This window comes from Haliotis cracherodii, unplaced genomic scaffold (assembly GCF_022045235.1).
Source record: "Haliotis cracherodii isolate W230 unplaced genomic scaffold, xgHalCrac1.p SCAF_10, whole genome shotgun sequence".
Classification (NCBI taxonomy): Eukaryota; Metazoa; Mollusca; class Gastropoda; order Lepetellida; family Haliotidae; genus Haliotis; species Haliotis cracherodii.
In genome coordinates this window covers 44,756,550-45,021,261 of record NW_027266265.1, presented here as the reverse complement: position 1 = coordinate 45,021,261, position 264,712 = coordinate 44,756,550, and the positions used below count along the sequence as shown (strand labels likewise).

The window sequence follows — 264,712 nt, the reverse complement described above, 5'->3', positions numbered from 1 at the left end:
ATGAAACAACAAAATATGATATATGACATTCTGATACCAAACGATTCTGGAAGTAATCCAACATGCAAATATGCCCAATTTAGAACTCTGAAAATATGAGAAAATGACCACATAGCATGTTAATTTATCATTAAAAACTCACTCAGTATACATTGTTTGTTTGTTTGGTAATAAGCTGCTTTGACTTGTTGGTTGGTTTGTTGTTTAACTCCACACTCAGCAATATTCCAGCTATATGACAGTGGTCTGTACGTAATCGAGTCTGGACCAGACAATCCAGTGATTGACATCATGGGCATCAATCAAGGCAATTGGGATACGCTGACATGCATTAACCAAGTCAGTGAGCCTGACCACCCGATCCCATTAGTTGCCTCTTATGACAAGTATTGGTTGCTGAAGACTTATTGTACCCCTGATCTTCATGGGTCTCAATATACTTTGAACAGCAATATGTTGGAAATGTGCTGTTTACCTAATATATCACTATCATGACTTTAGCGCTGTTAATGTTGCCATGCTAGGGTGCATCTGTGTACCTGGAACACATTTCTGTAGTACCTGTGCCAAAAGCTTAAGATCAACACCCAGTGCTACCTATACTACTCAAAGGCTAACAGACATTGACCATAGTAGTATGAAAGAACTCAATTAAACTCAGCATTCCTCAGGAAGAACTGGGGCAATATTTCTCCCATCACATACCAACACATACCAACACAACAGAAAACAAGAAACTACCAAAACCATAACAATAGACATGATTTTATTCATATAGTGGTTGGTTGGTTGATTTGTTGTTTAACGCCGCACTCCGCAATATTCCAGCTATATGACGGCGGCCTGAAAATAATTGAGTCTGGACCAGACAATTCAGTGTTTGATGTCATGAGCATCAATCCATGCAAATGGGATCGATGACGTGCATCAACCAAGTCAGCGAGTCTGACCACCCGATCCCGTTGGTCGCCTCTTACGACAAGTATAGTCACCTTTTACAGCAAGCATGGGTTGCTGAAGACCTATTCTACCCCGGAATATTCATATAGTGAGTGAATGTTGTTAAATGCCGATGTCAGCAATATTCCAGGTTTGTCATGGTGGCCTGTAAATAATCAATTCAGATAAACCAGTGATTGATCAGTGCATCTTCAGTTCGCGTTAGATGACAGTCAATCAAGTCACAGATCTTGACTGCAAGATCCAATTTATTTGCCTCTTACAACAAGCATAAGTAACAGTGGTCCAATTCTCACCAGAATCCCAGTATCCCAAAGGAGGGGGAATGTTAGTAAAACACTGTCGGCTCAATATCAAACACTTGTGTCTGACAATGAAAAGTCCAGAAGAGTCCTATCTTTTCGTATCCATGTTGAAAACTGCTGAGTTCTGAGACATGCCCATGCATCGTTGTAGTCAGTGGCCATGGACTTGCACTGGTGGTAGGTGAGCCCGGCCCAGGACATGTCTCTGTAAAACAGTACATCAGTTTGTTTGTTTGTTTATTTGTTTGTTTGTTTGTTTGGTATTAAGCTGCTTTGGCTGGTTGGTTGGTTTGTTGTTTAACGCCACACTCGGCAATATTCCAGCTATATGACAATGGTCTGTAAATAATCGAGTTTGGACCAGACAATCCAGTGATTGATATCATGAGCATCGATCTAGGCATTTGGGATACAATGCCATGCATCAACCAAGTCAGCGAGCCTGACCACCCAATCCCGTTAGTAGTCTCTTATGACAAGCACAGTCTTCAGCAAGCATGGGTTGCTGAAGACCTATTCTACCTCAGATCTTCACAGGTCTAGTGCATCTGTGAGTGAATGGGTCATACACTGTATCACCAAGAATACCTGTACTGCTAATCAGGTTTGTTTGTTGCATTCCACAGTCAGCAATATTCCAGCTATGTCTCTATGGTTTGTTAATAATAAGATCTGGTTAGACAAACCAATGGGTACTATGAGTGAGTGAGTATTGTTCACACTTCTGCGCAGAGGTGACTCAGCATAACACCACTGCCACAGGCTAATTTGCATATCACGTGACCGGACTTTTCTCTTGTTTGTAAACAAACGCGCTTTTTCAGAAATCAGTATAGAACGGACTAATGCAAGTATTTGGGGGCGCTTTACATATTGTTTTGCATAAGTATATAGATATGCTACTACAACTGCGACAGTGAGTTGCATGACAATATATATTTATACAAAGTGACTGTATCGCTAGCTCTCTGTTGGGCTTGGATGACAGCACGTGGAGCCGTACAACCAATGTAAACAAAGGATAACTACGCAAAAACAAGTAGATGTTCACGTATTAGGATACTTTCTTAATGAACCGTAACCATTCTTTGACATTTGTTTATGAAATGTGTAGACTTGTCTAACATGAACGGATGAAAAGCATATGCAATATCTTGTATGGACTGTGAAAGATGTGACGTGATGTGATGTGCTTCCATTTTGCTACAAACTTCAGAAAAAGTAAACATGGTACTGCATATCGCTGTGTAATTTAAAACAGTAAATCATTATGTCTAGTGACGTTTTATCTCAAATTTCAAATTTGTATTGACCAAGTTTGTTATCATCCGGGGCGGTCGGGTAGCCTGGTGGTTATAGCGTTCGCTCGTCACACCGAAGACCCTGGTTCAATTCCCAACATGGGTACAATGTGTGAAGCCCATTACTGGTGTCCCCCCACCATGATATTGCTGGAATATTTCTAAAAGTGGCGTAAAACCATACTCCCTCACTAACTCACTTGTTATCATCTGCTTCGCTGGAATGCTACGCTGTAAATCTTTTTCTGGGCATAGGCCATCTTGATGTTTTTTCTCCAAACACATGTTTATTGCAAATGTAGGGATTGTGTATGTGCTGGTGATGTGCTTCATTCCGGATTGCTTTACTGACAGTATATATAAATTAGCATCGATTTTGAAGGCTCATACAGTGGGGTCGCCTTATAGACAGCGATATATGGTAAAAAAATATGTGTAGAGCGGGATTAGCTACAAACTCAGAGGACTAGAGAACTAGTAAAATCCTAGATATTTTTTATATTTGTATACTTATCCTGCATTACTCCTTAATGCATAATACTGCTTGTTCTTGACAGAGAAAGGAGGTGTGTAAAGATCTTTGCTTGTAGGGGTTCCCAAAGGAAGTGACATCACGGATCCTCACATTACTCTGGAGTCTGGACATCGGAAGGCATCGTCAGAAGGCATCATGGACTTTTATCTCAGAACTCTGTTCCCTCAGCCAATCCTCTGCTGTATGGTCGGCATCAATGACCATTTCATGGATGGGAACCAAGAGTCAGGTATGCAGTGTGTCATACAACAGATGATGACCCTACTCAAGTTGAAGTTGTACTGGTGTACCAATCCGTATGCAGGTGGGGCATGAACCTTCTACTCCAGGGCATTTAAGCCAGGAGAAGTTGAGAGGCCGGCTCGGGACTGGAGGCGAGGTCAATGGCGTTTAGTAGTGGGGACCTGTTTGGCCACTACTAACAGACCAAACTGTGTGGGCCTAGCACATCCTTCAATGCAATGTCTTGCAGGTAGTGGCTGGCGACGATTGTGTTTGATGGCATGTAGAGAGCAGTTGCTGTTTAGCACCATGGTGGAAGCGACCCTCCGGGTTTCAACCGGGTTATTGGAGCTTGGGGGATTCAATCCCGCGGCCTCGTAGGCGGGGAGAATGATGGCTCGTAGCCAGAGGACAAGCGTGATGGTGTTGATCCGCTCGCGAGGTCGCAGATACTGGTATAAAGAGGTGGTGTCGTTGTCTATGGCATTCCTTGGACGATGGATGTAACAACAGAGCGCTCATACTGTGCATCTTGCGCCGCCACAATCGAGGATAGGGGAGGGATGAGGAATGATCTATCGGGCTGTCCTGGGAGCTGGGTTCTGGCCATGAAGTCCCAGCACAGTCTGTAGTGAGTGCTAGGAGGAAGACTTGACTTAATTTCGGCAGATGGTAGAACAACGCCGCATCCAGTGGCTCGAAAGCCGCATCTCTCAGCAAGGTCAGAATGACGTTCAAGTCCCAAGCTGGTGGATGAAATTTCGCCTTCTGGTCTTCCGACCTGAGTGAGCGGAGCAGAGCCTCAAGTTCCGGGATTTTTGTCATGCGCCGATCTTCCAGACTGCCAGGACGGAGTTGAGTGTCACAAGGTAGGTCATGATAGTATTACCCCTGAGCCTACGCTTGTTGCGAAGATAGAGCATGAACACGACCAGGAATTGAGGCGATGCAGTCGTGGGGTCTTGTTGTGTGCCCCAGCAAAAGCTCTCGAAGGATAGCCACTTGTTGTCATAGAGGCTCCTTGTGGTCGGGCCATGTGCCATTGTGATGGCCTTAATACCTTAATGCAGGATAAGTATAAAAATATAGGGTTAGCTCCTCTGAGCAAGTCTTTTATAAGAAGAATCTTTAAGGTAGCTAAATCAGGTCAATGTTTCCACCACTTGGCAGCCATTCTCATCCCACGACGTGCAGGCATGAAGTTCTGGAAGCCACACACAGACATTGAGGCAACATTGGTGTTTGGTCACCTGGTCACTTGGTCACCTAGTCACTTGGTCACTACATGACTACTGGGTTATTTCACTATTTTGGAACCAATTGATTCATAAACGATGAAACACAGGCAAAATGGCTAATGGATTCAACATTGGCATATCAATTAATGGAGTATTGCTGGGTAGGTCAGTCTTGTTACTGTTGTAGGAAAACAATTGTACTGACAATACAAAAACAACATGTTTCTCATTTGAAATGTACAGGGCAAAGAACCTGCTTCTTTCACACCTGGCCATACAGGTTGACAATAGGAACAGATATGAGATATGCAGTTTCACTTACTTGAAACATGACATTGACGAGGTGGTATGAGATGCTGCCATCAGAGACTGGAACCTCAGGAACAATTCCTTGCTGCAGACGAGACACCTGCACAGGCAGAACAGAGTCAGTCAGTGTGGGGAATAAGCGATGTTTAACACCACCTTGAACAGGATTTCTGTTATATCACACGCAGCTTGCTTGATGCATGTCATAGTATCCTGGCCCAGTCGTCTAAGGCACCGCGATTCGCTGTGCAGAGTTGCGTCCCTTCGACACGCCAGAAACCTATGATTGTGGGTTTGAATCCCGGTTCGCCCCAATTATGTTTCTAGGTTTGTCAGCACCATACCCGTGCTCGTGGGTTTCACCGAAGTGGTAAAAATATGAGACCTGCATCACTTCGGGCTTTCCTCCCACATTAAGCTGACACGCCCCGATATAACTGGAATATTGTTAAAAGCGGCGTTAAACCCAACTCACTCACTCACTCATAGTATCCTAATTGCTTAGATCAATAATCATGATATCAATCACTCGATTGTCTGGTCCAGACTCAATTATTTGGGGACCACTTTGGTGCGGACAAACCTAGAAACACTAGAGACAATTTCAAAAGTTTGATCCTGGAAAAAAATCTTATACTTATAAATATACTTATCCTTTCTCACACTATGCATTTCTTCTTATTCTTCAATCCTAATGAGGAAACATCCTAGAACAAAGTTTCCAGCTTCAAAAAACACCAATCATCCCAAAACATCTCATACGTCACCAAATCACCACGGTGATCATGGGTCACGCACCACTGCGATCTGATCACCTGACATATCCAGCACCCTCATTCTCAATCTAGAGCATACAGGCTGGTGAAACTCTGATGTGGGGATGGTTGGGTGGGCATTTAGCGTGTGAGATAGGCTAACTATGTAAATATGCAATTTATTAGAAAATTTAGAATTTTTTTAATCTCATCCTCACACTATGCATTTATCCCACGGTTGCATGGTGGGGCGCAGATACCCATGCCTGTTAGGACCTCAACCGTGAGATGTACATGAGGAAGCTGGAACTAATCACGAGGGATTTACAAGGATTAGTGAAAACTCGTGTAAGGGTTACTTCAAAAACCTGCTTTGTGCTACCAAGAGAGATACCTGTCCGCTTATGACTTCAACCTCACCCAGGATAGGAGGAGGTGTTTCGTTACAAACACCCCGTCCCCGGCCAGTTGGTTCTACAAGACAGACCTCACACATACGCTACCAAGGACGTAAGGCGGACCAGCATGGCACCTCAACCTATCAAACTCATGTAGAGATTGAATAAGGTAAGAATGAGATGAGGAAACGATTGACAATACCCATTTTTCACACAGGTCTTCAATCAATTACTGAGACATCACATGCGCAAGACAGAGGTGAGCAGGTAGTAGATTGGGACACCATTTAAACAAATGGCAACGGGAGGTCTGACATGTCTTCAAGTCCCAATATCAATGAGAGGGGTGGAAGGGTAAATAGTTGATCCGGTTGTCTTGTGAGCTGATTCTTAGCAATGAAGTCCCAGAACAACCCCAGAAAGACTTTACCATGTTGATGACGTTCAAAACGGACTCTGCCAACGTCTCAGGCATGAATCTCATTAATACGAGCCGCAGTAGCCAGATCCCAATTCCCCTCTGCTGGCTGTTTGGACTTTTCCAACTTTGGGTCCCCATCTTCAAAATAAGGGGGAAGGCTCAGATGACAGTACAGTCCGGTGATCAGTTGAAAGCGGGACGACTGTAGGAGACAATGAGCCGCCCTGTGCAAGGGACGTGGTTCATTCACGAGCAGGAATGTCGGCATTAAAGAACAAGTCGGATAGCAAATCTTCCTCCTCGGAAAGCGATGTAACTACCAATTTAGCAGATTTATTTCCTTTCTACTTGCAAGAAGATGAAGGCAGTCACATGGGAGAATACAAGTCACTTGTGTTTCTTCGCGGAGGAAGGACCGTGCTCTGAATCCTTAGATGCCTTTAACCTACGTTCAGCTAACCGTTTGGAACACTTTCGAAGGTAAGTTTTGAAGCCTGATTCAGACAAGTTAGCACACTGTTCACAACATGTTGCAATCTCACATACCCCACGACAATCACAACAACTGAGGTGGGGATCGAGAGGGGAAAACTATGGCAGTCGGAGCAGAGGGGGCATGATGACTCCATATCATTTTATTATTAGATTTAACTTGTGAAAAACACAACAACCCAAAACAACTATTTTCTGTTAAAGTGATGTCTTGACATTCAGGCGATAGAATTGAGAATGAGGGTGCTGGATATGTCAGGTGATCAGATCGCAGGGGTTGTGCCGCACGTCATTGCAGTGGTGCGTGATCCATGTTCCCACTGGTGATTTGGTGACATATGAGATGTGTTTGTTATTGGTGTTTTTTTAAGCTGGAAGCTTTGTTCTAGGATGTTTCCACATCAGGATCAAAGAATAAGAAGAAATGCATAGTGTGAGTTTGGATAAGTTTAAAAATTTTATTACTTAAGTTCAAGGGTGGGGGTTGATGCCCTGCAAGTTTTCGATCCGACAAAATCAACTTACCTGAGTTCTCAATGTTTTATATAGTAACTAAACTAAACTGATCCCATTTTCATTTGTAGGCTGTTAGGAGTTGTCATTAAATACACCCACAGCAAAAAAAATGCAGTTTCCGGTATCCGGATACCTGCCGGATACCACCGGACACTTACCCAAAACGCGTCCGGGTATCCGGTGGCAGAAACCTTGCCGGATACCAGATCTGTGGTATCCGGCATGGACACCTCACCTGAAAGTATGTCACCTGGAATCCGGGTATCCGGCACCGGATACCTCACCGGATACCTCAATCTGGGTGTCCAGGGATCCGGCACCGGATACCTCATTCTGAGTTTCCCAAAACATGTCACAATTTGGGGGGTGCATTTTGTTCAATTAAGTGTGAAACACCTAAAAATATATTGGAAACTAACCATGAAAATTGAACATTGCTGAAGGTATCCGGCAGGTATCCGGATGCAATTTTTCGAGATGTCTTTCTCCTAGTAAATAATGTTAGCCTGGGCATAGTAGATAGCTGTAGTGTATATTCTGTGTTATTTGGGTTGTAAATATCCCCTTAAAGTTGAGATCTATGGGCAGGTACTTTTGGTGAAAACATTTTTCAAATTCATATATATTTCATTTTAGATGTTCAGCGTATTAAATGAAAAGCATTCAGTCCTGGTATGATGGTATCCTTACATTTCATCTTCATATTCCCAGTTTGTTCTAGCTTCTTGTGGTTGAAGCGCTCGATTCACCACATCGGTACATTGCTTGGTGTCACCCATCATTATATTGTTGGAATTTTGCTCATAAAGTGACATAACACCATATTCACTCTGACAAAACAAATGAAAGTCATTGGCTATGTGCTCACTTGGGCATTTGTTCCTGGTGAGATTAAAAGATTATTTTGGAACTGTATCAGTACTTGTTACATCTTGACAGACGAGTTTCATTGAAGTTTGAAACAGAATATCATTAACCCAAATGGGTGCATCCACAGAAAACACCTAATAAAGTACCGGTACATAAAAATATCAATGTAATTTTTCTACTGACATGGAACTAAAAACTTCATTCAGTGAGCTGTATTAATTGTAGGAAAACATTCAGGGCATTAGTATATTTGATATATGTTAGCACCTATGTTATGAATGATCAATATCATATTTCTTTAAAGAAGCAAAACAAAAAAAGTTGTTAAGATAACAAATCATATTTATTGATTTTATGACATTTCATTGGTTCAGTAACCAAAGGTGTTTGCAAGAACATTCAAAAACAGAAACAGATGCTTCAATGCCATTTTCTAAATAAACAAATCGGTCAAATCTCAGAAGAATTTCAAGGGAGAAGAATATCTAAAGTCAATTATGTTTGTGCAGTAAACCACAAAAGTCATTCAGATGTGTATAGTCAGCGTCAGTGTACACCACATAAACATAGTCTCACTGCTGTGGTATTAATTCCTTTAGACTTGATTAATGTCGTAATAAAACAACCTACAGAATCACACTGATGTGGCATTATTCATTCAGAATCATCACTTTCTGAGGTGAACCTGCTAGTTGTTCTGGGGAGGATTATTCATCACCCTGAGAGTCCTTTGTATTTGTCTGATCTGGTGTCATTGTGAAATCCAGGTGCCTGAAACAATTTATAACATCTTTAAAATCTTGTTATTAAAAATATAAGAAACACACATATATTGACAAAGGGTAAAAAGTTGGTTTCTCAATGAGTAAGGTAATGACAGTTTATCAAGCAACTGTTAACCAAACCATGTTAACCAATGTAAAAAAGCCATAGCAAACAGTAAATTTTACAGAAAATACAAAATTGTAATTGATCTTCTGAAAACAATTCCTGTAGTGCCATAAGGCAGGCTCCCCTGAATTTTTCTCAAATGTTTGCATTACATCAAAACATAAGGAAGGGTAAACAAGGCAATGCAAATTGCATAAAATAGGTTCTTATACATAAAAACAGAACTACCGTATTTGATGTAATAAGTGCCTCGCTCTAATAAGCGCCCACGGGAATATTTGCTAATATATTGGCTAGTTAACAATCCCAATTAGCACCCTTTCCAATTGATCAATGTATACAACGCTTATTTATTTGCATATAATACACATTCGTGTGTGATATGCACCCTTAATTATGGGGAATTTCATTCTGGAAAAATATATTTGTCGTACATTAACATTTCAGGCTGCCAGCATAAAGCACAAAATTTTGAGAGCGCCTGGGCGCTTATTCTGTCGAATACGGTATTCATAATTATCAAAACTTTCAATCACACAAGTCATGTAAGTGATCTCAAAATATTATATAATGAGTGTGCAAGTTAGTATAGTTTCACACAGCTTTTAGCAATATTCCAGCAATATATCTGCGGGGACACCAGAAATGGGCTTTTCACACAGTACCCATGTGGGGAACAGAACCCAGTGCTTCGGAGAACGCATTACCCACTAGGCTACCAAATACAAATATCATCTCAAATACAAAAGTAAGTAACATTAGGATTTCATACAACAGATATTTTCACCAAATATCAAGTCACTATACAACTGATTGAATTACTGATTAGAGAAGCAAGAACATATAAATGTAGCAGCTGAATCAGGCTTAATTTGAATCGTTCCTTGCTTCAGTTGCAATGGGAGCCACATTGAAAATAATTATCTCACTTATTATTGATAATTAATATCTACCATTAATTGGTAGGCCAAAATAGACACTGATGCAAAAAAATCAACTGAAAAGAACCACCTGAACAATCGACTAAAAACTATGTATATTACATTTTGGGGACCTTGCTGGCAATAGCATGGGCGGATACAGAGGGGGGGTGCTGTGGTGCGCACCCCCCTTTTTATTTCGAAAATAAATCTTTATTTCTGTATAAATTACCACCAAAGACAATAAATACTGTAGCTGTAAAAAAAGCTGTATCTGCCCATGATTAGTCATGAGTAAAATCATTATCATATTTTTATCATTTATCCTATCTTTAATTAAGATTAACAATAACGGGAAAAACTGCCAAATATATTGGTCAAGTGTAATCATTATTTAAGTAGTTCTATTTGGTTTTGGAACTTTTCAAGGGTCATTGTAAAAATATGTGTATTCCTATTTGAATACTCGTTTGATTGTTATAAAGTTACACAGTATTGCATCTATCGTCTGTTTCTAAATACAGTGGAACCCATCTTTGACTTGTGTGACATAATTGAATCATACCCCAATTGAATCATACCCCAAGTGCATTGTTATGCATCTGCACAGAGTGGTCAAAGTCCTTGTCACACACATAGTTTGCTACAAGGCAGAATCCAATACAGTTGAGACATCAGGTTGTATCCAGAAAAACTGTCTGATAATCTCAAGTATGGTCTTGGTAGGATCAAGGGATGTAGCTAATCCTAAATAAACATTAAACAAATGACATAATCTCTTCTACAGAACACTTGATCAAAGCCTGCCCCACCTTTGATGTTTATCATCTTGTTACGCTCACAACAGCTCATTAGCAAGATGAACTCAATGTCAACTCATGGTGGATTAGGGATTAACAGGGCAATTAGTGTCAGGTGGGTATTATCACTTTCAATTATCTGTTAATTACTTAATTGAGTAGTGACAGCTTAGTTAGTTTCCAACCACACTGACAGTCGCAGTTTGTACTCCAAGCTAGCAACACCTCTCCAGCCTACCAAGCCACCCAAGCCAACCAGCCACCAAGCCAACCTTACCCAGCAAATCCTCCCAAGCCAGCACAGTTTCACTGATAGCCAGCAGAGGAGGTAATTATCAAAACACACACCCACATTCTCTCTTAAATCTACTCACACCCAAGCCCGCAAATCCACAAAAACACTAAAAATCCTCATAGGTAAACAATAGGATAATCCACAACCCCTAAATAACAATCTCAAAAACCTAAACACATCTCAACAAACCTGCTCAACCAGTACCCACCACCTACTCCCTAAAAACACACTCTCACTACCAACTCACTCCACACAAACCCACTCAACACATCCACTCACCTCACCCCACTAGCCGCAAAACATGTCCGACTCCCGCAACACTACCCAGGCAGACATCCACCAAACAGAATCACCCACACCTTCGGAAGCCCACAACACTTCCGGGAGGACATCCATCCCACTCATACCTGACGGTTTCGGCTCCAAATCACCAGTAGCTTCACCCACCAAAACAGCCGTATCGCCGATCCCCACAACAAACACCAAAAAAAGGAAGCTGGACAGTTCCAACACACAACCACCACCAAACATGTCGCCCGCATCCATCATCACCACATTCGCCCTTTACTTTTGCGCTACAGGCCCCATAAACGTCCTTTCTAAATGTCTCACAGCCAATAAAGTAGGAATCTGGTTCAAACAGCACAAAATTCACTTCGACAAAATTAAAGAGGCTAACAAAGGTTTCCAAATAATTTTCCCAGACCAGGACTCCCTAAACGCAGCCAAAAAAATCACCCAAATCTTCCAATACACAGTAACTCATCAAACCCCAAACTGGCAGCTATTCACTAGGGGCGTAATCAGAGTAAATCCTAAAGAAAACAACGAAGACTTAGACATGTACGCACAAGACGCTAACGATAACCAAGATATGTACCCCCAACCTAAAATAACTAGCACCCGAAGAATAACTTCAAATAGAAACGGTAAAATCTCAAACACACCAATAGTCATAATCAATTTCCAAAAATCAGCTAAATATCCAGAAGCACCTAAATTTATCTCCTTCGGAGCAACCACTAAATTAGAAGTCAAACCATACATAAAACAAGTTAAACAATGCTCTAACTGTCTCCAATACAACCACACAGCCAATGAATGTAAATTCCAAAAAACTAAATGCAGGAAATGCGCCCAAACTGACTGCCCAGGGACATGCACACCCTGGTGCATACACTGTAAAAGCATACAACATTCCTCACTATCCAACCACTGCCCTCATAGACACACCCTCACACAACAGGCCAACAAACACATCAATATCGACACGGCCAAACTCCAAACAAAAAGACAAGCACAGCATACAAAACAACCTCTGCTACCCACACCACAACCAAACAACACCCCACACTTAAACTCGGCATGGGATGGCATCCTGCAAAGAGTACATCCAGCACCCAAAACACACATCCACCACACGTCCATCCCACAACCCTCCACTAGCACATTCACAACATCCACACCTGCACGCAAAACAAGCAACAATACGCCCGCCACAACCCAACCCGGCACCATACAAACCACAGCCGCTATGGCAACAACAACCGATCCCAAGCAATCACAACCCGAAAACCTAGACAGTAAGGAAACCACATCCAGACCACAAACACAAGCACGCACGCAAACCACCCCCATGGAATGTGAGGAAACTAAACTTAACAACACAGAAGAATATGAATGCACAACCGAGGAAGACATAAACGAAATAACTCTCTCAACCCCCCAAAAAACCAAAACCTTTAAACACAGGCCTCAGCAAATGTCAAACAACAAACTAAACAACTTAACCATCCTTCTCGCATACATGCTAAAGGAAATAAACCCAAACGCTAGCACTAAAGCTTTCTATACCGTAGCAAATAAGCTTAAACTGACAACCCTTACCTTCGAATTCTTCAGCATAGGCCTCGAATTAGTTAGCCCTACCTCAACCAAGTAAAAACCCCTAGCCTAAATCAAAACCTAACCTCCAAACACTAAAAGCCCAAATAATGGAAGGCCTAAACATATTTCAGTGGAATGCCAATGGACTAAATTCCCACGGCCACGAACTAAAAGCAAAATTTAAACAAGATAAGGGTCCGCACATTGCCTGTATCCAAGAAACCAAATTCTCAAAAAAATCTAAATTTACTCTACCAAACTACAACTCAGTTAGAACAGACCGAGCCAAACCTAAAACCGCTAGAGCCGCAGGAGGATTAATAATACTAATCAGAGAAGACATTAACTATGAAGAAATCAAAATAAACACACCAAACCTAGAAGCAAACGGCATCCAAATAACTCTCAAAAACCAAAAAATAAACATCATTAACGTATACCACTGGGCAGAACAAAAAATTCAAGCTGAGGACCTAAACAAATTACTGCAAATAAGCAATAAATCAACTATATTCCTAGGAGACTTTAACGCTCACCACCCCACCTGGAGCATAGATGAAAAAATAGATAATCATGGCAAACTAATCTCTGAATGGATAGAAACAAATAACCTTGTACTCCTAAACAATAACCAACCAACTAGATACGATAAGAAAAACCATAAAATGTCGGCTATCGACCTAACCATATGCACCCCAGATCTGGCCCAAAGTACTCAATGGGAAGTTCACGACGCCCCACTAGGTAGTGACCACTTCCCTATAAACATTACCATAGGCAATACAAACGTTCCTACCCAAACAGAAAACCTAGAACCAAAATTCAACTATAACCAAGCTAACTGGGACAAATTTCAGGATATCTGCAACCAAGCCAACCTAACCAAACTAGAAAATAAGGACCCAGAAATCTACTGCAAAACCCTAACAGACTACATAATTAACGCAGCCAAAGCATCAATACCTTATAAAACAAATAACGTAGGCAAACCCTCGGTACCATGGTGGAACGAGGAAATAGAACAAACTAGACGCAAACGTAAAACAGCCTTCAATAGAGCCAAACGCGACCATAACCATATAACGGTAGCTCACGAACTAAACCACAAGGTCCAAAAACTAGTCAAAATAGCTAAAACCAAAGATTGGAAATTATTTTGTGAAGGAGTAAATAATCGCACAGATGCCAGAACAGTCTGGCGAAAAATCCACGCCATTAGAGGCTTAAAACGTCACAAAAAAACACCCAACATAAACAATTCAACCAACCCTACCGAAAAGGCAAATAACCTAGCAAACCACTTCTCGGCCATAAGCAGCAACAATAACTTCAGCGAAAAATTCCAACAAAAACTTAAAGCAGAAGCCAAACCTACTAAAGAACCAAATAATGATAACCTCGAAATAAACCAACCTTACTCAATGGAAGAACTCCAGTACGTACTCCAAAATAGGAAAAAGGGAACTGCCCCAGGACTAGACCTAACATCCTACCAAATAATCAAAAAACTCCCCCCCAACCTACTCCAGGCACTACTTAAACTATATAACCTAATCTATCAAAACGGACAGGTACCAACTCCCTGGAAACAGGCACTAGTCATCCCTATCCCTAAACCCGATAAACCAACTAACCAGGCAAATTCTTATAGACCAATATCCCTAACCTCAAACCTATGTAAAGTAATGGAATCTATGGCCAAAAATAGACTACAACACTACTTAACTCAAAATAACATCATAAACACAGATCAAAGCGGTTTCACTCCTGGCCGCTCAACCTTAGATAATCTCGCCCGACTAGAACAGGACATAAAGACGGGACAACTCAACAAACAATACACAACAGGCATCTTTCTGGATTTCTCCAAAGCATTCGACATGGTTTGGCACAACGGGCTAATACAAAAACTTAAAAAAATAGGACTAAAAGGACAAATAATAAACTACATTCAGGACTTTCTAAACGAACGTAAAATAACAGTGGGGATAGACCATACTCTATCGGACCAGTGTCCCCTAGAAAATGGCACTCCCCAGGGCAGTATCCTCAGCCCCACACTCTTTAATATAATGATAAACGATCTCTTCGAGGGCCTATCCCCTAAAGTAAACACATCCAAATTCGCGGATGATGGAGCCCTCTGGATCCGCACAAAAAGTATTAATATGGCCCAAAATTTACTCCAAAAATCTCTTAATAAAATACAACAATGGGCTGACAAATGGGGCTTCTCCCTTAACTCAGAAAAAACAACAGGAATAGTATTCAAACATAAAAACATGAAACCCGCCTCCCCAATTCTCCAGCTAAACAACCAAACAATCAAATTTCAAAAACAAACCAAATTCTTAGGACTTATCTTCGATCAACATCTCACCTGGGATGCTCACATCCAAAACCTAACAACTAAATGCAGTAAAGACCTAAACACCCTAAGATGCCTCACTGGCTCAAACTGGGGAGCCTCCAAAGATACCCTCCTCTCACTCTACATATCACTAATTAGATCAAAACTAGACTACGGCTGCGCCATATACAACACCCTAAACAACTCTCTATCTAAAAAACTTGACTCAATACAATATCAGGCTCTCAAACTAATTACACGCACCCAACATGGCACCTCCTACACTTCACTCCAGGCCTTAACAGGAGAAATGCCACTAAGTCTACGCAGGGAACAGCTAAGCTTAAATTTCTGGGCCGCATCCCAATCAAACCCTCTCATCCAAAACCTAATAAACCAAAATATCAGCCCCAAAAACCAAGCTCTAGCTCGTAAACACCCCTTACTTACCCCAATATCTCAAAGAATAACAAACTACCTAAATGAACACCAAATTAAAAATCTTAAACAAAACTGCAAACAATCAAATATCTTCACCCCTAAACTTAAAATACCCAAAATAGACACAACACTAGCTAGCCAAATAAATAAACAAACCGACCCAAACATAGCTAAAACCACCACACTAGCATACATACACGAAAATTGGCCAAATTGGTGTCACATTTACACGGACGGATCTTCAGATCCGACCTCCAAACACACAGGTTTCGGAGTCCATACCACACAACCAACTAAAACTACACAATCCTTCCGACTCCCAAACAACCAATCAATATTCACGGCAGAACTAATGGGCATGGCCTCAGCCCTCCATAGTCAAGAATCCAAAAACCACAATAAAATCCTAATACTTACCGACTCCCTAAGTGGACTGCAAGCCCTCAAAAACAAAAATACCAAAAACCGACCTAAATTAATAAATCTAATACTTAAAAGCTCCAACGACCTAACTAACGCAGGCAAACAAATAACTTTCTTGTGGATACCCGCCCACGTAGGAATATACGGTAATGAAAACGCCGATAAGGCAGCTAAACTATCCCTCAAAATCCCAGAAATAAGCTTAAACTTACCCATCTCAAAATCAGAAATTAAAAGTGTAAATAAGCAAAAAATCACCAAAAAATGGCATAACCTATATCTAAACTCAAATAGCCAAATCAAAAAAGTACTCAGCAAACCACTAACCAAACCAAAAATTCACCATCCATCAAAAAAAATCGACAGAGTAATCACTAAACTCCAAACAGGACACACCAACCTAAATAACCACCTAAAAAAAATAAAAAAACATACTACAGGTAACTGCCCACACTGCAAACAACTAGAAACCCCAGAACACGCACTCATCTACTGCACACACTACCTAACACATCGAACCGCATTACAAACCACCCTCAATCTAAACCAGGCTCTCACTCTAGAAGCAATACTAAACCCACAAAATAAACTAGAAAACTTCAAGGCCTTAGGCGTATTCTTAATCAAAACGGAACTAATAAAACGCATCTAAAAACACTATAATCCACCAAATCAAAATTACATAAACACACAAAAATCCACCATACCCAGCTCCCTTAGTTCTCCTCCCTTACCCCATCGGCATCTATTCCAAATCTCAAAATTCCCAAATTCTATATAAGCAACCCCTAAAGCCCCCTCTTGGGTTGCACACACCACTTTCGCCCCTTTCGGAAACACATTAAATGGCCTGGCCGGGCCCGTGTGCGAAATACGCATCAGTCGGAAAGCGCACGTTAAATCTACAAAGTAAGTAAGTAAGTAAGACAAGTCAGTTTACAGTTTACTAGTAACATGTTTCTGTGGACCAAGGAAATGTATCTTGCCAGATACTTAAAAAGTTCTACTCATAAGTAATAAAATAATGTCAGTTTTGATATGCAATTCTCCCTTCAAAGACATTTAACATTTGATATACATAAACTGTCTGTTGAAACTATGATGATGCTAATATACAAGTCGCACAAAACAACTAATTCCTATACTGGTACCTAGCCAAACATACATATTTTTTATACGCGTATGCACATGCTTGTACATATATACCTCTACTGGCACATCACACATACAAACAATCATTAGATGGATGTAATGGTTCAAAAATATTTTACATACACAAACAAGTGAACAGATTCTGTAATAGCATGGTTAATATTGGGAGATGTTTAAGCATTTCCATTTTCACAGAATCGAAGGCATATCCTTTCAGGACTCAGATCAGCTTGTAGTGATTTAAATTCACATAAAAATGATTCATGTGAAATGACCTATCCCGCATGTGTGGCACCTGTTATAAAAATACCATTCATTACTTATATGTGTGTGACAAATTATGCTATTATTAGAAATAATAGGTATTATTATTATACAGCATGGATATTAGTGATTTAAATTCACATAAAAATGATTCATGTGAAATGACCTATCCCGCATGTGTGGCACCTGTTATAAAAATACCATTCATTACTTATTTGTGTGTCCAAATTATGCTATTATTAGAAATAATAGGTATTATTATTATACAGCATGGATATAAGAAAGCTTTATATGGAATTGTTGAAAATTATGTACAGGAAAACATTGAAATAAATCAATCAATACATGCATTTATCTCAGAATAGATTTAATCAATATGGACTTCTCCTTCATTATCTAATTATAATCAGATGATTACATTATTGCTCAACTGATAGTTTGCAATAGTATAGAATTAGTATTATATTATTAATTATTTTGTATTTGAGCATCATTTAGATAAGCCAATGAAAAAAATATATGTTTAAAACACATGTAGTAGAACATATTGCAATAGTTAAGACCCGAAAAGAAGTTATGTGTAGGATCCTCAAAATGGTATCCACAAGAGCAGGTTGTAGAATCATGTTGGTGTTTGTTGTTTAACTCTGCACTCAGCCATATTCCAGCTAAATGACGGTGGTCTGTAAATAATCAAGTCTGGACCAGACTATCCAGTGATTGACATCATGAGCATCCATCCACACAATTGGGATACAATGACATGGATCAACCAAGTCAGCGAGCCTGATCAGCCGATCCATTAAGTTATCTCTTACAACTAGCATAGGTTGATCATGTTGATGGGGACTAACTTCAACCTGGAATCCCCATGTGAGTATGTATGCGGCTGTTAGCTTTGTTTGATGTTTAACGCCACACTCAGCAATATCGCAGCTATGTGGCAGGAATCAAACCTGCATGGGTCTTCAGCACGAAGAGTGAACGCTTCAACCACTAGGCTACCCCACCACCCAAAATTCCCCCATGATAAAGTTGTCATCATGGTTATTGTTCAGCTAGTTCAAGTGAAAATGTTCATACCCTTAAAATGTCTTATCTTCCACATCACGATGATCTCTGATACAAAACTTCCCTGTCATTAAAGCTGTTCTTGATTCTTCACATCTGGAAAAATATGTTGAGGCTATTAATCATCTCACAGAGTAAAGGGAGTATATGAAATAAGACAGTGAGTCACATTAGCATACAAATTATCCAGTTAAAGTAAACATATTTCTTCATTATATACATAAGCAAATACTAACATATGATAGACAGGCTACTTGTTATATAAAAATATAATTATATCCTGATACATTTACTTACATGTTGGCTATGAAAGTTAATGTGTCACATGTGACAGGCTTACATGTGGTAAATTACTTTAATACGTGATCATTGTAATATTCACATATTCCTTACCTTAATGTGTCACTTCAGCTGCCAGCATTACCTCAGCTGCAATCTCAATATTTGGCCAATTTTGACGAAATGACCGATCGTTTTCAGTGTATAAGCTGGGCCTCGTCTTTAATATAACTTGGCGCAAGTTGACGACGCGCATAGAGAGCCGGGAACCAGCTTATGTCGTGTTAAACTGGTTCCGGGCTCCCTATGCGCATCGCCAACTTGCGCCAAACAATATTGTGATATTAGAGACGGGGGCCCAGCTTTGTGTTAACCCGGAACAAGCCAATTTACCCATATTCCCCTGCGGTCCAGGGCGCCATTTTAGAACATGGACGTAAACAAACCTCGTGTATCGATATACACTGTCATGCTTGATTACGATAAGCTTACCTCGTGTATCGATACATTGTTCTCATTCACCTCCACCACGGAAATGCCGGCCGAAGTTCCTCTGAGCCATCCACAACGCGGAAGTCAACAGTATTTGGAAAGGCGATTGGCAGCAAATGCGGATGCCAGGTACGTAGCAGGGCTTCGTGACCTTATGATTTCCGTGCAGAGATCTTATGGAACGGATTGATTTTGATATTTTCCTGCTCTACATACTTTACCGTAAACGCCAAGGGTCCTTTTTTTAGTATTATGGTCAACTGTTTGTTATGACGACAAGGATTTGCATAAGGGGCGTAATGGATTTGTGGTCAAAACAAGATGATCCAAATTAGATCCGCTTTTTATAGATAATGAAGAAATGTACAAAGATCTAGGAACGATTATTAACTCTAAACTTTTGTGGGATGCTAATACAGACTATAATTTACAATAATGGCCACCAAAGACTTTACTTTTTTTACGCTTAACATATTTTTATAATTACACTGTTATGTCCTTGTTTTGTATAAGCTTCATAACTAAATAATTCAATATTTCATGGAATGACTCTGACCTTGGCGAGGATCTTTTTTGCAACAAGTGATTCCCTATGTAAAGTGTATGTTGAATGACCCAATAATTGTTTGACAGTTGTTAAATATGGGATTATGTTTTATCTCTGAATGTTTGGGATGAAATATTTTAATAAGGACAGTTCTAAGTTGGAAACTCAACTGGGGCCTTTTCAATTGAATTCAATGTACAGCATGTACAGTTTGGATAATTCTGTAATGTGAATGCTACTTATTTTTGCAGAATGTCTGGATGAATGAATGAGTCAGTCATCTGCACAGCATCAATGGAAAAAGGGAAGCAATGAGGAACAAGAGAAGAGTAGCAGTGAGTGGTAAATATTTGAAATTATTCTGTTTGGTTCATCATGTTCATGTAGCTATTCTGCAAATATTTTTTCAGTTTGCTTGTTCTTTATCACCTGTTGGCATGGATGGCCTAATTATCAAAGGCACCACAACTTGCTGTGCATAGTTGCATCTCTTGGGCTTGACAGAAACCAATGGTCGTGGGTTTGAATCGAGGGTAGCATCATACACTTGCTTGTGGGTTTCATCAAAGTGGTAAACATGTAAGACCTGCATCACTACGGGCTCTCTTCCCATTTCACTCATTTAACACCACATCCAACAATACTTCAGCTAAATGACAAGGATTATAAATAATCAAATCTCAAATCCCAACTAGGCAAACCAGTGAGTAATGTTATGAGCTCGATCCAGACGCACCGATGATGACTGTTATGGACAACATCCCACGTTATTGGGTACGATTACGAGCGATCAATGAGCCCACTTGCTACCTCATCTATTACTTTGGCTTGTATGGGAAGCATTTTTAAGAGATGTCAGTTAATGATTGTTTCAACTCATCAGCATGGAACAATATATATCTCAAATGTTTGGTATATAACAAAACTCAAAGATGATAAATTAAGTGAATTTGCTGCCTTTTATCTGTAAGTACATGTTGCAACAATTCTTTTCTATTGCTACAATCTTTATACATAATTTTGCAGAAACTGAAGTCCAGCTTGAGATACCCGGATGACTGGTTGACAGTCTGGAAGGACCCTTCCAGATATCAGAAGTGATAGGCAGACAGTGATGAGGAGAATCCTGTTATTTCAATGGGGGCCTACCAAGAAGTTATATCCCAATTGACACTGGGACACACTCACAAAGGCTGGTCTGGCTAATGTGAGAAGACCAACCAATGCCAAGTCGGAGTGGGACCCTTCAAGGACGTTGAAGAAATTATTGTCTTTGGCCATGTGGTAATCACTTGAAAGGAATGATGTTTGCGACTACTTGTCTATAAATGTGGACCCAAACACCAAATAGAATGTTCACAATTCTACTAACACAATGCAACAGGGATAGAGCCGATCTGGCCTCCCCTCATCCTGGTTCCTGTTTTTCCATGGCAATATAGAAGGGAAAGGATATTTGAGGGCAAGTAACTCTGAACTGGTGAGCATGGTCTGCTTATGCTTTCAAGCGAACAGTTATCCCACTCTGTTATGAGTATTGAAGAATAGGAGGAAATTGCATACTGCATCAGGAACCATCATGTGAACAATGTTCAGTGTGTGATATAGGCATATAAATAAAAGAAATTGATAATTTGTTTGTTGTTTATGTTTCTTTAGCCAGGTGTGTAAATGGGGATTTTCCAATATTTTGCCTCAGTTTGATAGCCACAGTTATCGGATGAAACCATGCATTGCTTGGACATCTTTGGAATAACACATTGATCTGCTATGTCAAAGGTCAATGTCATAGCCAGACAAAAAAATTGTTAATGGCCAAACTCTTCCTTAGGGCAGGGATAGAAGTTGGCAACAGGTCATACACTTACTTTTTACCCCCCCCCCCCCCCCCCCCCCCCCCCCCCACCGGCATATAATACGGGGTGATATAGCGAACAGCCAGTTTTTTTTTTATGGAATGACGTTGGACATAGACTCAATTGGGGATGGGGTTCGTTTCCGGGGCAGAATTCAAAAACCATTCAGTGTATTTGATCGAAACTTGGCAAAGCTATCAGGCACATACTGAAGTGTTGCCTTTTGATATTTTGGGATTTTTCTAATTTTTATTTTTTTAAATTTTTATGGAATGAAGTTGGACATAGACTCAATTGGGGATGAGGTTCGTTTCTGGGGCAGAATTCGAAAACCATTCAATGTATTTGATCAAAACTTGGCATTCATATGGATGCGACCATGGTGGATCTTTTGTGGATAAACAATGTATGCTTCTTAAAGAACTTTAAACTGTTGACTCATTACATACAGAAATGCACATTTACTAGTGGTTACTTTACAGACATCTGCCGGGGGGTTATGTCATCTTTCTGATGACTCTTGTTCTCTAATGTGCCTTTTCCTGCAGAAGTCTAAATAACTCTTACTCATATAGTTGTATATCATTGTCATATGTTTGTCAATGTTATACTGAATGAAGCAATTTACAATTGTTTTTGAAATAGTCGCAACTGATATTGAAGGTCAGATTAGCTTTCAATGTCTTTCAGTAAAAATGTTCACAGTAACTGAGGAACAGCTCTCTGTAGTGTGATGAAATCTGGTACATGTCACCCTCAGAGTGAGGCATATTGTGTTTCAAACTTAAATGAAGCTGGTATGCTCGTAACAAGTACTTGTACCTTTACAAATAATCATATTATCATCTCACTAGGACCAAAGGCCCAAGTGAGCACACAGTCGATGAGTTTATACTTTCACTCAGAACAATCTGGAAGTCTGAACATGAAATTTAAGGATATCATCATACATGTATTAGAACTGATGTTTGTTCATTAAACAGCTTAACATCTAAAAAGATTGAAAAAATTGTCTTCTCCAAAAGTACATGCCCATAGATCTCAACTTTAAGGGGATATTTACAACTAAAATGACACAGAATGTTACTACAGCTATCTGATATGCCCAGGCTAACATCATTTACCAGGATTGCATCTGGATACCTGCCGGATTCCTTCAGCAATGTTCAATTTTCATGGCTAGTTTCCAATATATATTTAGGTGTTTCACACTTAATTGAACAAAATGCACCCCCAAATTGTGACACGTTTTTGGAAACTCAGAATGAGGTATCCGGTGCCGGATCCTTGGACACCCAGATTGAGGTATCCGGTGAGGTATCCGCTGCCGGATACCCGGATTCCAGGTGGCATACTTTCAGGTGAGGTGTCCATGCCGGATACCACGGATCTGGTATCCGGCTTGGTATCTGCCACCGGATACCCGGACGCGTTTTGGGTAAGTGTCCGGTGGTATCCGGCAGGTATCCGGATACCGGAAACTGCATTTTTTTTGCTGTGACCCAGTCTTCCACAAGGTAGGGTTTTATCGTCTAGTGCAATTTTGGTAAGTCATCTAATGCACATGCGTAATATACAGTGGCAGATTTGATCAATAAAAACTCTACAGATGATTTTCATCACCTAGTTAGCTTCAGTCGATTACGGCCCTCAAAAAGGAGAGGAAAACACAAGAATGTCTGACAAAAGAGGTCACGAAACTCCAGAATTCAACATTTTCTGAAGAAAGTTTTTTTAAGGGGTATGCCTCAAAACTTAAAGAACTAAGTTTTATCCAACATCAAACTGTTCTCCTATCAGGGCAAATCTTGGATTTGAACCCATGATTTTAGGTTCCTGGCATACCTAAGGGACACAACTGTGCACAGCAAACAGTGGTGCCTTAGACCACCAGGCCACCCATGTCCACATTACACAGCATGTCAGCATTACGTCGCAGGAAAGCATCAGTGACACAGATCCTACATGTAGATCTTGTACACCATCACTCACTCATTCTACATCCCTCTAACCTGGCCTGAGGCTTGTGTAAGTTCTTGGAAGTGATGCCCTGTCTCTTGCCGTTCACACTGGCATCTACATGTCGGACGCCTCCATATTGATAGCATATGATGGCTGCCAAGAAAACAAGACAGTTTATGACTTCAATAATCATAATAACTGATTTGTTTATGCTTAAAAAAATAAAAGAATTGATTCTCAGGCAATGACTTTTGAAAATATAGTGCGGGCGGGTGGTGTATTTTTTGTTGTTGCTTGTTCAAACTAGTATGTAATCAAATAAACAGTTGTGTACCATCAACCTGGGAAAGGGCTTCTCTCCAAGCATACAATCGCCTTTTGCCGCCAGGACCATAACACAAGATGCACAGTAAAGCAGTGGGCATATAAAGGGAAGTAACTGCATGCTATATTGGATCGCATTGAGTTTAAGTACTAGGATTTTCACATTTTTTTTTAAAATGAAAAAAAAAAAAAAAAAAACGTGCCACAGACTTTATGATGATGCGGGCGGTGCCTAAGAACCAAGACTATTAATTTTTTTTAGCCTTAGATTAGTTCTTTTTTTTGTGTGAACAATTCTGCCTGGTTGGTGGGAGAAGAAGTTATCACAAAGGAGCGATCATCTGATGTTTAAATTAAACAGGTCGACTGTAACCAAAGACACCAACCTGCAGATGAAGGCACCAGCCTATGTTGTGGAGCCCTGGCCTGCTGATCCTCCCTGCCGTCTGGGAAGCTGAGGGTGGACTGCAACAGGAGAGGGGCGTGTACACGGTACCCCTTCGGGAGCTCTGTCACCCCTTCCACACGCTCAATCAGAGCTCTACTCATGGCAGCATGGCTGTAGGGACCACTGGCAGAAAAAGTAACACTCTGGACATGAAATGATTTGGGGGGATTACATGAATATTGTTTGGTTCCGTGTCGATCAGCTTTATTTATTGATGGAACCAACTACATGGAAATAACTTTACTTTTTTTTATGAGAACTTAATTCATTGACTAATTCATTTTCAAAATACTGCATAACCAACATACCTCCCTACAACAACAGTGCTCAGATAAATTGGCTCCACCAGAAAGAGGCTGAGTAGAGCCCCCTGCACACCGAGGATGTTCCAGCGTGCCATCTTGTCACTACATGACATGGAGATTGTTCTCTCCCCTCGGCCTGGCTTGATCCTTAGCAATCCCACAATGTGGTAGTCTGATCCTGACCCTAGCTGGTCTTGAGCACCCCCGGGCACACACTTGGCACCGGTACGGAATATGTCGCCCCCGGGCACACACTTGGCACCGGTTCCACATGTGTCATCCCCACAACTGACACGAGGCTGTTTTTCCTCTGCGATCTTCTTGCCTTCAGTGTAAGCATTATGGAATGTTTTTTCACTGAGATCGCCCTTGTCCTGGAATGTCTTCCCACTGAGATCAGCTGCTTCCATTTGGAAAACCTTCCCATTGAGATCTCCTGCCTGCTTTTGAGAGACCTGTCCATCAGGATGACCTGCCTCCTTCTGGAATATGTTTCTATCGAGGTCACCTGCCTCCTTTCCACAGAGAAGAGCTGTCTCTATCACGTTTTGTCTCCCAACTTTGTTTGTACTTGTGTTACTTTCTAACTTCTCAACAATGTGACCAACTTCGTTTTCAGCAGTGCCAGAACAGTCTTGACCGTGACAACACCCTTCCTCTAATCTTCTCCCCATTCCTCCATGTCCAGGACGACTGCCAGGTAGGTCCTGCCCTGAGCGTGAACCAGGCTCTTTTGCAGTCTCTTCCTCCACACGGGGTACATCTGTAACAGTGACGTCTGGTTTAGCCATCTTGTGTGCTGCATCCTGGGAGGCTTCTGTAGGTGGGTACTTCCTCTTCCTGTGTCCTCCAGACTTAGGTTCAGGAGAACCCTCAGCAGCTACTGACCCCATGACCTCCACAGTGTCAGCATCTTCATCTGGTCTGGGGAAAATGGAAGCATCACCACCTGAAATGGAAAGTGACATACATACATGCATCGATATATGACCTGAGACGGATCAAGGATTTTGAAAAAGGGGGTTTCACAAAATTCCCAAGTCACAAAGTGACATGGTGGATTCAGTGTCTTGAGGACATAGTCACAAAGTGACTTGGTGACTTGAGGACATAGTCACAAAGTGATTAGGTGACTTGAGGACATAAGTCACAAAGTGACTTGGTGACTTGAGGACATAGTCACAAAGTAACTTAGTGACTTGAGGACATAGTTACAAAGTGACATGGTGGACTCAGTGACTTGAGGACATAGTCACAAAGTAACTTGGTGACTTGAGGACATAGTTACAAAGTGACATGGTGGACTCAGTGACTTGAGGACATAGTCACAAAGTAACTTGGTGACTTGAGGACATAGTCACAAAAGTGACTTGGTAACTTGAGGACATAGTTACAAAGTGAAAAGGTGACTTGAGGACATAGTCACAAAATGACTTGGTGACTTGAGGACATAGTCATAAAGTGACTTGGTGACTTGAGGACATAGTCACAAAGTGTCTTGGTGACTTGATGACATAGTCAAAAAGTGACTTTGACGAGGGCACAGCAAACATGTAAGATGTCTGAACAAAGGGCTAGCGTACACCCCCTACACCACCACCTTTGGATCAGCCAGTGATATTTGTATTATGACACAAAACAAAGCGATGCAGCAACACTTCAGTGAATCATTACAGCAATACAGACAACAGCTGTAGGAGTTTCACATAATGGCCTATAAAATTAAAATCACAATAAAGTAAAAGCTGTATGTATAACACAATAAAATCAGTAAACAGCTAATACCTGGTAGACTGAGTCCCAATTTGAGGGACAATTTGCCCACAAACCATTTGATATTGAGGGTGGGGTGTGGGGTGTGTGGGGGTGTGTGTGGGGGTGGTGGATAATATTGGAATAAAAGAGTCCTGAAATGTTGGTTGTTGTGGATTCCCCCCCTCTCCCTCCCCCCTTCTTTCAGAGATAAAAACTGTATGTTAAAGTAGTGACAAAAAAAATCAACAATTTATTTTCAGAGAAAGAACTGAAAATCATCAAAAGTCAATGCCCACAGTAGCCCTACAGTAACACTTACATGGAGTTTGGCTGGTGAAGAAATGGAAGTGGACACCCTGCTTCACCGTGCATCTATGGCGGCCATCTTGCTGCTGAGGAGGCAAGAACACCTCGCCCCGGCTCCCCCCATACACTGCCATTAGGTCCTCATACAGGTAGCTGCATCACACACAGGGGTAGACAGGTGTCACAATACAAGTGTGCCAACAAGAAGAATACTTCAGATCTATATTCAAACTCAGTCAATGGCCAGGGAAATGAAATGTGTTCCCTAAGCCTTTTGGCAACTCAGGTTATGAAATGCATGTCACTGGGCAAATATACATAATTCATACAGGACCAACACGAGCATATTCATCAATCATCAATGATCTAGAAAAGATTATTTTTAATGAAAACCTACCAAATCACACATACATTCAATGTCTAGAATAACATACCGATAAAATCACCAATATCCCTGTTCATAAACATGATAAACGGATTAACTATGTGTTTCGATGTAGATCCTAACACCTTTATCAAGCAATAGGTTGCTTGATAAAGGTGTTAGGATCTACACCGAAACGTCGCACTAACTGTAATAAAGAAGTTGTTCATCCATAGAACTCATCTTACTTTAAGCAAAACTTGCTTATGTAAATACCTCCACAGATAATAACTTAATAACAGCTGGTTATATATTGCCCTTATATAGCGACGTGCATGTACATGTGTGTTTGGCTGCTTGTACTAATCCGGACTAATGCCGATTTAATAGTACTAGCCCACTGAGTTATCATACTGTAGTTTAACATGAATGCCCGACTCAGACATAGTATACTGACTCCGAACTGACCAGTCCTTGTTTTAGCCCCTAATGCCGAGTGCCAGACAGGGTAACAACAAGTGCCATCTTTTAACATCTTTTGGTATGACACGGCCAGGGGATCGTACACAGGACCTTCCGCTCTCCGGGCGGATGCTCTACCACTAGACCACGGAGGCGGTCTACACTGATTTAGATGGTTCAGCTGTGACACACATAATCCCAGTGTCAACAATGATCAGTTCTACATGGAATTAGTTCCATCCTCAACAAATATTTACAAACATTTACAAAATATTTACAAATATTTACAAGTATTTACAAGTATTTACAAAATATTTACAAATATTTACAAATATTTACAAAATATTTACAAAATATTTACAAATATTTACAGTATCATGGAAATATTTTCCTTGATTGAAAGACATGTTCCGTGGGAATAATTCCCCAAAAGAAATATAGTTCAAAGGAACAATTTCACTACAGGAGCAGATACTCTGTGACAACACTACATACCACAGAAAGGATCTCCTTGCGATGATTTCAGCATGGCTGTCATTTATGACATCACCTGAATAGGAAACAATGAAGGTTTCAGCAGGCTGGGGACAACATACCCCCTGGCACATTAGTAAGGATTAATTGTTGTGGTCTTCATTACGTGTCAAATGAAGACGGCGTGGCGAAAAGTCAAACTTGGGACACACCAAATTTCTTGTCATATTATACAGTTGAGCTCCCTTTAATTCTAAAAAGTGAGTGAGTTGGGTTTTACGCCGCTTTAAGCAATATCACGGCGGGGAACACCAGAAATGGGCTTCACACATTGTACCCATGTCGGGAATCGAACCCGGGTCTTCGGCGTGACGAGCGAACGCTTTAACCACTAGGCTACCTGTCCGACCCTTATTCTAAAAAGAGTTTAAAAACATTTAAAGCTAAATCTTTTAATGAAGATCTGAAATTTGTTTTGTTTAAATTTTAAACTAGCTTTATAGATTTAGCAAGGTGTGGCGTCATCCAGTAGATGACATCTGTACGTAGTCAGTTTACTGTCAGGGTTAACCTGTTTGGTCATGTGGACAAGGTGTCTGACTTCAGATCAGATGGTCCATGGTTTGAATCCCATTACAGAAACGGGACATTTCATGTCCACTACATGTACAACAGATCTTTCCAACAATATCATCTTGACTTCCTATGGTACAAATGATCCAGTCACAATTTGAATGTAAATACTGGCAAAAGTTGTTGAGTTAGCAAAAATAAAATGATCTGTTTATCTCAATCAGGATATATCCCTCCCTAATACCGTAAATCTGGAAAGTTTTGCGAGCAGAAAAGTACTGTGAAAACTGCAAGCGACACACACTCACAATACATGTAGTTACATGACGCAGTTGTCGTTGCAGACCAACAACAAACAAAAGACAAAAAGAGGCACATTTCTTGAATCCACTTCCACATGTTGTCAAACCAGCCAGTACATGAATAAAGAAAGAATCCCTCACATCCTGTGTTTCCCTAATTACACATTGTCACCTAGTGTTGATAGTCTAATTATTCTACGTTCACTAACCCGCCACAACTCGTCAAGTTGTTGACATAACACTGAGTAGTCCAGACATACCCAGCCAGTCTTTTCTGTTAGACAAACACCCTACTCCAACATTCCTTGTCAGCTACAACACATGCATCTATAGTTTACAAAGTACTGACTGACACTGAGTTGGCCTTTTATCATGTCGCTTCCTACTTACAGGTATCAAATATATCACCTGCCTTAAGTAGCTTTGATATTTGGTAATTTTAACAGGTCTTTGAAAGGCATTTAGAAATTATTCACATAAGGAAGAGAATTTATGGATGTCAACACAACGTTTCGGAGTATGTACTTACTCCTCAATCAAGTCAATGCACCATTCACCTGATGAAAGAGTAAGCATATACTCTGAAACTTGTGTTCCTCATTAAAAAGAAGTTGACATCAATAAATTCTCAAACTTAACAACTAAATGCAGCAAAGATCTAAACGCACTAAGATGCCTCACCGGCTCCAACTGGGGGGCCTCCAAAGATACTCTACTCTCTCTCTACACATCACTAATTAGGTCAAAATTAGATTACGGATGTGCGATCTATGATACGCTTAGCAATAACCTAACCAAAAAACTAGACTCAATCCAATACCAAGCTCTTAAAATAGTCACACGTTCCCAACATGGCACCTCTCTCACTTCACTTCAGGCCTTAACAGGAGAAATGCCACTAAACCTACGTAGGCAACACTTAACCCTTAATTTCTGGGCCTCGTCCCAATCAAACCCTCTCATCCAAAACCTCATAAACGAAAATATCCGCCCTCGTAACCAGGCTCTAACTAGGAAGCACCCTTTACTTACTCCAATATCTCAACGAATTTTCAACTACCTAAACGAAAACCAAATAGATAACCTCCAACAAAACTGCAAACCATCAAATATATTTACCCCAAAACTAAAAATCCCCAAAATAGACACATCTCTGGCAAACTCAATAAACAAACAAACCGATCCAAACATAGCTAAATCCACCACACTAGCTTACATACACCATAACTGGCCAAATTGGTGCCACATCTACACAGACGGATCTTCCGATCCGATCACAAATCGCACTGGTTTCGGAGTCCACATAGCACAACCAAATAGGAACACTCAATCTTATCGACTCCCAAACAACCAATCCATCTTCACTGCAGAGTTAATGGGCATAGCATCAGCCCTCCATAACCAACATGCTAAAAAACATAAAAAAATCCTAATACTCACAGACTCACTAAGTGGACTACAGGCCCTCCAAAATAAAAACACCAAAAACCGCCCTAAACTCATTAACCAAATACTCAAAAGCGCAAATAACTTAACAGAGGCAGGCAAACAAATAGCATTTATCTGGATCCCAGCCCACGTAGGAATATATGGAAACGAAAACGCCGATCAAGCCGCCAAAAAATCCCTCAAAATTCCTGAAATAAGCCTTAATCTACCAATATCTAAAGCAGAGATCAAAAGCATTAACAAACATAAAATCACCCAAAAATGGCATAAGACATACCTAAAAACAAACACACAGATAATCAAAATCCTCAAAAAACCTCTAACCAAACCTAAAATCCTCCATCCATCCAAGAAAATTGATAGAATAATCACCAAACTCCAAACAGGTCACACTAAACTAAACAGTCAACTCCTAAAAATCAAAAAACACGCAACCGGAAAATGCCCACACTGCCCACACCTGGAAACAATAGAACATGCACTCTTACACTGCACGCACTACCAAACCCACCGAGCAACACTCCAAACAAATCTAAAACTAGATAAAGCCATAACCCTAGAATCAATCCTAAATCCACATAACAATATAGAAAAATTTAAAGCACTAGGCGTATACTTAACTAAAACCAATCTAATGATCCGCATCTAAAAACACTCAACCACACCACATAAACAAACAAACACACACCAACACACTCCCTTAGTACACTACCACACCCCTAGGCATGCATTCCAAATTTCAAAATCTCCAAAACTTATATAAGCAACCACTAAAACCCCCCTCTGGTTGCAACACCTTTATTTTCCCTTCAAAACCACGCTAAATGGCCCGACCGGGCCCGTGTGCGAAATACGCTCCAGTCGGAAAGCGCACGTTAAATCTCCAAACGTAAGTAAGTAAGTAAGTAATAAATTCTCTGACCCATGAAGATCCAGGATAGAATAGGTCTTCAGCAACCCATGCTTGCCATAAAAGGAGACTATACTTGTTGTAGGAGGCGACTAACGGTATCAGGTGATCAGGCTCACTGATTTGGTTGATGCATGTCATCGATCCCAATTGCGTGGATCAATGCTCATGATATTAATCACTGGATTGTCTGCTACATAATAGCTGGAAGATTGCTGAGTGTAGCTTTAAACGACAAACCAACCAACCCACCAACCACAAATTCTCTTCCTTAATCTTAACAGGGTGTCGCAAAAGTTTCAAGATGCAGTTACGGCAATTGTCAGCCCCTCGCAGTAATTTCATGGCGCAAAACTTTCCAGAATTACAGTACATGACAAACTTCTGAGACGGCTAACTTGGAAAGGTGAACATTTATGTTTGACAAACATCAACTGAATAACAACAGCTTCATTTTCAGTCTCTCAGTCAGACACAAAGTACAGTTTAAGACCAGCTGAAATAGCAAACTAAATGTATAAATAAACTGTGTGTATCTGTATTGTTGAAGGTTGTGAATGTAGAAGCTACTTGTAGCAGCACCGAAAAATAGTACCTGCTCAAGATTACAGGCAAATAATTAAGATGCATGTTTTTGGTTTTAAACTTTGCGAAAGTAAGGTAAACAAAATATGTGACAATGAACCAACCAATCAGTGATATCGAATACAAAGATGATAAGGCAACAATAAATCAAGCCTTGTATTAAGGCCAACCCTGCAATGGTTCTTACTGAAAAATAGTTTTTGGCCAACATTATAATGAAAACGGACATTGAAAAAAAGATCTAGTCATCGTGATATAAGTAAATTTTTGGTGTGTTCATTGTAATTCCTACATTCTGATTAGCTGAACTGGTCACATATTATTGCATTCATTTCTCACTGAGTGTAAAAAATTAAGCCACGCCCACTGAGGAACACTACTTTTATTACTGCGGAATGTCGGGGAATCCTAATATTACAGTCAAGGGAATTCCCTTCCTCCTCACATGTATCGTCATGCACGGGACAGTTAGCGAAATTCATGCATATTCATTGTCCAAACTACCCTTTGAAACCGAAGGCCGAGAAGGAATGAAACAGCAAACGTGCAGGTTCGCTCGCCTGTATTTTCCTGCTCGCCTTGGTTCCACAACTTTCATGTCTTCGGGTTTCATTTCTAACCAGCATATTTTCAACTGTGTTTACCTGTTTACAGGGAACTTTGAATATGGCGGTAACTGACAATGTCATTTAAAGCAGCCGCCTTCTCCCGGACATATTTCATCCGGTTCGTTAGTCTGACTGTTGCAGTTCTTCATGCCTCTTGCCTTAATTGACAAGTCCTATGAACATTGTTTTGATCCTACTCTTCGTTGATTGGCTACTGACTGTGTAGGCGTGTCAAGTTATGTGCATAAACTAAACGATCACCTGATTCATATCACGCCACTGTATGTATTCTTACACCTGGAATGTTTATCAATCTCGTCATTTTTTCTGTCTGATATATACAACTGTTTGGGGTAAAACTATTGTAGACAAAACATGTTTTATGTTGATGAATTAAATTATAAGCATTGACTGTGTACTCTTTTTGGTTCATTGAGGTATGAATCAAAAAACCGATGTGCAAACCTTTGTAAGAATCCGCTATGCAGATTCATACAGTTTGCACATCGGTTATACCTCAATGAACCGAAAAAAATACACAGTCAATTCTTAAAAAAATAAAACCTCAACCTTGGTTCATAACCTACACATACAGACAAGTCTCGTTAATCCGACACTCGGCTTTATCTGACACTAATGATGGGAACCGATTAAATCAGTGCCATTAAGACCCGTTAATCCGACAGTCTCGCACTCCGACTCGACACACCTAATTTGCAAAGAATTACCGAAATTACTCATTAATCAGTCTCGTTAATTTAACACAGTTATCAGCGTACATCTGCCTGCGAGTACACAGCCCGTGTTTTGATACGAGATGAGTCGGCTGGTAGCTGCATATAACAACGGTTGTAGAGATAAACTTACTGAACAATAAACAATTAATGAACAATTAATGTTTGTATTGTTATCTATTGTGTAGTTGTCCGATTTTCGATCACAAACATTGATACTTAATTTCGTTTATCCGACATACCCGTTAATCCGACATAATCATATGCAACCAACCATGTCGGATTAACAGGACTTGACCGTATATTGTTTAATGATGGCCTAATTCTTACCTGCTTTACTCATCTTGGACTTCCCGATACATTTGGAACCTGTGCCCATGCCAACCACCTTCATACTGCAGCCAGTCTCTGATATAAAGAGTAAGTGAATGTTGTTTTATGCCAAAGTTTTCAAAATTCCTGATATATCACAGTGACCTGTACATACTCAAAAGTGGGCCAGACAAAGCAGTGTTTTTCCACTAGAGGTAAGTGCATGTAAGTGCAATCAGTCACAAAGTATGGCCATCATCGATGAGTTTTACCTGATGTGTGAAGGAGTAATGTGTTTAATGAGATCACACCTGTATATGATGGACCACCTTTGTGGCCTAGTGGATACAGCGTCCGCCTGGACACTGAAAGGTCTGTTGTTTGATGCCCGTTCGCTTCATACCAAAAGACGTTAAGAGGTGGTACTTGTTGTTACCCTGCTTGGCGCTCAGCACTAAGGGTCGAAAACAAGGACTGGTTGGCTCGAGTCAGTAAACTGTGTCAGAGCAGGGTATTCATGTAAAACTGAGGCATGGCATCTCTGACCTCAGTGGGCTTGTACTATAAAACAGGCACTAGTCCGGACTAGTACAAGTACAAGTAAGTACAAGTTGTTGTTGTTGGTTTGTTGTTTAACGCCTCACTCAGCAATATTCCAGATATATGACGACGGTCTGTAAATAATCGAGTCTGGACCACACAATCCAGTGATTGATATCATCAATCCTTGCAATTGGGATCGATGACATACATCAACCAAGTCAGCGAGCCTGACCACCCGATCCCGTTAGTCGCCTTTTATGACAAGCATGTCGCCTTTTACGGCAAGCAGGGGTTGCTGAAGACCTATTCTACCCCGGATCTTCACGGGTCAGTAAGTACAAGTAAGTACAAGTACAAGTAAGTACAAGTTAGTACAAGTAAGTACAAGTTAGTACAAGTATGTACAAGTAAGTACAAGTTAGTACAAGTATGTACAAGTTAGTACAAGTATGTACAAGTACACATGTATTCACATTGCTATAAACATGATATAAGTGCAATAATCTAGAACATGACTTTAAACCCCATTTGCCCTCATCTGTATGTTGACAAACTTCGACCTACTTTCAGCCATTTTGAAGGACAATTACACGTTGCCTTGTCTTTAGCAGCCTTTAGGAGCCAACAGATGTTTTGTTTATAAGGTTTCACGGCATGTGTCGTTTATTGTAATGTCACATTGAGCAATATTCCAGCTACATGACGGTGGCCTGGATCGAAATATTCAGTCCGGACCAGACAAACCAGTGGCTGATATTATGAGCAACAATCCACACCATCAGGGTATGATGACACGCTATTAACCAAGTCACGAAGTCTGACCATCCAATACATTTAGTTGCCTCTTATAACAAGCATCGGTTGCTAAGAATCTTTTGTAACCTGGAGTCCCCACAGAGGTCACCATGGGGCTTCATGTTCTACCTGTTTGTGTAGTCATGACAACAGCAGACAGCAATGTCCACTCTTGTCCCATGGTTGGTTTTCCAGTTTTGGGCAGACTTTTATAGTAACCATAGCAACACTGGGCCACTGAGTCTGCGAAATTGTCCGGGGCACAGAACATGATCCACTTGGACATGTATTCCAAGGAATCTGAAATCAAAGAATGATAGAAGAATTACCACTTACTTTTTAAAATTAAATATTGAAAGTATGCTTTCCAGGGAATATAATTCCAAAGAAAACAAGCAGACGCAGATTGAATAATTTGACCTTTTTCAATGGGCAAATGTTTAGTTTGATTGACAGGTGGCGATGCATTACTTTCGAGATGCACAACATGCACTAATAATCAGCACTGTGAACCAAACCACAACATGAAGCTTGTCCGTACTGGATACTGGGGCTGGAACGAGTCCAAATTTATTACCAGCTAGGGCACCCTGCCCTGCCCTGTGAAGGTCTCAAGAGATAGGTACAAAATGTCTGATGGGGAATAGTTTGACCCTTGCAAAATATATTTAGATACGCTTTTTAGTCTGTCATTAAACAATATGTCACATGACTAACCACAGGTCCAGGTAGTCCTGTGGGTATCGGGGTCCTACTCAAGACCCATCTGACCTACTGGATACCGTTCTATATTCTGGTCATGGTCAGGGTACTGTATATATATGTACACAGAAAAGTACCTTGGGTACATATCTGTAGTATACTCATGTCGACAACGGCCCCTCCAGCATCAGTAGGCTCTATTATGCAAGAGGTAACGACCAAGACCTATTTTGACCAAGAATCCCTGTCTGCATCATACAATCTCAATATGCAAGGAAAGAAAGTGAATGCTCAATTAATAAAACTTAGGCTACCATTTAGCTACACTTTGTCCCCCTTTAACTGCAGGGTGGTCTATTACAACACAGCACATTGTTCATCAACCTCACCACAGTGATTGAGGCTATGAAAAGGTTGCACAACCCTCCTCACATCCAATGGTGCTTGATAAGGTTGCACAACCCTCCTCACATCCAAATGTGCTTGATTAGGTTGCACAACCCTCCTCACATCCAATGGTGCTTGATAAGGTTGCACAACCCTCCTCACATCCAGTGGTGCTTGATAAGGTTGCACAACCCTCCTCACATCCAAATGTGCTTGATAAGGTTGCACAACCCTCCTCACAACCAATGGTGCTTGATTAGGTTGCACAGCCCTCCTCACATCCAATGGTGCTTGATAAGGTTGCACAACCCTCCTCACATCCAATGGTGCTTGATAAGGTAGCACAACCCTCCTCACATCCAATGGTGCTTGATAAGGTAGCACAACCCTCCTCACATGCAATGCTGCTTGATTAGGTTGCACAAACCAGACCACAGCCCTTAGTGCTTTGATAAGGCATTTATTCAACGAACTTAGATCATAAACTTCTTGATAAACAAACGCCTATACGGATTACATCACTGTTTATAGACATAGTGTGTGATGTGATGTAGGCTAGCCGTGTGCATGTGTGAGCTGTCTTGTTGCATGGAGATCCTAAAAAGGATTAAAACAAGGGATAAAGGATAAAAGGCTATGTCTGAACAGGCTCCTGTTACTCCGTCATGTTCGTGGACATATCGAGATCTTTAAATCAAAACAACTGACGATTATATTCCGCTTCCTTTACCATGTGATCTCGATCTCAACATCTGTTTTATTTTGAAACCGGTTACTGTTGTGCAAACTTAGTTGATTTCTTGAACTGGTCACAACACCATGTTCTTTTTATCCTAATTATTACAATAGTTAAATACAAATGACTACTTCAAAAGTCAAAACTACTTGTTCACAAAATACAACACGTTAAACTCACCATGCCATGTCAAGGGCGAGTAACTCTCATCTCGTTATCCCTTCGCGTGTTTGTCGGTAGAGTAGTCGTATTCAATAGTTGCAATATTGTAAAGACCCAAGAGGAGATTTTATGTTCGCTTCGGTGTGTGCGTGGTGGTATATATGGTAGACACATAGTAGCCGTTTTCGCCAGAGAAATCGGTGACGTTTTGCCGAAGTGCCGTTTTAGCCTGAACCCGTATAAATCTCGAGGAGTGTGTGTGGTAGATGTACCAGGAACCGACAGACGTGGGGTACATAGACTCACACACAGGGTACATCGCACCATATATGCCCCGAGGGGTCGGTTGACAACGAATATATCTCACCGACATTCATACAGACCCCGAATATATGTCCTTCGTTTCACCGAGTAAAATGTTTTGATTCGGCCATTTTGACAGCAAGCAGACGATGCAAACAAACTGAGTTACTTCCCTTTACCCCGTTTCCTATCAATTCGACGATTATCACGCGAGGTAAGCGGGGTACCTGAAGCTTGTTTGTAAACAAGCGCGCCTATTCTGAAAACACAACAGACTCGCCTAATGCAAGCCTTTAGGTGCGTTTTTTAAAACTGTTTTGCGTAATTATATAGATATGCTACTACAACTAGACAGTGAGTTGCATGACAAAATATCTGTCTGTTTCAAAGCAAAGTGACCGTATAGCTAGCTCTCCGTAGGGCTTTGATGACAGCACGTGGAGCCGGACAACTAATGTGAACAAAGGAAAACAACTCAAATGGAAGTAGATTCTCACGTATTAGGATTCTATCTTAATGAACCGTAACCATTCTTTAGCATTTGTTTATCAAAATATGTAGACTTGTCAAACATGAAACGGACGAAAAGCTTAGCAATATCCTGAATGGACTGTATAAGATGCGATGAATCGTCACATGGCGCTGGCCTGTGGCAGAGGTACTAAGGCAACGCTTTTTGTTTGTAGGTCTAATCATGATACAACGAGGCGCAAACAGGTATGATAAACTCATGTTAACTGACTGTAATCACATTAAAATCAGATCTGTTGTTGTATTGAAGACATCCACTAGCAAGGATAATGATATGATTATGGATGATGGATTCATGCCCGCGCCAAATAGCCAATACAGTAGGCATATCTCGAGATAGAGGTGAGAACATTCTGAAGACTGAACTGGTCATGACAAAGGTTTCAGTACGCTGGGTTCCAAGGCTTCTGTCTCCTGATCAGAAACGCACCAGGTTCATCATCTGTCGTGAGAATTCGTCGTGTTGAAGCAGACCCAGGTGATTATTTTTATTAGCGATTTGTAATCACGAAAAACCATCCCCAGACAGAAACAACATTCAAAGCATTGGAAACATCAAACGTCTCCTCCGAAGAAGGCAAAGTCTGCCCCATCAACTGGCAAGGTGATGGCTTCGGTTTTCTGGCATTCCAAAGGAATCCAACTTTAGGACCACCTCTCAAAGGTTTAAGATCCTCACCAGGATCCTCTGGTCGTGGGTTACAATTCGCAGTAATACAATGTGTAGTAATATGTTAAGTATTGTTTCCAACAAAGTGTTATGGTAATATGTTAGAATGTTGTTTCCGACAGAGTTGTCCATTTTGATCGTTATAAAGAATAAAAGAACTTGTTATCCATAAAAAGTGTCATGTATTCATCTTTTACAACTTCTAAAAGTCTATCAATGATTTCAATATTCCAGCTATATGAATACTCGACAATATTCCAGCTAAGGGAATACTCGACACGATTCCAGCTAAAGGAATACTCGACACGATTCCAGCTAAAGGAATACTCGACAATATTCCAGCTAAAGGAATACTCGTCAACATTTCATCTAAAGTAATACTCGACACTATTCCAGCTATATGAATACTCGACAATATTCCAGCTAAGGGAATACTCGACAATATTCCAGCGAAGGGAATACTCGACAACATTTCATATAAAGTAATACTCGACAATATTCCAGCTAAAGGAATACTCGACACGATTCCAGATAAAGCAATAACCGACAATATTCAAGCGAAAGTAATACTCTACAATATCCAGCTAAAGGAATACTCGACAATATTCCAGCTAAAGGAATATTCGACAATATTCCAGCTATAGGAATATTCGACAATATTCCAGCTATAGGAATATTCGACAATATTCCAGCTATAGGAATACTCGAAGATATCAGCAATATTCCAGCTAATTGAGTTTGGGTCAGAAGAGGGGCGGTCGGGTAACCTTGTGGTTAAAGCTTTCCCTCGTCACGCCGAAGACCGGGGTTCGATTCCCCACATTGGTACAAAGTGAGAAGCCTATTTCTGGTGTCCCCCGCCGTGATATTGCCGGAATATTCTGCGTAAAACCATACTCATTCACTCACTCACTGGATCAACTTGGGGAAAAATATCGTTTTCATCTCAATTTAACACACGCCATGTTCAGGGTGAATAAAATATTGCACACGTGATCGTCACGTGATGTGTGTTGCGATTGGTGATTGGCTTGATTTTGGCGGGTTGGCTTCTTAGGTATACCTTATATGATAAATAAGATCATTTTATGCCAGCGCCGATGGGAAATTGTCAAGAAATTACAAAATATAGATAATAAGTTAAAAGTAACATTTTCAATGTTACTACAAATTCACAAGTCAGTATTTACCTTTTTCTTAATTGAAAACAAAACATTGAAAGACTACTAGGCTTGTAAATTTATAGTTGTCTTCCATAAGACCTTTTCCCGACATTTGAAGAGATAATTAAAATGAGATACAGTAACACAATGTTAATATTCAATAAAGTTATGTCCAGTTATAAATATCTTATGAAAATATTGAATTAATAATGTTTAACGTTATGACGCTAATTTAGAATGAATAGGTCTACTGCTTGCGACAGTTTAATAGTTTCGTAAAACATCCCTTTCAAACAAGAAATAAAGTACTTTTTAAACCAGGAAATATCCTTATGAAATGGTTGTAAATAAGTGTATTGTTTCGAAAAATAACTAAAAGAAAAGCTATTGACACTTTTATTTGATTTCATTGATTACTCATGAAAAAGAAAGTTACATAAAGACACGTTTCTATTAACTTATTGAAAGCCGATCAAATAAGAGTTACTAATTGAGGGTCGAGTACTCAAGTCCTTCCAACTGGACTGTCCCATTAAACTCGGCCCGTGCCCGCGTACTCGAGTACTCTAGGAAGCCCTACTCGATCCAGTAGTCGCCCAACACACACAAAAATGCTACTCGGGACCTATTGTAACCCGGAATACCGACAGGGAAGAGTTACAGTATTATCGCCGACAAAGTGTTACAGTAACATGTTCCACCATTGACCCGAAGAGTGTTTAGCCAGAGACATGAAACCTACAATTATTGGCTGGAGACATTTGACGATTATGTAACTTTGTAGACGCTTACTTGTGTTGCTCCTCGCTGTGGCAATAATTGTGCCCGGCAAACTTGTAAGTTCACTACTACAGTTTGTCCGGACCCCGTAATCCGAAACCCCTCCTTCCCAGCGATTACTGTTCATAAATATAGCTTCGTCATATAATAAAAGAAATATATTCATGTATCCGAGATTCGTTTATCCGGAATGTTTTGATCCAAACGATTTCACTTGAACGATACCGTATGGCATAACGAGGCTACTCCGAATATACGACATGTCATAACAATGTTCACCCCCAAATAAAGAAGCAGACTTGTATTGATAAAGTTACAGCTGAGCTTCATTAATCCTCAAAATACAGTTAAAAGGAAATCGTCCAAATGTCCGGATGAACGAACGATTGGTACGTAATAACAAAAAATAACATCCCTCTATAACGAAATATATAATGGCAAATACCGCTCAAAACAACCATCGCCCGGAATGCCAGGAATCCTGATTAGAGAGATCCGACCTTACGGTGTTTCACCATAGTTCAACTGATGTGGGCAGTCACGTGACGGCGTACACCGTAGCAGCATCCGCATTCGTTACATGTTGGTCAACGTCTTTCGAAGGAATTTAGTGTTGAAGTTGAAGAACGGTTGTTACGTACTTAGGGCGGTGGGATAATCTCGGGATCAAAGCGACCTCTCGTCATACTGAAAATCAAGGTTCGACTCACTCACTCACTCACTCACTCACTCACTCACTCACTCACACTCACTCACTCACTCACTCACTCACTCACTCACTCACTCACTCACACTCACCCACTCACTCACTCATGTCAAAACATGCTATTTGTTCTGACATTCGCGAGGTATAATCTGCCCTATGGGGAGACAAGGAGCCTAGAGTAAGTCTAGAATCATCTCGTATTGTGGCCACGGTCTGTTAGGCACAGAGCGCTACTCAAACCATACACCGTACCCATGACCCATTCATTCAACCCATGCGTGATCTGGATAGTACAACACGCAGTGTCATACAAAAGGAGAACTCACCAGACCAGGTGTGCACTTTACTGCAATAAGACCCGGTGTCTGGATACCTTGTGATTGACCATGGAGAACGTCGACCAAGGTAGGTAACGGTTTAGCGTAAATAATGACTGATGGGGGAATACCAAAGTGTAATTCGCGGTAGCTAGCACACACATTACAGGGACATTTTGATGCCGTGCTTCATGGTAGATATACCGAATAATAACGCGCAGTTGCATTGCTGTGAGTGACATAGACAATATTAAACCACGATGTATTAAAATATAAATGTATTAAGCTGATAAGAATTTGTATATATGCGAGTAGGAGAGTCCAGTAGACATACCCCTGCTCCAAACACAGGTTGCAAGCAACAGATCAGAAACGCCTATCCGACCTTCCATCCATTAACACACACGGGGCGTGCTGGAGATACCAACACAAACTGAGACAAAGTTGGCCACCTTATACAGCAGCAAATATGTCAGTACGAATACATACGTGAACAGAATGACCAGATAAATCAACAGCCAATGTCGACCTGACAAACAGGAGCGCCGCTTTGCGGACGTAAATGTTTCATGTTTTGGGTTGACAATGTATTCGGAAAAGGGTTTCAGTGTTAGTAGAGAAAATCACGTCTACCCTTTTTCTTTCTGCACCTTAGACGGGCGTTTCATTACTATACTTTGAAATGCACCTGTATCAGAAGAGGAAAGAAAATAGGTTCAGATTTTCAGCGTCAGCATACGTGTTTGTTATTGTCAGTGATAAGTTTAACAGAGATGTTCATCACAATTCCGACATGCATGATGGTGAAACACTAGATGTGAACGCCCTTCACCTTTAGACTGACTGCGGCAACGGACACTTGAAACTTCAGTCATTGCTCGGGTGGGTCATGAAGCCCTTCAGCTCACAATGACTGAGGCAACAGCAACGGACACTTGAAACTTTCGTCATTGCTTGGGTGGGTCATTGTCTTTTAAGCTGCTGTACAAACATAACAAACGGATAAAATCATCAGCTTTAGAGACTGCTGTTGAGAATAGGAGTGCACGTCCCTTGAGTCATCCGCCTCTTATGGACGCGCCGAGGGCCCTTGATGTCACTGTGCTTCTAGCATCTTGCACTGGGTCGAACCTTTGAGGTATTTCACAGCCGACTCGAATGTCTTACATATTAGATAAAACATGCATGTGGTTCGTGTCGTGAGTATTAGGTTAACTGTGCTGGTAGTGATTTCATTGCATTCCTTGCATGTGTTATTCTATTGACAGCAGGACTAGAACCTGTTTGTCCCGTACATATACATGTACCGCCGATCAAGAGAAAGTAAACATTGCTAGCTGTTGAATAGGTTTGATACCTCGGCTAAAGGAGACTGAATTCGGGTTGAAAACCTTTGACAAACACACCCAACATAATGTGATTGTTAGAAATGAATTTTCGAGTGTGTGTGTGTGGGGGTGGGGGGGGTGGGGGGTGGCACTGATGGAAGCTTTTCTGTAAATAGAGAATCTCACCCGAGTGTATTTTGATATCAAATATATCAAAAGACACCAGTGTGAGATTTTATTTATCATTCAACATCATTTTTCAGTTTATAGACAATAATAAGCAGTGTCTTTAGTGTAAAATGTACTGCTAACAGCTTGTGTAGCAGAACCATTGGTGATTTCATTTGATTGTGACGTCATTGTAACCAATGACGTCACAATGGTCTGAATAGCATTGTGATGCAATTTCTTTGATCTCACCCAAGCGATATCTCCTGTGGGAGCCAGTTGTGGATGATAAAGAAATATACACTAACCAAAATCAGAATACGGAACATCGGCCAAATAGACGTCAGTGGATACCAACTGTGCGACGTGATTGGCCAAGGGTGCTGTTCAGCGACGAGAGCAGGTTCAACTTGTTCCATCCTGATGGTCGGATGCGGGTGTACTGACGGGGTATCCATGGTGTGTCGTGTCTGTATGGACGCCCTAAGAGGCTACCCGGGATAGTGATGCCATTACTGAGGTGCCATGGAAGCGTTCAGAAGCTTTGTTAATCAGACTTTCATCATCTGTTGTTTTAACGTCTTTTGGTATGACGCCGCCGGGGATCGAACCCGGACCTTGCGCCCTCTGAACGGACGCTCTACCACTAGACCACGGAGGCGGTCGTCACAGTTATAACCTCAGATGTGTTTAATTGCTTTTTGTCAATTCATCACAAGTTAATAAGCTACCAAGTCGGTGTAAACTTTCTTTTGATCATCAGTGTACTTCATACATATGTATATACATCTTCCCGGGGCTTTTTACCCAAAGCCTAGTTTCTACTGGAAACGAGACTTTGATATAGGCTAGTGGACACACTTGCCTCGGGAAGACGACGTACATGTACTGGAAAACATACCACCGGTCTGGAAACCTGTGTTTGCAAATATGTGCATAAGGGACTATGTGTTAGAGATTTAGAACTGCCAAATCTAAAAAAAACTAGAGAGATATTGGAGAACAGGTGCTTTTATAAATCATATAAAATGTTCATTAGATAGATTGGTAGGCTCGTATGGTGTGTGAAAACTATATGTGGCACAGGCATTCTGTGAGCAATTGTTCTTCAAAGGATCAGGAGTCTTCGACCCAAGTGATATTTTTGGAGGTAAATAACCATAGCAGTCATTTGGTGAAACTTTCATCTTAGGTCAGGCCCTTGCTATATATAGTGCTTCATAAACTTTGTATGCATTTGTTAATCTTAACCCAAAGGTGACCGGTCAAACCACGGTCATTGATGAAGGGAAAGATCCAGACAATTTGGAAATCATAGTCTCCAGTGTTCATCTTGTGTAACGAGGCAATAGTAGTTACACCATAACGTTCAGCTTACCTCGCTAAACTACCCCTGGGCAACGAATACTTCATGGTCGCTGACACGGCCTACACTAAAGGGAGATAATTGATGTAAAAATTGCTTTCAGTCGATTTCCATATCCTGGATGTCCCAGGTTAACACGGCTGACCAAGCTATATATAACCCAACTGATTTACGTCATACTTCGGCTGACATGTTGCCCATATCTTCTGACCCCCTGGGGTGCAGTGCGATGGTTAGCAGCCTCCAAGTGACGTCACTGGTAGTCGGAATTAGTTTCGGTTTTTTATTCAATCATGAATAACAGCTTTTTAATGTATTGTAAGCTACGGTAATAACGAACTCAAAGGGACCGCACATTTCAGTTCCTTATAAGCATAAATACAGCAAATGGCCGGGACCAAAAAATAAGTTCGTGATATCCATCAGTTCGTTATAAGCGTGTTCGTTATAAACGTAGGTTACTGTAACTCGTATACATGTATTCTAGAGCTATAACCTTTAATTGTTTTGATATTTTACCCAGGGGTGTGATTTTGATTGGGGATCCACAGTTTTTAGAGGATATTCACATTTTCTTACCCATCTATTTCTTGACATTTTAATTTTATATTTTAACTTGAAACCTGTTTCGTAATAAAAACCTTGTAAATCATTTAAAACTATGTGAATAGTTGTATACCCGTCTGCGTCTGCTTGCTGCTCCCTCTCCGAGAAGCCATGTTTGTTTGCAAAACCTAGCATTGTATAAATAAGTAAGGCGCTATTTCTTTAATCACCAATCAGCTACTGTTTAAGAAGCAACATGTACATTGACGAGGCAGGGTGTGCTTTTTGATTGGCATCTTTCAGTATGTTTGTCGCACTAACGTTTCCGAATGTAACTGTCGGTAAGTGATCGCGATCGGCTGATACACAATCATTTTATCTAACAGTTGTAACATACGCAACCTTTTATCTCATGGTTGTAATTAATATACGCATTAGTTTTATTTCAATAGGGTATTTATAGTTTTTGTTGCGTATTTGATGCGCTAGGATTTGATTTGTCTGCGTATTTCAGTTTATTTAATGCATATTTTACGCAAATACGTAGCTTAACTCGTGCTCTGGTATTCTGATGCGTCCGAGAAATTAAACTTTCGACTGTTGATATAAATACTTTAGAATCATTGATGCAACCGATTTTGCATCTTTGATGTTCTACTCGTCTTGTCGTTTTTCAGAAAAGGTACAATGGTAGCTTTATCAAAGAATGAAGCACTTGTTAACCTCTCATAGTCGTGTGTTACAGCAATACACGTTGGTGTTGTGTTCCTCCTTCTCACGACAGCCTTTCTGTATTGACTCAGATGATTCAAATTCTAACAATGGAACTCACGTACTGTTTAAAGAAAAACAAGGTTGTGAAGTACAGTGAATATGTAAAGGAGACAGCATAATCTTACAAGTTGTCCTTGTGCACACATGTAGAGCTTTGTACGATTATACGCTGGAATGACAAACAACAACACGGTGTCGGTCGCTTAGATTTACTGCAAAGACAACACCTTTGTAGTTTTGACATTTCTTTGCGGACTTACATCAACAAGTAACATACGAAATGAAATAAAAAGAATAATTGTACTCTTTAATGTGCATTTATATTGTCTACCTGGGTTTCTCCATTCTCTCTTTGTTTGTGTTTGGCTTGGCTTGTATATTTACATCTTTTGAAAGCTGAACTATTTACTTCAGTGTTTAGACCTTGTATTGTGACACGTGCGATCCTGCTGCCTATGTAGAATGTATAAGGAAGGGGTGCTCCCATGACCCAAATTCATGCCATCAATAATCGAATGTCCTTTTTGAGGCGTTCTCTATTTACTGGTAGCGAGTTGCAAGTTGTTGCCCTGAATGTCAGCTATATTCGGGGAGTTCGTGCTACCTGAATATATGAATATTATACCGCGAGGAAACATTCAGAGTGGATAAAAAGAATGTTTGTCGTAAGGGGGCACATGTGCGTGTGTCGATGTGTGAGTGTCTGTGTTTGTGTTGAGTGATCGTGCGTTGTGTGTGTGGTGTGTGTCTTTGTGTGTGTCTGTGTGTGTATGTGGTGTGTGAGTGTGTGTGAATGTGTGCTACATGTCAGGGCAACTCTTTTTAATGAATGTATTGCTAAATCTTATAATGTTTTAGATATACCTGATATCGATAAACTTTGTTTAATTTTCAGTGACTCCAGTGTGTGTTTTATACTTGCCAAAGTCTGCTTTTTAATTCTTAATCGTAGAAAGCATCTTTTATATGGACAATATTTTACTATATCATCTTTATATCATTTATGTATAAATTCTGTGATAATTTGTCTCTCATAATTCTATTGAATGGTTCTGTACATTTTATCTATGTCAAGTTGTACAAAGCTGTTTTATGTATGTACACAAGTGAGACGTTAATATACTATTGTCTGTCTGTCTGTCTGTCACCTGTCAAAGGTTGTGATAATACTTTAAAGTAGATGGGCGGTGTCTTCCCGACAGAAAAGAAGGTTACGATGCCCCGTGTTCACTGGACCGTGAACACGTCACACAGAACAGTGGGAGTGTAAGCTGCGTGTCATGATTTTAGGGTCGTTATTCATCTAGACTTACCGAGGCTTTTCAAGCCCAGTAGCTGCACTCACCTTTGTTGATCTGACAAAATAGAAACATTGAAACCAATGTGATTAAACACGGTTTCGCTGTGTAAATGTTCTCGTCATTATAAAACTGATTACTAAAGAAATCGTAAATTTATTGACAGTTTTTATATACTGTCGTAATGGTTGCGCAGTGCAACCATAGTGAGTGAGTGAGTGAGTGAGTTTTGGCTTTACTCCGCTTTTAGCAATATTCCAGCAATATCACGGCGGGGGACACCAGAAATGGGCTTCACACATTATACCCATGTTGGGAATCGAACCCGGGTCTTCGGCGTGACGAGCGAACGCTTTAACCACTAGGCTACCCGACAGCCCCTGCAACTATAGAGTTCTGTGACGTATATATTGCTTATTGTAACATTATTCATGTCATGTATGTCATGTGATCGAGGAAAAAAACATGTCTTGATGAAAATAACAGAAACGTTGCGAATATATATCTGCCATCGATCTTCCCAATCATCCCACCAGTTTCACACATATGCAATATGGCATAGAGATTGCATGTTTAGTTTTATTTGGTCGAACTCTGTCCCGTGGAGTCATGATATAACTGGATCGTATAACTCTGTATGTGACAATGAGAAGCGGGGCGTCTCTTTATATCAATACATAAACCCCTATCATGCCTGGTACGTGATATGTATTCACTGAGTGCATTGGAGGATTGAGTCACTGCATGTGTATTGTGCACCATGCGCACAGGGATTGGGATGGGATCGGCACTTGCATTCTATGGGTCTCGCTCCACGGAGCGGTCTCAAGGCCACGGTATCCCTAAGATGAAATATGAGAGTTACGACAGTTGTTTCTCTTACCTAGCCGTCTAAGACCGCCTCCGTGGTCTAGTGGTAGAGCGTCCGCCCGGAGAGCGGAAGGTTCGGGGTTCGATGTCCGGCCGCGTCATACGGCATTAAAGGGCTAAAACAAGGACTGGTCGGCTCGAAGTCAGTATACTGTGTCTGAGTGGGGTATTCATGTTAAACTGCGGCATGGTATCTCAGTGAGCTAGCACTATAAATCGGCATCAGTCTGGACTAGTACAAGCAGCCCCACAAACACATACACGTACATGCACGTCGCTATATAAGTGCAATAATCCTGGACGCGACGTTAAACCCAATTTCACCTCACCTCACCTCACCTCACCTCACCTCACCTCTTGTCATCTACATGTCTTATCTCACTTTAGGCCCCTGTGACGTGTACAGACGTAATTCTCAGTTTATCACGTGACATTCTCTGCCACGTGTAAGTCCACTGTCCACGGAGTACAAACCAGCTACGTTTCGGAGTTAATATAATTATAGTTAATGAGTATGGTTTTACGCCGCTTTTAGCAATATTCCAGCAATATCACGGCGGGGGACACCAGAAATGGGCTTCACACATTGTACCCATGTCGGGTATCGAACCCGGGTCTTCGTCGCGACGAGCGGGCGCTTTAACCACTAGGATATCCGACGGCCTCAAATATAATTATTATAGACATGAAAGGTAAATATACATATAATGTGCAAACAAAACACAATTTTTTGTTACCGATTTTACATATTCTCCTGGCCGGTCCGTGTTGATGAATCTGCCTACTTCAATCTCCAGATGATGGCAACTGAGTTTTAATTTAGTTAGAGCTAATCTACGAATCTTTACATTTTAATGCTGAAACATATTTCTTCAGTTCAAATCTATCTTCAATAATTCTTCATGTCGTCTACATACGTCACTTGTTACGAGTATGTCTTCTATCAATGTAATTTTAATGTTGTAATGGGGCGGTTGGGTAGCCTAGTGGTTGAATCGTTCGCCCGTTAAGCCGAAGACCAGGGTTCGTTTCCCGACATACGTACAACGTGTGAAGCCTATTTCTGGTGTCCCCCGCCTGATATTACTGTAATATTGCTAGAAGTGGAGTACAACTATACTCACTCACTCACTCACTCACTTTATGTCATATGTCCTCTGTAGGTGAGTTGTCACTTTCGATCGTGGGTAGATTTTTAGCTACCTCTCCGTGGAGGTTCGTTTTAGGATTATTTTCTCAATGAAACCATAAACCATATCATGACATGTGTTGATCTAAACATGTAGACTTTTAAAAAATGAAACCGATGAAAATGTTTTAAAAGAAACTTTATATTTGTCTCACATGTGTATAATAATATGCGTACATACGAAATACATAAATAAATATGAAATATTTTTTAAAACATTCCTGATTGTAAATTATTACCCTAAACATGTTTATGTTATTCGGCAGCGATCACCACAGGGGCCACGTCCTGTCCTTTAAACTAAATGTGCCATATTCTCATTCCTGATTCTGAAGGAACGATGTGTAAATGACAATTTGTTATATCTTCTGTGTGCCCGTTATGACATTAGCATCAGGTAGGTATGCTACCCATTTGTTTACGCCGTGTTTGTCCTCTGTATCAAAATTATCTTGTTCTCCGTTCATGCTGCACAGACACGACCACAACTTTCTCTATCGTCATGTGACCCTTGAAGATCCGGGTTAGAATAGGTCTTCAGCAACCCTTGCTTGTCGTAAGAGGCTACTAACGGGATCGGGTGGTCAGGCTCACTGATTTTATTGACGCATGTCATCGTATCCAAATTGCATTGATCGATGCTCCTATTGTCAATCACTGGATTGTGTGGTTCAAGCTAAATTATTTACAGACTGCCGCCATGTAGCATGAATATTGCTGAGCGCCGCTTTAAAGAACAAACAAAAACGCACTGTCATATGTTTTCTCCTTGCAGACAATGAAGACCAAAATGGCGGACTGCGGCAGAGATCGAAGGAGGGCCCGGATGAAGGGGTATCACCAGAGCAGTTCAGCATTCAGACCGATGACAATCTTCACATGGGCAGAAATGTCGGCCTTATCAGCGGAATCTCACTGATCGTCGGCTCCATCATTGGTACTGGGACATGTCTTTACCCAGAATAGTAGATTGATAAATGGCTTTACCCTTTATAAGAAGGGCACCTCGGTTAACACCTTAAGACATTAGATCTAATCCCTGATGTGAGAACTGGAAAAATATCAGTTTTTATAAAGTAACTATTGAAGTAAATGCAATTGTCTTATGAGATTTTGTAGATAGGAATGATTGTGTATGGTGTAAACTTTAAAAATCCAGTTTCCACCCTTGCCGAACTAGAATGGAATTCATTGGCTCGATCGTAGCGCCACCAGTGGCTATTACCAGTTATGTCCCTTCTAAGCCTCTCTCGTGGACCAATCAGATTCCACCTCCCGTATCACTTACATTTGCTTCAAACAAAATGGCGGCGCCAAGACAAGACGATCTGATCGATAATCAAGATCTATATTGTGATCAAACGGGTCTTACATCGCGAAATGCATCAAATCACGTGAGCACCTTGATTAAAAACAAGAAAAGATTTGGAAAATATCTGTTGGCAACGAGTTAGCGGTGCACATGCTTTGCAAATCCTGCAATCGACCGAAATCTGCACGACAGTTTACGAACTGCGCGAATTTGATTGGACTATGCATAGACTAGTTGGTCCAGCCAAAACAAGGAATGGTCGGTTCGGTGCCAGTATAAGTGTTTGAGCGGGATATTCATGTTGAACTGATAAACTGCGGTATCTCAGGAGGCCAGCACTATAAAACCGGCATACGTGTGACGACCCCTTACTTACAAGTACTTGTCAACCAATCTACTTGTAGGAGGTAAACGAACGAGAATTATGGGAAAAGTTCAAATAAGAACATGTATCGACACAAGGCGTCGGGCAGTTTATCGTCGCTGATGAGCACATTAGTAAACATCACCGGACACTGAACTAAAAACCTCCTGCCCCACACACTGAACGAAATACCCCCTGTCCCACACACTGAACTAAATACCCCCTGTCCCATACACTGAACTAAATACCTCCTGCCCCACACACTGAACTAAATACCTCCTGTCCTACACACTGAACTAAATACCTCCTGCCCTACACACTGAACTAAATGCCTCCTGTCCCACACACTGAACTAAATACCCCCTGTCCTACACACTGAACTAAATACCTCCTGTCCTACACACTGAACTAAATACCTCCTGTCCCATACACTGAACGAAATACCGCCTGTCCTACACACTGAACTAAATACCCCCTGTCCTACACACTGAACGAAATACCTCCTGTCCTACACACTGAACTAAATACCCCCTGCCATACACACTGAACGAAATACCTCCTGTCCTACACACTGAACTAAATACCCCCTGCCATACACACTGAACGAAATACCTCCTGTCCTACACACTGAACTAAATACCTCCTGCCATACACACTGAACGAAATACCTCCTGCCCTACACACTGAACGAAATACCCCCTGTCCTACACACTGAACTAAATACCCCCTGCCATACACACTGAGCTAAATACCCCCTGTCCTACACACTGAACTAAATACCTCCTGTCCTACACACTGAACGAAATACCTCCTGCCCTACACACTGAACTAAATACCTCCTGCCCTACACACTGAACTAAATACCCCCTGTCCCACACACTGAACTAAATACCCCCTGTCCTACACACTGAACTAAATACCCCCTGCCATACACACTGAACGAAATACCCCCTGCCCTACACACTGAACTAAATACCTCCTGTCCTACACACTGAACGAAATACCTCCTGCCCTACACACTGAACTAAATACCTCCTGCCATACACACTGAACTAAATACCCCCTGTCCTACACACTGAACTAAATACCTCCTGTCCTACACACTGAACTAAATACCTCCTGCCCTACACACTGAACTAAATACCCCCTGCCATACACACTGAACTAAATACCTCCTGCCCTACACACTGAACGAAATACGCCCTGTCCTACACACTGAACTAAATACCTCCTGCCCCACACACTGAACGAAATACCCCCTGTCCTACACACTGAACTGAATACCTGTATACCTGTATCCCCAGGGTCTGGCATCTTCATCTCCCCGAAGGGTGTTCTCAGCGATACTGGATCTGTCGGGCTGAGTCTGGTTGTCTGGGCGTTGTCTGGAGTCATCGCATTATTTGGTAAGTCTGGTGGAAAGCCTTTTGCCCAAAGGCTGTTCTGAATTCGGGCACAGTTTCGCCGTGCGATATATCAGTGAGTGAGTGAGTGATTGAGGTTTTACGCCGCTTTTAGCAATATTCTAGCAATATCACGGCGGGGGACACCAGAAATGGGCTTCACACATTGTACCCATGTCGGGAATCGAACCCGGGTCTTCGGCGTGACGAGCTAACGATTTAACCACTAGGCTACCCGACCGCCCCTGTTCGCGGACTACCACTAGGGCTGATCTGAAAAGTTAGGCACAATAACAATATAATGAAGGTAGTTAAAGCCACGGGAAATCCTCCTTTTTATCTCAAGATATTTTCAAACAGTGGAACCTTGTTTGTCTTAAATCCGAAAGTACCCAATACCCATACAACCACAAAGAATTGAGGACCAGCTCATTCTTTCATATTACTGTAGTTAATATGTTATGGCCTGACAGATTAACTTGAGTAATATGAAAGAATCGGATGGCCCTTAACATTATTATAGTAGTTTGTGTTTCCAAGATTCGTGAATCCGGACATGTGTTAATCCGGATTTATATTACGGATTACTTTTCCCAGTGAAACCGTCCGGATTAACAGAGTTTCGCTGTATATGGTTGGAATACAACTAAATTTACATGGGCTTCTTAAAGAGCCCGTGGTAAATTCGAGTAAAACCGTATTTAATTCATAAACAACCATACCATGCCATACCATACAACTGACTAAGAATACATTGTAACTGAAAGTGTAAAACGTAAAACTTCCCCCCAGTTATGTTACACGTCAGCGTCGAACTAAATGAAGTCGTTTATGACGAATATTCGGCGATAAGGGGCGGTCGGGTAGCCTGGTGGTTAAAGCGTTCGCTCGTCACGCCGAAGACCCGGGTTCGATTCCCGACATGGGTACAATGTGTGAAGCCTATTTCTGGTGCCCCCCGCCGTGATATTGCTGGACTATTGCCCCCAAAAAACCGCAAAACCATACTCACTCACTCACCTATTTGGCGGTAACGAAAAAATAAAATATTCCTTAAGCACTGACGGTCAACGTAATTGTTCATGTGATTGACTAACTTCGGATGTACCGAATTAGTTTTGAAACTTCCGAAGGGGTCATCATATGTAGTCTGCAGTAGTCCATCTTCCTTCAACATTTTCCAACAGGTGCTTTGTCGTACGCCGAGCTGGGCACCCTGATCAGACTGTCGGGGGGTGAGTATGCCTACATCCGGGCAGCTCTCGGAAACATCTGCGCATACCTCTACGCATGGACGTCTATTATTGTCATCAGGCCCTCCACACTCGCCATCATCTGTCTCGTGTTCGCCGAGTATGTGTCAAGTTTCTTCAAGATGTGCGGCACACCAGAAATACCAAACAAATTAGTAGCGGCTATAGCACTTAGTAAGTAGTTTGGATCGTCGCGTATATGTTTAGAATTTTACTTTTATTCATATTTGGGCCTGGGCCATTTTTCAAATTAATATTGGCAGTGAAGTGTACTGTTTGTAAACTTCGTGACGGGTAGAGATGAAATCTGGTCGCGGTCTTTTCTTGCCCATGATTATAGTTGTTGGTAACAGACATTGCCATACTACATAACGCCTACTTGAAGGCGTAGGATAACATTTTTTTCAATATATAACAGAACGCAAATGACTTAAACACGTATATTTAATAACATCGAAATATCTAAATTTAGTTAAATAAATCTCGTAAGTACGGTGGCCCATAAGGGACATGGAGTCTGTTTTTCAATATATTGATGTTTCACTTACTTTTATCGTAACCTTTTGCAAATTAACACAATTTGTCATACATATATGTGATAAATCATGTATAATAACAACCGAAAACATTGAAAATGTACTTTCAAGTAGCTATTGAGTCGCTGAAATGTGAAGCGAAAATGTCAAAAACTAAAATGGAAATGTCAAAAACCAAAACGAAACTGTCAAAAACTAAACTGAAAATGTCAAAAACAAAAACGAAAATGTCAAAAACTAAACTGAAACCACACAAAACTATTCAATATCTTCTAACACATGATTTATCACATATTTGTAAGACAAATCGTGTTAATTTACTCCATGTCCCTTATGGGCCACCGTACGTAAGTCTATCGTGTTCAACATTTTAACTGGTTCGGAATGAACAAACCCTGACTGTCTGACTTGCTTCTACTCCAGTCACTGTGGGCATTGTCAACTGCTGGAGCACCAAGTTGGCCGCCAGGGTGCAGGTCGTCTTCACAGCCGCCAAACTCATCGCTCTCGTCATCATCATCATCGGCGGTCTGGTCAAGTTAGGGCAAGGTAGGCATGGCGAGAATCAGTGTTTATGTCCTAGTTCAGGGCAACATGTGTGTTCTATAAGGTAGAAAACATGGATAATCATACCTGTTTCGTGGTCAGATTTTGCATTTCGAGAGGATGGTACACCGCGCTTGTGACAACTAAAGGAAAACGGTGGATCACAATGTGACTAAACTGGTTACACTGTTGGTACCCGCCTCATACTTAGCGCTAGTTTGGGTAGACAGAAGCCAAGTCTAAAATATGATCTGATTGTGGAGCGTGCGAACCCACCTTTCCAGGTATCCAGCATACCACTTATTTTGTCATTTTATTTTGGCATCCAATTTTAGAACTCTTGCTTTTGTTTCGTTTGTTTGTTTGTTTGTTGTTTAACGCCGCACTCAGCAATATTCCAGTTATATGACGGCTGTCAAGAACTCTTGAGTCATATCAGTGTACACTGGTGCAAGTGTAAATTAGACTGGCATTTTCACATAGAATGCATAACACTGCATGCTCATAAGATGAGGGCTAAATATTGTTTTTGCACGGGGCTTTTGTTACAAAACGTGGTGATCATAAATATGGTTACATTTCTATCTTTATCTGAAGTTTACTGAGAAAAAAATATGTGAAAGGCTAGACTTTTTCACTGATAACATCTATGTAACATTTGGGGGTAAGACATTTAGGCAAGAAGTAGGCATCCCCATGGGCAACACTTGCGCTCCTCTTCTTGTCGATCTGATTCTTTATGCATAGGAATAAGAATTTCTGGCAAAACAAGATGTCAACTTAAGCTTCAGCTATATCGATGATCTGATGTGGTTCCATGACATCAAATATCCAATTCCTTTCCAATGATTTACCCATCTAAGAAATAAAGGAAACCGGTGGGACCGCTTCATCTGTTTTATATTTAGATCTATGCATAAAGACTCGGAATGACAAAACACTCTCCACAAGACTGAATGACAAGAGGGATGACTTCAACTTTCCAATAGTCAACTTTCTCTTTCCGTCGAACAACATTCTTGCAGATGAAGGGGCGGTCGGGTAGCCTAGTGGTTTAAGCGTTCGCTCGTCACGCCGAAGACCCGGGTTCGATTCCCGACATGGGTACAATGTGTGAAGCCCATTTCTGGTGTTCCCCGCCGTGATATTGCTGGAATATTGCTAAAAGCGGCGTAAAACCATACTTACTGACACTGGCTGCAGATGGTCGAGGTTACAACATTCAAGGCCTCAGTCAAGCTTTCAAAACGTTTTATGGTAGACTTGTGGAAGACATCAGTACGCATCAGTGACAAAAATGATGGATGCAATTTCCTATTTTGACTGATACCCTAGGTTCGTGTTTTCTCAGGTAAACAGTTGACTTGCCTTTGCATGTGTTTGTAACGGGTGAGTTTTTACAGATCGTCGTGATACAGCTAAAATTTTGTTGACTGCGGCATAAAACATCATTGGCTCACTCATCATTCACGTTACTTTGACTTTTCCAGGTAACACGGCTGTTCTAGCGACTGGCTTCACCGGCTCCACTACCTCGCCCTCGGTTATCGCCCTTGCCTTCTATGGCGCATTGTGGGCATACGACGGATGGTAATTAACTAAATTGAACGACTAAATAGTATCGGATAGTACCTCGATGATTTGGTCGATTGCTTGTCATCGTATCCCTACTACGAGCGCCCTCGATTACACATTGTATCATATACCATCGTTCTTAATAGAGATATAATACACTGGATAATCGAGGATGAACGGCCTAATAATCATAATATTAATCGCTGGGCTTGATTATTTACAGGCCTTCATAATATAGCGTGATTTTTTGCAAAACAACAAACAAACATATCTGTAAAAATGTAAACAAAATTAAAAACAAGCACACCCTTCAAATACACACACTCATACACACACACACCTGTTTACCTGTAGCCGCACCGTTCAAATACACGTCGTGTTTGTCCTTTAATCCTTACCGCGGGTGTTTACTATGCCCGTGGATCATATATTGTACAAACATACCTCAGTGGTTGTCAAATAGGACTACCAGTGCATAGTCCAGGGGTCCCTTCAACAAACTGATTGTAGCGCTGAGGTGATCGTAACTCTATACTTTAACTAACTCACGATTTTCGCAGCTCTACGATCGCTTTGTGGAATGGGGCCGCCCCGGCACATTTTCTTGACAGTTTAACGCCCCACCCAGCACCGTTACAGCTATGTGAGGGGCGGTCGGGTAGCCTAGTGGTTAAAGCGTTCACTCGTCACGCCGAAGACCCGGGTTCGAATCCCGACATGGGTAGAGTGTGCGAAGCCCATTTCTGGTGTCCCCCGCCGTGATATTGCTGGAATATTGCTAAAAGCGGCGTAAAACCAAACTCATTCACTCACTACAGCTATATGACGGCGGTCTGCAAATAACTGAGTCTGTCCCAGACAGTCCAGTGATTAACATCATGAGCACCGACCTACCAAAATTGGGATACGATGACATGCATAACCAAGCCAGCGAACCTGACCACCTGATCCCGTTAGTCGCCTCTTACAATAAGGAGGCTGGGGACCAATATTCTTACCCAAACTCCTCCCTACGCGTGCGCATACAGGTGGGGACATTCTGAGGTACACTTCCGGGTCGGACCAGAAAGGCTAGGGGACGTGCACCTGAGTTTCACTCGTTGGGGATACGTTTTGGTTTATGGATCAGACCGAACACTTAGTTTCCTTGTCAAACATCAAGTTATCTCTTCCCAGCTTTTTCTGGACCACACCATTTTATTTAAAAGGTCTCAGGCTCCCAATCATATCAAATGGTCGGTACCCGAGGGAGCATCTGTTTGACTTTATATTGGAGGGTGAGACGATCTTTTGAATAAATAGTTTGTTTAGAAATATGCCCCAAAATAATAATTTGTTGGCAGTGGTTAAATAAAAGACAATACCCAAACGTCATGTTTTGGTGAGCATGAATAGATTGCATGAAGGTGCTAGGTAAATATATAGTTTGTTGAATACAGCTGGGGAAAAATAGATTGTAAAAAGAAACCCCCTCCACCCCCACCCCGCCACCACCTCGATGCTCATTATATCAATCACTGGATTGTCTGGTCCAGGCTCGATTATTTATAGACCGACGTCATAAAGCTGGAATATTGCTGAGTGCGGCGTTCAACAACAAACAAACAAACAAATTAAATGGATATTCCCTAAGATGTAAGTGTGAATTCGTGTCTGTACTTTCAGGAACAATCTTAACTTTGTCACCGAGGAGATCAAAGAACCCAAAAAGTGAGTATCCGGCACACTGAACACTTTGTGAGTAGACTACAATACCGGGCAAAAGAAAATATACACCCATGTTGGATGGTGGCAAGAAATGAAACAAACAAGAAATGGTTTTTGAATGGTGATGTATTTGATACGGGTATCTTGGTTTGTGTTGTACCTTGGGTATGCAGTGTTTCGGCGACTGTTTTCTAGCCTGTAACGTCTTGTATTTCCCGTACACTGTAGAACCCAGACTGGAAGCTGTCCATGTTTTCAATTATATGTGACTTCAAAAAAATATTTATTTAGATCTCACTCTTTTAAGCAATGTTTCAAATTATATTTTGTGTATGCTTGTTTATGATTATTTGATATATTATTTACAACAGTAAAACCTTCTACATCCACCCTCAAATCCCACAGAAGTGGCATGAAACATTGTTGCCGTGGAATCATTAATCACTAAATTGAAACTAAAATTAAACTTGAGTAAAACACAGAGTGCTCGTTTCACCAAAGTGGTAAACGTCTTAGACCTACATCACTAGGGGCTTTCCTCCCACATTCAGCTGACACGCCGTGATATAACTGGAATACTGTTACAAGCGGCGTGAAACCTTACTCACTCACTCATTAAATGACTTAAATCAAATTGCAAGGATTGCCAACATGCCAGAGTTCAGTCCCCCTTAAATAATTCTTTGTCTGTACAGAAACCTTCCCCGTGCCAACATCATCGCCGTCATCCTCGTCACTGTTGTCTACGTACTCACCAACATCTCCTACTTGGCCGTGTTGAGCACACAACAACTGTTGGCCTCAGCGGCTGTGGCAGTGGTAAGTTGGAACCGACTCTGAGCTTTCCACAAATACTGACCGCCAATATATACCGCTGAATAGATATCGAAAGGATTTTACGTGTGTTTCCTCAATTTGTTTAAGTGTGTTTTTTCCTCAATTTTCGACAGAAATTGTCGATGCTTATACTACAAAACATTGGTTTGTCCCGTCGAGGTCTGACTACATCCACGTTGTCGTGGTCGAGCTGTTGCAGTCATATCAATGAGAACAGTACACAACCCATTTCCCCGATCACCCCCGGAAATGTGGTTTTATGCGTCGTTGAATTTTGGCTTGTGTGATGTATCTACTCAGAATCTCTGAGACATGTCCGTTTAAAATGTATCGACCAATTATATAATTTGTATTGGACACCCTCTTCTTCTCAGACATGGGGCGACCTCATTCTTGGAGGAGCCGCTATCATCATGCCTCTGTCCGTCATGATCTCAACATTTGGGGCGGCAAACGGAACAGCCTTCAGTGGCTCCAGGTAAGCCCATGTTACTTCACTTCAAATACTGACTTAATCATTGTGGGGATAAAAATGTGTCAATCACTGGATTGTCTGGTCAAGGCTCGATTATTTACCGACCGCCGTCATATAACTGGAATATTGATCAGTGCGGCATGAAACATAAACAAATCTCATCACAGAACCTTGCCCAATGACTGACAACGAGTTACTGTCATTGGATGAATTGAAGTATCCAGTGGACAGGAAACTGACGGACTGAAGATGCTTTGCTTCAATAGTTGTTTCTTATAATGTGCTGCCGGGATTCCGGGGCGAACTGATCTTCACTAACCTTTGCTTGATCGGCGACTAAAACCAGGTGGTCTGACTCGTTAGATTGCGTACCCAGAGTTTTCAGATGCCTCCGTAATGTAGGTGGAATATTGCTGACTGGCCCAAAACAACATTCACGCTATAAATTTGTTGCTAGGGTGGTGTACGCAGCGGCTCGAGACAACAACCTGCCGGAAGTGCTGTCGTACATCCAGGTGAAGCAACTCACGCCGATGCCGTCGATGTTATTTACGGTAGGTACAAGATAGCCATGTGCTTTCTCTTTGGGTGGTAGAAATGCGTGGTCCTATGCTATGTGTAAGTAGGGGTAATGTAAATGTGACAGATTACTTATTGCATGCATAACGATCAACAGTGAGTGTCCATGGACAGAAAGTCCACGTACAGAGAGTCCTCGTACTGAATGTCCTCGCACAGAGCGTCCTCGTACAGAGTGTCACGGTATCTCGTACGGAGTATCCTCGTACATCAAGCCCTCGTACGGAGTGGCTCATGTGGAGCGTCCTCGTACAGTGTCCCCGTACGGAATGTTCTCGAACAGAGTGTCCACGTATCTCGTACGGAGTGTCCTCGTACATAGTTCTCTCGTACGGAGTGTCCCACGTGGAGCGTCCTCGGACAGTGTCCCCGTGCGGAATGTTCTCGTACAGAGTGTCCCGTTAACGTCGGAATCGGATCGCTACACTGGCTGCTGAAAATTTCACCAAGGCTCGTTTAAAATCTGTCAAAGACCATCATCGATATGACATTGTTTCCCGATGGGTGGTCATGCTATCAACCACTGGTATATCTGATCGAACCCGTTGTTATATCTCAGGCCACTCCCGTATATACCGTACGGGACTAAAGACTGAACCTGGCCCCCGAGCCCCCTCATCCCAGCATTGTACCCACATAAAGTTTGCTTTGCTTTTAACCCATGAAAATCCTGATTGGAACTGGTCTTCACCAACAAATGCTTGCCGTAAGAGGCGACTAACGGGATCGGGTGGTCAGGCTGATTTGGTTGATGCTTGTCATCGTATCCCAGTTGTGTAGATCGATGCTAATGATGTTAATCACTGGATTGTCTGGGCCAGAGTCGATTGTTACAGACCACCGTCATAAAGTTTGAATATTGCTGATTGCGGCGTTAAACATATAAAACAAACGAAACTTTGCTGTTATATTTGTTATTTATATGTGCCCATGGGAACTCGTTCATAGAATCTGTTCCCAGTAACCTATGTTTGTGGTAACACTGTACTAAGCTGATAGTCCGGTGATGCCAGTACAATCAATTAATGACATAAAGAACGCGCGGGTTTCACGTATTTCGATATGTTCGAAATCCGCAGACCTCAGAACAATGACATCATTTACCAAAACTACTTTGTTCTTGTTCAGATCTTCATCTCCCTCCTCATGATCATCCCTGGGGACATCGGCAGCCTCATTGACTTCTTCAGCTTCACAGCCTGGATGTTCTACGGCATGACCTTCCTCTCCCTCATCGTCCTCAGGTTCAGGATGAAGGATGTGGATCGGCCATATAAGGTACATCCAGGCAAAATAAGGTTGTCTATCACAATCCCAAACAAAATAAGCTTGTTCATCACAACTCCAGACAAAAAAGGATGTTCATCACGATTACCAACAAAACAAGATTGTCCATCACAAACCCCAATAAAATAAGATTATCCATCACAAATACCCACAAAATAAGGCTGTCCATCACAATCTCTGAAAAAATAAGTTTGTCCATCACAAATCCAGACAAAAGTAGGTTGTCCATCACAAACCCAAATAAAATAAGGCTGTTCATCACAATCTCAGACAAGATAAGGTTGTCCATCACAAATCCAGATAAAATAAGGTTGTCCATCACAAATCCAGATAAAATAAGGTTATCCATCACAAATCCAGACAAAATATGTTTGTCCATCACAAATCCAGATAAAATAAGGTTGTCCATCACAATCTCAGACAAGATAAGGTTGTCCATCACAAATCCGGACAAAATAAATATGTCCATCACAAATCCAGGTAAAATAAGGTTGTCCATCACAAATCCAGATAGAATAAGGTTATCCATCACAAATCCAGACAAAATAAGGTTGTCCATCACAAATCCAGACAAAAGTAGGTTGTCCATTACAACCCAGACAAAATAAGGTTGTCCATCACAAACCAGATAAAAATATGTTTGTCCATCACAAATCCAGACAAAAGTAGGTTGTCCATCACAAACCCAAATAAAATAAGGCTGTTCATCACAATCTCAGACAAGATAAGGTTGTCCATCACAAATCCAGATAAAATAAGGTTGTCCATCACAAATCCAGATAAAATAGGGTTATCCATCACAAATCCGGACAAAATATGTTTGTCCATCACAAATCCAGACAAAATAAGGTTATCCATCACAATCTCAGACAAGATAAGGTTGTCCATCACAAATCCGGACAAAATAAATATGTCCATCACAAATCCAGGTAAAATAAGGTTGTCCATCACAATCTCAGACAAGATAAGGTTGTCTATCACAAATCCAGACAAAAGTAGGTTGTCCATTACAACCCAGACAAAATAAGGTTGTCCATCACAAATCCAGACAAAAGTAGGTTGTCCATCACAAATCCAGATAAAATAAGGTTGTCCATCACAAATCCAGATAAAATAAGGTTATCCATCACAAATCAAGACAAAATATGTTTGTCCATCACAAATCCAGATAAAATAAGGTTGTCCATCACAAATCCAGATAAAATAAGGTTGTCCATCACAATCTCAGACAAGATAAGGTTGTCCATCACAAATCCAGACAAAATATGTTTGTCCATCACAAATCCAGATAAAATAAGGTTGTCCATCACAAATCCAGATAAAATAAGGTTATCCATCACAAATCCAGACAAAATAAGGTTGTCCATCACAAATCCAGACAAAAGTAGGTTGTCCATTACAACCCAGATAAAATAAGGTTGTCCATCACAAATCCAGACAAAAGTAGGTTGTCCATTACAACCTAGACAAAATAAATTTGTCCATCACAAATCCAGATAAAATAAGGTTGTCCATCACAAATCCAGATAAAATAAGGTTATCCATCACAAATCCAGACAAAATAAGGTTGTCCATCACAAATCCAGACAAAAGTAGGTTGTCCATTACAACCCAGATAAAATAAGGTTGTCCATCACAAATCCAGACAAAAGTAGGTTGTCCATTACAACCCAGATAAAATAAGGTTGTCCATCACAAATCCAGATAAAATAAGGTTGTCCATCACAAATCCAGATAAAATAAGATTGTCCATCACAAATCCAGACAAAATATGTTTCTCCATCACAAATCCAGATAAAATAAGGTTGTCCATCACAAATCCAGATAAAATAAGGTTATCCATCACAAATCCAGACAAAATAAGGTTGTCCATCACAAATCCAGATAAAATAAGGTTGTCCATTACAACCCAGACAAAATAAGGTTGTCCATCACAAATCCAGACAAAAGTAGGTTGTCCATCACAAATCCAGATAAAATAAGGTTGTCCATCACAAATCCAGATAAAATAAGGTTATCCATCACAAATCCAGACAAAATATGTTTGTCAATCACAAATCCAGATAAAATAAGGTTGTCCATCACAAATCCAGACAAAAGTAGGTTGTCCATTACAACCCAGACAAAATAAGGTTGTCCATCACAAATCCAGATAAAAATATGTTTGTCCATCACAAATCCAGACAAAAGTAGGTTGTCCATCACAAACCCAAATAAAATAAGGCTGTTCATCACAATCTCAGACAAGATAAGGTTGTCCATCACAAATCCAGATAAAATAAGGTTGTCCATCACAAATCCAGATAAAATAGGGTTATCCATCACAAATCCGGACAAAATATGTTTGTCCATCACAAATCCAGACAAAATAAGGTTATCCATCACAATCTCAGACAAGATAAGGTTGTCCATCACAAATCCGGACAAAATAAATATGTCCATCACAAATCCAGGTAAAATAAGGTTGTCCATCACAATCTCAGACAAGATAAGGTTGTCTATCACAAATCCAGACAAAAGTAGGTTATCCATTACAACCCAGACAAAATAAGGTTGTCCATCACAAATCCAGACAAAAGTAGGTTGTCCATCACAAATCCAGATAAAATAAAGTTGTCCATCACAAATCCAGATAAAATAAGGTTATCCATCACAAATCAAGACAAAATATGTTTGTCCATCACAAATCCAGATAAAATAAGGTTGTCCATCACAATCTCAGACAAGATAAGGTTGTCCATCACAAATCCAGACAAAATATGTTTGTCCATCACAAATCCAGATAAAATAAGGTTGTCCATCACAAATCCAGATAAAATAAGGTTATCCATCACAAATCCAGACAAAATAAGGTTGTCCATCACAAATCCAGACAAAAGTAGGTTGTCCATTACAACCCAGATAAAATAAGGTTGTCCATCACAAATCCAGACAAAAGTAGGTTGTCCATTACAACCTAGACAAAATAAATTTGTCCATCACAAATCCAGATAAAATAAGGTTGTCCATCACAAATCCAGATAAAATAAGGTTATCCATCACAAATCCAGACAAAATAAGGTTGTCCATCACAAATCCAGACAAAAGTAGGTTGTCCATTACAACCCAGATAAAATAAGGTTGTCCATCACAAATCCAGACAAAAGTAGGTTGTCCATTACAACCCAGATAAAATAAGGTTGTCCATCACAAATCCAGATAAAATAAGGTTGTCCATCACAAATCCAGATAAAATAAGATTGTCCATCACAAATCCAGACAAAATATGTTTCTCCATCACAAATCCAGATAAAATAAGGTTGTCCATCACAAATCCAGATAAAATAAGGTTATCCATCACAAATCCAGACAAAATAAGGTTGTCCATCACAAATCCAGATAAAATAAGGTTGTCCATTACAACCCAGACAAAATAAGGTTGTCCATCACAAATCCAGACAAAAGTAGGTTGTCCATCACAAATCCAGATAAAATAAGGTTGTCCATCACAAATCCAGATAAAATAAGGTTATCCATCACAAATCCAGACAAAATATGTTTGTCAATCACAAATCCAGATAAAATAAGGTTGTCCATCACAAATCCAGATAAAATAAGGTTGTCCATCACAATCTCAGACAAGATAAGGTTGTCCATCACAAATCCAGACAAAATATGTTTGTCCATCACAAATCCAGATAAAATAAGGTTGTCCATCACAAATCCAGACAAAATAAGGTTGTCCATCACAAATCCAGGCAAAAGTAGGTTGTCCATTACAACCCAGATAAAATAAGGTTGTCCATCACAAATCCAGACAAAAGAAGGTTGTCTATTACAACCCAGACAAAATAAATTTGTCCATCACAAATCCAAACAAAAAGTAGGTTGTCCATTACAACCCAGATAAAATAAGGTTGTCCATCACAAATCCAGATAAAATAAGGTTGTCCATCACAAATCCAGATAAAATAAGGTTGTCCATCACAAATCCAGACAAAATATGTTTGTCCATCACAAATTCAGATAAAATAAGGTTGTCCATCACAAATCCAGGCAAAATAAGGTTATCCATCACAAATCCAGACAAAAGTAGGTTATCCATTACAACCCAGACAAAATAAGGTTGTCCATCACAAATCCAGACAAAAGTAGGTTGTCCATTACAACCCAGACAAAATAAGGTTGTCCATCACAAATCCAGACAAAATAAGGTTGTCCATCACAAATCCAGATAAAATAAGGTTGTCCATCACAAATCCAGATAAAATAAGGTTGTCCATCACAAATCCAGACAAAATATGTTTGTCCATCACAAATCCAGATAAAATAAAGTTGTCCATCACAAATCCAGATAAAATAAGGTTATCCATCACAAATCCAGACAAAATAAGGTTGTCCATCACAAATCCAGACAAAATAAGGCTGTCCATCACAAATCCTGACAAAATAAGGTTGTCCATCACAAATCCAGACAAAATTAGGCTGTCCATTACAACCCAGATAAAATAAGGTTGTCCATCACAAATCCAGATAAAATAAGGTTGTCCATCACCAATCCAGATAAAATAAGGTTGTCCATCACAAATCCAGACAAAATAAGCTTCTTCATCACAAAACCAGACAAAATAAGTTTTCCCATCACAAATGCAGACAAAATAAGGTTGTCCATCACAAATCCAGACAAAATAAGCTTGTTCATCACAAATCCAGACAAAATAAGGTTGTCCATCACAAATGCAGACAAAATAAGGTTGTTCATCACAAACCCAGACAAAATAAGGTTTTCTGTCACAAACCAAGACAATGGTAACGTCATGGGCCTTTGTTACTTCCCTATTCTGTCCTTTGTGCGTTTTGTTTTTCGCAAATCTGCTTGAATTGTAAAGGCTTTCAAAGGAAATAAATGAAAAAATGAACATGGTTTAAAACAATAAAGAAATGGTAGCTTAGAACTACCAACCATTTGCTGTATGTTTGATATAGAGACTAGATTTTACAGACGACGACCTAAGGTATAAGAATAAATCAAGATAATTTTTACATTGCAAGTTTAAGCTGCATCTGCAATTATTGTCGTTTATGAAAATCATATTGTTATCTTAATTGGTATTTCAACGACAACCATATGTTCGTTACTCTTCTCGAATACTCTTCATGACTTTAAACAGAGGCTTCTCGTGATTATGGAAATGGTTTTCGGTTTTATTAATATTTATTATATTTTTAATATTTTTATTTTGCAGGTCCCAATTCCTATCCCCGTTATAATGCTCCTGGTGTCTATCTACCTCGTAATAGCGCCTATCGTGGACGACCCGCAGATGGGGTTCCTGTATGCGTTCCTGTTTGTGATAGGGGGACTCATCCTGTACTTCCCATTTATACATTTCAACCTGAAGCTGTGTGGATGGGGTGAGTACCTTAGTCCTTATGTATTACTATTGTGCCGGGGAGCACGGTAGTCTACTACTACGGTGTGACACAATGTAGTCACATCGCAGTCACACCACAGTCACACTGTAGTCACACCGTAGTCACACCGTGGTCACAATGTGGTCACACCGTAGTCACACCGTAATCACAATGTAGCCACACCATAGTCACACTGTAGTCACAATGGAGTCGCATCGTAGTTACAATGTAGTCACACCTTAGTTACGATGTAGTCACACCATAGACACAATGTAGTCACGCCGTAGTCACAATGTAGTCACACCATAGTTACAATGGAGTCACACCGTAGTTACAATGTAGTCACACCATTGTCACAATGTAGTCACACAGTAGTCACACCGTAGTTACAATGTAGTCACACTGTGGTCACAATGGAGTCACACCATAGACACAATGTAGTCGCATCGTAGTCACAATGGAGTCACACCATAGTTACAATGTAGTCACACCATAGTCACAATGTAGTCACACCGTAGTTACAATGTAGTCACACCGTAGTTACAATGTAGTCACACCATAGTCACAATGTAGTCACACCATAGACACAATGTAGTCGCACCGTAGTTACAATGTAGTCTCACCATAGTTACAATGTAGTCACACCGTAGTTACAATGTAGTCACACCGTAGTCACAATGTAGTCACACCATAGTCACAATGTAGTCACACCATAGTCACAATGTAGCCACACCGTAGTTACAATGTAGTCACACCATAGTTACAATGGAGTCACACCATAGTTACAATGTAGTCACACCATAGTTACAATGTAGTCACACCGTAGTTACAATGTAGTCACACCGTAGTTACAATGTAGTCACACCATAGTTACAATGTAGTCACACCGTAGTCTCAATGTAGTCACACCATAGTCACAATGTAGCCACACCATAGTTACAATGTAGTCACACCATAGACACAATGTAGTCGCACCGTAGTTACAATGTAGTCACACCGTAGTCTCAATGTAGTCACACCATAGTCACAATGTAGCCACACCATAGTTACAATGTAGTCACACCGTAGTTACAATGTAGTCTCACCATAGTTACAATGTAGTCACACCATAGTTACAATGTAGTCACACCATAGTTACAATGTAGTCACATCGTAGTTACAATGTAGTCACACCATAGTCACAATGTAGTCACACCGTAGTCACAATGTAGTCACACCGTAGTCTCAATGAGGTCATACCGTAGTCGCAATGTAGTCACACTGTAGTCACATTATGACAATGACACATTTTAAGTTCCGAAATGTGAATATGACGGAGAATATTACTGTGTGTCATTCCAGATCGCATCACTATGTACTGCCAGCTCATCTTTAACATAGTCCCGACATCGGTGGAGCCTGATGAATAAACCGTGGTCAATATGGAAGCCTATTGCTGGGTCAGTATACACCACGGCCACTGCACATTGACCAGCGGGGCCAGAACCACGGCAATACAGGAAGACAGGGGCACCAGGGTCAGGTGCAAGGAATGGTTCTTTCTCTGACCATACCGCCCCTCCGACCAACACTGAACTTACTCGTCGTCAGAAAGCAGTTCATTCTTGAAGTGTGCGATTTTCACCGTGACGCCAAACTCACTAAGCTTCTGCTTGTTCATAATTTCAATGATTAATACTCATACCGTGAAACCTCGTTTAAACGGACACCGTTAATCCGGACAACTCCTTTCTCTGACCAGACCTCCAATCCGCCCCTCCGACCAACACTGAACTTATTCGTCGTCAGAAAGCAGTTCATTCTTGAAGTGTGCGATTTTTACCGTGACGCCAAACTCACTAAGCTTCTCCTTGTTTATAAGTTAAATAATTAATACTTATACCGTGAAACCTCGTTTATACGGACATCGTTAATCCGGACAACTCCTCTTCCGGGCGATTACTGTTGAAAGCATCTCTGTGTATTTAATGTCTACAATACTACTTATCAATGAAACGTTAATCTGGTAATTCATCAGTCGGAGTTAACGGTTGGATTATATATTAGTTCTTAACTAAGGGTTGGGTAGATTAGAAGAGCAGAGTTTCCAAAGTCTGTGTATAGAGTTGCCTCCCTTTAGCCATGCCAGGATCATGGGTTCGGATTATAGATTTACCACCCTACACGTGCTTGTGGGGTCACAATATGGTAAACGTCTAAAACCTTCGACATTTTGGACCTGCCGCCCACGTGCACTTGGCAAGTCGTGATCTAACTGAAATACTGTTCCTAGCGGAGATAAACGCGTAGCTCTCTTTTCCATATAACACAGACATAAATGGACAGTTAGCTGACTGGTGAGATGGCAATATAATTCATTGTTAAGTGTCACAAATGAGATTATTTGTTTGAATGTGATATCACTATTGGTAGCTCCCAACAGAGAAAAGTATACCACTCAAAAGAAGTTAAAGAACAACCTATTCTTTGACATGATTATATTAGTTAACTTTTTGTGTTGCAAAACAATAAGCGCGACTAACCATGAGGTAAGGGACCGTTAGGGTGAAAAAACACATTTTGACTTCTTATATTACAGGGGACACGGGTGGCCCAGTCGTCTAAGGCGCCGCGAATCGCTGTGCAGAGTTGCGTCCCTTGGACACGCCAGAAACCTATGATTGTGGGTTTGAATCCCGGTTCGCCCCGATAATGTTTCTAGGTTTGTCAGCACCATGCCCATGCTCGTGGGTTTCACCAAAGTGATAAACGTCTGAGACCTGCATCACTTTGGGCTTTCCTCCCACATCAAGCTGACACGCCATAATATAACTGAAATACTGTTTAAAGCGGAGTTAAACTCACCTCACTCACTCTTATAATACATTATCCAAGGACCACACAAATACAATTCACAAGCTTCAATTCAAATTAATTACAGAGATACATGGCATCACACATTTGGACTCATTTTCTGTCCCACTTTAAGACTTATAACTGTTTATGTAATAATTGCTGTTTTTATATGTAACGTCTGATTAATTGAAAGTAGACATGTACGCCGAAATGTTTTGAAATAATATTTTTATTACATTACGAACTGACGAGAGAAGAATAAGACATTTTGTACTGTCCGCAAACATGGCGATTTATACCTCAAAAGTCTTTCTTTATGACGTCACAACACAATTATGGGTCACAAATGATTAGTGTATCGCACTTGTACATATATATGTTCACGCCTTTTTTCCAACTCTGTATATACAACTGTTCGTTTGTGTAGGTAGCTGTGTCTTCCATACTTCGAGCGATATAACTCGATTTACGAGCTCGTTTTTTATAAAGTTTACATGATATTATATACAGTGTACGTACGCAGTTTTGATATTCTGATACTTTTGTAATAAAACATTAAGTTAATTTGTGTTAGTATATTTATTGTCTGAGAACATGCCGTGTTATCAATAAATTTTGGACCGCCTCAGTGGTCTACCAATAGGTAGAACGTCCGCCCGGAGAGCGGAAGGTCTAGGGTTCGATCCCCAGCCGCGTCATACCAAAAGACGTTAAAAGATACTTGTTGTTACCCTTCCTGGCGCTCCGCATTAAGGGGTCTAAAACAAGGACTGGTCGGCTCGGAGTCAGTATACTGTGTCTGAGTGGGGTATTCATGTTAAACTGCGGCATGGTATCTCTGTGGGCTAGCACTATAAATCAGTTGGACCCCATTTCACCTCACCAATTAAATATGACATTACTGTATTGTTTCAACTATAGATTATTTGTAACGAAATGGCAGTTTACTGACCTTCTTTCTGTAACATGATTCTTTAGCTTATGTACAACTTCTAAAAGCCACAAAGCGTCCCTTGTTGAGAGATCACCACAAAGCTGCTCGTTTAGCATGGTGTATTGTGCGACAGAACTGGAATCTGAGAACTTGGAGATCCATTGGTCAGACGAAAGTCGCTTTCTGCTCCACGTCACTGATGGAAGAACGAGAGTTTGGAGGTACCGGAACACGGTCTACACCCCGAGGAACATTAAACCGACTGTTGTATACGACGGGGCTCGGTAATGGTTTGGGGGTGTATCTCTCATGATTGCAGGTTGGATTTGGTCACCATAAGGGTCAACTTAACAGGTGCTCAGTACATCCGGGACGTTTTGAGGCCAGTCGTCGTTCCTCATTTTGACAACCACCCTCTTGCTACTCGACCTCAGTACATGGATGACAATGCCAGGCCTCATCGTTCGCATGCAGTCGTGGATTACACGAGGGCAAATACAAAACGACTCTACCCTGGCCAGCAAATGAGCCTAGATTTGAACCCCCTTGAACATGTTTGGGATATTCTGGGGCGGCGCATACAGGCACGAGTATTCCTGTACAAGATTTACGTCAATTGGAAGAAGCATTGCATCAGGAGTGGTTGTTGTTGACCCATCAACATATCCAACGTCTTGTTGGAGTCATGAGACGTAGGGTGGAATGTGTCATCCGGGCATGTAGCGGTTATACCCGCTACTGATCAGTTTCACTTGTCAAATAGAGACTTTAAGAAACATTTTCACATGAAGCATCAAACGTAACTCGTTTACCTAATCCTGTAGCTCCATAATTTTAGGTATTGTCTAAGGCCAAACACACTACCCTTTGTTACCATGATGTTTTGTCAGTAAATTTCAATCACAACTCACCAATATCTTCTTTATTTGTTGTCAATTGTTTGTTCTATCCGATGACATTGGTATCGCCCAGCTCCTGTGGTCAGTCATCCCATGCCATGATTTTTGCCATTTGTCATGGTTCAGAAATAGGGGTGTGCTTAACTTTTTTCTGTGTGTATATTACCGAGGTTAGACAGCCGAATGGATCAGAGTACAACGGTAACACTCTGTACTAGATTCACACTTCGCTGCAGTACCATATTCGAAGAAATGGGAATTCAGTAAACATTTTTATTGGGCATTGCTATGAAGGCCTGGCCATTGGAAACATATTAGATGCCAAAATGAAAGCATTTGGTAAGACATGGGATAGGAATCACACAGCGACAGGCAGAGGTGATAACAGAGGAGCAAGAGGACATTTTGTGGCAACATCTCCTTAAGGGATTCTCTACAACAGCTCAGTAATACTCTGCTTTATTTGACTAGCCTGAACATTGCTCTCAGGGCAGGTGACGAGCGATTTCTGCAGGCAGGGGACACCTCTAAAATTAAGGTGGTGCGACACTTAAACCAAGGATACAAGGACTTAGTTTACACTGAGGACATGTCCAAGACCAACAGGGATGGCTTTACAGCTCGGACCAGCGAATGTAAAATAGTGAAGGTGTCCCAGAATAACGAACAGCAAGAGAGATGTTTGGTTCGTTTATACGAAAAGTACATAAGGCTAAGGTAAAATATGACGAGTCTGTCACTTGCATTAAAATTCATCAACATATTTATGATTTGTTCATAAGTTCATTTGAAATAATCATGATGCATTAATAATGAATAGTGATTAAAACTGACATGACATGAAAAAGACATGACATGACTGAGGTACTAAGGTTGGCCCATGCATGCAACTTTCAAATCTGCATTGCCCTTATGTCCAGTGGAATCTGTCTCGACGCTGACATTTCATTTCTTACACTTACAGCTGTACATTACACTTACATCAGCGACCGCCTCCGTGGTCTAGTGGTGGAGCGTTCGCCCGGAGAAGCGGCCGCGTCTTACCAAAAGACGTTAAAAGATGGTACTTGTTGTTACCCTGTCTGGCACTCGGCATGAAGGGGCTAAAACAAGGACTGGTCGGCTCGGAGTCAGTATACTGTGTCTGAGTGGAGTATTCATGTTAAACTGCGCATGGTATCTCAGTGAGCTAGCACGGCATCAATCCGGACTAGTGCAAGCAGCCACACATACACACACACACACACACACACACACACACACACACACACACACGCACATGCACGCCGCTATATAAGTGCAATAATCTTGGACGCGACGTTAAACCCCATTTCACTTCACCTCAAACCATCAGCCACCTTTGCAAGGCTGCAAGATTCGCTGGTTTCTGTACCAGCCATTCCCCGAGGGCGACCGCTGCTTGATGAACAGTTTATCTGCGAACGAACTGGACACAGATCGTCAGCTATGACTTACTAAAGGTTACTTTTAGTAAATATTGACAGTTTTGGTATTAAATCTGTCAATCTGTACGTCTCTCTTTGGCTGACTTTTTTCCTATCTGACACTTACTGCTTAAGTGACAGTGACTAAATCGCACGGACCCTGTAATCTACAAACAATTTTAACAATGATACGTTGAAGATATAATACATAATCCTGCGCTGATGATGTCATAAAATGTCTGTTGTATGTAGGGTCATTCTCTATCAGCCGACACACCACCATCTTATATGACGTGGGGGAACGGGTGACCCAGTCATCTAAGGCACCCCGATTCGCTGTGCAGAGTTGCGATTTCTGGGTTCGAATCCCGGTTCACCCCGATTATGTTTCTAGGTTTGTCGGCACCATACCCGTGCTCGTGGTTTCGCCGAAGTGGTAAACGTCTTGTAAATCACATAAGTGTCAAAAGGGACAGAAAATTCAATAATATAAATGATTTTATTGGATTTATAAAAAAAAGGACAACATCAGGTTTGTTGGCCTGGATACGTCTGAGGCTGAGACGGGCCTATTCCAAATAATTTTGTATTTATCATTTTCCATGACGCCCTCTACATATTCTGGGTCGTACCATGGATGGACCTCAAAACCACAAGCATGGCGAAGACGGTAATAAAATGATCGAGCTACACCGTCATGTCGCTTAAGATACTGTGTTTTTGCAAAGCTGGGCATCAACTGACAATGATGAACACCAGGCAGTGAAAGATGACGTCCCTCAGAGACAGTCACACATGACACTAATAACAATCTCTAGACCCGGAATGAATTCCGTTACCTACATGACACAACGGCCAATAACGGAGTAGTATAGTTGGATGATTTCACTGTAAACCACGTTCCGAACGTTCCTCACTCACATAGTGCGTACAACATGACGGCCGATTTTTAGGAATTTCTTTTATGGTTTTAAGTAATTAGGTACATGATTTAATTATCAAGCAACATTTACATGAGCGCCACCATAAGAGCCGCCAGATTGTCTTGTTTAATGTTAACTGATTAAACTAGTGAGTCAAGTTCCAATGTAGATTCCTCGCAATGTTAGCCGAGATGACCTCCTGGATTGAGATGAGCCGATTGGCTAACCACAAACAAGGGGAGATAATTCAAAGTCTTGACGTAGGTTTAACCATGTCCTTAACCAGTTCTGCTGCATGGACGGCGGTTCCCCAACTCATGCTGATACCGAACGACCCATGACCGTAGTTGTGCACAACCTGGAACATAAGACAGTTCTTTGGGAGACAAACGTTAGCTTTAGTCATCAAATAACAACATTAAGGACACTCATGGTAAACGCGTTCGTTCGTGACGCCGAAGGCCCGGGTTCTTTTCCCCACATGGGTACAATGTGTGGAGTCCATTTCTGGTGTCCACCCGCCGTGATATTAAAGGAATATTGCTAAAAGTGGCGGAAAACCTAACTCACAAACTCTTACTCCATGACATCTATACTTGTCTCGAGATACGGATAACTTGATGTTATTCAAAGAGCCTAGCACTACGAGTGAGGTTGTTTATTCTTTCAAATTTTGTCATATTCATTTGAAATGAAAGTTTCCAGGGTCCACGAATGAGTAGATACGAAAAATATAATGTTGGCATTACATGAAGACAGGTTGCCAGCTATGGGGACGACTTTTCGGCTTGTAAGAGAGATGTTTTTATTTTGTGCCGATCAGAATTTTGTCTTAAGTCAACTGGGGCAATGTGAGGAAGTTTTTTGAAAACACAAACCCAGTGACTACCAAACAAACCGAATATGTTTGATAAATATTGATTATGTATAAAAAGTTCAATCGACAAAACCATTTCCAGAATCATAGAAATCTCTGCTAAAATCAGAGGCCATTGTACGAATATATCATATTTTAAGCATGTGTTGATGAATCACTAATAGTGATGACACTAGGCGCCCACGCAAATGTGAGCGTATCCTGCCCCACCGGCGGAACCCGTGACAAACACATGCAAAGGCATGTCAATTTTTCACCTGGAAAATCACGGGAATATATCGTACAAATCAAATAGACAGCAGACATCACATTACGTCTTTTCAAGCCTAAAATATAGGATATGCATTATGGACGCGTATTGTATGCAACATGACGCTTGGATTAGCCTCCTACCTTGAGGCTCTTGTCCCCATACCGGATGACCTCAGCCTCCACCCTTGGGGGCACCCGGTAGGGCCTCAACCCCGTCCACTCCCACAATATTTTAGCTTTCTGAAAACAAAGAGATATTTCATTTGATGATGACCCAGTCGTCTAAGGCGCCGCAATTAGCTGTGCAGAGTTGCGGTCCTTGGGCACGCCAGAAACCTATGATTGTGGGTTCGAGTCCCGGTTCGCCCCGATTATGTTTCCAGGTTTGTCAGCACCATACCAGTGGTCGTACGTTTCACCAAAGTGGTAAACGTCTAAGACCTGCATCAGTTAGGGCTTTCCTCCCACATCAAGTTGACACGCCGTGATATAACTGGAATACTGTTAAAAGCGGCATTAAACCATAGACAATCACTCACTCATTTGAAACATTTAATACTCCAGCCATCTGCGTGGCTTGGAACAACCGGTGTAACCTAAACGTTCAGTGAAGTATGACAACATGCTGTTGGTCACGTTTTAGATGGTATATCAGTTAGTCACTGACTGTGGTTACACAGCTGTAAGGAAAGACTACAGTTATATTCGTTTGTTTGTTTGTTATTTTGTTGAACGCTGCACTCGGTAATATTCCAACTATATGACGGTGGTCTCTAAATAATCGAATCTGGACCAGACAATCCAGCAATTGACATCATGAGCGTCGATCCACGCAATTTTGATACGATGACATGCATCAACCAAGTCAGCGAGTCTGACCACCCGATCGTCACGTTTAATAGTAACGTCATCTGGTTTGTTCTGTTACGTTTCCATATTTGTAAAAGAGGGTCAGTGACATTCGTGTTGATTGCAGTAAATGTTTCAAAATCGATATTGTTGTTTCTTTTTATTTGATAACAAATTCCATCCATTTTAGCTATAATAACGGTAACGCTATTTTTCAGGGCATTGTTTTATACACGGGCTAGTCTCCTATTTTTCTGAAGGGGTCAGGTTATTAATTAACCCTCTAATCACTGCTGCATAACTTTGTTTGATAACACTGTAGACGAAAGGAACTGTACACGAAAGTTGGCGCCCCTGGTGGTGTGCTCGACTTCCCAGATGTTCATGGGATAATCATGTAAATACCTGAAGGGGAGGCCAGAGCTTGGTGATGCTCTCCCAGAGGTGTTCGGACGTGTCCAGGCGTACGCTTGTGTCAGAATCACCGACAGACTTGATGCCGCCAATGGCAGTGTTTTCAACACTGAAACATTCGATGGTTTTTATATAATCATGTTAAGGGCAGGTTTACCGTAAAATTAAATAACGCTAAAATAAGTATTTGCCGAACGTCAAAGACTGTATATTTTCTGTATTTGATTGTGAGTGTGTGAGTGTATATGGTTTTACGCCGCTTTTAGCAATATTCCAGAATAATACGGCGGGGGACACCAGAAATGGGCTTCACACATTGTACCCATGTCGGGAATCGAACCCGGGTCTTCGGCGTGACGAGCGAACGCTTAAACCACTAGGCTACCCGACCGCCCCTGTATTTGATTGTGAAATCATTGGGTCCAGCATTCGCTGTGACGACCAAATACGGATCAAGTCCAGTTAAAATAGTACCGAACACAGATCACTGATGGTCTGATATTACAGAAACTCGTCTACTTTCTTCACCGAGATCTGCCATTTGGGGGCGGTCGGGTAGCCTAGTGGTTAAAGCGTTCGCTCGTAACGCCGAAGATCCGGGTTCGATTCCCGACATGGGTACAATGTGTGAAGCCCATTTCTGGTGTCCCCCGCCGTGATATTGCTGGAATATTGCTAAAAGCGGCGTAAAACCATACTCACTCACTCACTCTGCCATTGGACTCAACGTCACAATGGGTTGTTTGGGACAATTACATGGACAGGACCGGTAGTACTGTCTAGGGTTTTCCAACACCATTCAGTCCCCGATGATGTGGATATGACACCCTTCAGATTCCCATGTCAGAAACCTGACACTTCACAAACCCCCATATCAGATCTCTGACACTGCACAGACGCCATGCCACAACCCTAACACTACACAAACCCCCATATCAGATCTCTGACACTGCACAGACGCCATACCAGAACCTTAACACTACACAGACCCCCATATCAGATCCCAGACACTACACAGACGCCATACCAGAACCTTAACACTACACAGACCCCCATATCAGTCCCAGACACTACACAGACGCCATACCAGAACCCTAACACTACACAGACCCCCATATCAGATCCCAGACACTACACAGACGCCATACCAGAACCTTAACACTACACAGACCCCCATATCAGATCCCAAACACTACACAGACGCCATACCAGAACCCTAACACTTCACCGACCCCCATATCAGACCCCATACACTACACAGACGCCATACCAGAACCCTAACACTTCACAGACCCCCATATCAGATCCCAAACACTACACAGATCCCCATATCAGATCCCAGACACTACACAGATCCCTATATCAGATCCCAGACACTACACAGATCCCTATATCAGATCCCAAACTCTACACAGATCCCCATATCAGATCCCAGACACTACACAGATCCCCATTTCAGATCCCAAACACAACACAGATCCCCATTTCAGATCCCAAACACTACACAGATCCCCATTTCAGATCCCAAACACTACACAGATCCCCATTTCAGATCCCAGACACTACACAGATTCCTATATCAGATCCCAAACACTACACAGATTCCCATATCAGATTTCCTGACACTACACAAATCCAGATACCAGATCCCTATCACTACACTAATACACTACACACGATATTAATTCCCAACCCTACACAAATCCAGATACCCGACCCCCGACACTACACAAATCCAGATACCCGACCCCCGACACTACACAAATCCAGATACCCGACCCCCGACACTACACAAATCCAGATACCAGATCCCTATGCAGATCCATGCATCAAATCCATAATACCACACAAGATTCATATAAAATTCCTGACACACGCAGATTGCATGTTTCAAATCCATAATACCACACAAGATTCATATAAGATTCCTGACACACGCAGATTCATGTATCAAATCCATAATACCACACAAGATTCATATAAGATTCCTGACACACGCAGATTCATGTATCAAATCCATAATACCACACAAGATTCATATAAGATTCCTGACACACGCAGATCCATGTATCAAATCCATAATACCACACAAGATTCATATACGATTCCTGACGCACGTAGATTCCAATACCAGCTGCAGATCCCTGACACTCCACAAATACAAACATAATGTCTTATAGTACCGACCAGACGCTGCACTGATACATAAATCAGATCCGTGCCACAAAATACTCCGATGTCTTACTTGGGAAGAAAATGAACTGAGTCCGAGCAGTGTAGGTAGTGTTTCACCCATGGCGCGGCCACCTGCGGGCGAGAATGTAACAACAAAACAATCATTTCATATGACATAATTTATGTTTTTTCGTTACGACTTTTCTACAGAGGCCGCAACACAGGTTTCTTATAGTCCTGGGCCCACTTGCACAAAGCGATCTTAGTGCCAAGACTATTGTAAGCCTATGTTAAAGTATGGGAGTTACGATCATCTTAGCGCTAAGATCGCTTTGTGCAAGTGTATCAGCGAGTGACACTGGTTTTGTACACACACAACACTTAACAGTTTAAAAACAACTTTTCATTGTTTACATTTTTTTTGTTTCCTCCAACCAACATTTAGTTTAAAAAATCACTTTTAGAAAAAAAATGTTTTTAAAAAAACGACCCATAGATTTTGGTATCTAACTGAAAAACATCGGGTATTATCCAAGGTAATTCGAATACATTCAAAGTGCGAAAATATCACAATTGTCTTGGGCCTTTAAAATAGCCAATTAGTGTTGCGTTTAAATCGACAGGACGGCATTAAAAAATGTTTTCCGTAGATTGATAAATATTCAGTTCACGTTTGTTCAAAGTGTGACAGGATAAAAAGATTCAGGTATGATTTCATTTGATATTGCATTACTAGATGTTAAAGCGGTTAATCGCACTTACTGACTCTTTACAGTGTGGGGAATCAGTTCAGGCAAGAGTTGGAATTCGATGTCGGCACAAGAGAGACATATTTCAAAGTTACCAAATACCGTGAAAACCACGTTAAGTTTTGACATAAAGAGTGAGTGAGTATGGTTTTACGCAGCTTTATGCTATATTCCCGAACTGTCACGGCGGGAGACACCAGAAATGGGCTTCGCACATCGTACCCATGTGGGGAATCAAACCCAGGCCTTCGGCGTGACGAGCGAACACTTTAACCACCCATTCGTGACCAACTCGTGTTATTCCGGGACAAGCCGAATAGCGACTCATGCCCCTAACCTCTCACGGAATGATACGAGAGGTCACGGGTGAATAAGAACAAAACATGGTAAGGTAGTCAGGTTTCAACGTGTTCAGCTGATTATTTCAGTAAAGGGGGCACATTCGTCTGAGGTGTAGCAATTTGCAATGCATAATTATGTCCCCTAGGCGTTCAAGAATCCTATTAGACTCGTTCTCATTATTGGTAATGGATTATTATTAATTAACATTTGTATTGTGGAATAATTTAGTTTCCATCACCCTGGGCTATTGGTGTCAAAAGACCCCGCGCCACCTGCGCTCACCCCGACATGTTGTCTCCGCCATCTCACTCACCCTCATCATCTGTCCTCTCATTGGCTGCAGCTTGTCGTCTCCAGTCAGGGCCTTGGCCCCTAAACCAGCACAGTTAACCACCACGTCGTACTCGCCTTCAAACTGCGAAAATAAAGAACAACTGTTGTGGCATGACACTGAAGTAAATTAACGAGATTTTTGATCGGTAATCAGTGATGTTGAAGCTTAATATCAGTGTTTGGAATGATCTTTTCACCGAAACTAAAGCAACTTAAGAAGCGCGTGTGAATACAATGTTTGAGTAAACCGCCCTTCAACACGTAGTGCCACATTATTTGCAGCCATGTTTGTCTGCAGAACTCCCAAACATCGGGAAAGCCGTACGTATATTTATTTGGGTACGTCAGCCAACGTTTTGATCAAACCGACGTTGCATCGATGAATTGAGTTAAATAGCGCTTCCTGATCATTCGTGACCAACTCGTATTATTCCGGGACAAGCCGAATAGCGACTCGTGCCCCTCTCATGGCCATTTTTGCGACCAGGTTCCGTCTTAGCGCAAACGGGCATACCTAAAACAATTGTCAACTCGTTGCGTAATGGTTCACATCTTCTTGCAGGTTACGGAAAGGGGCTGCTGGTGACGAATGGTTCCTGATGTGTAAACGTATGTTCTTATTATGATAATTATCAAACTGTGATACCAAGTTTATCAAAAAGGGTTTTGCATCGATAACACTGTCCATTATTAATCTGTTTTCGTTCATAAACAAGGAATATTTTGCTTTTTGCGCAAAAATAGGGAAATCGGAATCATTATTAAAACCGTTTCAGGAAAGTGTATCAGAATATACTGCATCGGGAACTGTGTCGCAGAATACACCTTTAGTGTATCGATATACCGTATCGGGAACTGGAATGAGAATACACCTGTTGTGTATCGATGAACTGCATCGGTATCTGCCAATGGCAATATTATACTTCACTATTCTAGCTGATTGTATTAACTTTACATTGGTGTCACCTCTTGGAATGACGTCACTTTCCTCTGGAGCACAATCCCGCCTCGGGCTTTGAACCTGGAATATACAATGACACGAATTCAGAGAGAGAGGGAGAGAGAGAGAGAGAGAGAGAGAGAGAGAGAGAGAGAGAGAGAGAGAGTGAGAGAGAGAGAGTTTGTCTGTGTCTGTGTCTGTGTCTGTGTACCATGACGTCACGTTGTAATGACTAGCAACAGTACTACAATCGGACAACACCCCATTTTATCTTCCTGTCGTGGCCTGAGAATAGGGAGATGTAACAGCTTGCAAGATTAATCTACCATGCATAATACCGAGTTTTGCATCACAATTGTTTTGTTTGAATTAACGAAATGAATAATTACTGGAAACCCATTTAACGCCACATTTCATTGATTCTATTAATTTTACAGTCACCCTGTCTCTCTGTGACAGTATGCATCACGTACTGATCATATCACAGGAAAACAACAACCGTCAGGCAGCAGTACAGGATCAACATAAGGTCAGTGGGTCTTGGTGCTTTCGTGTGTGTGTGTGTGTGTGTGTGTGTGTGTGTGTGTGTGTGTGTGTGTGTGTGTGTGTGTGTGTGTGTGTGTGTGTGTGTGTGTGTGTGTGTGTGTGTGGGAGATAGATAATGTGTGTGTGTGTGTGTGTGTGTGGAGACTGAGGGAGAGAGAGTGTGTGTTTGTGAATGTAAAGAGAGAGAGAGAGAGAGTATATATATATATATATATATATATGTGTGTGTGTGTGTGTGTGTGTCTGTGTGTGTGTCTGTGTGTGTGTTTGTGTGTGTACGTGTGTGTGTACGTGTGTGTGGGGGGAGACACCAGTGTGTACGACATAACGCCAGTGTATTAGAGAGGACGAAGTTTATGAACTGCAATTGGACATGCACCAGCATGTAATGCAAGTTAGAAATAGCGACCGTCAGTAGGTTTGACACATGGCCAATAGGTTTCAGTAATAGAAGTATAGCCTTGCCTTGCCATGAGCCAGTGGAGGTATATACTCATGTCCACGACAACGGTTGTGCCAGTGTAGCAATAGCTGCAAAAAAAATAAACAGGCGGTTATGTACTTTATCCAATTGGATACTTTCGCTTCTCATCGTCGTCGATTCAACTCATCCTCCCCTACATTGCTACCCTGTAATTGAGATACAGGTGTTTGTTGGAAGGTTACAATTCATAACATGACGTTGAAAAAGTCTGATATCAACCCAGTCCTAAAGTGATAGGTAAATATGATAGTAGAAAATCCAGATTTAGATCTCATGTTCTGGAATACTTACAACTTTCCTAGGTTCAGCTTTTCGGCACTCTCCTTGGACATTGGGTCGAAGGACAGCATGAGATGTTTAAAAGGCGGAGTCTGAACGAGAAGGGTTAGTACGTTGGGTTTAAGGCGGCTTTTAACAGTATCCCAGTTACATCACGACGTGACGGCTTAATTTGGGAGCAAACCCGAGGTCATGCAAGTCTTGCATGTACCACTTTAATGATACACAGGGGTATGGTGCTGACAAACCTAGAAACATCCTCAGGATGATCCCGCGAATCTATGCTCATACGTTCCTGGCACGACTGGGGGCACGTCTATGGCGCCGCGATTCGCTGTGCAGAGTTGCGTCCACTGGACACGCCAGAAACCTATGATTGCGAGTTCGAATCCCGGTTCACCCCGATTATGTTTCTAGGTTTGTCAGCACCACACCCGTGCTCGTGGGTTTCACAGAAGTTGTAAACGTCTAAGACCTGCATCACTTCCGGCTTTCCTTCCACATTAAGCTGACACGCCGTGATATAACTCACTCACTCACTCCTGGCACGACTAAGGGACGCAACTCTGCGCAATGAATTGCGGCGCCTCAGACGACTTGGTCACCAATGATAACGAATGATAAGAATACTAATCAGTTTGAGAATAACTCCCGAGCCAGGAGGAATGTCCAATGAATTGTGTTTTTTTATAAGTAATAGACAATTAACTAAAGTAATGACATTTTCTGCAAAATAACGAAGCAAGCATCATGTGTGTCATTCGGGTAAAGGTGACCTTGGATTTTACGAGACGTGTGACGTTACAAGAGCTTGCGCCATTTTAAATATATAGACTTTCGATAAAAATTATTATATAATATACTCTTCCAAAAAAATAAACGCAAAGCCAGATTTGTGTGAGGTAGGAAAATACATTTATACGGGGAACCGTACAAGGTATTGAGCCAAAATGGTGTGGAGAGAACACTTGGTGAATGTAGTCATCTCAGTTACATAGAAAAAGTCCAAAGTGAAGGTCAGCTACCAGCAATAACGCGTATGTCCCCCGTTGGAATCGATAGCGGCCTGACACCTCCTGTCCATGGAAGAGACGAGGATGCGAATCACATCCTGGGGAATTATAGCCCACTCTGCCTGCAACGCAAAAGCCAACTGCTGCAACGTCTGGGGTTGCGGTTGACGTCGGCGCAATCGTATGTCCAATTCGGATCACAGATGCTCTATCGGGTTTAAATCCGGGTATCTGGAGGGCCAGGGGAGAACATCAACTTTGTTCTTGTTGTGCATACAGGCTCTTGTGATCCGTGCTGTATGCGGTCGAGCGTTGTCCTGCTGGAATACACCTTTACCGTTGGCTGCAATTGGGTGGTAGGAGAATTTCGTTGATGTATCTTTGAGCCGTAAGATTGCCCTGGATATGAATTAAACCTGTCCTGTCATGATGAGAGATAGCCGCCCACATCATAACGCTACCCCCACCAACACTGTCTACTTCCTGTACGCAGTTTCCGGCGTAATGTTATCCCAGGCGTCTGTAGATCCGTGCTTTTCTTCCATCCCCTCGACGGAGGAGAAATCTTGATTCGCCGCTGAACTAGACATCTCTCCATCGCAGTTGAGGCCATACCCTTTGTTGACGACACCAATGCAGTCGTTGTTGACGATGTTTGTCGACTCAATATAACGCGTCGAGCAGGACGTCTTGCTCGTAGGCCTGCTGCTCTTAAACGGTTTCGTACGGTCTGGTTGGAGATTCTGCACAGTATTTGGGATGCGGTTGAGGTGGCTGTTTTCGACCTTTCACGTAGGTGGCGCAGTCGGGTGTAGCGATCTTGGGCGGGGGTGGTTACTCTTGGTCGTCCCGACCTTGGCCGATCACGTGTTGACCCATGCTGTTGAAACCGATCCAATAGCCTTGTGGTTGTGCTGGGCGCTACATTGAAAACCCTAGTTACAGCTGATCGGGACTCCCCAAGCTGCCTGCCTGCCTATGACGTTGTTTCGTTGCACTTCTGTTAATTTTGGCATGTTCACTGTTCGATTGACGCAGATGCCAGGCAATCAAAAATCCCTGCACTTTAATACCGTTCAAAGTGCTGCTGCACGTGCAGTGCGTGCAGCTCCATGGCCCTCCCGACTGATGGTTTGCATGTCCTTGTTGTGATCATTTTAATCCGGGAAAATTGTCACTGACACTGACACACATTAAACCTCTTCAATTTGCACCGCTTGGTTTGCTTTTATGGCCAAAAATATCCGTATTGCGTATCTTTTTTGTAAGAGTATCTTTAAAATAGGTTTATGCCTTTTTTCTCCAAACAGAGTTTGTCATTCACGTAAGAATAGTGATCGAGATAATTTCTTGAATTGTAAATATGCAGCCAATATTATTGCTTTTGCAAGCAAATATAACTCCCTGTGGGGGGATTAAATATAATTTATAGAATGAACCTCAACTATAGTTGGACTGATATTGGACAATATTGGACTGATTCTAAGCTATAGTCATTGTAAGGTCATTCTTTCGCAAGGTCAAACAGCAATGACGGGATTTTGATATGTATTTAGTCGTGACTTATAAGCAAAGTCGATTAAATTCATTTTGGGCAATAAATACAACCCAGATTCTTAACTACAAACCGATATAGCCTTTAATTGTTTGAGGGGGCACGGGTGGCCCAGTCGTCTAAGGCGCAGCGATTCGCTGTGCCAGAAACCTATGATTGTGGGTTCGAATCCCGGTTCGCCCCGATTATGTTTCTAGGTTTGTCAGCACCATACCCGTGCTCGTGGGTTTCACCTAAGTGGTTAACGTCTAAGACCGGCATCACTTGGGCTTTCCTCCCACATTAAGCTGACACACCGTGATATAACTGGAATACTGTTAAAAGCGGCGTTAAACACAACTCATTTCATTAATAGTTTGACAGGCATTTCATAGTAATGCTCAGTGAAGCATTCAAAAGGTTTATGGTTGACATGTGGATAACATTTCCAAATGTTCGCGAACACATGAACACATGCTCATGATACAATCGAACAAACAATTTGCTTACATGAGAGGGATTAACATACATGTAAGTAGGTTAACTAAGAACAACATAAGGATACTAACTGTAGCAACGTGATGGACAATTGGTTGGTTGGTTTGTTGTTTAACGCCGCACTCAGCAATATTCCAGCTATATGACGGCGGTCTGTAAATAATCAAGTTTGGACCAGACAATCCAGTGATTAATATCATGAGCATCGATCCATGCAATTGAGAACAATGGCATGCATCAACCAAGTCAGCGAGATTGGCCACCTGATCCCGTTAGTCGCCTTTTACGACAAGCATAGTCACCTTTTACGGCAAGCATGGGTTGCTGAAGACCTACTCTACCCCGGAATCTTCACGGGTCACCTTTTACGGTAAGCATGGGTTGCTGAAGACCTATTCTACCCCGGAATCTTCACGGGTCTGTGATGGACAGGGAACACATGATGAGTATTAATCTAACAGTTAAGTCTGCCTTGGTGAGATGATGAAGCCATATTGGTCTAACCTGTGGTCCAGTGGCATAATGTATCCCCATACCAATACTGGCACCACTGTCTGCACTGTCTTCTGAAACTGCCAGTTTGATGAAGTAATCCATTGAAGTTCGGCCCCATTTTCTACATAGAAAGACTATATTTATATACCCGTTCAAATGTGATTCTAGAAACCTCAGCTTAATGTTACGGTTAGGATATTTCTTTCTTAAATTCAAAAAGGACATAGCATATACATAATTACCATCTGTTTATTTTCATATTTTGTGTGGCTGATAGGGTCGGCTAGTCTGTCCCAAACTCGGGATCGTTTCACTGAGAAAAATGTCCAGTGAATTGTACTTACTTAATTAGTTAGAGGCAAGAAGGTTAGCAAACAAACTTACTCCCCTGCCTGGCAGACTGCACGACGATGCTAAAGATTCGTAAATATTACTTATTAAATTAGTATAATTCACTACTTAAACCACACTGAAAACAATGTGTAAGAATGGAAACACATACAAGGCCTGTTCTATCTAAACACGTTTAGGGTCTAAACATATGAAATGAGCTATCGCCTCAGCCTGAACGCAGCCTCCCCACAATCCATACATGTTTCAGATTTAAACACCTTTAAACACGTTTAGCGTGTGACATGTTTAATAAAGAGCATATCAACAGGTTCTAAGTCAAATATGGATGAGATGTATAATATATCGTTGTGCATATCAGATTCACAGGCACATGCATAGCACATGAACCTCCACGACCTACAACGAACAAAGTGCAATATGAACATAAAAATGTGCATATAAACCAAGGTTATGGTGATACTGGTTTAAACAATCTCCGTTGCACACACAACTGATAAGTTAGATACATCTTACATCTTATATGCTTCTCTGGTTCCATAGCAGACTTTATATCCTTGTAATGGCTGAGGAAACGTAAAGAAGATAAACTATCTACTAGATGTGTTAGTGTCTGAGTGGACAGTGAAATTCACTGACTAAGTTAGTTCAATTTCTCTGAATAAAAGCCATGCTCATTCTTTCACTCAATCACTCAAGCGTATAGCAAGAGTGCATATCTTTCAAAGATCAAAGGTTTGTTGAAAAGGAAGATGACGAATTTTCTCGATTCTTTAAGGGGCTTATTAAAAGGTTGACGAGATAGCTTTAAGACTTGTAAGAAAACAAAATTAGGTGTTGTCAGACAAATAAGTGACTATCGTGTGTCTGACCTCTCTGTTGTCATCTTACTTCTGAAGTGCCTCATTGACCCCCGGTGCCCAGGGAACTATCCAAGCCGCGGCACCGACACTGGTCGTGTCTTGGTTGAATTTGTCTGCTACTAAGTCCACGCGACTTCCCAGCATGCATTCCTGGATGTTAATAGCGGTAGAGAGACCAACCACTCCTGCACCAATTACGGCAACCCGGGCCATTCCGTCCGAGGATAATTCTAGTTGGGTATACTACCTGGGGAATGAATTGAAAAAGAGTCTAACTCAAGTCTAGAAGTCCGTATACCCTCCTAGGGATTGTTCTGGGTACCATTTGGATTTTATTTTGTATCTTTGTAGATATATATTTTAAGATAACTTTATTTCTGGGACTAAATGTCGCATAGCAAGAAACTAAAATTCGGGATAGAATAAGTGCTTGTCGTAAAAGGCGACTATGCTTGTCGGCAGAGGCGAGTAACGGGATCGTGTGGTCAGGCTCGCTGTCTTGTTGATGCTCGTCATCGATCAGTGTTCAGTGCGGCGTTAAACAACAAACAAACAACCAAAATGTTGCGTAAGGACCGAGGATAAACAAGGTAAGCGCCTATGCCCAACTATAACTTCAAGATAATTTATGCAGTGACATGTATTCAGCCGGATGTACTTTTAAGCAAGGGTGACTTAATAACACATGCAGCCCAGGTACATACATACCAGTATTATTTATCAGTTTATACAATTTCTACTCTCGGGTCTAGACATAGTTTTGTTTGCCATGCGATAGGAATACACAACCATGCTCGTCACGATGCCTCCGTTACACCTGACGAAAAGTAATGATTTCCCAAAACAAACAAGATATACAAACTTATAAAATGATATCATATTGTTGTTAATTGGGTTTAATGCCGCTTAACGTGGGAGTAAATCCCCAAGTAATGCAAATCTCAGGCGTTTATCACTTTGGTGAAACCTACGAGGACGGGTATGGTGTTGACAAACCTTGAGATATTATCGGATTGCACCGGTATTTGAAGCCACTGTCGCGACTCACACAGTACATAACAGACGAGTTAAGTTCTGGTTTATTTTCAAATATATTCATCAAATATATTCCTTGTTTTGTCAAAGTCTGAAAATAATGATTTAATTTTAAGTTTAAGAAGGTAGTGTTGTGTTTAAGTAAAAAGAAAGGGTTTGTTTGAGTTTTCGAAAGTCTCAGAAATGAAATAAGTTTAATAATGTCAAAGCACGTATGCCCACTCAGCGTCAAAGACGACCGAAGAACTTAGGCTGATGTCAAGACATTCTTGAAACTAGGTCAGCACAACGTCACGTTGCAAAAGTCTTAAGTGTTAGTCAAAGTGTTTTCAGCAAGGCATGAAATCGTTACTAGACGTTTGGATCAGCTACTCAGTGGCATGCAAGTAGTCGACAGCATTCCACCACACAGGGGAAGATAGTTTTTTCCTGACGCCATGTCACCACTTCGTGTCTGCCACCACACTCAGAAATGACCCTCGGAACGCCTGTATCATGGGCTCAATCATGATTACGGGTGGGATCAGTAGAGATGTCCTACTGCCTGGCACGATGACAGGTGTGCGCTTCAAGGATGACATTCTGGATGTGTACGTGAAACCGAATGCTGTTGCAATCGGACCGGACTTCATCCTCATGGACAATAATGCCCAATTATAGCAGGAGACCATTGTCCGCATGGAGTGGTCGGTCGATCACCAGACCTCAACCCAATCGAACAAATGTGGGACGAGTTGCAGATCGCCCTCTCACGACGCCCTGTCCTTCAAGCAACTCTACGGGAATTTGGCATATCGCTTATGGAAGAGTGGAACAATCTTCCCTTGACAACCACCCAAACACTAATCGGGAGCATAGAACGACGGTGCCAGACTGGGATCTCATAACGTGGATCACATGCGGCTACTGTGTGTTGTTTTGTTTTTTTTAAACTGAATTTGTTTTCGTGATTTTTTTAAGTTTCAGTTCTCGTCAGATTTTCTATTTTGACGGGTGATTATTGGTCACATGATTGTTGGCATCGTGTGACATATGACAACGGACTTTTGTTTATTGAACATGTCATCACACAATATTGTCATTGGCTATTTGAACAGATACACACAATTTGACATATTACCATTTAAAGTGGTGATCCTTAGCAAACTTTGAGTAGGCTAAACTGTATAGGAATTTTACAAGGCTAAAATGGTAGTTTAGTAAATACATTATAATGAACAATGACATACTATGAAATGATACATTCAGTGCTAGTCTGTTTACTTGGGTAATTTCATTCAATTAGCATTGTTGAGTTAGGTGTAGATGTTGGTTGTGACTGACGAAACAGGGTGTACCTACAGTTTCTATAGCCTTCGTCACGTCGCGCCAACATGCCTGTTCACAATCGTTCATTGGCAAGTCGAGGCAAATTTAAGTCCTTTCAATTTCAAAGGACCGCCATCTTTCCTTGTTTCGTCCAAAAACGTGTTAATCACTGATCGTCTTATTATATGCCTGATTACATTTTGACCATTGACCTTTCCTTACCCTCACTGACCTATGACGTCATGGATATATTTGCATACTAATGAGTTATTCAGCAATCATTAAGGCTCCGGCTGTGGCCGGTATTGTAGAGGTCTTTATCTATCTACTCGCAATAACAACATTATTCGAAAACAGGCTAAAGAATGTAACTACACGTAAAATTTTAACGCAAGTGTAATGAAACTTACTTCTGATGGACGTCAAAAAGACGAGTGTTGAGAGTTCAACAGTAACGACCGAGAGTTCCGCTAGTTCTTATATCCACTGATAACTTATCTCTAACAACGTGACTGCCGTAAGCCCTACATGTATGCGTAGCCTTATTTATGAGGACACATGTATCCATTATTCATACGGTTTTCCAGCAGCTTTGTTCATCATGAAATGTATGTTGGGTGCATATAGTCAGGTGTATATGTTATCGATGAGAATAACGGAGTGTCGCCTCTGCTCCCTATTCTGTTTTGTGTACGTCAGTACGTCAAGGGGGGCTGTAGCCCACCTTATACACATAAAATATCACAAGATAGTTATTTCATGAAACAAATCCTATTTTTCTATTACCTGAGTTCAGTAAAACTCTCACATTTATGTAATAATTTATGTTGTTATAAGTAACTGTAGTAAATAGATGGCGCTGTCTTAATTGAAATCGGTGTCCATAGGTTACAGGGTCAATATGACGTCAAGAATGCCAACAACGTCATTATAAATGTGAGGTCTCTTTGCTTGATGTTTTACGCCGACATTAACCAGTATTCCAGTTATATGATAGGGGTTTGTAAATATTCGAGTCTCGAACAGAAAATCCAGTGATTGACATCATGAGCATCTATCTACACAATCGTTGACACTGTACTCAATTATCGGTTATATGTAAAACAATACTGTAGTATCACATTGTATCCATTTTAATGATGTTTCCCACATTTCTGAAAAACAGTTATATTTGATTTACTTAGATAAATGTTTCGATGCAAGTACAGTAAACTACATTTATAACGAACTCAAAGGGACTACTAATTTTAGTTCGTTATAACCGTAGTTCGTTATAAGCATATATACAGCATATAGTCGGGACTAAAAAGTTAGTTCGTTATATCCGTTAGTTCGTTATAAGCGTGTTCGTTATTACCGTAGATTACTGTATGGTTGATAGAATGTCAATGCTGGTCAGTGGTCGTGAACCAAGGGAGTTAATTCAGAGTCACGATGTAGTTTTAACCATGTCCTTCACCAGTTCTACTACATGGACGGCGGTTCCCCAACTTATGCTGATACCGTACGACCCATGGAATCTTATGGATATTTTTGTGTTTCATCAATAATTTATAAAAAAAGATACCACTTAATCTATAATTATTTGCCTGTGTTTGTGACGGGTGTCACCGTCGGGGCACCATAGGCCCACATTTGCGCGAGCACATGCTTATGATATAGTTTGAATCGTACAATGGACATTTCTTATGATCTTCCAATTAAATGGAGATTTAAATTTCTTATAATCTTGTTTTGTTTTTTTATTGTTTAACGCCACACTCTCCAATATTCCCGCTATATGACGGCGGTTTGTAAATAATGGAGTCTGGACCAGACTATACAGTGATTGATGTCATGAACATCGATCCACGCAATTGGGATCGATGACATCAACCAAGTCAGCGAGCCTGGCCACCCGATCCCGTTAGTCGCCTCTTACGACAAGCATAGTCGCCTTTTACGACAAGCATAGTCGCTTTTTACGACAAGCATAGTTGCCTTTTACGATAAGCATAGTCGACTTTTACGGCAAGCATGGGTTACTGAAGACCTAATCTGTACCATATCTGCTTGTAGATGTGTATGTGTAGCATCACTGATGCAGGAAGTTAATTAAAGTGGAGGCACGTCTGCACCTCGAAAGTTTATTTTGGGCGATAAAAAATTATACCTAACGGCTCTTATAATATTACTTTGGGAGAAGGAAATTCTACTTCCGGTATTTGTTCTCATTCCATTCGGAGGACCGAGGAAAATCATGTTTCGCGTTGTGCAATTGCAGCCTACGAGAACTCGGGCACTCCTGTTTTCTCTTAATATCCCTCTGTATCGATGAGGAGTTCGTGTGAGCTATATCTGAATCTTACAAGACGTGCTATTCTTAATGTTTTTACTGTTACATTGAATAAGTATTGCACTCTACAGAAACTGGTTGTAAAGACGGAAAAACGTGATAGTTTATTAAATAATAATAGAAAACAATGTCAATTTTGAATGTACATATCTTACAAGATGTGAGTAAAAGCATCTATGAAATGATCTGGTATATCCGTGTCCTGTTCTGTCCATGAAGAACAGAAGATGCCCAGTTTGTCTGTCCTTGTGGATTAAAAAGTAATAGCATATTATAAAAAAATTGATATCTTGGTACAGGCATTTAAACTAATTACTCCAGTATTTTATCGTATTCGCCTGTGCAAATATATGTAATAGGTATCGTCCACATTCTCCGAAACTATTACATAAGAAATATCCCAAACCTCCGCGCCATATAACAAAGTTGGACTCCTTTTTTATCGAAAATCTCAAAGAATGTATGATAGGATATATTTCCGAGGATTGATTATATCTAGAAGACATTCTTAGCTTTTAGAGCAGCTTCTTCAGCATGCATTTTGCATAACAATCTCTAATGAATACCCTTGATAAAACCATTTCTTTCTTTTAGCTAGTGGACCACCATGTTGACAGATAAATTCCATTGATTACAATAACATTCCAATTGATTATTTTGTAGTCCAGGTATTGTGCTCGGAACACATTACGTTATCATTGGCAAACAAAAGAAGAAATTACTGTATAGCTTCTGGGTTAAACTTGATTCCACCAGAACAGGTTTGTTTAATTTATTGAACTAATTCATGGATATTAAAGAAGAACAAAATGGACTTAAAACGATCCATGTTTAACGCCAATATTTCTTTCAAAGGTGTCAGGTACAATATCGTTATTTCGTACACAAACCTATACATTCTGATACATACATCACTTTAACTTCTCTGCAAAGACGATGTTATTGAAACGTTACCATAATTTATTTCTGCCAACCTCCTAAGATTATAAGGCGACGTGTTGAGACCCTTTATTTAAGTGAGGTACGTCACAAGGCGATGTCAATCACTGGATTGTCTGGTCCAGACTATTATTTACAGACCACCAACCGACAAACAAAAACAACCTTAAGTTAGGTCGGAATAGATCAGCATTCATTCCAACAGGAGCCTCGCAGCCAAGAACCGCTTCCTATTTTAACTAAAGGGTGCACAGAAGCCACGAACTGACAAAACATGCCTTTTTATCAACTGTACTATGTCCTATTCACACTTTGCCATAAACCTTTCAACATATTGTTTGTTGTGATACGCGGCTTAATTGTCATGGTAACCATGCAAATTGTTGCTGGGATACAGTTCTTTACTGACGTAGACACATCGTATGTCATAAATTATAGAACTGACTAGTTGTGTTGGTATGTTTGTTGTTTAACGCCGAACTCAGCAATATTCCAGCCATATGACGGCGGGAATAGTGGTTTAGGGTTGCATGCAGCTCACGCCCGTAGAGCCCCTAAACCTACAGTGGTCGTAAGTGTACTTAAATAATGAGCGAGTGAGTGAGTGAGTTAATATTTAACGTCACATCGGTAGTTTTGCAGCCATACCGTGACGAGAGAAAATTTGATTTTGATAATATATGTGTAAACTGTATAAAATTCTGTCGACGAAGGACAGTAAAAGAACTAGATTATCACAGATATATGTTTAAAACTAGTACAGAACCATAAAATATGACAATTCAAAACATTACAATAGATACAATTGGACTATATATCACCAGCAACTAAAGTGAGGTCACGTTACTGAGGACCATGGGGACTTACAGTACCTTTGCTACCTGCATGGACCCCAGCAGGATTTACACCATCCCTTTAGTCACTGGCGACCATTGACGGGGTTTAGCCGGAGATTTAAAACCAACAAATATACTACGATTAAAACACTGGCAGATATAAAATTACTTTGATTTATGTGGGCTTACATATCCTTAAATAATGAGTGGGCGGAGCTTATGTGACCACGTGACACTTGTTTCGTACGCACTGCTTCTCGCCTGAACAAGGAAGTGCATCGGACTTCTGTCGGGTTGTGACACCATACAGCGTATATGCCGACACTCCATTGTTTGCGGTACAATCACTATAATCTAAACAACCTGTAACTTCTTTGTTAAATAAGCAAACGATCATATCAATGAATCCCTGTGAAATTAACAACGCGAAATGTATATTTAAAGTGTTGTTGAAAGACTGTGTATTTTTAGGCAAGAATGTTATAGTAGGACATTTTAATATCTTTTGTTGTCACCTTTCTCTTTCTCATTTTGGTCCTAGAAAATAAATACTGGAAACCCGTGCTGAATATATTAAAAATATATTTAAATATATTAAAGTAAATTTTCCTTTATTTCTTTTTGTCACACCAGTACGTTATACCAACACTGTTGCTTTGGTGAGGGCGGTCGGGTAGCCTAGTGGTTAAAGACCCGGGTTCGATTCCCGATATGGGTACAATGTGTGAAGCCCATTTCTGGTGTCCCCCGCCATATTGTTGGAATATTGCTAAAAGCGGCGTAAAATGAAACTCACTCACCAACTCACTGTTGCTGAGGTGCTTGTATGTTTTAAGCACCTTTCACCTAGTGATGGTTTATAGGGCTGAAGATATATACCATAGGCATTATTAATATAAGTGATGTGTTTTTGGGGCTGAAGAGATATCCCATAGGTATTATGAATAGTGATGTTTTATTGGGCTGGAGATAAACTCCATAGGCATTATAAATAGTAGTGACGTTTTATTGGGCTGAAGATAGACCTTCATATGCATTATCAATGGTATTGATGTTTGATTGGGATGAAGATATACCACATAGACATTATAAATAGTTTGATGTTTGATTGGGTTGAATAGAGAGAGCACATTTGGCATTATAAATATCATAAATCATTGTTCACTTAAGACCTTCTGTAGCTTTAAGGTTTTCTAAAGAAGGTCATAAGTGCACACAAGTCCTTTAAAAAAAGACATAGAGAAAAGAAGGTGGGTTTGATTTTTGACCAGTCCCGTATGGTCCACAGGACTGAATGAAGCTCACCTGATCAGCTGGCAGAACCTCCAAGTTGCATACTGACTGTCCGCCTTGACCATCTTCCCGAGGCAAGAGAGTGAACTGACTTTAAAAGTCCAGTTTCCACCCTTGCCGAACTAGGCTGGAATGACTGGGCTCGATCGTAGCGCCACCAGTGGCTATTACGAGTTATGCCCTTTCTATGCCTCTCCTATTGACCAATCAGATTCAACCTCTCGTATCACTTGCATTTGCTTCAAACAAAACGGTGGCGCCCAGTCAAGACCATCTGATCGATAATCAAGATCTATATTGTGATAAAACGAGTCTTACATCGCGATTATTAAATTATGTGTCATGAACCTTCTAGGAACACCTTTATGTATTTGTGAAACAAAAACATGAGTTTTGAGCAAAGGAAAATATTCTCGCCCATGGGCCTGCACATGGGCCAAACCTTTTCTCGCCCATGTGGTATATGGTGGTATTCCCTGACAATGTAATTATTTTCATGTAATTATCTTTTATATTATACCTTGTAACTCTCCTATGGAGGAATAAAAGTATATATATAATGTATTTGCGAAATAAAAACATGAGGTTTGAGTGAAGGAAAATATTCTCCATCATGGGCCTGCCCATGGGCCAAACGTTCTCGCCCATGGGCGAAATATTTCAATAACGCTATAAAATAGTTGAATAAAGTTAAAATGAGTTGCATTTTGTGTCATGATACTTGAAGGATTACCTCTTTGTATTTTCGAGTTTTGAGTAAAGGAAAATATTCTTGCCCATGGGCCACTCTCGTAAAGTTTACTCGCCCATGGGCGACATAGTGTAAATTTTGAGTTTTTGAACTGATTTATTTTTTCTTCCTTGTTGGTATATTCTCATAAAAACAGCATGTTTAATTTTGTAAATACCTTTGACCGAGACTGGACAAAGACAGGAAAGTTTCTTGACAAAGGGTTTCCAGAATTAAAATGGGACGTGATTATTACAATTTAGCGAACTTGGTATTGCAATTGGCCGCAGTTTGTTACAATTTTCCGCACCAGCCTCTCACCAGGAATGACAGAAAATGAAACAAAATCGCTTTTTTTTATTTCCTTAAACACTCTGGAGGATGGAATTGATCTTTTTAAGGTCGAACAAACAATGGAACTTGAATTTAGTTTGAAATCGGAAGGATTAAGATATGTTATTACAATTAACCGCACTTGGTATTACAATTTATCGCAGTTTGTTACAATTTGCCGCAACAACCTCAATTTACCGAACTTGGTATTGCAATTGGCCGCAGTTTGTTACAATTTGCCGCACCAGCCTCTCAACAGGAATGACAGTAATTGAAACAAAATCGCTTTTGTTATTACCTTAAACAAGCAGGAGGTTGGAATTGGTCGAACAAACACTGGAACTCGAATTCTGTTCTTAGTAAATACAAATATCAAGAATATAATGTACATTAGTATTGATCAATCAATCGTTTTTGATTTCCAAACAGCCTAGTCGCACATTTTAAACTTCTTGCATGTTTCTTTGTATATTTGCAAATGAATAATCTTTTATTACAATTTACCTCAGTGGTTATTACAATTTGCCGCAGTTTTTATTACAATTTTACCGCAGTTTAAGGAGTTACAATTTGCCGAAGTTTTTATTACAGTTTACCGCAGTGAAGATATTACAACTTACCGCAGTATGTATTACAATTTACCGCAGTATGTATTACATTTTACCGCAGTTTATTACAATTTACCGCGTTATTACAATTTACGTCTTTACACATGCTCAATTGTATTCATATATACGATGTATGCTTAGCCTTTCGTTATACCCCAGGCACCATCACTATCAAATAACAAACTTGCTTATTACTTAAGATTTATTTTCCTCGAATATGTATTTAGTACATAAAGAAAGTTCCTATTATAACTACAGTGTAGGTATATCATTATTTAAATAATTTGGTATGTATTTTGTGTCAGATAGATCCAACAAAACTATGACAGAACAAGAAACAGAGCTTTGTTTATCGGAACTTGTCGGGGATGAAAAGGTAAGACGATACAGATAACTCACAACATTAATTGTTGAGCTGTCCTTTAAAACTAACGCGCCACTCGGTTATTATTCCATATCGAACGAATTGTTTGTGAAAATGGTTATTAATCTAACTCGCTGCATTCCTTGTTGACTTGTCCAGTAAAACTAACATGCCCCTCGATCACATCCATGTCAAGCAGATTGTGTGTGGATAGCGAAAAAGTTTAAACCTGATTTTCAATGGTACCCCTCGAGATTGGATCAGAATCGGACCCCGGCTGTATTGCGATCGAGGGGATGTTAGTTTTGAAATATAGTCTAGCTTAGTTTGGCAATGATTAAAAGAATTATTTTTATCGCAACGTGCGGCCAGACATTGTCACAACCGTTTGATTGTGGTCGGATCATTGTCGGTCCCAGATCACGATATTATACGGTTATCAAATTCCGCCAGGTTCCCAATCTAATACGTTGAAGGTTCCGTTTCGATTGTCTTATTCCAAATGGATCACGATCGAGGGGACGAGAGTCCAGTGTATAGTGGTTTAGGAAGAATAAATGAAACATTTTCAAATTGATGCAGGTTGAAAATTCAAATCAAGAGAACGTGGATCTGAGGAAACCACAATGGTCCAACAAGTTCCAGGGTATTATTGCAGTTCTTGGTTACTCCGTGGGTCTTGGTAACCTCTGGAGGTTTCCCTATATCTGTCAAAAGAATGGAGGCGGTAGGTACAGTATATTAAGTATCAAGTTGATTGTTCGTGATTGTTAACGTGGTATCTTTATGTATGTGATGATCATTGGGCAATGACGTGTAAATTAAAGCGACAAAAACCTTTTCACATTCATAGTAAATCGATTGTACAATTCCGACTGTATTATTGTATGATACTGTAAACTTAGAAAAATAGTCATGTGGGAGTCTAAACAATGCATCACCAGGGCAACCTGCGTTCTGCAAGAAAATGATAAGCACCACATTAGTCAGTGACCCAGGAACCTTGTTGAATTGTGGATCAGCTGTTGCATCACTGTTTCTTTAAAGGGGCGTTCCTGATTCCCTATGTCATCTCAACAGCCGTGTTGGCCATCCCGCTCTTCATCCTGGAGGTTTCTCTTGGACAGTTTTCTGCAAAAGGGCCAATTAAGATTTGGGCAATATGCCCACTCATGACAGGTAAATACAAGTCTACATGTAAGTAAACAATCTGCTTGGAATTAGCACTGATGACGGGACAGGATACACAGCAACTTCCCAGACCACAAGAACTTGTTACACGCTGCGTGATTTACTATGACAGGTTCCATTGCAAAGATGCGACGTTTTTATCATTACGATGCAAACTTTTTGGGGAATGTGTCTTTGACATTTTTGTGGCTGTTTCTATTTAGGATGCGTACATAGTTTTGTAGCTTTCGGCTGGTTTTCTTTAGTAGGCCTAACATGGCAAAACATTGACATTTGAATATATCACAACAATATAAATTAATAGAAGAAACTATCTATGAGTAATGATGCATTGTGTCTAGGTCTTGGATTTTGCATACTAGCCGTCAGCTGTATCATCGTCCCGTACTACAGTATGATGTTTGCCTGGGCCCTCTACTACATCTACAGCTCCTTCTCCGCCGTCCTGCCCTGGACCACGTGTGGCAATCCCTGGAACACACCGCTGTGTGTGGTTGTAGGCGATAATGGAGTAAATAGTTCAATTTACATAAAAACAACTCAAGAAAACGTCACTGCACCATATACGACTGAAAGCACTGGCCATGCGAAGTTTAATAAAACTCAAAAAGCTTCCGAATCGAATGTTTTTGGTCATACATCAACAGAGGAGTTCTGGCAGTGAGTTTACTATTATTACTATGTATTAACCTGTTATCTCACGTGAACTCCTTTTCCTTTTATTTAAGGATCGCGGGTTCAAATCCCCATTCGCCTTGATTATATTTCTCGGTCTGTCAGCACACCAGGTTTCACCAAAGTTGTAAAAGTCAGAGACCTGCATCACGTTTGGCTTTACTCCCAAGTTACGCTGACACGTCATGGCATAACAGGAATAGTGTTCAAAGGGGCATTGAACCCAGTTCACTCACTCCTTTTTTGCACACACTGGAACAACCCCTTGTGCCAGTAAACGTCCATACTTGTATTGCATCAATTAGTTTTTGGTAGATCATCCAACAATTTTTACCATTTCTGCAAGTTTGCACGTATCTACATTTCAAGGAACAATATATATCATGACTAACGAACTGCAAACATCAATGTATTGAGTCTTGCATTGCAAAGATTTCCAAGCAGCCATGGTCACAAGAAAAGACGAATGCCAAACGATACCATTCATTTGGAAGATTTGTTGCTTCTCGTTCAGGAACCGGGGCTGCTCAAATTAAGAACAAGGCCATACTCTGTGTCGTTGAAGGAAATTAAATGACTCCAGCAACTTTTGCTGATGGATGCGCCTACAAACAGAAAAAGCCAACATCATCGACTAGAGAGGATATGTCTTCTTGTTGCTTTGAACCGTTTGGACAAACCATAAACGTAATCCACTAAATGATACAAAGACCGCTTGTTCTTGAATTGAAAATTTGCTAACAAGGAAATTGATGCATTAAATTTACGTTACAAAGATAAGTTTCCCAAAATGCACAACAATATTTCAAATTTCATGGACCACCCACATGTCTTTGAGAGTGTGTCAAGACTGTACGAAATGTTATCATTGGTAGAATGCACAAACAGAAATCCATTCTGTCCCAGTCAACTGTTATCCAAAGTCTGGCTGTCCTGCGTGAGATATATATAGTTGTTCCCACCGACAAGGCCTCATAAATATGACCATTATATGTAAGCATCACAATATTACTTGTTTGATCAAAGAGCTTGGTTTTAGGGACATATGAAATAATGTCACATATGCCATATCTTAACTGAGGATGTAATCGGCCAAAACGTTTGACCTGACTCTAAAACCTGAAAACATGTCCCATTCCTCTTTTGACCTGGATAAGCACGGGACCACATGGTACAAGTTTAAAAATTTTGAACCAGAAGAAACGGTTTCACTGGTCTTCTTTGCTAGTTTAGGGGGGGGGGGTGGTAAATCGGTGGCAGGGAATTAGCTTTTTGGCAAGTATTGACCGTTAAATGATATATACTGAATGCCTATGCTTTATCACGTCTGTACCTGTATGCTGTCATTATGTGTCATAACGTCCCCAGGAACAAGGTTCTAGGTGTTTCAACAGGGATAGATGACCTCGGCGCGATGCAACCACATCTCGTGATCTGCTGGTTCATCACATGTGTTGCTTTCTTCCTGTGTATCATGAAAGGAATCAAGTCCCTTGGAAAGGTGACATCAATTTGTTCTTCTTTAACATTAAATCTGATAACTATGTTCAGTGTCCATCATTTCCGCGAAGATACGGGTTAGAATTGACATTCAACAAGCAATGCTAGTCGCGTCGTATATAGCCGTCATGAAGCTGAAATATTGCTAAGTGCATAAACAACAAACAATCACACAGTTACCACCAGAACGATAACGTTAGCGTGCAATGTTAAAACAAACAAAAAATTAATTTTACAAACAACGCAACATACAGGAAATCTGACATGTTTTGTTTGTTGTTTAAAGGGGCACTGATCTAACGCAATTCCCCGGGACTGGTTGTTGCCTTTGTTATTGTTTTTTCCCAGTGAGTTACCGGATGTAGAGCAGAAATCTAGACTAGCTCGCGACCTCTGTTGCGCCATTCGTAAGCGCATTAGTCACTTTTATGGATACCGGTAGTAATAAGAGCGTATGGTCACATTGATCAACAAAATGAAATACAGTTTTCGAGATAATAAGGAAATGTAGGCATCTTTGTGGGTAGCATCGGTAATGGTGACGAAGTTTTGATAAGTCACTTGCTTGTTAATTTTGCGATTTTCGTTTACACTATTTTGACTTGCAACACAAAGTAAATATTTCACCTGAGCATTGCTTTTTTTATAGTGTGTATATTTTTTTACTGTCAAAATGTGTAACATATTTATCAAACGTCGAAATATTCAGTTATTTTACAAAGTGACTGAAAAACATTTCCATCTGTATTATTATGATAACGAATTCCAAACATTTTGATGTTTAATGTCATCACCAAGAGACTGAAAATGTAACGTTGAAAAGTACATTTTTATGTTGTTTGGCTTCTAATCCTACATAATAATCTGTTGTGATGTTTGTAGGCCCTTTTGATCGTCTTAATCAATCTGGACAGATTTTTCAGTCAAAATGACTGAAATATTTACACATTTTAAAAATTGCCTGAGAGAATCACATTTTACAAATTGACGGTAATCTATACACGCTTACAAAGGAAATGACCTGTGAAAACAACGTCTATCGCGCATTGAAGAATTTCCCAACCAAGACGTAGAAAAACAAGAACGAATCGGTTCAAATGAAGGAAAACAAAATGCAAGTACCATAATTACAACTTACCAAATTTATGTGTATAAATAGGCAGCTTCCTTATTCGAGGAATGTATCCGTGAATATCCACACAAAGGAATAATATCCCACTCGTCTGCAGCTATACAAAATAACTTATTCGATGTCACGTGTCTCTGTAACTATCAAATATTCTAAAAGATATATATCGTTTCGGGTGTCAAGTCTCAAGGGTCGGCTGAGAAAGCCCACGGGACAACTATTTTCATTACGTCGACGGTTCCTAAAAAATCCATTGAGTTTGATAACAATGAGCAACCAATCAACGTATTATCAGTTAACCCTTTGAACAAATTGTATGTTGTTTTTACATCGGCACTTCACGCCATGATATGAGTGTATTCCCTTTGTTTTAGTAAACCTAGATATGTAAACACTCACTTTTGACATATCCACTGTGCAAGATAACAGTGATTAATCAATCAACGTATTTTCTGTTAATCCTTTGATGACTAGGAACGATCCGTTGATTTACAAAAAAAGTAAATCAACTGATCATTCATCTCTTGCTGGGCTGCCACGTGCATATTACATAACCTCACTTCAAACCTGGATTTAGATTGAATAATTACCCCAGACACAATAAATGCCAAATGAGAACCTTTGTCAGGTAATCTAAGTGGTGCTACCACTAATTGTACCTGTAATAAATTCATTAACTGAGCATCAAGTGAATGACGACAAATACACAAGTGTAGGGTTATACAAGAAAACGTGTATGACAACAAGGGAGTAGTAATCGTATTACACAATCCGAAATCCGAAAATGCTTTCATTGCATGGATACTTTTTTTAGTATTAAACTATTACCATCTGGGGTATTTCCAAATGACGACTTCCGATGAGCTCCGCCGTTCTTTTTGTCTGTTTGTTTAGGTTGAAGAAATTATTTAACATGCGCCCTTTGTCGAATCTTTATAGATCACAGTTAACCAATCAGTGTTTATGCAAAAATGCGGAAAACAAATATTGCCTCCAGCCTCCAAGTTTATTTAGCTGTCCTTGCAGACGGTAGCCCAGTCTCTGGTCACGCTCAGTTGCGTTGCGTATCATCCGGGTACTCACGGGGGAAAAAACAATAACAAAGGCAACAACCAGTCCGGGGAATGGCGTTAGATCAGTGCCCGTTTAACACCCCACTCAGCAATATTCAAGCTATATGACGACAGTCAAGTGATTGACATCGATCCACGTAATTTGGATACCATGACATGCATCAAGTCAGCGAGCCTGACCAACCGATCCCGCTAGTCGCCTCTTACGACAAGCATAGTTGCCTTTTATGCCAAGCATGGGTTGCTGAAGACCTATTCTAACCCAGATCTTCACGGGTCTAATCTGACAGCAACATCATGTCATCAATGAATGATATGCCCCTGAATCCCTTTTTAGACAACTGAATGAACGAGTAAATAATTTTATCAGCTCTTTTTTGGCTTCTTCTCTTCGTCGTAATCTTAACATTCATAAAATGTATTGCATCTTTACAGGTGGTGTATGTGACAGCGTTGATGCCGTATGTTCTACTGTTTGTGTTTCTGGTGAGGTCCTGCACGATGCCGGGTGCTGTGGATGGTATTCTGTTTTTCCTAACTCCAGATTTCACGCGTCTGCAGCACCCCCAGGTCTGTTGAAGTCATACCAATTTTACTATTGTTAAGACAGTTAACAATCATGCTTTTTCTTTCAGTGAATCTATGTTTGACCATGATTCAGTTGATAACTACACAATAGCTGTAAATCTGACACCCTCTCAAGAAGGACATCTTCTGGATTGGGTATTGGTTGTGCATAGATATATGTGCTTGGTGATTATTATTGTTCTTTTTTATATACATGATTGTATATAAGTAACTAAAGAAAACATTTTATGTCATCACTGATTTTCAGTGATCAGTTCACATAATTTCGCCACTAATTTTTATTTTACGCCCACTAGAATCTGGTTCGGCAGATATCGAGATGTATATAGGAAAGAAAAAATAAGATTATGGGATAGTCATTGATTCCTGAAGTCTATTACACAATCTACTGAGTTCACACTCTGATTCGCAACCAATGACATTTTCAAGTATCGATTTCATGTGAAATATATCTTCACCAAAATCAAGATACAACTGGTTTATATCTGCGATCGTATTTCTATGATATGTAGGTTATATAGTTACTGACACAGATAGGGGGGACGCTTTCCCAGTATGTCACACGCCTTATTGTATCTACAGGTGTGGTTAGAAGCCATGGTCCAAGTGTTCTTTTCTGTTGGTCCTGCCTGGGGTACCCTTATTGTCATGGCAAGCCACAATTCATTCAACTCGAATGTCATAAGGTATGTTTGTAGTTTGATTTTAAGTTGTTTTCTTTCTTCACTTCAACCTGTTGGCCACAACAGAAATACAGGATGATGCTTCGTCTTGTTGGAAAAGAAAGAAATTTTCTGCCACAAAAGTTACGTTGTGGCAATGGGTTTTCTCGAACGTACACTTTTCAATATTAGTATTTACTAATGATTCTATTTGAAGAATACCTTTCAATATTAGCATTTACTAATGACTTTCTTGATCCTCTTAAACTATATAAGGTTTACATTCCACTTTGTATGTTCACTTGGGCTGGCCACACGCATTTAGGAAGACATAGACGATTTGAAGTTTCCTTCTCATTAGTGAAATTTCCAATGTGAATTTACATTCATTTACAGAGACTCTATCATCGTGACCGTCATTGGCGAATTGACAAGTGTGTTTGCTGGCATTGTTGCCTTTGCAACAGTTGGATATCTGGCTCATAGTTTACAACAACCTGTAGCTGATGTAGTCACTTCAGGTGAGGTTATAGTTGCTGTAATGAATTGTCTTAATATAGTAATTGCAGTACAGAATTGCCGCAGTCGCATGGCAGGAGTACTGCTGTGCGGTGTCAGGCAACAACACATACTTCCTTATTCTATGAGTGGCGACCCGTGAAGATTCCGGGGTAGAATAGGTCTTCAGCAACCCATGCTTGCAGTAAAAGGTGACTTTGCTTGTCGTAAAAGGTGACTTTGCTTGGGTGGTCAATCTCGCTGACTTGGTTGATGCATGACATCGAACTCAATTACGTGCATGGATGCTCATGATATTAATCACTAATACAGACCGCCGTCATATAACTGGAATACTTCCTTATTCTATGAGTGGCGGTGCTACCGGTAGAGCAGGGCATGCTAACCCTTATCGCGTGGTCCATTCATATAATGTTCACAGGTATTTACCTTTTAAACTGTCCTGTGTCTTATTATGTAAGCACATTGGTAGTATATTATGATGCCATGAACACCCGAATTATCAGTCGAATATGGTGTTCTTATGGCTAAGACCCGTGAAGATGCACCCGGGGTAGAATAGGTCTTCAGCAACCTTTGCTTGCCGTAAAAGGCCACTATGCTTGTCGTAAAAGGCGACTAACGGGATCGGGTGGTCAGGCTCGCTGACTTGGTTGATGCATGTCATCGATCCCAATTGCGTGGATCGATGCTCGTATCAATCACTGGATTGTCTGGTCCACACTCGATTATTTACAAATCGCCGTCATATAGCTGGAATATTGCTGAGTGCGGCGTTAAACAACAAACCAACAAACCAATCTTATGGTCAAACGTGTTACGTCTCGTGAAAATCCTCTTTGTACCTGTCACAGAAGTTAAGCTGTGTTTTGTTTAGTAATGTGTGAAGTCGAAATGTTGTGAGTTTTGTGTTTTGGTTATGCTGTTTTTTTCTTGTAGGTCCTGGCATAGGATTCATCGTGTACCCAGAAGCAGTTGCATTACTGCCGCTCCCTCAACTGTGGTCTGTCTTCTTCTTTATAACAGTGCTCATGATAGCGGTTGACTCGATGGTAGATATGGCCGACAAACCCCTTTCCATAATCATACAAAATTTCTGCATGTGTGAATGAATCACTATCAAGTAGTTATAATACCAGACAATCAAATATGAGCTGAAATGCCACATATTCTAGACAACCAAATATTGAGTGAAATATCATATATGGACATGCATTTTGTATGTAAATATTGAAAATAAACCACCCACATTACATTACATTAAGAAGGTTTGTCATCGTTGTATATTTCCGTTGAAGTGTTTGTTTTGTTAAGAATTAGAGTAAGGGTATGTTGAGAAATACCTTATATGGCCATGCATTTTGTATGTAAATGTTGGAGAGAAAAAACACCCACAGATAATGTACATTACACAGTGCATAAATCGGGCGTGGTTTGCTTTAGTATAAGATGACAAGATTGTTTGCATTCTATTGCTTAAATCTATCTATCGAACTTCCGTTGAAGTGCGTGTTTTGTTATGAATTGTAGTTAGGGCATGTTGAGACAGCTATCGGTTGTATGGAAGATCTACTGCCACGGCGATTTCACATCAAGCACCTGCAGACTATCATGGCTGCTGTGTTCATGGGAGCTGTGGTCCTTTCTGGCCTTGTTTTCACAACTCATGTAAGTATGGCGCTTAAACTAAGCCACTAAATGACTTATACTTACCAGGATACATAGAAAGGGTTGTTTTAACACCGCCGTTAACCATCTTTCCTTAAGTACGCCGTACCATGTTGTAAAATCACACTGAGTTTTCAAAATATAAGTATTATAAAAGGCTGAAGTAATTTATCGTCTCTATCAACTATTATTGTGTGCCTTGGAACACCTGTTTAAATTAAGTGTCCTTTTTCTTTAGTCCATATTCAATATTTGTTTTCGCAGATGTAATATTTGTGTCTGCACTCAGCACATTTTGCAGTATAATTCATGTGCATGCCAATAAGACATATACATGTATTGCAGGGCGGAATCTACGTTTTCCAGTTAGTTGACTGGTACTTTGCGGCAGTGGCTTGCTACATCATTGCTGTTCTCGAATGTGTGGCTGTTGGATGGTGTTATGGTTAGAATACTCTTTTAATATGATAAATAAAATTGCTGTGTTCTAATTTCTGATTTTGATTTTAATTTAAAATTCAACCTATAGTGTCAGTTTCAAATAAAGTATAACATCTTGAGAACATGCCTATTAAGTCACACACAGTCAATGTGTCTTTGTTTAACTTTATTCTACTACTTGAGATTGAAGTCGAGAAAATTTTCAATAGTGATTCTTCTCATGTTTTTAGAAAATTTGTTTTTTTATTCTGCAATAACAAAATGAATTTTGTATTTGCCATTGATTGAGTCAGACAATTGGTCTTTTTGACGTTGTTATAAACGATACCAGCTTTACGCTATATGTGCTGTCAGCTTTCCTACAAAAAGCAAATGTACCATCATATCCCTGTCTCAAAGATTAACCATAATCCTTTAATATAATCATGGAAGGACTTTTTTATATTCACATTGAGATCAGTGGAATTACTACCATGTGGATTCTAAAAAAAGGATTTGCCTGACTACTAACAATCTCAGAAAAGAAGCAGGTTCAATTCTGTCAAAACATTTTTAGTTTTCAACTTTTACATTACTTTCCATGTGACTAACTAAAGGGAAAACTTAATTCCTTGACCCATGGGTCTTTTGTTACAAAACGTGGTATAGTATATATATAGTAACATATCTATCTTCAGAGGTTCAGGTCAATTTGTCAAAAATGAAAGCAAATGCCGTCTGAAGTTTACTGAGAACACTATATGTGAAATGCTGGACTTCCTCATTGATAACATCTATGTAAAATTTGGGGGTGAGACTTTTAGGCAAGAAGTACATTGTTGGCATCCCCATGGGAACTTATTGCGCTTCCCTTCTTGTGTATCTGTTTCTGTATGCATATGAATCAGAATTTCTGCTCGGATTGGCAAAGTCAAAACATGGCAAACAAACATACATGAATGTGTTTGTTTTTACTGTTAAAATGTCTATGTATGCACCTTTTTCCATGCATGCTTCGACCCGTGAAGATTCCGGGGTAGAATAGGTCTTCAGCAACCCATCCTTGCCGTAAAAGGCGACTATGCTTGTCGTAAAAGGCGACTAACGGGATCAGGTGGTCAGGCTCGCTGACTCGGTTGATGCATGTCATCGATCCCAATTGAGTGGATCGATGCTCATGATATTAATCACTGGATTGTCTGGTCCAGACTGGATTATTTACAGACCGCCGTCATATATCTGAAATATTGCGGCGTTAAACAACAAACAAACCAACCAACCATGCATGCTTCAATCGTATGTTGAGCATCCTGAGGTAAACTACTTTACCCACTCTTCGAAACGTTTCAAACCTCGTTTCACCTTGTTGGCTAGATCACTTACCGGTAGCTGTAAGGGAAGCGTTTGTGTGGTATTGCACAACATGTTTTGTATATATTATTCTCACACGAAACATATCACATATGTATTTGACAGGTGTCAAGCGTTTCTCTGCTGATGTTCAAATGATGATTGGGAAACGCCTGCCTGTGATCTACAAAGTAGCATGTTTCATCGTCGTCCCTGCTCTCTTGATTGTAGGTGCTTTGATGTCTAATTATTCTATTATTCGATTTTACTAAGACAACTATTTTGAATCCAATTGGCTTATCTTCCCTCGGAATGCCTCACTGTCAGTGGTTAATAGCAACCTTACTGTTATGTTACTGTGGCCAGAACCATACATCTGTATAAACAAATCAAAAGAGCCTAAACTATATATTTTTGAAATCTGTTTCAACTTTCAATTCAGTGATCATAGTGGGTTAGTACTGCCCTGAAAGCGACCGAGTGTGATCTATTTAACTTAATATGTGAATCGAACTTCCACATATTCGCTTCTGGATGAAAAAAAGCAACTTCAGAATGTTGATCGTAACTGAAATAGGTCTTTGCAGACAGCTTTGGTGTTGACGTTGGCTTCCTACAAGCCTCCGAGATACGGGGAGTACGACTATCCCATGTCTGCAATCGTCTTCGGCTGGTCCCTTGCTCTTTTGTCGGTTGTTCCTATCCCAGTGACCATGGTCATACAAATGCTCAAGATGGAAGGATCACTGGCTCAGGTGAGAGATGAGCATAGTTTTATCATATTCTGTGAAATGCACAAAGAGACGTTTTCGCGTGATTAAATCCAGTGTAAAATGGGTCCCAGTAATCTGTTGCTTCTCGAAAGGGCCGATTGGATTTAGTGGCGGGCTTGGTTGATGTGAGGCAAGCTATCATGATGGCATGGGACGTTGTACATAATATAAACCACTGGTGTGCCTTGCCAACGCTCCAATATGTACATACTATACAGATTTACCTGCGACAAAAACAAGAAACAACAACAAATATTTTACATATTTTCATCATGAAGAGTGGAGAAAATATGTAGCTGGTGAAGTGGGTGTTCTGTAGAACTACTTGATAGTGATTCATAAACACATGCTCATGATATTGTCGGAATCGTACAATCGACTCGATTTTTAACAGCGATTTCTTATGAATGTTATTCAGAATACAAGGTTGCATCATGAAGACATGAAACTTTGATGGATAGCAACTTCTTGTTTGAAACTTCTTATCCCTTCATCGGGTAATAATATACGGACAACAACTTCTTGTTTGGAAAGACGTTTCAGGGCTACTTTTGGTCCCTTTATCGTGTTATAAATATGTATCTGATGAGTGAGTGAGTTGTGTTTAACGCCGCTTTTAACAGTATTCCAGTTATATCGCGGCGTGTAAGCTTAATGTGGAAGGAAAGCCCGAAGTGATGCAGGTCTCAGACGTTTATCACTTCGGTGAAACCCACGAGCACGGGTATGGTGCTGACAAACCTAGAAACATAATCGGGGCAAACCGGGATTCGAACCCACAATCATAGATTTCTGGCGTGTCCAAGGGACGCAACTCTGCACAGCGAATCGCGGCGCCTTAGACGACTGGGCCACCCGTGTCCCCTGTATCTGATGAAGGGGCTACAAGTACAAGTAGGTCTGAAACGTCGTTGCAAAGATACAAAAAGACATCTGATTAAAACAGGTTTTCCTATCAAACTTTACAGACTTTATTCACGTGGTGTCAAGAGTCAACGGTATCGACAGGTGGTAACTCTCATTTGCCCGTGTTTCATTAACTATTACATAACGCAGTTGTATGTAAATGATCAAGTAATATGTATTTATGTGGTGCAACGTTATTAATGTTATGTGGTGCACCTTGTCACCAATTATATAGTACTAATATACTACTTGTAAGCCAGGATAAGTTGAGTTGTGACCTGACAATAAACCTCGTATGACTATGTATGATGGCTGCCTACTTGCACATACCATTGTGAAACAAGGGGTAATGGGTGGTCCGCGACAAGTAGTACGATGACTATGTGCATGTCCTGTCTCGGCTTACAGCGAGTTCTTGTGGCGAGTTCAATAGGTACCCCATGACTGTGGAAACGTAAGCTTTCTCAAGAACCGTCATAATTCAAATCAGGTTTGAACATAGATACTGGAAGATTGTTCATACTACAAACGAATTGTGTACAAATTGGCGAACAGCGCACTGGTCGAAATCGTCAAGTTGGAATTTGATCACTGGACGATTTCGCGACAAGCTTGGGCTAATGCAACAACTCTCGCCTTTGTCACGATTGATACCATGTGCTGTATTGCCCTGTAGCGTAGATACTGACAGACCACTGGCAATGGTAGCTCTTGACAATGCAGGGGGGCACGGGTGGCCCAGTCATGCAAAGCGCCGCGATTTGCTGAGCAGAGTTGCGTCCCTTTGGCACGCCAGAAACCTATGATTGTGGGTTCGAATCCCGGTTCGCCCCGATTATGTTTCTAGGTTTGTCAGCACCATACCCGTGCTCGTGGGTTTCACCAGAGGTAAACGTCTGAGACCTGCATCACTTCGGGCTTTCCTTCCACATTAAGCTGACACGCCGTGATATAACGTGAATACTGTTAAAAGCGGCGTTAAACCCAACTCACTCACTCACTCAATGCTTGAGATGTATTTGTGCATTCTTTCTCTGTAATTTATGACATTATCGAGCCTAAGAATGTAATCTTGCTTTGACATTAACTTCTATCAAACGACTTTTAGAGCCAACTTTTCTCAAACGCGTTTTGTGAGTTGCTCATCCTTGATTACCAGTAGTTTAATGCTAACATATGTCGTGACTGATAATTCTGTGTGTAAAGTATGGATTCAGTATAACGTTTTATATTTACCATGTGTTATCGGGACATCACATTTGTATATGGTCTATCTTGTTATTGAATAAGGGGCGGTCGGGTAGCCGAGTGGTTAAAGCGTTTGCTCGTCACGCCGAAGACCCGGGTTCGTTTCCCGACATGGGTACAATGTGTGAAGCCCATTCTGGTGTCCCCCGCCATGATATTGCTGGAATATTGCTGAACACGGCGTCACTCACTCACTGTTATTGAATGACATCGTGTTTGATACATTAACCGTTTTATGTCTGTCTATTGTTTCAGCGTATTAAAGCTTCTGTGATGCCCTCGCGTGCGTGGCTGAGATTAAGACGGCAACATGGACTGGAAGACGAACAAGAGTCCATATCTGTGAAGGATAACCTCCTGTTTATGATCGGGCGCTAGTTCCACACCAGTGCATTGTGTTGTTTCAGTATCTCCTGCTCTGTACCTGTGTATGTGTTCCCAACTTGCTGACTATTGGTAGGCGTATTCTTGGAAGGAAGTGGTGAATGGATGGGCAATTGTCTTAAAACTTGTCATATGTGGATTTCCGGTTAGAAGATGTAAGCTGCACCAACGAACTTGGTCATCCCAATCAATTGTTGTTTGTTTTAAAATCTAAACTAATTTGAGATCAAAGTCTCAAAAATGCGCAAAGGAAATAACTTTGTGAACGAAGCAAAGGAAATGTAAAACGGTTACCTTTGATTGGACACAAACTTTCAACAATAAAAATACTTTCAAATATACCCGCAAAAGAGATATTAGATATAAATATATTTATGTAATCATATAAATAATCAACAGATGATAGTCGATTGTTCACAATTGGTACACATCATTGTCATAAACCTAGGTTCCATATGGCATGGAACACATGGAAGTAGATTTTCTGGGTGAAAGGTCATTTCAATATCTTGTATGGCCACCAGTATAGTCTAAAACTGACTGACATCGTCGTCCCATGGAAGCAATCAGATCCCTAATTTTGGCATGGGGAATGCCTGCAGTGCTTGTACCAACTGTCTGTGGTTGTTGCTGTGTACTGTTTGTTGCTGACGTGCTCGCAGCAATGTTCCAGTGCATCCAATAAATGTTCGATTGAGTTTAAATCTGGAGACCTGGGCCATGGAAGGACCTGAATGTTGTGATTCCTAATAAAGCTGTTGTCAGTCTTGCCGTGTGAGGTCGGGCATTGTTTTTTTTTTGAAAATGACGTTCGCTTGTTGCGTAATGGGAAGGACGTGTGACTGAAGAATCTTAAATCCGTGTAACGTTGAGCCGTTAAATTCCGCAGAAGTTGCACCAAGTCTGCTGTACCAGTGTAGGAAATGGCTGCCGTCATCACCACACCACCACCACTAAATCTGTCCTCTTCCTGTTTGCAGTTTCTTGCATAACCTTCCTCGCGACGCCGGGAAAAGACGACGTTTACCATCTGCACAGCGAAGCATAAAACGTGACCCGTTACTAAATGAAACGTGTCTTCATTGCAGTAATCTGTGACCTTGACAACCATTAACGTTGCAGGCAAAGATGCAGGTCCGTCAAAATGACAGCCGGTCGTCTAGCGCTAATACCTTCAGGGCGAAAACGGTTCCTCACTGTCTGGGCTGATGTCCTACGCAGTCCTAGTTTGGCCTTAGTTGTAGAGATGGGTGTGGTGCTTCTTTCACTTAAGCGACGTAGCCTTGGGAATCTGCTCTTGTAGTGACACGTTGTCGTCAGGATCTGGAAAGGTTCCGTGTGTCCCGTGTGTCTGATAATGGTTCTATAGGTTTGTAATGGTGCTTAGTGCTACGTGGAAAAACCTTGCTGCAGCTGAAGATAATTCTCCTGTTTGAAGTCGGCCGATGGCGTTGTTGCGTTGGACTTCCGTCAGTCCTGGCTTTTTTTCTCTGTTAGATTTTGATGTCATTGAAATGAAAACCCAACGTTTTCATAGCCCCAAAAGTGATGTTGCTCGTGCATATCATGTTGATGTGTTTCGGCGCCAGGCTCTCACGTGGTTGTATTTTTGCGATTTTCCATCTTTTCACTAACTTTTGTCAGTACCTCATTCTTTCCACACAAATCAATCCCAGCTCATGCAGAAATGGCAAATTCACTCTGGGTATTAATTCAGTACGGATGCCGTGCCGGTTACACTCTGTTAGATATTTACAATTTTACTACTTTTGCATTTCCTTTTATCCTGAGTATATATGAGTTATAAATTATTACTCCATATAATAAAAGTAAACAAGAAAACACTGCAAAACGTTTAAATAAGGTTTAAATAATGCTTGAATAAAAAGATACGTGATATTTATACAGCCCTAAAGGACAAGTTCGGGTAATAATAATAATTTGATTCTCATTCATCCATTGGGCGTGATTACAAACGAACTTTTCTGAAGCAAATTAATTCCGATGCCAAAATGCATAGCCTTTTTGGTGCAATATAGACGCTTAAGAACGGTTGAAAAATCGTCAAGGAAACGTCAAATTACCCGCGCAAAATAGATGTTTCGTGTATGCAGTGGAGTAATGTCCCTTTTTCAATATAAAAACACTGAACACCAGACAAGAACTCTCTGATTCAGAATGATACGTGGACAATGGATTACCTGAACTATGTTACTGAGATGGAATTCTCGCAGAAAGCTCAAACTTAACAATCATTTTATGTACTCTTTTGAAGCTTATGACCTAATGTCTTTTCTTTCGTATTGAATGATCTCCCTGGTGTTCTTGAAGAAGTCTTATAGCACGCTTTTATGTGCACCAGAATTGCACCTTAAGGGCTGTTAGAGGTTTGAACCTTTACAAGACATATTGGACACCTAACTTTGGTGATAGTCTGGATATTCAGTGTCACATGTTTAACGCATATGACAGCCACGCATAAATGCGATAATGGTTATTGTTGCTATTTTTACAGCTGTCATATCAATGTCTTTTACAGCTGTCATTTAAATTTTCCACATATCCTTGCTTATAATTTTCAAGTTGAAAAGGAAATAATGATTAATATTAAAGTGTTGCTCTCTCATTCCATTTGTGAGTATTGTTTTATTAAACTTCGGATATTCATTCATCATATCATGATTTTTTGCGTCATTTGTTGTTAAACTCTGGGCTTAAATTTGGAAAAAATGTTACTCAAATAGACATCATCTGTAGTTAAGCCCAGGGCTTTATAGCGGGAAGTCCCGGTAACCATTCATGGACTGACGCACAAACTGTATGAAGGTTCGGCATGAGGAATACACCGTTACAACATTCTCCAATACCAATTCATACCATTACCCCGATACCCATTCCTTCAACTCTACTGAAACATATTTGCATATTCATATGAAATCTCTTTTAAAAGCAGATTCCATTGCTCGATTAAGGAAGATATCGTAAGCATGAGTTTATGAATCACTATTAAACAGTGATGACACTAGGTGTTCAAGAAAAGGTGAGCGTGTCCTGCTCCACCGGTGGCACCCGTCACAAATTCGGGGATATAATTAGGTTCCTGCAATAGAAGCTTGCAAATTGCCTACACGGTTTCCTTTTGTTTACAAATTCGAAATTTGTATTATCACGAGAAAGATGTAGCTGCATTATGTCCATTTTTTAAAACGGTGCGCGGTGACACCGAAGGCGATGCTGTTAATTAAAACTAAACGTAGGCGATATAACCCCTTTCCATAAAAGATATTTCTGCCCAAACAGATCTGAGTGACATTAATCCTTTTCATGAACAAGAATTGACTAATAATGATATGACACTTATGACGAGATACATGCAATTCTGTGAGATGAATACAGTAAACGACCTATGTGGGGCAGTGTGTGATTTGGACGTCTTGTGTCAATGTCAAGATGCCCATCGTCACGTCAGGGATCACTGTCATAAGGCGCTGCATGTTGTGTAAACGTTTAAGCATTAGGTTTAATGATGCCCGAATGATACGTAGTTGTTGACAAATACCTAATTACGTTTGTAGTACGTTAATGACACCACAGCGTCATTCTGAACAGTTATTGAAAATGGATTTAATTATACGTACGTTAACACTGTAATGCAACATTAACAGTTGATTACACATTTCGCCTAAACATCATTGTTAGGATTCTGGTGTAATTTTATCCCAAAGTAACCTACGCTTGTCATATGTACCGACTGTGATGTAAGCTAGATTGTGTTTCTTCGTGCCCAATGACGTGGTCTGTTTCACACGCTTTCGTTTACTGGTTAAACTGGTCAAAACTTGAAAATTGGATTTGACCAAAAATTTTCAAAAGTTAGCAAAACTGAAATCACTCATAGAAACACTGCAAACTAAGAGTTCAAAACACAACACTCAATACATCACCAGCGTATAGCCATTCCTTGTTTGCTTTACGCCACCATGTATACTTTCTTGTGCCCGGCAGTTTAGAATCGATTATTTCCTGGCCGCAGTGACATATGCTAGTACACTGAACAAACAAGTTAGGATCATGAAATAGTTTTATATACCCTACACATTTAAAATAACTCAGTCTACACTACCAAAATAATATCCACAAAACTGTTGATGATCCCAAACTGTTTTGTAAGCAGGTCCTAAAATGACCCAGTTTGAGGCACAGTAAATCGATGATAGCTTGTATAGCATAATATATTCGTATAGAAAAAAAACACACACCTCTATAAACCTCTATAAACAAAACGTTTTGTTCACGAAAACATCAATTCTTCGAGCTGCATGTGACAAACGAATGTCTGCAATCGGTGCCAAGGATTGGTCAGAATGCTGTAAGCATGTTCGATGTGTAGAAGATGGCTACTGGCAACGGGAAATAGCGGTTGAAAGAGAAATGGATAGCATTATTGTCGAACTTGGCCTGGCGAGTGGATCAGATATCAGAATGTAAAGACTAGTGATATGATTATCCAGTTGTTTCAAAATATTTCCAGCTAGCAACCTTACGTTTACGTGTCATGGAAAAAGATCGGTTCGGGGGCGGCAGCGTTATGGTATGGGGTGGGATTACAGCAAGACAGTGGACCCGTTTGATAGTGGTAGAGGGAAATCTCAATGGACAGCGCTACCGCGACGAGATCATCAGCCCTGTTGTTTTTCCGTTTTTGCGTCGTCATGGCCCATTCATTAACTTTCAACATGACAAAGCCCGGCCTAATATTGCTCGACTTGTTCAGGATTCTCTTCAACAAAACAACGTGAATGTCATCCCCTGGCCGGGTCGCTCCCCTGATCTCTCACCAATTGAGCACATGTGGGATGAGATGGATCGGCGCCTTCGACGTCAACTACGTGTTCCACAGACATTCCAGGAACTTCGAAACATGCTCCAACAGATATGGACAGATATCCCACAGGACTTTGTGCGACTCCATTCCATGAGACGAAGATGTGTTGCTTGCATCGCAACCAGAGGTGGACACACACGCTATTGATTATTTTGTAAATTGACATTTTGGCATGTTCATGTGTTTTATGAAATCACGCATTTTCTGAAGTCTGTATGGCAATTTAGACCATTTGAACACTTACATGAGTCTTTGATCTGTTGCAAACCGAAATTGTTTCAGATTTGGTAAAAAACATCACTTTGCATTAAATCTTATTCAATGTCACAGGAACTTTTGTTGTTCAGTATGTTGTTCAAATATGAAATTCGTCCATTACTTGCATAGATTACTTACATTATTAATGCTCGGATCTAAGTGCATCCTTCTATGTCAGATTGAGTATGGATATCTCTGCAGGTGTGGTTAGAAGCCCTGGTTCAAGTATTCTTTTCTGTTGGTCTGGCCTGGGGCACCCTTATCGTCATGGCAAGCCACAATTCATTCCACACGAATCAGTATGACACCAATCTGTTGTAGAATGACAACATTGTGAAAATCACATAAAATTATTTAATGACTCACTCCTTGCTTGTTTTGTTTATTTCTTGAGTACAATGTGATTTAGAATACCACAATGTCTGTTTGCCCTGATTATATGTCTCATAACAACCAAGCATTTGAATGATTGATGTAAAATTGCCTACGCCAGCTGAAATGGTATATCGGTTGTCAGGCTTCTTAAGACTGACTGCTTGTCAACGTACCCAAATGTCGTTGCTCATGGGTTCAGTTAGTGTTGCACATGGTACACGCCCAATTATATACAGTATGTCGTGATATGGCTGGAGTATTTGCTTACTACAATAATTTGGACTTTCTTGTACAGGGACTCTATCACCGTGGCTGTCATTGGCGAGTTGACGAGTGTGTTCGCTGGTTTTGTTGTGTTTGCAACGGTTGGTTTCCTGGCTCACAGCCTACTGCGGCCTGTATCTGACGTTGTAACTTTCGGTGAGGCAAGAGTCTAAATCTAGATCACTTTCGTTATGTGTTCTTTTCAGATTGCTTGGACTGCAAATACTCTTTAAAGAGTGTACAGCGGATGTGTTGTGTGAAGAATTGAGTTCAGTTATCCCGAATCGTTTGAAAGGGCCAGCCACTTTGCACTCGAAACCGTCAATGTGTGATTTTGCATCAAAATGTAAATATGAAATGTAGACTATGTAATGAATTTAATGAGACTATCCAACACATTGTCAGTGGATGCTCCGCTTTGGCACAAACACAGTATATATCTTAAGCAACATGATGGAGTGGCAAGATCATTATATTACCGTCTTTGCAATGCTTGTGGTTTTGACACAGGCCCATCCATGGTACGACCCGGAATATGTAGAGGTCGTCATGGAAACTGATAAATTCAAAATTCTTTGGAATAGGCCCGCATACAGCCTCATCTTGTCCTTTTTGATAAATCTAATAAAATCATCTGTATTATTGAATGTGCCTTTTGACACTGTTATAAGGTTAAAAATGCATCTCAGAAACGAATGATAATAAATAGAACCAGTATAGCTGCAATGAGGAGTTGCATTAGATATAGTTCGTGACAGAACTTGTAGTTGGAAAGGAATCAATAGAGAAAAGACATTTCACATTTATCACAAGTGTATTCTGGACATTTCACGTTTATCATTGGATTGGTCTCTGGCCATCGTCCATGAGTTAATGAAACAAATGGGGAATTACAAGGTATAGGAGCTTCGGAGCGAGTCACAGAATCAATAGAGAGATGAGCAATCTGGCACGTAGGCTTTTGGTATTTTTCCGATGGCGACACACATGAGTTCATGGTCAGATCTAAACTGGTAACGAATCAAATGGAGGTATTGAGACATGTGACAAGGACAGGCCAGGCTCGAACACTATAAAATGATACCCTCAACATTAGGAGAGAAGAGCGCAGTTTGCAGTCGATCGAGTCGAATCCCGATCGTTCTAAGTTTCTCCCAGCTAGTGACGAGCCTGGCCAGTCTGATCCTGTTCTGTATTGATAGATGGGCTGAGAGTAAGTAAAACTATGTGAGTATAAACTGGTGTTGCGTTTCTTTATTATGTGAGTATGAATGCTGATAGAAGAAGAAGAAGAAGAAGAAGAAGAAGAAGAAAATTATTTTATTAAAGTGTCACATGCTGCAGTACTAAATATATGGACATATAAACATTTCATTAAAAAAACAGCACCCGGCCAGTTGGCCTACGAGACACTATTTACATAATGGTACATTTAAAATATATAAAAAAAAAAGAAAGGAAAAATTAGTTGCAACTTTCTTTATAAATTACTACACCCACACCCACACCCACACCCACACCCACACCCATACCGATACACCTACACACACACCCGCATTAAAATCCCGCTCAAAGCATTCAAACAGGTAAGCATACAAACAGGTAAGCATACAGGACGCTCACAGCAATCTCATACAGGACACTCACAGCATGTCTCATACATAACACTCACAGCAATCTCATTCAGAACACTCACAACAATTTCACACAGAACACTCACAACAAACCCATTCAGAACACTCGCAGCAATCTCATACAAAACACTCACGGCAATCTCATACATGTCATACATCTATACACATATGCGTCCATATACACACAACTTAATTCATCAATGGTGTATACTCACCTACATGTATAACCAGCATACATACTAACATACCAACCTACATACATACCTATATCCATCAAACATAAATCAATCCGTATTAAACATACACAGGTCCATCCATACCTAAGTCCGTTCAAACACATCTCAATCCAAATATACTAACACACATCCATACCTATATCCATTCAAACACACCTCAATCCAAATATACTAACACACATACAACCATACAACCATACCTTTATCCATCCATACACATATCGATCCATATATACATACACACATACAGCCATACAAGTGTCGTACTGAATACAGTATGAACATACATTAAATACAACAGATGATATAAATGAGAGGCACTGTGTACTAACGTACATAAACACACCCGCCTACACACCTATGTGCATATATAAGACAATGCATAACATTATGGATGGGATAAAAAGTAATTAAAATAAAAGCTAACAGTTTATATAAAGTTTACGACGCCTGTACATTCTGTAGACAAGGGAGGCTAGGGATTTACTTATACATGTAGTATTCATAAGATAACAGGTCTGTTGCAGTGGAGAAAAGGTTGGGAAGGAGGGCTCCAAGGAGGTAACATAATTCCATAAATCATATCTTAAATCAGAATAAAAGGTACATTCAGTTAGAAAGTGGATTTCATCTTCGATTGCTTTAGAGTCACACATTTTACATATCCTTTCTTCCAAGGGGACAATCGGTCGTGAAAATCTACCGGTCTCTATTTCAAGAGGTAAAGTTCCTGTACGTATTTTGGCGAGTGTACTTCGATAAGATCGGTCCATTATAAGTTGAACATATGGTTCAGTGTTAAGCGAGCCCTTAAAGAGTCTATATGTTCTAAGTTTGTTACCGTTCATAAGCCCTCGATCGTTCCACAGCTGACGTAGCCAGTCGTGGTAATCATTGGATATAAGCCAAGTCTTTATGTAGTCCATGTCAGGGGGTGTTAAATTAAATATATCTAAAATAGGTAGTTGCCACGACTTGATAAGTGTAAAAACCTTATTAGTCCATGATTTACGATAATTACGTGACCATAGATGGACTTTACTACTCACTCGAATGTTGTCACAGTTTTGTAGACGATACCATAGTTGTAAAATTTCTAACTTTTGCTTGGTATAAGGCGAAGTCCAACCCATATCCCCTCGAACTGACAAGTTTGGTGACTTACAGCCCACTCCGAGAAAGAATCTACATGCTCGATTTTGTACAGCATTGATACAACTGAACTGACGTGTGCCCCATACAGCAGCTCCGTATGAGAGAATCGGTTGCACAAGGTTTTCATATAACTTATTAAATACATCAACTAGATAGAGACAACTTGGAGTAAGGGTCATTAGGCCAATCACTCCTTGACGGCTTAATTGACCACAAGGACCAGGAACGGCAATACATTTAGTAACTGTAGCAGGGTCGCACTGGACGCCGAAAAGCAGTTACGACATGGTGGAGTATGCGGGTTTTCTCTTGAACAAAATGTTTAAGACGATCCCATTTCTTTGTTTTTCGTATTGTCGTTCCCATCCTTCAATTCCGTCTTCCCACCCAGACTTACGTTTGACGGTACGGTTTCATTTTGACGTATGGATAGGGTATTCTGGACTTACATGGTGTAGTTGGGCTGGTAATGTCTCATACACCAAATGCTGATACATCCCCGTCAGGTGACCGTCTTGCCCCAGCTCGTCTCCTTACTGGTACGATTTTCTCGAATTCCCCCCGAGTTGTCATAACTCAACCGCCCTCCCAACCACCCCCACCGCCCCCTCCTCCCCAGGAACCCTCGCCCCCTATTTCTGATCAGAGTTTGGACTTATCACCCTCTACCGATGAGCTTTTACATCAGTACGCTTGTGTTCTCCCTGACGTTTCCTCACTAAGTTCGTCCTCAGGCCCCGAAGCACAAAATCCACCCCCTGACTTCAATATGGGAGATTCGACCTTGATGCCAGAACATTTTACTGGCAGAGACACGACCCATGCTGCTGAATGGCTTGACCGTTTCCTTCATTTTGGAAACTTTAAAAAGTGGACTGACGCACAGAAAGTAGAAGTTTTTCCACTATTTTTGAAGGACTCTGCGTACCTCTGGTACAAAGATCTTATACCATCGCTAGGAGAAGATATCATCATTTTCGATGAGGTAGAGAGATTATTCAGGGACAAGTACGTCCACCCAACTGACCGGTGGGCCCTTCTAGAATCTTTCGTGAGTCGTAGGTTATCCCCAACTGAACCTATAGACACGTATTTAGCGGATTTGACCCAAACAGCTAGCCTATTAGGTAAGACTGACATGGACTTGATGGATGCATTTGTTCGGGGACTGGATGACGGTACGAGGCAACACGTGCTTATGAAACAGCCAACGGCTCTGAACGAAGCTGTTTCGTTTGCACGATTGGCTCGATCCATAATCCCTCAAATTGCAGAAAATACAGGTGTCAAGTTGGCAATCGATACTCTGAGAGACCAGATTGCTACACTCGCGGCAAAGCTCGCACCATCGTCGTCCCAGGTTAAAACCTTCCAGTCACGACAGAATCAATATTCCCAACCCCCCAGACAGTCCTCTAGGTATACAACTCGGCCGTGGCAGCCTCCCCAACAGCAGTTCCAGCCACTCTCGTATCCGGACGGACCACACCAGCAGAGAAGACAGCCCCCTCGTCAACGCACACAGTACAACACGGGACGGACCATGGCTCGGGCACGCCCCTGTTACAGATGCGGTGGTGAGTATGATTTCTCTCACCCTGATAGATGTCCCGCACGTAATGTAAGGTGTCATTATTGTCAAAGAGTGGGACATTTGCAACGTGTTTGTAATGCCCGGTTGCAGTCAGGAGCTCCTCAAAGCAGATAGCAATTAAATTCCCGACCACGCAGGCCACCTTGCCACTGTGCTGAGCATGTTTTTGACCCCACTAACTTGCACTCGCGTGAGTCGCCAGTTACTATTTTACCAAGTTACAATCGTCCTCAATCGCCTGTTTTACAAGTCACTTCAAAAAATGACAACAAGCATAGGATTCATGTTATTTTGGGAGAACAGTTAGTTTCTACAATTGTGGATTCAGGCGCTTCTATTAGTATTTTAAGTCGGGAAGTTTTTTTGTCATTCGGGTCTGTGGAAAGAAATCCCCATTCAAAAGTCTGATGTGACCTCTCTTCAGGGAATAGGTCAAAATATTGTGCCAGTGTTAGGACAAGTTTTACTACCCATCACTATTGGTGATTTCCACATGGAACAACGCTTTCAAATAGTTGCAGAGTTAACGTCACCAATGTTTTTAGGATTAGATTTTCTGATTCAGAAAGATGCTGTCTTAAATTTCCAATCTTGTACTTTGTCGCTTCATAATGGCTCCACAGTTGTTCCCATTTGGGCAAACAATGATATCCCACCCCCAGTATCGGATCCCCATCCACAGATGGTAGAGCAGGAAACCATCCCAGTTCGAGCACTGCAGGCATTCACAATTCCCCCTCAGTCTGAAATCATTTTCCCAGTTTACATGGGTTGCTCTCCGTCTGATCAGGTAGGCATATGTGAACCTAACCCAGTCCTATCGGAAACACGTACTGATACGAACAGTGCAGACAATGATATCGCCACGTCCAATGACCACGGCGACCAAATATCGATTGTGCCTGCAACAGATGTAACATCAGAGTTGTATGATGCCTCCACAATTGACGACCCTCTCAGTGTATCGTCCGACCCCCTAGGAGATTACTCCATAGCACAGAGGCAATATGACGACCATAAACTACGGGCGCTGATTGATTGCAATAAGTCTCAAACCTTTTCTACGGATGACAAGGCCACACGTACATTATTGTTACAAAGCCAGGATTTTATCCTTGACAATGACAAATTGTACCACTTATATGCGCCGCCCGGCCGGGGCCACAGGAACGACAGAATCATTCGTCAACTGGTGATACCTCAGTCGTTGGTAAAACATGTTTTACAAGCATACCATGACAGCTTGTTGGCTGGACATGTTGGTATTGACAGAACGTTCAATGCTATTAGACAGAAGTACTATTGGCATCACATGCTGGAGGACATAAAGCAGTATATTTTGTCATGTACTGCCTGTCAAACAAATAAACGTGACTTTCACAAGAGACCTGCCCCATTACAACCATTACCAGTCCCTGGTAAATTGTTAGATCGTGTTCAAGCTGACTTCCTAGGGCCGTTAACACCCACAAAAGCAGGTCATAGGTATGTTTTTTTGTTAACGTGCGCATTTTCCCGATGGAGCGTGGCTATTCCGATTTCCACGTTGGAGGCTGTGGAAGTAGCCAAGACATTCTACTCAAAATACATTTGTGTTTATGGGATTCCCAGAGTGTTATTGACTGATAATGGCACTTCCTTTACCAGCAAACTTTTTACAGCGGTGTGTTCAATATTGGGGATCAAACCATTGAAAACTAGTAGTTATCACCAACAAACTAACGGAGCTTGTGAAAGACTAAATTCGTTTATCGTGCAAACGCTCCGTATGTTTATCAATGATAACCAGGACAATTGGGATGAGCTTCTCCCTAGTGTGATGTTTGCCTATAACACTAGCCCGGCAACGCAGAGTACTGGATTTTCCCCCTACTTTCTCCTGTTTGGTCAAGAATGCTCAGTACCCGTTGACGTTGAATTACAATCATTTGAACCCCTACCACAAACAATTAAGCAACGCCTTGATGTCATTTTACATCATATAGACGTTACTAGAAAATTGGCGCGTACCAATTTACAAGAGGCTCACAACAAAGCAAAATATTACTATGACAGGAACACCTCAAATCCCATTTTCCAGCTCGGAGATAAGGTATGGCTTCATTCCACAGCACGTGCTGTTGGGAAATGTAAAAAGCTAGGCCAGATATTCCAAGGACCTTTTTACACTGCGGATGAACTGCCACCTTTCACCTATAAGTTACGCCGTTGTAATGATCACAAAGTCCTGAAAGTTCCAGTCCACGCGAACCGGCTTAAACGGTTTGTCAACCCGAAAGATAGACCAACTAACCCAATCCCAGTTGTTGCTACGAACAACCAAACGATTCCGTCTCAATCTGACAACAATCATACGGAAATGACCACCCCGACGCCTCAGACCTTAAACCCCGAGCAGGCACAGAATCCCGATTTTGATTTACAGGAGGATGACGTTTTCATAGTAAAACGTATCTTAGCGCATAAAATTGTAAATGGAGAAAAGTACTACAAGATTCACTGGGAAAATTTCACGTTACAGGAGGCTACATGGGAACCCGAATCTAATATCCCTCAAGGATTGATTCGTGATTACATGATCCAGAAGTCATTACAAAAGAAGCGAAAACGTTAGAATATATCTGACTATATTTGTCGAATAGTGTTTCGGATTAATTGTTATATTTCATTTCCTTTTTAGTTCAGACACTGCAGACTTCGTGTTGGAGACGGCCGCTCTAATATTGATTTTTGCATGTGTTGTATTTCAGGTTTAGAATTACATAAGGCTATATGCATGGAGCACGGCTCATATCGATACATGCTATAGATCATTTACTACGGTGTTAAGATGATTCAATTGTCACAAGGTTATAGGAAAATACAAACGTGCATATATGTTGAAAATGTGTATTGTAATTGTCAAATATTGTGTTTGAATACTCCGAATACTCGGATTATTTACAGAGATGTGTTGGTTGATATTGAAGAATAAAAATCACGGTCATGGGTTATGGCCGCGCATGTATTTCGCGGGCCACGTGAATACAAATGAGTTACAATATAAAGAAAGACCACTACGGGTCGCTTGGTTATATACTCCTTCTACGAGATGATTCTGGCTGCACATGTATTTCGCAGGCCACTATAAAGCAAGTTCGCTTTGTGTGTATATACGAGAATACAAATGAGTTACAATATACGTGAAATGACGACTACGGGTCGCATGGTTATACAATACGGTTACAAATACAGTGAAGTGATATACGATGATGAGAATTGAGATACAGTCATGTGAACTGAATACCGTCAGGTGACGTGGAGTACAAAAACGAGACAATAAATAATGTTGTGATGATATATGTTGATGCTGTAAAAGAAGTTCACTATTGTTGGATGTTGCTTACTCGCACGGTTCCCAGTGTGAGATTATATATTACCTACTTGTGACAATTTTTATCATGCTTCTTAGATACAGTCAGCGAGGTGAAGATTCGAGATGAATACAGTCAGACAGTTACTAGGTTTCATAAGACATGGAAACCTTTTCTAACGAAACATGAGTGATATATGATATTTAGTTTGAAGTTAATAATTATGTTTATACACTTGTTTCTTTGAATTTTAGAATCCAGAGGCCCCCTCCGACCAGTATGGGTCTTATTCATTGTCATCGCGTTGGTTAGCATCGGGTTAATTCCGTGCATACGGAACTCCGACTTCCATGGGGAGTTGTCTTCGTACATATGTCACGAATCGACATTTCCCAGAATAAATGGATTCATATCTTTCAATATAAATTGCCTGATTTAGATGGAATGGGCAATAGATCAAGATATCGAGACTTTTGTTCCACATATACTTTGGCTTGTTATACCGTTTCGGCGATGGATGGATATATAGAAAAGGCCGAACGAGAGTTGTTCGCGTATTGGACAAATGTCCATACAGACATTAACCTGTTAATTCCCCATATTAACATTTTTCACAAGGATTCCCGCACTAAAAGAGCGATACTTCCTTTTATTGGATCAATAAGTCGTTCGCTGTTTGGTACTGCTACAGTCGAGGATGTTGAACGACTGGCGCGGTATGTTAAATAATTGTCGTTGCATGCTGCTAATACTTCTCGTGCTTTTCAAGTCCAAGTTCGTCAGATGTCGTCATTTATAACGAAAACAAATGAACGCATTTCTTCCGCTCTCGCGGGTATTGAAACGAACCATAAAGATATTATACTTGTCACTAAACAAATACAAGATGTGGAGAGATTTATTTTTATCACAATGAAAATCTTGTTAGATCGCCTCACGTTCCTAACTACTATTAGACAAGAAATTGATGAAATGTATTTAGGCATTCAACAGTTAGTTAATCAACGATTGAGTCCATCTTTACTCCCAGTTTCGGAAGTAAAGAGAGCGTTAAAAATGATTCAAAAACGTCTCAATGCAGAATACCCGTTGTTTCACGTTGCACATAAGGATCCAGGTTATTATTATCGGGAACGCACTGTTCACTGTTCCCGGAATTCAGATTCAATTTTCATTTCGCTTATTGTTCCTATCCAGACTCATTCTACTCTCCTTGATGTATATCGAATAAATTCTTCTGGGTTACCACTTAATCAATCAATTTACCAGATTATCTTGCTGTTTCGGAAGCTAAAGATCAGTATATTGAATTTTCGGCTAGGGATTTTCAAACATGTTATGGTGAACACGAGAAACACTGTCCAATTTTTCACAGTCTGAAACCAAAAACATCGCTTACATGCGCACTTGCTTTGTTTACTAAAGACACACAAGAAATTAAATCCTTGTGTGATACAAAATTCCGATTAAATGGCTCTCGAAATTGAACCAGGCACAGTTCTTTTAACTGGCATAAAAACCATAATACTAACGTGCAAGGGTCGCATTGAGAAGCGTCAAGCTTGTCAGATTTGTATATTTAAAATTCCTTGTTACTGTGCGTTGAAACTGGATGAATTCGACATAGACATGAGAATTCATAAATGTGAGAAAACGTCAACTACTTCAAAATTATACCCAACTAATCTTTTACTTTTATCGGAATTTTTTAATGCTTCAATCTTAAAAAACATTGATAGTTTACAACCCCTTCTGGACGATTCCGCTTTTAAGACCCCACATTTATTAATTGATGATAAAGTTTTCGATGAAATTCGTAGAAAGGACACAGAATTTCAAGTTGACTTACGCCTTATTTCTTAACGTATGAAAAAGGCACAGGTCATTTCGGATAATTTAATTGCTGGTAATTGGATGGATTCCCTCCCACCTTGCTGGTAATTGGATGGATTCCCTCCCACCTTACGCTTTAGATGGGGATTTAACCAACCCATATCACTTAACGGCAAGCATCGCCGCGGGTTTATCCCTATTTCTCTTAATAATCGTTCTTTTCTTATGGATTAAAGTTCGACGCTTATTTTTTGCCTTGCTCTTACTTACAGCAGGCTCCCCAACTGACGGTTTGACATCAAACTACACCCTATCCAAATTATCCACCTCCTTCATTTATGTCGTTGATTAAATCCACTATTTCCATGGATGTTTTTCTGATCATATCGACAGTATTTCTGGTATTCATTTTGCTTTTTCGAAGAATAAAAAAAGTCAATCGACCGGTTACGTCACTGGTTTTACATTTGACAAATTCCTTTGCTTGTCATGAAATTGTCGTCTCACAATTTTATCTTTGTCCCCGAGACCTAACGTTAACGGCAGGAAATCCTTTAACTAATTTTCGTACTCAGCGGGTATTCCTCACTTATTATTTACTGTTTGATTGTCACAATTTGCAAATTCAAACCCCGACACAATCTATATATATTTTGGGAAAAATTTATGGAAGTTGGCTCCTGGCGTTTCGTTTAAAACGATTCCTTCCTTCCACGACAGGTGTTTTTATGGTACTTCAAAATTGTGGAGTCGCTTTTCCGTTGCATCTGACATGATTAACATTGAGATCAGTTCCTCTGAGGTTTCTTTAAGCCCTGTTGACCTCTCCACTTTGGCCAGCTGCCTTGAAATAATGATAATAGTTTTCGTTGCCTAAATAGGATATTATGGCACGGATTACTTCATAATTTATTGTCTTTGTTATATCCCAGCCTTTTAACGACCGGCCACTTGTCACCCTCAGCATCATAGTCGGTAGCGTATACTAGTATTTAAGGCCCCTACAACCCCACAATCGACCCCACTCTCGTCGCTTCTTTCATTGGTATCGGTGAGACGTTGTTTTTTCACTTTTGTCTATCACATTGTACAGGTTGTCTTTGTGCTACTTGGCTCTTTACCTTGTAAAGGATTTTATTGTTGAGATAGAGTTAAGCTCCATCTTTGAGATTTTTTGCTATTTCTTCTCTTGCTCCTTTCTCCGTGTTAAACTTTTTTGATCATGGATGCCCTCTATAACACTACCTATTTCCAATGGTTAGCTTATGATAAGGTCTTGGTAGTTGACCAGCCACTAGCGGACACCATACGAAGCAATTCGGCTCGTATAGCTGAAGGTCCGCGCTCCTACACGACTATCAGCTGTCCGAGTTTTTTCCGGGCGCTTCCATTTTGGAGGGTAGTTTTGTACTTGGCAGGATTACTACCCTGCCTAATTGACCTTAGACAAATGGACGATGCAACGTTGGAACAAGTGACAATATTGGCGGAGTATTTCCGTTCACAAGGCCTGTTCCTTACCTGTGCGCAGACTGCCTTATCATGAACGGCCCCTTTTAGCATCATGGAATTATGGATAACGCGAGCCAACATTAGCTTGCCAATCCAACTCACAGCGTCTGTCAAATTTTTGATTTTCTGGAGATGGAGTATGGGCTGCCGTCGTGTCGAATTGTGCACCATACGCCTATTGCATCCACTTTTAATGCCCCATTAGTGGCCCAAGTGGTATCTCAGACACGGAGAAGATACCAAAGGTGGTTACGACAGCCGCTGTGTGTCTACTGCAAAACTCCAGTTGTTTTTGAACTCGGGTTGGCTGTACGGATCGTCCCGTTGCCATGTTGCTTTGCAACAATCCATAGATCGTGCTCTCTCCGTTTTAGGTCGTTACCTAGATTCTCGATAAACGTCCCCGAGGTCTTTTGTCCGGCGTGCGGTGCCCCTTACCTGAGAGGGCGACTTGCCCTTCAGGAGACCGAAACGGCGTCGCTTCCTCTGTGGGAAGACTGTCTTCGACGCCATCAAATTAACCGGCGGTCTTCTAGTGCCTCGTTACATAACTTACAGCGTTCCCCAGTCGAGAGGCGTTCCTCTCCTCCACTAGTTGCCGCACGGCCCCTATCACCAAGCCGCATCGACTCGCCCAGCAGTGGGTCATCATCCTCTTTTGATCCCGACCTGCCTCGGTTAGGAATAGCGTGGTCGGATGTCGAGTAAGGTTAATTTAACCGTTACTTCGACTTCACTACTTGTCCACTATCATTTCTCTTCTTCTGTCAGCCTCACCTTCATCTGTTTTTAGCTCCCTGTAATAAGTGTCCGACGAGAGTGTTTATAAGATCATATGGCGACATTGATTTATTGTTTCCGAGGAAGATTGTTAGTCATTAATGAAACTTAGTTAAGGTTGGTAACGGATAAGCATCCTAACGACATATAGTCTCCGATTATCTGGCTAGTGCAAGCATATCTTTATACGCATACGTTTTCATTGTTATCTAATCATTGCTTCATGTAAACGTAATTTTAGGTCTTTGAGTGTCCATTCTCTGTGTATCAATGTGTGCTCTCAGTCCCATCCCATAATAATTATATATGTTGTTCGTTTTGATATTGATAACTACAAAGCATTGGTTGAATGTTGTTCATTAGAATTTTAGGATAGTTTATCCGACTGTAATGTTCAAGCAGTCCATGGGTTGTGCGATTTGATCGTGCTTATCCTTTTATGATGATATGTGGCTACGCCATTGGACCTGTCACAATTAATCCAAACATTCGATTCCTGCCGTTATCATCCTTATATGCAGATATGCATTTGCCAGAAGACTATTATTGTGTATATAGTCTTATTTTTACAGGCAGCAGTCTGAGCTGCAGGTGGCACATCTTTCTATGTATTGATATTTCTATAATTGGTATGGTATTAGTCACTTGTTGTTCGTGAATTAAGTGTTGTAGATGATGGCCGTACCCCATTCTTAAGGGCGGAGAGTCAAGCACTTCCCCCGCTGTCGTCTGGTCCACGCCAAATAATTATTCTGGCTCCTGGCTACACGCTTGCTGTCGAGGATGCACGCTGTCCTATCACCTCTGCCGCTAGACACAAAACACAGGCAACAGAGAGTTATCTATATCTGTCAGCACCCCGACGTCTGCATCTACAGGTGCTCACGACGACCGCATACACACTGTAACTCTATCGGCATCCAACATCTTTAGAGAGCGACCAGTCAACACTCAAGCAGTGTCAAGAAAAGTCGACCTCTCGCTTTGTCACCCCAGCCGAGGACCTGACTGTGTGCATAGGCCGTGTGCTTTCAAGGATTCAAGAACGTTGGACAGCGTTTCGCCAATTGACTTTACGAAACAAGAAAGGAGCCAGTGAATTCGATTGGGACCAGCGACAAATGAACTTTCGTGAATGGTGGTGCCATATTGTGGCCATGTGCAGTGACATTTGACTTTTATGCATCGCTATTAATTAATTCTACATGGTATTTGAATAATATTTCATGGTGTTTATGCTTTGTGGTTATACGAAATAACACAGGATCATTAACTTATTCTTTACCAGGTAAATACATTTTTACTGTAAAAGTATTCGTTGTTTTCGAAATCGTTATAACATTTGAAAATTGATTACAATTTAATATATGGAATGATCGATCCTGTTTTATTTCCATTATGTTTATTGTGATTGTATTTTATATCTCAGACCGGAACTCATGCTTAGATCTTCCGAGCTGTGGGCAGCTCTTGTCCACAGGCGGAGGATGTTATAAGGTTAAAAATGCATCTCAGAAACGAATGATAATAAATAGAACCAGTATAGCTGCAATGAGGAGTTGCATTAGATATAGTTCGTGACAGAACTTGTAGTTGGAAAGGAATCAATAGAGAAAAGACATTTCACATTTATCACAAGTGTATTCTGGACATTTCACGTTTATCATTGGATTGGTCTCTGGCCATCGTCCATGAGTTAATGAAACAAATGGGGAATTACAAGGTATAAGCCATTGGGAGCTTCGGAGCGAGTCACAGAATCAATAGAGAGATGAGCAATCTGGCACGTAGGCTTTTGGTATTTTTCCGATGGCGACACACATGAGTTCATGGTCAGATCTAAACTTGTAACGAATCAAATGGAGGTATTGAGACATGTGACAAGGACAGGTCAGGCTCGAACACTATAAAATGATACCCTCAACATTAGGAGAGAAGAGCGCAGTTTGCAGTCGATCGAGTCGAATCCCGATCGTTCTAAGTTTCTCCCAGCTAGTGACGAGCCTGGCCAGTCTGATCCTGTTCTGTATTGATAGATGGGCTGAGAGTAAGTAAAACTATGTGAGTATAAACTGGTGTTGCGTTTCTTTATTATGTGAGTATGAATGCTGATAGAGACAACTTGGAGTAAGGGTCATTAGGCCAATCACTCCTTGACGGAGCCGAGCCGTGGTGGACAAGGCGAGGGCAATGTCCTGGCTTAATTGACCACAAGGACCAGGAACGGCAATACATTTAGTAACTGTAGCAGGGTCGCACTGGACGCCGAAAAGCAGTGACGACAACACCAATGTCATTGACAAGATTCAGGAAAAACATGGCAAATATGCAGTCCTTGCGTTCGAAATGTCACGCTTGCATCCCATGTACCAGGTTGTCCGACTCCCCATTGTTCTGGGTGCCTTAGGTTTGGCACCTCCCAATCTGTTGACTGACATTGGGAGAGTACCCGGGTTTGCTACCAGGAATACAGTCCTTCTGACAATCTGGGTAATGCAGAAGGTTGCAGTGTTGGGGAGTCTTCACATTCTACGAAAGGTTCTGGGTGGGTTCGACAAGGCAGCGCTTCCTGGGAGAAGTCCCATTCGCTGTCTGGGCTGCGTGAAGCGGGGGCCAGGGCCCTGAACTGATGATGAGCCTAACCAGCCTGACTGTGCGAGGATCACCCAAACCCTCTTTGCTGCATTTTCTATTTTAATCTGTACATTATAATATTATTGTAAAAGCGACAAAACTTTTTCCATATTCCAAAGAAATCTCTTCTTAAAACAGATTGTACGATTCCGACTATATCACGAGCATGTGTTCATGAAATAGTGGCCATATGAGGTGTTCGCAAAAAGGTGAGCGTATCCTGACCCACTGGTGGCCCCCTGTTTGTTCAGATGAACACTTAATTTGCATTTGCATGTTTTTGACGTGTTATAAATGTGGGTCAGGATACCCTCCCATTTTCGCGAACGTCTGATATACCAATTGACCTAGATCTAAAATGATATTATCGGAATCGTACAACAAACTATAATATTATCAGATATTGTTATGACTAATGGAAAGGGTTTTGGTTACTTGTGTGGGCAGGTCCTGGCATTGGCTTCATCCTCTGTCTAGAAGCAGTTGCACTACTTCCGCTCCTTCAGTTGTGGTCTGTCTTCCTCTTCACAACAATGTTGATGATGGCAGTTGATTCAATGGTAAAGAGAATAAAATATATATTGATAGGATTTCAAATGCCATATGTTGTCATGACATTGTTATTTATTAACATGTCGGGAATCGAACCCGGGTCTTCAAAACGTTGAAGAAATACCCGGGGAATAGCATTCTATACCTGAGGAAAGACCTTCAAAGCGTTTTCCTTCAAGAACACACGGCCTGGTTCGAATCCATATGTCTTTGCTTTCTAACTTGGATGTTCTTTTGATAACGTCACTATTTGTGGACTTTTTCCCCTGTAGACGTTGAATTAATGGACGACGTTACTTCGTCAGGTTCCGCATTCAAGGATTGCTATGGCTCACCATTTGTCATGTTGACTTATGCATGGCAAACAAAAATCGATAGTGACATTTTTCTGAGTTCTGCTCTTCCGAAGATTACTTAGAGTGGCAATGATATGGGATTGGTTATCTGGCCTTTATAGAGACCATTAACATGCACTACCACCACATTCATGTTTTATTCTTTCAGCTTTTTTTAATAAAAAGGTCCCCCGGTTCAAGTCCAAACATTCAAATAAAAGTTTGTAAGTGACAAAATCCACTTCATTGTCACATGTGCATTTGATGAAAGATTCTCGTCGTATTTCAGTTATTGTTGGTTGGATATGATGAAATATGTGAAAACTCACATGTGATATTTAGTTCAAACTTATATAAGATAATGTAGATGTATACAGATGCATCTCCCCATTTACGGATCTGCAGGAATAGTCAATAGAACTTCAATTAGTGCCCCAAAAACAGATGTACTTCACTTCACAGTGCTCTACAGGGTAATTCATTCTGAGGTTAGAGAAATCCTCGTGCGAGTACAACCATTGATTTATACGCCTATATGATTACATATATTCCAGGGAGGAATGTACGTTTATCAGTTGGTTGACTGATACTTTGCGGCAGTTACCTGTTACGTCATTTCTGTACTCGAGTGTGTGGTTGTAGGCTGGTGTTACGGTAAAAACATTTACAAATGTATTCTTTTCGATTCCCATCAAAGGTAACTTTTACAGCCCCTTTTCAAAGTGGCAATCCTTGCACCCACTCAGTTACTACAGTAGTGCGTCTTCCCTCACGAACGGAACATGACGTCGGAAAGCCAGTTTAAAACATTGTCAACATGACCTCAAAATTTACCTTCATGTGTATAAACCTGTATTAGTTTGTATATTCACTTTATTTAATATATGTATTGTTTGGTACGCATATCGTGGCTGATAGTAATCACATTATTTTATGTTTCTATTTGACTCCAGTCACTACAAAGTTTCAATCAATGTCCTCACTATCCTGCTCTCGGTGACGAGAGTAAAAACGTTTACGTGGCACTGCGGCTTTATATGTCGCCTTTAGTTTCTGACACATTTCATGAATATATTTGACAGGCGATGAACGTTTCCCTGCTGATGTGGAAATGATGACTGGCAAACGTCTCCCTGTAATCTACAACGTATCCCGCTTCATCATTAGCCCCGTGGTCTTGTGTGTAGGTTGTTTGATGTTACACAGTTCACGATATGCATGATGGAAATCAAATATATGGCATTACGTTTACAAGCGCATTTGTAGTTCTACTATTCTTTGAATGGTCCACCGGATGTGAACCATTCAAAGGGTGATAACATAGTATACATGAACATCGCAGTTTACAGGTGATACTTGCATAATATTATAGCACGTCGACAACAATGTTTTCATCGCGACACGCACACATTATAAGCTCCTGCTCGTTGAAGCTCTGGGGGCTGTCTATGCAATCTAATTTAAACATTGTTTCGGTTTCCTTGACTACACAGAAAACATCTGAATTCATCCGGGTCGGATAGGAAATCCTGACACCACATACTATATCAACTATATCTCAATTGTACGATGTATGTTGTCATCTCTGTCAGTGTCACCATGCGATATATAGAAGACTCGACCTTTAAGAGAACACTTCGTTCATATCTGTGACGGACATATGCTGTATACCCATGGATAGACCGACATTTTCTAATTTCGTCCTATAACTCTGAAGTAGTCATTAAGTAGGGCAGGACATGTTTACCCTCATTGAACATGTTTACCCTGATTTTCAGTCATCCATTCATATAATTTTCATCGTTATTTTGCCTTTTACGCTCAATGGAATCCTTTTCATCGTATAATCGAGAGATTGGCGATTTTTGTTGTATCAGTCACCATGAAATGGGTGCGCCATTGAGGAATCCAATCCAAACTTTCTCGTAAGGTTGACCAATGCCGATTTTCTGCCGCCTCCATGACAAGCTACATGTTTTATAGCGTGGCATATGGGTGTTGAGGCTATCATGTGCACAATGGCCAAGGCACTTTATTTTGGTACAAATGCAATGATTATGAGTCATTTCGTTATTGATTTTTGTTTTAAAAATGTTTTTTGTTTTTAGTTTTGGGGGTGGGGGATACCACGATGCCAACTATCTATATCATCATATTGTTAATATCTCCTAATCGACTCAATCATATCATTTATCATACAAAAACGAAGAAGAGTAAATTCATCATAATTTCTTTAAATGTTTCCATAGCCCAAGTGTTCCCATAATGTGCATCCGAATACCACTAACTGTCTTGATCTTATGATCTAATTGGTATATTTCGTATATGTATATCTGGATGTAGATTGCAACTAATCTGTATCTCTGCAGGTTACTTTGGTATTGACTCTGGCTTCCTGTCTTCTTCGGCTGGTTCATTGCTCTTGTGTCGGTTGTTCCTGTTCCAGTCAACATGGTCCTAGAAATATTCAAGATGGAAGGATCCCTGGCTGAGGTTTGTCCAGTCACATTATTCATGTGTGGATTGTGTTATTAGTTTCATACGATTAATGTGGTATGCATGCTTTACCAAAGATTTCTGCCTCCGATATTGGCAGGATATGCTCAGCTTTTCGCGAACACCTGATGCAATAACTATTTGATAGAGATTCATAAACACATGGACACGTCATACAATCGTTTCTGCCCTTAGCAGATATGTTTTGTAGCTTTACGGTTTTGTTGCTTTTATCTACAGAATCAAATAAATAAACGCAGCAAAAGAGGGTTTGGGTGATTCTGCCACAGTCATCATGGTTAGGCTCATCATCAGCTCAGGGCCTTCGCTTCCTCTACACGCAGCCCAGACAGCGAATGCCTTGTCAAATTCAGAGATTGTTCAGAGAATGTGAAGACTCTCAAACACAGCAGCCCTCTGCATTACCCAGATTGTCAGAAGGGCTGTATTCCTGGCAGTAAACCCGCGTACTCTCCCAATGTCAGTCAACAGATTGGGAGGTACCAAACATAAGGCACCGAGAACAATGGGGAGTCGAACAACTTGGTACTTGGTAATATTAATATTCTGGAAGTAAATTTCAAGATCAAAGGGCCTGGGCAGGTCTCAGTCTGTATACGGGCCTGTTCAAAATAATTTTATGTTGATCATTTTCCATGACGCCCTCTTTTTAGATCAGTCAATTCACATTTCTTTGAGAGAAGTATTGTAAGCATAAACAAGGCGGAACATCCCGTGTCCACGTATTTAAACAGTGATGTAAAGGTGTTTGTACACATTCGAACAGTTTTCCATACCACCATGGCCTGGCGCCGTATTAGATTTGGACGTTTTAATTACTTTTTTTCAGGCAATCGGGTGTTTTGAAACACAACAATAGTGACTTTATTTTGTTGTGTACATAATTAATGTAATCCTACTCATGGTTCATCGGGGTTGACTTTGCCGGGTATAGACCACAACTGTTTCGAAAGCTTTTACTGGAAGCTATGGTGGGTCTTTTCTCATCAATGCCACTGGTTGCATTTAATTGCCTATAAAACTGTTTTTCATCAGTTTTGAACTGTGTGTTTAAATTATTTTTCCTGTCCTACTTTCTCTTCTTTTCTTCCCAAATCTTTAACTTTGCCTTCTGAGAATCAAGAATTTGATTTATGATTTTATCTTTTGTTGTCTTATACTTTCAGGGTTTTTTCAAATTGAAATTGACTTTTTGACATTGACACTTTTGGCTATTCTGTTGCTTTCGCACACTCAAGAAGTGTGGACAATAGTTGGTTAGTCCAAGATATTCTTGGATGGGTTATGTGCATTTCAATATCGATTGTCTTTCTCACTTTACGATCGAAATATAAGAATGTAGTTTTCTCTGCGTAAATCGATGAAAGCGAAACTTGCATATGACTTACATAATATAATAATTTAGTAACACCCAAGTGATAACTTAGTGTACTTCTCACTCGGTAAACCCAACTTTCTATCTTTCATAATTGTCATCAGTTCTCGAACACATGTTGCCATCACTATTTGGACCCGTGAAGATCTGGGTAGAGAATAGGTCTTCAAACACACATGCTTGCCGTAAAAGGGGATTATACTTGCCGTAAAAGGCATCTTACAGGTTCGGGTGGTCAGGCTCGCTAACTTCATCGATGCTGATGATGTCACTCACTGGATTGAGTGGTCTGGACTAGATTTTTTACTGACCGCCGTTATATAGCTGAAATATTGCTGAGTGCAGCCTTTAAACAACACACAAACAAATATTTGATACACATTTTTATGATCATGAAAGGGGGTTTATCGCAGTTATTTTGTACGTATGACCTTTGGTAGTTAGCGTATGTCATGTACCTACGTATGACTTTTGGTAGTTAGCGTATGTCATGTACCTACGTATGACTTTTGGTAGTAAGAGCATGTCGTGTTTCAGCGTCTTAAAGCTTCCACGGCACCCTCGACCACATGGCTGAGATCAAGACGGCGGCATGGAGTGGAGGACAAACAGTAGTCCACATCTGTGAAGGACAACTTCATGTATATGATTGGTCGAAAATCACTCACTGATGAGCACTATGTTACGTTGATACACATTGCATGCTTTCCTGTATCTGATTTGCTGTTTGCAAAACTTTATCACGGGGAAATAACCTTGTTACAATTAATATAAGTAATACCAGCACATATACTGTTTGTTGGTTGTTTAACGCCGCACTCATCAATATTCCAGCTATATGGCGGCGGTCTGTAAATAATCTAGTCTAGACAAGACAATCCAGTGATTGAGATCATGAACATCGGTGGAATAGATCATAAGCAACCCATGCTTACCGTACAAGGCGACTATGCTTGTAGTAAAAGGCGACGAACGGGATCGGGTGGTCAGACTCGCTGACTTGGTTGATGCATGTCATCGATCCCAATTGCGTGGAACGATGCTCATGATATTAACCATTCATTATGTCGTGACTGATAATTCTGTGTGTACAGTATGGATTCAGTAAAACGTTTTATATTTACCATGTGTTATCGGGACATCACATTTGTATATGGTCTATCTTGTTATTGAATGAGGGGCGGTCGGGTAGCCGAGTGGTTAAAGCGTTTGCTCGTCATGCTGAAGACCCGGGTTCGATTCCCGACATGAGTACAATGTGTGAAGCCCATTTCTGGTGTCCCCCGCCGTGATATTGCTGGAATATTGCTAAAAGCGGCGTTAAATCATAGTCACTCACTCAACCTCTGTTATGTACATTGAGGGACAATCAATTCGGTTTATTTCGTAAGTGCAGGCCATCGGCCCATAATTACATTTGTATTACAATGGACGTGATGCTGGACGTGATGCACACAGCTATTATTGTTGTGACAATAATGCACTACGAAGTGACATCGCTTGATAGATATAGATAGCTAGACGTTCAATTAATTTACAATCAGTTGTTGACATAATGATATTCACGGATATTCACAATATTTCTGTGGTAAGTGATCCATCCGTAGTTTGTTATAACCGGAGCAAACTAACATAAAATCATACTCATCCTCCACATACCCAGCATTACAAACACAACATAGTCTTCTGTTACGTGGGATATTAGCGTATCTCCCAGTTCAACACACAGCTGATGCGAAAAACATGCAAACACAGCTAAGATACAGCTCTGTACCAAACGATACCTTGAATAGAGAATAAGAGAAAGATTTACTACCTTTTTCCAGAAGACAATGGCATTGCCAATCCTGTTCATAACTTCATTTCAGACGCGACGTAAATTCTGACAAAAACGAATGAGGATGACTTATACACTGGTTTTCCCATACAGAGCCAAAACCCAAACTGAACAATAAAGATTTACATTTTGAGACCCAATTTATTTTACCATTACTTTCTGTCTGAAGCATCATATAATAACATTTCTTTGGAAAGCGACAATTGGACATACTCAATAACCTTATCCAATAACCAATAACTCTTTTGTATGCATAAAGATGTAATGGATACCGCCCACATTCACCTCGAACCATGTTGTTGGGTGTTGACGATTTGACACCTAGAAGCGTTTGCATGCCAATGTGTGTATGGTTTCTATTTCATCATAAGAAGAGTATGTAATTTTATCAATGACTTTAAAATTCCAACCACTGCTTTTTCCCCTGTAAACCAGCTTTAGAGAAATGACTTGACCAGGATAGGCTTCTCGTAAAAGTAACGCCCAAATATTTATAGGAGGATACACACTCCAACTTTAGACCTTTATAGTACCAAATCTCTTTTCTTGACAACACTCCACCTTTCTTAAGAACAACCACCTTGGTGTTATCCAAATTGACGTCTAAATCATAAGCATTACAATACATTTCTAGAATAAATAAGTCCACCTATAGTATCAGCGATTAGAATAATAGCGTCTGCAAATAATAACAGGACTATCTCTGTAATATCAGAATGAAGTTGTATTCTTGGCCCAGAATTTTGTTTAACGTCAGCAGCTAGTTCGTTAATGAACATCGAGAATAAAAGGGGGCCTAAAACACAACCCTGACGTACTCCTCTTGGACACTGAAACATTTCAGAAAATGAATGTTTAAATTCAACACTAGCCCGACCAGCTGTATAAATAGACTGTATAGCTTTTATCATTTTGCCAGAAACACCTTTATTGACTAGTACTGGCCATAATTTCATCCGGTTTACACTGTAAAAGGCTTATGCAAAATCGCGGGTGGGGCTACGACCAGTGGGCGGTTACGTTGACCATGCATAGAGAACGATTACTATCACACTTCTGCAAATGACCCGTGAAGGTCCGGTTGGTTGGTTGGTTGTTTATATCAATACCCAGTTATCGGTAATATGTCAAAGAAAGTACTGTAGTAATGCAGTGCATCCACTCTGTGTGTGTGTGTGTGTGTGCGTGTGTGCGTGCGTGCGTGCGTGCGTGCGTGCGTGCGCGCGTGCGTGTGCGTGTGTGTGATGAAGGTGATGGTTGACACGTATGTCAATGGCGGTTGGTAGCCATGATCCAATTGAGTTACTTCAGAGTCTTGACGTAGGTTTAACCATGTCCTTAACCAGTTCTGCTGCATGGACGGCCGTTCCCCAACTCATGCTAACACCGTACGACCCATGACCGTAGTTGTGCACAACCTGGAACATAAGGAATCTCATGCAATGATTTAGACAAAAATTATAACAATTTAATATAATTGTTTACAATTGCCGTCAGTTGTTCATCATAACAATAACTGAAGCGTTCCATTTATTATGCCCGATGCAATACCGTAAATCCCCTGTATTCACTACTTTTACCATAAGTTGCAATGTTTGTTGAGGTGAAAAATTGACTACTTTGCATGTGTTTGTGACAGTACCACCTGTGGGGCAGGTTCACATGTTCGAGAACACATGTTTATGGCATTGTTTGAATCGTGCGATGGACTCTTCTTCTGATCTTCTAATGCAGATTAAAAACGGTGGCTACATCATATGGTTACAAGGAATGTATATATAGAGAGGAATGTATATATAGAGAGGGGTATATATCGAGATTATATGTGTAAGGATGTAATTAGCGAGAGGATGTAGAGAGGGAGAGGGAGAGGGGGAGGAGGTTATATACATGGTTGTATAGATGGAAAAGGATGTATGTATATATATATAGAAGAAATGTATTTACACAGGTATATATGTTGGACTCAGATCTAAGTCGGGACCCTAATCCGTGGCAGATTCTCATTGAAGAATTGACCTTCACTTTGTGTGAGTTCATTGGAGTATGAACCTTCATAAAATGAGGGCAAAACTGCATGAACGTCAGAGCTTGTGCGAGAAAGAAAGATATAGAGAGAGGGGTGTATATACAGAGAGGGATGTTTATTCAGAGATATTTGCATAGAGAGAGAGGGGTGTATATGTAGAGAGAGGAGTGTATATATGATGAGCGAGAGGTTTGATAGCAAAAACATAATTGTATTTCTTAAATCAAAACTTCTGAAATGGAAGTATGTGGAATAAAGAAATTATTTTCCAGGAATTTCTTTTCTGTCAATCATGATATACATGATAAACATTATGTATCCAGAGATTGTGGATATATGTAATCTATGATGCCTGGGTTGGCCTCTTACCTTGAGGCTCTTGTCCCTAAACCGGATGACCTCAGCCTCCACCCTAGGAGGCACCCTGTAAGGCCTCAGGCCCGTCCACTCCCACAACAGTTTTGCTTTCTGGAAACAACGGGAGTATCATCAAACAGTCCCTCCGCCCACTGTCACTTTATTAAGACAATATATTTTTATTGTTATGGCTTAAAAAATTCCATATTCTTACATCGACCCTATTGCTATTTTGTTTTAATTGAGAAACAAAAGGTACAACCCATGTGGATTGATATTGTAGCGTCATTGGTTTGTTCTACAGTTTCTGTTGTGCATATTTACCTTAAGGGGAGGCCATATTTTGGTGATGTTATCCCAGATGTATTCAGATGACTCCGGGCGTATGCTTGTGTCAGCATCCCCGATAGACTTGATGCCGCCAACAGCAACGTTTTCAGAACTGAAACAGTTGTTTTGATTTATATTTAACCGCTGAAATTGATTTAAACACATTAAATTAAAATTGATTGAGTAAATTTATTACAAATTAAACTGAATCGCAACCATCTTTTCCCTAACACAAGAGGATATTCTCTTGAAATGTTTGGTCCTACATAAAACAAGAGCTCTGACGCAGCACAGATCGAAATATCATCAATGACATCACACCTGTCCTCATCCCAACACCTTACAATCTTGATGGCAAAAACATCTAACGAACAGAGTCTGATGAAAGAAACTCTGACATTTGACACAACACAGTTCCTCAGATGACTTAAGATCGCGTAAATTGTTCAAAGGGATTCTGTTCATATCTTACTTTGGTATGAAGTACAATTGGCTGAGTCCGTGCATGAAGTGCTTGACCCAAGGAGCAGAAACCTGTAGGAAATATAGAAAGACACATGTTGACATTACTACAAGAAGGCCATCCCAAGAAACCTGCAGGAAATATAGAAAGACACATGTTGACATAACTACAAGAAGGCCATCCCAAGAAACCTGCAGGAAATATAGAAAGACAAACTTTAACATCACTACAAGAACGCCACCTCCAGAAACCTGTAGGAAATATAGAATGACACATGTTGACATCACTACAAGAAGGCCACCTCCAGAAACCTGCAGGAAATATAGAATGACACATGCTGACATTAATACAAGAAGGCCACCTCCAAAAACCTGCAGGAAATATAAAAAGACACATGTTGACATCACTACAAGAAGGCCACCTCCAGAAACCTGCAGGAAATATAGAAAGACACATGTTGAGATCATGACAAAAAGGCCATCCCAAGAACCCTCTACAATCATATGCCTTTCTGAAATCTATGAAAAGTTTACTTCTTCAATGACATCCTGGTATCAATGAGAGATGTTAGGACTGATACATGCTCTAAGGTGGATCTTGATCTTGGATCAGCACACCTAAGAGCTTTCAAATCATGTTCGTTGTCGTTGTTACACTCTACTCTTCAGCGTGGTAACAGTTTAGCAAGTCTGAATGAGCTTCTTTCCAAATTTCCAAAACTCGTTCTTGATTTGTAGTCAGTGTCCATAGGAATATTTCTGTAGTCTCTTCTGTCCCAGACCAACTTTCCCGATCTGCTTCAAGAATTCGTTCTTTTTTCCTTCACACAAGTTCTCTAATTCTGCTATTCCTTCACGGTTGCATCGACGATTAACTCGTTTCACTGCAGATTCGAATCTCTGTCTCTTAAGCTTGTATAACTCTCTTAATCTACGTTTCATAACACCATGACACCTACACCCCCACATTCCGCAGCACATACTTCATTCCACAAATCAGTCAGAACATCAGTCCACCAAGGTTTTCTTCTAATCTTCCTCTTTCCCCCCTAAGATGAAATATGCACCGTTCTCGTTGGTAAAGAAATGTCCATTTCCTTTCTCACCGTAACACAAATGTATTTCATGCACAGTCTATGTCTGTTTGACGGCATTCTGGTGACTGAAGTTTTTCAATTGTCGTTAAAACAAGAGGTCAAGAAGGTTTCTGGTACTGATGTGACGTCATACTTCACAAATGACGTCATCATGAAATTTTCCTTCTCGGTTTCGTCCTTTGGGAACTCATGGGGAACTCTTGGAATATCTGTTGTCCATGACAGGAAGGAATGATCCAGCGCTGATAGGGCCATGGTGTCTGCTCATCCAACACAACCCGAACTCTGTAGACGATTAGACGCAAGTGTCACACTAAAATCATATATCAGATCCAACTGATCCTAAGGACACAGGCAATCATCTACCACTGAGATGCCCTTTCCTGACACACAGGTATAATCATTATTAAGCATGTACGACCATTAACAACACACAAGTTTTACCAGAAAGTCTGATAAAAGATGTCCGTGATTATTTCTAGACACACCAACAATGTGTCGTTTAGGTAAAGGGCCAACGCCTTCAATGTGATCTAAAAAATCACTCATTCTGCTGTTATAATCACCACATATATTCCTAATATCATAAAAATAATCTTTTGCTACCTGTGATAAATGTGGTTTAAAAATCAACAGCGTCAATGTCTCTAGAGGAATATTCAGGAGGTAAATAACACTCACATACAGAGAAGTGTCACTCTGTTAATGCATGCATTTCAACAACATAATAATAATATTTAATATCTAACACAGACACATCATATTCATATAAGACACTATTTCTAATTAAAAAAACACTTCTCCAGACCCACACTTCGCTCTGCGGTGAAGATTGTTTCTATTTTGTCCAAACCAATAGTAATTATAAACATCTATCGTTTTATTTGCTGCCAAATGAGTCTGCTATGCGGATAATGTCCAGGTCAAAATGTGACACTCATGCACTTCTCACTTGATAACTGTCCCTCGATGTGTCACATGCCCAGCCATTCACAATCAAGAACCCGCCTGTGGCCTAGCGGCGCCAGTTTTGATTGGACCTCGTGTTGCTGACTGTTGTGGTCACGTGATGCATGATTACTAAAATTGTCCCGTGCACGTGTGCGATGTGACCAGTCTTGTGTGTCGTCGTTCTCGTGTTGGTGTCGTCTACTATCGCCGTTGTTGATGTTTCTGTCATCTGCGTGGCTTTGTCCTATGCGTCCACCGTTGTACTTCAAATATATTCTGAAAATTTGACTTAATTCTCCTTTGATAGAAAGTCTTGTCAGTAGAGAGATACACATCTTTAAAGTTCGTTGAATCCTGTAGCTTTTTTCTTTTCTGACAGGATTTGAGATTCTTTCCTCTAATGACCGACACCTGGCGAATATTAACCTGGAAATCTATCATGTCAGATGTTTCCTCTCGGCACACTCAAAGCGTACCTGTCGCAGCTTAAGGCCGTCATTTTGACCTAGCCCATATTGACCTAGATAGCACAGTCGCATACTCTGATTCAAATGATAGTATGATCGCTTTCGACTTGACACACACCTCAATTGTTTGATCAACACAAGGATTATTATTCACCACCTATTCGTAAGATCTGGGAGACAAATCCTATTCACAAACAAAATAAATTGAGTTCTACGAAATAATATCATTGTGATGTTATGGGTTGTAATTTGATTAGAAAGATGTTGATATACAAATTATGGCTACTACTATCCTGTCATATCAAATATTTTCACTGAACTATCAAACTTGTTTGTTATTTACCCCATCAGTGTCTATCACTCACTCACCCTCATCATCTGTCCTCTCATTGGCTGCAGCTTCTCGTCTCCAGTCAGGGCCTTGGCCCCTAAACCAGCACAGTTAACCACCACGTCGTACTCTCCAACGAACTGAGAACAGAAAAGGGACCACGGTATTATAATGAGATCTCAGCATAGAGTACAGACAATAAGGGGTACAGTGTTATGTATATTCAACATAACAAGTTAAGAGCCAGTGGCATTTATCATAACCTAATCAGGATAGCCCAAGCTATGTTATATAATTTGTTGGAGGATAGATTATATTCACACAAGCCTCTCTCTTACAAGAGCGGAATTTCCCTATGAACATTTCCGGATCCGTGTTCTATGTCGGAAACCATTTTAGCATCCATTTTCCGTACCAGAAAATGAGTATAATTATGACAGTTTCCAGTTCTAAGTTCCATATTGGAACTTCTGTATCCATTTAATCCTTTCCAGATCAATGTTCCATATCAGAGATATAACCGTTTCCGCATCCATGTTCTTTATCAGAAACTGTGTATCCGTATAATCCTATCCGCATCCATGTTCCGTATCGGAAACTATGTATCCAGATAACTATTTCCGCATCAATGTTCCATATCAGAAACTGTGTGTCTATATAACCCTTTCCGCATCAATGTTTGCCTTCGGAAACTCTCTACCCATATAAACCTTTCCGCATCCTTGTTCTAAATCGGAAATTGTGTATCCAGATAACCTTTTCCGCATCCCTGTTCCGTATCGGAAACTGAGTGTCCGTATAACCTTTCCAGATCAATGTTCCGTATCAGAAACTGCGTATCAATATTAATATTAATGCCTCATATCCGACCCGTGAAGATCCGGGTAGAGAATAGGTCTTCAGCAACCCATGCTTTGCCGTAAGAGGCGACTATGCTTGTCGTAAGAAGCAACAAACGAGTTCGGTGATCAGGCTCGCTGACTTGGTTGATGCATGTCATTCCAGTTGCGTGGATCGATGCTCATGATATCAATCACTGGATTGTCTGGCCCAGACTCGAATATTAACAGACCACCGTCATATAGCTAGAGTGCGGCGTTAAACAACACACAAATCACATCACCTCTTGGAATGATTTCACTTTCCGCTGCTTCACAGTTCCCCCTTGGTCTTTGAATCTGGAACAATGACATCTCTGTGAGTGTTAACTCATTCTAATCAGAAAGGGGCACTGGGGTAGTCTAGTGGGTAAAGCGTTCGCTCGTCACGCTGAAGGTCCGGGTTCGATTCCCCACATGGGTACAATGTGTGAAGCCCATTTCTGGTGTCCCCCGCCGTGATGTTGCTGGAATATTGCTAAAAGCGGCGTAAAATCTAACTCACTCACTCTGTTTAGAAAGGGTCCATGGCCTTTAAATAAAAATACATTGTTAAAATATATTCCCTATTTCTCACGACCCTAGCCCCTAACGCTGCCCCGCAATTGCTGTTATTAAAAAATAACAGCCTTCATGCCCATCTTGAAATACTTGGAACTAAAACAGGTCACGAGGTACATTAAGATTACTTTTGTGAATCTCTAACCTACGAGGGCTGGCTGAAAAGTTCTAAGCCTAACTGTGAAAGACCCGTACCAAGTCGATGGTTTTCATTTATTTCTCCACATAGTCCACTTCCAGGTCTACACACTTTTGCCAGCGATGCTGCAAGGCCTGGATGCCGATCAAGAAGAAATTTTCTTCAGCCACCCTAAAAAAAGTCATTCACAGCGGAAATGACGTCATCGTTACTAAGACAATGGCGACCGGCTAGTTCCTTTTTAATTTTGGGAAACAGGTGGAAGTCTGACGGGGCCAAATCGGGTGAATAAGGGGGATGGTCAATGAGTTCGAAGCCACAATCATGGATCGCTGACATGGCAACCACCGATTTGTGAACAGGAGCATTGTCTTGGTGGAACGGGACTCCTTTAGTGAGCATTCCCCATCGCTTAGCTTTGATAGCTTCACGCAACTGTCTCAGTAGGTCAGCATAATATCTTCCATTGATAGTCTGGCCTTTTTCAAGATAGTCAATCAGCAGAATACCCTTGGAGTCCCCAAATACTGAAGCCATCACCTTTCCAGCAGAAGGAACCGACTTGGCTTGGGGGGGATTCCCAAATCGTTGGTGATAATGTGCTCAACCCTCTCATGAGAGATGCCCACAACACTGGCAATATGTCGAGTGGTCAATCGTCTATCAGTCATCACCATGTCATGCACCCGGGTAATGTTTTCCGGAATGGTTGCTGTTGAAGGCCTTCCTAGACGCGGGTCATCGCCAAGGCTCTCTCTGCCACGCTTGAATTCCGCAGCCCACTTCTTTACAGTGGAAAAGGAAGGGGCATCATAGTAGAGTGGAGACCATGTCCCCATGTATCTGTGTTGGAGTTGGCCCTTTCAGTTGCAGGTACTTCATGACTGCCCTATGCCAGTTTTGTCCATTTCTGGTGATTTCAATGGGTAGGTTCACAAGATGGTCTGGTACAAAGACAATGATAACACTACAGTTGCAGTTCTTATGTCTATGATTCATTAAATGATTGTACTTGTTGGTGGCAAAAGATTGTTTCAATCCGATTGAGATATCCCACTTAGGCTTCGAACTTTTCAGCCAGCCCTCGTACTAAAGAAATAACTTATAAATAAAGATAATCCTTCATCTTGCCTCTTGTAACTACTGGGTATCTTGTCAGCGCCAGTTTTTAAAATACTAGACGTAAATATGGTATTTGAACTTCGACGTAATGGAACTTACCTTCTCATGAGCCACGGGAGGTACTTCCTCATCTCCATGGCAACGGTTGTAGCCGTGTAACAATGGCTGAGAAGGAAGAATAGCAAATCAAGACACCACCACCCTTAATACATTTCAACAAATGATTGTCATATTGCCGACACATGGTACCAACGATACAGGTAAGGCCTGATTAATAATTGGTTCATTGGGTGGGTGAGTGAATGGGTTTAACGCCGCTTTTAACATTTTTCTAGTTATATCCTGACGTGTCAGCTAAATATGGGAGGAAATCCCGAAGTGATACAGGTGTCAGACGTTTAACACTTGGCGAAGCCCACGAGCATGGGTATTGTGCTGACAAACCTAGAAACATAACCGGATTCGACCACACAATCATAGGTTTCTGGCGTGCCCAAGGGACGCAACTCTGCACAGCAAATCGCGGTGCCTTAGACGACTGGGCCATCCATGCCCCCTCATTTCAATGAATGGTTATAATGGAATGGTTCCGCTCCTACACAGGATGTGCTCCTTACAACTTTCCCAGGTTCAGTCTCTTCGCACTTTCCTCCGACATCGGCTCGCAAGATAGCATCAGATAGTGATACGGCGGAGGCTGGAAGAAAAGATAACAGATGACTCTCGTTACCACGAAATCGGCTATGTCGAATATTATTTGTATCGAAGTTTTGGTACGAAATTAAACTTAAATCCCTTTGTACTACTCATCGATATATTGTTTCGAGTTATCCACTTATTTTGTTTGTTTGTTTGTTTGTGTGTTTGTTTATTTTTTCATGATCCTTGATTTGTCAGCTCCAACTGTGTGCTCGTGGTTGTCGCTTGTGCTCCTTTTGCCTGGTTGTTTGAATGTTGCTGAGTGCGGCGTTAAACAAAACAACAGGCAAACAAACGAATCATATGAATTCAAATTATTGAATGGCTTGGTTTTACTGCAAATTACTCGCGCAGCTTAAATATATATTAAGGAGAGATATTATTAAGAAAATAAAAGTTCAGATGGATGTCATGTTTGTAATTTGAAAGAGACACAACTGATTGTACCAACCTCTTGTTCGCGGTTATAAAAGATCCCCATAGCGAGGCTTGCACCATTGTCTGCACTATCCTCTGAAACTGCCAGTTTGATGAAGTAGTCCATAGACGCTCGCCCCCATTTCCTAAATTGAAAGGAAAAAAAGGCTACATTTGTCCTTAAATTTGAGGAACATGTCCTTGACCTGATGTATAGTTCCGCCTCCACTGTCTGGCGAGGGGGCACGGGTGGTTCAGACGTCTAAGGCGCCGCAATTCGCTGTGCAGAGATGCGTCCCTTGGGCACGCCAGAAACCTATGATTGTGGGTTCGAATCCCGGTTCGCCCCAAATATGTTTCTAGGTTTGTCAGCACCATACCCGTGCTCGTGAGTTTCACCGAAGTGGTAAACGTCTGAGACCTGCATTACTTCGGGCTTTCCTACCACATTAAGCTGATACGCCGTGGTATGACTGGAATACTGTTAAAAGCAGGCGTTAGACACAACTCACTCACTCACTGTCTGGCGAGTGGAATGTGGTTCAATCCCCGGCTGCGTAATTCCAAAACACGTAGAAAGGTGTAAGTGAGTGAGTGAGTGAGTGAGTGAGTGAGTGAATGCACGCGACGTTACATCTCATTTCACCTCACTGGTGTATATTGATTTTAAATTTATAAAAACCATTAACCGCTAATCGTGGATTCCTATCAGGTTCGTAATGATTATGATCCTTGATTTGTCAGCACGATATATCTGTGCTAGTGGGTGTTTAATTGTTACAATATTCCAGCTATATGCCGGGGGTCTGTAAATAATCGAGCCTGGACAAGACACACTGACATGCATCAAGCAAGTCAGCGAACCTGACCACCTGTCGCGTCTAACGACAATCATTGGTTGCTGAAGGCCAATTCTATATAGCTCTCATCCGGGTCTTAGCGGTTACTTGAGTTTTGCTCCCACATCAAGCTGATACGCCGTGGTATATATGTAAACGGAACGTTGTTCACTCAAAATGAGCTATCTAAATAGTGTTCAGTGCGTTTAAGCATACCTTTGAGTGACGTCATCGACCCCTGGTGCCCATGGAACTATGTATGCTCCGGCACCATCACTGAGCGTATATTGGTTGAAACTGTCTGCAACTATGGTTACGTGACTTCCCGGCATGCATTCCTGGATGTTAATGGCGGTAGAGAGGCCAATCACACCTGCACCAATGACAACAACCCGAGCCATTCCGCCTTGTAGAGTAACCCTCACGTTTACCTAATTTTAATAAAAGAAATAGACCATTATTAGACTGGTTTGATGTGCACACACACGAGTCGTTTTCTTGGGGGGAATCCGGGGCAGAAGTGATTCCAAGTACCCCGTGCTTGTTTTTGACACTACCACGAGTTACGAATGCCATAACGTGCACGTGCATTTTGCTTTACTGTTTTCCTCCATGACATTTTTGTGTGAAAACAATGCCGTGTAAGATATTGAAAATCGACAATGGCTGCGTTTTGACGCACCGTTTGTCGAACACCAGGCCATCAATATTTTCCAATAACTTATATCCAATTTAAATACCGGATTTTTTGGATAGTCGGGTTCAATGAACTACACATTACCTGTGCGTTTCTTTTCTATATATATATATGCATAAGTGCTCTGTGCGCTCTCACACACACAAACACACACACACACACACACACACACACACACACACACACACACACACACACGAAAGCACCAAGGCCCACTGACCTTATGTTGATCCTGTACTGCTGCCTGACGGCTGTTGTTTTCCTATAATAAGATCAGTGTGTCAAACAACCACCGTCGTCCCATTATGACAGTACGTTATGCATACTGTCACAGGGAGTCACCGTAAAATTAATAGAATCAATGAAATGTGGCGTTAAATGGGTTTCCAGTAATTATTCATTTCGTTCATTCAAACAAAACCAATTTTGATGCAAAACTTGATATTTTGTTTGGTAGATGAATCTTGACAGCTGTTACATCTCCCTATTGTCAAGCCACCGCAGGAAGATAAAACGTGGTGTTGTCCGATTGTGGTTGTGTTGCTAGTCATTAAAAGTATAATGTCGTGTCGTAACACGGTGTCGTACTGTTGAATGTCATTTCAACGTTGTGTCGTGGTGTAGCATCGTGTCGTGCTGTTGTTTTTCATTTCAACGTGGCGTCGTGGCGTTGTATCATGTCCTACTGTTGCGTGCTATTTCAACGTGGCGTCGTGTGGTTCTGCGGCGTGCTATTAACATTAACAAAGCTTTTAAACAAATAAATATGCAAGACTGTACACAAAAACTTCTCCTTCCACTCTCCACCATTACTCTTTGCGCTTTGCACAAACCTTTGACGTATTTTCCTTGTTGATAAGTTCTCTTTGCGCGAATGCGACTATGTATGTCATTTACGGTATTCCAGAGCTCCAGATAAGCTGCGTAGTTGAGTAATATACGCAAATTAATTCACCATACCAAAAATAAATTTGAGGTTATTGCGTACAAATATGCATGAAATATTTTATACCCCAAAGTAGTCTTTTAAGTTTGCATTCTCATATGTCTTGTCTTTAAAGATCTGTATTTACTGATCGAATGCAGACATCATGTGTACGTAAAGCCTACTTGTACAGTAAACAAAGATGCTAGTCTGCCGTGTTGTAACTTAGAAAAGTACCGCGTTATGAGCGTACGCGGTATGTGACAGGCTTAGGGCAGCACACAAACATGTTTCAGACGCCACCTGAAACAGCATTTTAAACAGAATTACTTTTTAAAAGGTCTACCCATTTCTTTAATAATTAACCCAATAGAATGTACCAAAAGGGAGTGGAAATATTATCGAATACCCACAGAAAGCTATCAATACCCAGTGTGATTGATAACATGTGAGTAAATAATCAATGGTTCAAAGAATTATCTGGAGCCCTGGTATTCCATGCTTATCACAGGTACATTTACCTTCATATACAGGTATGTTGTCATTTACTTTCATTTACAGGTATGTTGTCATTTACCTTCATTTATTGGTATGTTGTCATTTACTTCCATTTACTGGTATGTTGCAAATAACTTCCATTTACAGGGATGTTGTCATTTACCTTTATTTACTGGAATGTATTCATTTACTTTCATTTACAGGGATGTTGTCATTTACTTTCATTTACAGGGATGTTGTCATTTACTTCCATTTACAGGTATGTTGTCATTTACCTTCATTTACAGGGATGTTGTCATTTACTTTCATTTACAAGTTTGTTGTCATTTACTTTCATTTACAGGGATGTTGTCATTTACTTTTATTTACAAGTTTGTTGTCATTTACCTTCATTTACTGGTATGTTGTCATTTACTTTCATTTACAGGGATGTTGTCATTTACTTTCATTTACAGGTACGTTGTCATTTAACTTCATTTACAGGTATGTTGTCTTGTACTTTCATTAACAGGTGTGTTGTCATTTACTTCCATTTACAGGGATGTTGTCATTACTTTCATTTACTGGTATGTTGTCATTTAACTTTCATTTACAGGGATGTTGTCATTTACCTTCATTTACTGGAATGTATTCATTTACATTCATTTACAGGGATGTTGTCATTTACTTTCATTTACAGGTATGTTGTCATTTACCTTTATTTACAGGGATGTTGACATTTACTTCCATTTACAGGTATGTTGCAAATAACTTCCATTTACAGGTATGTTGTCATTTACCTTTATTTACTGGTATGTATTGATTTACTTTCATTTACAGAGATGTTGTCATCTACTTTCATTTACAGGTATGTTGTCATTTACCTTCATTTACTGGTACATGTATGTTGCCATTTACCTTAATTTACAGGGATGTTGTCATTTACTTTCATTTACTGGTATGTTGTCATTTACTTTCATTTACAGGGATGTTGTCATTTACCTTTATTTACTGGAATGTATTCATTTACTTTCATTTACAGAGATGTTGTCATCTACTTTCATTTACAGGTATGTTGTCATTTACCTTCATTTACTGGTATGTTGTCATTTACTTTCTTTTACAGAGATGTTGTCATTTACTTCCATTTACAGGTATGTTGTCATTTACTTTCATTTACTGGTATGTTGTCATTTACCTTTATTTACAGGGATGTTGTCATTTACTTCCATTTACTGGTATGTTGCAAAAAACTTCCATTTACAGGTATGTTGTCATTTACCTTTATTTACTGGTATGTATTGATTTACTTTCATTTACAGGGATGTTGTCATTTACCTTCATTTACTGGCATGTTGTCATTTACTTCCATTTACAGGTATGTTGTCATTTACTTTCATTTACAGGTATGTTGTCATTTACTTCCATTTACAGGTATGTTGTCATTTACCTTCATTTACTGGTATGTTGCCTTTTACTTTCATTTACAGGTACGTTATCATTTACCTTCATTTACTGGTATGTTGTCATTTACATTCATTTACAGGGATGTTGTCATTTACTTACATTTACAGGTACGTTATCATTTCCCTTCATTTACTGGTATGTTGCCATTTACTTTCATTTACAGGTACGTTATCATTTACCTTCATTTACTGGTATGTTGCCATTTACTTTCATTTACTGGTATGTTGACATTTACTTTCATTAACAGGGATGTTGTCATTTTTTTTTTCATTTGCAGGTATGTTGTCATTTACCTTCATTTACAGGTACATGTATGTATTGATTTACTTTCATTTACAGGGATGTTGTCATTTACTTTCATTACAGGTATGTTGTCATTTAACTTTCGTTTACAGGTATGTTGTCATTTATTTCCATTTACAGGTACGTTATCATTTACCTTCATTTACTGGTATGTTGACATTTACTTTCATTTACAGGTATGTTGTCATTTACGTTTCATTTACAGCTATGTTGACAATTTACTTACATTTACAGGTATGTTGACATTTACTTTCATTTACAGGTATATTGACATTTAACTTACATTCACGGGTATGTTGACACTTTCTTTTATTCACAGGAATTTACTTTTCCCCGACTTTATTAATCCGTCGTCGCAACACGATCCTGTATAGTTTGTTCCTGTCATGTCGTTCGATTTCATGGCGTCACGTCGTTCTCCCCACAGTGTCTAGCTGTCGCGTCTAGGCTGTTGTGAAAATGGTCAGCATCACGAAATGGCGCTACGCAGAGCCCATGGTAATGTTCAGGTTATGTAAAGTCTTTGACAACCACGCTCACCTGCGCTACGAGCCAAGGCGCGCCACGTACAGAGTGCTGACGTCGTGGAATGCTATTCATAGACGAATGTTAATTTCGTTACGATTGTAGGTCACGTTATCACAGGAAAAGCCTCTCGTCTCTGTTCCCTCGGCCTCTGTGGCCTCAATTCATCGCATAACGTTTTCTACACACTATGCAGTATTACAATACAGGCTAAGGTTATTTGTAACAAGCATTGTGAACGAGTATTCAGTGCCATTAAAAACGAGTGCATCTGACGGCAAAAAATCCGCTTTTCATGTCATCCTTTTCTTTCCTTCACTAGTACCCCTTCGTCTATACTCCTTCTTTCAGCAAAACTGTGCCGCCATAGTTGCTGACACGCTTTCTACACATTGGGACAACTCGGGAAAAGGCTCGCGAATTCTCTATGTTGAATCAAATTATGAGAACACTCGTGCAGCGGTACAAATACACATGAAACTGCCAGATGGTCCTAACAGATGTAACCGCATGTTCTTAGTAGCCATGTAGATTCCATAAGAAACTCACATGCATTGTGTACTGCCAAGCTAAGTCTACTTACTGTGATAACGTGTGGGAGAGGCCACAGTCGCAGCCTTCCTGCACAGCAGCGTGGATGCAGCTGACAATTATTGATGACCGCCCTTAAAATAGACCCGTACTATATGCTTGTGTTATTCAGTGTGCGAGGGATTTGGTTTTATCAGACATGGATCATCACGCCTATTCAGCCGCCGGCAAATTCCTACGCATAGGACAACATACAGAATGAAATGTAGTACCGGTAGTATGTTTGTTTGTTTTTAGTTTGTTTGATCGTATGTTGTTTTACTCTGCAATCAGCAATATTCAGCTGTATGGTAACGGCTTGTAAATAATGGCCCATCAAACCAGTGGTTCATATTATGAGCACAGCATACGCCATCGGAGTACTAGGACACGTAATCAGCCAATTCATCGAACCTAACCGCCCGATCAATCATATTATTCCTGGTCGAAGTCCAACATATTAGTCCGATTTAAACTGCTAAAAGTGTGTTTGTTTGTTGTTTAAAGCCGCACTCCAGTTATAGTCCAGTTATATAACCGCGTTCTGTAAATAATCGAGTCTGGATCAGACAATCCAGTGACATCATGAACATTGACCTACGCAATAGGGACACGATGACATGCATCAACAAGTCAGCGAGCCTGAGTATCCGATCCCATTAGTCGCCTCTTTCGGATAGATGTGAGGCGGCATTTCTTTTCGCATAGCACAGAGAAACAATCTAAGAAATGCACGATAAAATGTAACTCTGCGTTTTAGGGATTCTTTGTACAAATAACTTTTATGATGTCCCGTCAAGATACTGAAAAAAGAGTTAGTAAAATATGTGTATATACCCCATTGACATGCTTTAGTTATAAACCGAGGAGCAAAAGAAACTATACCCATCATTTGATTTTATCAAGTGTCATATGTTATTATCGAAAATAATACTGTACTGGCGCTTAGTAAGAACTCAAAGCATACTTATTCATGGTTTTATTTTATTTTAAATATAATTTGATTTACAACTTTTAAAAATAAGAAACTAAACATTTTCGCATCATACACAACTGCTTCTGGGTATCTTAGACATCTTAACTTTGAAAATCAATCAATTTTCTTTTTGCGGCACAAATTTACATTTCAAACAAGGAAGGGGTCATGTAGTTAACTTTCACTTTCTTGTTCCAGTCTTCGTGGAACACATTAATTTTACACAAGATTACCAAGCCACAGGTTTATTTTTTTTCAAACTGTTACAGGAATGAGTGGTGGTCAATAAACAAAATCAAACTTAACAACAGTTCTTTCAAGTTTCAATAACATAAAGTACAAATCAGCCTCCCTGGTCCAATGGTAGACCCGTCCGGGGAATGAATGGTCCAGGATTCGATACCCGGGCGCGTCATACAGTATGACGTTAAACGATGGTACTTGTTGTTACCCTGTCTGGCTAAAACAAGGAATCGTCGGCTCGAAGTCAGTATACTGTGTCTGACAGGGGATTATAGACAATTTCGATTTCCATATCATTCCGTCGAGATAGCTACAGCACATATAAAACTGTAGTTTATGTGTCACTTATATTAATCCTTAAAAATATATTATTTGTTTATCAATGACAAATAAGATGAATATTCATTTGAGCCAGTTGAAGACCAAATCTTTTCAGTTTGATTACAATTAAGAACCCTTGTGATTATCCCTGGGCCCCGTTCCCAAATGCGATCGTCGCGCTACGACTGTCGTAAATCTTATGTTACAGTATCGGAGGTAGGATCACCATAGCGCTACGATCGCTTTAAAGAACGGGGCCCTCTTGAACAGGCCCCATGTACCTGGGAATCTCGTTAATACATTCATGCGCGGCACTTGGCTACCCAAAGAGAATCGTAGCACGGACTTGAATAACCTGGATAGGATAGCTGATATGCTCTGATCATTTCCGCTGCGCGACCGCAGGATGTTTATCCAACTCTGTGGGGACATAGGCAGTGGCTTGTGCGCAGTTGAACTGTTTTGACCTTGCACCAAAATGGCGTACAAGTGAAATTGTGTGATATTTGGCTATTTTAGATATTTATGCATTATTCCGGATATCGAATCGTGCGCACAAGTCGTGCGCATGTGTCAATATGCAAGGTTGGTGAAAATTTGCTCTCGTAAAATACGTAGTACTTCTAAACGTCTATCAACAAGCTCCACGATGGATTAAAATGATGCCCATCAACCGCTGAACAGAAGTATGGAATGTAAAATGAAAAGCATTACACTTCTTGCATGGAAACTTCTTGCAAATTTTCGAAATATGAGGACCCTATCTAAGTTCCAAATGTTGAGCCATTTAGGGAGAATTGTACCCGAGCCTGTCCAGCCAGCCAAGCCGCAGACCCTGGACTGATTGGTTGACAATAGACCTCACAACAACACAATTAGCGGAATTACAGAGATAGACTATTGAACTCTGAAACACTAACAAGTCCTTCAATGCGGAAATTCCCCCAAACTAATGAAAACGGCAGTATGCAGCCTGGAGTATCCATAGATACACAGGCAGCATATTCCAAAGAGATAGTGTATAATTCCCATACTTCCGCCAGTGGTGATGGACTATGTGACGATGATAGCGCTGACGTAATCCAGAGCACATGTCACAGTGAACCACGGATTCAGGCAAGGGATAGGCAAAATAAACGTCACGAGACGTTACAAGAGTACGGGCAACGTTCCAAAAACGATATGTCTCACTCACAAAGAACCATTAACTTTGACAGTGAATGGGAGAGGGCTTTCAAGGGGGCTTCACCTCGATTTAAAAGAAAAAGACTTGTATTGTCAAACATCAAAGCTGATATGCCCTATGACATAGTTCGCGATATTTTGTAGCATACGCCAAGAAACAAGATGTCCATGGGAGCATGGTCAGACTCTTGAAACACTGGACCCAACATATACACAGCGGATCAACATTGACACTGGATCGGCATAAAGGTCTTCAAAATGAACATTTTTAGCCAAAGAATGTAAAATGCCGCGAATGAGTGTCCTACAAGCGGCGGGATGGTGGAACAAGTAACCTAAAGAAATCATAAACATGTATAGAGTGCTCCTATACCTGTTCATGCTGAACATCGGCACTTGGAATACCAGAGGTGCACTGTACAGTCGCCAGTACCTTGAGAACATAGCCAACAAATGTGATGTTGACTGTTTCTGAACACTGGTTGACCAACAGAACTGAGACATGTTTCGACTAGCCGAGTTCGTCATGTGACGCCGTGGTAAAAATCAAAGAAGATCAGAGAGGATACAGAGGCGAAGATGGAGTTGCTATTTTAGTTAAAAAGGACTCGTTCAGTGATATGCAGACTTACGTCCCTGGGTATGACGGAGTAGTTGCTGTAAGGCTGTCTTGGCCCAACTATGCTGACATATCTGTTGTCTGTGCACTCCTTCCCTCTACCAATAAGAATATGTGTGCCTATCAAGAACGGTTAAAGGAAACATTCTACATTGTTGATGAACTCTCTCTAAGCAGTCATGCTATCCTGTGCGGCGACTTCAACACAAACAACACCAATAATCAAAACTCGCATCGATCACGCCTACTCCGAGAGTATCTCTCTGTGCAGAATATGGTATCCTCCTAGAACAGCGGTAAAGTAGTAGGACAACTAATGATATGGAGAAACGTAAGTCACACACAATCCTCCGTAATTGACTATGTATTTACCTCAACATCTACAAGTATCTGTCAACAAGACACGTATATATTATTTAACTCCTTTCGGTGTGTCTGATCACTTCCCTGTTATAGTGGGGGCACGGGTGGCCCAGTCGTCTAAGGCGCCGCGATTCGCTATGCAGAGTTGCGTCCCTTGGGCACGCCAGAAACCTATGATTGTGGGTTCGAATCCTGGTTTGCCCCGATTATGTTTCTAGGTTTGGCAGCACCAGACCCGTGCTCGTGGGTTTCAGCGAAGTGGTAAACGTCTGAGACCTACATCACTTCTGGCTTTCCACCCACATTAAGCTGACACGCCGTGATATAACTGGAATACTGTTCAAGGCGGCGTTAAACCAAACTCACTCACTCACTCATTCACCCTGTTATAGTGTCCCTACATGTCGACAAGCTCACCAGCACTACTAGTAAAGCGGGTATGCCGTCGACTTCAAACAAATGGTCGAAAGCTAGTCACTTAGAACTATGTATGTATGAAGCCGAGGTTCACAGATTGCTTGATGATGTAATGCTTGACAGAGAGAGTTATTTTGACTCGATTGTCAGCACACTAGAGACGTCTGCTGCCAGGTTCATACCACGTGGACACTATAGATCGCACCTGAAACCTTACTGGAAGATTTCGAATCTTGACCTCGATCATTACAAGATGCGCCAGGCGAAAAGAGTGTGGTCAGCAGAAGGCAGGCCTCGGGGTGCCGGTAACGACTTGCATACCCTATACAAACAGGCTAAATGTGACTTCTGGTGTTGTAAAAGAATGAGAGACAATGGGATAAAGAAAAATATGTTGAAATATATGTGAAGTAGATATTGCTGAATTCTACAGGATTGTTAAGAAACAAAGACAACCTAAGACTGTAAAACACAACTCAAGTACAAAGAACGCTGTTGCAAAACACCAAATGTGCAACTTGTGGGCAGACTACTATACAGATTTATTATCACCTCTTGACCGGCCGGCGTTTGACAACGACTTTCGTGTTGAGACGGACTCTAGAGTAAACAACATCTCAAAATTACCACTTCTGGACAATGATCCTATACCTAAGACAGACATAGATATATACGAACTAAAACGACTGGAAACAAAGCTTTAAAATGAGAAAATCACCAGGACCGGACCAAATCACAAATGAACATATCTATTTGGCTGGTGATTTGCTCCTTAAACACTTAGCCCAGATGTTTAACATGATGATACGTACTTGCTATAGCCCTGCACTGTTGAGATCTGGAACAATTATTCCAATATATAAACCAAACAATAAGGACAGATCGGATCCTGCAAATTACAGAGGATTAAGGTTAATACTACCAAAACTAAAATATTAATAATATTTGATGGATCAAAACTGATTATAAACATAATTTCAAAATTGGTCTTTATGTATTGGATAAAGTTGATTCTTATAACTACCTTGGTGTTATCTTTCAAAAATATTCAAAATTCACTTCAACAAAGAAGTTTACATTTTCGTTTCCTAAAATATCTTTTATCATTAAGAAAATGCACTCCAAATTCCATGGTACATGGGGAACGTGGAAGACTCCATCTATCAAACATCGCCAAAATGAGAATGATAAGTTTTTGGGCAAAATTACTTTCCAGGAAATCATCTAAATTATCCTTTCTTGCATACAAGTTGTTATATAATGACGACCTCTTTGGAAAATGGAAACATAAATGGATCACATATATCAAACGAACTTTTGATGAACTTGGACTTATTTGGTTTTCATAAAGCTTCAAAAATCCCACAAACCTTAAACATTTAGTCTATGAAAAATTAAATGACATTATCCTAGAGTGTAGGACCAGTGCAAGGGATAAGTCTTCAAAAGGCATAATGTATAGTATCATAAAAAATGATTGTCTAAATTTTGAATATTATTTAAACGCACTGCAGGAAAACGCTTGGCGAGTCTTACTTAAGTTTAGAACTTGTAATCATAATCTACCTATTGAAACTGGGAAATGGAGAAATATGCCTGTAACCGAAAGGAAATGCCAACTTTGCAAATCATCTGACATTGGTGATGAACTCCATTATTTGTTTTTTTGTCCATCTTTAGAAAACGAAAGAAATCATATTTTTACACATATTCTGCAACATCAAACCCAACATGCATAAAATTAGTTTACTTTTCAATAATTCACGACTAGGAACATTGAGAAAACTGTTCAAATTCTGTAAAATCATTATGTCATTGTTTAAACCTATCAAGTAACTCTCCTTCTTTTTGAATTGCACATATATTGCTACCCTAGTAAATCTGTATAAATATGCATGCATGCTCGGCAAATATGTTTTTGTATAGACTCTATATTTATGTGCATATGTATTATGTTGTTGAAGTAATTTTGTACCATGATGCTGATAGCGGCCTGAGTGTAAATAAAGTTCAGTTCAGTCAGGGGGCACGGGTGGCCCAGTCGTCTAAGGCGCCGCGATTCGCTGTGCAGAGTTGCGTCCCCTGGGCACGTCAGAAACCTATGATTGTGGGTTCGAATCCCGGTTTGCCCCGATTATGTTTCTAGGTTTGTCAGCACCATACCCGTGCTCGTGGGTTTCACCGAAGTGGTAAACGTCTGAGACCTGCATCACTTCGGCCTTTCCTCCCACATTAAGCTGACACGCCGTGATATGACTGGAATATTGTTAAAAGCGGCGTTAAACCTAACTCACTCACTCACTCACTCAGTTCAGTCAAAGCGTTGTTTCAGCTGCTCTCCTTTTTATTGCTGCAATAGTTGTATAGCTAAACTGTTAGTATATTTTCACTGATGGAATTAATATTCGATCTGTATCAATGCGGGCCTCCAACTAATTGCAAAAGAAGCAGTTTCTGATGACATTCAATATTATATAAGTTACACATATTTAAAGTCTAATGTCTAATGAGGGGAACATGGTTAATTTTGCTACTGAACGTATAGCGCGACTAGTACTGGTTCGCCGTCGAAATAATGGGAGATGAATCGAAGTTTGTTTAACTAATTTCTTGTAACAAATGCTGTTTTCAATGAGGTGGCAGATTCAAGAAATGATATTAATTTAATAACAATTAAAATAACTGGAAACAAACACATGCCGTGTGTTCGTCTGCTTGCGATATTTACGGCAGCTTCGTACTGCATATTAGTTTTTTACATTTTTACAGACCACTTTCTATTTTTTATTTTTGATCAAATAAAAATTTAATGTGGAATTATTCTTTTTATAATGTTCTTTTTGATAAAACTTCCAGGAAAAGGTTCATATGATATATATTAAGTATTGAAATTGTGTGGATTTTTTTAATAATATTATTTTGCGTTTCTTTATTTTGTCATTAATTAAATTATATCTTGAAAATATATATTTGCATGTACAGTATCCAGATTACAATTTCGAACACCTAAATTACAATGGAACTCCGCTTATCCGGACCACAGATAATCGGAAACCTCGCCTTTCGAGCAATATTTATGTGAAATGAAATAGATACTACACAAAATGTTTCTTTTATCCGGCAATCCGGTATCCGGATCCGATCAATGAGTTTCAATTTCCAACCGTGCAAAATGAACACCATTGTGTCCCACAGCCGGGAGCCGAAACCCGGCAGCCAACAACTAAAGCAGCAGGTGTGTTATCTAAATTAGGCTAAACATTCATTCCTTCAGCTGTCTCAATAATAGCAAGGGATTCAGACATCCGGAATCTCGGTTATCCGGACAATATTTGAGAAAACGCAAGTGTCGGGAAAAGCGAGGTTCGACTATTTAGATATTTGTTTTTATGTTGACCTATAAAATCGCGAACGCCCCGATGTTTGCAAATTTCAATTATGTGTAATTCGAACGGGTTATTTTCGTAATCTAAAAGGTCTACAAAAATGGTAGACCAATCCGAACGTAATGTTGATTGAAGATAAATACAATGTATATCGGAATCGTGCATTTCCACTCTTGATCAAAACGTTAGTTACTTGCATTGAAATACCTAGTCGGCTGTAAGTATAAACCAATAAATTTAACCACTCGACTTGATTTCAGCTGCTGCTTGTATATTTGTGAATATTTGTGTATGTAAGGTGTACGTCGCGTATTTAAATTTATTCCAAGTGATGTTCATGCTCAATTAAACAAGGTTTGATATAGCGCATTGATCGATGCGGGCCGGGCATATGGCAGCAGTAATATTGTGAAAGGTATAAACTGTGACAATTTCTTTATTAAAGATACATCCCCAATTATTTTGAGTACTGATATGTTAAAAAAGATAGGGGGTGATTACGATTTAATGTTGAGGTATTTGTTCATATCGAAATAATTGTGTATGAGACAAGAAATATAAACTTTTTTCCCAAACACTGGCCCCAATACAATTTATTATTTATGTAATGTTCTAGTGCCGTTAGACCGGTGAGGGCACTGTGTAGAAATTTCCTGTAGCTAGCTTGTAAGGGGATAAGAGCGTGTTTATGTATCTATCACGCCTTTCATCACATCAAGACCAGCTTTCGCGCGAGGGTCCCTGTCCCTTGCTAGGCCCAGACACCATCTTTTAACGTGTTTTGGTAAAACGTGTCCCAGGGGTCGAAACACAGACCTTCTGCTCTATAGGCAGACGCCCTTTCCACGAGGCCACGGTCCGGCCCTTCATTGTACGAAACTTCAAGGGCAGATTTAGTATTCCATAAAGTGTTTTATTCCATTATCAGATATGATGTAGTGGATTATATGATTATTATGACAATAGTCGTCGATTTAGTCTTTGTTGTCCTCGTTCTGAATAGAAAAGGATTTTCTGATATGTATTATTACCCTTCCATGTGTTTGTATACCAGTATATTAAGTTGATTATATGAGGAAAGGTACTTGTTCCCTGTATCTATACTCTCTGTTATTGTTCTTTACATGTATACGTCCACTCATGTACAAAATCACAGACACCACTTGAACATTATACCCCTCAGAATCAAAATAACTGTGATAATTATTCCTATCACCTTGAAATCTACTTATTGTATCATAGATAAACTATAATGTATTTTTCTCTGCTCTCTGCTACAATACAGACGTGTTAAGGGTCGCGTCCGTGATAAATTATCATGTTTTATACACTGTAAAAATGTCGTCTGTCCTCGGTTTTCAGTTGTCTGTTCTCTCTTATGTCCTGTGTTCTCGGGTCTCTTCCTTCTGTCCTTTCATATTTCCTGTGTTCTCGGGTCTCTTCCTTCTGTCATCTGCCTTATGTCCTGTGTTCTCGGGTCTCTTCCTTCTGTCCTTTCATATGTCCGGTGTCCGCGGTTCTCTTCCTTCTGTCATCTGCCTTATGTCCTGTGTTCTCGGTTCTCTTCCTTCTGTCCTTTCATATCTCCCGTGTCCGCGGTTCTTTTCCTTCTGTCATCTGCCTTATGTCCTGTGTCCTCGGTTCTCTTCCTTCTGTCCTTAAATATGTCCTGTGTTCTCGGTTCTTTTCCTTCTGTCCTCTCTTATGTCCTGTGTTCTTTTTCACCTACAAGTTAACTGGTCTTTCATAAACTGTAAATAAGCGTGTTAAGAAATGTTTATGAAACTTTTCATTTTGGAAATTCTAGCTTCAGTGTTTATTTACTTCAATGTAAGCTTCATGTGTTATGTGTGAGGAATGGGATAACCGTTATTATTTTCAGAAATACTTAAAACTTGGAGATTCTTGATTACAGTAATGAAGCCAATGTTGTCCAATTTCATCAAATGAGAATACCTCGTTATTTTCATTGTGTATTTGTTGTAAATTTGGTTCAAATGCCGCCTAACGCATAACACTTAAGCGAGTACTATACGTCCTTCGTAGTTGGGCTCAGAACTTTTCAGCCACCCATTGTATAATTCAATCATTTGTTGACATGTTTTTAATAAACTTAACATGACTACCAGAGGCATTTTGTTTAGCGAGGCATATGCATTCATCTAGGATTTTGTAAGCCCCTTTTTTTTTTCCATACAGGTGTATCCACTGTTAACATGCAAGCCGTCCATAGGCCGGATCGTAAGTGTATGGAACACGTTTGACACGTGAGATCCTCATTGACTCATCAAACACAATGCAGACACGCTTTGCCGCAGTGCAGGGAGATCTCCGAGGCAGGCTGGCATACATATCCGCTACGACACACTCACCGCGACGACGTTGGTCACTTATTCCTGAGGTGACATCCAAACTTCTCCAAGACCGGTAGCTGAACTGCCGCTTCGGTCCGGAGACTCTGAGGGAACGTGAGCTGACACCTGCTGCAACACACCTGAAAGGCAACTGCACTTGGACGTGGAAGGCTATATCATTCTGGGCTGATGGAAGACGACGAAGGATGCAAAGGTAAGGAGGGGTGCATGGTGAAACATGATAGACAGGGGCCGGGTTAAGCGCTATGCATATTGTACTAAGCGATTAAAAAGGATTGGTGGTCAGGTTCGGAAACGTGATCCCGTGTCATAGCACTTCGACGGCGTTGGGCGTTGCTTATGCCATTAACTCCTGATTGTCTGGCCTAGATTATCTTATTCAACGTCTGTGATAGAGCCGGAATAGCTTTGAGATGGTTCTATATAAAAACGTTTCATTGTGTGGAACCTGTTAAAACATTGCAGTCATACATGGAACGCTGATGCAGAGGCTGGTCGTGTGTTTGTTCACTGTGGTACATTACATGCTGGAGGGTAGTCATTTTTTTATACTTGCCTTGCCTGTACATGTGTTTGTGACGGGTGACACTGACGGGACCATCTTCCAGAGGCAAGGGAGTTAATTGACAATAAAAGTCCCGTTACCACCCTTGCCGAACTAGGCATTTTGAGTTACATTTTGGCTGGTCTAACGAATCTATGCATTGTCCAATCAAAATCGTGCAACGAAACTGAAATCCGGTTTGTAAACTGTCGCGCAGTTTCGGTCGATTGGCAAAGCATGTGCACCGCCAACTCGTAGGCAGCAGATATTTTCAAAATCGTTTCATGTTATTAATCAAGGTGCTCATGTGATTTGATGCATTTCACGATGTAAGACCCGTTTTAACACAATATAGATCTGGATTATCGATCAGATCGTCCTCACTGGGCGCCGCCATTTTGTTTGAAACAAATGCAAGTGATACGAGAGGTGGAATCTGATTGGTCCATAGGAGAGGCTTAGAAGGTACATGACTGATAATAGCCACTGGTGGCGCTATGATCGAGCCCTGTAATTTCAGCTTAGGTCGGCAAGGGTGGAAATTGGACTTTTAAAGTCAGTTAACTCTCTTGCCGCGGGAAGATGCGGCGCGGCAGGATACGCTCACCTTTTCGCGAACACCTGGTATCATTTCTATTTGATAGTGATTAATAAACACGTGCTCATGATATCAATCGGAATCGTACAGATGACTCTTCAGAGAATCTGGATCGGTAAACAAGCCAGTATATTTTTTACGTCTCTTGCATAAATACCTCTACAGTGAATATTTTAGGTTCATATATTTTTTGCACCGTGTTTGAAATCACCTTGTTACCTACATACGCACATGACAGACTCCTGTGGATATCAGCATATATCATATATCATGTATATTCACCCCGAGCTACAAAGGCGTGTCATGTATTGCTATGTTCAGAAAGGGGATTGACAAGATGATGAACGTTGTCTGTTTAATAAAGAAATTTTTAAGCCATTACGGCGTTAAACGACCCCTTCACAATTGTTGCACTTGTATGGCGACGTTGATGCATGCCTCTGTGTGGGTGCGCGCGCGTGTGTGTGTGCGCGTGCGTGTGTGCGTGCGTGCGTGCGTGCGTGCGTGCGTGCGTGCGCGTGTCCACTAGTCCGGACTAATGCCGGTTTTATAGTGCTAGCCCACTGACATACCACGTCGCAGGTAAACAAGGATACCCCACACAGACACAGTATTCTGACCTGTCCTTTTTATCCCCTTGCATCACGACATGCCAGCTTAGGTTATCACGACTTTTAGCATGCACAATAAATCAGATACATATGCCGGAAACAAAATAAAAACATTGTTGATTATTGTAGAGGAATTAAATTTCACAAGGGTACCTGCCAGTTGTTTATACAGTGTCGCGTTCCCCTGTCAGCCTTGACATTCGAATACGGGTAAACTACCCTCGGATGGGCCTCCTGGAGAACTGCTCCGATCTTAGGATATGTGACAAGCTTCTGTCATGTATATAAGAGGGGATTGGTCGCCATTTACTTCTTTCTAAATGGGCATTTGTGGCAGAATCTTTACAATGCCCTTTTTGACCAACTGGAAATGTCAACATTATATAGCGGCGGAAATATTGGTATGAAAGTTATCAGACATGTTCAATCTCCTAAAAATCATATCTTAGTTCTTGCTACCGCTACACAAAGATCTTAGAGCATCACAGCACGGTTACCATATTCGATATATAATACATGTTCCCAGTAGATGCAATTTATGACGGGAGAAGTACTATGGATATATCCATATTTTACCTAAACATCGCCAAGTTTACCTTTCCCAAACAAACGTGCCTGTGAATGTTTTAAGCTTGTCATCTTACACCATGACCAGAGGGCGGAGGTGAAGGTGTACGAGAAGGGGATGTGTGTATTTGGTATAATATTCACACACAACATAGAGCGTCTAAGGGATTGTTAGAGACCATTTGATATTTGGAAGGGAAATGTTTGAAATGTGATTATGACTCCGCCATTCGATAAAAAACAATATTTTGTTATTTGACGCACTCAGCAATATTCAAGCTATATGACGGCGGTCTGTAAATAATGAAGTCTGGACCAGACAATCCAGTGATTGACATCATGAGCATCGATCCACGCAGTTGGGATCGATGACATGCATCAACCAAGTCAGCGAGCCTGGCCACCCGTTAGTCGCCTCTTACGACGAGCATAGATGCCTTTTACGGCAAGCATGGGTTGCTGAACAGCTTTTCTACCCCAGATCTTCACGGGTGTCGTAAATACCTGACACTCACTGGTTGTTATACAGCTATGTACACTGAACATGTATACACAGACCTCAATTGAAATACATCCCACACTGAATGACCCAGTGTCAAGATAAACAGGTCATTGATGTAAACAAATTAGTAAAAAAGAACAACTACGTTACTCTGTTCAACAGCAAATCAACACACAGTTTGTATGTATGTGTAGTGTTAAAACATGGTTCAGTGTAAAAACGATTACATCTTACAAAGTAGTTCCCCGACAGGCATAATGTAGTTATGACATATTTCAAAGAGTATTATCTTACCTCACACATGAATGTTGGATTCTGATTGAATGAGACCACTTCTTCCATTTTCAATAGGGCTGGGACGGTTAACTCGGGTACCCGAACCGGGTGGGTACCCACAGGACTTCCCGGACACGTGGTTAGTCACGTGATATATTGTTTAATGACAAAAATTATCTAGAACTCTATGGTTACACTTAAGTCACTAATGTTCGCATTTCTTTCTGACTATGCACCCATTCTCCTGATTTTCATATGATTCAATAGATATACCTTAATTCAATTTCAGTGTATGAATGACCAGATTGTTTAATACGTGTATCTAAATACGTTTTGCCAGGGTTATGCTAAAACTGTCCCCAATCGGACATTTTGAGACATCTCATGGGACCTACAGTGGGTACCCGGATAGGGACGGTTAATAGGGTAGTGGGTACCCGGGTAGTAAATTTGGACTCGTCCCAGCCCTAATTTTCAATGTACCCAGTTAATATGTAAGGTACATTCCTTATTTGCCGAACTGTAGGCAACGCATTTGCAACATACCAACCGCAAACTGCGTATCTCGAATTAATTATGTAAGTAGCCATTCTCCTGATTAGTGCGGTATTTTGCGATTTGAATAGACCCGCGCAGAATAACACTAAGATTGTTTTGTGTCGTCTGCTAAAAATGTCTAACTGTGGTATTCTTAACGATTCGTATGCATGTATAAAACATACCTGCAATATAATAAGGTATGTTTGTGAAAAAGTCCTCTTCATATTTCAATATATTTGTACTCTTTGACATCATATCTCGTTGTGACCTGCGACAATCCAGGTTTGAATTACTCATCAGCAACCCACACATGGTGTAAGTTATGGTGAGAGTAATATGTTTAACCCTTTGTAGAGTTACACGGTGACAGTTGTAGTGAGAGTAAGATGTTTAACCCTTTGTATTGTTACATGGTGTTAGTTGTAGATAGTGTGAGATGTTTAACCCCTTGTATCGTTACATGGTGTTAGTTGTAGTGAGAGTACGATGTTTAACCCTTTGTATTGTTACATGGTGTTAGTTGTAGATAGTGTGAGATGTTTAACCCCTTGTATCGTTACATGGTGTTAGTTGTAGTGAGAGTACGATGTTTAACCCTTTGTATTGTTACATGGTGTTAGTTGTAGATAGTGTGAGATGTTTAACCCCTTGTATCGTTACATGGTGTTAGTTGTAGTGACAGTACGATGTTTAACCCTTTGTATGTTCCATGGTGTTAGTTGTAGTGAGAGTAAGATGTTTAACCCTTTGTATTGTTACATGGTGTTAGTTGTAGATAGTGTGAGATGTTTAACCCTTTGTATCGTTACATGGTGTTAGTTGTAGATAGTGTGAGATGTTTAACCCTTTGTATCGTTACATGGTGTTAGTTGTAGATAGTGTGAGATGTTTAACCCTTTGTATCGTTACATGGTGTTAGTTGTAGATAGTGTGAGATGTTTAACCCTTTGTATCGTTACATGACGTTAGTTGTAGATAGTGTGAGATGTTTAACCCTTTGTATTGTTACATGGTGTTAGTTGTAGATAGTGTGAGATGTTTAACCCCTTGTATCGTTACATGGTGTTAGTTGTAGTGACAGTACGATGTTTGACCCTTTGTATTGTTCCATGGTGTTAGTTGTAGTGAGAGTAATATGTTTAACCCTTTGTAGCGTTACATGGTGTCAGGTATAGTGAGGGGGAACTGTTCAAAGTGTATGTAGGTTCTAAAACGAGATAGTGTAATATACATTGTAGTTATTTCGGTTACCTGTGTAGACAGGACGCCACGCCAAAGACCCGGGCTCGATTCCCGACATGGGTACAATATGTGAAGCCCATTTCTGGTGTCCCCTGCCCAGATATTGTTGGAATATTGCTCAAAGCGGCGTAAACCCTACTCACTCACTCACACGCTCCTTGTATAGACAGGTACTGGCCATAAACGAAAACAATTAATCCTAGGTTCACCAAGGATTCGTTCCATCAATGAAATATATTTCTTTTTGAAGTTCCCGATGGTGAGAAAGGAGAAGATGAGTCTCTTCGACAACGCAATGTCCGGTCCGAGACTCAGCATGACGGCGTGGGGAAGGGCAGCTCCACAGACACAGGAGAAGTCGTGCAGATGCAGCGTAATGTGGGCCTGGTCAGCGGAATCTCAATTATCGTCGGAACAGTCATAGGTAATAACAGTGAAGAGTCTTTCAATTTTTAGCACGGCGTGTCACGATCCGTGAAACTCACGGAAAGACTGTAGATACACCATGGATCATGATCGGGTGAGATAAGGTGAAAATGGGTTTAATGTCGCGTCCAATATCATTGCACTTTTTAACGACGTGCATGCACGTGTGTGTGGCTGTTTGTACTTGTCCGGACGGATGCCAATTTATAGTGCTAGCTCACTGAGATACCATGCCTCAGTTTAACATGAATACCCCACTCAGACACAGTACACTGACTCCGAGCCGTGGATCGATGTTCATGATGCCAATCACTGCATTGTCTGATCCAGACTCGATTATTTACAGGCCGCCGCCATACAGCTGGAATATGCTGCGTTAAACAACAAACAAACAAACCTGGCAAGTAAATAGGAATCCGGTCGTTAGACAATAGCCTTCGTGTTGCTCTCATATAGGTACAGCCACCCTTCTAGAAATTCACATCCACAAACTTCAAGCTTCCTATCCTTGTTTACAACAAACCGTGACTCTAATCGCACTGTCATTTGAAATCTGGCTGCCACAGCGCTAAACATTTTATGTGCGCTTCAATCATTTGCTGCCACTGCCAATAACAACGCACGCACTTACAACAATCCCTACTGCCATATAACAAAGTAATTTGCTTCTCCAGAAACCAATGGACAAGTGACGCTTTGATAAATATTTTTAACCAAATGTCCACAAAAGATATTATGAATACTTTTTTAAACAATAAATTAAAATCATTCAAAATATATCCGTACACGAGCAACGACAATGGTTTAATGGTTACAATCCGGTAACTGGAAACACAACCAGTTGCCAAGTCAGAATAGCTTGATGCTGTTTATATCCGTTATGGGTTGGAAAATAAAATGACGGCTAAATTCCTTTGTGGAAATGTAAATACCCACGAGGTAATACATTTAATGATAACGTGTGTAAACAGCAAACAAATGTCGGCAGATTTTGAAGTTGAAGAATAAAAAGTCTTTTCCATCACTCAAATCAAAAGATATGAGTTTATGTGCTTCTAAAATAGCACAATATAAAAAATAAGAACATTTGTTTGTGATATATCGGAATCACCGCATGGACACAACGTTTAGCGGTTTTGTTTTGTTTATGGAAAGGGTTTTGTTGTTTTTATTTATTTTATCATTGTCATAGCCCTGAACCGTTTGTGTCCATCGAAACGCAGCTGACAAACAAATCACTATTGTTTTCAGGGTCGGGTATTTTCATATCCCCCAAGGGTGTTCTGAGGGACACAGGGTCAGTGGGACTCAGTCTGGTGGTGTGGGCGGCCTCGGGACTCATCGCTCTCATGGGTAGGTGGTGCTGTCTTCCCTGACAGGTGAGTGTGTGATGGAGTTAGGTATGTCAGTTAGGTATGTCAGTTAGCATGTCAGTCGAATGAGGTAAGAAAGCCCCTAATGACACTGGTTTAAGTCGTTTACAATCTTGGTGAAACCACGATTACGTTTTGGTGCGAACAGGCCATAGTCAAACCCAAGACAAGCAGATCCTGGCATAACTGTTGGGTATTTCAGTTACCCGCAAGGAAATGTTAGAAAAACCCAAGAATTCTGTATTACAGTGGCCTGTAAGTATTCGAATAATTATGGTTAATTAAGTTATGGTTATGTTCCATGGTCAATGAAAACGTTCTGCAATCTAGGTGCCTTGGCCTACTCCGAGTTACGGTTATAACGAACTAAACTTAGGGTCCATTTGAGTTCTTTATAACCGTAGTTAACTGTACCCTACTTGTAGCAAGAAACTAATGAATGCTCTTTCCAGGGGCGCTGTGTTACTCTGAGCTGGGGACGCTGATCCGTCTGTCGGGAGGGGAGTACGCCTACATCCGCGCCGCCCTCGGCAACATCCCCGCCTTCCTCTTCTCATGGACGTCCATTATCGTCATCAGGACGTCTTCACTTGCTATCATCACCTTGACGTTCGCCCAGTACGTCGGGAGTCTCTTTGCCATGTGTGGCCAGCCGGAGATTCCCACAAAAATCGTGGCGGCTATTGCTATTGGTGAGTATAATAGCTTTCGAAGACGTATCATGACAAACTAGAAACGTCATATATGGCATTGAATGTGACATTTGTTGAATGTTGTACTGGATTCCAAAATGTATACGAAGTTTCATTAAATCCACCCCCGAATCAAAGATTAATCATAACCCTTAAATCAATCCAGGAGTTTCTTTATATTCACAGCAAGTATTTGAGACAAGTGCAATTAATACCATGTGGACTCTCAAAACCTCAAAAGATCTGCTTAAATGTTTGCAATCCCAGAAAGGCTAAATTCGGTCAAAACATTTGATTTTCAACTCTTAATTTATACACCTCTATCCCACATGCAAAGTGTTAGAAAAAAACGTCATTCCTTGATCCACGGGGCCTCTGTTACTAAACGTGGTAACTATAGATATAGGTACAGATATATGTTCAGGACAATTTGCTGAAAATGAAAGCAAATTCCATCTGTCTACTGAGGAAACAGTATGTGAAATGCTGGTCTTCCTTAAATGATGACGTCTGTGCCAAATGTTGGGTTTAGAAGTAAGAAGTAGGCATGCTCGTGAGCACCAATTGTGTTTTTGCCAATCGGTTTCTTTCGGAATTTCTTCTCCGATTGGCAAAGTCGAAACAAGGTAATTTGGTCGATAAGTTCAGGTTTATTCATCATCTGATATCGTTCAAAAACCACCAGGTAGCCAGTTGCTTCCACTGATCTAGGGCCCGTCGTCTGTTTCTTATTCAGATCTATGTTTAAAGTTTCAGAGTAACGTCAGCTCCATCCCTAGGTGTCTACATTTCACAACTTGTAATGTACAATCAAGCAAGCCTCACTGTGGGGCGCACGGATGGCCCAGTAGTCTAAGGCGCCGCGATTCGCTGTGCAGAGTTGCGTCCCTTGGGCACGCCGGAAACCTATGATTGTGGGATCGAATCCCGCTTCGCCCCGAATATCTTTCTAGGTTTGTCAACACCATACCCGTGATCTTGGGTTTCACCGAAGTGGTAAACGTCTGAGACCTGCATCACTTCGTGTTTTCCTTCCACATTAAGCTGACACGCCGCGATATAACTGGAATACTGTTAAAAGCGGCGTTAACCGTACTCACTCACTCACTCTTTCTGCGAAGATTTAAAAGAATGTCATACAACTCTTGCTCAAAAGTTGTTTGATCAAGGTTACAACATCCTAGGCCTCAGTAGAGCTTTCAAAAGTTTTATGGTAGGCATGTGGAGGACAATTCCAAATTTGACACATCAGTGTAAAAAATGGTGTCCGATGCAGTTCCTTATTTTGATTTGTACCATATATTCCCGTGGTTTTGTTTTAACAATTCACTTGGCTTTGCATTTGTTGCATGTGTTAGCGGGTGCTACCGGTGGGCATCACTTAATGGTCTGGTTTGTTTGCCGCCGTCGCATGGTGTCAGGCAGCACACGACCGCTTCCGTGGTCTAGTGGTAGAGCATCCGCCCGGAGAGCGGAAGGTCCGGGGTTCGATCCCCGGCCGCGTCATACCAAAAGACGTTAAAAGATGGTACTTGTTGTTACCCTGTCTGGCGCTCGGCATTAAGGGGCTAAAACAAGGACTGGTCGGCTCGGAGTCAGTATACTGTATCTGAGTGGGGTATTCATGTTAAACTGCTGCATGGTATCTCAGTGGGCTAGCACAATAAATCGGCATCAGTCCGGACTAGTACAAGCAGCCACACAAACACACACACGTACATGCACGTCGCTATATAAGTGCAATAATCTTGGACGCGACGTTAAGCCCCATTTCACCTCACCTCACCTCAGGCAGCACACACCCACTGTTTTATGCAATTTGTGTGAGTGTTGGATGTTACCATTAGGTCAGGACATGCTTATCCGCTTCGCGAATATCTGACATCGCCACTGATTTTCAGCGATCCATTCATATGACTTTCGTCATCCATTCATATAATTTGGAATCTGTTTCGTTAAAAAATCGAGACTGGTTATTCTCTTGCGTTGACGTTTTAGCAATATTCCTGCAATATCACGGCGGGGGACTCCAGAAATTGGCTACACACATTGTACCCATGTCGGGAATCAACCCGGGTCGTCGGCGTGACGAGCGAACTCAACTTTATGAGGGATATGATCGTCGATTCACCATTGTATAATACCACTGACTCTGTTTCAGTCACGGTGGGCATTATAAACAGCTGGAGCACGAACTTGGCCGCGCGGGTGCAGATTATTTTCACAGCCGGTAAACTCATTGCTCTCACCATCATCATCATCGGGGGTGTAGTCAAGATGGCGCAAGGTATTGCTTCAGAGTCGCTTGCATCACGTATAAAACAGGTTCATGTTAAATCATTGTGATCTTATAATTAAGGTACACGTGTTGTTTCGCGTCCTATATACTTATGTGAATAACTGCAGCGGGCACCTTCACTGATTCGTCCGCCCAGGTAATACCAGCGTCCTGGCGGAGGGGTTTGAGGGGTCGACAACCTCACCATCAACGATAGCCCTGGCATTTTACGGCGCTTTGTGGGCCTATGACGGCTGGTAAGTTGAGTGATCGTGGAGCATCGTCTCGTGTTCATGACATTTCTTTGCGAATATACAACAATAAATTCAGCAGTGTTGGTTGTCTGGTTTGGTTACTTGCCGCCGTCGCATGACAGGAGTACTGTTGTGCGGTGTCAGGCAATAAATACCTTCTTTTTCTATGCAAAATGTGCGAATGGATGCTTCCGGTAGTGCAGAGCATGCTTACCCTTTTTCGCGAAAACCTGGCCTCATCACTTATTTTTCAATGGTCCATTCATACAATTTTAACAGCTATTCGACAGATAATCAAGTCTGGTTATGATCTTGCATGGGTATTTATATATATATATATATATATAATTATTATGTCTTAAAACTATTCTCTTCCTCAGGAACAACCTCAATTACGTTACTGAAGAGGTGAAATCTCCCTCGAAGTAAGTGAATTATATAATGATGGTCACATTTTCAAATAAGGATTCTATACCAGGTTCTTATTTTATCTAATAGACCCACAGGTTCAATGTTAAAACTTACATTTCCATACACTGTTGTATGATGAAGGGTTAGTACGCCTCTGCTACTTATTAAGCAAATCACAAGCATCATGTGTCGGTCACGTGAAATACAGATTTACACACAGTGATGCGGCTGCAATGTATCAACTGGTCATGATTTGCACACTAGTCTCTCCTCCCTTATTCCTAATGTACAGAAATCTACCACGTGCCAACATCATGGGCGTCCTTCTCGTCACCGTCGTCTACGTCTTGACCAACATCTCCTATCTCAGCGTGATGACGAGACAGGAGCTGCTTGACGCCAATGCAGTGGCTGTGGTAAGTAGTCAACTTTTCAGTATAGACCTCCTCTAAACCTCCAGGGCTAGCATTTCAGTAAGCCTACACTGACCCCTGGACCCATCCCCGAGGTTCTCGCACATTCGTCACTACTCGCCCCTTTCCGTAACCTGCAAGAAAACTCGTCCCCCTATTGATGAATGTTATGTGCGAAAATACGACAAACCAATCAGAATGCGCGTATGATTTCAAGTTCTTCGTCAAAGAATCCCTCAGAAATAATATTTGATTTTACATATTGCTTGCATCTAAAAATATACCCAAGACACAGTTAAATGTGTTCAAACATACTGTATAATTCCGCATGTCCAGATCTGCTTTAAATTGCATTTGAAATATATATAATATACGGGGAAATATGTGTGAACCATTACACAACGAGTTGACAATTGTTTTAGGTATGCCCGTTTATGCCAAGACGGAATCCGGTCGCAAAAATGGCCACGAGAGGGGCACGAGTCGCTATTCGGCTTGTCCCGGGATAACACGAGTTGGTTCTCGCAATCTAAAATTGCCGCCCTTGGTTTCCTTTAGCCAATTTGATTGGCTACGCTACTAGGTGTAACGTACCAATCAGAATGCGAGTTACAAACCAGCTTCAATGTTGGGTTGACGATATCAACAACATAGCGGCCACTCCCACTGATAACGATAGAGTTTGCGTGAAATTCGACGTTGAAAAACTGCCTGACACGCAAAACAAAGCCCTCAAAAATCTTTTTGCTGGAAAGGATGCCTTTGTGTCCATCAAAACAAGAAGTGGCTTTGGTTTCTTGGCAATACGCATTACCTCCCTTACCCATTTCCGTTTTCCTTACCTCGAAGTTTGATTGGTCGGTAAATTGTTAATGAAAAAAATATACTTGTCCTGTCTAGTCATAATGACCACCAAGGATCTGCTTGAGATTCGGGATAGAATAGGTCTTCAGCAAACCATGCTTGCCGTAACAGGCGACTATGCTTGTCGACTAACGGGATCGGGTGATCAGGCTCGCTGACTTTGGTTGATGCATGTATCCTAATTGCCTGGATCGATGCTCATGGTGTCAATCACTGGATTGTCTGGTCCAGACTCGATTATTTGCAGACCGCCGTCATATAGCTGGAGTGCGGCGTTAAACAAACAAGCAAAACAAAACAAACAAACATTTATAACAGTTTCCTGTCTAGTTATAGTGACTACCGATTAGCTTCGTGATGCCACTTCTGTGGCTATGATCATCGGTCAGAATACACTTAGGTCTTCAGCAGCCTATGTTTGTCGCACGGGGCGACTAAATGGATCGGATGGCCAGACTTGATTGATTTACAGTCATTGTGCCCCGATTGCGTACTGTATTGCTCTTAATACCAATCAGGAGCTGCTAGTCAAGTAAGTACGCGTTGTGAGTAGTTAGCACGTCCATTCTAAACATGTCCCACAAATGAGCTATATACTAGATTTTAATTTAAGTCGATATGAGTGGTTAGAAGTCCACAGGTCCACTCTAAACATGTTCCATATATCACCATGATGATTGCACGAGAGTTGCTAGATACATGTACACTTTCATGGGTGGTCCAGTCGCCTTAGGCGCCGCAGCTCGCTGTCTTAGTTGAATTCTGGTTCACTCCGATTATGTTTCTAGGTTTGTCAGAACCATACCCGTGCTCGTGGTTTTGACCAAAGTGGTAAACGTCTGAGATCTGCATCACACATTAAGTTGACACGCCGTGATGTACCTGGAATACTGTCAATAGCGACGCCAAACCCAACTCACTCACTCACTTACTCACTCACATCTTGCTACTATGGGGGCGGTCGGGTAGCCTAATGGTTAAAACGTTCGCTCGTCACGCCGAAGACCCGGTTTCGATTCCCGACATGGGTACAATGTGTGAAGCCCATTTCTGGTGTCCCCCAGGTTGTTAGCTTCAGTGGTGAATCCCCCTTGTTAGCTTCAGTTATGAATACCCCGGGTTGTTACCTTCAGTGATGAATACCCCAGATTGTTAGTTTAGTGATGAATACCTCAGGTTGTTAGCTTCAGTGATAAATCCTCCAGGTCGTTAGTTTCAGTGATGAATACCCAAGGTTGTTAGTTTCAGCGGTGAATCCAACTTGTTAGCTTCAGTGGTGAATCCCCCTTGTTAGCTTCAGTTATGAATACCCCGGGTTGTTAGCTTCAGTGATGAATACCCCAGATTGTTAGTTTCAGTGATGAATACCCCAGGTTGTTAGCTTCAGTGATAAATCCTCCAGGTCGTTAGTTTCAGTGATGAATACCCAAGGTTGTTAGTTTCAGCGGTGAATCCAACTTGTTAGCTTCAGTGATGAATACCCCGGGTTGTTAGCTTCAGTGATGAATACCCCAGATTGTTAGTTTAGTGATGAATACCTCAGATTGTTAGTTTCAGTGATGAATACCCCAGGTTGTTAGCTTCAGTGGTGAATCCCCCTTGTTAGTTTCAGTGATGAATCCTCCAGATTGTTAGTTTCAGTGGTGAATCCCACTTGTTAGCTTCAGTGATGAATCCTCCAGATTGTTAGTTTCAGTGGTGAATCCCACTTGTTAGCTTCAGTGATGAATACCCCCAGATTGTTAGTTTCAGTGATGAATCCTCCAGGTCGTTAGCTTCAGTGGTGAATCTTCCTTGTTAGCTTCAGTGGTGAATCCCACTTGTTAGCTTCAGTGATGAATCCCCCCGATTGTTAGTTTCAACAGTGAATCCTCCTGCGTGACTTTTGTAGACCTGGGGAGACCGCATCTTAGGAGCTGCTGCCGTCATCATGCCTCTGTCTGTCATGGTGTCAACGTTTGGGGGAGCCAACGGAACGGCCTTCACTGGAGGAAGGTTAGTGAGAACATACCCGAACATTGTGTGTGTCTGTATGTCTCCCTCACACAAGTACTAAACACAGTCAACATCTATCCGAGTTCAATTACATTATAATAACTGACAACGATAATATTGTTCTTCGCTCAGATATTTTCGATAGTTAAATAACATTCAATGTCAGTGTATCAGATTTCTCTATGGGAAAATTGGTGAAATTGCAACCCTTATCTAGATCAAGTTGTGTCTATAAATAAGATTGTATCCCTGTAAGAGTATACCCGAACGAGAGAATATCATTCATCTGCATGACTTGATGTCTAATTACAATTGCTAGAGAGCCTGATTATATTCAGTATTTTGTATTATGGTCCGAGAACACCAAGCATATGTATAAGATCTTTTGTATGTATTGTCAGAGTTGTATATGCTGCTGCCAGAGACAACAACCTGCCTGAGATATTGTCCTACATCCAAGTGAAGCAGCTGACTCCCATGCCGTCTATGTTGTTCACAGTGAGTGCACGCAGGTTATGTCAGATTATAAACCTCCAGTGACGTCATCCCATTGTCTTTCATGTGTCTTCTTTTATCGTAATAATCTCAGGCTTTTCCCTCGCTCGATGTTTGACATTTTCAACAAAACCCTCAGAGTCGTGTAGTAACCTACACGTAACCGTATACTATATATATAGATAATGTTCGAACGTGTTGGGGCAGGTATAGACCAAACACGTCTGAGATGTATTGGGATATAACTGGCATGACTACCAGTACATGCTCGAATGGAGTGGATGGTGGTTGAGGAGCGAGTAGGATGTCTATGGGGGAAACGCCAATTCCTACACGCTATATACGCTATACATATTCGTTATACATATTCGTATCTCTGTCACAAACTCACGGAGAATCTGGGTTAGACAGCACTATACCATGCTCGCTGGTTTGCCTTAAGTGGAAAATGTCTTCGGCCTGTATCACTTTGGACGTTCGATAGCGGGAGTACAGGTCGTTACTTAATTTACGGTGTATGTCTGGTGAAGTGTGATTCGAGGGTGGCGAGGTTTTATCATGTCTTGTGCACTCAATATATGTTTTACTGATGTCCGACCCGTGAAGATCCGGGGTAGAATAAGTCTTCAGCAACCCATGCTTGCCATAAAAGGCGACTATGCTTGTCGTAAGAGGCGACTAACGGGATCGGGTGACCAGGCTCGCTGACTTGGTTTGACGCATGACATCGCATCCCATTTGCGTGGAGGGATGCTCATGATATCAGTCACTGGATTGTTATGTCCAGACTCGATTATTTACAGACCGCCGTCATATAGCTGGAATGTTGGTGAGTGCTGCGTTAAACAAAAAAAACAAACAAACTTATGTACACTGATTTACCCAACTGAGCTAGAAATAGACCAAAAGGAAGGAACCAGTGAAACTGCCCAATCTGTTCCATATATGGACTCATGCATAAAGACAAAACGAACTCTCCACAAGTCTGTATGACAAGATGGACGAGTTCAACTTTCCAATAATCAACGTACCCTTCATGTTGACCATGCCAATTTCTGGTGTCCCCCGCCGTGAGTTTGCTGGAATATTGCTAAAAGCGGCGTAAAACCATACTCACTCACTCACTCACTCACTCATGTCGAACATTATTGGAGCAACTCTAGCTTTTGGTGTCTACATTCCAGCACGTGTGAGGTGCAGCCGAGCATGCTCTGTCTATGAGTGAGTGAGGGAGTGAGTGAGTATGGTTTTACGCCGCTTTTAGCAATATTCCATCAATATCACGGCGGCGGACACCAGAAATGGGCTTCACACATTGTACCCATGTGGGGATTCGAAGTCGGGTCTTCGGCGTGACGAGCGAACGCTTTAACCACAAGGCTACTCCACCGCTCCCTCTTTCTATGAAGATATCAAAGACGGTTCTACAATTCTTGTTCAAAAGGTGGTTGATCATGCCTCAGGGTTACAACAATCAAGGCCAAAGTAAAGCTTTCAAAACGTTCTATAATAGACATGAGTTCCGCGCTTCAGTGACAAATTGATGGATGCAATTCCATATTTTACAGTGTACCATATGTTCCCCCGTGTTCATAAACGTGAAACATTTACTTGCCTTTGCGTGTATTTGTGACGGGTGCCACTGATGGGACAGGACACGCTCACCTGCTGTCACCACTGTTGTGATTCATAAACACATGCTCATGATAAAGTCGGAGTAAATGCTCCTGATATGGTCGGAGGTTTAACCGTTATCGCGAACACCTGGTGTCATCACTAATTGTCAGTGATCTATTCATATAATTGTCTCCACTATATTGCCTTTCCACTCAGTGGAATCTGTTTCGACAGAAAATCAAGACTGGTTATTCTCTGGCGTTGACGTCTTATATTATCATCAAGGAAAGATCTTTGTCGCTTCTATTTTATTCAAAGTGACCACCAGTTCTGAAAGGATCATAAACTTTCCATAGTGAATGTCCAATAACTGAACCAACATCTCATCTAACAGATCTTCATCTCCCTCCTAATGATCATCCCAGGGGACATCGGCAGCCTCATCGACTTCTTCAGCTTCACTGCCTGGATGTTCTATGGCATGACCTTCCTCTCCCTCATCGTCCTCAGGTTCAGGATGAAGGATGCGCCAAGACCATATAAGGTAATGAGTACACATTGGTGCTGTAAATAGTCACCAAGTATCATATTAGGCAGTTCGTAGTGGTTATGTTTGTTTCCTTTAGTTCTAACATGGGAACAGCAATATGTTATTGTTCTTGAAGTCAGAACGAATATAAGGGACTTCTCACAGTCAAATGACGTCTGAAGAAAAAGTCACCTCTCCGAAATGGCCACCAGTTGTTGATATTGGCGTTTAACATAATATTTGTTCGTAAGACGAGCTAAGTCGGTCAAAGGGCCTAACGGGATGGGTAAATATTGATGCAGTAAGGATATATACATATTTTCCTTGCTTGTCTAACTTTGGTCAGTTTTGTATAAGGGGCGGTGGGATAGTCTAGTGGTTAAAGCGTTCGTTTGTCGCGCCGAAGACCCGGGTTCGATTCCCTACATGGGTACAATGTGTGAAACCAATCTCTGGTGTTCCCCGCCGTGATATTGCTGGAATATTGCTAAGAGCGGCGTAAAACCATACTCACTCACTCACTTACTCGGTTTTGTATACGTTGCTTAGGTTTCTTTCGAGTCGTCTTTCAGACATTATTGCTGTGATTACGATTGTTTTGCTCAAGTGTGGCTTAAACGTGTAGGTTTTTATAATTCTGTCCGCTCCGCTGTTATATGTATTTGTATTCATAAAGGGCAGCTGCATAGGTGACAATACATCCTGTAATTTGTTGGTAAAAATGACCACACCCTTTGCAGAGTTGAGTGCAGGTGCAATCTCTAATACAGGGTTTAACTAACCCTGAAATATAGCCTCAGCCCAAACAGATACTTGCCCTTAAAACTGTTTCCGTTTTTTGTCTTAAGTAAGATGTTATGTATAAACTACTTATTACAGCAAGAACAAAATATGTTATTACATATCAGAAGTAGCGAGGAGAATCACACGCCGCTTTCAGCAATATTCCAGTAATATGACTACGGGGAACACCAGAAAAGAGCTGCACATATTGTACTCACATGGAGAGCGAACCATGTCTAAAAAAAAAGCTTCGGCGTGACGATCGAATGATTTAACCACAAGGCTACCACTGGCACTCGGAATTAATGGCATAAAACAAGGACTGGTCGGCTCGGGTTAATATACTCTGCGTGAAGTATTAATGTTAAACTGCGGCATGGTATTTCATGGCTAGCACAATGAACCGTCATTAGTCTTGGCCGGTACAAGCAGGCGCGCCCGCGACACAGACACACACACACACACACACACGCACACGCACACGCACACACGCACACACGCACACACACTGCATGCAAGACGCTATATAAGAGCAATAATCGTGTTCACCTCACCTCACCTTACCTCCCCCAAACCCACCCTACCCCACCCCATGCACCATCACATCACATCGCCCAATCCCGCCACACCACATCCCATCGCCCCTACATTACGAGCACAAGGAACTTTTGACCGAATCATAGCAACAAGCTTTTTTCAAGTGTGACAGAAGTCGTATATCAGTGTCAAGGTGTCTTAGTGAACTTAACCAGATTTCAAGATGCCTATCAACGACTTTATTACAGTTTGTTTAAATCTTTTGTAGCTTTATGGGTTGTTTGACATGTTTACTTTTTAAGATCTAGAAGTCTTCAGCAACCCATGCTTGCCGTAAAAGGCGACTCTGCTTGTCGTAAGAGGCGACTAACGGGATCGGGGGGTCAGGCTCGCTGACTTGTTGATGCATGTCACAATCTCATAAAAACAGGTATAAAACATGACCCGTAATGGGATGTCCTAAGATCTTTGTTGAGCGATAGCCAGAACTAAGATCTGATTTTAATGAGATTGTGCATGTCATCGTATCCCGATTGCGTAAATTTATTTTCATGATTTTAATCGCCGGATTGTCCAGGCTCGATTAATCTACATGTCATTATCATATAGCTGAAATATTGCTGAGTGCGGTTTTAAACAACAAATAAACGCGTTATGTATGCTGATGTAAAGAGTAACGTTAGTGATGATATTGACAACAAACTGGTGACTAAACAGATTCAATTGCATGCTGACCCGTGTTTATGTTGGTTTATGTTGCGACAAGCGATCATGTTGACCACTAAACAACCACAGCGCCCCTTGAGTCAAGAGAGACTTGTACGTTAATTCCCTTTCAGGTTCCAATTCCAACCCCGATCATCATGCTTTGTCGCTTTTAATTATTCGCTGTATATGATAAACCAACACATTTTTTTCTGTTGGCCCTACGTGGTCCCAATGAGCGCTTCATCTCTCCCAATATGTATGTCTGGAAAATGTTTAGCTTTGCAATGGCAAGAAAATTTTCCAGCCAACTAAATTATTTTCACACATTTTCTCTGAAAAAATCCCCAATATGACTTATTTACATTCCAAGCTACATGAGACTCGATGTAAACCTTGGTTGAACGTTTTACATGTTGATGCTTCTATGGCCAGGAATTATGTAAACCTATATGGAAGTATGTACAAGTTGGAAATAAAAATATAGTTGGCCCATCAGGTGTTAAGGAACGAGCTATGTGTTCTGTATTTCAGGTTCCAATCCCAATCCCGATCATCATGCTTCTGGTTTCGCTGTACCTTGTCATCGCCCCCATCGTGGAGGACCCCCAGATCGAGTTCCTGTATGCCTTCCTCTTCGTCATGGGGGGTCTCATCTTCTACATCCCACTCGTACATTTCAACTTAAAGGTTCCAGGTTTTGGTAAGTCGGGTGTTGATATATACTACTCACATCTTCTACATCCCACTCGTACATTTCAACTTAAAGGTTCCAGGTTTTGGTAAGTCAGGTGTTGATATATACTACTCACATCTTCTACATCACACAAGTATATTTCAAGTTGAAGGTTCCTGGTTTTGGTAAGTCAGGTGTTCATGTATACTAGTCTCATCTTCTACAACCAGCTAGTATATTTCTACAATGATGACCATTTCCCATTGGCATCGGTAAATTTAACTTTTGGGATGAGTAAAAATATTTTGATGATACAATTTATTTACAGACAGTTAGATCTTTAACAACGAAATTCGTCATTTCAAATAAATATTTATTTTTTAACATGCAAAAAATACCTACTTAAAATATTTTCATAAACAAATTTTTATTTTTGATGATAAGTGCGACTCTCATGTACCAACTCTCACTGAAGGTCAAAATTCCGGCGAATTTACAAGATTCAAGGGAGACAACACATACTTCGGTTTGATTCACGGGCTTCCTCAAATTCTCTGAAACTTCGGCAGTGAATTGCCGATGATCAGAAACCATTCTGACAATGTAACAAATCACTCACATATATCAGTATTATAAGTACTGACCTGATGGACATGACTTACTTGTGGAATCTTTCAGGTGTTTCCTTTCTTTTGATCATTGTCTCTTTCCTGGTAGGCATTGAAAAGCTTTACGTTATAAATGCAATGATTCATCATCCACAAATCTCGTGTTTGTTGTTTCCTTGAACCAGACCCGTTTGGGAACACGTTGTGTGGTGCAAAGTGGTAAACGTCTGCGACCTGCATCACTTCGGGCTTGCCTCCCACATCAAGCTGACACGCCGTGACATAACTGGTATACTGTTCAAAGCAGCGTTAAATCCAATCCACGACTCGCTCACTCACTCACGTGTTTCATGATGTTGAAAATTGTCAGCGTCATGTATAGCTATATTTTATTCCATTGTTGCAGTTTCTCCTCGAGTCTATTTATTCGCTTTGACCCTTGACACAAATCATTGTCAGTCTCTGATAAGTCTCCCTGCTCAGGAGGATCATTGGCTTGCTCACGTAAAACTGGCTACGCCCACCCTTGTTACTTACTTGATAATGATTCACAAACGCATGTTAATGCTACCGTCGGAATCGAACAATGAACCTGCTTACAGCAGAAATTTCTTATAATTATGGAAAGGATTTGTTTAGCTTTTATTTAATGACTGTTAGACAACCAAGAGCACGAATGACAAATCGGTAGCAGTGCTGACGCTGTTTTAAATATGTCTGACAAGGGTATGTTTCACTTAAAATATTATACTCCTGTCTTTAGCATGTGAGAGGGGGAGACTGTTGTTTGATAGTGCTGAACCCAAGATTCCTCCATGGTTACAAATCGATCGACAGAAACGACGTAAAAACTCACGAGAGATGAGGGACCTGGGGCGTTTCAGAAGCGTCCTGACAACCTTATCATGCCCGATTCTATCTACAGAATGTTCTCACCTCTCTCGCAAGAGATGCCTACTGCATTGGCTATGTGGCGCGTTGGGAATCATCGATCATCCATAATAAATCATGTACCAACATTTTCCTTTGTGGTGGCAGTTGAAAGTCTTCCTGCTCTTGGATCATCTTTGAGGTATTTCTTTCCATCTTGAACTCTGCTGTCCAGCTCCACATAGATGGCTGTTGGAGTTAGCCCTCTTTCAGATGGAGCTATTTGATGCCAATTTTGACCATTTTCTTCAACTGAGAATACTAAGTCACTTTTGTGCCAGCGGTATATGCTGTCTGGTTGTGTATTTGCTTCCAAAGCAGCATCTAAGCATGGGGAGTATTTGTATGCATGCAAACTGTTAAAGGTGGACTATACCTACGTTGTAAGTCTCAGAACTGTTCAGCCACCCCTTGTAGGTTAGGAAGGTGGAGACATTCATTCATGCTGCATTCAGACATATCGCAGCATGTCAGCTGGATGTGGGACGAGACTCCAACATGATGCAGGTCATGATCATATTCGTTTACCTCAATGAAAACGTCAAGCACGTGTACATGTATGGGCTGTCAAACCAAGGACAATGACCAAGGACAGCCCGGAATTTGAACCCATGCACCGTGACTTGCGTCCTTTTAGACCACTAAAGCACCCCGTCTCCTTCATCTAAGTCTCTTCCTCACATCCAAGAGGGACTTTCAATAAATATGTTAATATGTTTAAGGAACTATGGAAGAGCCGAAAGAGACATCATTATTTTCATGTCAAAGTAGCTGCAGAATTGCATTGTACAGCACATTACAACAGCTTTTGCCAATGGAAAATGTTATTTCCATGCCAAGTGTTTCTGTGTGTTTCAGACAAACTGACTGAATGTACACAGCTAATATTAGAGGTCGTCCCCCCACCTGAATTATAGGATGGCTTCCAACAACAGGATTTCAGCTGGACTCATCTCTGTGATAGATACTGGTGTATTTTTATAATGTTATAATCAGTTGAATATTTTCGATAACTATATAAAGCTACAGTGTATATTTGTATACACGTGTGTGTATGTTTATTTAACAGGCATACTACCAGAATATTCTTGTTGTTGAATAACAATGCTCAAGGACTAATAACGTGCTTGGATCACAGTAATATGTCACTTCACAAATAAGCACCTGTCGTTATAAGCAGTTTGATACGTGTAGTTATAACACCATGTGTCGTTTTAGCAATTTGATAGCTATATAACCATTTGTCATTTTAGCAATGTGATGGCTATAGCAGCATGTTTCGTTTTTAGAAATTTGATAATGACAACAGCATGTGTGTTGTAGCAATTTGATTTTATATCTATATCAGCATGTGTTGTTTTAGCAATTTGATAGCTACATCACAATATGTCGTTTTTAGAAATTTGACAGTTTAATCACAATGTGTAATCTTTAGAAATTTGATAGCTATGTCGCCATGTGTCTTTTCTTGCAATTTGATACTCCATCGGAATATGTCTTTTTGGTCCTTGATAGGTATGTCAGGATTGTCGTTTAATTGATTTGGCAGTTGTGTCAATGTATATTTGTTTCTTTGTGTGTTCTTTAACGTCGCACTCAGGAATATTCCAGCTATATGACGGCGGCCTGTAAAAAGTCGATCTGGACCAGACAATCCAGTGATTGACATCATGAGAATCGGTCCACGTAATTGGGATACGATGACATGCATCAACCAATTCAGCGAGCCTGACCACCCGATCCCGTTATATATCTCATTAGTTATTTGGAAGGTGTATCATGATGTCCTTTTAGTTATTGAAAGATACATTGTATGCCAGAATACGTCGTTTTAAATATTTGGTAGTTTTTTTTTCAGAATAGGTCGTTATTCGTGTATGTAGTTTTGTATTTATTTTACAGCTACATTGTGTCGTTTTAAGCATTTGACTGATATACAATGTCGTTTCAAAAAAATATACAACTATTATAATATCATGATCAGGGATCTTGTGGAGTGAGTGATTTGTCGACCATTTAGATATACATATATCGTTACAATAACTTGACAATCATATCATGATTTGTTGCTTTAATAATTACGACAGGAGGCACAGCAATATCGGTTTAGTGATCCGATTCTATCAGCTACCATGTTATATATTGCGTCACAGCAATGTGATGACGTCATAATTGACATCATTGTATATGAGTTCAAAGTAATCGCTGAGTAATCAGTAGTGAGTGAGTTTGGTTTAACGCCGCTTTGAACAGTATTCCAGTTATATCGCGGTGTGAGTAATCAGTAACTAGAAACTGAATTAATTACTTTAACAAAATTAATATGTTTTATTAATTATATGCACACATTATTAAAGGGAACCAAAAGCAATTGTTTTTGGTCGTTTGATTGACAGAATATTGATGCAGGTGCGTGCATTATCACAAACGATGTACGAGCTACTCCGCGTGTCTATGAAACTGTAACATAAACCAAACGTGACATATATATAATTTGCTAGGCTAACCTTAAACGATTTTCACTGATAATCTCATATTAAAAAGGGTGTTCTCCGCATCTTTTTTCTTTAACTAAATGTATAACACTGAGACAAAGTGAGGAGCAATTATCGCATTAAAGATAGAAACCATATATGTGTTTGTTTAGATTCCTCCTTTAATATTTCATGTCAAACAGGTGCGCGCATTTTGTCAAACTAAAATAACCGACAAACCTGTCAAATTCAATATCATCGACAGTGCAACATCAGTCAAATTACGCTTACACAATCAGGTAAATGCGGAAATCTAAGGACTAATTTACATGTTAGTGCCATACATTTGTCTTTACTTTTCTATGAAGTACAATTTCATCATTTCTTATTTTTGTGTGAAGATACCTGAACATACACGGATAATATCGATATTTGTGTTGGAATAGTTTTGTTCCCCGTAAACGAAAACATATTGCCGTTATCCACAGCAAACTGAAAATTGATTTTCGTCATTTGTTGCAAGATCTATTTCGTATCGTATGTATAAGGTTATTCATTGATAACGTTTATCTGAAATTTAATGTCTTTCCCAACGTATGTATTCAGGTGGGTGCTGAAAGGGGTACTCCTGCTTTTAGGATCTTTTATTTGATGCCTGTATACACGAACCAGATCTTTTACGTATGGTATCCTAGTAGGGACATTGTCGTGTTGTGGCATTGTCGCCCTTACAAAAACAGGTCTAAATGTCGCGTTGTCGCATTGTTGCACTTTGGTAAATTTCGACTTTGGGGGCTTGTTTTTGCATATTAATATATCAAAGACAATTCTTAAATCGTCAAACAATCTCATTGGTCAAAATGGCTTTAAAATAGATAGAGAGTTTGGAGACAATCCTGGTGAAGTTGCCTAAATGTTAGTTAATAAGTATGGAATCCCAGAAGGGATTTTGTCGCGTTGTCTCCCTTGCAAAAACAAGCACAATGTGTCAAAATTAACCAAAGCGAGACCATACGACGATGCGACAACGCCAAATTTCTCTTTGAATACTGTTTGACTGTTCCCAAAAAGCAGCAATGCGAAGCCACATTTTTAAGGTCAAAATATGCCGCCTTGTCGCATTGCCGCCCCTACTAAAGATGTAAAATAGGCTTAAAATTGGCGACAACGCTACAATGTGCCCTCTAGGAGTCCATAATTAAGTGAATGTTAGAAATCGACGATGTCATCAATATTCCAGCTATATCACGAAGGTCTGTAAAAAGTCTGTAAAAAACCAATGATCGAAAAAATGCGCAATGGTCAACACAATCGAGTAAGATGATACCTGACCACCAGTCGACACTTGAAATAAGCATGACATTTGTAGTACCAGAGACCTATTCTGACACGGGATCCGCACATGCTTGGCCTTTGCGTAGTATCTCACCGTGAAGACCCGGGTTAGGACACCTATTGGTTTTCAGCAACTCAAGCTTGTCGTAAGAGTCGACCAATGGGTGGCCAGGCTCGCTGACTTGATTGATGCATGTAGTCCGATGCTCATGATGTTAATCACTGGATTGTCTAGACACGTTATTTACAGACCGCCGTAATACAGATTGAATATTGCCGGGTGCGGCTTTAAACAAACAAACAAACAACAGCTTATTTACGTGAAGGCACGAGAGCCAGAGGAAGATAATACCAGGTTATTAAACAATCTTTATAATTATCATCGTCAGTGCTTCACGTCCTTGAGCAACGTTGTATACAGAACCCATTAAGTACTGACGATGAATCTTCATTGACACTGTTTGTAAAATTGTAATGGCAAACCACGTTATCCCAGTATACGCTGTGGTATATGAACAGTATTTGTTGTTTATTGACAATGAAATTGATTGATACATTTTGTCCCATTGTCCTTCTAGACTGCCACTACTGACCCCGCCGAGTCAACAACCCGACTTTATCCGTCATACACGTAGTTCAAGATTCTCTCACACACGTCCGTAGAGGTCGGAGCACAAACTCAAATACACTTAAGCTCATCTGACCTCAAAGCCTGACTTGAAAACCAGTTGTTATCTGAACAGATTTTAAGAGCGACGAAGCTTCACATTTTTGCATGGTAATCTCAGAAATTATCTTCCTCAAATGTGTTAAAATACCTCCAAAGTCTTCACACACATATACCTACCCACCTAGTGTATACCATGCCTCACTTGAGAAGCCACATATATCATCAATTAATAACAGATAAACGTTATCAAGCCTATCTCAGAGTTATGTCAATAACACGTTGAGATGATAACAATACTTATATATATCACAGGTCGGTCATATATCAAAAACAACCCCCCCTGACCTACTTGAAGCCAGGGGGAGGGGCTCCGGCACGCTATCCGTGCTCTCCCCTCCACCTACCAAGCTGATACACGCGGCCCTGCGTCGCGGATATATAATGACGTAGTTGTGACAAGACGCTGGTCACAGTAATTCTGACATAATCGACTTCACTGCCGACACAATTGCAAACAACACCTAGACAGTCGCCTGCACCTTTACCTGGGCATTTCAGCTGCATTTTCACCTGGACGATTCCCGAGGATACCTGCTGTCTTGACTAATGGCAAATGATAAACCTTCAGGTAAGAAAAATGTGATAAATTAATGTTATAAACGTGGAGACTTCACATACCATACGCAATACAACAATTAGAACAACCATAGGTTAGTTTTGTTGATTTTCTTTGTTAAGTATTATTATTATTTTATTTTTATTTTTATTTTATTTTATTTTGGTGTGTGTGTAGGGGGAGGGGGGAGGTGCAACTTGTAACTTGCATTATTAGTTCTAGTTTACAGAGATGCAGAAGAAATTGGTGATGGTGGTGTAGAAGGGTTTAACGCCGCGTTCAATTTTTTTATATTATTATTGCACTTACACTCTTCAAAAAAAGATACGCACAAGTAGTATGGAGTTCATTGAACCTGTCTACACACAACATCCGGTATATAAATTGGATATATGTTTTTGGAAAATGTTGGTGGCCTGATATTCGACAAACGCTGCGTCAAAACACAGCCATTGTCGATTTGTTCAAAAATGTCATGGAGGAAAACATAAAAGCAAAATGCACGTGCAAGGTATGCCATTCGTAACTCGTGATATTGGCTATACAAAGGCAAGCATAAGCCAATAATTTGTCATAAGATTGTCAACATTTTTCAAGTTCGAAAATGCCGAGACTCAGCGCTGCCGATCGGAACATCGCCATAGGACGTATCCAAAGAGGGGAATCGCAGTCTTCTGTTGCACGCTACTTCAACGTCCACAGCAGTACCACTTGACCGATACACACAGATCAATTCCACTGCAGACCGTCCGAGAACCGCCAGTTGTTTCAACAGGACAACGCTGCGCCGCACACAGCTCGTGTCCTTCACACTACCTTCATAATGACAACATCAACGTTTTGCCCTGGCCGTCGTGATCTCCAGATCTCAACCAATCGAACACCTCTGGGATGAACTCGATCGGAGTGTACGTCAACGTCAGAACACGCCACAGACACTACTACAACTGGCCAACGCGTTACAAGCAGAATTCCTCAGGACAGAATTCGTCCACTTATCCAGTCAGTGCCGAGGAGACGCAGAGCCGTTATTGCTGCCCGTGATTGTACAACGACAGCTTGTGACTATCGAGCTCCAAAATTTCATATTCGGTAATAAAATACAGATGTGGTTTTCAAATATAAATCCAGTATTAAAATACATATGCAGTATTAAAACACACAACGTTCTGTTGCTATCTTCAAGGAGAACCCTGAAACCTAATTAAAGTCATCTGGCAGTTTCTACTACAACTGGAAAAAAAATCGCATTTTGAAAAGTTACAATCGTAAGGCCTTTCTGGGTAGGTGTAGAAACCATGTATATGTTGCTGTGGTGTACATCGGTCAAGGCCAGTTTTGTAGTGTTTAGAAAATTCATACGTTGCTAAGGCGTGTAGATATAGCATGTTGAACTGAGGACCCTTGAACTGCCAGGCGTTTGTTTTAGTGTTGATATATAATCTCCCTTATGTATGCATGGTGTGTACGTTGGTGCAATGTAAACAATGTGTTTTGAATGTAAAGACATACAAGCCAATTTTTTGATATAAACATGTTAGAAATGTGTTTAATACGGAATACACATTTGGTATGTTCTGTCTTAACACGTTAAGGGTATAAACACATGAATTGAGCTGTCGTCTCACTGCCTAAACACCACATCTTCATAATCTAAACAGGTTTAGAATTATGCATGTGTCAGTTCTACGATAGGCCCTCGTCCTAAACTTTAATATTCTTATTAAACACTAAATTTAATAAACATCAAGAAAGCTGCCCCTTTTTTAAATTACCTACAATGAATTTCAAGGAACGAGTTCAGGTTTGTGTTTGGGATATAAACACATTTTTTCACAATGTATTGTGTTCTAACAGCTTTTCCCTTGTCGCTGTTCACTCTTGAAGTTCGTTATATTCTAACTATTGTTGGTTTCATTAAACAACCTGTTCTCTAAACCCGATTTCATTATATCAGGACTTTACCACACTCACGAGCAAAAGTAACTATCCCGAACTATGTATCAGACTTGACAAAAGGATATTCCACATGTAGCGTTTCTAACCATGACATAAGCAAATGGAGAGAAACGATTGTGAGAAGTAAATCACTGGCAGCGAAAGGACAGGTCCCACAATGTGGTGAGGTAAAGTGAAATGGGGGTTAACGTCGCGTCCAAGATATTTGCACTTATAAGCGACGTGCATGCATGCGTGCGTGTGGCCGCTTGTACTAGTCCGGGCTAATGTCGATTTTTAGTGCTAGCCCACTGAGATACCATGCCGCAGTTAACATGAATACTCCACACAGAGACAGTGCAATGACTCCGAGCCGACCAGTCCTTGTTTTAGTCCCTTAATGCCCATCGCCAGACAGGGTAACAACAAGTACCATATTTCAACGTCTTTTGGTATGACGCGAGCTGGGATCGAACCCTGGACCTTCCGCTCTCTGGGCGGACAGCAAGGGCATGGCAGACTGTCAGGTAGCAGTCACAGTGGAAATAATATGGATGACAATAAAGTCACCCTGCATGAATGAAATTGAAGTGAGCTCTGTCAATATCACATTGCCGCACGCCAACATCCACCAACGTCATGCAGAGTTCGTGAGACGTTGGATAACGCCATTTGGTTTTCGGCGCCATCCTTCCAAGAGTGCCTGTAGTCACGTCTGTTTGCGGGAGTGTTAGGTCGTGTTCTAACTTGACTATCAATGTGGCCTCAGAGGTGTTCATTTCACGACAGGAGATCGGGGTGTCAGGAAAGCGAGGTAGCTAAGACAAAAGGTTGACGTTATTGACCTGCAAAAAGTGATGGATAATACGTGTTACAAACTGAGGGGCAAGGGAATCGCCACCAAATACAAAATGGTCGTCAGTTTTCAACAAATTTGCCAAACAGTACGAAAACAGTTGGGAACACATAGCTGGAATTCAACTGACCTATTCCCTATGAACATGTGCACGCGCTTCACGTGATTTGCGAGAAAAGTGAATTTAATCACTAAAAAATGCACATTCCTATCATCCGTCATCATCCGCAAACAGCCCTGGACATCCAGTCAGCAGAAGGACCGTTACTAACCGACTCCACCTGTATGGTCTCCGTACCTATCGACCAGTGACAACTGGGCTCCTTATGCACTGACGACTATTGGGAATTCTTATTATACACGTATGCATCATTTGATCATGGTGCACGTGCATTTCTAATTTTAGTGAATAGCGATTACTATATGATGCCAGTCCAAGAGAATAACCAATATAGATTATCCACCGAAACAGATTCCATTTGGCGTAAAAGGCAAAATAGATGTGAAAACTATATGGTTGGACCACTGAAAATCAGTGATGACACCAGGCGTTCGCGAAAAGGGTAAGCATGCCCTGGCCTACCGGCATTTGTACAATGGCTGTCCCTTGTCTGTTGCATTTCAGCGATTGGTTTTATATGGTTTGGGAACATTATTTCGTGTTCGAATCTAAATTCTTATAAATTAGATTTGGGCATAGCTTCTTTAGCTCGCCAGTGTATATAATTGATTTCTTCCCTGTGAGACCGGATAAGAATAGGTTCACATCACTGTATTATTTGTCGTAAGAGTGACTAGTTTTATGCCAAGGTACACCAACGGAGGGGAACGTTGTGAAGTCACTCGTTTGCCTTGCCTTGGCTACAGGCCTCCTTTATTATTTAAAACATATATATGTCTTTAATAGTAATTGATACCACATAATTTCAATATGCATGTGGTTTTCATAGCAGGTACTGTTTTATTTATTATTTAAAGGCTCTCGTGTGAGAGCTTGCCACGGCGATTAACAATATCCTTTTGCTTCCTTCACTCACTCACTCGACTAATTTCTGGAGCTGTATGTACTGTACCAATGTTTTAATCTCCCTTTTTCCTACGACAATAAATATTCCCACTGTCACCTTAATCCACTCGGTCAAAAATAGGTCACATTTTATATTTAAAACTATGAAAACAAATTGTGTAACCGTCACCTATAAGCTTTACAAAGATTTCTCATATGTGTGAACTCCGACAAGTGTCCGTATGCTTTCCAACATGAACCCATGAATGTGTTACACGGCATTCAACAGGTGAATGGTATGTTTGCACTTCAACGTGCCATGTTTATGAGGTCGAAACGGCAACGTCTAAGGATAAGGAGGTGGGGTGAAATTGGGTTTAACGTCGCGTCCAAGATTGTTGCACTTATATAGCGACGTGCATGCACGTGTGTGTGTGTGTCTGGCTGCTTGTACTAGCCCGGACTGATGCCGATTTATAGTGCTAACTCACTGAGATACCATGCCGCAGTTTAAAATGAATACCCTACTCAGACACAGTATACTGACTCCGAGCCGACCAGTCCTTGTTTTAGCCCCTTGATGCCGAGCGCCATAGAGGGTAACAACAAGTACCATCTTTTAACGTCTTTTGGTAAGACGTGGCCGGGGATCGAACCCCGGACCTTCCGCTCTCCGGGCGGACGCTCTACCACTAGACCACGGAGGCCTAAGGATAAGGAACGACTATAGTTGTTGTTTTCTTTAACACACGAACTGATTCACTTTCGTCCATCATACAATTCCGACAAGTCCTTTGTTTTTATTTTAAACATATTTTATTGACATAAGTGATACGGCAAAAGTTATCCAACTGTCAACGACCTTTCAATAAACTTTATACAGTCAGCGCACAATAGTGATAATATTAAACATTGAACTAAATAAAGAGAATTCACAGTGCGATACTTCCATTGAAATAGTAACATTAGTAATTAATAAAATAACATAAACTATTGCTGTGATAAACTATGTACACCAGTCATCCGGTGAGAGGTTGAAAATGGTAAAACAACAAATTTAAAATATTAGATGTATATGAATATACATTGAAGTAAATAAAATGTTAATCAAATATCATTGTTACCATGATATATTTGTGCACACTTTTGAATATAAAGATGGTATGTGATGAATAGCATGAAATATCACCAGAGAGAATTGTTTGGGTCAAGAATTAACCCCCAACTGATAAGCTATTGTTTTATAATGAAGTTCTAATGACATAATATTTGGGACATTCGAGAAAAAACTGATAGACGTTTTTGCATTGATTTCCACACCGGCATGTTACTTTTTCTGACAAATTGACTGAAAATAAATCTACATTGGGGGAATTACAGGAATTAAACGAGTACGAAATATATTTGCTCTTCTATCCCCAGATAAAAAGTAACAAGGAGGTTAATGCATTGCTTGTGTTACTCTACATTTAAAACACAATAGTGTAGAAGAAAGTGTACATTCCAGAGAAAGGTTACTTCATATTTTGAATGTGTCTGGTTCAAAAGAGTGGTGGTAAGTAAGAGTTCGAGAGTGTGGAACGTATATTGTTTATTTGTCTGAGATCATGGTGACTCTTGGTGGTAAAAGTTTTTCAAGTAAGTTCTTTATAGGGTTTCAATCTTCCTCCCTAACTCTTCACCTTAACCTCGACACAAACCACACAGATGATCCGAAAAATACGGTCCACGATTCACAAGCGTGCAGATATGCACCAGGTTAACACCAGGCTTTCGGTCAACGATTCTGAATGGCTACTTTCCCAAGGCCAGATAACACAGTCGGTCCGTGTTGCTGTAAAGACTTAACAATGCTGTCTTCCATATTTATGCGCTACCTGTTAGGGCGTGACTCTCACGTGACAGCCCCTCTGGTGATATTGACACAGGCTGTATGAGTGTGCGAATGGCAGTCTAGTGTTATTGGTCGGTGGTATCGGTAACGTAACACAACATGATAGCCACGGACCTGTCAGATCATAGACGTGAAGGTGTATCTAAATAGAAGAAATATAACTCTCAAATATATTTCTTGCTACCACAGACGACGGGACTTTACCCAGTTTACATCCACCCAAGATAGCGATACAGTAGTTCAGTGTATGATGAAAACAAACGTAATTCCTGAAGTATTGAAACATCTCTCTCTCTCTCTCTCTCTCTGTCTCTGTCTCTCTCTCTCTCTCTCTCTCTCTCTCTCTCTCTCTCTCTCTCTCTCTCTCTCTGTCTCTCTCACTCTCTCTCTCTCTCTCACACACAAACACAGTGGACCCCAAATATAAATATATTATTGATATAATTTGTCAACATGTTGCTATTCTGAGATATCGTTGTTTCCACGATGAGAACCCTTTCCACCCTTAAAGGTTTATTTTGTCGGATAAAAATAACATTTGTAGAAGTGCATAAAGACATGTAAACTTAATTAATCAGACCTTTCATCCGACGTTGTACATTTCAAATTTTCTATGGACTCCAGACCCCGTGGTGACCTGTGAGCGGCGTAGATAATTGAAAATAAGAGGATATCGTGTTACGAGTGGTTTCGTTCCTCCATTTACATAGTCATGTTTGTTGATGATAATAGTCTGTTATCTTAACCCGTGCCCATGCATTGAGGTATGTACAGCCTCGACGATAACACGTGTCATGTGTCTAATGTACAGCTCTCGTAGTGTGTCCCATTGTTTTGAACATTACTATATGAAGCCATCTGGTGTGGAAGAGGTCACCAAATTGACACTTTGCGTCATAAGAACAATAGGTTTACGTCAGTTAATCTTCTTTTTAGTTTCATACGTTTTTCTTTTGATGTGTCTTAAGATGAATACATCATTGCAAGTCCCTCGACAAGGTATTGGGGCTTACACAATTCATTCGCCTGAACAGATGCGTACGCGCGTCCTACCCTACAGATACCTAGGTCGTTAGTTAACCTTAAGAGACATTTACACGGTACAATTAGTTGATACAGCATGCATGTAGCCGACGGGTTGCATACGACGCAGATCTCGCGAGATCTTTGTTCTTTGTTTGTTGTTTAACTGTGCACTCAGCAATATACCAACTATGTGACGACGATCTGTAAATAATCTAGTCTAGACCAGACAGTCCAGTGATTGATACAATGATTGATATCATTGGGATACGATGGCATGCATCTACGAAGTCAACGTTAGTCGCTTGTGAGGTCTATGACTACAGCTGGTATATTGTGATATAGTGTATTGTTATCTTTACTGCGGCGCTTGCTTTCTGACTCGCTTGTCTTTAGGAAACACAGTAAGAGTTGATGGAAGTACTTTGACGAATTTATGTTATTTGCCAGCTAAGATAAACTGTGACCGAACAAACACTTACCTGATATTGAACGACCTAATTACATATCTGTCTGTCAAGGCTTGCTAAATGCAATATATAATTCCTGATACAATATCCCAAAACACACATGTGATTACCTATATATATATATCCGTTACATGTCCATAATGTTGTTCAAAATGGCGCCATCTAGCAGACATTAGACCGGATGTGACGTCAAATGAGGGGCACTTTGTTGTAAGATTTCGCCAGGCTTATTACAGGAGTCACATAATAGCAGTATATTTGTAATGTATATGTGTGAAGTCACTTCTACAGGCCCAGATGGGGAGAATGGAGACCTGGACTCGGTTCGACAGCGCCAGGTCAAGCCCCCATATGACAACGCTGACAACGATACCAGCTCGACCACGGTGGAAATTGTCCAGAAGGTGCAGATGCAACGTAATGTTGGCGTGTTCAGCGGAATCTCCATCATCGTCGGAACTATCATAGGTAATACTGGAATCGCTTGGGATAGGGTTGACTCCACTTTGAACAGTATTTCAGTTATATCACGGCGAGTCAGCCAAAGGTGCTATGATAGCCAAAGGGGACGAACACCATTTTGGTGAAACCCACGGGTATTATACTGAAAAAACCACGTGAGTGAGTGAGTTTTGTTTGACGCCACTTTGAACAGTATTTCAGTTATATCCCGGCGAGTCAGCCCGAGGTGCTATGATAGCCAAAGGGGACGCACGCCATTTTGGTTAAACCCACGGGTATTATATTATACTGAAAAAACCAAGTGAGTGAGTGAGTTTTGTTTGACGCCACTTTGAACAGTATTTCAGTTACATCACGGCGTATCATTCCTATGTGCTGTGAAAGCCAAAGGGGACGTTTACTATTTTGGCGAAACCTACGTGTATTATGCTGGCAAACCAAGTGAGTGAGTTGGGTTTGACGTCACTTTGAACAATATATCAGTTATATATGATATAATAGGTCAGGCCTATGTGCGATGAGAGCCAAAGAGGACATTTGCCTACGGGCATTATGCTGGCAAACCAAGGCTAGTGATCGAGGCGAATCTTGGATGCAAATCTGCAATCAGCGGAAGCAGAGCAAATTGCTCTTACTGTAACCAATGGTAACACAGCAACAATGATTGGAAAATGGCGACGCTTGTATAGATTGAACAACTATTACGCGCAAACATTTTTAACAAAAAAATTTTTTTAACAAAATGTTTCCACAGGAAATGATGAATCAGTTTGTTAATACAAACATTAAGAATCATTCATATTTCCTTGATTATATAAGTCAATACTGACAACTGAGAGACACGTGGTTGTTTATATCTTTGAAGCGTTGTGACCATCACACACTGCATGTAACATATTAAATTAATTCAGGTTCACATTTTCAGGGTCGGGTATTTTCGTGTCCCCCAAGGGCGTTCTGAGGGACACGGGGTCAGTGGGACTCAGTCTGGTGGTGTGGGCAGCCTCGGGACTCATCGCTCTCTTGGGTAGGTGCATATGACAGTCTCCCCATGACAGGTTAGGGAGCGAGGGAGCTACCCGCATGGCAGTCAAATGTATTAAGAAAGCCCAAAATAATGGGTAGTTGTCAGGAACGTATTACTACATAATGTAAGCAATGGTGTGGAAGTGACTTTATTTCAATGCTTTTGGGACCAAGAGTAATTTGAAATCTTCCAGAACATCTAGGCTGATCCACCACTATACAGAACCTTCTAGAAGGTTTCTTCTTTCAGTGGCATTTAGAAGTTGGAGTGAAGGTATTGAGACTATATAAGGGGGCAAGGGCGTGCCTCTCTCATCTCACATTACATCAAGACCAGCGGATGTGTGAAGATTATTCTTTTGACCTAGGATATCCAGCCTAGTCCTGTTTTGGAAGCTTGACCACTGTTGATGTAGATGATATTATTATCACTGCAATTATATGTTATACTGCCATTGTAATTGTACTGCCATTGAACTTTGTACTGCCACTCTGTTGTGTACTGCCATTGTAAATGTTGTGCAGTAATTTATATCGATTTGTAAACATAGTGAATTTTATAACGCAATTGTTACCTGTATATTATTTTTGTATTGATTTAAAACTGAATTCTTTTAAGTATAGATGTATAGGTTAACGTATTGGTTCAGTTTGGAAGTCGATACGTAACAGTTTCCCATCCAGCTATTCTCCGCGACCGACGTTGCCTAACTTCACCTTATTTGCGTCCTGTGTGCTGACCACACATTGTCGGTATACTTTCAATAATCAGTTTATTGTGGTTACTACAGACAGATGGGTTTATTTATGTCTCGCTTACAGGTACATAACATCATAAATCAGAAAGCATAACATACAGGTACGCGACTTACAAGAAACAAATTGAATATATAGGATAGGACGTAAAATATGACAGATTAAGATAACATGTAAAAAGAAGGTCCAGTCGCATACTACCATACAATGGGCAAACCAATAAAAGGTAGAACCTCCAAAACAGTCCTTACAGTTATAACAATATCTCTCCTTGTACGGAATATTCTGATATATACATACAGTAAACTACGCTTATAACGAACACGCTTATAACGAACTGACGTATATAACGATTTTTGTTTTTGTTTTTTTTTATTTTTAAATATATATTTTCTTTATTTTTTTTATTTTATTTTTTTTTGGGGGGGGGGCGGCCATTTACTGTATATATATGCTGTACATATGCTTATAACAAGCTGGTCCCATGAAGATTCCGGATTAGAATTGGTCTTCAGCAACCCATGCTTGTAAGAGGCGACTAACGGGGTCGGGTGGTCAGGCTCGCTGACTTGGTTGATGCATGTCATCGTATCCCAATTATGTGTATCGATGTTCATTACGTCAATAATCACTCGATTGTCTGGTCCGGAATCGATTATTTACATACCTTCGTCATATAGCTGGGACATTGCTGAGTGTGGCGTTAAACAACAAACAAAACAAAATATTATAACGAGTTACGGTTATAACGAACTAAACTTAGGGTCCATTTGAGTTCTTTATAACCGTAGTTAACTGTACTCTACTTGTAGCAAGAAACTATTGAATGCTCTTTCTAGGGGCGCTGTGTTACTCCGAGCTGGGGACGCTGATCCGTCTGTCGGGAGGGGAGTACGCCTACATCCGCGCCGCCCTCGGTAACATCCCCGCCTTCCTCTACTCATGGACGTCCGTCATCGTCATCAGGACGTCGTCGCTGTCGATCATCACGTTGACGTTCGCCCAGTACGTGGAGAGTTTCTTCACCATGTGTGGCGCACCAGTTGCTCCCACCAAGATCGTGGCGGCCATTGCACTGAGTGAGTTCATCCCGAGGAACATCACATGATATGGGGAGAATGTCTATACAGTAAACTACTCTTATAACGAACTGACGGATATAACGAACTTTTTGGGGTGCGGCCATTTGCTGTATATAGGCTGTATATATGCTTATAACGAGCTACGTTTGTAACGAACTAAAATTAGGGTCCCTTTGAGTTCGTTATAACCGGTAGTTAACTGTATCATCCACTTGATCATGATCAAAGGTCGAAGCACAATAAGGATCCTTCTGGGCGACTAGAAATGGCAACGTTTAATGTTACGGAAAACTAGACTAAACTAAGCGGAAAAGACGATTTTCAAACTTCAAGAGAAAAACACACTGTGATCAAGTCCATGACCCAAGATGATTGTTTTACTTTAAGTATGTGCAGAAGACTACGCTTATAACGAACTGACGGATATAACGAATTTTTGGGGGGTCCTGGCCATTTGTTGTATACAGTTAACTGCGGTTATACCAAACTGTATGGTCACATCCCTACCCCCACCACCACCCACACAATGTTGGTGAATGTATATAACAAAGATGATACATATTTGCGTACTTTTACGCAAAAGTGTGAGATAAAAGAGATAAAAACTATTTCCATAATCATTCATTGTACGATTCCGACTACCGGCAGGGACCCGTGAAGAATCCGGGGTAGAATAGGTCTTCAGCAACCCATGCTTGCCGTAAAAGGTGACTCTGCTTATCGTAAAAGGCGACTAACGGGATCGGTTGGTCAGGCTCGCTGACTTGGTTGATGCATGTCATCTAGCCCAATTGCGTGAATCGATGCTCATGATATTAAACACTGGATTGTCTGGTCCAGATTCGATTATTTACAGACCGCCGTCATATAGGTGGAATATTGCTGAGTGCGGCGTTAAACAACAAACAAACAAACAAAGACTATCGGCAGGCAGGGTGGTCCCGCTGTGTGTGGTGTCTGATTATAATGCTTCTACTCCAGTCACTGTGGGCATTGTCAATAGCTGGAGCACCAAGTTGGCCGCAAGGGTGCAGGTCGTCTTCACAGCCGCCAAACTCATCGCTCTCGGCATCATCATCGTCGGCGGTGTAGTCAAGATGGCGGAAGGTATGTTGAAGAAAGTCTTATGTAATTGAAGATGTGAAATATATCTAAGTGAATTAAGTCAAGATGCACATATAAAAGCTCATGTAAAGCAAAGATATGTGGGTTCTTAAGTTAAGTCATTGTTCTATCGGCGCAATCCAATCTCATTAAAATCAGACCGTAGTTCTCGCTACTGCAAATCACAGACCTAAGGACATCCCCTTACAGGTCACGTCATCGGCCTTTCAGGAACTTGGACCAACCAACTGAAATGACTTCTAGAGTTAAACAGCACTTGCTTCAAACTGGCGACTTCCATTCCAGACTACGCTTTGAAAACTGTTTTGACAAAGATGTCGATCAAATACTGAAGATTGAGTGAGTGAGTTGGGTTTCACGCCGCTTTTAACAGTATTCCAGTTGTATCGCGACGTGTCAGCTTAATGTGGGAGGAAAGCCCGAAGTGATGCAGGTCTCAGACGTTTACCACTTCGGTGAAACCCACGAGCACGGGTATGGTGTTGACAAACCTAGAAACATAATCGGCGCGAACCCGGATTCGAACCCACAATCATAAGTTTCTGGCATGCCCAGGGGACACAACTCTGCACAGAGAATGGCAGCGCCTTAGACAACTGGACTACCCGTGCCCCCACAGGAATGTCTAATATATGTCCCAGATTGTTTGGCACTTCCCAAAGACGATTAAAAGCCTCTTCCGTTCCTTTTGAAGTGGGAGACAAACGATGATTTTGACGGATTTAGTCTTACAGCCCTTAACTGTCGTTCGGCATATCCCGTGTTAACATTTTCGAGGTTGCATGATTAGAAAACACATTCCGACTGTCACTTTCCTGACCTGGTGATGCTCTCATTGGTCGGATGAAAGGTTGTTCTGACATGACACGTAATGCGATGTCCTCAGATCTTTGTTTGGCGATAACTACGAGGCATTTTTGTTTAGCGGTAACTATAATGGGATGTCCTCAGATCTTTGTTATTACTGAGATCGTATTTTAATAAGATTGACATCTCTGATGTTATGAATTATGGACGATGTCGAGGATGTCAAGTACTGAAGATATTGCAATAATATTACATCCCTTTGCCAAGGTACGCTAAAAACAATGAAAACAAACAATATGTGTCAAGGAAAGTTAAGATTATATGCTTTAGTGAGAAATGTTGAAAATAATCATTAGATATCACCCTTGACGATATTGAAATAGGTGGGCGAGCATAACGTAGCCTCACACCGCCGCCATTGAAGCTGGGATTGACGTTAGCAACGTTGCTGCAGAGCGCCATGGCAGAAATGCATTCGTGATTTAATATCTAACTTATTATGGCTGGAATTGGCGTTTTTATGGTCCTGGATTTGGCGTCAGACACATGCTGTCATACTACATTATTGTAGCAGGTATTCAATAATGTCTCCAGGCAACATCAGCGTCCTGCAGGAGGGTTTTGAGGGGTCGACAACCTCACCATCAACGATAGCGCTGGCATTTTACGGCGCTTTGTGGGCCTACGACGGCTGGTAAGTTAACTGACCATTGACAATACCTATTCTAGAATGTGTTTTATATACATGTATGTGCATGTGACTATACAACAAGTACTACATCATGATAATTATGAACTCAACACATTCTCTTCCACAGGAACAATCTTAACTACGTTACGGAAGAACTTGAAAATCCAGAAAAGTGAGTACATTACCATATGGATTTACAAGTGAGAATACATTTATTTCTTGTATTTGTTATCGTTGCCCCTGGTGAATTGTTCCAAACCATGTCAGGACGAAGACTACCTATTCAGTACACATATGCAACCATATCTTAAAGATTCATGTAGGTTGGCCTAATTATAATTCTCAAATGAGATCGTGGTGACCTGGATGTTATTATATCAATATACATTGTAACTATATTTGTGTACAGAAATCTTCCACGTGCCAATATATTCGGCGTCCTTCTCGTCACCATCGTCTACGTCTTGACCAACATCTCCTACCTCAGCGTGATGACTACACAGGAGCTGCTAGATTCCAATGCAGTAGCTGTGGTGAGTGGGCAGCTTGTCAGATATACACTTGTCCTATCTAGTCAACCGATGAGCTGTGAGATGTCAATGCAGTGGCTGTGGTCAGTGGTCAGCTTGTCAGATATACACTTGTCCTATCTAGTCAACCGATGAGCTGTGAGATGTCATTGCAGTGGCTGTGGTCAGTGGTCTGCTTGTCAGATATACACTTGTCCTATCTAGTCAACCGTTGAGCTGTGAGATGTCATTGCAGTGGCTGTGGTCATTGGGCAGCTTGTCAGATATACACTTGTCCTATCTAGTCAACCGTTGAGCTGTGAGATGTCATTGCAGTGGCTGTGGTCATTGGGCAGCTTGTCAGATATACACTTGTCCTATCTAGTCAACCGATGAGCTGTGAGATGTCATTGCAGTGGCTGTGGTCATTGGGCAGCTTGTCAGATATACACTTGTCCTATCTAGTCAACCGTTGAGCTGTGAGATGTCATTGCAGTGGCTGTGGTCATTGGGCAGCTTGTCAGATATACACTTGTCCTATCTAGTCAACCGTTGAGCTGTGAGATGTCATTGCAGTGGCTGTGGTCATTGGGCAGCTTGTCAGATATACACTTGTCCTATCTAGTCAACCGTTGAGCTGTGAGATGTCATTGCAGTGGCTGTGGTCATTGGGCAGCTTGTCAGATATACACTTGTCCTATCTAGTCAAACGATGAGCTGTGAGATGTCAATGCAGTGGCTGTGGTCATTGGGCAGCTTGTCAAATATACACTTGTCCTATCTAGTCACACGACTACCAAGGGGCTGCTGGTGTGTGGTCAGCATGTCAGATAGGTTTGTTGGGATAAGTTGCGATGTCTTGTCTTAGCATCAATTTGCCAGGCGCTGCTGGATGTAGTGGCTGTGTGGTTACTGCATCCTACCCCACCGTTATGACTGACCAGGACCTGCTAGAGGTCAATGCAGTGTTCAACCTTCTATCACAATGATGGCCACCTAAGGCCAGGAACTGCTTCAAGTCAGTAGCTATGGTATATGGTAGACATGTGCTGTCGTATAATGGTCACTGCCAGGGGATACCACTGTAGTTGGTGTGGTGAGAGGTCACCATATCCCAGCTGACCGTCATGGCTGCCCTAGGAGATGCCAGTCCTAACGTTATGGTTGTTGTTGCCTGATTGTGCTACTTTTGTCATTTTCTGCTTCAGTTTACACTGTTGTCCTCGTCAATGTTGTAGACGTGGGGAGACCGTGTCCTTGGAGCTGCTGCCGTCATCATGCCTCTGTCTGTCATGGTGTCAACGTTTGGAGCAGCCAATGGAACTGCCTTCAGTGGTGGAAGGTTAGTGCTGGCACCAAAGTAGTAACGGTCACTTTATTTTTTCCCTTCATGGAAATTGACAAACCCTATTATACTAATATACTTGTTCAAAGCGGCGTTATAAGCAACTCGGTCACTATGGCTTCACGAGAGTACTGCGACACATTACAGAAAAGCTTTAGCGGGTGTTATTGTCGAGTATTTGATGCGAAAATCATTTTGAAACCGATATTATTTCAAATGTTAAAATATTCGCGCATCAAATACTCAATAACTGTAATTGTCTGTAGTTCTATCTTTCTACGTGTTACGTATTACAGTTATGAGACAGACATGACGTCACTATGGAATGCTATGACGTCATGGTGAAAGGGATTACAATTATATATATATATATATATATATATATATATGTGTGTGTGTGTGTGTGTGTGTGTGTGTGTGTGTGTGTACAATTATCATTACTCCACACTCTAGGACTGCGATGATGGGGCGGTAGGGTAGCCTAGTGGTATATATATATATATATATATATATATATATATATATATATATATATATATATATATATATATATATATTTATATATTTATTTATATATATATGTATGTATGTGTGTGTGTGTGTGTGTGTGTGTGTGTGTGTGTGTGTGTGTGTGTGTGTGTGTGTGTGTGTGTGTGTGTGTGTGTGTGTGTGTGTGTGTGTGTGTGTGTGTGTGTACAATTATCATTACTCCACACTTCTAGGATTGAGATGATGGGGCGGTAGGGTAGCCTAGTGGTTAAAGCGTTCGCTCGTCACGCCGAACACCTAGCTTCGGTTCCCCCCATGGGTACATTGTGTGAAGCCCATTTCTGGTGTCCCCCGCCGTGATATTGATGGAATATTTCTAAAAGCGGCGTAAAACTATACTCACTCACGGGGATGGCCATGAGGCCCTGGCTATTCTTGGCCATCATGTATTACGGATTCAGCTGATATGTATGTTTCATACCTGATCATTGTCCCACGTGTCAATATTTTCAGAGTTGTATATGCTGCTGCCAGAGACAACAACCTGCCTGAGATATTGTCCTACATCCAAGTGAAGCAGCTGACTCCCATGCCGTCCATGTTGTTCACAGTGAGTTATGTTAGGTCATGGCATTGTCGTTCCTGGTTTGTTCATCACTGTCACCATCTTATGTAGACGATGCTATAGCCGAGTAGTTGCTCGTGACACTGTTCCCATGATTACAGGGTACATTTGAATGCCGTTGTGTCGAACTAAAAGAACTTTTGGAAAAGGTTCGACTTATTCAAGTGATGGACAAATCGGATTCTCGACGTCACACACAATCGTGAAAGAACGATATCGTATATATACGTCATCTACTGAAGTAACTGTTTTTTAACAGTAGGTTTCAGTATATGACTGTTAATAAAGTAATACAGTGTTTATTAAAAAGTGAAAATATAGTAATACAAACAATGAATTATTGTTGTATAATCAATTGGATAACATGCCCATGTAAGTGATATAGATACGATAATACATGGTTCCAGTCACACGTCATAACCATTCTGTTATTTGACACTGGCAATGCACGGATATTTCTTAGTTTGACGTATCAGGGCATATTTATACTTGTATTTGACATTTGCAAATACAAAATAGGTTTGAGACATCCGAAATGAAATTATGGGGAAGGAATTAGAGTACAGCCTGTTCGAAATAATCGAGCATTTTAGACACTGTTGTTCATGGGTAGATTTTAAGCCTGTGGTTGTTTCGCACCCATGTTGATGAAGTATGCAAGAAATACCTGCGTATATCGAAATATAGCAAATGCAAGCCCTTCCCATGTATACTAGTCTCATCTAATACAACCCACTCGTACATTTCATCTTGAAGGTTCCAGGCTTTGGTAAGTCAGGCGTAGATGTATGCTAGTCTCATCCTCAGAGTCTACAACCAGCTAGTACATTTCATCTTGAAGGTTCCAGTATACTAGTCTCATCTTCTATACCAACTGATACATTTCATCTTAAAGGTTCCAGGTTTTGGTAAGTAAGGCGTAGATGTATGCTAGTCTCATCTTCTACAACCAGCTAGTACATTTCATCTTCAAGGTTCCAGTATACTAGCCTTATCTTCTATACCAATTGGCACATTTCATCTTAATGGTTCCAGGTTTTGGTAAGTAAGGCGTAGATGTATGCTAGTCTCATCTTCTACAACGAGCTAGTACACTTCATCTTGAAGGTTCCAGTATACTAGTCTCATCTTCTATACCAATTGTTACATTTCATCTTAAAGGTTCCAGGTTTTGGTAAGTCAGGTGTTGATGTATGCTAGTCTCATCCTCAGAGTCTACAACCAGCTAGTACATTTCATCTTAAAGATTCCAGTACACTAGTCTCTTCTTCTATACCAATTGGTACATTTCAACTTAAGTCAGGTGTTGATATAGACAAGTATAATCTTCTACAACCCACTCCTACATTTCAACCTAAAGGCTCTCGTCTTGTACATCCCACTTTTATGTTTCAACGTAAAGCTTCTAGGTTTTGGTACATCATGAGTATGCCACGACAGTTAAAAGTCATGGCATATAATTGGCAATATATTTTTCTTTCGGACTAAAGTTGAATTATTGCGCTGAACCTCTCTTGTGTTTAGGGTTAAATAAACTGTTAATGAAGTTATCAATGTTGATATTAATTGTCAATAATTAAGGACAATATTTTTTCTGTTAATGAAGTTAGTAACGTAAAAAAGAGGAGCGCACATTGCGTCACTCAAATTTACAGATCAACGTAGATGTACTTCTATAACCGCAAAAAAATATTAAAGTTAATTCTTAAATGACGTCCAACTGGTCATATTCATATATACAGGGATAATCATTAATGCCAATATATTTTACATAGATCTTCATCGCCCTCCTCATGATTATTCCCGGAGACATCAGCGGCCTCATCGACTTCTTCAGCTTCACAGCCTGGATGTTCTACGGCATGACCTTCCTCTCCCTCATCGTCCTCAGGTTTAGGATGAAGGATGCGGAACGGCCATATAAGGTAACCCGGTTCGGTTAAAAAAAGATTCGTTTCACTTAAACTTCATGGAGACTTGAGGAAAATGCCATATCGAGAGACCACATCAGGATTGAAAGTAGTCGTCCTATTAAGCCATTGCTATGCTTGTTTAATGTATAGAAAGGACACATCTACATTGAAACATCGTTAATCGGGACGGTACCCTCCACTCTGAACTAATCTGGATTAACAATTGAAACGTCCTTATCAGAGAGTCATTTCCGGATTAACGAGAACCGGAATAACGAGGTCATGGTCCTGGTATAGTCGGAATCGTACAATCGACTTTTGGGACATGTTTCTTTGAACAAAGAAGGGACTTTGTCGCTTTTATTTTTTTGCTGTATATCATCAACCAACACACTTTTTCTGTTGGCGCTACTTGGTTCTCATTGAGCGCTTCATCTCTACCTACATGTATGTCTGGAAAATACTTGGTTATGCAATGGCAAGAAAACTTTCCAGTCAACTAAATTGGTTTCACACATTTTCCCTGAAAAAATCCCCAATATGACTAATTTACCTTCCAAGGTACATGAGACTCGATGTAAACCTTTGTTGATTGTTTTACATTTTGATGCTTCTGTTGTCCAGGAATTATGTAAAACCTATGGAAGTATGTACAAGTTGGAAATAAAAATATAGTTGGCCCATCAGGTGTTAAGGAACGAGCTATGTGTTCTGTATTTCAGGTTCCAATCCCAATCCCGATCATTATGCTGCTGATTTCGCTGTACCTGATCATCGCCCCCATCGTGGAGGACCCCCAGATCGAGTTCCTGTATGCCTTCCTCTTCGTCATAGGGGGTCTCATCTTCTACATCCCACTCGTACATTTCAACTTAAAGGTTCCAGGTTTTGGTAAGTCAGGTGTTGATATATACTACTCACATCTTCTACATCACACTAGTATATTTCAAGTTGAAGGTTCCTGGTTTTGGTAAGTCAGGTGCTGATATAGTCTCATCTTCTACATCCCACTTATATGTTTCAACGTAAAGCTTCCAGGTTTTAGTAAGTCATGCATATGACATGACATATTAACTTCAGTAATATACCCATATAGAGCAATATACCTATATATAGTAACACACCCATATATTGTAATATATCCATATATTGTAATATACCCATATATCGTAATATACCCATATATCGTAATATACAATATATAGTAATATACCCATATATCGTAATGTACCCATATATAGTAATATACCCATATAACAACGACTCCTCTTTCTGGTGTCCCCCTTTTTGCCATGTCCGCTTTCTAAAACAATATGAAGAATAGGGAGTTCTTTAAGATCTTGTGAAAAGTATATGTATTAACATGTTTTTCTTTTTATATATTTCAGATAAAATAACGGAATGGTGTCAGTTGATTTTAGAGATCGTCCCATCAAAAGTAGAGCCTGATTCATAAGACGACAAAACGTTCCATGGAGTTCGACTCCAGTCTGTGATAGGAACCCTTGCAGTTATCATCAGCTGTAGATATATGCATGCATGTGCCCTATATATGCACATGGCGGGCATGCTAACCAGAAGAATGAGCTGACGAATGGTTATGATACGAAAATCTCATCTATAAGAAAGAGATAATAAGGGCCAGTTTTGGCCCAAAGGATCTCCATAATTTTTAAAATATACAACACTTGTAGAGATCGTATACAGATGTTCAATATTGTGAACTTATGACAACACTTAATGCAAAGGTAAGGATAGAATGTGTTGAAAAGTTGGTTTCACGGGAGAGTTTTTTTCTGATATCACAGCATGAGCTCGTCTTTGACCTTAGCTGATTTTCCTACGTGATGTAGATATCGGCAGTACAAATATAGGGAATATAAACGCCAGAAAGAAACAGTTTTCAAATCCAACGAAACAGATTCCATTGGGCGTAAAAGGCAAAATAGCGGTGAAAATGCTATGAATGGACCACTGAAAACAGTGATGACACCAGGTGTCCGAGAAATGCAAATACCATTGGGTCGCGGACTTGCTCATGTTACAGCTTTCCCTTGAAAACAATAGTTAACTTTGTCACTCATTTCTGTCAGGATACCTTTGTACTTCATGTCAAAGTGTAAGAAGGGACAAAGGCTTTCAATCAACCACTTTGAACATTTCCCATAATTTCCAATCAAACTTTAAAACATGTACCAAAAAGGGCCCTTTTATAACTCGTCCTTTGTAAAAATTCCTGCTTGTATGCCTCAGAATGTACATATACCCTGTATATTTACAGACAAAGGCATATCCGTCTTCGCGGTCTTGTCTCTGCATATACAAGAAGCTATACTGAACGCATCAATCTTCGTCACGTTGATATGATAATCTCAATAATGATGCTGGTATATATGATGACGTGTATGTGTGTGTGTGTGTGTGTGTGTGTGTGTGTGTGTGTGTGTGTGTGTGGTGTTTACATGTTAAGTTTCAGCCATCATATTTGCAAAATTGTATTTAAGAAAATGTGACTGTGGTAAAAGAATATTCCGCTTATTTCCTAATCCCTTTTAGATACACCTGTGAGAAGTAGAAATTGGACTCAAACAAAGAGGAGGTCATACATTTTAATATCTCTTCACCTGCCTACATAGGAGTACTTTGTTTATTTTATCTCATTGATAATTTTATCACAATGCACTTATACAGTGTTTCCACTGGGGAATGTGTTATACTGCATTGATTATGTCATTTTTCAAGGAATATCTTTCATTCACGTGAACATCCCATTACTGTATCCCAGACGTATGTTGTTTGTACAATAAAACATTTGTATTGGTATTGTTATTGTTTTTTGTGTCACTTTTTAGTATCACAGCTATTTGTGGTGGAGCATGCCTTTCTCATACAAAGCCTTTTCAAAGGTAGTTAAATATTATCCATTATTGCTCGGCGGCATTTGCATAGATTGTCCTAGAGAGTAAATAGCAATGAAGCTCATTCTAAACTTTCGCAAACACTGTTTACGTGTTCGTGCTTAAATGTATTAAGATCTGTGCTAAGGCATCCCAATTGGTGTATCAGTTAGCTGACATATTTTATCATTCTTGTGTCCTACATATTGATGTAGGGATGGTGGGGAACCTCGTGGCTATGTTCGCTTGTCATGCCGAAGGCCCAGTTCTATTTCCAATACAGGTAGAGTGAGTGGGTATGAGTTGGGTTTAACGCCGCTTTTAACAGTATTCCAGTTATATCAAGGCGTGTCAGCTTAACGTGAGAGGAAAGCCCGAAGTGATGCAGGTCTCAGACGTTTACCACTTCGGTGAAACCCACGAGCACGGGTATGGTGCTGATAAACCTAGAAACATAAACGGGGCGAAGCGGGATTCGAACCCTCAATCATAGGTTTCTGGAGTGCCCAAGGAATGCAACTCTGCACAGCGAATCGCGGCGCCTTAGACGACTGGGCAACCCGTGCCCCCAAATACAGGTAGAATGTGTCCCGCTTTGTGATATTGCTAGGAACGGCGTAAAACCAAACTCATTAACTCGATTCAGGTGGTAATGGTGGTGATGATATGGTATGCGATGTAATGATGAAATGACAGCATCCGCTGCTTAATGAAATCGGATTAAGACATCAAGCAAACACAAAGTTTAGGAAAACGATTATGCTCTTCCAATAAAACCCCAGACAAAAAAACAGAAAATGAAATGTTTAAACGATTTAAAAGCGATACAATTATTTTATTTCAATGTTCATTGCTATATCTTTCAGGCTACATATTATCAGATTGCCACATACTTACCCGATGCAGTCACCCTAGTATTGACCTTTAAACTGAACCACATAGCATGATGGGACCCAATTTTGCAGCAAGAGAAATTGTATCACGTTTCTCATAACCTCATCTCTAAGATTAAGGCCATTCGTTTAAGTTCTGGACTGTATTATTGGCGTATTAACACTACTATGACTTCTTGGCCTCACAGAGGGGATGCCTCCTTATCAACATCAATTGTGTAGGCGTTTATTGCGCAGTGATTATGACGCAGATTTTTTAAAACAACTCCATCACGCCTCTCACGACGAAAGATATGTGCATATGTCATACCAACATCCTTCAAATGTTGCCATTCCATGGAGACCAACTTCACAATGGCATACTCGGAATCTTTGGCAAGGCCTGAATTCAGAAATATCAACCTCATCCGTTAGCAATCCCGACCTAGCAAGACCATCTCCTATTTCCTTAACCACAAACCTACTTGAACTGGAAACAACATAATAGCATATGAAATATACGTGTTGTTAAAATATGTGTAAAAAGCATGAATCAGATCAGGATTTTCAGAGTTATCATTAACTGACGGTCCTTAAAAATACCTTCCAACGTGGGGAGAAATTTATACCTTATATGGGAATACGTTTTACATGGAAGTAAGACATGGTCTTCATCCTCTACTTCTCCGGATGAACAGTCTGTACAAATAGAGTCACAATATCACCGTCTTTGGACCTGCGACATACATTTACATTAAAATTGTGCAAGGAAATTATAAGTTTACAATAAGCTCTGATTAAACTTTTATCATTTAAACAAGTTCAATATTTTTCAGTTTGTAACAATGATTTTACTTTGTTGTATTGCTGAGATAAAGTGATTCAGAAATACTTTGGTGCCACTGTTGACAAAATATATCATTTAATCTTTGCTTAAATGAATATAAAAATAATTGTGGATCTCCCACATCTTGAGATACCCATACATATAAAAAGCCACTAACAAATAATAGATTTCTCACATCTGAAACCCATTTGACCATTATCATCAAGTACCTTTAACATTTTCTAACACTGATATTGGTATCTATCAGGCATCATTCTAAGTAATTTTATCTAACACTTAATTACTCTTAATTGGCTGGCTACAAAAATATTACTACGGCCTGTTTCACCAAGGCTTGCCTTGTTTGAGGCAAACTTGCCAACACCTGGAAAACATTTGAAATATGAAGTGTGAACTTTTTCAATTGCAGCGTAATACTTAGCACCCAATATTTCAGAACCTTTCAAAAGTATAGGCATAATTTTTCCTTCAAAAATGGTACATGCTGTGAAAACACAACTGTTTTTCCCGAATAAATAATAAAGAGGCCTAATGGCTTTCGACGCCTGAACAGCTAATTGATTACTTGCCATAGACCATGACAATCGACAGGTGAGCATAAGACCTAAATATTTATAGTGACTACACTCAAGGCAGACGATACAAGAAACCACTTTCCATGTTTTGCACAAAGCCACCTTTTCTAAAAACTACTGCATTGGCTTTATTCAGAGTTACTTCAACGACGAGTTAACCCAAACGTAGCAAGCGAAAACTGAGACTTGGGAGGAGAAGTCCCAAAATAAGCTAATATTATAAGTTGACCTTCTTCTTTACTATTGTGTATTGATTCAATACCGAAAGATATGAATGTGACAATGGCTGGTCCAACAAGTCTAATTAACCTCGCTCAGCCCAAATCGGTCTCTTCACTCAATCTTTCATTTCAAATTAGTTGCTTCCCTTGGAGATGACTTTCACTTAGTGCATACTCTTCTTTCGAAAAGGGGCAGGTGGTAACGAATTGTGACATTTCCTAGCACTCATGATATTAAGGAGAAAGCCGAAAAGGGGCGAGTAATGCAGGCGGTTAGCATTCATAACGTGTAAAGAAAATGGTGAAATATTTTTAAGACATTAAGAGTTTGAGTTTTAATCCTGGTCTTTTGTATTCAAATCATCATATGCTTCAGCTCAATGGCCAAACAAAAACTGACCGAATACTTCAAAGTGAAACTTTTGAATGTAATATTTCCCTTTAATTCTCATCTGAACACACATACAACACATTTTCAACATTCATAAATCGTTTTCTTCCGAACATGTTGCACAGTTTAACGTCATTGAAGCAATGACACCACGAACACATGTCACCCAAGAACACCTGCTCAACACCAGGTGTTGATGAAGGTCATATGAAAAAGATTGCTCATGATTGCCTTCATTCAAAAATGGCTTTCCTAATCTTTTTCGAAGCACGACATGACATTCCTGAAGTGGATGATTCCACCATCGATCTCAATCTCCCCACTTGCATATGACGTCAAGGCGGCCATCTTGCTGATCGTTATTTCGCGCCACACTGCCTCTGTCGTCTTGACCTTGATTTGATAAGATGTTAATGGTCTGTCGCCGATAACAGTGATCGAGTTTCGTACTGTTAAGGAAATAAAGGTATTAAAGTCAGTAAATTCAAACAAAACAGTTGTGTTCGTATTTGGACATGTTTCCGGCATAAACCGAACCCGCATCATACTGAACAACGTTGCCATGGGAGCGGCCCTTATGAAGCCTTGTCTACGGTTTCCTTCATTTCCTTTGGTATTTAGTTCTCCAAGAACTTCCAGTGCCGACGTGAAGAAGTAGTTCCGGCCGTTGGCGCTGATTTGCTGATTTCCCAGCGCCATCATACAAAGGGAGGCAATTTGACGAGCATTTGTGTTCTGTTGGTCTACTCTAATTACGTGGGATGCCAAGGTCAAGGCCCATCTGTAATCTCCTTTGTCAAGTGCTTCCTGTGCTGTGGTGACACATCTATCAACACCGCCACCCAGCTCTATGTACCTATTGGCTAATTCGTCAGGGGTCAAAGGTGAAAGGTCAACCGGATCACCGCTGAACCAACCGATGTATGTATTAAAGACGCCTTTAACGGACCACTCAACGGTGCCATACAGTTCTATGAGATAAGGATGTGTTGCTAGGTGTTCTGGAAGACGGACTTTCGCAGCAATCTCATCTGGCAGTAAGCCTTTGTTCATGAACCTGACAGTCTGATCATGAACAAACTGGATGGCGTCTCGGTAACTGGTCAGCAGTGTCATGATGATAGCAGCGCCCTCTAGTGGTCGTGTGTGACTCGGGACGAGGTAGTGAGGTTCAAGGTCTATGATCTTGTCCAGTGAGGATGTCCAGTCCAGTAGGCTGCGAGACGGCGTCCCTCTGATGGCGTACAGGTTGGGGAAGGCGCGGTAGACATCGTCGGCGCACAGAAACACCTTCTGGTCCGGCAACCATACTCCAATCTGGTCCGCTGTCTCCCCGGGAATGTGGACCAGCTTCATCTTCACGCCTACCAAATAAGAAAGCGTGAAGAAAAAACTCATTTTTCAAACCTCGCCCAAATATTACAATGTATAGAAGGCTACCAAGATAGGAAATCCCACTCGCCCAAAGAATACCGTAGATTTATCGGGCGAGTGGGCGAGCGTCTGGTTTTCTATTTACCTGTCAGTGATGTCCGGTCTAATCATAGAAAACCCAGCTGTTGCCCATTAACCATTTCTCTACTAACCTGCCACAGCAATGTCTCTCTCCACTAACCTGCCACAGTGATGTCTCTCTCTACTAACCTGCCACAGTGATGTCTCTCTCCACTAAGCTGCCATGGTAATGCCTCTCTCCACCTACCTGCCACAGTGATGTATCTCTCCACTAACCTGCCACAGTGATGTCTCTCTCCACTAACCTGCCACAGTGATGTCTCTCTCCACTAACCTGCCACAGTAATGTCTCTCCTCTAACCTGCCATAGTAATGTCTCTTTTCACTAACCTGCCACTGTGATGTCTCTCTCCACTAACCTGCCATAGTAATGTCTCTCTCCACTAACCTGTCACAGTGATGTCTCTCTCCACTAACCTGCCACAATGATGTCTCTCTCCACTAACCTGCCACACTGATGTCTCTCTCCACTAACCTGCCACAGTAATGTCTCTCTCCACTAACCTCCACAGTAATGTCTCTCTCTACTAACCTGTCACAGTGATGTCTCTCTCCACTAAGCTGCCACAGTTATGTCTCTCTCCTCTAACCTGCCACAGTGATATCTCTCTCTACTAACCTGTCACAGTGATGTCTCTCTCCACTAAGCTGCCACAGTTATGTCTCTCTCCTCTAACCTGCCACAGTGATATCTCTCTCCACTAACCTGCCACAGTTATGTCTCTCTCTATCCCCACGAACATCTTGGTAGGGAAGATGAGACCCAATTGTTGTCCGTCCTCTGTCACTCTCAACTTCATCCCGATACCGGAGTTGATGTGGTCGGGGATGAGGACCCCAAATTGCCTCATGGCTCGTTGAAAACCTATCGGAGCGGAGTAGAAGAAGGTTTGGAACTCGGCCATGATGCTACGATGTGCCCAGATCTCCGGCATCGGCTTATCCTTCTCAATAAACGCCTGTGATTGCAACAAAGAATGATTTTGTTGAAACAATATCCACTGATTTTAAACATGCCTAATTCCAATACAATAATAATTTGGCCTGTTTGAATGAGGAGAGTGAGTGAAACCTGTTCAACATCGGTGCTCTTATTATGAAGAGGGGGCACGGGTGGCCCAGTCGTCTAAGGCGCCGCGATTCGTTGTGCAGAGTTACGTCCCTTGGGAACGCCAGAAACCTATGATTGTGGGTTCGAATCCCGGTTCGCCCCGATTATGTTCTAGGTTTGTCAGCACCATACCCGTGCACATGGGTTTCACCGAAGTGGTAAACGTCTGAGACCTGCATCACTTCGGGCTTTCCTCTCACATTAAGCTGACACGCCGCGATGTATCGGGAATACTGTTAAAAGCGGCGTTAGACCCAACTCACTCACTCACTATTATGAAGCCAATGCCCATAACTTGTACAGGTCAGCTTCCAGTTCTAAACTTGTCACATCGTACACAATGCAGTCATCGACATCATGAGCATCGATCTTCACAACTGGCATACGATGACATGCATCAACCAAGTCACCGAGCTGGACCACCCGATCACATTAGTCGCCTTTTACGATAGGTTGCTGAGATGAATTCTAAAAAAAGGATCTTCACGGGCTACGGGGATAAGAAGACATTGTCAGAGTACGGTTTGGCACATGTTTTGTACTATGCATCAGCTATTGTCCAATAAGGAGAGGTGGATAGGGAGTTAGGTCAGTTATAAACAAACGTTCTTGTTTCTCATACCCTATAAAAGACAGACCGCCTTCGTTGTCTAGAGGTAGAGAGTCCGGCCGGAGAGCGGAAAGTCCGGGGTTCGATCCCCGGTCGCGTCATACCAAAGTTGTTAGACGAGGGTACTTAGGGTTTCCATGTGTGGCGCTTGGAGTAAAGGGACTAAAACAAGGACTGGTCGGCTCGGAGTCAGTATACTGTGTCTGAGTGGGGTATTCATGTTAAACTGTGGCATGGTATCTCAGTGGGCTAGCACTATAAATCGGCATCAGTCCGGACTAGTACAAGCAGCCACACAGCCACACATGCCCGCACATACACATACATATACACATATACATATGTATACACGTGCAGGGACGTCACTATATAAGTGCAATAATCTTGGACACGGCGTTAAACCACATTTCACCTCATCTTAAAAACAGAATGAGTAGGATGGGGAAGGGGGGATCTTTTGCTTCTGTAATGGGTTAGTTAACTTGATTCAAATGTACCACGTGACCTCCTTTGGCCACAACCTCTGCAGCTTCGGTACAAAAACTAAAATTGAGTGTAAAAAGTCGCTTCTTATGAGCTTTAACTTATAAGGGTAATTTTAGGAGAAAATTTGTAAAACAAGAAAGTTCTTTTAACAAGCATTGTTATGTACAAAGATTGGTTTCATTGTCGTACCCTTGCTCCGTACGTGTGGTCCGCGTGGTTGTGGGTGTAGATGATTGCTTTGACAGGCTTGCTGGTGATGTTCCTGAAGGCGGCGAGAACCTCCGTCCCCGCAACCACGCTCTCCGTGACGTCGACAATGATAATGCCATCGTCGCCGACGATCATGATGGAGTTGGCGAGGGCGAAGCCGACAGCAGAGTAGACGTTGCCCGTTACCTTTAACATATAGGAGAACCGTATAACCATGTTGAAGTTGAAAACATGTAAAGTAACGAATTTCAAATGCACTCAAACATTAGCATCACTCGTCACGTCCCGACACCGTAGGGAACCTACCATGATCTCTCACGATGTATTACGAGCGCATAAAGAGCTCAGTACGAGCTTAACATCGTGTTATTTAGCGGCTAACATCGCGAAAGTGGGCGGGTAGCTTAGAATACTTCCCAGCAACCTAAGCTAGTCGTAGGATGCGACTAAATGGATCGGATGGTCAGACTCGCAGACTTGGTTATTGTCATCGTACCTAGACGGGGTGAATCGTTGCTCGCAATATTGATCACTGGGTTGTCTGGTCAAAGAATTTTAGAGGCAAAAAGCTGGAATAGTGCTGACCAACCAACAAACAAACAAACAAACTAATTCCCCAAATCATCAAACGTACAACTTGTGAAGCATTTCTGATCCCTAGGGAAACATTGCTCACATCGATATCGGCACAATAATCCACAAACACTACAAGGCAGATTGGAACGCAAATGGTCTCGAATTCGTGACAGCTATATATTTAATAGAATACGTAAGCCTCTGTGAAGTAATAGTAATATGTGAAATCGAATAAAACGAAGTGGGATTGTTGGACGAAATGAATTAATCCATGGTGAGCATTCAGTTATCACAAACCAAGTCTGGTCCCGCAGTATATGACTGTTCATGCACAGTGGGCATCAATCCGGACTAGTACAAGTGGTGCCGCTGCTATTCCAGTACAGCCCACCGAATACCAGTGGTCTTCTTTAATATGTTCTCTGCTGCAATTTGGATTTGATAGCCAATGCATTGTTTATTATTGTCCTGTATAGAACATCTTACATAATTAACACTTTTCAATTCTATACCAGAGTAGAAATTAGTGTCGTTGTTTTTCACTGAAGCGATAAACGTCTGAGACCTTCATCCCATCGGGTTTTCCTCCCACGTTAAGCCGACACGCCGTGGTATAGCTGAGGTACCGTCCATCAACTCACTCACCAACTCACCAATCTCCATATATGTTTTCTATTATTTGTCCACATCTATGCTACCACCACCCCCACCACACACCACACCACACCACACACCCAAACACCCAAACACGCACGCACGCACGCACACATACACACAAACACACACACACACACACACACGCGTGTGCATGCACGTCGCTATATGAGGGCATACGAGTTGATGGAATAAACCTATTGGGGATCTAACATTGAGGATCTCACTCTCATAATTATAATATAAGTACGTGCGTATTGTTATATGCGGCCTTCAGCAATGTTCCAGAAATATCACGATGGTGGACACAAACAATGGGCTACAGGAATCAAACCCTGATCTTCAGAGTGTCTAACAAACGCTTTGACCCCAAGGCCGATCCCACCTCCTCCTTACTCTCAACCAACTGTTGGTTGGTTTGTTGTTTAGCGCCGCACTCAGCAATATTCCAGCTATATGACGGCGGTCTGTAAATAATTGAGTCTGGACTAGACAATTTAGTGATTAACATAATGAGCATCGATCCACGCAATTGGGATCGATGACATGCATCAACCAAGTCAGCGGGCCTGAACACCCGATCCCGTTGGTCGCCCTTTACGACAAGCATTGTCACCTTTTACGGCAAGCATGGGTTGCTGAAGACCAATTTTACTCCGGAATCTTCACGGGTCCTCAACCAACTGAGCCTGTCACCTCACCTGGATGATCTCCTTCTTGTTGAAGACGTTCGAGTGTTGCTTCAGGAGGTCCGGAGCGCGGACACTGCTGACCAGTCTCTCAATCTGCTCTTTCCGGGCCTGTCTTGACCACAGCCAGTTTCCCCCGAACGCCGCCGCCGCGAGGACGAGTGCGACAACAACGCCGGTGTTCGCCATGTTGTACTTGTACCTGGGAAGAAGACACGCAAGTCATGTTTCCAGAGGAAGTTGCGAATGAGAAGAACACAATTGGGCCCCATTCAAAAGAGCAATCTTTTACGACCTTAAGTCTATGTTGAAGCATGGGAGTTCGACTGTCTAACGAAATAGCCAAAGATCTCTTTGTGGAACGGGGCCCAGGCCTACAAAGCGATCTCAGCCTTGCGACTGTCCCATACGCACGTTTATTTCCCAGTATTTGGATGTACGGATCCGCAGACTAAAAACAGCATTGTTGAAAAATTATATTTTGTCACATTTCAAACATATGTCAAAAGGAAATCGGGGAATTTGAAATAGTTTTTCTCATTGTAAAGATCCCATAAAACAACAATTGAAGAGTTATTAATTTAATATATTTCCTAGGGCCTAGAATGTAGGTCCCCAGCAACCTTTAAAGTAAGACTTAATTGATCAGGATGTCAGATTCGGTGACTTGGTTGATTGTGGACCGCCTCCGTGGCCTAGTGGGAGAACGTCTGCCCTGAGACGTTGAAAGATGGTACTTCCCTGCCAGGCGCTCGGCAACAATGGGTGAATACAAGGACTGGTCGGCTCTGAGTCAGTATACCGTGTCTGAGTGGGCTATTCATGTTAAACTGTGGCATGGTATCTCAGTGGCCTAGCACTATAAAATCGGCGTTCGTCCTGACTTGTACAAACAGCCACACACACACGTGCGACGTTAAACCCCATTCCCCTCACATCACTATGATTGATTGCGTTTCATCGCATACCGACGCCGTGGGTGGTAACATTTAATATCAATCACAGGTTTGTCTGGTCCTTACTCGATTATGTATGCAGCCGTTATATAACTGGAATATTGCTGAGTGCGCCATTTAACAACACACAAACAAAACAGGGCCGATTCAGCTATATTTCGTCACTTCTACTTTTATAGTTCCCGTTCTATGGAGAGTGCATCCGTCAACAGATACACACGTGTAATAAATTTGCTCGAGTTTCGCGTACATCTCACCCACCTTTTTTTAAATATGGTTACTATATAAACCAAAAAATAAAAACAACTAGATAATTTTGTGATATGTTTTCAACCAAAAACACACTACCAAACGCTTTCAAAATCAGTTGCATTCATCTAGCTTGTTTTATATTAAACTTCTGAAAAGCTGTATACGCGCTTGAACTAAATACTGCCTTTTATTATAATCTGCTTCTACTTCGACGACGAGTTAGTGAATATGGTTTTACACCTTCACACAATGTATCCATGTGGGGAATCGAACCCGGGTCTTCGGCGTGACGAGCGAACGCTTTACCCAGAAGGCTATCCCAGCGCCCCACTACTGCGACGAGTTTTCTAGAGATGGGCGTATTGACTCGTCACACAGCCACCTGGGTCAAAGTGACCTGTGATGTTCTTTTTGAAGTGAGCACACAAGTGTTCACTTGCGCCTCTCACGACTGTACACCTTCCACATCTTCGACAACAACCACACACATCTACGCACCTAACCTTCTTAAAACCTCCACCGTTCATATTTCAGACCTACTCAATCACATGAACGACGGGACGCACGAGCCCGATTCTCGCTAGACGCCTATCTGGGTCAAACGATTGTCGCTTTCATGTTTCTAACGATATGCCCTGACAGCATTAGTTACAGAAGCGACAATGCAAGAAAAGGGCTTACCTTGTGTGTTGTGTGTTGTGTGCGATGTGTTGTGCCCGTTGCAGTGAGTGGAGCTGTAGAGCGTTACGGTTCAATACATACCATCACTACATCTCTGGCGACTGTTTCGGCTCAAAGTCCATTCTCTAGTCTCCGTGAATGTCTGTAGCCTCAGATTAAACATACTCTTCCCGAGCACAGGGTATCATGAGCGAGCAACGGATACCGGTGTATGAAGTGGGTTCACAGGTGGTTATATAACTGTTGTTAAACAGTGAGTGAGTGGGTTTGGTTTAACGCCGCTTTTAACAGTATCCCAGTTACATCACGGTGTGTCATCTTATTGTGGGAGAATGCCCGAAGTGATGCAGGTCTCAGACGTTTACCACTTCGGTGAAAACCACAAGCACGGGTATGGTGCTGACAAACCTAGAAACATAATCGGGGTGAACCGGGATTCAATTCAATTCAATTCTTTATTGTATGAAAGGCCACAGGCCCATATACAACGGAGTTACATAATATATTTTATAACATACAAAGTCAGGGTAACAATTCACTTCGTAACAAAAAAGCATGATGTATGTACAAAGCCAGTTGATGTTGTGTTATAGGATCCTTGCAAGACAGTAATGAAGACAATCTTATAGCATGAAAATGAGATAAAGACCACTGCCGTAAGTACTTGTTTCTTAGATTTTCGTATATAGGGCAAATAAACATTAAATGGTATTCATCTTCGACAGCAATGTCACAAAATGGGCATAATCGTGTCGATTTCTCAATAGATTCGAACCCACAATCATAGTGAGTGAGTTGGGTTTAACGCCGCTTTTAACAGTATTCCAGTTATATCGCGGCGTGTCAGCTTAATGTGGGAGGAAAGCCCGAAGTGATGCAGGTTTCAGACGTTTACCACTTCGGTGAAACCCACGAGCACGGGTATGGTGCTGACAAACCTAGAAACATAATCGGGGCGAACCGGGATTCGAACCCACAATCATAGGTTTCTGGCGTGTCCAAGGGACGCAACTCTGCACAGCGAATCGCGGCGCCTTAGACGACTGGGCCACCCGTGCCCCCCCACAATCATAGGATTCTGGCGTGCCCAAAGGGACACAACTCTGTGCCCCCTTTTGTTGAACAGTTTTCACTTCAATTCTTTATATTCATGTACGTGAGGCCAGTAACCCATAAACAAAAATAGCATAGTAACACATTATACCAGGTTAGTACATGTATATGGTATTTATATTTGTTATACACTGTTGAAGAGAAACTCAATATATTATACATAGACACGCTGAAGTCAAGGTGTTCTTTCTGGGTTTTCATAAGCTTTCTGAATGAAATAGGTTTAATTTACCTGTTAAATCTACGTATGACATCTCTCAATGCCCGCTTGTCAAAACTGTCAAGCTTTTCCTCTGGGTGGGTTTTGGGACAGCACCCTTGTTTTTACACTTTTATCAAGGTGAGACAATTCGGAATAAATCCTTACAGATATATATTCGTTGCATGAAATGTTCCATTGTGAAAAAATGAAGAGATGTCAGGATGTTTTTCTTTTTGATTCGCGTTTAACAAAACAACAATACACCTTACGAATAATATCATGGGCGTCCTTTGACAAGATATCTCCATAAACACAAGTTGTCTTGCCTGTACCGAGATTGTTGGTATAACCAGATGTGGAGAATGACCTCGGGTCATGCATGCAGGAAGCATGAATAACACACTAGAAGTCATCGTTGTGAGACGTTAAATCGTCTCTTCTTAGTTACCCACCTATCCATCCCAACCCCCGACAGGGCATGTTGACGGTCACAAAATTAAATTGAAGTGAAGTCATTTTTTTCGGACTTGAAATATTACAAAACAGGCACTTTTATTTAGGTCAAACATTGTTTTTCCATAACAACAAACTTTCGTCGCATGATTGTGTGTTAAATATGAACTAACTGTGTTAACCCAGGTGCCAAAATGATGGGTAACGGACTATAGTCCGGACTCGGTTTTATAGTACCAGCCCACTGTGAAACCATGCTGCAGTTTTAACATGGACGCCCCGCTCAAACACAGTATACTGACTCCGAGCGCCAAGCAGGTGACAACAATTACAAACAAGCTCTATTAAAACTATTGTTTGTCCCAGGAATTCTTATCTGTGGATCACCTGTCTTACAACAGAAGATGCACGTACCTAGGTATTCATTTGCAAATGCAATTGTGTTCAACAGATTAAACGTGAAAGTAAATGCTTCTCTGTCAGTGAGTAAAAAAAGAGACCTAACCTTGGCGAACAATTTTGCACGTACTTAAGTGTTCATCTTACATGAACACCAAGTACGTACCATCTTTAAAACCACTTAGGTAATGAGAGAGTCAGGGGATCGAACCGCCGATCTTCCTCTCTCCGGGCAGACGCTCTACCCACTAGACCACGGAGGCGGTCGAAGAATACGAGAATGTTCAAAGATTTATCCGGGGTAAAAAATTGTACATAACACACCTATTGCTGAAGCCTGTCCGAAGCCAACCTCATGCCTGTCTAATACATAACAGTGTCGGTACGGGTAACACTTGACAATTCATCTTTCAACCTTGAACGACAGAAAGCTTGAAAGCTCCTCTCTGCTTTCTATTTCTCACTTACTTCTCACCGAAATTATTTTGTTTCAGATGAAGTCTTGAAAGTTCAACACTACTTCCAAACTTCTTGCCCGGACCAGTGTAATTTGCAGTTTTCGTGTTCCTCCCAGTGATGCTAGTCTAAAAAAATCTGTGTCAATTCCGAATGCATATAAAGCTGTATTTTCAACAATCGTTTGGCAAGTAAACAATGGCGGCGCCAAGGTCGCGTAACCAATATCAGCATCAGAGTTCGAAATCGAACTGGACTTTTCACCGTAACGCGCGAGCGCAGTGCCCACAACGCTCAAGGTAGTTTCTACTTCCGATGTGGGGATTCTTTGTAATGGGAAATGTGGTCCATAAGAGGGTTCCATCAAAGTAGGTGATGTGAGGTGAGTTGAGATGAAATTGGGTTTAACGTCGCGTCCAAGATTATTGCACTTATATAGCGACTTGCATGCACGTGTTTGCGTGGCTGTTTGTACTAGTCCGGACTGATGCCGATTTATAGTGCTAGCTCACTGAGATACCATGCCGCAGTTTAAAATGAATACCCCACTCAGACACAGTATACTGACTCCGAGCCGACCAGTCCTTGTTTTAGCCCATTTATGCAGAGCGCCAGACAGGGTAACAACAAGTACCATCTTTTAACGTCTTTTGGTATGACGCGGCCGGGGATCGAACCCCGGACCTTCCGCTCTCCGGGGGGACGCTCTACCACTAGACCACGGAGGCGGCATCAAAGTAGGTGTCACAGTGGGACTTCAATCACTATACTGAAATCACCGGGGGCAGGTGTTCACTTCTGACTGTAAGCTTGAAACAATGACTTTTTGGTCAGGTCAGTTATTCAGGATATTCAATAGGCTGCCTTTACAACACGATTACGTGGATGCGAAACTCAACTCAGATGAGCATTAATCTACAGTTATTTTATTAAAATACTTGAAGAAATAAGAATCAAAGATAAAATAAATCGACAGTGATACATGTGCTTTGATTAAAACTCGCAACTGAAATAATTCTAGAACCGATATACAAGTTGAAGTTTATACAATGTTTTTTCATTACAACATAATGAATGTCATACATGCTTTTTAGATATGTCCTGTCAACTTGACGATCTAACATGAAATCCGGATACAAAAAATCCCACATCTCTTCACATTCATTAGTCATGCTTAAATACATCAACATACAACAAAGTTAAAGCTATATAGAACTTCATTGAAAACGTATTATCAAGGATCACATAAATATTAAGAAAAATATTAAATCATCATTCCGTCATTCACAAATAAAAAAAGATCCGTGAACAAAATATTTAGATGTTAGAATAGGTCTTCAGCAACCCATGTTTGCGCTAAGAGGCGACTATGCTTGTCATAAGAGGCGACTAACGGGATCGGGTGGTCATGCTCGCTGACTTGGTTGATGCATGTCATCGTATCCCAATTACGTAGACCGATGGATTGTGAGGTCCAGACTCGATCATGAACAGACCGCCGTCATATAGCTTGAATATTGTTGAGTGCGGCATTAAACAACAAACAAACAAAATCAAAATCAAATAATGTCATGTTTGGCCTAGTGACCTTGGTGTAAAAAATATACTTATCACAATGAGTATCCATGGTAACACGATGTCGTGATTAAATATCATTTAATTTTCCTCAAAGCAGTCGAACAGGGCTTTTACTATTTCTTCATCTCCTTCAACCTTTGCATCCATTAGGGAGACGGCTGATTTTTCTACCAAATGAGTTATCAATAACTCCCGCCATATGACGTCATCAACAACAACTCTGACGTTATACTTCTTGGTAGGCCGGTCTTTGATGATGACGACCGAGTTCCTCAGTTGCATTGAGACTGTAGATTTGGGGTTCTGGAACTCAAAGAGAACTGTCACATTTACCCTCCCGCATTTCTCTGCCACAAAGCGGACCCCGAGTACTTTAAACAATGTAACAAGGGGTATTCCGCGGATGAATCTAGCCATTGTGAGAGGTCCTGGTCGAGCGTCTGTTGCACCAATGACCTCAAGGGCAAATGTGTGAAAATAGTTCCGGCCGTTTGAACTGATCTGCTGATTACCAATCTCCATCATACACTTTGATGCAATGTCCCGTGCTTTTTTGTTCGTATCATCTGCTCTGATGATGTGGGACGCGACAGTCAGACCCCACCTGTGATCCCCTTCGTCCAGAGCCTTCTTCGCCACCTTCACCATATTGTCAATTCCTCCGCCAAGGGCTACATAGCGATTGGCCAATTCGTCAGGGGTCAGGGGTGAAAGGTGCACCGGATCTCCGTCGAACCATCCAAGGTAGGTATTAAATACACCCTTAACGGACCACTCCACTGTGCCGTAAAACTCAAGAAGGTATGGGTGGGTGGCTAATTGTTCGGGCAGACGGACTTTCGCAGCAATCTCGTCTGGCATCAAACCTTTGTTCATGAACCTAATTGTCTGATCATGAACAAACTGGATGGCGTCTCGATAACTGGTCAGCAGTGTCATGATGGTAGCAGCGCCCTCTAGCGGCCGTGTGTGACTCGGGACGAGGTAGTGAGGTTCAAGGTCAATAATCTTGTCCAGTGAGGAAGACCAGTCCAGGAGACTGCGAGACGGCGTCCCCCTGATGGCGTACAGGTTGGGGAAAGCGCGGTAGACGTCATCAGCGCACAGGAACACCTTCTGGTCCGGCAGCCATACTCCGATCTGGTCCGCTGTCTCCCCGGGGATGTGGACCAGCTTCATTGAGACGCCTGAAGTGTATACGAACAGGGTATACGTTACACCCAATCTGTACAACTGCCCATCGCGTGCATTGGCCACGCCGTTTGTCCAATGCGTGCAACGGACAATACAGCTTGCCCAATGCATGTAATGGACAGTGACGTGTACGAGTTTTAAAATCTAAATTATTTTCAAATGGTTAAACTAAAGCATTTGTGGCACAGATAGTTTTATCTTCGATATGAAAAACATAATGCTACTTACCAGTATATCTGCTCAAATTGAGAGAGTTTGTAAAAACATATGACGAGGCGTGTTAAAACTACCATTGACTGGTGACTGTTATATTGTACGACGCTTCAAACAACACTGCCCTTAGGTTGAATCAATAATCAATAATAATCAATACACTGTCGTCGGGCCATTGAAGTCGCTACTTGTCTAATATTTTAAAGACATTATATTTTCCCAGTCAGTGTTAATTTAAGGGACATCTGTATCAAATCGGGTTAAGGTCTTGAGTTCCTCATCACAAATATTTCCAGTGTGAAATGTGATTCATCTTTTCACGAATGTACTCTTTAAAGTAAACTGCATTTCTATTTGTCTAATAACTTTCTGTCAAAGTGCTGGCCTGGTACATTCGTAACCTGAAGGAGAAACGTGTGGCCATGGCATCTGAAGCGTCGCAAATAGCTGTGCGTCCTGAGACACCCCAAAACCTACTGACCGTGCGTTCCTACTGCAGATTCGTATTACTGTAGATTACAAGTCACCAACCCGAAAATTGGATCACTCAGGTTCAAAGTAGCGTTAAACCCCACACACTATATCACATTCGTCCGATATATACTAGTAATTAATCACATGTAACAACCGGGGCAATAAATCAAAAGGAATATGCTTCAGCATATTTGAACATTAATCAGAAATGAAAATTCCTTTCATATGCTACGGACACGCTAACGATAATTCATACGTCACAAGAACTAAAACTTTCAACAAACCTGCATAGCTGATATCACGCTCTGATCCTGTGAACAGCTTGTTTGGCATGACAAGCCCGAAGTCCATGTTGTCTTTGTCAAGGGCCAGTTTGAATCCTATGCCTGAGTTGATCTGAGCTGGTGTGAGGGTACCAAACTGGCGCATCCCGCGAGTCAGCATGATCTCATTACTGTGGAACAATCTCTGGAACTCCTTGAGAATAAGCTGGTGGGCCCAGATGTCAGGGGGATGCGCCGGGTCCTCGATGAACGACTGGAAGAAGTAGTTTGGATATTTTACCTTACAGAATTAATGTATTATGCAACGATGTTTATTTATTTATTTATTTATTTATTTATTATTTATTTATTTATTTATTTATTTATTTATTTATTTATTTATTTTTAATAAAAAAAATTATTTCCCATATCGGGGTACAACGGCATTCATTCATTCATTCATTCATTCATTCATTCATTCATTTATTTATTTATTTATTTATTTATTTATTTATTTATTTATTTATTTATTTATGAAGAGCAACATCCCATATCGGGGTACAACGGCATTCATTCATTCATTCATTCATTCATTCATTCATTCATTCATTCATTTATTTATTTATTTATTTATGAAGAGCAACATCCCATATCGGGTTAAGATGATAATCAATGAGCCAAATCACCGAGCCTGACCAACCAACTTACTCACCTCTTACTACGAAAGACAAAAGAGCGCTCCGGGTCTAGTCTATAAGTGGGGTCAAACTCAACTCACTCACTCATTCGAGACATAATCTCACCTTAGCGCCGTAAGTGTGGTCGATGTGGTTGTGGGTGTAGACGATGGCGCGAACAGGCTTCTTGGTAATGGCCCGGAGATCCTGAAACACCTCCTTGCCGGCGGAGACGCTCTCCGTGACGTCGACAATGATGACGCCATCATCTCCCTCGATCATGATGGTGTTTGCCAGGGCGTATCCGACAGCACAGTAGACGTTGGGAGTCACCTGGGGGACGGGAAAGTTTTAATGTAAATTAACGTAGACAAGCGCAGAGCTTGCGCGCCAGACAGGGTAACAACAAGTACCATCTTTTAACAACTTTGGTATGATGCGGCCGGGGATCGAACCCCGGACCTTCCGCTCTCCGGGCGGACGCTCTACCACCAGACCACTCAACCATCATTCATTTTTCCCGGCATTTTTTTTCAAATAAAATTTATCCAAAAAAGTTAATAGTTTTTTTTGGCGACTACACGTTACTCCTTGTCATGATATGTTGTGCGAGACTGTGACGCTATGGGGGTCAGTAAATTCCTCATTTATAATATTGTATAATATCGGTACCACGTTTGTCTCGAACAATGAACAACTCGAATGTTTTCAAGGGCCTAGGATATCGATATCGGGGTTTCTCTCGATATTAACCCAAGCTAGTGTAACTAATAATACTAATCTACAGAATGTATACTATTAGATTATTGTTTATATGGTTTGAAACAACTAACACGAAAACGGAAAAAAGTCTTGCATAATAAAAAATGGTGCATGGGCTGTCTCTCTTATTCATATTAACGTGTGGTTTTACGCTGTCAATATTCAAGAAATATCACAATGGGGGACACAAACAATGGGCTTCACACATTGTACGATCATAGGAAATCGAACACGGGTCTTCAGCCAGGCTAACAAACGCTTTGAGCACTAGGCCACCCCACCTCCTCCTTACTCTCAACCAACTGAGCCTGTCACCTCACCTGGATGATCTCCTTCTTGTTGAAGACGTTCGAGTGTTGCTTCAGGAGGTCCGGAGCGCGGACACTGCTGACCAGTCTCTCAATCTGCTCTTTCCGGGCCTGTCTTGACCACAGCCAGTTTCCCCCGAACGCCGCCGCCGCGAGGACGAGGGCGACAACAACGCCGGTGTTCGCCATGTTGTACTTGTACCTGGGAAGAAGACACGCAAGTCATGTTTCCAGAGGAAGTTGCGAATGAGAAGAACACAATAGGCCCCCATTCAAAAGAGCAATCTTGGCGCTACGACCTTAAGTCTATGTAGAAGCATGGGAGTTAGACTGTCTAACGAAATAGCCAGCGATTGGTTTGTGGAACGGGGCCCAGGCCTACAAAGCGATCTCAGCGTTGCGAATGTCCTATGCTGTACAATACACTTACAACAGGCGCTTAGTTCGCTTTGTATAACTGGGCCCCGATATGTTCCGAATACACTGTTGATGTAAATGTACTGATGCCATTGTTATGTGTTAAACAATATCGATATTAGTATTAAATAAATAAAATAATTGAACATTTCTGAAAGGAACATTGCGTTGTTTTTCAGCTTTGACCACATTAGTAATTAATGTGTACGAACCCCTGTCTGTTCGATGAGATGCAATCTTTGCGATCGTTTGTAATGTTTTGGTCAAATCCACTTCTCAAGTGAGTGAGTTGGGTTTAACGCCGCTTTTAACAGTATTCCAGTTATATCAAGGGGTGTCAGCTTAATGTTGCAGGAAAGCCCGAAGTGATGCAGGTCTCAGACGTTTATCACTTCGGTGAAACCCACGAGCACGGGTATGGTGCTGACAAACCTAGAAACATAATCGGGGCGAACTGGGATTGGAACCCACAATCATAGGTTTCTGGCGCGCCCAAGGGACACAACTCTGCACAGCGAATCGCGGCGCCTTAGACGACTGGGACACCCGTGTCCCCTCACTTCTCAAGTGTATTCTTTCTATTGCCCGGGAGTTTATATTCACATTTTAACAGTGATTCTGACTGCAAACTGACCTCAGTGCAGAAACGAACAAGCTCCATTCCGTTTTTTTATATGTAAAACATCATCGCGTCATCAGCAGAGTGTGCAGTGTCAACAAGCTGTTACTTTGTTGTTTATGGGCGCTTCGAGCTAACGCTGATTTCACACAAGAGGTTATTTAAGTAACATAATAACTGCTGCTTCTTGTGTAAATGGATAGATAAAGAATTTGAATTTAATGTTGGTATATTGAGCTATATATTGTTGGTAAACGATTCACTATCATAGGAATTGTAAACACGCGGCGATCACATAAGAGTAGGTATCTTTCTTTTGTAGTCCTTGTTCTCGACAAGCTACACAAATATACCCAATTCGTCACAGTCGTCCCTTTTCGTAACCTGCAAGGAGACTCTTCCCCCTATCGTTGAATGTTATGTTCAAAAATACGACAAACCAATCAGAATGCACTTCAAGTACTTCGGTCAAAGAATCCTTCAGGAATATTTTTTGATTTTATACATGTCTTGCATTTAAAAATATACCTAAGATACAGGTAAATGTGTTCAGTCATACTGTATAATACTTCAATAGCATCTGGAGAATGGGGGAAATGTACATGAATCATAACGTAACGAGATGACAAAAAATGAATTCTTTTAGCTATGCCCGTTTGCGCTTAGACGGAACCCAGTCGTAAAAATGACCACGAGAGGGGCATGAGTCGCTATTCGGCTTGTCACGGAATAACAATCAAATATACCCCAGCAGTGCTTATGCAAGTCTCGGTTGCTCCCTTGACCCCTGGACACGACTCACCACTAACGCCTGGGTGAGTCGGGAGAAAGGGTAATCCCGTTGACCCCCATGCAGCGGCCAGGGTCGGTGTGGGTTAATGGTGTTTTCAAACTGCTGGTTCTTCGCCTGGCTCTTAGCTCAGTATCAAGATTAAAGTTTACATTTGCATTCCTTTGGATATACAGACTCATAAAAAACACTAATGCATGCGTCATAAACATGGCTTGGGCATGCATTTCGATGTTATCAGTTTTTGCATGTATGCATGCAGTTAAAAGTTCAAGGCCATGATACCAGGGTTTTGTCACAAATAGTGGAGGCCTTGAAAACATCATCATTGTCCCTGGCGCATAGATAATAATAAAATATGTGTGCATTTTCTTAATCGTTTCCAAAATTGCGTGCCTGAAATTACTCGAGCGTTCTAAGTTAATTTGTATACATACCAGATAAAAAAGTTAAACGACACCCAATTCTTGGGTCATAGCATGACATATTTACAATAGTTATAAGAAAGAATCGGGTGTTCTGTAACTTCTTTTGAGTAGTAGATCTATATAATTCTATTCTTACCACTTTCATAGTATGACATTGACAACTCATCAGCGAATCTACCCTGGCAATCCATCACAAAACTGCGTCAAAACATTGAACCATTTGTATTTTTTATACGACTCATAATACAAGTTTATATTTTTAAATACGTTTGTTTACATTCTATGAGACAAAGACCGATACCAGGTGCACCCGACTTCGCGACTTACCCCAACTTGACCAGCTCAGCGATTGTGGCCCCCTTCAACCCCTTCACCCCTTGCCCGAAGAAATAAATCGTGCGCAAAACAAGGTGTCAAGGCCATACAATGAGACTCGGAAACGCATTCAGATCCACTCGGCTTATTCCGTCAGCTCGGGCATCGTAGTGGTATTACATGATTCCTTCGGACACCACATAACGACCGAGCCCTCCGTTAAACCAGGACACTTGCTTCCGTTCTCGAAAATATTGTCCGGATAAACGAGTTTCCGGATATCTGAATTCCTTAACTGATCAGAATAACCTCCCCAACCCGAATCTACCGATGCATATGTTAAATGAATGGCTGACGTATGATTTATGAAAGATCGACCGATTTATAAATAAAATGCATTGTGGTGTCCACACCAGACGACATGCTGTGACAACGCCGTTTAATATTGAAACTGCTGATGTTCGAAGAAATGCATGTTCAGATGATACAATTGTTTTGTACACACTTGAAAATACACAACACTAAGAAATAATACATCGGCACAATTATCCAGACTCGAACCAGGCAATTTTAGTCCTTCTCGATACATTGGTTTTCCCACGGAGACGGATTATCTCCCTTGTACTACAACACCCACATTCGTGACCAACGCGTGCCATTCCGTGACAAGTCCAGTGGGGACCAATGATGGAACGCTTGTAATTATTGAAGAGTCGTAAAATATCCGTTTCACCCTGTCTTCCCATATCTGTGGGACAGGGGTGACCCAGTCGTCTAAGACACCGAAATTCGCTGTGCGAGTTGCGTCCCTTGGGCACGCCAGAAACGTATGATTGTGAGTTTAGATCCCGGTTCACTCCGATCATGCTTCTAGGTTTATAAAAATCATTCCCGTACGGGGTTCGTGGGTTTCTCGTGGGGTACTCGTTGACAAGGAACCACTGTGGTCATCCTTTACAAATTTATCTTCCTGATGAATATATTATAAATATCCCTAAAAGCGGCGTAAAACCATACTCACTCACTCATGTCCAAACAATAGAATTTTATACAATAAAAGGAATGTATTTTGTGACAATGATAGTCTCAAGTTTCACCCATATATAAAAGTCAAAATATTGATTTGTAACTGTGAATGAGCATGAACACAACACCGGAAAATATCATGAAATAATGATTGCACATTATTCTACTGTCCAGATCAATATTACACTGCAGCAGGAATTAATCACCTACTTTCAAAAACATTATCATTCTATCAAATGGCATGCTTATTAAGTTTTGCCTTGGTTCTTACTTTGAATATAATATTATATTACAGTTCATGTGACGTTTTATTCCACCAACATCAGGGCACTGTTGCTATGTTACGTTGGTGTATGTGTAGACAATGTGGGAGAACTGTCACATCCACACACGTGAATGAAAGATATTCCTTGAAAAATGACATAACCAATGCCGTATAACACATTCCCAGTGGAAACACTGTATAAGTACATTGTGCAGTAATACATGAGATAAAAAAAAAAGTACTCCCATGCAGGCAGGTGAAGAGATATTTAAATGCATGACCTCCTCTTTGTTTGAGTCCAATTTCTACTTCTCTCAGGTGTATCTAAAAAGGGATTATGAAATAAGCGGAATATTCTTTTACCATACTTATATTTTCTAAATTGCAATTTTGCAAATATGATGGCTGAAACTTAACATGTAAACACATCACACACACACACACACACACACACACACACACACACACACACACACACACACACACACACACACACACACACATGCATGCACGTCGCTATATAAGTGCTATAAATTTGGACTTAAACGTTAAACTCAATTTCACCTCACCATCAATCACTATCTTACAGCGCAGCATGACATTCACAGTGAGATACTAATGCCCTTGCAGCAGTCCTGTGAAATGTGATGGCGTCAATGCTTATAACGGGACTCTAATGTTCCCAGCTTGATGAAGAGAGAACACTTTGGAGTTATATAATTATATAATGGAATAAATTTTTAATTTACTCAAGACATATCGATTCATATATATATATATATATATATATATATATATATATATATATATATATATATATATATATATATATATATATATATATATATATATATATACAATTATATAACTCCAAAGTGTTCTCTCTTCATCAAGCATTAAAGTCCTGTTATAGGCATTGTTAATTTGTATATATACTATATATTTATATATACCATATAACACTTAACATCCGGGATGAGGTTTGATGTGGTGGATTTAACGACGCGTTCAATGCTGTTTCACTCGTATACCGACGTGCATGAACGTGTGTGTGTGGTTGGTTGTATTATTCCAGATTTACGCCGGTTATAGTCCTAGCCCACTGAGATACCATGACACAGTTTAACATGGATAACCCGCATTATGTTGACCTGTCCTTGTTTTAGCCCCTTTTTGCCAAGCGCAAGGCAGGGTAACAACAAGAAACATCTTTACTGTCTTTTGGTATGACCCAGCCGGGAATCGAACCCCGACTTTCCGCTCTCTAGGCAGAAGCACTCGACCACTGAGGCAGTCACATATTTATCTAATTATAACGTGTCCTAGTTCACCGGTGACGTAACTATAGTGAATCCCTTGCAATCCGTGGAATGTGTAATATCCAATCCTGTATATAAACTGCAATGTCGCTTTAGATTCATATATATGTTAACAGTACTGTTCCGGAAAGCATGGAGTTCGGATTAACGGGGTCCATACGAGGGTTGGTCAAAAGGTTCTACGCCTAACAAACAAAACCAACGAAAAGTTGTTTTGAATTTTATTTTTCAACATAATCTCCCTGCTTTTCAATACACATCTCATATCGATATTGAAGCTTTTCAGTTCCAGTCAGGGAGAAGTTTACAGAAGCCACCCTAAAAAACCCACTCGCGGCAGCATTGAGGTCATCGTTGTCGTCATAGCGCTTTCCACGAAGGTGTTCTTTCAGTGTAGGAAACAGGTGGAAATCACTTGGTGCCAGGTCTAGTACATTCAACTGGCTATCACTGATATACAAACGGCCTAAACAGACCAAATGCACTTGCACTTAACTACACAAACAATGTACTACATTGACTAGTTCACTCTATTATGGCCCATAGTTGAAAGTTAGTCAGGCTTAGAACTTTTTGACCAGCCCTCATACTTTAGGACTTTCACTGTTTACAATGTGCGCAGTTTCAAACCAGTAGTCCAAATGAAGACGTTTCAAGCTGACATAAATCGACCAGGGACGTCAGCTAGAGACTGCCGGAACCACATTATGTAAGGATACAGTTTGTGCAAATAAAAGCGACCAAACATAGGAATATTGCTGTCTCCACGTAAGTAAAATGATGTATGATGTTTTAAAATACGTTGGTATTTCTCATTCGGGCGGTCTGTCTTAACTTCGTAAATATTCCCTTGACATTTGTGCAAATCTGTGGACAGAGCGACAATGTTAAAATGTAGGACTTTGTAGGCGATGTTTACTCAGGGGCATACGCGTTTCAGGGCAAAACACATGTGGAAGATGGTAAGAGGAAATTTATGCTTAAGGCTGAACATGTGATGGGGAGTTTGTCGATTACGGCGAAGTCAATGACCAGAGCCGCTTTGATCTGAAGCACACAGCACTATAATGCCTCAGTGAGTTGTTATCAGAAGTTCATCGACCGAGAAACACTGGTGAGGCAATGTGGACCGACCTAGGTAGATCTAGAAATCGCATCCTATCACATAAACTGAGAGCTAACGCATTCATTCGATCACATAACATTGGCGCTGTAATGCATTAGGTACAGGCAGTTGTCAACAGAGGCTTCTCGTTAGGTCTGTAACCTTCAAATAACCTTGTGTGTCGAAATAGATCACGAATTCCCATGATGCTCCAGTGTCTGCTAGTATATACCAGTTTGCCTGACATGGGCTTTAGAAATGAGTAGTACCTGTCTCGGTTGGTCTGCGTTAGGCTACGCTTCATATTTCATGTCTCTGTGCTGTCTGTATGGACATAGCCTGTTCTGGTTAAGGTAGACTTTCAATTAGATTCTACAACCTAAAATATTTAGTGAGGTTTTTAGCTGTAGATTCCTTACCATATATTTGTGCTCCTCCATACCTGCCAGTGTGTGAGATAATTATATTTTTTATAGAACAGGACTGTTTACAGTTTTTAGAACTAGCTGCACATGGCTGTATCTGGCTGTTAATGGGCATCGAACTACTGTCCCGCAGTATATGACTGTTCGTGCACAGTCGGCATCAATCCGGACCAGTACAAGTGGTGCCGCTGCTATTCCAGTATAGCCCACCGAATACCAGTGGTCCTCTTTGATATGTTCCTCCGTGGTCTAATGGTAGGGCGTCCGCCCGGAGAGCGGATGGTCCGGGGTTGGATCCCCAGCCGCGTCATACCAAAAGACGTTAAAAGATGGTACTTGTTGTTACCCTGTCTGGCGCTCGGCATTAAGGGGCTAAAACAAGGACAGGTCGGCTCGGAGTCAGTATACTGTGTCTGAGTGGGGCATTCAGGTTAAACTGCGGCATGGTATCTCAGTGTGCTAGCACTATAAATCGGCATCAGTCCGGACTAGTACAAGCAGCCACACACACACACACACACACACACACACACACACACACACACACACACACACACACACACACACACACACACACGTGCATGCACGTCGCTATATAAGTGCAATAATCTTAAACCCAATTCCACCTCACCTCACCTTTAATATGTTCTCTGCAATTTGGATTTGATAGCCAATGCATTGTTTATTATTGTCCTGTATAGAACGTCTTACATAATTAACACTTTTCAATTCTATACCATAGTGGACATTAGCGTTGTTGTTTTTCACTAAAGTAGTAAACATCTGAGACATTCATCACATCGGGTTTTCCTCCCACGTTAAGCCGACACGCCGTGGTATAGCTGAAGTACCGTCAATCAATTCACTCACCTGCTCTCTAATCTCCATGTGTATTCTATTTTTTGTCCACATCTATGCATACCCCCACCCCCACAACACACCACACCACACCCCACCACACCCCACCCCACCCCCAAACACACAAACACGCGCACACACACACACACACGAACACATACAAACACACACATACACGCACGCATATAAACACGCACACACACACAAACACACACGCGCACACGCACATGCACACACACACACACTTCTTGTCAACAATGACAATCTGACCCTTCCTCCTAGATATATCGTACCCCTCTTGTCCCACATCAGCTCATTTCACAGCCACTTACTCCTTGATCACAACCCCACTCCTTCCTCTCCAGCCCGTGGGGGTTAAGAGGCCAAATGAGATCCAGTACCCCTGACAAGTTGTAATAAGAACCGACTGGTGTCAGGATGGTAACTTGGATATCGCTTATTGTGTCATCGCATCTAAATGCCACATAGCCCCATGCCCCTCTCCCCCAAACCACACCCCTCCCAATTAATCCTCTGGACAGCATCAGCGATCACAGATCCGCATCCCACGCCTCCCAAACATCAGTGCTTGATCATTGATATTGAAGAAGACATTCTCCATTATAGTAATTGCATCATGCACGCCAACCTAGAGTAATGGCGGCACATACGCTTAAAAGACAATCTCTAAGTTGATTTGATGGTTCTTGAAGCAGTGTCAGTTACCGTCGGTGTCGATATCAACCAGAGATGGTAAATAGACTATTGATTACGGAAGAAGTAGATCGCTGCTGGTGTGTCTTGAACACTGGCCATGGTTTAACTGTGGACATCTTTCCCTATCAATAAGTCAACATAGGCACGGTGCCATAAGATTGGTTTATTTGAATTGGCGGAATTCGTCTATGAGGAAGTGACTCGGTATAGACGGAATGTGTCTATGAGGAAGTGCATCTGCAATAAATATGATGATTTCACGCGAGTACCGAACCATACCATGCATGACATTGTATTTCCATTTTACAGATATGGTGTTCGGACAATTGGAAGCAATTGGAGTACCTCTTTTTTAAACATTTTACAACAAGCAGTAACCACATGAAAAATAAATAGCAGAAATAGCATGCCGGGTATTCCCATACCGTATAACCTCGTCAGTCCGGACCCTTTTAATCCGGACGTTCCACCCTGAGGACATCTACACTTATATGTTTACAAAGTGACCTGTTTCTGTATCCACGTTCATCCGGAAATTCGTTATCTGGAAATTCCACCTTCTGCCTGGAAATACTTTATGCCCATGATTCATTAACTGGGAAATTCTTTAATCGGAAAATTCGTTAATCGGGACGTTTGTTAATCCAGAATTTTGCTAATCTGGAAACCCGTTAATCCGAAAATTGCTTAATTCGGAATGTCGTCAATCAAAAAAATTGTAATCTGGAAATCGTTTATCGGTCCTGCATCCTAATTTGCTGACATGTATGAAGTAAATTGGGGAGGGATAACAAACTAACATATTCCAGTAAACAGTGGGGAGAACCTAATTTTGCCTCAGATTTTACTATTCCCCCCCAAAAAATATTATTTCACTGGAAGTCCAACCCGAGTTGTAGGTAAAATGTCCTCCTTTCTGAGGACACACTGTATGTCCTGAAGAAATGACAAAAAGATATTCTGTCTGTAAAATGGCCCCTGGCCCCTCCAGATTATCAAAGGGGTGCTTAAAGCTGACAGTCAGCATCGTAACGACATCGTTATGGTGGATTGACAACCCAGGCCGGCCACGCCCCTGGGACCCCAGATCTCCAATGACACGATCATCGCCGACAGGGTGTTTTCTCCATGGGCCAGGATAAGTAGTGATTTTACGCAGTAGATCACAATTACTGGTATTATTGAGTACTCCAGTGTGTTGTACACCGTAGTAACATTTCCCCGCATGCAGATCTATATACATAGATGAAGTTGGGAGATCTTATCTGGCTGTACGAAACAGACACTGAAATGTACAAATATAAAAAACATACTTACCAGTATTTCCAGGTCAGACTGTCAAGTATCACAGCATAAAATCATGTAATCGTTCATTTCATCAACAATGATGTTAAGTATTTCTGCACTATTGTTTTCCCTTTATATTTTAGAATATGAATTCTTGGAATCAGACATTCATTATCTCGAAGTAAAGTGCTCATATAAACGAAACTCCCGATACAGTGAACTCCTAATATTACGAACTCCAAATGGACTTGAAGGACCAGTGCTTTAACAAATTGTTCAATGTCGTTTTTCGCCATATTGGACTATTGTAGTGAATGAGTATGGTTTTACGCTGCTTTTGGCAATATTCCAGCACTATCACGGCGGGAACACCAGAGATGATGGCTAAATGAAACATGAAAGCGTTATTCGATGCTGATGTGTTTGATCATAGTTGTATTTGATCATTATTATTCGATCACAACCAACTTTCGGCTAGTGATTTTGTGTTCAATGTAAAATAATTGTGAAAAAACGGGTGCCATAATGATGATTGACGGACTACAGGGGAGGTATATTTGTTCATTGGTCCACTTTGACCCTTCTCAAAACTGCCAAAGGCATATTTCAAGCCCTAGATACTTTGTGATACTTTCGGGGCGGTCGGGTAGCCTAGTGGTTAAAGCGTTCGCTCGTCACGCCGATGACCTGGGTTCGAATCCCGACATGAGTACAACGTGTGAAGCCCATTTATGGTGTAAAACCAAATTCACCCACTCACTCATTGTGATACTTTCAATACTTGTGTGTTAGTTGTTACGTGTAGAGAATTTCACCCGAGGGTATTTTAAAATGAAATATATCAACACGAGTCAATAAAAGTTGAATACTGGCTTTTACGAGTTTTAATCTTTCATCAACGGCTGTTGATATATTTAGCATTAAAAGACACGAGAGTGAGATTCTATTTGTCACTAAGCATGATTCTTCCAACTTTGGTAAGCAGCTTGTAAGCAACACTGAGCAGTGTCCTGAGAGTTGAAAGCAACCAATGAGGTCACAATGGTCAGCAAATCTATATGAAGCAATGACATAGCAGGGATATCTACCAGGAGAGATTGTGTGATCTCTCCGAAGCAATATCTCCCGTGGAGGCCAGTTTTGGATAATAAATAAGTTTCCTTCCTTGCAGCATGGTTGTATCATAATGTTTAACGTGTTTGAAACAGATCCAAAAGATCTGAAATACGTCTTGAATTTAGTAGTCCCCAAACTACAACAACCTTTCAACAAAGCCGATTTCTTTTAACAGTTTTTACTTAATGGTGGTTTTTAATACTTCAAATGGTTTTAAAGATCGATATCAGACCCATGCAATCCTCGGAGATAATGCTTGATAGTTCCACCGCCTATCAACTCTAAACTACACATTACCGTGTTTACGGAATAACAGATATATAACCTGACGGATAAAAGAAAGCATTCACTTTAAAGTTACATTTGACCAAAATACTACAAACGTTATCAAAACGTTACTAAGCTGGAAACTGTCGCCGAAAAACTTCAAACTCAAAGTCCAAAACGACTATGGTACCCGTATGAAATACATCACCATCAATTCACCAAATCTTGTTTGTTTCATGTTTAGCCACTATCAAACACGGGAATATACTATCTTTTTCCAGGCAGTTGATATTCGTTTCTGTAAGAGTTCCTTTGGGATTTTCCACATGAGAAATTATACACTGTCTTACCAACGTCAATGGTAAGAACTGACAATGCCTCTGACGTTACCGAAACACTCAAATATTAGGATATAAATATATGAAACAGACAATAAATCTGACAACGTCTCAATTTCACACAATGCATTAATGACAACACAAGACCTGGACATGAGAGTGAGTGAGTGAGTTGGGTTTAACGCCGCTTTTAACAGTATTCCAGTTATATCGCGGCGTGTCAGCTTAATGTGGGAGGAAAGCCCGAAGTGATGCAGGTCTCAGACGTTTACCACTTCGGTGAAACCCACGAGCACGGGTATGGTGCTGACAAACCTAGAAACATAATCGGGGCGAACCGGGATTCGAATGGACATGAGAAGGTTCTAACTAGTGTAGCCGATATAGCGGGACAAAAATGATGAAATTCACGACCTTCAGTCAAAAAACTACTTTTATTTAACATTGTATGATAGGCTCCAGTATCCAAGGGTTCCAAATCAACAGACATGGGTGTTGTCTGGGGCTATATTACGACACGTGTGTAGAATGTAAATCTCGTTCTTTTAACGGCTTACCCGCGTGGCACCAAACCACATTAATCGACATAGTGCGTGTCCCCGAAAGCGGCATATTACTAGCTGTCGTACGTATATATGTTAAAGGCATCAATTGAAGTATTAAAATTGCCAGTGGTCTTCGAGATGCTCAGAGAGTACATGAGTGAATTTGGTTCAACGCCGCTTTCAGCAGTTATATCACGGCGTGTCTGCTTGATATGGGAGAAATGCCCGAAGGTCTTAGGCCTTTACAATTTTGCAGATTTGCGTCCCTTAGGCGTGCCAGGAACCTCTGTTCCTGGGTTCGAATCACAGATTCGCCTGAAATATTTCTTTGCCATGGTTTGTCAGCACCATACCCATTCTAGTTAGTTTCACCAAAGTGGTAAACGTCTAAGACCTGCATCACTTTTGGATTTCCTCCCACATCAAGCTGACAAGCTGTGATGTAACTGAGGTACCGTCAATAGCGGCGTTGGATTTTTAAGTATTTTAGTTACGTCAAGCCATGTCAGCTTAATGTCAGCAGTTTAACACGGCTACCCCACTCAGACACATTATACTGACAGGCCACCAGCCCTCGTGTCATCCCCTTAATGCCGAACACCTTTTGGTATGTAAAGAAATGCAAAGGTTAGGCCAAACCAGGCCCTGTGACTGAATAATACTTAACAAATGACTGGGATATTCCGATTATTCCATGACCTCAACACTTATTATTTGGTCTTGAAAGGCTTACATATATCAGTATAAACTTCAGTAGCATACAGTGAAACCTCGTTAATCCGAACGGCCCCGTTCTCAGCGACATCAGCAGGATAAATACATGTCCGGTTTAGTGAGTGAGTATGGTTTTACACCGCTTTTAGCAATATTCCAGCAATATCACGGCGGGGGACACCAGAAATGGGCTTCACACATTGTACCCATGTCGGGAATCGAGATCGGGTCTTTGGCGTGACGAGCGAACGCTTTAACCACCAGGCTACCCGACCGCCCCTCATGTCCAGTTTAACGAGCCAATTGTACGGAGTGACATCTTTCAAAATACAGATGATAGTTCCCGAGAGGTAATCGCATGGTAAATAGGGATTCCGGATTAACGAAGTCCGGACATATGGGTCCATAATCGTGGCTATATTTCATGTGAATATTATACTGTACTTATTTATGTATTATATATTATAACGCGTGTTAATTATCTACAGGTGGCGTCAGACTGACAGTTTGAATAAAAAGGGCTTTGTTGAACATGAGTGTTATTCGCAGATAAAGGCAACATTATCATGACATTGTGCAAATAACTAAAAGATTATTTCAAAGGGCCGTGTTTGACATTTAACCGATTTTTCTATATTTATGTATAAGATGTATTGACCTTCTTCCCCTCGCCATACACAAGCTATAAAACATTGTTTCACAATCTTGGAGTGAGTGAGTGAGTTGGGTTTTACGCCGCTTTTAACAGTATTACAGTTATATCAGGGCGTGTCAGCTTAATGTGGAAGGAATGCCCGGAGTGATGCCGGTCACAGACGTTTACCACTTCGGTTAAACCCACGAGCACGGGTATGGTGCTAACAAACCTAGAAACATAATCGGGGCGAACCGGGATTGGAACCCACAATCATAGGTTTCTGGCGTGCCCAAGGGACGCAACTCTGCACAGCGAATCGCGGCGCCTTAGACGACTGGGCGACCCGTGCCCCCTACAGTTCTTTTAAACTACATACATCAGGTCTAGGTCTAGGCTATCCCACTGAGTCAGAAGTGCCCAAATGTTTTAATACAAATAACAAAATATAACCTCCATGTAATACAAATGAGGCACAATATTTATTTTTGGAGTTCACAGACTATACATGTACATTTCGTGTGACGCAAGTACCTCCATACCAGCAGCAGTGATGTTGGTGGGGAGGTCTGGAGATCGTTGGTTCAATGAAGACTGGGGTAAAAAATGAATTTGCAACCTACCCCCTACCGCTTACAATCTGTGCCGAAAAAAAGTAAATTTATTATTTTTCAAAGATAAGATGTCTTAGATATTAGCAGTTGTGAATTTACAAAAACAATATCATATTTTTTAAAAGACTTAAATGAAGTTATTATTTTAAAAATAAAACGTATCGTTTGACTGTCGACTTAGCGCCAGTTCAGTTTATTTTTGGGATATAATATCGATAACTTAAGATATTGAAACTGAAAGATATGATAAAATGAACCTTGGGGTATATTCTATTGCTCCTCGGGTTCTAATATGGCAATTTCTGTTTGCAAAAAAATAAAATAATGGGCTTGAAAAGATTGCGACCAGATTTCGTCTTTACCCACCATGAGGTTATCGTAGCGCAAGAAATACCAAGAACCAGTCTATACAAGGAACCGTTATTGTATGGTCTAACATATTGGTCACTTTCGCGGGAGTGAACGCAATCACTTGTGACATTGATCTATCGCTGAATCAGGATCAGTGGAACCAGTTTCAACTGAGGGTACATGTCTCTATCATAGTATTAAACTTGGTCCCTGATGTATGTAGTTTAAAAGAACTGTAGGGGGCACGGGTAGCCCAGTCGTCTAAGGCGCCGCGATTCGCTGTGCAGAGTTGCGTCCCTTGGGCACGCCAGAAACTTATGATTGTGGGTTCCAATCCCGGTTCGCCCCAATTATGTTTCTAGGTTTGTTAGCACCATACTCGTGCTCGTGGGTTTCACCGAAGTGGTAAACGTCTGAGACCTGCATCACTTCGGGCTGTCCTCCCACATTAAGCTGACACGCCGCGATATGACTGGAATACTGATAAGAGCGGCGTTAAACCCAACTCACTTACTCACTCACTCTCTCACTAAAAGAACTATATATTTTTTACAAATAAATCAAATTATGCAAAACGACAGTGAGTGAGTGAGTGAGTGAGTGAGCGAGTGAGTGAGTATGATTTTACACCACTTTTAGCAATATCACGGCGGGGGATACCAAAGAAGGACTTCACACTTGCACCCATGTCTGGGATCGAACCAAGGTCTTCGGCGTGACAAGTGAACGCTTTAACCCCCAGGCTACCATAGATTCCCCTGTAGACCATTGGGAACAAATTCTGATTGTTCACCTTGGCATTGTAGAGGCGTATGTTGATCTCTCAGACGCCACTAGGAATACGTGAACAGACAAAGCAGTATTTTCACGATGAGATCCTGTTGTCGAGAAGGTCGTCAGCGCGTGTTCGCACATGGAGTAGCGAGATTCCAACGTTAAATCTATAAGGAATATGACGCCGCTGTACGTCGGTGAAGACGCTAACGACGCTGACGGTGATTCCAACAGGGACGACACTGTGACACCGGTTGAATAATCAGGGACGATTTGTTCGCTTCTAGCATGCACCGTCTCATTTATTGCTCATAAACGCTGCGTCAGATGGCTGGAGAACAATCCCGGAATAACACAGAATGGTCGGCAGTAAAAGAAACTATCCAAAGAAATCAATTCCTATACCATTATTTCCGGTGTGAATCCTCTGAATGAGTTTAATGGTAGTTTTATACGCCTGTTATCTGCGTCCCTGAAGACCTGTGTTGTAAATGCAACACACGACACAATGACTAAATCCTCCTACCACTCACACGCAATTTGGTATTCTGGGTTTAGTGTTGAGAGAAGGGCTTTGGCTAGTTTTAATTACTACCTTAATGGTATTTGCGATTTGGGGTAAAATTCAATCAGTGAAGGAATTAGTGTTGAGAATTGAAATATCATTTGTATTACATGTATTTTTGAACCAAATGACAAACCCTCAGAAAGGAGGCTTTCAAGAAATGACACGGTGTGTTTCGGTACTGGTAATGGTATCGTACCGTGTGTATCAGTGGTTGTGTTAAAGGCAGACATCGAGCGGTAATTACCCGCGGTGCTTAATCCCAAGATGATGCTAACTACGTCGTGCGATTTTAGCGTCACCGAGATTTCTACACATAAACTGCCAGGTAAATGAAAGAGTACGCCGATGTTTGATAGTGGCCAAAATTAAAAAAGAGAGTTATTCGATGGTGATGTTTTTGATACGGGTATTATAGTTATGTTTCGGACCTTCAGTTTGCAGTGTTGTGGCGACGTTAATTGTTGGGCCAGTTTTCATATACAGTAAACTACGGTTATAACGAACACGCTTATAACGAACTGACGGATATAACGAACTTACTTTTTTGGTCTCGACTATTTGCTGTTGTTATACTGTATATATGCTTATAACGAACTAAGGTTATAACGAACTAAAATTAGTAGTCCCTTGGAGTTCGTTATAATCGTAACTTTACTGTACTTTCTTTTGCCCTGCAGGTTTTGTGGTTTGTTGTTTAACGCCGCACTCCAGCTGCCTGTCGTAGGCATGTTAATTAAGTCAATCTAGTGATTCATATTGTGAGCAAAGATGACACGCAATGTTGGAGGCCATCTTGGATTTTCTATCACCAGGGGCGCTGCTGAGCTGGATCCATATCCAGAATGTTCGGATTAGTTCAATGTATGAGTGTGCCAAGTTTAGTGCTCTTCACCTAAAGTTCACTATTACGATATGCAGGGGTTGCTGGAACCTATTATACCCTGTATTCCCATAAGGGTCCTAACCGGTAGTTATAACACTTATGTCGTGTGCTCCACTGTGACGTATTAAGGTCTTCCGGTGGACACCAACTATCGTCTCTACACACTGCAACCATGTGGGGCCTCGAACCCGGGTCTTCGGCTTGACGAGCGAACGCTTTAACCACAAGGCTACCCCACCGTCCCTAAAGTTTGAGAGCCAGCCTTCTGGCGTTCTAATTTATCCGGCCTCATTATATGTGCAAAATGTCTTTACCATCCGACACAAACATGTGCAGGTATTTATATACGGATCCAACTAGTAACCTAATACACACATCATATGCATCCACGCCATGATCGTACATCTATTCACTAAATGTCTCAAACTCGCATAGTCCTTAAGGCCATAACAGCAGAGAAACTGAGTGTAATATATTTTCAACATGGAATTTTGCTTCAGTTATTTTCACAAAACTACAATTCTTGTCCATATCCTGAAATTGTGTCTGTCTCTATAGCAATCTTAGTTTCGGCCTTCCCTCCCTGCTGTGCATGTTTCCTGTATGGAAGAAAACTGAGACAACGGTCCCCTTCGTTATCCCAAGAAGATCTCCACTGATACGGTCACCGCCAACAGAGCGACGTGCATCCATTGTTTTCATTCACCATGGGCCAGACCAAGTAGAGATTTAACGCTGAAGATCATAATTACTGGAACGAGTGTCCTTGAAGCCGGGTTGACATTTCCTAGCGTGCAGGTCTCCAGTAAACATACATGGGTCGCAGAAAATGGAGAGAAAAATCTTTCAGCCATTAACGACATGGGGAAATGGGGAAATAGTGATCATCATTTTCTATGTCACCATTGGCCACGATAAGCAGAGATGCAACGCTGTATATCACAATTACTGGTATCATTTGGTGATAGAACCACTTTTGATTCTCTTTCAACATTGGCAAGAGGATAAATTTCATGTTGTTAATGTATTCATCAGATATAACAATGATGACACTTTCATTGGTCAACACAATGCGCCCCTTGCTTTACTTCCGACCAATCAATATATGATCACCTTAAGTCCCTTTCTTTACTTCCGACCAACCAATATATGATCCCCTTGAGTCCATTGCTTTACTTCCGACCAACCAATATATGATCACCTTGAGTCCCTTGCTTTACTTCCGACCAACCAATATATGATCACCTTGAGTTCCTTGCTTTATTTCCGACCAACCAATATATGATCACCTTGAGTCCCTTGCTTTACTTCCGACCAACCAATATATGATCACCTTGAGCCCTTGCTTTACTTTCGACCAACCAATATATGATCACCTTCAGTCCATTGCTCTACTTCCGACCAAACAATGTATGATCACCTTGAGTCCATTGCTTTACTTCCGACCAACCAATATATGATCACCTTGAGTCCCTTGCTTTACTTCCGACCAACCAACCAACATATGATTACCTTGAGTTCCTTGCTTTATTTCCGACCAACCAATGTATGATCACCTTGAGCCCTTGCTTTACTTCCGACCAAACAATATGTTATCACCTTGAGCCCTTGCTTTACTTCCGACCAAACAATGTATGATCACCTTAAGTCTCTTGCTTTACTTCCGACCAACCAATATATGATCACTTTGAGTCCCTTGCTTTTCTTCCGACCAACCAATATATGACCACCTTGAGTCCCTTGCTTTACTTCCGACCAACCAATATATGATCACCTTGAGTCCCTTGCTTTATTTCCGACCAACCAATATATGATCATCTTGAGTCCCTTGCTTTACTTCCGACCAACCAATATATGATCACCTTGAGTCCCTTGCTTTACTTCCGACCAAACAATATGCAATCACACACCAGTACACACCAAGTGCAGTTCAGCACCAAATGACATTTACTTGATAATATGTGTGGACACCACTAAACTTATAATTAAATAATCAAGGTCGACATATTTCTCGATGGGTGTAAATTTTAGAAAAATCCACGTCTTACATAATATCATCCAATCACACTGCTGCAGTTTCTTCACTTCTCTATGAGAGCGGCTGGCCCCACATTCGCTTCTCATCGAATGTACTGGAATCTTAAATCTGGAGACCTAATTTCAACATGTATGATTGGCACTGCACTCTGGCTGAACTATTCTACCTCTCGCACGCATACATATGTATTATTGACGACACTCCCTGCAGTAACCACGGCATCAAGACGAGTAGCATATCCCCGTGCATTGATCCACAGATGTGTGTTCAATACTTGAGAAGCACCTGTCAGTTGCTCTATTCAACAGGATTTCATTCCTACGGCCCTGCTGCAGTCGAATTAAGTCGCCGCTTTCCGTGTGGCGTCGGAGACAATTTTCGGTTAAATTATTTTCAACTTAAACAAACATCTGTAATATATAAGTGTTTTATGCCGTTTTAGTAATATTCCAGCAATAATACGGTCCTGGATAATGGTCTGAAACTATTGGGTATTTTTTCATATAACTTCCAGAATCAATGGATTCGACAAACACACCTTTGATTAAATCTAACTGTAACAATTACCATTGTATAACCTGGACGTAAGATCGTTTTGTGTGTGAGTGAGTGAGTGCCTTATAAAGACGGGTGTATTCTTTTGTCAATTTATGCCTGTGGAACCTTTCCGCCTACTGAATATATTAAATCGTCAATCTCACTGTGTTCATGCTCATTGTCATCATTAAAATATAAAAATACAAAGACGAATCTGACGTGGTACAATCATCGTTTCAGTTTGATTCAGGGTGGGTTTTTTTTCACAAATCAACAATTCTTGTTCGATGTCATTGACATATAAAAATACAACGACAACAATGATGTGTGTGTTGCCTTGACAACTGACCAAATCACAATGCAAATCAAAATAAACTCCACTCTTCATTAACAAACTGTTAAGCGTTACAAACAAAAAAATCCTGCTCGCAGTGAGAAAAAAACAGGGTATTTCTTGTAACTGTATTGAGAGGACTTTGCAACATGACAACACTGGGAATAAATATGTTTTCGATGCAAGATTGAAAACAGATCGCTGTGTCCTCTCCAAATTTACCCATCTGTTAGCAGCATACCCGTGCTCGTGGGTCTCATCAAAGTAGAAAACGTGCATCACTACTTGCTTTCCTCACACGTCAATATGATATAACTGAAATACTGTTCAAAGCGGCCTGAAAACCCCGCTCACCCACTTCAACGGTTTTCAACCATTACAGTGCCAGCTATCAACACCAGGATCCATATCGTTCATGGCACCAACCTTCCAACTGCGATTTTTTCTCTTTGTTTATTTGTTTGTTGTTTAACGCCGCACTCAGCAATATTCCAGCTATATGACGGTGGTCTGTAAATAACTGAGTGTGGACCAGACACTCCATTTATTGACATCATGAGCATCGATCCACGCAATTGGGATACGATGACATGCATCAACATAGTCAGCGAGCCTGACCACCAGATCCTGTTAGTCGCCTTTTAAGGCAAACATAGTCGCCATTTACGACAAGCATGTTTTGCTGAAGACCTATTCTTCCCTGGATCTTTACGGGTCGCGATTTGTTCTGGATTTGATATACAAGTAGAAGTTTTTAAACTTCATCGAATTTCATTTACCCTCAAAATGTGGATCTATCGTCTGCCCTGGGGATAGGGGTCGGCAGTGGTCTTTCTATTGCTGTCAGAACCGGTCGGTAAGCTCATCGTGATTTGATTTTGTCCGGAATACAACTTCGGTTTGGGCCGAACAAGGGACAATAGAATGATCCTGGATTACGCTGGGCAGATATTGGCGGAGTCTGTGGAGAAGATGTCGCTATCAGGTCCAGCAAATGATGCATCACAAGAAGAGGTTTATAGTGAATTACAGTAAACTACGGTTATAACGAACACGCTTATAACGAACTGACGGATATAACGAACTTACTTTTTAGCCCCGACTATTTGCTGTAGTTATGCTGTTTATATGCTTATAACGAACTACGGTTATAGCGAATTAAAAATAATAGTCCCTTTGAGTTCGTTATAACCGTAGTTTACTGTAGTAGACAGAAAACAGAAAATGTACTTTTTAAGTGTTTTGAAATCACGTGAATGATTGCCGTTTATGGTTTTCACAATATTTGTTCTTAGGGTGAAGCTGAATGTTATTTAAGCCAACAGCCACAATGGTGTCCATTCAATGAACTAGTCTGTACTAGACAAACTAGTGACTGAAAGCACGAGCACGTTTCTGACTGAAACACCTACCAGTGTATAACCTGGACGTAAGATCGTTTTGTGATACAGGACAACAGAGTGAGTGGGTGAGTTAGTGAGTGAGTGAGTGAGTGAGTGAGTTTGTGCCTTATAAAGACGGGTGTATTCTTTTGTCAATTTATGCCTGTGGAACCTTTCCGCCTACTGAATATATTAAATCGTCAATCTCACTGTCTTCATGCTCATTGTCATCATTGAAATATAAAAATACAAAGACGAATCTGACTTGGCACAATCATCGTTTCAGTTTGATTCAGGGTTGGGTTTTTTTCACAAATCAACAATTCTTGCTCGATGTCATTGACATATAAAAATACAAAGACAACAATGATGTGTGTGTTGCCTTGACAGCTAACCAAATCACAATGCAAATCAAAATAAACTCCACTCTTCATTAACAAACTGTTAAGCGTTACAAACAAAAAAATCCAGCTCGCTGTAAAAAACAGGGTATTTCTTGTAACTGTATTGAGAGGACTTTGCAACATGACAACACTGGGAATAAATATGTTTTCGATGCAAGATTGAAAACAGATCGCTGTGTCCTCTCCAAATTTACCCATCTGTTAGCAGCATACCCGTGCTCGTGGGTCTCATCAAAGTAGAAAAAGTGCATCACTACTTGCTTTCCTCACACATCAATATGATATAACTGAAACACTGTTCAAAGCGGCCTGAAAACCCCGCTCACCCACTTCAACGGTTTTCAACCATTACAGTGCCAGCTATCAACACCAGGGTCCACATCGTTCATGGCACCAACCTTCCAACTGCGATTTTTTCTCTTTGTTTATTTGTTTGTTGTTTAACGCCGCACTCAACAATATTCCAGCTATATGACGGTGGTCTGTAAATAACTGAGTGTGGACCAGACACTCCATTTATTGACATCATGAGCATCGATCCACGCAATTGGGATACGATGACATGCATCAACCTAGTCAGCGAGCCTGACCACCAGATCCCGTTAGTCGCCTTTTAAGGCAAACATAGTCGCCATTTACGACAAGCATGGTTTGCTGAAGACCTATTCTTCCCCGGATCTTCACGGGTCGCGATTTGTTCTGGATTTGATATACAAGTAGGAGTTTTTAAACAATAAGGTACGCCCCAATTCTCGGTTGATGTAAAAGCGAAGCTACTGTAACCTATGTCGCTTCACCAATATGTGCAGTGTGCCCCGACCAAAGGTCGACGTCTGCTACTTGTCAAGTCTCTCGGTAGATTAGGCTGAGGAAAGCGACCAGAGTGGCTCTCACGCTCTCTACCCATCACGTCTGTCAATACAGCTATATCTGCTTTATTCACGACCAGTTACGCTGTAATAATGCTCCACTGATGAGATTGAGAGAGACAAGAGCTTTCAGAAACTAGCATACACAGTTCAAATGATCGCTTCAATTCTCGCAGGATTTGGCGCGAAAACTGAGGTTAGGTTCGCGGGAGCAGACGACATCAATTGTGAGTTGCTGGAGTGCAGGGTAGAAATATCATAACTCGATTATCTCCTTCAATACAAAATTAGAAGATCACGACGGCCCGAAATGGGACTGGCGAAGATTAACGAGAGAGGAGAAACACTTTTCTTCATCGAATTTCATTTACACTCAAAATGTGGATCTATCGTCTGCGCTGGGGATGGGGGTCGGCAGTGGTCTTACTATTGCTGTCAGAACCGGTCGGTAAGTTCATCGTGATTTGATTTTGTCCGGAATGCAACTTCGGTTTGGGCCGAACAAGGGACAGTAGAATGATCCTGGATTACGCTGGGCAGATATTGGCGGAGTCTGTGGAGAAGATGTCGCTATCAGGTCTAACAAATGATGCATCACAAGAAGAGGTTTATAGTGAATTAGTACACAGAAACACAAAATGTTTTTTTTGTAAGTGTTTTGAAATCACGTTAATGACTGCCGTTTATGGTTTTCACAATATTTGTTCTTAGGGTGAAGCTGAATGTTATTTAAGCCAACAGCCACAATGGTGTCCATTCAATGAACTAGTCTGGACAAGACTAACTAGTGACTGAAAGCACGAGCACGTTTCTGACTGAAACACCTACCAGTGTATAACCTGGACGTAAGATCGTTTTGTGATACAGGACAACAGAGTGAGTGGGTGAGTGATTGAGTGAGTGAGTGAGTGAGTGAGTGAGTGAGTTTGTGCCTTATAAAGACGGGTGTATTCTTTTGTGTATTCTTTTGTATTCTAAGATCGTTTTGTGATACAGGACAACAGAGTGAGTGAGTGAGTGAGTGAGTGAGTGAGTGAGTGAGTGGGTGGGTGGGTGGGTGAGTGAACGAGTGAGTGAGTGAGTGAGTGAGTGAGTGAGGAAGAGAGTGAGGAAGAGAGCGAGTGAGGAAGAGTCCTCAGCATATCGAGCCAAAGATTAACTACTTGGCTAAACCACCCCCAATAATCGTGTAATCTGTAACTTGTCGTGAGAAAAGTCCGGAAGTCCTTTATTACCAATAACACTCAGAAGTAAATGTCACACTGTCACTCTCAGACACATTGACATAACATCGCTGACATACAATCAGGCACAGACTCGGACAACCCATTTAGACAGCTCAATGTAGTCTCAGACAACCCATTTAGACGGCTTGTTTTAGACAACCCATTTAGGCGGATCATTTTAGACATCCTATTGAGACGGCTCTTACAACAAGTATGGGGACTGGGGTTCTGAACGCTGAAACCGAACTGGGATATTTGTTATTCAATTAAAATGATTCAATTTTCTTCAAATTACTTGACAAAAAAGCAAAAGGGTAAAGGCACATAATTTTCATATAACCCTCTGAAAACAATTTTATGTAGACGTTTTATGTCAGGGACATAATCAAATCCATTGATTTTCTTCAGTAGATTGTCCTGAACTCTCAACTGCCCACGATGATGAAGCTATTAATACCAACAAAAAACACATCACTCAGTGGTGAAAACGAAGGTGTTCACTCGACGAACAGCTGCACTCGCCAATCTAATGACGTCATATCACACCTGCAGGTGGGTAATCTCGCCCAGGGTCGAGGGCCAGAAATTATCTTAGACAACATGACGATGACTTGCAAGACCATCATCTTCAAAACTGCCTTCCATTCACCTTACCGAGTCTTTGTAATTGGATATGTTGGGTGGAAAACAGAGCAACGTCAATAATATAGTCTATTTCCATAATATAGAATGGGCTTGGAATAACACTCATTGCCAACACTCAATCCAGCTGGATCGGACCCGACTGGCCAAGCCATTTCTAACGTCCTAGGTCTCGGTTTCGTCCAATACAATGACAGTTGTTTTCAATTCGAATTCCATATTTCCATAATTCCAGATGTTTCTGAATATGATTCTATATAGCTCAGGTGGAAAATGTACATTAAAAGAATACGTCTATTAAAGGCTGTAAATAAACGTCTCACGTGTTTTTTGGTGTCAACGCTGACTTTGTTTTTGAAAACAAAAGTAACGAGGGAGGTAAAGTGAAATTTAAAAGTGAACTTCCTCAGCTTAAGTAGTGACTAAAACACTCATTCAGTTTGGGAGGATTGCCTTTAAAATGGTGATCGCCTCATTTTTACCTAAACACTTATCGGAGATTTGGGCTATTGTGTTGATTTTTTTCATGTTTATGTTATCCTGCCTTAATCAATATATGTTTAAAATGTGTAAAGACACAAGTATCTATATGTATTGACAGTCGGAACTAACGAGTTAAATGCCTTTTATCACATACGACTCTGACCAGGCACAATCAACGTTTCACAATCAACGGTTTGTTTTTTTCACAAATCAACAATTCTTGTTCGATGTCATTGAAAAATTGTCTGTCTCTATTTATGCCTTAGCTTCGCCTCCCGAAATGGGGACATGGAGAAATAGTGATCATCATTTTTTTATATCACCATTGGCCGCGATAAGCAGAGATGCAACGCTGTATATCACAATTACTGGTATCATTGGGTCATAGAACCACTTCTGATTCTCTTTCAACATTGGCAAGAGGATTAATTTCATGTTGTTAATGTATTCATCAGATATAACAATGATGACACTTTCATTGGTCAACACAATGCGCCCCTTGCTTTACTTCCGACCAACCAATATATGATCACCTTGAGTCCTTTGCTTTACTTCCGACCAACCAATATATGATCATATTGAGTCCCTTGCTTTACTTTCGACCAAACAATATATGATCACCTTGAGTCCTTTGCTTTACTCTGACCAAACAATATATGATCACCTTGATTCCCTTGCTTTACTTCCAAAAACAATGTATGATCACATTGAGTCCCTTGCTTTACTTTCGACCAAACAATATATGATCACCTTGAGTCCTTTGCTTTACTCTGACCAAACAATATATGATCACCTTGATTCCCTTGCTTTACTTCCAAAAACAATATATGATCACATTGAGTCCTTTGCTTTACTTCCGACCCAACAATATATGATCACCTTGAGTCCCTTGCTTTACTTCTGACCAACCAATGTATGGTCCTCTTGAGTCCATTCCTTTCCTTCCGACCAACCAATATATGATCACCTTGTGTCCCTTGCTATATTTCCGACCAGCCAATATATGATCACCTTGAGTCCCTTGCTTTACTTCCGACCAACCAATTTATGATCACCTTGAGTCCCTAGCTTTACTTCCGACCAACCAGTATCTGATCACCTTGAGGTCCTTGCTTTACTTCTGACCAAGCAATATATGATCACCTTGAGTCCCTTGCTTTACTTCCGACCAACCAATATATGATCACCCGAGTCCCTTGCTTTACAGCCGACCAACCAATATATGATCATCTTGAGTCCCTTGCTTTACTTCCGACCAACCAAGATATGATCACCTTGAGTCCCTTGCTTTACTTCCGACCAAGCAATACGCAATCACACACCAGTACACACCAAATGCAGTTCAGCACCAAATGACATTTACTTGATAAAATATCATCCAAACACACTGCTGCAGTTTCTTCACTTCTCTATGAGAGCGGCTGGCCCCACATTCGCTTCTCATCGAGTGTACTGGAATCTTAAATCTGGAGACCTAATTTCAACATGTATGATTGGCAGGGGTGACTGCACTCTAGCTGAACTATTCTACCTCTCGCACGCATACATATGTATTATTGAAGACACTCCCTGCAGTAACCACTGCATCAAGACGAGTAGCATATCCCCGTGCATTGATCCACAGATGTGTGTTCAATACTTGAGAAGCACCTGTCAGTTGCTCTATTCAACAGGATTTCATTCCTACGGATCTGCTGCAGTCGAATTAAGTCGCCGCTTTCCGTGTGGCGTCGGAGACAATTTTCGATCTGTGCAAACAGTTTGCGGTTAAATCATTTTCAACTTAAACAACCATCTGTAATATATAAGTGTTTTATGCCGTTTTAGTAATATTCCAGCAATAATACGGCCCTGGATAATGGTCTGAAACTATTGGGTATTTTTTCACATAACTTCCAGAATCAATGGATTCGACAAACACACCTTTGATTAAATCTGACTGTAACAATTACCATTGTATAACCTGGACGTAAGATCGTTTTGTGAGTGAGTGAGTGAGTTTGTGCCTTATAAAGACGGGTGTATTCTTTTGTCAATTTATGCCTGTGGAAGCTTTCCGCCTACTGAATATATTAAATCGTCAATCTCACTGTCTTCACACTCATTGTCATCATTAAAATATAAAAATACAAAGATGAATCTGACGTGGCACAATCATCAGTTTGATTCAGGGTTGGTTTTTTTTCACAAATCAACAATTCTTGTTCCATGTCATTGACATTTAAAAATACAAAGACAGCAATGATGTGTGAGTTGCCTTGACAACTGACCAAATGACAATGCAAATCAAAATAAACTCCACTACTCTTCCTTAACAAACTGTTAAGCGTTACAAACAAAACAATCCAGCTCGCTGTAAAAAAACAGGGTATTTCTTGTAACTGTATTGAGAGGACTTTGCAACATGACAACACTGGGAATAAATTGTATGTTTTCGATGCAAGAATGAAAACAGATCATCTCCAAATTTACCCATCTGTTAGCAGCATACCCGTGCTCGTGGGTCTCATCAAAGTAGAAAACGTGCATCACTACTTGCTTTCCTCACACATCAATATGGTATAACTGAAATACTTTTAAAGCGGCCTGAAAACCCCGCTCACCCACTTCAACGGTTTTCAACCATTACAGTGCCAGCTATCAACACCAGGGTCCACATCGTTCATGGCACCAACCTTCCAACTGCGATTTTTTCTCTTTGTTTATTTGTTTGTTGTTTAACGCCGCACTCAGCAATAGTCCAGCTATATGATGGTGGTCTGTAAATAACTTAGTCTGGACAAGACACTCCAGTTATTGACATCATCAGCATCGATCCACGCAATTGGGATACGATGACATGCATCAACCTAGTCAGCGAGCCTGACCACCAGATCCCGTTAGTCGCCTTTTACGGCAAACATAGTCGCCATTTACGACAAGCATGGTTTGCTGAAGACCTATTCTTCCCCGGATCTTCACGGGTCGCGATTTGTTCTGGATTTGATATACAAGTAGGAGTTTTTAAACAATAAGGTACTCCCCAATTCTCGGTTGATGTAAAAGCGAAGCTACTGTAACCTATGTCGATTCACCAATATGTGCAGTGTGCCCCCGACCAAAGGTCGACGTCTGCTACTTGTCAAGTCTCTCGGTAGATTAGGCTGAGGGAAGCGACCAGAGTGGCTCTCACGCTCTCTACCCATCACGTCTGTCAATACAGCTATATCTGCTTTATTCACGACCGGTTACGCTGTAATAAAGCTCCACTGATGAGATTGAGAGAGACAAGAGCTTTCAGAAACTAGCATACACAGTTCAAATGATCGCTTCAATTCTCGCAAGATTTGGCGCGAAAACTGAGGTTAGGTTCGCGGGAGCAGACGACATCAATTGTGAGTTGCTGGAGTGCAGGGTAGAAATATCATAACTCGATTATCTCCTTCAATACAAAATTAGAAGATCACGACGGCCCGAATTGGGACTGGCGAAGATTAACGAGAGAGGAGAAACACTTTTCTTCATCGAATTTCATTTACACTCAAAATGTGGATCTATCGTCTGCCCTGGGGATTGGGGTCGGCAGTGGTCTTACTATTGCTGTCAGAACCGGTCGGTAAGCTCATCGTGATTTGATTTTGTCCGGAATGCAACTTCGGTTTGGGCCGAACAAGGGACAGTAGAATGATCCTGGATTACGCTGGGCAGATATTGGCGGAGTCTGTGGAGAAGATGTCGCTATCAGGTCCAGCAAATGATGCATCACAAGAAGAGGTTTATAGTGAATTAGTAGACAGAAACAGAAAATGTACTTTTTAAGTGTTTTGAAATCACGTTAATGATTGCCGTTTATGGTTTTCACAATATTTGTTCTTAGGGTGAAGCTGAATGTTATTTAAGCCAACAGCCACAATGGTGTCCATTCAATGAACTAGTCTGGACAAGACAAACTAGTGACTGAAAGCACGAGCAAGTTTCTGACTGAAACACCTACCATTGTATAACGTGGACGTAAGATCGTTTTGTGATACAGGACAACAGAGTGAGTGAGTGAGAGAGTGATTGAGTGAGTGATTGAGAGAGTGATTGAGTGAGTGAGTGAGTGAGTGAGTAAGCATGTGAGTGAGGAAGAGAGTTAGGAAGAGAGCGAGTGAGGAAGAGTCCTCAGCTTATCGAGCCAAAGATTAATTACTTGGCTAAACCACCCCCAATAATCGTGTAATCTGTAACTTGTCGTGAGAAAAGTCGGGAAGTCCTTTACTTACCACTAACACTCAGAAGTAAATGTCACACTGACACTCCCAGACACATTGACACAACATCGCTGACATACAATCAGGCACAGACTCGGACAGCTCATTTAGACAGCTCAATGTAGTCTCAGACACCCAATTTAGACGGCTTGTTTTAGACAACCCATTTAGGCGGATCATTTTAGACATCCTATTTAGACGGCTCTTACAACAAGTATGGGGACTGGGGTTCTGAACGCTGAAACCGAACTGGGATATTTGTTATTCAATTAAAATGATTCAATTTTCTTCAAATTACTTGAAAAAAAGCAAAAGGGTAAAGGCACATAACTTTCATATAACCCTCTGAAAACAATTTTATGTAGACGTTTTATGTCAGGTATATAATCAAATCCATTGATTTTCTTCAGTAGATTCTCCTGTACTCTCAACTTCCGACGATGATGAAGCTATTAATACCAACAAAAAACACATCACTCAGTGGTGAAAACGAAGGTGTTCACTCGACGAACAGCTGCTCTCGCCAATCTAATGACGTCATATCACACCTGCAGGTGGGTAATCTCGCCCAGGGTCGATGGCCAGAAATTCTCCAAGACAACATGACGATGACTTGCATGACCATCATCTTCAAAACTGCCTTCCATTCACCTTACCGAGTCTTGTAATTGGATATGTTGGGTGGAAAACAGAGCAACGTCAATAATATAGTCTATTTCCATAATATAGAATGGGCTTGGAATGTAGTATAACCGTCGACTGATTGTCAACACTCATTCCAGCTGGATGGGACCCGACTGGCCAAGCGCTTTCTAACGTCGCTAGGTCTCGGTTTCGTCCCATACAATGACAATTGTTTTAAGTTCGAATTCCATATTTGCCCATTCTACTACCTGTGGTTTGTCAGGACCATGCCAATGCCTGTACGTTTCGTCAAAGTTGTAACTGTCTATGCATCACTCATATTTGTTTTCCCACAATAAGCTGACGTGGTAATGCATGTGAAATGCGTGAGGGTTTCCGGGGAATGGGGAGATGATAATGTATCATCCTCGATGTGTCAGGTCTTTCATCACAGACTGAAGAAGCCAGTCACAGGATAATCGAGGATGGTAATACATGGCCATGGATAACAGGATAAATAATGTTTAATAACACCATGATCTTGCCATCGGGAAAATCTACAATCATGAATAGAGATGAAAGAAAGACTAACGGATGCGTCGCGCATGCCAGCAATCTGATGTTTGACATTTGATGTTATCGGTGCTTGTAGGTCTGGAACAGAAGCCTTTATCAATTGATGCGTCTTTTGTCATAGACTGCAATAGTGTGTTTTAATTTTTCAGTCAGACAACAGATCTGTGTTTTGTAATCGTAATGGATGTTTCTGAATATAATTCTATATGGCCCAGGTGGAAAATGTATAGCAAAAGAATCCATCTATTTAAGGCTGTAAATAAACGTTTCACGTGTTTAGTTGTGCCCACGCTGACTTTGTTTTTGAAAACAAAAGTAACAAGGGAGGTAAAGTGAAATTTAAAAGTGAACTTCCTCAGCTTAAGTTCTGACTAAAACACTCATTCAGTTTGTGAGGATTGCCTTTAAAATGGTGATCGCCTCATTTTTACCTAAACACTTATCGGACATTTGGGCTATTGTGTTGATTTTTCTCATTTTTATTTTACTCTGCCTTAATCAATATATGTTTAAAATGTCTAAAGACACAAGTATCTACACGTATTGACAGACGGAACTAACGAGTTAAATGCCTTTTATCACATACGACTCTGACGAGGCACAATCAACGTTTCAGTTTGATTCAGGTTTGTTTTTTTCACAAATCAATAATTCTTGTTCGATGTCATTGAAAAATCGTCTGTCTCTATTTATATCTTAGTTTCGACTTTCCCTCCCTGTTATACATGTTTCCTGTATGGGTGAAAACTGAGACCACGCCCCTCCTCGTTATCCCAAGAAGATCTCCACTGATACGGTCACCGCCAACAGAGCGATGTGCAACCTTGAAGCCGGGTTGACATTTCCTAGCGTGCAGGTCTCCAGTAAACATACATGGGTCGCTTGATCTTATCTGGCACCAGAAAATGGAGAGAAAAATCATTCTGTCAATAAGGAAATCATCAAACATGAAAATATGTTGACGTTTATTTCTATATCACCATTGGCTACGATAAGCAGAGTTGCAACGCTGTATATCACAATTACTGGTATTGGTGGGTCATCACGTACCACAATGGCGACACTTTTATTGGTCAACACAATTCATCATGGACATGATCACAGCGCGTCCCTTGCTTTACATCCGACCGACCAATAGCACGGGACATGAACTGCCCACGGTAAAATACTATCTTCCTTTATCGAGTGTATTATATCTTTATTCTATTCGATAAATACCCTGGAACCATTCACCACCATAGCTTCGGTTAAGAAGGGACGTTACCATCAGCATCACTCCTATGACCAACATCCCCATTTTTTCTTTGCTCTTGTCATTACGAACTGGGGTCAAAGCGAAGCTACCGCGGCAGATGGGTCAAGCGTATTTATCGCAATAACATTGAGACATAATAAACTGGATAAACGAAGATGGTACAACCCAACGTTAAGGAAGACATGCTGGTGAATGAACAGTAAACACAATCAGTCCGTGCCCTTCTGTTCCAATGGAAGCAGATCTTGTTTCTTAACCTTATGCACAACTAATTGGTTTCCAATAAAGATGGATGTCGTCTTTGGTCGATTCTATGGCCGTGAAGCTGCAATACTGATTTACGACCTTCTGCATGCTGAATATATCAAATGGTCAATCTGACTGACTTAATTCTCATTATCATTTAAATATAGACAATACAAAGATAACAATGATGTGTGTGTGTTGCCTTGACAGCTGTCCAAAACGATAATGCAAAACCAAATACATTCCACTCATGTTTAACACACTGTTAAGCTTTGCTACAAACAAATTTCCTTTTCACTGTACAAAACGGCGTATTTCTCTTTAATATGCATCAAGTGGACCTTACAACATGACAAAACTGTGTTTTCGATCCAAGAATGAAAACAGATCGCTGTGTCCTCTCCAATTTAACATATCGGTTGGGATTGAAATTCTCCTTTTAGGTTCAAACAAGTTCAATGCATTACTTGAGCCAGTATTATCAGTTCCTCGTGCTTAAAAATGACGTGAAAGACATTCATTGTTTTAAATGATTATTACGGAAATTGGCTCTCATATGTGTGACATTTTGGAGTGCCCCATTTCACTTTCAAGTTTAGTGCTCCATCAAGTCACTTCCTGTTCCGTAGGAGTCGTTTGCTCCACTGGTGTCAGACGAAGGTGCAACTGATCTAATTGACATTACGGGGTAGGAATATTCGGGCTGTGCTTCACTGGTGTCAGACTAAGGTGCCACCGATCTATATGTCATTACGGGGTAGGAATATTCGTGTTTTTCTTCACTGATGTCATACTAAGGTGCTACTGGTCTAATTGGTGAGGTGAAATTGGGTTTAACGTCGCGTCAAAGATTATTGCACTTATATAGCGACGTGCATATACGTGTGTGTGTGTTGCTGCTTGTACTAGTCGACTGATGCCGATTTATAGTGCTAGCACACTGAGATACCATGCCGCAGTTTAACATGAATACCCCACTCCGAGCAGACCAGTCCTTGTTTTAGCCCTTTAATGCCGAGCGCCCGACAGGGTAACAACAAGTACCATATTTTAACGTCTTTTGGTATGACGTGGCCGGGGATGGAGCCCCGGACCTTCGGCTCTCCGGGCGGACGCTCTACCACTAGACCACGGAGGAGGTCACTGATCTAATTGACATCACGGGGTAGGAGTATTCGAGTGTGTTCCACTTTTGTCAGACACGTTGACTAGTTCTTCCCTTGATTGCACATTTACCTATCGACTTTGAGTAGATAAACATGGGGGGGGGGGGGGGGGGGGGTATAGTGGTATAAGTCACTGCAGTTTGATGTACATAGTTACGTCCCTTAGCTGTACCAGGATCTTGATTATAGCCCTTGAACTTTCGTTGTGATCTTTGATGTGTGATCAACATCATACTCCTATCTCACATTATTTATCTGAAATACAGCTCAGAGCGGCGTCAAACTAAACAGATTCAACGGTTTGGAGGAAACAAGAATGACCCAGTCGTCAAAGACGCCGCATTTTGCTGTGCAGATCAGACCATGACCCATGGCCATTATCGTGTGTTCGGATCCTGGTTTGTCTCGGTAATGTTTCTTGGTTTGCCAGCACCATACCCGTGCACGGGGTGTTCCCCAAAGTGGTGAGACCTGCATCCCTTAAGCCGCCTTTTGTTCCTCATTAAGGTGATACGCCGTCATTTAACTTGAAAACTGTTCAATGCGGCGTTTAATTCAACTCACTCACTAAACCTACAATGTTAGCTATTAACACCAGGGTCCAAATCGTCCACCGCACCAACGTTACAGTTTGTTCTAGATTTGGTTTATTAGAAGGAGTTTTTAAAGAATAAGGTACGCTCTCGTTCTCGGATGATGTGAAAGCGCAGCTACTGTAACCTTTGACTCTTCGGCAATATCTCCAGTGCCCCCCCCCCTGCTACTTGTCAAGTCTCTCGGTAGATTAGGCTGAGGAAGGCGACCAGAGTAACAACCATTCGTCCCCCTCACTCTCTTTACCCATCATGTCTGTCAATACAGCTATATCTGCTCTTATCAAGACCGGTTTCGGTGTTTTAAAGCTCTACTGATGAGCTGCAGATAGACAAGAGCTTTCAGAAACTAGCATACACAGTTCAAATGATCGCTTCACTTCCCAGAGGATTTGGCGCGAAAACTGAGGTTACGTTCGTGGGAGCAGACAACATCAATTGTGAGTTGCTGGGTTGAAATATCATTACTCGATTATCTCCTTTAACACCAAATTAGGATATCACGACGGCTCGAATTGAGAATGGCGAAGATTAACGAGAGAGGAGATACGATATTCTTCATCGAATTTCATTTACCCTCACAAAAGTGGATCTCTTGTCAGCCCGTGGGCATGGGAGTCGGCAGTGGCCTTTCTATTGCTGTCAAAACAGGTCGGTAAACTCATCGTGATCTGATTTGTCCTGAATGCAACATCCGTTTGGGGTGACCGCGAGACACGAGAGTGATCCTGGATTTCACTGGGCAGATAATGTCGTGGTCTGTGACGAAGATGTCGCTGACTCAAGCACCAAAGAATCACTTTCAGATCAAGCACATGATGCATCACCAGGGGGAGGTTTTAGTGAATAGGTACAAAGAAAATATATAGTAAGAGCGAAATTTATATAAGTAAATATGCCTAACGTGTAAGACTATCGTTAATGGTATATAGAGTTTTTGTTCTTCAGGTGCACCTGAATGTTATTCTACCCTACAGTCAGAATGTTTCCCTTTGAATAAACAAGTCTGCACAGGAAAACTAGTGGCTGAAAGCATGAGCACGTTCAAAACCATCGTGGTACGATTACGTACAATCAGGCACAGAGTCGGATAACCCATTTAACGAGTCATTTTAGACAACTCATTCACCACAGAGTCGGACAACCCATTTAGACAGCTGACTTTAGTCAACCTACTTTTGACAATTCAGTTCAGACAACCTATTTTAGGCAACCCCATTTGAGACTGTGGACATATTCAACGAATATGGATAATTGGACTGAAAGGAATATATCACTCTTGTTACAATTCAGTTTTCTTCAATTAACTTGAAGAAAGGCAAAAGGGTAAAGGCACATAACTCTCATATAACCCTCTGAAAACAATAACATATAGACGTGTTTATGTCAGGGACATAATCAAATCCATTGATTTTGTTCAGTAGATTCTCCTTTACTCTCAACTGCTCACGATGATGAAGCTATATTTAGAAAAGAAAACATCACACAACGCAGGTGTGATCACTTTACACGATGAACAGCTGCACTCACCAATCCCATGACGTCATATCACACCTGTAGGTGGGTAACCTCACCCAGGGTCGAAGGCTGGAAATTCTCCAAGACAACATAACGATGTCTTGCATGACCATCATCTTCAAAACTGCCTTCCATTCACCTTTCCGAGTCTTTGTAATGGGATATGTTGGGTGGAAAACAGAGGAATGTCAATAACATAGTCTATATTTAGACTAAAGGGACTTGAAATAAAGTATAACCGTCAACTCGTCAACATGCCCCAATTTATTACCTGTGGTTTATCACCATCACTTAATGCTTCTTCCCTCAATGAGCTGACGGGTGGTGATTTTTCAGAAATGGATGAAGTTTAGGGATCATGCATCATACTCGATCTTTCATAATAGAGTGGAGATGTCAAACACTGGAAAATCGATGGAGGATAGTGATACATGGCGATTATGTTTAATAACATTACGATCTAACCATCGGGGAAAATGTACAATAATTAAATGAGATGAAAGTACACTAGCGTTGCCAAGGACTAACGAATGTATTATGTATGTCAGCAAATCTGAGGTTTGACATTTGATGTTATTGGTGCGTGTAGGTCTGGAACAGAAACGTTTGCCAATAAATCTTTTGTCATAGGTTAAAATGACGTCTTTTATTTTACAGACAGACATCATATCCATTTTCTGTAATCGTAATGGATGTTTTTTAATCAAATTCTAAATAGCTCAGTTGGAAAATAAATGTTCAAAAAACGTATGGGTGACTGTATATTAACGTTTCTCGGGTAAATTATTGTTCACACTTTATTATTGAGAACAAAACGAGGTGGGTAAAATGAAATTGAAAACTGAAATTCTTCAGCTACTGTAATGACTAAAACACGCATTCATTTTGTGTTTACCGATTTTACCCTGAATCTTTTGAGTATTTCAAGTATATTTTATTCTTTTTACAATAACTATTAATAACTTACAACGGGGTGGGTTATACCAATGATTAAACATTAGTGATTTTACTTTGTTTCCTTTCTGTTGATTCTTAGAGGAATTTTTGTTTCACCATTATTCTACAGCTCACCTGTTAGGTTTGGGTTTGGTCGGTTTAAAATGTACCTGCATCTGTGGTCATAATGGAGGCATAGAAAGAAAAACAGGGCAATATGCAATACGATTCCAAATGGACAAGGAATGATTGTTTGGTGTTTTTGTTGATACTGGTGTCACTGTCAAGTATTAACGCTTCATACTTCAGATGAAACGTCAACGCCAGAGAATAATCAGTCTCGATTATACGCCGAAACAGATTCCTAAAAGGTTAAATAACGGGGACAATTATATGAATGGATCACTGAAAACATCCCGCCAACCAGTATATGATTACCGTGAGTCCCTTGCTTTACATCCCTCCAACCAGTATATGATCACCGTGAGTCCCTTGCTTTATATCCCGCCAACCAGTATATGATCACCGTGCGTCTCTTGCCTCACATTCCGCCAACCAGTATATGATCACCCTAAGTCCATGGCTTTACATCCCGCCAACCAGTATATGATCACCCTAAGTCCTTTGCTTTACATCCCGCCAACCAGTATATGATCACCCTGAGTCCCTTGCTTCACATCCCACCAACCAGTATATGATCACAGTGAGTCCCTTGCTTTACATCCCGCCAACCAGTATATGATTACCGTGAGTCCCTTGCTTCACATCCCACCAACCAGTATATGATCACCGTGAGTCCCTTGCTTCACATCCCGCCAACCAGTATATGATCACCCTCAGTCCCTTGCTTTACATCCCGCCAACCAGTATATGATCACCCTCAATCCCTTGCTTTACATCCCGCCAACCAGTATATGATCACCGTGAGTCCCTTGCTTTACATCCCGCCAACCAGTATATGAACACCGTGAGTCCCTTGCTTTACATCCCGCTAACCAGTATATGAACACCGTGAGTCCCTTGCTTTACATCCGACTGACGAAT

At 41.0% G+C, this 264,712-nt stretch overlaps 10 protein-coding genes and 1 long non-coding RNA gene across 15 annotated transcripts; 6 read left to right on the top strand and 5 right to left on the bottom strand.

Annotated features, from left to right (window-relative positions):
* Nucleotides 1–963: 963 nt before the first annotated feature.
* On the bottom strand, nucleotides 964–37,263 carry LOC139454420 (tRNA-specific adenosine deaminase 1-like). The gene is made up of 10 exons (XM_071236112.1): nucleotides 37,207–37,263; nucleotides 35,331–35,501; nucleotides 33,882–33,959; nucleotides 28,412–28,466; nucleotides 27,104–27,243; nucleotides 25,033–25,978; nucleotides 24,663–24,847; nucleotides 24,003–24,105; nucleotides 4,884–4,970; nucleotides 964–1,470 (listed from the first exon to the last, which is right to left on the bottom strand). The coding sequence occupies exons 2-10, from the start codon at nucleotides 35,485–35,487 to the stop codon at nucleotides 1,314–1,316; spliced, it is 1,908 nt and encodes a 635-aa protein (XP_071092213.1). The 5' UTR covers nucleotides 35,488–35,501; nucleotides 37,207–37,263; the 3' UTR covers nucleotides 964–1,313.
* LOC139451335 (uncharacterized) lies at nucleotides 19,395–21,816 on the top strand. Its single transcript, XR_011652345.1, has 3 exons — nucleotides 19,395–19,716; nucleotides 20,386–20,476; nucleotides 21,161–21,816. It is a non-coding gene; the product is annotated as an uncharacterized lncRNA (long non-coding RNA).
* A 4,342-nt stretch (nucleotides 37,264–41,605) lies between the features above and the next one.
* Nucleotides 41,606–69,863, top strand: LOC139454419 (b(0,+)-type amino acid transporter 1-like). Its single transcript, XM_071236111.1, has 13 exons — nucleotides 41,606–41,746; nucleotides 49,973–50,134; nucleotides 52,178–52,279; nucleotides 53,464–53,703; nucleotides 54,489–54,614; nucleotides 56,102–56,201; nucleotides 57,852–57,896; nucleotides 58,589–58,712; nucleotides 59,105–59,208; nucleotides 59,663–59,759; nucleotides 60,913–61,062; nucleotides 66,297–66,465; nucleotides 67,807–69,863. The coding sequence occupies exons 1-13, from the start codon at nucleotides 41,728–41,730 to the stop codon at nucleotides 67,872–67,874; spliced, it is 1,506 nt and encodes a 501-aa protein (XP_071092212.1). The 5' UTR covers nucleotides 41,606–41,727; the 3' UTR covers nucleotides 67,875–69,863.
* A 3,673-nt stretch (nucleotides 69,864–73,536) lies between these two features.
* LOC139451319 (D-aspartate oxidase-like) lies at nucleotides 73,537–86,708 on the bottom strand. Its single transcript, XM_071232952.1, has 10 exons — nucleotides 86,524–86,708; nucleotides 85,291–85,402; nucleotides 81,754–81,833; nucleotides 81,444–81,509; nucleotides 80,459–80,513; nucleotides 79,473–79,574; nucleotides 78,139–78,200; nucleotides 75,885–76,002; nucleotides 74,772–74,870; nucleotides 73,537–73,859 (listed from the first exon to the last, which is right to left on the bottom strand). The coding sequence occupies exons 1-10, from the start codon at nucleotides 86,706–86,708 to the stop codon at nucleotides 73,749–73,751; spliced, it is 990 nt and encodes a 329-aa protein (XP_071089053.1). The 3' UTR covers nucleotides 73,537–73,748.
* A 9,493-nt stretch (nucleotides 86,709–96,201) lies between these two features.
* On the top strand, nucleotides 96,202–110,356 carry LOC139453846 (sodium- and chloride-dependent glycine transporter 2-like). The gene is made up of 14 exons (XM_071235297.1): nucleotides 96,202–96,288; nucleotides 96,859–97,003; nucleotides 97,324–97,455; nucleotides 97,809–98,127; nucleotides 99,511–99,643; nucleotides 102,280–102,414; nucleotides 103,015–103,118; nucleotides 103,491–103,615; nucleotides 104,553–104,665; nucleotides 105,144–105,281; nucleotides 105,627–105,726; nucleotides 107,178–107,278; nucleotides 107,639–107,806; nucleotides 110,234–110,356. The coding sequence occupies exons 1-14, from the start codon at nucleotides 96,202–96,204 to the stop codon at nucleotides 110,354–110,356; spliced, it is 1,923 nt and encodes a 640-aa protein (XP_071091398.1).
* Nucleotides 110,357–119,938: 9,582 nt separating this feature from the next.
* On the top strand, nucleotides 119,939–129,149 carry LOC139453845 (uncharacterized). The gene is made up of 2 exons (XM_071235296.1): nucleotides 119,939–120,746; nucleotides 128,914–129,149. Exons 1-2 carry the CDS (start codon nucleotides 119,939–119,941, stop codon nucleotides 129,147–129,149), a joined length of 1,044 nt encoding a protein of 347 aa, XP_071091397.1.
* Nucleotides 129,150–138,713: 9,564 nt separating this feature from the next.
* LOC139451262 (D-aspartate oxidase-like) lies at nucleotides 138,714–166,238 on the bottom strand. Of its 5 annotated transcripts, XM_071232950.1 has the most exons (13): nucleotides 153,148–153,262; nucleotides 149,456–149,598; nucleotides 149,088–149,129; nucleotides 148,387–148,601; nucleotides 147,366–147,477; nucleotides 146,833–146,912; nucleotides 146,315–146,380; nucleotides 144,639–144,693; nucleotides 143,554–143,655; nucleotides 140,680–140,741; nucleotides 140,202–140,319; nucleotides 139,890–139,988; nucleotides 138,714–138,909 (listed from the first exon to the last, which is right to left on the bottom strand). In XM_071232950.1, the coding sequence occupies exons 4-13, from the start codon at nucleotides 148,569–148,571 to the stop codon at nucleotides 138,799–138,801; spliced, it is 990 nt and encodes a 329-aa protein (XP_071089051.1). In that variant the 5' UTR covers nucleotides 148,572–148,601; nucleotides 149,088–149,129; nucleotides 149,456–149,598; nucleotides 153,148–153,262; the 3' UTR covers nucleotides 138,714–138,798. The 5 variants fall into 5 exon arrangements, with proteins under 5 accessions (XP_071089051.1, XP_071089048.1, XP_071089049.1 ...); XM_071232947.1 differs by lacking the exons at nucleotides 149,456–149,598; nucleotides 153,148–153,262 and adding an exon at nucleotides 166,136–166,238; XM_071232948.1 differs by lacking the exon at nucleotides 149,456–149,598.
* Nucleotides 162,954–185,656, top strand: LOC139454418 (b(0,+)-type amino acid transporter 1-like). Its single transcript, XM_071236110.1, has 13 exons — nucleotides 162,954–163,212; nucleotides 168,150–168,323; nucleotides 169,577–169,678; nucleotides 170,151–170,390; nucleotides 172,552–172,677; nucleotides 172,826–172,925; nucleotides 173,303–173,347; nucleotides 173,626–173,749; nucleotides 176,502–176,605; nucleotides 177,007–177,103; nucleotides 179,112–179,261; nucleotides 181,806–181,974; nucleotides 184,344–185,656. The coding sequence occupies exons 1-13, from the start codon at nucleotides 163,188–163,190 to the stop codon at nucleotides 184,400–184,402; spliced, it is 1,515 nt and encodes a 504-aa protein (XP_071092211.1). The 5' UTR covers nucleotides 162,954–163,187; the 3' UTR covers nucleotides 184,403–185,656.
* A 2,705-nt stretch (nucleotides 185,657–188,361) lies between these two features.
* On the top strand, nucleotides 188,362–209,379 carry LOC139451246 (b(0,+)-type amino acid transporter 1-like). The gene is made up of 13 exons (XM_071232946.1): nucleotides 188,362–188,592; nucleotides 196,059–196,235; nucleotides 197,155–197,256; nucleotides 198,851–199,090; nucleotides 200,075–200,200; nucleotides 201,620–201,719; nucleotides 201,844–201,888; nucleotides 202,126–202,249; nucleotides 203,464–203,567; nucleotides 204,573–204,669; nucleotides 206,460–206,609; nucleotides 207,320–207,488; nucleotides 207,986–209,379. Exons 1-13 carry the CDS (start codon nucleotides 188,571–188,573, stop codon nucleotides 208,051–208,053), a joined length of 1,524 nt encoding a protein of 507 aa, XP_071089047.1. The 5' UTR covers nucleotides 188,362–188,570; the 3' UTR covers nucleotides 208,054–209,379.
* A 2,982-nt stretch (nucleotides 209,380–212,361) lies between these two features.
* On the bottom strand, nucleotides 212,362–218,449 carry LOC139451230 (linear primary-alkylsulfatase-like). The gene is made up of 4 exons (XM_071232945.1): nucleotides 218,264–218,449; nucleotides 216,312–216,518; nucleotides 214,622–214,874; nucleotides 212,362–213,764 (listed from the first exon to the last, which is right to left on the bottom strand). Exons 1-4 carry the CDS (start codon nucleotides 218,438–218,440, stop codon nucleotides 212,653–212,655), a joined length of 1,749 nt encoding a protein of 582 aa, XP_071089046.1. The 5' UTR covers nucleotides 218,441–218,449; the 3' UTR covers nucleotides 212,362–212,652.
* A 5,970-nt stretch (nucleotides 218,450–224,419) lies between these two features.
* Nucleotides 224,420–228,421, bottom strand: LOC139451214 (linear primary-alkylsulfatase-like). The gene is made up of 4 exons (XM_071232944.1): nucleotides 228,245–228,421; nucleotides 227,289–227,495; nucleotides 226,507–226,759; nucleotides 224,420–225,528 (listed from the first exon to the last, which is right to left on the bottom strand). The coding sequence occupies exons 1-4, from the start codon at nucleotides 228,419–228,421 to the stop codon at nucleotides 224,420–224,422; spliced, it is 1,746 nt and encodes a 581-aa protein (XP_071089045.1).
* Between the last annotated feature and the right edge of the window lie 36,291 nt (nucleotides 228,422–264,712).

Excerpts from the sequence above, each read along its gene's own strand:
- LOC139453845 (XM_071235296.1), top strand. The coding sequence starts at position 119,939 with ATGGGAGATTCGACCTTGATGCCAGAACATTTTACTGGCAGAGACACG. Across the intron at positions 120,747-128,913 it reads CCCCTGTTACAGATGCGGTG|ATGATGGCCGTACCCCATTC; the intron begins GTGAGTATGATT and ends TAAGTGTTGTAG.
- LOC139451214 (XM_071232944.1), bottom strand. The coding sequence starts at position 228,421 with ATGGCGAACACCGGCGTTGTTGTCGCCCTCGTCCTCGCGGCGGCGGCG. Across the intron at positions 226,760-227,288 it reads ACCACACTTACGGCGCTAAG|TCGTTCATCGAGGACCCGGC; the intron begins GTGAGATTATGT and ends TACTTCTTCCAG. Across the intron at positions 225,529-226,506 it reads GCGTGATATCAGCTATGCAG|GCGTCTCAATGAAGCTGGTC; the intron begins GTTTGTTGAAAG and ends TATACACTTCAG.
- LOC139454418 (XM_071236110.1), top strand. The coding sequence starts at position 163,188 with ATGGAAGACGACGAAGGATGCAAAG. Across the intron at positions 172,678-172,825 it reads TGTAGTCAAGATGGCGCAAG|GTAATACCAGCGTCCTGGCG; the intron begins GTATTGCTTCAG and ends TCGTCCGCCCAG. Across the intron at positions 179,262-181,805 it reads ATGCGCCAAGACCATATAAG|GTTCCAATCCCAATCCCGAT; the intron begins GTAATGAGTACA and ends TCTGTATTTCAG.
- LOC139451319 (XM_071232952.1), bottom strand. The coding sequence starts at position 86,708 with ATGGCCCGGGTTGCCGTAATTGGTGCAGGAGTGGTTGGTCTCTCTACC. Across the intron at positions 85,403-86,523 it reads GTCAATGAGGCACTTCAGAA|AAAATGGGGCCGAACTTCAA; the intron begins GTAAGATGACAA and ends CTTTCTATGTAG. Across the intron at positions 74,871-75,884 it reads AGCTCTGGCCTCCCCTTCAG|AAAGCTAAAATATTGTGGGA; the intron begins GTATTTACATGA and ends CTTTGTTTTCAG.
- LOC139454420 (XM_071236112.1), bottom strand. The coding sequence starts at position 35,487 with ATGTCCAAGTGGATCATGTTCTGTGCCCCGGACAATTTCGCAGACTCA. Across the intron at positions 27,244-28,411 it reads GCAAGGAGATCCTTTCTGTG|CTACCTGTATGAGGACCTAA; the intron begins GTATGTAGTGTT and ends TGTGTGATGCAG. Across the intron at positions 25,979-27,103 it reads CTTCACCAGCCAAACTCCAT|GTGGTGATGCTTCCATTTTC; the intron begins GTAAGTGTTACT and ends TTTCCATTTCAG.
- LOC139451246 (XM_071232946.1), top strand. The coding sequence starts at position 188,571 with ATGGCAAATGATAAACCTTCAG. Across the intron at positions 200,201-201,619 it reads TGTAGTCAAGATGGCGGAAG|GCAACATCAGCGTCCTGCAG; the intron begins GTATGTTGAAGA and ends TAATGTCTCCAG. Across the intron at positions 204,670-206,459 it reads TGCCGTCCATGTTGTTCACA|ATCTTCATCGCCCTCCTCAT; the intron begins GTGAGTTATGTT and ends TATTTTACATAG.
- LOC139451262 (XM_071232947.1), bottom strand. The coding sequence starts at position 166,183 with ATGGAAGAAGTGGTCTCATTCAATCAGAATCCAACATTCATGTGTGAG. Across the intron at positions 146,913-147,365 it reads TTTATAACCGCGAACAAGAG|CCTCCGCCGTATCACTATCT; the intron begins GTTGGTACAATC and ends CTTTTCTTCCAG. Across the intron at positions 139,989-140,201 it reads AAATATGGCCTCCCCTTAAG|AAAGCAAAACTGTTGTGGGA; the intron begins GTAAATATGCAC and ends CGTTGTTTCCAG.
- LOC139453846 (XM_071235297.1), top strand. The coding sequence starts at position 96,202 with ATGTATTTTGTGTCAGATAGATCCAACAAAACTATGACAGAACAAGAA. Across the intron at positions 103,119-103,490 it reads TTCAACTCGAATGTCATAAG|AGACTCTATCATCGTGACCG; the intron begins GTATGTTTGTAG and ends ATTCATTTACAG. Across the intron at positions 105,282-105,626 it reads GCCTTGTTTTCACAACTCAT|GGCGGAATCTACGTTTTCCA; the intron begins GTAAGTATGGCG and ends CATGTATTGCAG.
- LOC139454419 (XM_071236111.1), top strand. Across the intron at positions 57,897-58,588 it reads GAGATCAAAGAACCCAAAAA|AAACCTTCCCCGTGCCAACA; the intron begins GTGAGTATCCGG and ends TTGTCTGTACAG. Across the intron at positions 58,713-59,104 it reads CCTCAGCGGCTGTGGCAGTG|ACATGGGGCGACCTCATTCT; the intron begins GTAAGTTGGAAC and ends TCTTCTTCTCAG.
- LOC139451230 (XM_071232945.1), bottom strand. The coding sequence starts at position 218,440 with ATGGCGAACACCGGCGTTGTTGTCGCACTCGTCCTCGCGGCGGCGGCG. Across the intron at positions 216,519-218,263 it reads ACAAGAAGGAGATCATCCAG|GTAACGGGCAACGTCTACTC; the intron begins GTGAGGTGACAG and ends TATATGTTAAAG. Across the intron at positions 213,765-214,621 it reads GAGAGACATAACTGTGGCAG|GCGTGAAGATGAAGCTGGTC; the intron begins GTTAGTGGAGAG and ends CTTATTTGGTAG.